This window comes from Equus caballus, chromosome 28 (assembly GCF_041296265.1).
Source record: "Equus caballus isolate H_3958 breed thoroughbred chromosome 28, TB-T2T, whole genome shotgun sequence".
Taxonomy (NCBI): domain Eukaryota; kingdom Metazoa; phylum Chordata; class Mammalia; order Perissodactyla; family Equidae; genus Equus; species Equus caballus.
The window spans coordinates 32,593,652-32,882,009 of record NC_091711.1 but is presented as its reverse complement, the minus strand read 5'-3'; the positions used below and the strand labels follow the sequence as shown (position 1 = coordinate 32,882,009).

Here is a 288,358-nt window from a genome sequence, read left to right as displayed (position 1 = left end):
TCACTGTTTCTTGCGTGGCTCTGCTATCTTGATGTTGTCTCAACCCCTTGGCTCTTCTATCTGGAGGGAAGGTGGTGTAGCAACTCCAGGTTCAAGTCCAGCAGAAATGGCTCAAAGTCCTAGCACCGAGTCTTTCTGTCTCTGATTAGCCTTACCTGGACCATATGCTTGTATCTGACTCAATCACTGATGCCAAGAGAATATGATGCTCTTCTTGGCGAATCCTGGGTCATATGCCACCTCTGGAGCTGGAGGTGGAGTCAGACCCACTGGAGTAACATGAGTTGAGAGTTGGGAGGGTGGGATCCCAAATGATAATCTGAGGCTGTTACTGGAACTAGGGTAGGGTGAGTGGATGTTGGGCAGCCAAAAATTATCCTGAATATATACTACAGGCTTGGAGTTTTAGTATATCGAAGGATTCTCCAATCCCATATCTTTTCAGCTCCTAGCTGTGTGACCTTGAGCAAATGACTTACTATTGGTAACCCTTAGTATCTTCTTCTATATACGGTCATGCACCACAGAATGACGTTTCAGTCAACCATGGACTGCATATGCAACAGTGTTCCCGTAAGATCAGTACCATATAGTGCAGGTGTGTAGGAGGCTATACCATCCAGGTTTGTGTAAGTGCACTCTATGATGTTCGCACAACATCAGAACGTATCCTCGTTGGTCAGCGACGCATGACTGTAATGGGTTAACATTAACGACCTTGAGAGTAATGATGTGTGTAAAGCACCTAACAAGAGTGCCTGTCATGTATTAGGCAGAGAGTAAATAGTTAATGAGAATAAATAATAGCAAAAGAGTCCTGGAAGAATATATACATTTGGCTAAAGCATGAGATATGGCTGATAGTGATGTTCTTCGACTAATCTCAGTCTGAACTGATTGATGTTTAATCAGTTGATTAAACGTTTGCTACTTTGTTCAAGAATCAAGACTCTGTGTATCTGGTTTAGGGACAGGTTATTTCTCCATAGTATTTTCCTTAGTCTTCGGTTTTGATTATTAATGAAAGATTAGTTTGTTTTAGATTTTATTTTTGAATTTATAATATGTGGACTAAATATCTGAATTAGAAGGTGCAGAATGGATGGATTATAAAAAAGGCTTTAGAAAGTAGTGCTAGATTATTTTTCTTTTGGATCTTTGACACCCGTTAATCACGCAGGTGGTTCTAAAATCTCACAGCTGGGGTAGCAGTAGGCCATTTGGGCAGCTGGTAGTTATTGTAAGGCAAGGTGGAACTATCAGTTCATACTCTTGACCCTTAGAAGCACTTCCGAGGTCATTGGGGATACCTGAGATTAGTGGGTGAGGTTCAAGCTTAGCTCAAGAGACCCATTGGACTGTGGGGTCATCCCAAATCCTGTCTAAGATTTTAAAATTTGAAGCTGACCATGGCCAGACAGTATGTCCTCCAGGTCTGTTCCGGCCCTAGCCTGAACCACAGGGCCGCCCAGTTAACTGTGGAGGTACAAGGTGAGTAGCTTGGGAACCTACCACGCTAACCCACCTGGTGTTCCTTTCCCTACATAACAGCTCCTCCCCACCCACACCCCCATTAAAAACCAACCAACCAACCAACCAACCCTGGGGAACATAGGTGTCTCCAGAAAAAGGAGGGTATTTTGGTAGTCTGGAACACCCTGACTTGAGTTAGGAAATAAGTCTACAATCACGGTAAGTTGAAAATGGGAGGAATCTCAGAGACGGTCCAATTGTCTGGCCCTGCCCTTTATTTTACCAGAGAGATTGAGGGACTTGCCCAATGGCAGGGTGGCAACTGTACCCATATTTTTCATTGTTTCAGAGCATCTTATCCTAAAAATAAACCCCACATCCCCAGCCCCTACCGTGCATTGACACACGCACATACCCCACAAGATTGAATTAGGTAACTTCATTTTAGCTAACACTCTGAAAAGATGAGGGAATATATGTAGCAAATCCATTTTTTTTTTTTTGCCCCTGTCATTTTGAGGTCATGAAATAACTTAGAATCCTAAGTAAGATTTCATGTACAAATAGCATTAGGAAGACGAAATTGCTTGCTGTCATTAGAATAAAGAATGGGCTGTGAAATATGGGGCCAACACAGAAGGGAGATGATACAGATATGGAAGGGGAGATAGGGCATTCGTAATAACTGTGTGTAACTGAAAATGTGAAACTACAAATCTAAGATATTAAAACTTATCTTTTTGACTGTAAAGACCACAAGCACAACTTTGAACATTTCTGTCATGAAGCGTTCCCTGAGAAAGTGCGAGCAAGCATTTGTTATTACCAAGTAATCAAACAGGACCTTTGACTCTTGTAAAGATTTGCCTTAAAGGGTGTGGAATGTGATTTTAACAGTGTCACAGCAGGTTCCAGTTTAGACTGTTCTCAGGTAAGATGTCAAGAAATCCCAAGCCTTTTCACTGGGCTCAAGCAAAACAGTGTGACTTTAGTCAATGTGATCCCCCAGATTTGGAGTATCTTCCCTTACTTCGTCTGTGCCCAGCCCTTCCTGCAAGAGAGCCCCTGAAAGCCAGCCGTGGGTTAGAATTTCCATATCAGATGTCATTCTGCATCTGCAAAGTTTTCCTGGCTATTCCACTCACCTTCTTCCAGTCTCCTCAAGAAGATTATACACCCTGGGGGGCAGAGAGCTTGCCTCCCTTTTTCTCCCTTAGATCAAAGTTGGTCTAGTAATTCTTGACAATGATGGAATGACTTTAAGGAGAAGAAATTAGATTAGAAAATATGAATAATGCATCTGTACAGTATTGTATATTTTACAAAGAGCTTCCGCGTACATCAGCTCATTATTAATTATATTAAGATATTGAGCAACACATTAAATACCTACTATGTACCATATTATTATTTGATTTATTACTATTGTTTTATTATTATTGTTATTATTATTGTTTGTGTGGAAGGAATCAAGTTTTCCTGCCCAAAGTATGCACTCCTTCATTGTTTTATCCGGTGTCCTCTACATGAGAACTCCTATATCGTTTCCCATCCTGAGTAGTGACATACTCCGTTTGCCACTCGCAGGCGTGAAGAGGCTGGGGCATGAAGTACGAACTGGGGTTGTCCTGGGGTCCCTCCCAGTCTCATCCCTAGAAATGGGGAGGTTCATAGAATAGCTTTATTTCTTCCATCCTCATCCTCCAGTTCTCACTACAGGTCTCTGTTCTGTGAGTGCTCTGTGGTTTGACATGAACCCACAGCGGCTGGGATGGCTCCAGGCTCTCCTTCACTATCTCTTCTCCTGTCTCAGCATCCACCATTTTAGCCCAGTGAGGCACAGAGCTACCAACATTCTTGCAGTTCTGGGAACCCATGCCAAGAGGAAGACAATTTATTTGGTTAATACAAAACGGCCATCAGTCAAGGTTTCTAAGAGGACAAGAGTTTGAAAGCTGTAGGTCACACGTTAAAAATCTTAGGTTTGAATCGGCAAATCTATAGAGACAGAAAGTAGGTTAGTGGCTGCCAGGGGATGAGGGTAGAGGGGAAACCGAGAATGACTCCTAATGGGTGTGGAGTTTCTTTTTGGGATGCTGAGAATGTTCTCGAATTAGATGATGGCGATATTTGTACAACCTTGGTACTTTTGAGCAGAGCAATGACCTATATGACACATTTGACAAGCTCACTCTGGCCGCTTGGCTGAAGATAGACTGAAGGAGGGCAAAGGTGGAAATAGGACACAAAATCAAATTCTACCATTCAAATTTGATGGTGAAGTATTTAAATCAATAAGGCACTGATTCCTAATTCATATTAATGGAGATGGAATTCTAATGAAATAACTAATATTGAATGATCCTCTTTTAGGTTTCTTATTTCAATGGGTTTTCAGACCTCTTTCTTTGCTGAACCTGAATGTTGGGTTTGTTTATTTCATTTCGCTCACTCATTCGACTGTTTATGGTCAAGTACTGTGCCAGACACTAACTATCCGATAGTGAATGAGGTAAGCCTGGTAACTGACCACACAGAACTTACATCAATGAAAATCCACTAGACACGTATTTATTAAAACACAAGTATGTAAGGAACGGGCTGGAGTCTAAGTACAGTGATACCTGGGAATCTTCTGCATATCCAGAAAAAACTAAACAACTGGACAAGTTATATTGTGCTCATACCAGTTCAAAGAGATCGTACTTCTACAGTACTATAAGCCAAAACGCCGCAGTAGAGGAGCGGATTACTCAGTGAGTCTCTGAGAACTATGGTAATTGTGTAGGATTTCTGATGTCATGGTCATCAGAATTGATGGGAATCCTTCACATATGAATGCTTCAATGTTTTATTCTCTCTTAACATGATGTTATATGGAGGACCAGTCTGGTGGTGGTGGCAGTGACCCCCTAAAGGGATGGCCAGGGCCGAGATGAAGGCAGTGGACCCTCGTGGCGGAATCTCCCTGAGCCTTTGGGCAGGTTGGCCCAGGTTCAAATTGGACAACCCTAGGATCTGCGTAGCTGGAAGGGTCTTCTAAGGTTGCTGTCTCTCTACTCTCCCAATTTTACAGAGGACAAAGCTAAGGCCCAGACAGCAAATGACTTATTTGGAGCCAATTGAGGTCAAAGTTGAGAGACTAGAATTTCCTATCTCTTAAGACAAACATATGCAGGAAAATTTTCCCTTCCTTCCTCCTTTCTTTTCTTCCTTCCTTCCTCCCTCCCTCCCTTCCTCCCTTTCTTCCTTCCTTGCTCCTTTCACCAAATGTTAATCGAGTACCTTTATGTGCCAGGCACTATTCTAGGCAGCAGCCATACAACAGAGAACAAAATGGACAAAAGAGCTTACCCTCATGGAGTTTTCAGGCTATTGGAGAGAGGGAAGGACAAAGAGTTAACTAACTAAACAAAAGATGGAGAACGATTGATGATGGTAAGTTCTATGGAAAATAGAGCAGAGAAAAAGGGGAGAAGGAGGAAGAAGGTGCTCACTGGAGTGAGGAAAGCGAGTGCCTGGTGGGCCACTTTTGGTAAACAGCTGGGCACAGTAAGATACAGCAGGTTTCCCTGTTTCGCAAATGTGATGTTTGTGGGCACAGAGGGGTCCTGAGACACTTGTAGAAAGAAGCAGTGTGTGTGTGGGGGAACTGTTAGGATTTTAACAGTGTAGCCTGGGAAAGCCTCACTAAAAAAAGACATTTGAATAAATACCTGAAGGAAGGAGCCAGGCGGGTATCTCAGGGAGAGCATTCCAGACAAGGGGATCAAGGGCACGGTCTCCAAGGTAGGATGTGCCCCTCAACTATCGCCCCTCCTATGTAATTCTGTCACTGTTTTTGAGTGTGGTCATTTACTCACTCATCCAGCCATTCGTTGGTTACAGAATATTTTTGGTTGCCTGTTGTGTGCCAGGCACTGTTCTGGGTTCTGGGGATAGAGATAAATAAGGTCATGGCTCCTAGACAAGTGATGCACTGGTTGAGGAAGATGGATAACACATAAAAAGAAACATATCAAGTCATGATAAACGCCATGCAGAGTGATGTGATGAGGTGACAGGTGGTTATCTAGGTTGCATGGTCAGGAGCTAGGTTAGGTACTATGTTAGACTAACTAACTCTAGTGGCTATAACAAATAAATCCCCTATCAGTGGCTTCTCGAATGGAGGTTTATTTCTCACTCATGGAACAGTCCAGTATGGGGTTTCTAGTTGGGTAACACTTGGCTTTCCTCCATGTAGTGATTTGGGGACACAGGCTCTTTCCATCTTCAGACTCCGTCATCCTCTGAGGCCTCAGAGTCCTCTGCTTTTGGCTAGAGCAAGAGGAAAAAGAGTGGAAAAGTCACACCTGTTCCTTTAAAGTCTCGGCCTGGCTGTGAAACACATCACTTCCACTCCTGTTCTTTTAGCAAGAATTTGGCCATCCTGGGCCCACACGGCCACACTGGGAGTCAGGCAGGGATAGAAAGCCAACCCCACCATCTGGAAGGGGAGCGTGGACTTCTGCAGAGAAGGTAGCCATCCCTGCTACACTCTCCAGGGAGATCTCATGGACGAGCAGGAGCCAGCCATGGGGAGATCAGAAGAAAGAACATTCCAGGTAGTGGGAACAGCTAAGGCAATACAGGTTCTAAAGTGGAAACAAAATGGAGTGTGTTAGGAAGGGAAAGAAGGCCAGGGTGGTCGGACTCTGGTGGGCTGCAGGGGGAGTTGTACCGGATGAAATGGGGGTGAAGGCCGGGCCACTTCATATCTGGGCTCTGTAGGCAGAATATTAGGTTGGACCCTACCAAGTGCAATGGGAGGCCAGTGGAGGGTTTTAAGCAGGGGGAGTGACATGAATTGATTGACATTTTTAAAAGATCGCAATCAGTCTGACGAGTGGAAAATGGACGTAGGGGAGCAGGCATGGAGGCAGGAGCCCTTGTTCGGGGCTACTGAAATGGTCCAAGCAAAAGATGGTGGTGGCTTAGAGGAGGGCAAGAGCAGTGGAGGCAAGGGCTTCGGATGGATTGAGAATTTGCTGAGGAATTGAATGTGGGGTTGAGGGAAAGGGAGGAACTGAGGACCACTCCTAGTTTTGGGCTTTGGGAAACCAGATGGATGGTGAGGGCTATTCACTGAGAGGGGACAGCATGGGGGGGGCAGCAGGATTGGAGGGGAGTCAAGCGTTCTCCTTTGGACGTGTGACATTTCAGATACAAGATGTGGACAGGGAGTGATAACAATGGTGTAGGCTCTGCATCGGGCCTGCCTGCGTTCTAGAAGCAGCTGGGGAGCCCGACCACCTGCGGTCAAGCCCCACACCACTGCTTATTAGCTGTGCGACCTCGGGTGAGTTATTTTAACTCTCTGTGGCTCAGTTTTCCCATTTGCAAAATGTGGATAATAATAATAAAAAATTGTCCTTATAGGTAGTTGAGAGCATTAACAAGATAAAGTATGAAAAACTAAGACATTTAGCACAGTGCTTGGCGCCTAGTAAGCACTGATAAATATTAGCTATTATTATTATTGTTATTAGCTGCCTGCTTGTGTTGACATGTTTGTGGGCGTCTGACTCTGTCTGCTCTGGGGAACTCCTCCCTCAATTGAATTTGGGGAATGTGTTCGTCTCCCGCAGGGCATGTACCCGTGTGCCTCCGGGTACCGAGGGAGTGTGTGGGGCCCAGGGTGAGTTTTGATGGATGTGTGTTATCTCCGTATGAGGGGACAGATATTTGAGCTCCTTTCTGTGTGTGTGGTGGGTGTCCGTGAGTAAACACGGTGAACATGTGGGCACGAGTGCTCTGTGGTCGCGTTTCTCAGCGTGTGTAAAGTGGGCAAAATCAGAATCAGTAGCAGCAGGTGTGACTGTCTCTATAAGAAGGCGACAGTGCTACTCAGGGACATCCCAAAGGTGTCAGCTGGCCAGGCTGATGCTATAACTCAGTCATACATGCCCAATTGTGATTTTATTCCCAAAGTGAATTGTTATTTTAAAAAGTGTGTTTTTAGATGCTGGAAGCTCCTAATAGAAACAGCTGCCATCTTTCAAATAAGCAGATCTTTAGGCTGACAACAACAGTGAATAAGCTCGGGAACAGCCTGGGCATCCTTGACAGCCAGGCGGTCCCTGCCATCCCTGAAAGCACAGCCCTCCTCGTTGACGGAGGAGGCCGAGGGAAAGGGCTGGGGTTCTGACTTGGCCGCCTGCATTTTCACTTCCGGCTCCGCTACTTACTAGCCGTGTGCTCTTGGGCAGTTTACTAAAGCAATCTGTGCCTCAATTTCTCATCTGTAAAATGGGGATGGGATTAATAGTACCTATCTCACAAGGCTGTGTGAGCATTAAGAGATAATACATGTAAAGAACTTAAAGTGTACCTGGCACACAGTTGTCATTAGTATTATTATTGCTGTTATTTGTTATTTATTATTCCTCACGGAGCTAGAGAAAGAGGCAGGGAGTGGGGGACTGCTGAGGGAGACAAGAGACTCCTATTCTTTAGCTCGACTAAGGAGAGGAGGATGGCGAAGCGAGAGAGTTTGCAGCTGTGGCCGCTGCAGCCGGGAGGAAGCGGGGGCGAGACAGCCGGCTGGCCCCACGGTCATTTAGCACTAAGCTGGGTTGCATCTGGTTGAGGTGGATGTGGGCAGAGGAGAAGGCGTTGCTGCTGAGAACACAGCCGGGCCCCAGAGGTCAAGCGCTTGGAGCAGACTCAGCTTCTTTGCAGAGCGCATTTTCCTGTCGCCCACCTCAGCTGTCTGCAGCTGCAGCTCCTGAGCAGCTGTGAGCCAGGGGCCCTCCCTAGCAGGGACACCAAAACGCCTCTGCTGCCTGTGCCAGCTCTCCTGGCCCCCGTGTCCCTCACCTGCCTTGCAGGCAGCTGATGTCCCTTCTGTGACCTGCTTTGTAGAAGGTCAGAGAAGAGTCGCTGACTTTCTTACTGACGTGCTTCCTCACCCTGTTACTCCTGTACGCTGGTGGCAGCTCTGAATAACAGTGAGTTCCATTTATTGAGCTGGCTTTCTGAGTGCCAGGCACGGTGCTAAGGGCTTTATCAGCACCTCATTTAACGCTCTCAACATCCAGCATCATCGTCCCAGATAAGGAGACTGAGGCTCAGAATGGCTGGTCACGCAGCTTCCTGTGGGTAGAGCACGGAGTTCAAACGCCGGTCTTCGTTGAGTTCAAAGGCCCTGGTCCCCGTGACTGCACCGTCTTGCCTCCTTGAGCCAACAGAGGGACATCGCTCTTTGGGGTGATTTGCATCTGGTGCTCTCCCAGCATCGGTTATCAGGAGAGTCTGCACTGAAGTCAGTGGTGTGGAATGGGCGGAAAGACTAGTAGGGATCCTCCACAGGGTTTCCCAGGCCTGCACCCCGGGCCCTGCTGACTCCTCCAACCTCATCTCTCACCCTTTGTTCCATGAGGTTGATCTCCTTGGAGCAGCCAGTCACTTCTGTCCCTCCGTGTCCGTCCACTCAGTTCCCTTTTCCTGGAATGCCCCTCCCTTTTCTGAGATCAGTGACATCCTCCTCCCTCTTAAGGCCTATTTAAATGTCACCTTCTGTAGAGGAGGGGCTAATGGGTATTTCTCTCCCTCACCCTCAACTTTGACCAGGTGGCAAGGATAGCCCTAGTCACGTCATATTCTAGTTTACATGGCTGACTCCCTGCCAATACTGTGAGTTTGCCTGCCTGGTCCAGGTGACATACACACGGCCCTGCCACTTTCCATTACATAGTCTCCCTCTGCAGTCCTGCGAGTGCAGGGAACCATGTGTAATTCACTGGCCGTTGTCATACCCAGTGCCTGGCACAGAGCCTGACACATAGAAGGTTCTCAATAAATTCAAGTTGAATGATGAGAGACAATACGGCCAAACAAGTGAAAAAGTTAATCACTAAGTCATTTTGTTACAAAGTATCATAGAATTATATCAATTAATTTTTTTCTCTGCCCATAAGTTTTCCTATCTGAATAGGGTGTTTAAACACTTGAGATGTGATCATTTAAATTGGGCAAATGGGCCACCGTCCTTTAGGAGTGACGGTTTGGTCTTGCCAGAGTAAAGAGGACTGTTTAGGATCATTTTCCAAGACTAGCAATGCTCACTTTATCTTCAACATCATGTTGAGGAAAAATAATTCTAATCACCCAAAATGTGATTTTAAAAACCCTGAACATCTGCTTTCCTTTGTATACAAAGAGATAAATCCATAAGCATCATCTTTGAGTATTTTTTTGCCTAGGATTGTTTTTTAATGATTATTATTAGTGATATTGTGCTTTATGATTGTCAGGCTGTGTGTATTTTTGGAGGTTCATTCGCCTCCATTTTGTCATTTAACCTCGATACCGGCTTTGTGAAAGAGGTGAACAACCCATGCCTCCCATATGTGACTCCTAATGAACCATATATGCCAAGAAATAGTGACCCACACAGCTTGAAAACTCAAAAATAATATTCTTTAGGAGCCGGCCCTGTGGCCGAGTGGTTAAGTTCATGTGCTCTGGTTCAGCGGCCCAGGGTTTTGCCGGTTCGGATCCTGGGCACAGACCTAGCACTGCACATCAGGCCATGCTGAGGCAGTGTCCCACAGAGCAGGACTAGAAGGACCTACAAGTAGAATGTACAACTACGTACTGGAGGGCTTTGGGGAGAAGAAGAAGAAAAACAAAAAGGTTGGCAACAGATGTTAGCTTAGGGCCAATCTTAAAAGAAAAAGTAGTATTCTTGAAATGACTAGTTGTTGTTTGAAGAAAAACTGTTAGAAAAATAAGTATATTTTAAAAGCTCCTGATGATCTCTGTGCTCAGGTCCCGTCATCTCTCTAGTCCTCAGATTCCTCATGTGCCAGTAAGGGGTTTGGACTAGACTTGATCTCTAAGAACACTTGATGCTCTGAAATTCTGTCATTTAAGGTCTGAAATCTCAAAATTACCCATATTTTAAAGATTTTTTTTTAAATAACCTTCCACAGATAGAGCATTAAGATTAATTTCTCTCTTCCCATTCTTTTTTTTAAGGATTGGCACCTGGGCTAACAACTGTTGCCAATCTTTTTTTTTTTTTTTTCTGCTTTATCTCCCCAAGCCCCCCTGTACACAGTTGTATATCTTAGTTGCAGGTCCTTCTAGTTGTGGGATGTGGGACGCTGCCTCAACGTGGCCTGATGAGCGGTACCATGTCCGCGCCCAGGATCCGAACCCTGGGCCGCCGCAGCAGAGCGCGCGAACTTAACCAGTCGGCCACGGAGCTGGCCTCCTCTCTTCCCATTCTTGAAAAATACTTTTCACTGTGTGAAACAAGCTCAAATGTTATCTTTTTTGCTACCATCTCCTCCTTTATGTCCCATATTCATATATAACTTTTAAGTCCTTGATTTTATGGTCATTTTCTGATATAACAATATCTTTAAAAATCAATACACTTAGTTATAAAATAAATAAGTCCTGGGGATGTAATGTACAGCATGGTGACTACAGTTAAGAATACTGGCTCCTATATTTGAAAGTTGCTAAGAGAGTAGATCTGAAAAGTTCTTATCACAAGAAAAAGAAATTTTGTGCTATGTATGATAATGGATGGTAGCTAGACTTATTGTGATCATTTTGCAGTGTACACAAATATCCAATCATTATGTTGTACACTTGAAAGTAATATAATGTGAGATGTCAATTATACCTCAATAAAAAAATCGATACAACCCCCTACTGTCATATAAAAGATGTAGAGAAAGTAATTTATTATAAAATAATAAGTATTTCCACATGGATCTGCTCAGACATGATTCCCATGGAAGACACCATGGAGTGGGAGGTGCCTACCTCTATATGGAAAACGACCACGAAAGGAATAGCTATACAGGTAGACCGAAACGGGTGTGTTGTATTCAAGGCTCAAACATCATGAGCAGTATTGCTATCAGGGTCGTGATTTTCTGAAATTTCTGAACAAATCTTGTTATCATTTCAGACAAAGCAACATCTAATCTTCTATCAGTTTATATGGCAGTTGCATCCTAGAAAATTCAATGTGTCTCAAACCCGCGCAAAAAACACTTTGTGTTTACATGTAGAATGCAGTTGGTTTCTAGGCTGGGTAATTATAAAGTTTCCCCCCTTATGTGACCATCTGACAGAAGATGTGGAAGTCAGGCAGACCCCGGGCCAGGGCTTCATTGTGTGTGACTGTCCTGGGTTGTGGGATGTCCAGAATCCCTGGAACACCTGCTGAGCTCCACCGCTCTAAGCAACTGCCTGTTTCTCGAATGTTCATGTGCTTTCCCACTTCTGGGCCCTTCCCTGTGCCTCCTCTGGCTTGATATGCCCTTGCCTTCAACTCCACCTGTGCCTTCGCCACGGCTCATCTCAAATGTCTTCTGCACGGAGCTTTTCTTCCTTGTGATGGTTCCGCATCAAACTCCCGTAGCCTTCAGACTCTTTTTTGCCGTGAAATGTGGTTATTTGTGTACAGAACCCATTTCCACTCCCCTTAATCCTTGACTTTATAATATGGATCATTTTATCTCCTCTATCTCCCGGGCATCTAACACAGAACCTTGCACGTAATAGGCAACCGATAAATATTTGTTAAACATAATTATTCTCAGTGACTCTAACAGAATCGTAATGCATCTGAGAGACTTAATCCAATACAGCTTCTTTGCATAAGTTGATATTCAAGATTCTAATATGCCTTAATTTCTCTGGAATATATTGCTTGTGAAAAACAAAAGCAAGACAGAAGTTGTGTGTGGTAAAATGCTCTTAGAATATTAGGCAGTTGATTACAATTTTGGGTTGCCACTACTAAGTCTTTTAATCACAATTTCAAAGTTAGTCCTTCCAAATTACTTCCTTTACCCTTTTCTGGTTCATAACTTAATTCTCCCTGGTAATTTCTAGAATCCAAGGTCTGGGGTCCAATACTGTGGGTAGAGTAATTTAAGATTGGTTATGTTAGGTTTAATATTGGCTAGGACCAAAGAGACTAGGCAGTGGGTGGGAGATGCTGTGTCTGTGTGCACTGCTGGACCACTCAGGGTGGTGGCCGTGACCCCTAAACAGGCACCTGATGTTAAGGGGCCGCTGAAATTCACAGAGCATGTAGCCTAACTTCTCTTTCTTCCCATCCAACTCTTTGTAACATGATCTATTTTTGCATTTTGGAAAATGAGAGTAATGCTTTGAATCTTACAAAATATTTTTTAAATAAAATCCTGAAAATGTATAGGAGACATCTGGTCGTAAATTTCATTATCCCTTTTGGGTTGAACATTTTGAGGCTGCTAATCACACATATACATATATATATCAGCTGTACAGCTGTGAGTAGCACTCACTGTTCCCAACCCTTTCTGCCTCCTCATCCCATTAGCATATTATAGCAATGATGGAAACATTGTCACCTAATTTGAGCAAATTTCTATGCTGTCGGTATTCAGCTTGAAACTGATATTCTTATGAAGACTCAAATGTCCTGGTCTTTTCACTTCTTGTAGAAGTGTTGATTGCTTCTATCAGTTTAAAGCCATATATCCTTGTACTAGATGGAATCGAAGACGTGATTGGCATTCATGAGATTTCAGAATAGAAGTGAATCTCTTTTAAAATAATATCTATTTTATAAAAAGAAAACTGCATAATTTAGAATTACGTAACACCTTTCCATTGCATCGCATATCTATAGTTATCGCCAGCATTGCTTATAATTGCTGCGATATATTTTATTGAACGAATGCTTATGTAGCACTTACAATGGCCAGGCACCATTCTAGGAATTCTAGAAATATTAAGGCATTTAATTCTCACAATAACCTTATGGAAGAGAGACTGTGATCATCATTCCTGTTTACACAGAAGGGACTGAGCGTGGAGGTGTTAGATGGCTTGTCGAAGGTCCTAAGGTAGTGGTGGACTCGGAATTCAGACATGGGCAGTCTTGTTCTAGACACTGTGGCCTTTACCCATGCGTGGTCCTGCTCTGTGTTGTATGCTTTGATCCGCCTCATCCACACTGATTTTGCACAAATCAAATCCCGTTGTCTGGTTGCTATCTTTAGTTTTTCTCCTGTTCGAAGTGATATTGGATCAATGGAATCTCTAATATTTCTTAGTATCAGTCATTATTTTGTGAAGCATTTGCTCTAAAACTTAAAAATATATCTAATCAGCAATTGATGTAAGTAATCTATGTTTCTCATAGAAAATATGATGAAGAAGAGAAGATAGAAAAGTAACTATGCCACAGTCTCACCCGTGTTAAACATTTCGGTGAGTGGCCTTCTTTTCCCTGTGGATGTCTATATACACAGAGATGTTGGTGCAGATGAAGTTACACATCATATTGTTTTGTAAGCTGCTTTTTAATTTAATCCATGGCAACCACCATGCATTCAACAAATAATTGTTGAGCACTTACTATGGGAAAAGCACTGTGAGCAGAGACAGATTTGGTCCCTGCAAAGAAATAAAGCTTTCATTCTAGTAGGGAATGGCAGATATTAATGATATCACCACACAAATAAGCATAAAATTGGAACTGTGACAAGTGCTGTCAAGGATCAGTATGTTGTATCATGAGAGCCTCTAACGGAGGGACTTGACCTTTGGAGAAGGCCTCCTGGAAGACGGGTTGCAGCAGAGCTCTGCAGGAGCAGGGATGTCCAGGCAGTTACCGAGGCTGTCTGGTGCAGTGGTTAGGAGCCTGCCTCTGGAGCTGGCCTCTGGGTGTGAATGCCAGCTCTGCTGCTGACCATCAGAATGAATTAGAAAAGACCTTTAGCCCCGCTGTGCTTCAATTTCCTCCTCTGCCTTTCTAGAGTGTTCTTGGGAGGACAGAATGAGTTAGTGGGTTAAAATTATACCCGGGATTTAATTTATAGAGAGATGACTAAGTGATGGCATGGGGAAGCCAAGGCCATTGAAAGAAGGATTCATTACTTATATTTCCTGAGAGGAGACACAGCACGCCACACAGGGCCCCAGGGGAAGTATCAGGATGGTCAGGAGGCAGAAGACAGGAGCCAGGGGAAAGTGGAGGCCAGATCCTTCCCTGGGGTTTCCAGGGAGAAGGCAGGGCAGGGCTGAGGAAGCAGCTTAGGATCGGCTAGGTTGAATAATTCTGGCAGGCTCTGGGGATATAGGGGGATAGACAACTATCCCCAGTGGTCTGGTCCCTGGCCCTGGGATGATTTGGGGCAGGGGAAATACTGGCTTGGTGAGAGTTAGGTGAGGAAGTGGGTGGGGGCATGGTCTGGGATTGGCAGGTCTGTGTGTAAAAGGCACATTCCAGGTAAGCTGTCCACCACCCCAGGAATTAGCTGGCCTAGGGAGGTGCAGTCTCTCCACAGATCTGTAAGGCCCCTGAGAGATGTCAAAACATCGGAAGATGGGGTGGGCCCAGTAGTGTAGTGGTTGGGTTCGCCCGCTCCACTTCGGTGGCCTGGGGTTTGCGAGTTCGGATGCCAGGTGTGGACCTACACACAGCTCATCAAGCCATGCTGTGTCAGTGTCCTACATACAAAATAGAGGAAGATGGCCACAGATGTTAGCTCAGAGACAATCTTTCTCAAGCAAAAAAACAAAACACAAACCCCCCCAAAATTGTAAGATACAGATAATAAAAAACTATAACTAATACAGTGAGTACCTGAAGACATACTCAACACAGTGTCTGGCTCAGAGTAAGCAGTCAGTATGTGATAGTTGCTATTATTAGGCAAAGAGGGGTGGGAAAGTCTGTTAAAGGAATCTAGAAAGATCTTCTTAGATGTTTCTTTTATTCAAAAATAAAAGTGTTTCTCTTGTGACAGTATTGTTGCACAAAGCCACAGTTCATCATAAATCACTGTTTCCCTTTGCAGTCGAATGGTTCACTTTGCACTCTCTCAGGTTTCCTTCAGCCATCGCTGTAGGTCGTTCTTTAGAAGTCTGCGATTTTGTTAAATTACTTGCTTGTAGGAACCTCTTTTCAGAGTCCACATTTGTACTATCAAGTTCATAGCAGATCAGTGAGTCAGCCAAATACAGTTCTATGAAGTGTGAATTGGTATTTTCTTATCACCATATTGCTTACCGTCCACGTTTCTATTAATAACCATAACCCCAACCCTTACCCTATACTTACTCCCTACTCCCCCTACTCTAAGTTTAAAAACCATCAGCAAAGTGGTTTTAAAGTCTTTAAAGTTTTCAAATGTCTTTGACTCTCTCCCTCAGGCAGAAGATTTTTCTTGGCTGCCATGCTCGCTGTCTCCTAATTGCAAATTTGTCACGAGCCCCGTCTCCTCCAGCCTGTCCTACATGTTGCTGTGGGCCCACCAGGTGTGAGGACAGTGGAACTCATTGGCACAGGAGATGAAGAAGCAAAACTAAACATCTTTAGACATCATCTCTCCATTCCCAACAAAGACCCCTTCCCACAGAGCAAACGCTGAGGCAAAAAATGAACCTGAATCCTTTATAGCTCACAATGCCAGCAAATGAAGTGAAAGAACGCAGACGCTACCGAAATGAGCTTCATGTCTGAAGGAGGACTTGGACGTGATCTCGTTTGAGGAGCTCTGAGAATTAATTCTGAAACGCTGGATTGAAGACTACAGTTGGACTTTTAAACAAAAAAGGCAAATTCAGACACTGCAACTTCAGAAGAAGGTAGGCCTTGGCTGGTATTGACAACTTGGTGGGAATCCAGGGGAGAAAGATGTATGGTGGACCCCCACCCAGGCGAGGAGGGTCCAGGGATAGGATTGTCAGGGAACATATAGGATACCCAGTTAAATTTGAATTTCAGATAAACAACAAAGGGTCTTTCAGTATAAGTATATCCCAAATATTGCATGGGACATACTTATACTAATGTGTTGTTTATCTGAAATTCAGATTTAACTAGATTCTCTGTATTTTTATTTGCTAAATCTGTTAACTCTATCTAGGGATCTGTCTGTGGCTGACTGCAAGGAGACCTGTATTAGGCATAAATTTCAGTCACATTTTTCAGGGGCCTAAGAAATGGACCTTTATTATTCTATAATTCAATTTCATCTCTCTTTTGAGCCTACAGTCGAACTGACGGCAGAAACCAGGTTAATTCAGGTTAGCTCCATCAGTTCAGTTTATTTTCAGTCAATTCAGGATTTTTTTCAGTCGAGTGAGGATTTGTGTCCTGCCTGTGTCGCCATTGGGTTGAGCTTAGATCTGAGGGCCTTGATGCTGGGTGTCCTTGGTTGTCGTCTGTCCCTTCTGTCTTCCACTGAGGTGGTCACAGCTCCAGATGGTCCACAGACACTGACGTCCTCCATTGTTGGCATCCTCTGGGATGCCTGTGTTCCCCTCTGTTTTTGGACCCTTCAGTCTGTGCTGCCATCTGCTGCCACATTCCCTCATCCCAAGGTGAGGAGGCCCCCTTGCTCAGCAAACTTCTGCATCTTCGGGAGCCTGCAGGCGTGTAGGTATTTCACACTCCTGACAGAAAATGTCAGCTGTTCCCTGCGGCACTTGGAGGCCTGGGCCCTATAGGTTTCCCCTGTGGTCCCTCCCCACGGCGATTTCTCCTCTCTGGTTCTTCCTGGAGACATTGGGAGACCTGCAGAGCTGCTGCCGTCCTGGCCTCCGATGGGAAGCCGAGCTCAGGTCCTCCCTACTGTTGGGCCCCAGGTGCATCTGCTGAGTCGATGTCTCCCTGCCCACAGCTGGCTTGGGTCCGGGGTGGGTGAGGCACGGGCCCCTCACAGAACCCACTGGAGCAACTCACGGCAGGGCTCTCTTCCCTCACCCTCCCCTACGCCTTTCTCAGGTCAGCAGAATCTCTCTCCTTCCTGGGCAGGATAAAACGACCTCTTCAGCTCATCCTGTAATTGTCTGGGTCTGTTGTTTGTGGTAAAAAATTTATTCCACGAGTTGGTCAGGAACTTGTCTTTCGAGATTCAACAATCAGGCTTTTGAGTCAAAGCTTGTTCTCGCCAGCTACTGTCTCTGCTGTGAGCTTCAAAAGCCTCTTTTGAAAAAGGTGAGTTTTCCTCTCTTCATTTCTGCTACATAACAACCTTCTCTTAAGGGCACGAATTTAGAATGGAGCAGGGAGGGGGAGGTGGGGGTGGGGAGAGAGAAGCAGAAAATACTTGGAATGAAAGACACATTGCTGTGTCTTCCCCCACTTTTGCTCTAGAGTTTGCATTTCTGCAAAGAAAATTGATTTCAAATTTAGTATGCCCTCCCCACCCACAAGCGGGTGGAAACAAGGTCTGTGTGTACCCCAAGGAGAGTCACTCAGGCGAGGTGGCCCACGGCGGTGCCATGGCTGTCCCTATATCTCTGGGATGTGCAGGAAAGCCCAGGCCCCCTCATTTTCCCAGGTGACCTTCCTCCTCCCAGCACTGCCCACTGACCCCACTCAGGCCCCGGGGCTCAGCCACAAGTACAGGAAGAGCTTGGTCAAACTGGGGTCATCCTCAGAGGAAGCTGGGGCTGAATTGCTGCCTCTGCTTAAAGATTCCAGGTATTTTGGGCTCGTTCCCCAATCCTAGCAGAGGAAATACATTTAGAATGATAGACCTTTGTAGTCATTTCTCTCAGTTGTCTTAAGGATCTTAGTGTTGGTTGATCGTAAAGCCAGTGGGTCTGGTGGAAACATCGAAGAGTCAGGTGAGGAAGGAATAGCCGGCCCCAGTGGTGTCTGGGAATGTGTGTCAGGACAGCATTCAGACAGAAAACCCACTCACACCCATAGATGCAAATCTGATGATGGGAAATCTTAACAAAGACGGCTCAGCAGAAATGCTAAGCGTAATGATCGGAAAGCTTGCCAGTTTGTCACCATAGCTAACATGGATGTATTAGTTGGGACAATACAGATGCTAACTTAATGGCTAAGAGGATGGGCTCTGAAGCCAGGCTGTCTGCGTTCAAATCCCAGTCCTTCACTTATTTCTGTGTGACCCGGGGTAAGTTACTTAACTTCTCTGTGCTTCATTTTTCTCATTTGTAAGACAGAGGCAGTTACAGTGTCCACCGTAGGATGATTGAAAGAAACAAGCTTATTAGTCATATAAAGCATTTAGAATGATGCCTGGCGCATGTAAGCCTTCTTTTTGTCATCATCGTCATTATGTTGTCTGCATAGGGCTGGGAGGCCGACATTCTGTGCTTATTGAGCATCTCTCATTGTGGGTTGGCCAATGGGATACCCCAGACTTTGCACATGCCGGGCTATAGGAATCATTGCAAAGTGATCACGTTGCACTGGGCTGCCTTCTGCAATGCCACCAAAGCGTGGGTGTAGGAGAAGGCCAGTGGCCTCCTGCACTTCCAGCACCAGCCCCTGAGAAATGCTGTGGAGCACAAGCTTCTTGGTCAGGCTTGAATCTGTGCAAATGCCTGCTGGCTAAGGGAAGGGAAGGTTGCACACAAGCGAAAGCTTGTAGCTGGCATTTCTCAAGTAGAAATGAATCTATAAACATGCATAAAAATGGTTATATAAATTAATGCTTGTACTTGGCTGTGAGTAACAGAGACCTGACTTCAATGGCTTAACACTCAGGGTTTATTCTCTTGTATGAAAGACTTCTGGAGGTAGTTGGTCCAGGGCTGCTCTCTTGGCTCCACAAAGTCATCTGGGACCCAGCTTCTTCTATGTCCCTGATCCACTACACTGGCTTGCATTTGTAAGATAACCTCAAGCTTATGACTCCTGCAACAGTATGGCTGCTGGAGCTCCAGCCATCATATTTCAGGCAACAGGAAGGAAGAAGAAAGGAAGAAGGGCTTGCATTTCCTTTGAAGGAGCTTTCCCCGAAGTTTTCCACCAACATTTCCACCTATGTCTCTTTGACCTAGAACTTCATCATTTGGCCAAGGGAAGTTGGGGAGTAGTTTCAACTGGTTGTGTTCCTACTTTAAACCAAGGTGGGGTCTGTCATTAAGAAAGGTGAGGGAAATGGATATTGGATAGGAATTAGCAGTCTCTGCCCTAATTCTGAAATGAAATTCGCATCCCATTCTGAAAAAAAACTGCAGGTCTGAATCCAAGAAACTGTGGCAATCACAGACCCCTGATACCTAGCAGAGGACCTTAGCCATGTCATTGACCACTCTGCACCCAGATCTCTCATTCGTAAAACAGTAAGTTACTTGTTGTTACTTGTGAACATTCAATGAGTTCATTCATGTAATTACAAGACTTAGACTGGGTCTGGCCCATAGTATATTCTCAAGAAACATTAGCCATTATGAACCCCCTTTGCTTTCCTCACCCGTCTCCTGTGTGGACTCCTGCCCACCACCTTTCCCTTAATGATCCATGCTAATCAACTGGTGACCTTGAATTCCATTGGCCTAAGGATCATTCTGTTTCATCAGACACCCCCGAGCAGGTCTGAATTCCCTGGAACCCACTCGAGTTACACTCAGTAGATGCTTGCTGAACGAATGCATGGCTATTCCTGGCTGCTGGTTTGGCAGGCCTGCCATTTCCAGAAGCCTCCATATCCGTTGTTTTGAGAACCAGAATGGAACCTCAGCCTCTGGTGTCTGCCCATAGTGGAGGCAGGATCTGGAGGGCTGACCACAGGTCAGGAGGTGGGAGGCTCCCCACATGACACCGTGGTCCTGGGAGAGGAGCAGCCTCATTTCGCCCTGTCTTCCCTCACTCCCAGGCTGCATGCTGTTTGGCAGAGTCCACATTGTCTCCTATCGGCATTCACCTTCTACTATAAGGACCTAGTGCAAGGTCCTTAACTTTCTAAGACTCAGTTTCTCACCTGCAAAATGGGGATAATAACAGTAATTACCTTGAGTATTAAAAATGCTAAGTATGCCTAATGTGAGCTGCTTAATACAGCCTCTGGCACAATAACCACTGTGGTGACCATACAGCCAGTTGCCAATATTTCCAGCCCCTCCCCCTACCAAGGGAAGTACTTCCTGGTCTTCTTGTTGGGTGGCCCCTTGTGACTAGTTCTGTTCAATGAGTTGTGTGAGGCGACTGGCACTGTTCAAGATGGCGGCTCGTCCGTCAGTTCTGGAGTGAGCAGACCTGGATTTGGAGGTCCAGCCAACCTGTGATGGGCGTGATAGACCTTTGTGGTTTGAAGCCATTGAGATTTGGGGGTCGTTTGTCCACACAGCATAAACTAGCCCATTGCGAGAGACAACACTCTGTATGTGGTCAGCCAGTGAGTCCATCCATGAGAACTGTGCTGAACTCTGTATGCACAGGTGATGCTGTGGTGGAGCGTTCCTCACCTCCCATATGTAATCGGAGGAGCCCTGGAAATGAGCCAGAAGGTCTGAATCCTGCTTCTCCAGTCGTGTGCTGACCAGAGGCCAGCTAGTCTCTCTGTTTTTAAGTGGCTTTATTTTTCATATGGGGATTGTCTTAGTCAGGGTTCTCCAGAGAAACAGAGCTAATAGGAGATATAGATGTAGATACAGATATAGATAGCAGCCGTTGTATCTAGTGGTTAAGATGGGCGCGCTCTCACTGCTGCAGCCTGAGTTCATTTCCCGTTCAGGGAACAACACCACCCGTCTGTCGGTTGTCATACTGCAGTGGCTGGATGTTGCTGTGATGCTGAAAGCTATGCCACTGGTATTTCACATACCAGCAGGGTCAACCATGGTGGACAGGTTTCAGCGGAGCTTCCAGACTGAGACAGACTAGGAAGAAGGACCTGGCCACCAACGTCCAAAAGAATTGGCCATGAAAACCCTGTGAATAGTAGTGGTGCATTGTCTGATATAGTGCCAGAAGGTAAGAGGATGGCGCAAAAAGACCAAGCAGGGTTCTGCTCTGCTGTACACAGGGTCACTAGGAGTTGAAATTGACTGGACGGCACTAACAACAATAGATATAGATACAGATATATAGAAAAAGATTTATGGGGCTGGCCTGCTGGTGTAGTGGTTAAGTTCGAGTGCTCCACTTCAGCAGCCCCAGGTTTGCAGGTTCGGATCCCGTGTGTAGACCTAGCACCACTCATCAAGCCACGCTGTGGCAGCATCCCACATAAAACAGAGGAAGATTGGCACAGATGTTAACTCAGGGACAACTTTCCTCAAGCAAAAAGGGGAAGATTGGCAACAGATGTTAGCGCAGCGGCCAATCTTCCTCACAAAAAAAAAGAAAGAAAGAAAAAGATGTATTATGAGGGATTGGCTCACATGATTATGGAGACAGAAGTCCCAGGATCTTGCAGTCTGCAAGCTGGAAGCCCAGGAAAGCTGGTGGTGTAGTTCCAGTCGGAGTTCGAAGGCCTGAGAACCAGAAGTGCCGAGAAGATAAATGCTCCAGCTGAAGCAGAGAGCAAATTTGTCCTTCCTCTGCATTTTTTTTCTATGTGGGTCTTCAGTGGATTGGACGATGCCCATTTGCATTGGTGAGGGTGGTCTTTACTCAGTCTACTGATTCAAATGCTAGTGTTTCCCGGCAACACCCTCACAGTCACATCCAGAAATAATATCTTGCCAGCTATCTGGGCATCCCTTAGCCCAGTCAAGTTGACATGTAAAACTAACCATCACAGGGATTTTCATATCCTCTCCATGAGGTTATTTTGTAAAAAGATAAAATGTTTTGTATGCTTTGAGCATTGTGTTTAATGCTCCAAATCTTGGACTCAGCGTACTGTTTGTCCCAGCTCTCTTTCTCTCTCATTCCCCACCTCACTTTCCCAACTTATGACATAAAAATGCCTTTGCCACACACAGGTGGGAGGGAGTTTTCTTTTTCTTCCATGGGTCTCTTAAGCACTGCACACGCCACCTGGGCATATCTGCCCATTTTAGACCAGCCAGCACAGCGTCTCTCCAAATGGGTGGGTCACCTGGAGTCAGTGCAGCGGAAATGCAGGATGGCTATGTGAACCATGGGCTCCCCTTTGGTTAGAGTTCCTTTGAAGAGCTGGGCTTGGCATGCCATCCAGCCGTGGGTCCCGTTCATCTCTCAAGAAAAGTGTCAACCAGAAAATTAGAAATACTTCTATTTCAGTTTTCAAGAATGAGTATCACCAAGATTTAATGAAACAAAACCCTTCTGTTTTTGAGAAGCTTGTTTCTGGGTAGTGTGATCGGTTGGAACCATTTTTCTTTGGAAATGAAAATACAGTAGTCTTGGCTCCAACATCCAGTTGGCCACGAGTTTGCTCAGCTACCCCTTGGCCTATATGAGATCCAGGCAACAGATTAACTTCTCCACAATGCGTGCCCTCAAATATTTGAAAGTGCTTATTTAAGCGGTAACCATGCTGTATAGTTAAAATAGAAAAGTAGGTTACAAATATTTCCTGGGGGAGGAGGAAGACTCAACATGAAAAAGCAACATGCTCACAAGCTTCTGGAAATCTAGGTCAGTGTTCATAACTCTAACTCACTCTTTGGTAAATTCTGACTGACCTATAAGAAGATACATTTTTAATATTTCAATTTTTTTCAAGCTACTTTGATTTTTATTGTCTCCATAGATGGCCATAGAGCTCTTATCAGTTTGCTGTAGTGTTTTCATATACTAAAAAGTCAGATGGTTCAACTGTAATTGACTTTTAAATAGGTGTAATCACTCCTCTCAGAGAAAGCTGTCCATCCACCTTTCAGATCCCCATGAATCACAAGAAAACACATTTTCACCAAATCTGGGTCAGATAATTCCAATGGCACACGGCTCTCTGGAGAGTGGGGGGAATTGCCATGGCGTATGCAAATGAGCAGCCAATGGGGATTTGTGCTGCTTTCTCTAGAGTCCTAGGTAAGTCTCATTGTTTTTACATTGTTTGGGCAGATTTAGCTTTTCCTTTTGCTAAGCACTGTTTAGATACCCATGGTTCCCTTGAGTAAGACGCATTCATTCATTATTCATTCAACCACTTGTTCGTTCGTTCGGATGGGACAATCATCTGGCGTCAACTTCTATGTCTGACGGGTCCCCAGTGTTGCTCCATTTGGTCGTCTAGCTCTGCAGAGTGTTGTTGTCCCTTCCTGACTCCCGTGGTTTCCTCTCAAAGTTGAGACATCTGCAGAGCCGAGGACTCGGAGTCGGGCAGGGATAAAAGATGGGCCTCGTTCTCCTGCTAGCCCCTCCTACCTTCTTCCCTCCCCCTCCCCTTCCTTCTCATCCTCTTAGGCATTCCTTCGGCAAACTTCCCTCCTTGCCCACGCTGTCTCCCACTCTGTTCTAGGCCCTGGGGATGCAGGAGTGAATGGGAGACAGCCCCAGCCCTTGGGCGCTTTCCAGCTAGTGGGGCAGATGCGGAGCCAGAGAATTGCTATCCGTGGTGGTAAATGCTTCTCTAGAGCAACGACTCAGAGCTGTGCAAGCTCGGAAGAGGGTGAGGCTCGCCCTGCCCGGCAGACTCAAGGAGCCTGCCCAGAGGAGGGGGCCTGCTGGACACATGAGTGGCATTGGCTTTGACTGCTGAAGAGTGAGAGGTTCATATTTATCTGGTGACCCACCAAAGTCATGTCAGTTAAGAAATTTGTGAATAGGCTAATCAAATGTGGTAAATAGAAGAATAGCTTCCTTGGAGGCATGAGATACTAAAATGACTTACATTAGTACATTGTGTTACAGTTATCACAGACCTTCTATCAAAGATCCAAAGCTTCTGGACAAGGCCGACCTCACCCACCACTGGAATGTATTACGGGAAGCCAGATAGGATGCAGCTGGGGCCTATTTACTCACAGTGGCCAAGGTTAAAAAACGAGTGCCGCCCAGTGAGGAAGGAACACACTCTCAGGCACAGTGAGCAGCGATGTTTCAGTTGTCCGTTTCGCCGGGATGTAGAGTGGCCAAGAGTTACTCACTTAATTCTGATCAATCCAACAGACGTCTCCTCCCCACAACGCAAGCCAACACTTTCTGAAGACAGGAAATTGGGAAAAGGGTTAATTTGGAAGTGGCTTCTCTTTACCCTCTTGCTGTGGCTGTTTTCCAAGGGTCTGTCCTTAGCATTTTCTCTCTCTGTACTTTCTCATGGCTTCAACCACACCCCTAACATATTCCTTCTTTATCTGAATTTCCAGCCTCGACCCCCTCTCGGAGTATCAGGGTACGTGCCCCATTTTCTGAGAAATAGTAATAGGATTGCTCCATGAATAGCTTTCCTGAGTGACCAGTTGATAGTTCAAATTAAATAGATTATTGAATTAAATAGATGCAAAACCTAAATTATTTCAGATTCCCCTTAACCTTGTTCTTCTTTCTATGTCCCCTCTATCTACTGATGGTGCCACTAACTCCCTCCGTCACTCAGTGCTGGAAATGTGTAATTACTGCTGAGAGTGGCCTCAATCCAAATTGGGATAGCTTTTTGACTTTCGGCCTATTGGCTTGGGTTTGGATGGCACTTTGGTTAATATTTCTTCTCTTTGTTCTCCACAGCTGCCACTTGCCTGTCTCCCTCTTGCTTTCCTCCTATATTTCCTGAATTATGAAACAGTAATAACCTTCATGTATTCTTTCAAGAACTAGTGACTGTGCACCTGCCTTGGGCCATGGACTCCCTGGGCGCTGCTGACATAGCAGTGAACTTGGCAAATGGAATCCCTGCCGTCATGGGGTTTACCATATAATGATCATAACAACAGATTTTGAGCATTTGTCGTGTGCCAGGCTCTAAGTTAAGTATTTACATGCATTATTTTGTTTAATTCTCATAAAAACTATAATACTATTAATATCTTGGTTGACATTAAGGAAACTGAGTCTCAGAGAGGGGAGGTAAGTTGCCCAAGGTCTCCCAGGGAGCTTGGCGTGGATTTGGGCCACCCCTCCATCCCTCTTGGTCCTTAAACATTTAGCCTCTGTTTGTTCGGATTGCCACGTATGATCTGTGTCATTTTGGAATCTGTCTGATCCACTAATCCTCCATGTGCAAGGACCCAGGCGATACTAAGGATACCAGTGTGTTGAATAAAGCCAAGATCCGTCTGGAAACGGGGCAGTGCTTAGAGACGCAGGGCGGGGGAAGGAGATAGGGCGGTGAGAAATGGGGTGGGCGGAGGTCTGTATGTCATAGGAACCTGGGAGCTGACCAGAGGAAGTCCTTCCTGATAATGCCATGACTGCTTGTCACAAGGTGTTTGTTATGGTGATGGAAGGGGCTGGGGCTGGGGGCTGAAAGTGGAGGAAATCCTAATATTTGAATGTGTGAAGATTTTCTGGATGTAAATGAACCTAGCTGAGAATGTGTCCCTTTGAATTAGGCTAGAGACATCCACTGGGCTCTTCTGGTGATTCTGTGGGCATGATGCTGCTTGTACCATCAACTCAGATGCTGCTGGTCAGTCTCCGTGTCACTCGGGACCTCCAGAGGCTCCTCAGCAGGGAGTCCTGGCCTCCATCATCGCCTCTGACACCTTCCAAGTCCTGTAGATTTTACTTCCATAAAGCCTCTCACATCCATTCTCTTGTCTCTACCAGGCCCCCATTTCCTCTCTCTGATCAGTCTTCATAGAGCAGAGCTGTGGTCCAATCCCTCTGCATATCGTCATGGTCCACCTTCGTGTCTTACCTCCCATCCTGGCTGGCAGAGTCAGCCCAAGGCCATTTAGGGGGCCTCCTGGAAGTCCCCCCAGGACTGTGTAGGTTCCCTTTCCTCCCTTTTGGGTTGCTGAAAGTAGAAGTCACAAGGCCAATTACTTGTCCCCAGAGCAATAGAGAATGTGTTAGATTCATCAGAACGAGGTTTAATTACAGCAAGAATCCCATATAATAGTTACAGGAGGCCTTACAGTGGTCTGGTGGGCTGTCTGGGCCCACCCAAACATTTGTTTTCTACCATGGTTATGTAGCCACACAGCCCTGAGTCAGTCTGCCCTCCTGGGGTGCTGCTGGAGGCAAGGCCCTTACCAGCAATACCCTTTCAAAGGGGTTTCGAGAAATCCCGTTTTATAGTCTGCAATCTCAGGAGTTGCCTGCCCGTTCGCCCCTGCGCTCCTTGGTAATAAAGAGTGTGGGCAAGTGCTGTCATTCCTCTGGATTAATTCACTGTCTTCACCGAGTGCCTGTGTAGTGCCGAGCATGGTGCTAGATGCCAGGGACGCAGCAATAGAGAAGACAGACATGGTTCCTGCCTTAATGGAGCTTATGGACGAGGGTCAAAGATGGACACTATGGATTCGGCCTGAGGAGCGTGGTACACAGACGTGGCGAAGAGCCTAGAGCAGGGAGAGGTGGTCTCGTCTCAGGAACAGTGGACGTCACCCCAGAAAAGTGACATTTCACTGGAGGATGAGTGAGAGCTAATTGGAGAAAGGGCAGAGGGAACAGTGGTTGACCTTCCAGAGTCGAGAGGGAGAGGGGTGAATCTGAAGGACTGAACAAGCCCAGGGCGGGCACTGAGGGGAGTCCGCAGCTGCAGGGGCAGGCGGGAGCCCAAGTACAGAAGGTCATGCGAAGGATTCGGCCCTTATCCCACGAGTGGTGGGAAGCCGTTGGGGATTTAAGCAAGATGGTGACAGGTTTTGAAAGGTCACTCTGCATGTCGTATGAAGAATGAAATGGAAAGGGACAAGCACGGCTTCTGGGAGATCTACTAGCGGTAACAACCCAGGTGAGAGGCAGTGGGGCTTAGACAAGGGGTGGGGGTGGCAGTGGGGACGCAGAGGAGGGTTCGGACGTAGAATCCGCAGGACTTGATCATCAGGTGGGTCCAGGAGCTGGAGGAGTCAAGGATGACTGCACTGGCTCTGACTTGAATGACAGGGTGGGTGACATTGCCAGGGACCAAAGGAGGAAACTCTCCCAAGGAAGCAGGTTTAGGGGACGGAATCCATGTTGAGTTTGGAGTGATTGTAGAATGCTGGGAGGAGATATTCTCTGGGTTCAGAGAAAGAGATCTGAGCCAGGAATACATGCACGTTGTGGGGACTGAAGCCAGGAGAGGCAATGACAGCATCCAGGGACAGGAAGAAGAGAGGGGGGCCTAGGACAAAGCTCCGAGGGGTGAGCAGAGGAGGAGGAGTTAGAGGGTAGCCAGAAACCCAGGAGACCAAGGAGTTAGAAATCCCAAAAGTGAGGGTGGATCTCAATTAAATGCATTTAATTAAATGTTTAATATTTCACTTTAAATTATTTTCTTCTCTGTGTCGTGTTGAAACCCTCCTCTGATACCCCTACATTTTGAGTAAAAGTCTGTTCCAAATTGTTTAGGGACATGAAGGAGAATCCATAGTGTTCCACATTTAAGGCAGTGTGGATCGGAGAGGGGGCAGCAAGCAGCCTCAGGAAGCTGCCACTGGAAGCACAAACCCAGGTGGGATGAAGGGTCCAGGTGGGAACAGGAGTATAAGGCCTAGAGCACAGGTAGAACCAGGCAACCCTTGAGAAGTGGGACTGGCCTGGCCCTGAAGTGGATGTAGGACAGAAATTCCTTTCCCCAAATCCACCAGCAGGAAGAAGAGGCTCGAGGAGGGGACAGCCAGATCCCACTGCTGCGTGGAAAGGAGCCTCCCAGGAAGGCCCACTTCCAAGTAGAAAGCAAGCCCCGATTCTTGGGGACAGTGGGGAGCATCTTCCCAACCACAGCGCCTGGCCTCCCTCCCATGAAGGAGATGATTCAGAATTCCCTTTTTGAGGCTCATTCTTCATTATCCCCATTCTGTTCTGAAAGATAACTAGGCTACTTACCCTTTTGACTCCTGCCTGCTTCTGGAAAGTTCCTTAAAAAGTGCGAGTTTTCCAAGGGTGCCCAGTCTCTCTAGTCTGATGGGCGCGTGGAAGTGTCTGACGTCTCTCCTGGCTCCATGAGGCTGTTGGATGGAGGGCACGCCCAGCTGTTTCCCTGTCTCCCGCCGGCCTGTGTGGTTTGGCTCCCCCTGGTGGCAGTGACGAGAACAAGCAGCCTAGTTTCTTAGGTTGACGGAATGACGCTCAGTTTGTAACAGTCTGGAAGTCGCTTCTCCCCAGGTGCTTCCTGTCGGTCTCCCCTGCGCCGGAGTTTTCCCCTCCTGGCGGGACGTATGTGGGGAAGCTGCCTCTCTGACTAATAGCCAGTAGAAAGGTTTTTGAACTTGTATGGTCAGGTCAGTTTTTATAGCTTCTCTGTGACATGACACTCTTGGTTTTGGCTGGAGCCCTGGGTCACATCAAAGTGAAGAAAACCCGTTTCTGTCTGCAGTGGCATTTTCAGACAATGTCAAAGATGAGAAGAGACAGACTAGAGCAGATGTGGCAGAAGGATGGGTCCCAGCGTGGCTCCATCTTAATAGATGGCTGGCTGCCCTCCAGGTGGCGGATGTGCTGAGGTGGGGAGAATCATCTTGTTTTTGAGGGGCAGGATTTCTTATTAGGGCAAAGGGTAAATGCCTTACATTATAGCATCTTGTCAGAAGTTTGCAGTAAATGGCACAATACTAGCTTTTCATGACTAATGTGTGAAGCATTGTTCTCGATACCTTCAGAAACCTCTAAATATTTTGGATAAATGGAACAAAATGGTTTATTAAACATTTTTAAAGATAGCTCTACAGAAAAGTAAAAAGGTGATGAACACTTCAATAAAAATAAGCAAGACCATGAGCAGGCCATCCAGAGAACATTTTCAGTCCTTGTCTGATTTTGCTTCTTAGCATCTGTGTTTTTTTTTTTTTTTTTTTGAGGAAGATTAGCTCTGAGCTAACATCTGCCACTAATCCGCCTCTTTTTTTTTTTCTTTTTGCTGAGGAAGGCTGCCCCTGAGCTAACATCTGTGCCCATCTTCCTCCACTTTATATGTGGGATGCCTACCACCTCATGGCTTGCCAAGCAGTGCCATGCACCTGGGATCTGAACTGGCGAACGCCGAGCCGCTGAAGTGGAACGTGTGCACTTAACTGCTGTGCCAGCGGCCCGGCCCCGATGAGTATTTTTGACCATGCCCTGCTCTTCCAGACATGCTGGTCTCTTGGCTTTGCTGATGACCATTCACCTGCTTCATCTTCCGTCTCTCTGCTCCTTTTCTGTCTCTTTTGTTAGTTCTTGCTCTTCTACCAGGCTGCTAAGGGTTAGAGTTCCTCAAGGGCCTTCTCCTTTCATGCTTAATTCCACTCTAAGCATATTGTCTATGTCCATGACTTCAGTCCATGTGCACGTGATTCACATGTTTATTTCCCCATCCACACTTAACCCCTGAGCCTCAGATCCTTGTATCCAGCTACCTACTTAACTCTCCACTTGGATGGTGTCTCCACAGCTCCCCCAACCCAGCACATCTGAAACTGAAGGCACCAACATCCCTCCAAAACCAGGCTCTCTTCCAGGGACCATCTCTCCATCTACCACCTCGGAGTAATCCCTGACGCTTTCTCTCCTTCGCTGCCTCCCCAAATGCATTTCATCATTGAGCCCTGACATTTTTCACTTCCTAAATGTTTCTCAAACTTGTCCACTTGTCTACCTCCACCACCACTGCCCTTCCCTAAGCTGTCAGGGCTGCTTACTAATATGCATTTAAGATTCCTCCAGGTCTTTTCGTGGCTTGATACCTCATTTCTTTTTATTGCTGAAGAATATTCCATTGTGTGAGTGTACCACCGTTTATCTATTCATCTGTTGAAGGACATTTTTGTTATGTCCAGCTTTTGGTGATTATGAATAAAGCTGCTATAAATATTTGCCTGCAAATTTTTATATGTACATAAGTTTTTTAATCAGTTGGGTAAATAGCCAGGAGCATGATTGCTGGATTGTATGGTAGGACTGTGTTTAGCTTTGTAAGAAACTGCCAAACTGTCTTTTAAAGTGGCTGTACCATTTTGCATTCCCACCAGCAATGAATGAGAGTTCCTGTTGTTCTGCATCCTCACTAGCATTTGGTATACTCAGTTTTTTTTTATTTTAGTCATCCTAATAGGTGTGTAGCAGTATCTTACAGTTGTTTTGTTTATTTATTTATTATTTTTATTTTTTTGTGAGGAAGATTGGCCTTAGCTAACATCTGTGTTGCTGATCTCCCTGTTCTTGCTTGATGAGGAACAGTGTGGCTTGATGAGCGGTTCTAGGTGTGCGCCCGGGATCTGACCCTGTGAACCCTGGGCAGCTGAAGCCCAGCATGCACTTAACTACTATGCCACCGGGCCGGCCCCTTACAGTTGTTTTCATTTGCAATTCCATAATGACAAATAATATTGAGCATCTTTATCTATCTTATTGTTGAGTTTTAAGAGTTCTTTGTATGTTTTGGTTAGAAGTCTTTTATCAAATATATATTTTACAAATAGTTTCTCCCAATCCATGGCTTTTCTTTTCATTCTGTTAATAATGCCTTTCACAGAGCAGAAGGTTTTAATTTTAATAAAGTCTAACAATATTTTCTTTCATAAATTGTTCTTTTGGTGTTGCTAATAACTCATTGCCAAATCCAAGGTCATGTAGCTTTTCTTCTGTTTCCTTCTTAAACTTTTATAGTATTTCATTTTATATTTAGGTCTATGATCCATTTTGAGTAAATTTTTTGGGAAAAGTGTAATGTCTGTATCTAGATTAATTTTTTTTTGCATATGCATGACAAAGTGTTCCAGCCCTATTTGTTAATTAGACTATGTCCATTACATTGTCTTTGCTGCTTCATCAAAGATCAGTTGGACATCTATAGAAGATTTTTATTGGGATTGCACTGAATTTATAGGTCAAGCATCTTAACAGTGTTAAGCCTTCCAATCCATCAACATGGAATATCTTTTTACTTAGATCTTCTTTGATATCTTTCATCAGCGTTTTGTAGTTTTCTGCATATGGATCATGTACATACTTTGTTAGATTTATACCTAAGTATTTCATTTTTGGGATGCTATTATAAAGGATATTGTGTTTTAAATTTCTAATTCCAGTTGTTCATTGCTGGAGAACAATTGGCTTTTGTGTATTAACCCTGTATCCTTGCTATGATTGCTTATTAGTTCCAGGAGTGCTCTGTTGATTTTTTTGGATTTCTACATAGGCAATCATATCATTTGTGAACAAAGACCACTTTATTTCTTCTTCCCCAGTGTGTGTATCTTTTATTTCCTTTTCCTGTCTTATTGCACTGGCTAGGACTCCCAGTATGATGTTGAATAGGAGTGGTGAGAGGGGACACACAACCTCAGCTTTTCAGTGGCATCACTCTAGTGACCCCAAGCCACCATCACGTCTCCTCTGGCCGATTGTAGCGATCTTCTGACTGGCCTTCCTACTTTCATTTTTGCTCCTTTAAAGTCCATTGTCTGTATAGTAGCCAGGATGAGCTTTTAAGAATATAGACCAGGTCATGCCACTTCCCAGATTAAGGAAACTCCCGTGGTCTGCTGTTGCCCTTGTACTAAGATCTAAACTCCTCACCTTGATTTACAATGCTCTGTGTAATCTGCCCCTGCGTGCTTAGGTAGCATCATCTTATAAGATTCTTTTTCTTGACCTCTAGATGCCAGCCACCCTGGCCTTCTCTCTGTCCTTCAAGTCCCTTCTGCCCTTGGGACCAGCTGTTCCCTCTACTGGGGATGTTCTTCCCAGTCCCATTTGTAGCACCAGTTCTTTCTGGTTATTTAGATCTCAGCCGAAGTCTCACTTTCTCAGAGTGGACTCCCCAGTCTAATGTTATACCTAGTCGTCCTCTCTCATGTCAGCGTGTTTTAATTCTTTGCATAGCTTTTACCGCTACCTGACTCCATCTTGTTTGTTTGTTTCTTTCTTTCTTTTTTAAATTGTCTGTCTCTGCCCTCGACCCTCCCAGCTGCTGGAATGAAGTCTCCTCAAGAGCAGGCCTCTGCCTCTCGTGCTCACCCCTGTACCCACAGTGCCTGGAGCAGCGCCGGTCATGGTGTGGGTGCTGAATGGCCCTTCCCATGTCTCCAGTCTGACCTTGAACCAAACGCCTTGCTCTTTCTGCTCTACGGTCTCCATCTTTCAGTTCCCGCAGCATCAGGCTTTTTCTGGCCATAGAGCTTTTGCACATGTTCTTCCTTCTGCCCAGAGTTTCACACCCTTCCTCCCTCCTTTTGCCTCAAAACCTTCTATTCTTTTTTTTTTTTTTTTTGACTCTCAGCTCAATTGTCACGTCCACGCAGAAACCTTCCCCAATTCATCTCATGATCTCTTTCATGGCTCTTTTCGTAGTTCGAATTTGTATTCGTTTGTATGACTCTGTGCTGGTCTGTCTCCCCCAGCATCTGATAGCCCACCTGGTGAGGCCCAGGGCTGTCTGGGCTCATCCTTTGTCTATTGCTCCTGGACGGTCCCTGGCTCACAGCAGGTGCTCAAGGTTCTCGGTAAATGGTTGTTGGCAGAATGAATTCACTAAAGAATAAACACCAGATTTCATTGGTTTTAAGAAGCAAGCTTTCTCAAAACTTAACCTTTCTGACATAAGAATTCATTTTGCAATTGATGACTTCTTAGACTTGATGAAGAACACAGAAATTGTTAACAAATACATTACAATAGTCTGTTTCACTAATAATCAGAGAAATGCAAATTAAAACAGTAGTTAGATGCTATTTTTCAGGTACCAAATCAACAATGATTTTTTTGGTAATGATTTTTAAAAACAATAATAATATTGGTAAAAGTGTAAGGAGGTGGGTACCTTGACATGCTGCAGGAAGAGTTTACACTGGGACAATCTTTTAGGGAGCAATGTGGCAATATATATCCAAAGTCTTAAAAATATTAATAGCCTGTAGCTTATTCAACTTCTAACAGTTGCTCTAAGGAAATAATCAGGGATGTTTAAAAGCATTTCTGCCAATAATTCTCACTAGGTAGCAATAGTGAAAAATTGACTAATGGTAATCTGTAAAGTGGAATATAATCCAGCCATAAATATGTGTATTTTCAAATAATATTTAAGGATACACAAAAATATTCACAATACAATATGTTTTCCAATAGACTATAAGTTCCCTGAGGGCAGGAACCATGAATATTGTGTTCAACACATATTCAACATCTAGCACAGTACTAACACATAAATATTTGTTGAACCAGGAAATGAAAAAGCAGGTATTAAACATTATATGTAGGATGATCCCAATTTTAACTTAAAAAAATAAGTATGGGTACACTCAAATGTTCAAAAGTACATACAACAATATGTGAGAGATTATCTTTGAATGATGCAATTGAGTGATTTTTGGGTTTTTTTGTCCTTTTGTATATTTTCCATTTTGTCTATAATGTGCACATATGAGTTCTTTGTTTTTGTTTTTTTTTCAGGATGCAAACTGCAGTTTATTCAGGCTTTAGAGTGACAATTGGTGCTTTGTTCTGGGCAGAGGCGGGGGTGTCCGTGGAACGCAAGGGAGCTGGGCCCAGACAGGTTGGAGAGACTTCCCGCACCCCCTTACCCTCAATAATTAAAGTTTCAGCTGCAGCTCACGGTGCTGGCACAAGGTTAGTTTTGTAATGAGAACAATTCCTTTCTTGTCTGTTCCAGCTATATGTTGGAGCTGAGTGAGGAAATACGGTGACATGGTGAGTGGGAGGCAGCGTCATGACTGAGAGGTCCTTGGGGCACACGAGATTGTTGAATCGAATATTAAACACAGTGATGGACCTTGGCCATGCCAACCTGAGCCCTTACAGGAATCTGGACCCAATAATCCTCCTGGAATGTGCAAAAGCCCCGCCCTGGGCAGGAGCCCGTCCCTTGGCTCTTTGTCCAGACCATCCTCATCTGCCTGCTCTGAGCCTGCTCTGCTTATGGCTCTTAGGTTCCCCTGTCACTTGGTTTGATCCCTCAGTTCTCATCCGCACTGCAGGCCCCTTTGCTCTGATGGCCACTGTGGACAAATGTCTTGGACTCTGGCTCCCAGTGCTCTCTCTCTCGGCTCTGTTTCAGTTTTTGCTCCCCAACTTGAGGCACCATAGCTCTGGTTGAAGCCTCCCAGCCTCCCTGAGTGCTGAGGGCGCCACCTTGTGTGCTGTGCCTGGTGTTCAGAGCCTGGAATGCTGCCTAACACAGAGGACAAGCTGGGGAACCATGTGCTCCATGCGGGAATGGCGAGCCACAGACAAGTGGGCAGAAAGAAAGCAGGAGGTTGCTCAAGGTCAAGGTGGCCCACAGCATGAGCACAGGAACGGACGAGGAACAAGCAATAATATACACCTGTGTCAAACACATTAGACGCAGCAATTTAAAATGGAACAAATGAATGAATGTAGAAATTTAGATACCGTGATGTTAGAAAGAGAAATTCTGAAAAAGAAGACCTTACAGTCCCGTGTATTTAATTGAGTCTTCAAGTTCAAAATTTCTATATTTTCCTTTTTTTTTTTATTTGAGGAAGATTAGCCCTGAACTTACATCTGCCGCCAATCCTCCTCTTTCTGCTGAGGAAGACTGGCCCTGAGCTAACATCAGTGCCCATCTTCCTCTACTTTATATGTGGGACGCCTACCACAACATGGTGTGCCAAGTGGTGCCGTGTCCACACCCGGGATCCGAACCAGCGAACCCCAGGCCGCTGAAGCAGAATGTGCGCACTTAACCGCTGCGCCACCGGGCCAGCCCCAGTACATTTTCCTTTATGTATAGTAAGGTATAACTACACATACACAGACACTCACACAAAAGGTATGCTCCTATTTTATTCATTTAACATTTTGTTCTTTTTGTTAAAGCCAGTAATTCAAGATAGTTGCAACAGAGGGCAGAATTGTGTAGGAAATTTAAACACCTTTTCCTCCTTGCCTGAAAATCGCCCCCGAATACAAATGAGAGCAACAGACACATTGAGCTATAGAAATACTCTTTTTTGATTCTCTGGTTTTCCGAATTTACATACCAAGATTACTTAAAAGCACTAGAGTTATTTTTCATGTCATAGTTTAAAATACTTGGGAATATATGCAAACCTTAATAAAAGCAAAATGCTGATCTCTTGGGAGACACAACACCAAAATAAAGCTGATGTATTTTACTCCTGTATCGAGATTAAGTGATGGGCATTCGTCGTTCCCTTTTAAATATGCCTCGGCATTATTTGCTTTTCTTCCATTCCAGTGCTGGAATGCAGGCTTTCTGAGGTTGCTGCCACTGACAAATGCTGATGAATGTTCTTTACTGTGAGATTTCTGAAGCTTATGGGGAAGATCAAGAAGCGGGAGAGTTATTCTTGAGTGTTGAGAACATGTTAGTGCAGCTAAAGTGGGAAATAATTTTAAATCCTTCAAACGTTATTCCTTTTGTATAGAGATTTTCAGATATCATTTACCTTTGTCCCTTTACAATTTGGTCCACAAACAGAGGAATCAATGCATTGTGTTCATCAATGAGGAAGCCATGATTTTAATCCATGCCCCAAACTGTATGAAAATGACAAGACACAGTAAATAGATGGGAGTCACTACAGAATGAATGAATACCAGTAGGTGTCATTTTGGGGGGAAAAAGGATATTCATAAAGCAAAGAGGAAAATACAGTGGTGGACTGAGATGAACTAACAGAAGGCGGGCTAAAGACTCGGTGACGATCTTCATAAAGATGTTGGGGAGATTGATTATCTTGTCTCTACATTGATTTACTTCTCCTGAAATACGAACTTTGGGCTTTGTTGAATACACTGAACGTTTTGCTTGTAACATATAACTAGGCTCAGCGTGACATTTAACTGCCCTTTAAGAAAAGTTAGAAATTTTCACTGATTTCAGTAGAGTTTGTGGACCAAGGGTAATAGAATCCAAGACAAAGCTGTTCTTATTTTAAAACAAAGATTTCAGATTTTCATAAAATGCCACCTCCACCCCCATCGACACACATGTTTGTAGAAAGAATTCTATCTGCAGAGATTTATAAGACTCGACCTTGCAAGTCCCTTTATGCTTATTGACCAATTTTTGTGTCTTCCATGACATATTACAACCCAAGGGTGCTTAATAAATGTGACGAGTGAATCCATTTCAATTTGCAAAGACTGCGTGTCCTTGAAAGGTAGCATGGAGTAGTGAATAGAGCATGGGCTGTTTTCAGAGTGACCCACATTCAGAGTGCTTTGGCTCTTGCTGCTGTGTGACCTTGGCAAGAATTTTAACCTCTGACTCAGCGAGTTCTCCGAGTTGGGGATTCTAATATCTGTCTCATGGCCTGTTAACAGGTCCAGTGAGAAAGTGTACAAAGCACTTCACACAATGTGTGACACGTAGTGAGATCTTAGGAACTGGTAAGTATTTTGTAACTACCGTCTGTGGGTTATAAAGTACCTGAGGTCTAGGTTCGGAATAATAAGAGAGTTTGATTTAAGCTAGTTTGACCACTCTTTCGTCTTTCAGGCGGTAGAGTCCAATAATTCTGGCATCTTATTAAGCTTGTGGAATTTCCGCTTGCACCAATTTTTTTTCCACGAGGTCCACATTTTCATCACTGACATGTGTCTGTCTGGAAAGCACCAATTATTTTGTTAGGTAATCATTGAGTGCCCCGTGGCAGTCGTTCGCTCATTCGTTCACCCAGCGAACATTCACTGAGGGCCTTGCTTAGCCCGCGCGCCGTGCTGGGAGTTGGGGTGATGGCAGCGAACAAGGCAAGCACAGCCCAGCTCCCTGTCTAGCTGGAAGTCACTGCCTCACCAAATCAGCGATGCAGTGTAGCCCCTGAAATGCGTGGTCCTAAAGGGAGCAGGATGGCTTCCTAGGAGCTGTGCCAAAGCTTAGCCATCCAAACAGGAGTTCCCGCTTCAGAGCACTCGTCTCAGAGGCATCAATCTTAGGAGTTTATTCTTAAAATATTTTTGCAACAGTTCTTTGGGACTAGCCACCACGGAGACTATTAAAAGAATTTTCTTTAGTCTCTGAAGGCTCTTCCAAAAGAGGAGTTCTAAAACCCTTTTGGGCAATAAGTTCTTTGCAACACATACCTAGCATTCTTGAGGGGAAAGAGCTGTTATTTGTCATGTCTATGCTCTGTACTACACCACTTTTATGATTTCTTCAGCTTAGGTCCCTTAAAGATTTTAATGCAGTGGTTTTCAACGGGGAGGCACTTTTGCCCCGCCAGGGGATATTCGGCAAGGCTGGAGACATTTTTGGTTGTCACAACTTGAGCGGAGGGTGCTACTGGTGTCTCGGGGCTAGAGGCCAGGATGCTGCTAACATCCTACAGCGCACGGGACAGCCCCCACAGCACAGAGTTATCCTGCCTCAAATGTTGACGGTGCTCAGGTTGAGAAGCTCTGGTTTCAATGGGATGTTTGTTAAAAAAGTCGGTCTCAGGACTCTGCCCCCTACAATTTCCCAGAAGGTGCCCCGGGAAGCGGGAACACTGAAGGGTCCATTTGTGAAAGGGCCTCTGTTGGTGCCTCAGAGGCTCACTTGTTAAGAAGATGTTCAGAGCAGGGCCTTGGCGATCCGCAGGTCTGGGTGGACATCTTGCTCTTGTACTTGCTAGCCAGGTGAGTGTGGGTGATTTATTTAACCTCACCGAGCCTCAGTTTCCCCATCTGTAGTAGAGGAGTAATAATGCCTATTTCCTAGGGTTTCTGTAGATATCCCCTGAGGTCATGCACGGCATGAGCTTAGTTCAGTCAGTGCTCCACAGGGAGGGGCTAGTACGGACTGTGACCTGAGAATGAGTGTTTGTGCCTCATGATGACCCTGAATATCAGCAAATATTTACTGAAGACCCGCGAAGCACCAAGCCCATTGTTCAACTGTGGGGTCTCTGCACACAAGAAGTAGATAGTCTGGAGTAAGAGGAAGATAAAAGACACATCTTCATGAAGAGGAAACCAGCACCATATGACTGCATTTGACAGGCTGGTTAGTATTTCCGGCCATGTGGGTGGTGAGATGGGGGTGGAAGGACCACTGTGGCCTGGTCATGACAGGGGCTTCTGGCCCACTCAGACCGATTAGAAAAGTGGCTGTGACATGGGGTGGGATCAAGGAAACCCTGAGGATTTGACTCTGGTTGGCAGAAGTGGGGAATCCAAAAAGGAAGCTGGGTGTGGAGAGGAAGATGCTGAATTTTAAACATTTAAACTGCCGAGTTTGCGGTTCTGGAAAAATATCCAAGTGGAGTATCCAGCCAGCTGGGGGAAATGTAGGGCTGGAAATCTGGAGAGAGATTGGGGCGACATCTACATACATGTGAATGATTACAGGAGAAGGGCTCAGGATTTTTATGGGACAAAGGGAGGAAGATGGGGTAGGTCGTATTAAAGAAGCATTTGTGGGGCTGGCCCCGTGGAGGAGTGGTTAAGTTCGCGCGCTCTGCTGCAGGCGGCCCAGTGTTTCGTTGGTTCGAATCCTGGGCGCGGACATGGCACTGCTCATCAAACCATGCTGAGGCAGCGTCCCACATGCCACAACTAGAAGGACCCACAACGAAGAATATACAACTATGTACCGGGGGGCTTTGGGGAGAAAAAGGAAAAAAAAATAAAATCTTTAAAGAAGCGTTCGTTGGTGGTAGATGAGGTAAGGCTAGGTTTATACTTCATAGATTGGCTTGAGATTTGGTCATCAGGCAAAAGGCTAGACTTGTACTTCATTGATTGCTTAGGGATCTGGTTATCAGGAAAGTCCAGTTTCTTCAGTCCTTATAAACAGGATATTCTTGTCTTTACTGACTTCTTGGAATGTTAGTGGTTTGGAAGATAAAGAAAACAAGACGTGCAAGGCAATTCCTCTGAAATGGCTGCTCCAGCTCTATCTTAATATGGTTCCCTTCATGTCCTCTTTCGCAATTCTTGTTTGAGAAGTTTGTCGGTGAAAGGAGAAAGATGAAATGTCAGGTTCAGGTCAGGTTTGATCCAGGATATGTGTGTTTGTGTGGAGCAGGAAATGAGCCCAGGAGAGGGGCAGATTGGAGATGCTGGTGGGTACTCTGTGAGGAGGACAGGCCTCCAAGAGCTTGGGAAGGAGAAGGTCCTTGAGAAGGATGTTGGGCGTCCCTTCCTTTGGGATAGTCGAGAGGGAAGAAAATGGTGACAACACTGCTAATTTGAAATTTAAAAGAAAAAGGTATATGCAGTATACCAGAGACTGTAATTTCCCAATATCTATTCTCTCTTTCATTCGTAGTAAGCAGTGTGCCCCCTCCTGAATTTTTAGCCCAGAAAATGACTGTTGGGAAAGAAGTCTACTTTTTCCAGCTTTCCTTGAAGCTGAAAGAGAGCACATGCCTAAGTTTTGGCTAATGGGATGTAAATGGAAGTGCTGGGGATAACTTCTGAGAAGTTTCCATAAGGGGAAGGGGGTACCCTTCTTCTCCTTTTTCCTTTTTCCTGCAGGTTAGACTGTGGATATGATGGCTGGAGGTGGACAAGCCACTTTAGACCAACAGGTATCCTTGGGAATGGAGATCAGGCAAGGTGAAGCAGCGAAATAAAAGGAACCTGAGGGGCCGGCCCCGTGGCTGAGTGGTTAAGTCCATGCACTCTGCTTCAGCGCCCCAGGGTTCACTGGTTTGGATCCTGGGTGTGGACCTACATACCACCCATCAAGCCATGCTGTGGCAGCATCCCACATAGAAGAACTGGCATGACTTGCAACCAGGATATACAACTATGCACTGGGGCTTTGGAGAGTAAAAGAAAAAGAAGAAGAAGATTGGCAACAGGTGTTAGCTCAGGGCTAATCTTCCTCACTAAAAAAAAACCTTATCCTTAAAAAAAAAAAAGGAAACTGAGTCTCTGATATTGTGGTGTGTCAACTAGACTCAAATCCTCAGGGGGGTCCTTGATGCCTCCCCATGTTATGGCCACAGTTCCATTTCCTGGCCACTCGCTTCCTGACTTTTGCATGAGACAGAAATCAAATCACTGCTAATTTGGGTTTTCTGTTACCAGTAGCTAGTTGTAGTCCTAACCGATATCTGAGGGCATTCTTTCAGGGTAGGCTTGACCTCAGTAAAGTCAACATGGAGAGCCAGCCCTGATGGCCTAGTGGTTAAAGTTCAACGTGGGTTTGCTCTCTGGGTGTGGAACCACACCACCCACCATCTGTCAGTAGCCATGCTGTGGTGGCAGCTCACATGGAAGAACTAGAAAGACTTACAACTATGTACTGAGGCTTTGGGGAGGGGGAAAAAAAAGAGAGAGGAAGATTGGCAACAGATGTTAGCTCAGGGCAAATCTTTCCCAGCAAAAAAAAGTCAACATGGAGACCATCTTTGAAGTGGAGGATGTGAAGTACGAGCAACAGGGATGGGATCTGGGACGGCTGCTGACAGTGAGACACTTCTAAAGATACACCTGGAGGACGTGTGAGAGAACTGCCTGCCTATGGGGCCAGGGACTCCAAACCACACCCGGCTGCCTCCAGGACAGAGGAGATCAAGATCTCAGTTTTCAGGACACCTACTGGAAAGCTCTGGGTCGAGCTGCAGAAGGTCAGTTTGATATGGAAGAGCACTTTCAGTAGATCCAGGAGACCAGAAAGACTCGAAGTCTTTAACTTCACACCAGGGAGCCAGGCTCAGTCAATCCTTTTCTGGGCTAACATTGCGCTATGACATAAAGTATTACAGAGCTGGTGATGATGATAATGCTGTCCGTTGGTATAGGGCCTTATTAGTTATCAAATATATTCACATATATTCTTGTTACCGTTGAGTTTTCTGAAATGAGATATTAATAGAAAGATAAGTCATCACTAACTCTCTTTTCTTGCACTGGACATTTAAAAGATTATAACCAACTGGAGTATTCTTCTCTGTTGATAACGTTTTGAAAGAGGAGTGATTTAAGATAGTGAAGTTTAAGTACCTCTGAAATAAATATGCTAAACCAGTAAAGAGAACTTAAATTCAAATCTCTAAGCAAAAATGTGTTGAATGTAAAGTGAGCAGATCTCTGGTCACACCTGAATTTGAGGGCCGTGTAGGCAGTGTTTTTAGATGTTCATTTTAATTCTATATAATACCTCCTCCAGGACCGCTAACGTATGCAAGACATTGTCATGTTATTCTTATCTTCAAAAATTCTCATTGCCGTTAACAAACAACCTGTGAAAAACATTTTCCAAAGTTTATTTTTAGTTTTTAGTGTCTCCCAATAAATGTTTCACTATCACCATCGTTTTATAAATATTTAGGATTCCCTGGGAAGTGATAGGAAGTGTGCCGTCTTTTGCAAGTTTGCTGTGATATGAGCCTTTCTTGGGAGGGTGTCTGGAGGCTGGGCCTGATCTGATGCTCAGTTCCCTCAGGAGTGGGTTCAGAGTCCGTCCATGACAGAAGTGCTTCTCAAGGGACAGAGTGCTCTTGGAGAACTCTATCTTGAAATAGGGATGCGTCAGGAAGGGTTCCAGTATTTCCAGAAAGCATGGTCGAACCTGATGGAGTTTTCACCCAGCCAGGACTCAGTGAAGCAAAAAGGTGTGGCGGACACGCGCAGACAGCGTAACCTCTTACGTCTCAGAGTCAGACTCCTGAGCTATTCTAGTCCAGGAAGAAAAGGAAAGGGATATGTGTGCTTGGTTGGTTTGTTTGTTTTGGCGGGCTGGTGGGCGTGTGAGGGTTGACCATATGCTCTCCTCGCCTCACAGATGACCCTTTCAGTCAAAGGCCGTCATGACGTGCCTCAGAAAAGGAGGCTGCCAGCATAAGAGGGGCCGTTCAGAGCTTAACTCTGATGCTAGGCTTTCTGGGTTCAAATCCACCTCTCCGCTTACTAGTTCTGTGCCTTTAGACGCATGACAACCTCTCTGGGTCACAGTTTTCATATTTGTAATGGAGGGATAAAAATGATATCTACAGTGCGCATTGTTGTGAGACTAACGTGCCCCTACGAGGCTGCAGAGCACCCAGGACAGTGGCTGGCGCGTAGTGAAGTACTCGTTAGTGGCGGCTGCTATTTCATCCTCCAGTATGTGATGCTTCAAGCTGCTGTGGCGCCACCGATAGAGCAGAGACAAAGAATGTTCAGTGAATTAAGATATTAAGCATTTTTGACCCACTGGTTTACAGTCAGAGTAAACTAAAAGACCCTAGACTTATGTCATATTTAAATGGCTTTTGTTGCATACAAACCACCCCATACTCAGCAGCTTAAAACGACAGCCATTTTTATCACCCACGGGTCCCTGGGTCGGCTGAGGGAGTCCACTGGTCCAGGGTAGGCTCAGTCGGTTTGGGCTGGGCTCCCACAAGAGCCTGAGATCAGCTGGCAGGGCTGATGGGGCTGCCTGTTCTAAGATAGCCTCACTTAGATGTCTGGTGGTTGTCTGGCTGGGGTGTCAGGGGTGGCTTGGCCACGTGTTCCTCATCCTCTAGGAGGATAGCCCGGGCTTGTTCAGAGGATTCCCAGGGGAAGAACAGGAGGCTAGGCCCGGGTTCAGAAATGGCACCACCCCCACTTCCGCTGCATTCAATTGGTCAAAGCAGGTCACAGGAGGCTTCATTCAAGAGTGGACAGAGAGACTTCACTTCTCAGTGGGAGGAGGGGATGAGTGGCATTGCAAAGGGAGTTGGGTGCAGGTTGGCGTGGAGAATTGCAGCTGCTTCTACAATCTACCGCCACGGCCATAAATCAGAGGTCACCTTGAGTGAGTACTTACCCTCTTGAGATTCTCATGGTAATCCACTCTTATGGTCATGGTCCTCGTTTGGCCAACGCTCACTGCGTGTAAGGCACTGTATGCTCACCATCTCTTTTTAAAAGCTTTTTTTTTAATTTTAAAAATTATTTTATTGAGGTCATATTGATTTATGACATTGTGTAATTTCAGGTGTACATTATTATATATCAGTTTCTGTATAGACTGCATCTTGTTCACCCCCAATACTCTAGTTTTTATCCTTCACCATACATCATAGTATCCTTTTATAATCCTTTGTGTTTCTGTGGTATCTGTTGTAATTTCTCCTTTTTCATTTCTAATTTTATTTATTTGAGACTTGTCTCTGTTTTTCTTAGTGAGTCTGGCTAAGGCTTTGTCAATTTTGTTTATCTTCTCAAAGAACCAGCTCTTAGTTTCATTGATCCTTTCTATTGTTTAGTCTCTATTTCATTTATCAATAAATTAATTTATATTATTTCCCTCCTGTTGACTTTGGCCTTTCTTTGTTCTTCTTTTTCTAGTTCTGATAGGTGTACTTTAGGATTACTTATTTGAGAATTTTCTTGTTTGTTGAGGTAGGCTTGTATTGCTATAAATTTCCCTCTTAGTACTGCTTTTGATACATCACATAAGAGTCAGTATGTTGTGTTTTCATTTTCATTTATCTCCAGGTACTTTTTGATTTCTCCTTTGATTTCTCCATTGATCCAATGGTTGTTCACTAGCATGTTGTTTAGTCTCCACATATTTGTGACTTTCCCAGTATTTTTCTTACAGTTGATTTGATGTCTAGTTTCATAGTATTGTGGTCAGAAAAGATGCTTGATATGATTTCAGTCTTCTTAAATTTATTGAGGCCTGCCTTGTTTCCCAACATATGGTCTATGTTTGAGAATGTTCTATGTGCACTTGAGAAGTATGTGTATTCTGCTGTTTGGGGATGGACTGTTCTATATATATCTATTAAGTCCACCTGGTCTACGGTTTCATTTAAGGCCACTGTTTCCATGTTGACTTTCTGTCTGGATGATCTAGCCATTGAGGTAAGTGGACTGTTGATGTCTCCTACTATTATTCTGTTGCTGTCAATTTCTCCCTTTAGGGATGTTAATAGTTGCTTTATATACTTTGGTGCTCCTGTGTCAGGTGCATATATATTAATAAGTGTTATGTTGTCTTGGTGGAATGTTCCTTTTATCATTATTACTGCCCCTCTTTGTCTCTTATTATCTTTTTTATCTTGAAGTCTGCTTTGTCTGGTATAAGTATGGCTACACTCACTTTCTTTTGCTTTCCATTTGCTCAGTGTATCATCCATTCCTTTACTCTGAGCCTGTGTTTGTCTTTAGAGCTGAAATGTGTTTCCTGGAGGCAGCATATTGGTGGTTCTTGTTTTTTATTCCATCCAGCCACTCTTTGTCTATTGATTGGAGAATTCAATTCGTTTATATTTAGATTATTGATATATGAGGATTTAATCCTGCCATTTTATCTCTTGTTTTCCAGTTGTTCTATATTTCCATTGTTTCTTTTCCCTTGTATCTCTGACTGCCATTTCAGTTTGGTGGTTTTCTCTTTATTTGTGATTAGTGTCTCTGCTCTAATTTTTTGTTTAGTGGTTACTATGAGGTTTGTTTAAAAGCTCTCATGGATAAGATAGTTCATTTTCTGATAGCCTATTTTCTCCATTGACCTAGGCAGGTTCTATCCCTTTCTTCTTCCTCTTTTGAGTTATCATTTTCACAAATTATTCCTTTTTGTGTTGTGAGCTTGTGACTAAATTGAAGTGTTTATTTTTGATGCTTTCATTTCCTTTATCTTTTATGTTATAATTAAGTGTTTGCTAACATATTCTTATAGAAAGCTGCCATGTTCTGACTTTGTCTGTCTATTTATCTCCTTGCTCAAAGCTTTCTAAACATTTGCCTTTTTGTTTCAGATAGGAGGGCTCCCTTCATCATTTCTTAGAAAACACTATCTACTTTTTAAGAGCCTATATTGTTAGAATATTTAATTCTCAATAAAGGAGCAAAATATTGCAGGGGGTACATTCCCAAGGTGATGTGTGTCTAGGTACAGCCTATTATTTATTAATTGGTTTTTGGGGCTTATTCATGTGCTTCTTATTGTAAGCCTGTACCATTTTATTGTTTCTTATTGTAAGACTGTACTGGTTGCCTTCTGTAGGACTCAGTTACCACGGTGACAACTGGTTCCACTACATTCACATTCTCACTCTATGTCTGACCCATTCATTTGCAAAACAGACTCAGAATTCTGTTTTGATCTATTGTGTTAGCTCTTTGGCCCTATAACTGCTGTGCACACACAAATTTGTTGTGTGAAAACCAAGCCCTTTGCAATGTAGGTTAGTAATTGATTTATTAAGAAAAAACCTGGCTATTGGCAGTGATGAATAAATGATATTAAATGCTCTGCCTATTGATATATTAAGTCTTTTGTGGAAAAAAAATCCTGAAGCATCATCTTCTTTGCCAATGTTTGTTCCCTGTAGGCAGAGTGCTGAACAACCTAGCAGAGTCAGCATCTGAGGAGTACTTAAAAGAAAATCACACTTTGGAGTGTGCTTCTGGAATTTCTGGCTTATTGGACATCAACCCCTGTGATCAGGCTACCATGAAATACAACAAAGTTGTTCTGATGTGAAATATATTTTTTCTTGAAAAAATTTTTTTTCTGTACTAGCTATTACTGTTATGCTTAATATACTTAACCCACACTCATTAATCCACCTCCCACCTGATTGGGTTAAGAAAGGCTGAACTTTAGCATTTTCATCCTCTGGTTCAGTGTTTCTCAACCAGGGGTGATTTTTCCCCCCAGAGGACATTTGGCAATGTCTGGAGACATCTTTAGTTGTCACGACTGGAGGCATTGCTACTGGTAGAGGCCAGGGATGCTGCTAAACATTCTACAATGCACAGGACAGGTCCCTGCAACCAAGAATTATCCAGCCCAAAGGTCAGTGGTGCTGAGCTTGAGATCTGTGCTCTAGTGTCTTTATAGAGATGTCCACACATTTTCTTATAAATCACTTTGAAGGTTATAACTCTCTCATGTTATAAACAGCTCTTCTGTTTGGTATCTTCCAGGATAGATTTTTATATAAAATAAAGGATGTTTATGAGAACTGTTTTTGATAGCACAATGAAGGTAGCCAATATTTACCATGCCCAGTAAATAACACACTTGTGTTTTATTTTCAGATTAGCTGCTGGAAATACTTGTCTTGCCAAAATAAAATTTCAAGAACAGGGCTGGCCCAGTGGCATAGTAGTCAAGTTTGCACACACCACTTTGGCAGTCTGGGGTTCACTGGTTCGAATCCTGGGTGCAGACCTAGCACCGCTTATCAAGCCATGCTGTGGCAGACATCCTACATATAAAGTAGAGGAAGATGGGCACAGATGTTAGCTCAGGGCCAGTCTTCCAAAAAAAATTTTCAAGAATGTTTAAGTATCAGGAGAAGTTTTGATGAGAAGAAGATCCAGTTTGGAGAAATTATGGAATTTTTAGCAGATTTACTGTTTTTTACACTAAAAGATAGTGAAAAGTTTTTATGAACTATTTCAAGTAGTGTGGCTCCTTTGCCAAAAAACACCAGTGGCAGGGAGGTCTGGGGCCACCCATCACTGTGTCTTACTTCTTTGGCTCCAGCCTTGTTCAGCACCCTGAGTGTCTCACCGTGCCTGAGAATTCTGTTCCAATCTGTTTGTCAGGACCTTGACTGTAATATATTCAAAGGGAGCTCTTAGCCCACAAACTGTGTCGAGGTTTTGGCAGGTAGGAAAATGCAAAGGAGGATGATGTCATTGTGAGTGTTTCCCAGCATCACTCACAGGCCTTGTGAGGAAGGGGTATTTACTTCAGGGCCCCTGTACTGTGTGTGTCTCCGGTTCCACACCCCACTGGTCTGTCTTCTGTAAGACCTCAGCCAGAGCCTGCAATGTCTCGGGCCATGCCTTCCTGCTACCTCTCCTCTCTCAGCAAGTCCTCTTGTTCTCTTGTGATGTGTGGGGCTTTCCTCAGCTCCTCACATAAGGCATTGTTAAAGCTGTTAAGAAAAATTATTCGTGACCCTTGCTAAAGAAAGGCAAGTGGACTTTATTCAGGCCTTTGTGGTAGTGTAGGGACCACTGCCCTGGATTTTTGCAGCTGGGGAGAGAGAGATTGGGCTCAATTCTGAATATAACAAGGAAAAGGGGGAAGTTAGTGGATGGAAAATGACTAAGAGGAAACATGAGGGGTAAGGTGTGGTGGGGAGTGGGGGGGCGGGATATTGGCTAAATGGACCCAACAGGATTCTTGCTGAAGGCAGACCAGGGTGATCAGACACTGCCTGGGGGATGGTGGTGCATGAGGAACTTGATCAGATATTGAGGTGATCAGATATCAAGGGTGGGGGATTCCAGTTAACACTGACTTGGCGAGATTCTTGCTAAAGTTGGACAATGCAGAGATGAACAGAGAAGTCCAAATTTGAGGCCTAGTTGAAACATTGCTCAGAAGAGGCTGACCAAAGTTTGGTCAAGGAGAGACTCTCTCAGCATCTGTGTTTCAAAGAGGGTTGTAGGGATTACCCTCCGAAGCTGATCAGTGTTAGCATCTGCCAGGTCCGACCACATCTCTCGACAGGTTGGTGTGAGTGAAGGTTCTTTGTGAGTCCACAGAGAGACATATACACCTGCCCCTCCTTTGGCCTGGCTTACACTCTTTCGCAGCGCATTTGGCTGACTGAACGGCCAAGGACGCTCTAGGTTAAATTGTGAAGTTGTGCTTTTGTGGCTCCCCTCCCTGTTCCCTGTCTTGCCTTTCACTTTGAGTTTTCCTCTCTCCTTGGGATAATTTTCCTTTCCCCTCTCACCGAGAAGATGACGTCTTAACTGAGAAGATGACCTCTTCCAGCTTTTGCTCCAGGAAGGATGTGATGTTGGTGATCTCTAACACTTAAGTGCAAGTCAGTATTAACCTTTCTAAGAGTATTTGCCTTTAAAAGAGTAGCCCAAATAAAAGATTATCCAAGGGTAAAATTCCCAGTGCTATATGGTTGTGGTGAGATGGTGGGCTCTGGGGTCTGATTGCCTGGGTTCTAGCTTTGTTTCTGCCACTTAGTGAGAGCTTGGGCCCATGGTTAACATGTTGGTATCTCATTCATTTCCTCCTTGGTAAAAGAGATCCTATTTGTAAAGTGTTTAGCAGAATTTCTGGCACACACTAAAAGAGTTCAATAAATTGAGTTCTTAGTATTATTATTTTTCTCCCAGCAGGTAATTTTTGAGACACTTGATGCCACATAAGCCTCCTTTTGTTCCTCTTAAGACCGGCATTGTGAGCAAGAGCCTAGGACTTTCTTTAGAGAAGCCAAAAGCTTGACAGGGAACCATTGCCTTGCAAAAGAAGAATCTAAACACAGAGCATACTGACTGAGTCATCTCTACCGCCTGGCTGCCCCACCCCAGATCTAGAGCAGGAGGGTGTGAATTACAGGCACCTGACCATACATGGATGCCTTCTTCCCAGGCCTCCTTGTCAATGGTCAACCTTCTGAAACAATGGAGAAGACTTTTTCCTTGTGAAGGTTGCCCTTAGGTGACCACATCTTTCCTAACATTGCTTAAGCCCAGGAGATATTTTGCTGTGCGCCTTGACTCACCTCTCAACCATGTGTAGATCCTTTGTCTTGGTAGCCAGAGTCAGCTCTCATGCCCTACAGGAATGATCCGTGGGATCCTGAGGGCCTTGTAGAATGGGGTGGGTAGGGCTGGATAAATGAAGTTAAAGTGAAAAGTTAAAAAAAACAGGACAGAGAAGAATGAGTAAACTGTCTTAAGAGGGACAGTGGTAACTTCACAGTAAAATAAATGTCATCTGCTCTTTCTCAACTTTGTATCCATTCATCAGCAGCTGCCCTTTCATCAGTGTCCTCTTCACGGTCAAGTTTCTTTACTTCCTCACTTCCCATTTACTGTCATTTGACTTCTACCTGCACCCAACTGCATTTTGTCCACTCCTATGAAAGTCATCAGGAGCATCCTAAATGTGCCCCTTTGCACGTTTTAGTCTCGTTGGCCCTCTCCTGCTCAAGTATTTGACAGTATTGATGGCTCCCTTCCTGAAACAGTACTCTCCTGGTTTCTGAGATGCCCTCCGCTGTGGATATCTTCTCTGGTTATGCTTTCTTTCATGGGTTTCCTCTTTCTCTCCCTGACTCTTGTGGAAATAGTGGTATTCTCTTGGCTTCAGTGCTTGGACTCCATGCTTGTCTCGGTCTTAACCCCTCACCCTCAACTGTGCCGAGGTCTCCAGCCATCGTTCCATAAGGTGATGGCTTCTCTTTTCTCCATCTCCTTCTCAGACCTCTAGCATCAGCTGCAGGTATGTGTATCCATCTGCCCATTGGATGTCTCCATCCGAGTCTTCCAAAGTATTTGGGCATTTCGGAGTCAACATTCTCAAGACTGAACACATCCACACCCTCTCCCTCACAAAATGCTTCTTCTCCCATCTCACCCAAGGCAGACCCCGTGGCATCATCTTAATGACATTTATGATCAGTCACTGTGCCAAGCACATTACACGGATTTTCTCATTTAATCCTCACAACAAGTCTGTTATGCTCATATTGAACACAAGAGAACTGAGGTTTACGAGATTAAGATGCTTGCCTAGTTTTTAAGTGATAGAGCCAGAATTGGTACCCAGGGTGTCTGAGTGCAGAGCCTCTGTGCCTAACCCCTGTGACCACTACTGGGCCTGCCTGACTTTAGAGCTCAGGCTCCTGACCACGTCCTTCTACTGTAAGTGAAGCTGTCCCCAACGTTCCCAGCACCAGCACCGTCACATTCACTGTGACGCCAAGACTCTGCCGTCTCCTTTCCCATCCATGGCCACTGCATTAGCTCAGACCCTCCTCGTTCTTCCTCTGGACTAACTTCTCTCCCCACCTATAGCCTCACCTGCCTCAGATCATCCTTCACGCTTCTGCCCGGGTGACTTTTCTAAAATGCAAATCGGATCACATCGTTCTCTTAATGAAAACTCTTCAATGTTGAAGCCCCAAACCCTTACGTTTGTACTCAACACCCTTCATGAATGGTCAGTCCTCTGTTTCACTCTCCAGTCTCTCCTCCTCCCTCGGGAAAGTCTCTGAAGGCCAGGATTAGTCTTACTCATCTTTGCATCAGCCCTGGCGCCAGCATTCGGTGAACGTTTGTTGAATGAATGAATGCAATGCTTCTTCGATGCAAAACTTTAAATCTCTCTTTTCTAGATTCCAAAGGAAGCAAGGAATTGAATATTATAATCAGGTGGTAAAAATAAAGGATAATCAGGCACTCTGGCCCACTGTTTGCTTGTCAGGAAGCAGCTGAGCATCAGCCTGGGCGCTACCTTGTGTAAGTTAGGTAATTGCTCTGATCTGTTTCTATTAGAGGCAGGTGACTTTCTCCCTTTGTTTTGCCTGCATCCTTTGCTTATTTAAAAAATGTCTTTATTTTTTTGAAGCAAGCAACTCCTGGTCCACATACTTTCAACTTTTTCTGCTGCTTATTTACCTTCTCGCATTAGGAGCACGTCTAAGTCTGTCCAGGCTGCCATAACAGAGTACCATAGACTGGGTGGTCTAAACAGCAGAAATTGATTTCTCACGGTTCTGGAGGCTGGGGAGTCTATGATCAAGGGGCCAGCAGATTTGGTGTCTGGTTAGGTCCGCTTCCTGGCGAGGACTCGTTTCCTGGTTCACAGATGGTCATCTTCTCGCTGGGTCCTTACATGGCAGAAGGGGCCAGGGAGTTCCCTGAGGTCTCTTTCATAAGGGCTCGATGAGGGTTCCACCCTCATGACCTGATCACCTCCCAAAGGCCCCACCTCCTAAGACCATCACATCGGGGGTTAGGATTTCAACACCTGAAGTTTGGAGGGGCCACAACCGTTCAGCCCATAAGAGGAAGATTCGTTTTAGAAGTCTTTTCCACCCTGTTGCTCATTTTTCTGTGGGCTGAGCACCATGCCCAACCACGTCGTTCTCTTGTCCGTGGAGGTTCCCTCCTTTCTTCAAATTCTGTTTTAAGACACTGTTTCTGTGGGAGTAGACTTTTCATACTTTCACCTGCAACACCAAAGGAACACGTGACCAGAAATAAGACGGCCTTTCATGTGGGCCCTCCCTTGATTTTAGTCACAGAACTCAGCGCTCAGTTCCTCGGACCTGGCCCAGTGATGTGAAGGCACTTTCTGATTAAAGATACAAATTAAACACTTAAAATGAAATAAAAGTTAAAAATTTGGCCTTCTATCTTAATTGGAGGGGTTGAGTTGGGTCCATTCCATCCTCTTGCTTCTTGTTGCTTCTCTTATTACTGTCTTGCTCCCCTTCATGGGAGGAGTTCCGAGTCTTTCACTGAAGTTTTCCCACCAAATGTTGATGTTTTTTCCTGTGGTTTGCAGTGAACGTTGTGTTTCTTCTTCACTGGTACCAGCTCCGTTAGGCGGAGTTTATTTACATTTTAAGGGCCATCTCCCAGGGTCACTGTTGAAGAACTCCTCAAAGGCCCCAAGAGAGAAGGGTCCTGCTCTCCAGGCTCTGCTATTGCTGGGGATCAGCGTGGCTGGACCGTATCCTTTACTGTCTCAGCGCTTATTTGGCCCAGTAGCCCCTTAGCTTGCTCTGCAAATAGTAGCCACTCATAGATTCTGTCATTTGCCTGGAGTGTTGCTGCCACACTCGGGAATCGAGGAGAAGGGAGAGTTGAATTGGAGGCTGCAAATCATGCTTGGATGGTAAGCTGGAGATGGGTCACAGCTAGAGGGTGGGGATGGGGATGGGGTGGGGATAGGCAGGGGCGTGAGTCCCACAGGGCAGAGCTTCTCAGCCTTTGTGCCTCCAAGGAGTGGGTTACTGGTGTGCCAGATAGAGACCTCTCAGCCCTTGTGCATCTTGGCAGAGGTGGAGCCCCCAGCCTGGCCATCTCCACCCTTGGGCATGTTGTTTATTTCTTCCAGGTGTTTATACAAAACATCTAATTTTCTATAAGTGCCACAACTAGAATTTTTTCTTTTTTTTGCTGAGGAAGATTTGCCCTGAGCTAACATCCATGCCAATCTTCCTCTATTTTTTAGCATGTGGGCTATTAGCACAGCATGGCCACTAACAGAGTGGTTTAGGTCTGAACCTGGGCCACCAAGCAAAGTGCATCAAACTTAACCACTAGGCCACCAGGGCTGGCCTTAGAAAAACTTTGCAGCACTGTCAGGGCCCCTGAGATCTCACTGCTACAAGTACACAATCTGTACTTCAACCTAAACGAGGTATTTTCACTGGGGTGATTTTGGCCCCCAGGACAAAAGTCTGGAGAAATTTTTTGTTGTCATGACTGGGGGTGGCGAGAGCTACTGTCATTTCTGGGTAGAGGCCTGGGAGGCTGCTAAACACAATGCCCAGGGTGGCCCCTCACAACCCAAAATTAGCCAGCCCCAAATGTCAACAGTGCCGAGGCTGAGAAATGCTGACCTACACCAACCACTGTCCCAGAGTGTGTGTTTGTTATCCATTTTACAGAAAATCATGATTGCTTTTAGCTTAGTCATTTGCTGAGGAGGAAAAAGGCTTAAAATATTTCATATCTGCAGGGAAAGAATATTTTCAGTCTATAGGTTTAGGAGCATGTGTGTGTGTACTTTTTTTCCGTAAAGTTTTCCAGGCTGAGCGCTTAAAGGATTTTGTTTACAAACAGAAAACGCAGATGCAAATCTAGAGAAAACTTGTGGAAAAGGAACTGGTGTATCTAATCTAGTTGCTTCTTATAAAATTCTGTTACCCATTTTGGTGTCTGGTCTGTGATGGAAGTATGATATATTCATTTGCTTCCATATAAGAAGGCATCTATAATAACAATTGTGGTGTTTTTGTGACTGCTTAAATAAGTCTTTACAATACATTTCAATTTTGCAGTCAATTTTCAATGTGGTTATGATCAAGTATTTTTCTGTAAGGAACCACTTCTTGCCACTAATTTTATTGTTTTTATCTCCTGCTGTTGTTTTTTTTTTTAAGATTTTATTTTTCCTTTTTCTCCCCAAAGCCTCCGGTACATAGTTGTGTATTTTTAGTTGTGGATCCTTCTAGTTGTGGCATGTGGGATGCTGCCTCAGCGTGGCTTGACGAGTGGTGCCATGTCCGCACCCAGGATCTGAACCCGCAAAACCCTGGGCTGCTGAAGTGGAGCGCGTGAACTTAACCGCTCGGCCATGGGGCCAGCCCCCCTTTTTTTTTTCCTGCTGTTGATTGAAGTTGATTCATTTAACACAAGGCCGACTTCTGGTCCACAGGAAGATTGTAGATGGTTCAATTGTTGCTGTGGGATTCTCGTATTTTGTTTTAATCCGTGGTGGTGAGAGTTGATCAGTATCGTCAGCACAGGAGGATGAGAGCGTTGGGAGGGAGGTGGATGCTTTATGAGACCTTTGAATCAGTTCTTCAATAGGCAAGGAATGTTTTTAGTTTTCCTCTATAGAGGAAAGAAAACTTTTCCTCAACCCTCTTAGAGTCCCTAGGTGGGCCTGGAAATTAAACTGAAAGACAAAGAGATTTTATCACCCCCATTCCAGTGGACCCTGTAGACAGAAACCTGGGAGGCTGACTTTGGCAAGACGTTTTACCTTCTTGGCTTTTGCAGAGGCCCAGGATCTCTTAACTGCAGCTTCTGGACCAAGCAAGGTGTCCCCAGTCAGCGGAACCCCCTCTTTGTCACCAAAACTGTTGGGGAGAAAAAAAATTTTTTTCCCTATACCTTTCTAGGTTCTCCCACTGGGGCCCTGTAAAATTAGACTGACAAAAGACAGATTAACAAGACAAGAACAAATGGGAGTTTATTAGCATGTGCATCACGCTTACACATGGGTGCATTCAGCGATGAGTAACTCCAACTGGAGGTGAGAGCTTGGAGTCTGTATGCCTAACTTAGCAGGGGAATGTTGGAGGAAGGGCACTGATGGAAAAGCAAGTGCCTGCTGGGAAAAAAAATGAATAGCTGATGTGTAGTTTGTGACAGCGTCTGTCTGGGTGTGGTGCTGGCTTCTTGTCTCCCGGAAGAAAAGATCTGAGTGGCTCCCGGGGAGGGCATCTATGACGCTTGGGTCCTTTGGGAGGCTCTGCTTTTAGGTACATAAGAGATTTCAGGAACTCGAAATAATTTCAGCTCAAAATAATTCTTACGTCGATGTGGCATATTTCGGGGTGGCGTATCCTGAGTCCCTTTGCCTACTTTTCATGGAAAATTTCTATGTAAATGTAAATGTGCCTGAGTGGACTCCAGAAAATAAGAAGTAATTCAGAGCCACATACACTTGAGACTCCTTACCTTTAGTCGTTTTGAAAGAAGTCTCAGGCCCTCTCTAGTAAAAGTGTGACTGAACAGGAGGCGTCAAAGCAGTCCTCTTTAAAGACCATACTGCCTCTGTCTTTCGCTTCAGAAAGGCAATTGATTGTTAAGGGTGTTTTAGTGTTAATTACTTGTGTTATCGTAATTCATTCATCAAATGTTTACTGCACCTTAAAGCAGCAAAAACAGGGGTTTTTTTTCTTTTTGAGGAAGATTAGCCCTGAGCTAACATCTGCTGCCAATCCTCCTCCTTTCACTGAGGAAGACTGGCCCTGAGCTAACATCTGTGTCCATCTTCCTCTACTTTCTATGTGGGACGCCTACCACATCATGGCTTGCCAAGTGGTGCCATGTCCGCATCTGGGATTGGAACCAGTGAACCCCGGGCCCCCAAAGAGGAATGCGCAAACTTAACCACTGCGCCACCAGGCCGGCCCCAGAAAATATTTTATTTAAGACTATAACTAGAGGAAAAGAGACCTCACAGAACAAGGCTCAATTCTGAATACAGCATAGGCAAGTGGGAATTTATAGCCAAGGAGAAGGGCAGGGGTCAGTGGATGGAAAATTACCAAGAGGCAACATCAGAGGTAAGGGGGGATTCTGGCTACACTGGCCTAGCAGGAGTCTTGCTGAAGGCAGACCAGGGTGATCAGACATTGCCTGGGGGATTGGCTAGATACCGAGAGTGATCAGATACTGAGGATGGCTGAACTGACTTAGCAGGATTCTTGCTAAAGTGGGACTATGAAGAGACAAACATGGAAGCCCGAAAGTGGCGCCTAGTTGAAAAAGAGCTCAGAGAGCCTGAGTAGAGTTTGGTCAATGAGAGAATCTTGGTCAGGTGACAATCTCTGTTTGAGTTCCTGGGGATCCAGCAGTGAACAGGAGGATAGAGACCAATGCTGCCTTCATGAGCTCACGTTGAGGCAGATGGCTGTCAGACAACTAAATACAAAGCTGTTTAACTGCGATTGTGAAAAGTTCTACTATGGAGATTGTCGTTAGAGAACTAAATACATAATGGCTTAACTACAACTGTGGAAAGTTCTATCACGGCAAAATACAAGGACTAACGGGGACATTGATGTGTTGGGTGGAGGGAGATATGTTGGGGATGCTTCTTAGAAAGTGATACTGAAACTGCATCTGATGGATGAGAGGTTGCTTGCTAAGCAAAGTGGTGGGCGAGGGAGGAAGAGTCATCTGGGCAGCAGGAACAGAAGTTGCAAAGTGGGAAGGAGCTAAAAAGGCCAGTGTGGCTGGAATGCAGAGATCAACTTGGGGGAGAAGCTGCACAAAGAGGATGTCAGAGAGGTGTTAGGGCTGGTCACATGCCCCTAGGCCTGGTCAAGGATTTGGGATGTGTGAAAGATCAGAATTGGCCACCCCAAAATGTGTCTCTTTGGCTTGATTATTTTAAGGACGAAAGACTCAGAAAGAAACTCTGAACTTTCCCCTAACAGCCTAAAAGAATTTAAGACAGAAGGCCTGTCCCAGTAAGGAGCTATCACCATGCTAACTATAGTATAATATGAACTAGGTGTGGTAGACAGGAAGGCACCTGGTGACACCCATTTTTATCAAGTTTAGATGGCCCAACAAACATTTGTTTACTAAATGTTTCCTTTTCCATCTCCGTGTGAATTGCCTTCCTCCCCTTTGAAGTCCCAAATCACTACCCTCAACATCCTCCTTTGTCCTTAACTGAAGATGGCATGTAAAGTGGTAGCTTCTGTCCTTTTGGCAAGTTACTCAGTTTTCCTGGGTTTCTCCCGTATATACATGTTATAAAGCTTTGTTTGATTTTCTCCTGTTATTCTGTCTTATGTGAGTTTAATTTGTAGACCAGCCAGAGGAACCTAGAGGATAGAGGAATAGTTCTTCCTCCCCTGCGGATGTTACCATAAGAACAATTGAAAGCCAGTGCAAGGTTTTTGCAAAGCACGGGGAGTGTTGGGAACCTAGACTCATTTTTCCTCTAGCATAGTCATCACAAGAGATTTCTGACACAATATGCCAAAATAATATTCCAGAGTCATGAAGAGGCTCAAAGGATCCTTGTGTGTGTGTGTGTGATTAAGATTGGCCCTGAGCTAACATCTGTTGCCAATTACTCCTCTTTTTGCTTGAGAAAGATTGTTGCTGAGCTAACATCTGTGCCAATCTTCCTCTATTTGATGTGGGATGCCACCACAGTGTGGCTTGACGAGAAGTGCTAGGTCCCTGCCCGGGATCCGAACCTGCAAACCCTGGGCTGTCGAAGAGGAGTGTGGGAACTTCACCACTATGCCACCGGGCTGACCCCTCAAGGGATCCTTTTTTGACGCTTGTTTTCTATTTTTTTCCAATGTGAGTATTTTGACCTCTCAAACAGGCTGTGAACTCCGGGGGGGGGGGGGGGGGGGGGGGCGGGCAGGGGCCTTGTCATTTATTCTTTGTATCTCAAAGCATCAGAAATGGTGCTGGCTGGACTTAAATGCTCCATCAAGGCAGGAAGGGTGAGGAGTAGATACACAGTTTCTTTCTGGGTATTTACACAATGGGCCGGGGTATCCAACAGAAGTGATGGCTCTGCTCCAGGATAACAACATTGAAAGAAACTACAGGAGTTGTAGTTCAACCTATTGAAAACAGTAACCTTTAGTTGACTTTTCAGATTCGGGTTCAGATTACAGATTAACAATGCTAATTACTAGTGTGAAAGTCTTGGCACCTTCCTTCCTTTTTTATTATTACATTTGATCAACATGGAGAATATAGTGTATCCTTTCAAGGGTATGAAAACAGTGGGCTTCCAGCAATGATAGTTCAGATTTTAATTATAGTGGTGACATTTTTATTCATGAGATTACAGTAAGTGTGTGTTAAAATGATAGATTTGTGAGAGGGTGATAAATCCTAAATTTTGTTTCTTCTCCTGATCACAGTTCCATGAGGTGCTTATTCAAAGATGAAATCTCTTTCTGTTTAATGTACCTTTTACAGCTCGTCCCCTTTCAACTTTGATCCAGTTTCAAGAACAAATCTTCACCTAATAAAACTATTAATTCCGGAGATTTAAGTACTAATCCTGACTACGAAAAGAGGGTTTTTCTGGTTTATGTTCCCAGCTACCTCTGACACAGAGTGATCTTATTGTTCTCTGTCAAGTGTTTTAAACCTGCTATTGAGAAACCATTTCAGTGGGAGAAAAAACCAGAAATGTTTCTTTTCATTTTCCATTCTATCAAGCTGAGTGTTCTGTGCTGAATTGTTTGGTTTGGATGAAGTATGTTACTTCCCTCTCCCTGGGATTCTTTTAAAAAAGAAATGCCAACCATCTCAGTCAAATTTAGAAGGAAGAAATTAAACAAAGGCTCCAGTGACTTGCAGTGGGGTGAGTCAGTCCCTTGCTCCTCATATGTTTTTATTTATTTATTTTCTTTTTTGAGGAAGATTAGCCCTGAGCTAATTACTGTCAATCCTCCTCTTTTTTTTTTTTTTCTTAGGAAGACTGGCCCTGAGCTAATATCCATGCCCATCTTCCTCTACTTTATTGTGGGATGCCTACCACAGCATGGCTTTTGCCAAGCGACGTGGTGTCCGCACCCGGGATCCGAATCAGCGATCCCTGGGCCACCAAGAAGCGGAAAGTGCGAACTTAACTGCTGCTCCACTGGGCTGGCCCCAACCTCATATGTTTTTAAAATGCTCAGCTCAGCCAGAGCCTCTTCTCCCCAGCAGTGGATCCCTCAATCCAAAAAGTCAGGTATAGACAACCTTTGCATTTTAATTTTAACTTAAACATACAAGCGTAATTTTTTTCCCCAAACTATTAAATTTAGAATCAAGGTCTTTTTTTTTAATGGATCTGCTGATTGGAATTAGATGTCATCTTGCTCAAAAGGCATTGCCCGCAATTTCTAGTTCCGTAGGGTGAGAACTTAGACAGTAGTGATGTAGTCTGCGCAGGATCCTTCTAGCTTGCTCCCTTTTTCCTCCCTCAGTTGTTACCAAAACCAAAGTGGGCTCCCTCCTGGCGAGTTAGATCAGCGTCTCCACCAGAAGGAGTTGTCTCACAAAGTAAGGTATGTTTGCTGCAAATAGGAGACCATGAGGAATTATTTCCAGAGTCAGGGCTCCCTGAACAAAGGGAAGCAGGGACATTTATTTCAGACGGGGAATGAATATTCAAATGGGAGAGGTGGGCATTCGCTTGCGCAGGCTTAGTTGGAAAACACACTTCCACAAACACTGCAGGTTGCGGCAACAAGACCTAAGTTCCTCCTGGGGACATCTCTGCATTAACAATAAGGCAGAGGTCACAGGCATGGCTCGCTCTCATGGCAAGGGTTGGTCTGGTTCAGGGTGGTTGGTGATTACATCTCCTTAACATAACAAAAGGGAAAAAACAATTTGGAAAAACAGTTAAATGCCTCCAAACCCACCCTTGAGTTCCTCGGGGCAACCAGGCAGTGACACAATCTTTTATGGTTGTCTTGCCCACTCATCACTTGAAAGAATTCCAAAGCATTCAGCCTGTTTTTTTCATAGAAAACAGCTGTCTTTCATTTCAAACTCATGTCTGATTAGTTTGTACTATACTTAGTTCAATTACCAAAATTAGACTGACAAACCCAGTTGACTGTTGGTCTTGGTAGAACCCAACAGTTAGCAACAGAAGTGTGCCAACACGGTCGAGATGGACCTCCTGGCTACCGGCATTTAGTGTGCTCTGAGCATCAGGTAGTATGTTTTGCAGCAGAAGCAGAGGACCCTGGCTAATCCAGCGATCCAGTTTATGACTGTTAACAGAGCTTCCTTTTCACTTGCTGTGTAGGTTTAGCCATTTTTAACAGGTTATCAATTTGTACACGCTCTTGATTGCAGGAAAACATCAAACAGCCCTCATCAGCTTAGAAAACTTTTAAACCTGGAAGGGACTCTAGAGATGATTGAACTAATTTTAAACTTGAGGAAATAGCAGATATGTCATACGATGTGCCCCAGGACAACTGATCAGAGAATCCTGTGAATTAGATATTAGAATCATTGAGGCTCAGAAAGACCAAGTGACCTTCTGAAACCTTGCAGCTAATAAGTGTGGACTGAGGACTTGGAACCCAATCCTCTCACCTGAAATCCTGTGCTCGTTCCACTGTACGTGGGCTCTAGGAGTTTGTGGCCTTCTTGGAAAGATAAGCACATAAAAGATAACTGAAATCCAATGTGATATGTGCTGTGACAGACATCGGGAGAGAGCATGGGGAAGCACATGAGAGAGGCAACAACAAGTAGGACTTTCCAGAGAAAGCGACTTGGCTGTGAGTCCCAACAGGTGTTCACCAGGTGAGGAAGGTGAGGAAGAGCATTTCAAGCAAGAAGGAGCAACGTGAACAAAGGCAAGGGAGTGAATCAGGGTGGTGCGAACCTCTAGAAGTGGGAGAGTTGGGAGATGATGTTGGAGAAATCTGTAAGGTTTAGGGTGTGGAAAATCTTGTCTCCACGTTAAAGGGCTCGGCAGGGGAGCTGCTGTAGGATTTCCAGCACTACGGGTAGATTTGCATTTTAGATACAACACTCTCATGGCTGAATAGAGGATGGAATTGGTTGAGGGGAGACTGGAGAGTCTCCTGTGTTAGCTAAGAGAGGGATAGTAGAAATGGAGAGAAAGGGTTGCATTTGAGATTTCAGAGGTAAATCTGAAACCGGCAAACAGCCATTGATGATTAAGCATCTAGGTACTGTTTTTTTTCCTTTCTGCAATTACTGATTATAGCTTTTAGCTGTTTACCCCACCCATCGTTAACTGTGCTGCTTAGGCACTATGCTATCTGACTCCCACTAGGCTCCTATAGATAACATCTCCCTGGAGCCTGGGGCCCCATGGTAATGGGTGTGTGAGCTGTTTTTCAGGAATTAGAACTCCTTGTCCACTTCAGGACAGTTGAGACCACCAACCCAACTGGGCCCGTGGAGATGTCTGATAGGCGACCTTTTGAGGTCAAGAGGCTAAAAACTCCACCCTCAGATCACGCCCATGCTGCCATTTTTGTGAACATGGGTTCAATGAAGAGGCATGGAGTCTGACTACACTTGCACAGATCATCAATTACCTCACCCCTCCTCACCTCCAATCACCTCTCTCCACATTTCAGACCACCTTGTCCCACTATCCCATAAATATCCCTGAGTCCCTATTTTCGGGGAAGCAAATTTGAGGCTCATGCCCTTGCTTCCTCACATGGCTGCCTTGTGATTAAACTCTCTCTCTGCTGCAATCTCGTCGTCTGGGTGTTTGGCTTTCTGGGTGGCGGGCAAAAATGAACCTGGTTTGGTAACAATCCCCAGGGGGCTCAGTGCTTGATTGGGTATGGGAGATGAGGACAGGGGACAGTCAAAGGCATTCACCAGTTTATGGCTATACCATAGGCCAGTGCAACTGGGTGGATGATGCTGTTGCCATTCCAACATAGGAAGCACAGGTTGAGAGGTGAAATGGGAGCCATGATGAGCTAATTTTGGGCATGTTGAGTTGGAGTCTCTTATCTGAGTGAAGACATTCAGCAGACAGTGGAATGTATGAGTCTGGTGCTTAGTAGCTAGAAGACTGAGCTGGAGAAACACATTTGGGAGTCCTCAGCATACACTTGGTGGTTCAGCTCTGTAGAATGGTTAAAAGAGCCAAGAAGAATATAAGACAAGAAGATGGCAGGAGATAGAACTTGGGAGAATGCCTGTATTTAAGGGGTGGGCAGAGGAAAGAGTTGTAGCAAAAGATGAAGAATGGCTCCCGAGGTAGGCTGAGAATCCATAAGATCATGGAAGCCAAGAAAGGAGAAGGCTATCAGATTGAGAACAGACCATTGCGTTTAGCAATGCAGAGGTTACAAAGAACCTTCAGTTTTGGTGGAGTCGTAGGCACTAAAGCCTGTGTAAGAGAGAACGATGAATTTGTTTCCTCTACCCAAGGGTGGGGTCTGCACAGGCCCAGCTCCTTGAATTGGCACAGAGTGAGCTTATGCAGTACTGGAGGCAGATGACAGAGCACGCTGCTTGCCGTCTGCAGACAGGTCCCTCAGAGCAGAGTAGCCCATGGTCTCAGTGGAGAAGGGTGGAGGGAAGGCTCGCCCCACAACCACCACGGCCCCAAACACACGCACATAACCTCTTTTATTGTTTTCTTTAAGGCAGAAATTGAAGGCTCATGGAGACAACCAATTGCAACCTTTTACTTTGTTTGGGACAGTGTAGACAGCTTTCTTCATCCCTAATCTGTTTATAGATATACATTTATTGAAAGAATGAGCAAACAAGCTTAATTTCTCAAACTGAAGGACTTCTGACAGAGAAACTTTAGACATAGTATACTTAAACAAAAGACACTTGCAACAAAGACCCTTTAGATACTGTATACTCCTTCCTCCTCATGACACAGTGCAGCCTGTCTTCTGGATGGAGAATATAGGCTCTGATTGTCTCTTCTTAACCCGAGTACAGTGGGGAAGCTCATTGTTGGGCAGTGTCCACAGAGTCTGGACTGATTCAGGGGAACTTCCTGAGTGTCTCCACCAATACCTGAGATTTTCCTCGTTACCTGGTGACAACCACCTGAGTTGCAGCTGTGAGCCATGGAGGAAATAAACACAGAGCTGGCACTGGAAAAATCTACCTATTGGTGACAGCAAATATTATGTGAAACAAGAGGAACAGATTTAAATTTAATACAATAAAGATTTGAAAAGGGGCCGGACCGGTGGCACAGTGGTTAAGTGTGCATGTTCCACTTCGGTGGCCCAGGGTTCGCCAGTTGGGATCCCGGGTGCAGACATGGCACTGCTTGGCAAGCCATGCTTTGGTAGGTGTCCCACATATAAAGTAGAGGAAGATGGGCACGCATGTTAGCTCAGGGCCAGGCTTCCTTAGCAAAAAGAGGGGGATTGGCAGCAGATGTTAGCTCAGGGCTAATCTTCCTAAAAAAAAAAAATTAGAAAAAATTGTACATCAGAAGGCTATAGCCACGAGCCACATAATGACATTTCAGTCAACGACGGACCACATATATGACGGTGGTCCTATAAGATTTGTACCACATAGCCTAGTTGTATAGCAGGCCACACCAGCTAGGTTTGAGTATGTAAGTACACTCTATGATGTTTACACAATGACAAAATCACCTGACAACACATTTCCCAGAATGTCTCCCCATTGTTAAGTGATGCATGACCGGACTTAAAAGGACTGTCTTTGGATAAAATGTCTTGCTTTCTCTTTCCAGAGGAAATAATGAATATACCACTTTATTTTTAACTTTAAGTACTGAAAAAAAGGAGGAAAACTTACCATTTAAAATCTGAGAAGAGATTTTCAAGGGAATAGTGGGACCTTTTCCCTATTCCCGCCCCTAGTTCATACTCCGTTGGAAATAAGGTGGGTGTGACTCAGTCCAGAATTACAAAATGCAAGAGGTCACTGAAGGTTCCTTCCTAGCAGTATTTTAATGGAAAATTTCCCAAGGCACCAATGCAACAGGGAGAATAGTATTCTTTTTTTCCCTTTCTAGAAGTTATGGTCCTTGGATTCTGGGGATCTGGATTTGAATCCCAGTTCTGCTATTTTCTGGGCTTACAGACATAACCTTTCTTTTTTTTGAGGAAGATCAGCCCTGAGCTAACATCTGCTGCCAATCCTCCTCTTTTTGCTGAGGAAGACTGGCCCTGAGCTAACATCCATGCCCATCTTCCTCTACTTTATATGTGGGACGCCTACCACAGCATAGCTTGCCAAGTGGTGCCTTGTCGGCACCCAGGATCCGAACCTGCAAACCCTGGGCCGCCGAAGCAGAACGTGCAACCTTAACCGCTGTGCCACCGGGCCGGCCCCCTGACATAACCTTTCTGAGTCTCAATTTTCTTGCCAGCCAAAAGGGGCTATAGGGTTATTCTGAAGATATAATGGGATGATGTAAGCCGAACAACCAGCAGAGTGAGTGCACAGTTAAATGTTAGGTCCCTTCCCCATCCAGAAGGAAGACGTGAAGTGGAAGGAGGCTCAGTGACTTCTCTCTGATTTGGATGAACCCATCCTGGTCTTTGCTCTTTCTTGGGGTGGGAGGACCGGCCAGGCTGGAGAGTGCTGCCCAGCGGGTACCCACCTTGAGGGAGGATGGGTGGACTGGGCTTGGGCCCAGGGCAAGGATATCCTTTCCTGGCAGCTCCTCTGCTTGGTACAGAAAGAATCAGATTGTGTCCAAGAAAGTCCTGAGGTCAAGGCTATAGGTACAGGCCCAGAATGGGTCATGAGGGCAAAGGGGCCTGAGGAACCAAGGTGTGTGGCCAAGAGAGAGTCTAGGGAGCGGGAGCCTGAAATAGTGTGTGTTGAGGACACCAGCAGCCAGTCTGTGTGACAATCTCAATCCTGAGGCAAGTCAGAGGCTCTTAAAGGGCCTCGGGCAGAACAGACAGTCTGTGGGATCTGGTTATTGGGGTCCAGAGGATCTCTGAGAATGAGTTCCTGCTCAGTTAGCACCTGAAACATTCTGGTTCTATTTTTCTTCGCTTTACCTTATAAAGCCAGTTAAGACCAGTGCTACATGGCCATCCTGAGTGGGGGTGGGGGTAATTCACGAGTGCATTCTGCTGAGCTAGATTGGGGCAACTGGGAACACCATAAGGAGTCATGAGTGCAATTCAGAAAGAAGAAAAATTGCCACAGATTGCTAAGCAGAGACAAAAGCTGAAAGTCCTTATCAGATTTCCAGACATAGCTGCGGGCAATGTGAGACCCAGCTATGACTCTGACGCAGAGCTACACTGCAAGAGAAGCCCCAGCTGATACTCAGAAGGACAATCTGGTGTGAGGGAAGAGGCAGCCTAAGGCAGCAGCCAAGGGCGCCGGCTTGGGGACGAGGCCCCCTGGGGATTGTTACTGGAGCAAGTTACGTATCGTCATTTAGTTTTCTCATCTTTAAAAGTCATCGAACATGCACTAAAAATTTTCTAGAAGGATGCACGTTTTAGAAGACTGCACAGATGGGGACTGAGATGGGAGACACTTCACTTTGTATCTTTATATATTTTCATTTTCGAACCATGTGGATGTGTGTACTATTAAACAGAATAAATGACCAAAAAAAAAAAAAAAAGACAAGTGATGATAGCTTATTTGTTACAGGGTTACACAGGCCTGATACGTGGTAATTACTCGCATAAATTGCAGTTACTATTATAGTTAATACAGGGATGCTGGCTGCGTCATCTGTCAGTGTTATTTGCCCTTAAATACCCGGCAGTCTCTTTATCTCATATCCAGTTGGATGCCCTACATGTACTGGCCTTACATTGTGTTTATAATCAATGGGATAAATTCAGCCCCTTAAAAACAGTCTTGTAAATGGGTAAAATGAATAAATGAGTACCACTTGCAAATTAGATTGTAAAATGTATTTTTTTTTTTTACTTTTAACACATTTTAGAGAATTATATTAAATTATTGACAATGGCATCTGGCATTGTATAATGAACACCTATATACCCTTCACTTGTATTCGCCAATTGTTAATGTTTTTGCCATATTTGCATTCTTTCTCTCACACACACACGCACAGACGCATACATACGTACGTATCTTTTTTTCTGAACTATTTGGAAGTTAATTGCACATCTGACACTTTTATCTCTAAATCTGTCAGCATGTGTCTTCTGAGTACAGGACATTCTCCTGCATAACCACAGTACAATGACCAAACCCAGGAAATTCAACCATCACCTAAGATTATCTAATGTACAATCCATATTCAAATGTCCCCAAAGGTCCTAGTAAATGTTCTGTATAGCTGTTTACTTTTTGATCTAGAATCCTACGTAAGATCTTCCATTGCATTTGGTTGCTCCTTTCTAGAACATTTCTGTAGGCTTGTTTTGTTTTTCATGACACTGACATTTTTGAAGAGCATAGATCAGGTTCTGTCCTACCCTCCATGCCCAGTGTCCTTCAATTTGTGTCTGTCTGACTCTTTCCTTATAATTAGATTCAGATTAATTAGATCCTGGTTTTGGCAGGAAAACTGCAATAGATAATGTTCCAATGCCGCCTTTTGTAAATGTTTTTTATCCTTCTCTTTTAAATATGTGAAGCCAGGAGTAATTTTTAAAAATTCTAATATTCTTACTCTCAAATATCCAGCAGGTCAATTATTGGTAAGTGACTCTTGTCATCATGTCATGATTGAGGCAGCGGGCTATTTGTACAGATCACTTGATTTAAGGGTGACCTACCTGGTATCTTCTCATTCGTTGGTCCATGGAATCCTACAGTGAGTTTCTGTTCTATGTCTTGAAAAGAAGCATGCTTCTGGTTATTCATGGTATATATATGACCTCTTGATAACTTTTGATCTTTGCAGCCTTCTGAGAGAAACAGCACATCCAGGGCAGGAGATGTTGGCCTCAAGGCATGAGCCAGCAATATTCCGAGGGTTCTAGGAATGGCGCCTCGCAGTGTGAGCACTAGGTGAAATCGACCTACCACAGCTCTCAGAGTTCTCGTGCAGTTCTGATACAGCTCTGCAATGTGCACGAACGAGGATAAGCTTCAGAGGGCTAAAATCATGGTCTTGGCACCTCAAACAGTCTCAGATAAATCAAAATGGGATTCCGGAAAAGGGAAAAAGGTCTTGAGACCCATGATTTCCATTTCTGCTAAGGAAAAGACTCGATGGAAGACACAAAATAATGATGAAATAGGAAATAGCCCAGAAAAAGAAGCATCAAAGAAAGATTATTCCTCTAAGATTTTATCCTTGGGTAAAATGGATGGTGTAGTAAAGCTTTCATAGCAAAGGATTTTGTCAGCTAAAAGCACGAGGGAAAAGGCCAAACCACTGTGATTTACCAGCATCCCCTGCAAGGGCCTCTTTGCACAAATGATCCCTGGGAATCTGTATCTGAACTCATCTCAGAAAGATGGCTTTTTCATAGCCTCGATTACAGTTCAGTTCCTCAGAAGTGTTTCTTTGCAGAGAAGATCTCAGTTTGAAGCAAAATTGTTGAAGACCTCAAACCATACTAATAAAGAATAAAAATGATCATGGCTCTTTTGTGTCTAATTTTTTTCTGCTTGTCTTTATTTAGAACTCTTTGATGGGATATTTTCTTTTAAGACTCTTAGGAGTGATGGTAATCAATCTCTGAGGATTTGATTATTTTTAGCCCCTTAAAATATTTTAATAGATTTTAGCCAAAAAGAGCAATTTTTAAGTGATTCACATTTTTATCGTAAGTAGAAGAGCGTTGATCTCACAGGGTTCCAAAGCTGAAAATATACTGAAACAATGTTATTAAAGTTCTAATTGTGTTACTGTTATGTTGCTATAGTTTCTCTCTTTTGAATTCATGAATTAATTTTCTATGTAAGCAAAATTTACAGTTGCTCTTGCCAAACCTTTTTTATGAAACATAAACGAGAAAAGATATGAATTGGAATAAACTAAAACCATAAAGTAAGTTTAAAGTACCAGAGTCCATGGATTTGATATCGTATCTGTTGCAAACATTTTAATTGTCTCTCATGTTATCAGTGATTTGTAAGCTACTGCCCCATTAACTGTTGAGGGTTACTTATTGGCTACCTTCTTTCTTGCCACCCCACTAAATCCTACCTACTGTGTTAGAAAGCCAAATGGAAACGGGCTCAGCTGTGTGACCTTGCAAAAGTTATCTTACTTCTCTTAGCCTCAGTTTTGTTGTTTATAAAATGGGAGAAATTATGGTGCCTACTTTTCAGGATTACTGAGAGCACTGCAAGAGTGAACGCACACAGCAAACCTTCAATAAATAGTAGTTATTATTATCTGTCACGGTCTAACCACCTTTACCCATGAAGCATCTCCTCACCCCTCCAGCCCACAATTTAAGCATACACTAGTGCTTTGGGTTGTTTTAAATCGTGCCCCACCTAGTTCACATATGGCACAATGGTCTCCCAGGCAGAGTGCCAACCTTGAGAGTTAGTCCCGGTCCTCCACCCAGCGCCCTGCTCAACGGTGACCAACAGGTTGGGGAGTCCCCGCAGTTTAGTGATTCTCAGGCGGGTTCTGGGTGGGTCGCATCAGTCTGTCCTGCAGGATCCGAGTCTGACTCACTCCACACAGAAATGTCTCATGGTGGTGGGGATTCCTGTTTTGTATTCGGCTTTGGTGGAACCACAAGGCACAGAACAGGCGCAGCCTGACAGGTCTGAGAGAAGGCAGATGCACCGCGCCCGTGAGCGTGGGCAGGAGCAAGAGCTGGGTGGCGGTGTCTCGAGGCCTCCCCTGCGAGGCAGAAATCTCTGGGGGGGCACTGGCCTTCTAGGCTGAGCAGTGGTGTACCATTCGAACACATCAGCCCACGTATGGGGCCTCGGCTCCGCTGCCTCCTCACGGGCATCCCCAGAAGGATCCAAACTGGGGATCCGGGGACGTCCCAGACCCGCCCCAGAGATCCAGGGGAGATCCAGAGGTCACCTTCTGAAGCCGGGGCCAGAGGGACCCTGTCAGTGCGGCCAGAGTCCTGGGGGACGGCCCCAGACCACGGGAGGAAGGTGCTGCGGACCTCGGCGGCCGGCGCCGGGACCACGTCTAGTGGCCTAGGGCCGACAATGAGTCATCCCATTCCACGTGGCTTCGGCCTAACCCGGCTTCTGCCCCACCGCACAGCCACCTCCGCGCGCTGCAGGGCGGGGAAGCGACCGCAGCAGGCCCCGCCCAGGCCCCGCCCCCAGCCGGGCCGGACTAGGCCCCGCCCCGCTCAGGCCACAGCCCCACTCAGGCCCCGCCCCACTCAGGCCCCGCCCCACTCAGGCCCCGCCCCGCGGCGGCCGAAGGGGCGGGCCGCGCCGCCACGTGTTCCGACGCAGCGGGCCGCCAGCCGGCGGGGCTGAGCGCGGGCAGAGCTCTTGCCGGGTGGCCGCGCTCGCAGTGGGGCGGCGGCGAGCATGGCTACGGCGGCGGTGGCTGTGGCCCGTGGGGCCGGGGCGAGGGGGGCGGCGGCAACCCTGCGGGGCGGCTGCGGGACTGCGGCTCGGGGTCGGCCGCGCGCGGGCCCCTCCCGGCCCCTCTGCACTGCACCTGGGACCGCCCCGGACAGGAAGCGCTACCTGTGGGAGCGCTACCAGGAGGCGAAGAGGAGCACGGACGGTGAGTGCGGCGGCGCCCCGAGCCCCGGTACCTGGGGGGGGGTCCTCCCCGCCGGGCTGCGGCGCCGGGTCCCCTCCCACGCGGTAACCCTCCAGCCCGTGCCGGTCCCCCCCAATGGTGACCCTCGGTCGCCCTCACCCCCAACCGCGGGCGACATCGCCTCTGCAGTGCGATTGCGGGAAACGCGGAAAAATGCGCCTCCAGAAACTTTGCAATGCTTGCCTTTCTCTTGGGAAAACTGCTTTATAAATTTTTGGGATTTTGTAGCCAGTAATCTGTATTGGAAGGGCCTTGGGCTCTCCCGGGGGGTCCACAGACATCTCTTGGGAGGCGGTCACCCTCACGCACCGTTGGGTATTGTTATTAACAAACAGTGATAATGCTAACAGCCGGAGTCCGGCAGGCGGCGGGTTACCCGGGAGCCGGGCTACCGGGCAGGTGGCAGTGTCCAGAGGCTGATCTATTTTCTTTCTTTCTTTTTTTTTTTTTAGGGGATAGGGTAAGATTTGCTGTGTTTGAAATAGGAGGGGGTCTAGGATGGGAGTTGTGGGCTGTCTACTAACCTCAGTGAGGAGGGGGTCCAGGAGTGACTCCTTTATGGCCCGCTGAACATAAAATCTGCTTGGGTCGGTTGTTACTGAGGGAAACGGAGAGACCAAAAGAGAACCGAGTAAATACTACTGCCAGGCACCTAGATTGTCTTCCTGCGTTCTTCCCATACCTACCATGGGGGTGCCACATCCACATCCTATAGATGGGAAAGGTGAGACTCAAGTGTTAAGGAAGTTGGCCAAGGTCACACCTTGACCTCGGGTCTGTCTCGGCCCCTAACCCACTGTCCTGTTTGCTGCGCTCGTCTGCCTTCCCGTAACAGCTGACCATTTGGGAACTCGTGTAAAGGGCCAGTGATAATCCATGGGCCCACATCTTTTAGGGAAGATTTAGAACCCCAATTTGTATACTGATTTTTTGGTCGGGGGAGAGGTTGAGGTGGCACATAGAGATGGGGAGAGCATATTTGGTGAGAGAGAACATTTTGTAGGATCACATTTTCCATCTTTTGGCCAGAAGTCACTTTAATGAAAGAAAACAAGAAGCTTATTTTCACCAATTGGAATAATTTTCTGAGGGAACTCCAAGTGGCTTGCAGTGCAGGCTTCTGTGAAATAGGACTTTTTTTCTTGGTTTTCCTTTGCTCCGAGTTCATTTTGCATCAGTTTTTGAAGTGGTTGTGTGGTGTGTTGGAAAGAAGACTGCCTTTGGAGACATCCGAAATGGCAGGATCTTAAATGAAAGAAATATAGATTGTCTAACCCAGCTTTTGGGCAGGCAAGACTTTTTTAATTGAAATTTGAAATTGAGAGACTTGTATACTTACATGCAGTTGTTAAGAATGAATACAGGGAGATCCTTTATCTAGTTTCTCCCAGTGGTAACATTTTGCAAAACAATAGCACAGTATCACAGCCAGGGTGTTGACATTGCTGCAACCCACAGAGCGCATTCACGGCTCTCTAGTTGTACTTGTATGTGTGTGTGTGTTTTGTTCTGTACAGTTTTATCACATGTACGTTCATGTATCCAGCACCACAGTCAAGATACAGGACAGTTCAGCCCAAGGATCCCTCATTTTGTCTTCGAAACCACATCCACCTCCCTCCTGATGCCCCGTGAAACCCTGGGGCATTATCTGTTCTCCATTTCTACAATTTTGTCATTTCAAAAATGTTACATGGTTGGAATCATACAGTATGTAATCTTTTGGAATTGGCTTTTTTCTCACTGAGCGTAATTCCCTGGAGAGTCATCTACGTTGTCACGTGCATTGTGTCAGTAGCGCACTCCTTTTTATTGCTGAGTAGCATTTCCTGGTATGGATGTGCCATTGTTTAACCACAGCGAGCTGTTTAACCACAGTTCACTCGTTAAGGGACACCTGGGTTGCTTCCGGTTTTTGGCTGTTACAAGTAAGGCTGTGTACAGGTTTTTGGGTGAGCATATGTTGTCATTTCTCTCAATGCCATGCCATTGCTTGGTTGAAGGATAATGTCATATTTTATGAGAAACTGCTGGCAAAAATATTTGTCATTCTTATTTTATGGACAAGATTTGCCGCTTGCAGGCTGTGAGACCCTGGGGAGGTCGCGAAGCTTCAGTTTCCCCATCTGTAGAATGGGGATCCTGGTAGTACCAACATCTTAGGATCGTGACCAGGAATGAGTGAGTCCATCCGTGGCAGGTGTTCAGAACAGTGCCTGGCGAATGAGACAGCTGAGGCGTTGGGTGCTGAAGATCAGCCTCAGCCAGAGTTTGGACTTTGGTGGGTGGTGATCCCAGCGGGATTTGGGAATATGACAGCTTGAGGGGGATTTTGAGGTTTATTAGCTCTGTGACCTTGGTGGCAAGTTACTGTCTTCCCTGACCTCAGTTTTCTCAGTTGTAGTACGGGGATAACATGTGAGGATTTTTAGGGTGGGTTTGGCGCCCAGCAGATGCTCAGTAGAGAGTAGCTATTGTTAGTGGTTATTAAATAACTCAGTCTTAGACACTTGCTTAGTAAGGGGTGGAGGTGGGTTAGTTAGCTCTAGGGTCTAGGTCTCCTTCAGTTTAGGGCGGCACCGTAACTAGCTGGGTGGCCTTGAACAAGCCATCTGATCTCTTTGACTTCGGTTTCACTGTGGAATGAGGCCACTGGACTAAGTAACGTCTAAGATCTTTAGTGGTACAGGTCTGTGAATCAGGTTTCAGCATGCCCCATCCCATCTTCATGCCCCCAGCACATGCACATGTGGTTCCTGTCTCACCCCTGAGAACACAGGGGCTTTGATTTGACTTTTCCTTCTTTGCTCTGTCTGGGGCTGAGCCTCCCTCACCCCCGTTAGCTGAATTCTGTACGAGTCTATGCACCCGGCTTGCGTTAATTCCCCAATCATTTATTGAGTATGTAGCAGTGGGCTTAAAGGCTGTTAAGTCACAGACGGACACATCTGAGAGGGTGGGGCCCACAGTGGCTGAGCACCTGGCTGTGCCAAGCTTGAGACCTGTGTTGCATGGATGGGGAGACTGGTAAACAAATAAGTGACAGTCCAGCTTTGGGGAGATAAACAGCAGGCTCCATGGGCTTGGACCCCGGAGCAGATAACTGCTCAGGGATGCAGGGGATGCGGGAAATGCTTCTGAGGCTGACGCTTGGGCTGTGTCTGTAGGAGAGACGTCAGAAGAAATGCTGATATTCATACAAAAACATATAGTTTCTTTTTTTTTTTCGGTTTACAAGAGGACAACAGAATTTTGTTTTCGTACTTCCTGATTGTTGCTTGCTGGCCATTTGAGCTCTTGTCGTAATCCTAACAATCCTGTCAGGTGTCTTCCCTTTGGAGGGTCTCCCAGAACGAGGCCTGCTCAGGAAAGAGAGGATTTTTACTCTCTGTTTTACCCTTTCTTTTCCACCCTTCTTTTTTTTCCATTTTAATTTTTAAAAAGTTTTTTTTAATAAGGTTCTTTATATTGGTTTTAGATTTACAGAAAAATTGTGTGGTTTCTCTGAACCCTACAAGCAGTTTCCCCTATTATTTGTCTCATGAGACTGTGGTACATTTGTCACAATTCATGAACCAATATTGATACATTGTCAGTGTGTATCAATATTAACCAAAGTCCGTACTTAATTCAGATTTCCTTAGTTTTTAACCTAGTGTCCTTTTCTGCTTCAGGATCCCATCCAGAATAGCACACTTCATTAATATTTATGCATCCTGTATCAAACTGAGCTCTAAGAAAAGGTTCTCTGTATTTTTAGGAAAAGAAATATTAGTTTATAACCTCTAGCAAAAATTTCCCATAGAACTGTGGTTCTCACCCAGATTTTTTTGGTCACAGTTTAGGGAGAGGGGCTGCTGCTGGCATCTAGTGGTGGAGGCCAGAGATGCTGCTAAACATCCTACAATGTGCAGAACAGTCCCCCCACCCTCCGAAGAATAGTCCGGCCCCAAATGGCATTAGTGCCAAGGTTGAGAAACCTTGTCCTAAAAGGGTGAATTCTAAGAAATCATCGTGCGATTATAATGTAAAGGGATGGATATATTTGTGTGTGGTCTGTTATTGCCTGTTATCCTGCATGTTGTGTGCATCTTCTTTGAACTTGATCCCTGACTTTCCCTGAACTCTCATCAGATCATTAGCCTGCTCTGTTAGGTACAGAATGGAAGTACCGGAGTCCTCTAAGGAGACTTGCTCCAGCCATGCCTTTGACGAGCCTAGTGGATTTCCCCCTACTTTAGAAGTCAGCTCAGAGCCTGGTCTAGTTAGAATGTTTGGCTGGGGCTATGAAGTGTATTAAGTTGTAGAAAGAGCTATGGGGATTGGTGTGAAGTGTTAGAAGCTTTTACAGGGTGTTGAAGGATTTATTCAAAGTTCTCAGTTGAGAGCATTTAATATTCAATCAGAAATTCTGTATTTAGTAAGGATTGTGCATAGTGCAATGAGGTAAGCTTAGTGTGTGTGGAATCAGCATAAAATGCACACCCCTCCCTCAGGGAACTGCGCTGTGTTAAGAAGATGCCTGTGAGATAATTTTTTATATTAGGCCGGTGTTTCTCAGACTGTGTTGCACCATCTTCTGAGAGATGTTAAAGAAATGTGGAAAGCATGTGTTACAGAAGCTTCTTTACATGTGGGCTTATCAGAGCCTTTAAAATGCGTGACTCTCCAAGAAGGAGGATGTGGATATAGCACTTCCCAAGTCAGTTTGACCATGGAGCCCCTTTTTTGAGATAATAGCTCAAAATAGAGGCTCTAAAGAATATACTTTGGGAAGTTGTAGTAATTTGGGTAGCAAGAATGTATATTAATAAGACCCAAAGATGCTTGATTGTACAACCATATACTTTTTCTCTGCTACAGGGATATAGGATAATGGAGCCAGGGACCCTTCGTAAATCTGGAGAAAGCTGTGTATTCTGTCTTTACAAAGATAGACAGATGTGCACAGTTACAAATGACACAAGCACACGCGCAAACTATTATGTACGTCACTTCAGGGGTTTCCAGAGCATCTTGGTCTCATCTGGTGAAGCTAGTGCTCCTAAAGCCCTCTCTCACCCTTCAAGAGAGTGGGAAGGACTGACGTATGATGGGGTGCTTATGGAGGCAGACTCAGCATGGGGACTGTTTTCTGGATTAAAATTTGCATATGAGATCAAGAAGTCTGCCCAGAATGACGGCATGTTTTTGGCCTGACTTTTACTTCTGAGTGTTGAGTGTTTCTGTAACTCTTGGCGCTGGCGAGGTGATCACCAGCGAAGAGGGAGGGGCTGAAATCTAGAATTCATCGTCCTCTTTCACTGGGGCATCTGGGTAGCATAATTAGGAAGCAGAAAGAGATAAAATGTAAAAAGGAGATTAAGTGATAATTTTGTTGCCAGCCTTTGAAGGTAAGTAGAATTACAATTTTTTTTTAGTCGTTTCAAACTTGGTGGCACATCTGAATCACCTGGGGAGCTCGTTCGCAGATGGAGAGTCCCAGGCCCTCCCCCGGAGATTCTGCTTCATCAGGCGTGGAGCTAGGGCCCAGGGTTCTGTATTTTCACGAGCTGGGTTTGGAAACCAGTCTTCTCCTGAGCTCTTGAAGATGTGGAAACAGATATCCTCTCTGTTTCAGAGTTCTTCTTTTGGATTTTGGCTTCTGGCAAGCTGGTAGACTAGATGGGTAGTCCACAGACTGTTTTGTATGGGATAACTCACATGCTGAGAAATATACAAAGACCTTTCTTTTGACTGCATAGCTGAGCTCTGAGAAACTGAAGTGAAAGCACAGGGACTAAAAATGAAGAGTGGCGAGCCGCTCTGAAGGTGTCACCGTCCCGGGAGCGTGGTTGGGCTTCATTGGCTGTGCCTGCTGGGAGCGAACACACTCACTGCCTTGGGGGCACACGTGCACACTGTCTGACACTCTCCCCTGAATCTGGGCCCCACACACGGCTGCCTTCCATGCAGGGAGACAAGAAGGGAAGTTGGCTCTCTTGGCCTGTACTCCAGATGTTGTTCTATGTGGGTGGGGAGGTTGTGGGAGTCTCCCTCTGACGCTGTAATCACAGGCTAGTGCTCACATGGGAGTGGGTTTGAATTTACTCTGCTTGTAATCTCAAGCTGAGAAATTAACGAAGAGTGATTAATTAACTAAATGATCCCAGCGTGATAGTGTTCTGGGATTCCTGATAGAAGCAACTGCAAACTCGTCATGGGTGAATAGCCCTTCAAATCAGGCCCAAATGGAGAATGGAGAGATTGGTAGACAGGTGAGTTAATCTAAACAAATATTGGCAGTACAGAAATCAGTGCAAAAGAGAGTGGGAGAAACAGAGAAAAGCAGGAACTATCATAAAATGTGATGGTGGAAATAATTCCAACTATCTCAGTAGTCATGATAAACTCAGGTTAGAAAGACAGATTGTCAGATGAGATATCAGAAACAAAACCTACCTGGCTGCTGTTTATAAGAGACACACCACAAAACAAAGATGTAGAAAGGTTGAAATTAAGAGTGGGCAAAGATGATCTTGGGCAAATGCTAACCAAGGAAAATCAACAAGTGTTAATATCAGATGAACACTGAAATGGCGTTGAAAGGAGATAATGTTTACTGAATGAAGAGTGGCAGAGTACTGGCCACGGGCCAGATCTAGCCTGCTGTCTCTTTCCACATATATATATATATATATATATATATATATATATTTTATGTATTTTGCCTCCATTTGTGCTGCGATGTCAGAGTTGAGTAGATGCAACAGAGACTGGAAGGCCTGCACAGCCCAAAATACTCACTAACTGGCCCTTTGTAGAAAATGTATGTTGGCTCCTAAACTAGAGCTATGCGTATATGTCAACGTGGATGCCTCTCACAAAAATAATAGTGAGTAAAAAAGGCAATTTGCAGATGTATACCAATTATAAAAAGATTTGAAAACATAAAAGGACAGGTTGCTTGTAGGGATCCACATGTATGGTAAAAGTCTGGAGAAATACAGGAGGATGATAAAGACCAAAATGAAGGCAGCGGTTCCCTCTGCAGGAGGAGGTCGAAGTGGGGGGGCTTCAGCGGTTTCTTTCCTAAGCTGACTGGTGGGGATGTGAGTTCCTTCGTACGGTGTTTATACCTTGCTTTGTGTTTTAAAAATAGCATGATGTATTTAAAAGTCTTCTTTTGTTTAGGCGTATGATATTGATGATCCTGTGGCCACAGGAAAAAGTAGCAGAAGGGCTTATGGGAGAAACATACCACATAATAATTTTCACATTTTCAGGTAGGAAAGAAATTCCTAAGATGGGAGAGAGCTAGAGGGGCCTGGAGAGGCCCTCGAGTCCAGTCCTCCGCTGGAAGAAGGAATCCCTTTTTCCACAGCCCTTGTTAGTGGCCGTCTGGCACCTGCTTTACTTTGCCATAGGATCACAAGGCTGCAGTTTTATTTTGGATGGCCTGTCTCAGAAAATAGTTCTAATTCCCCTCCCATATGGTGGCTGCTTAAATATGAAGATGGCGATCATACATCATCACTGTCCCTCCCCTCGGACTTCACTATTTTGAAATCTTGCTTTTGCGTTCACTCTGGTTTGTCGTTATCCCTTTTCTCCATATTTGGTCCTGACCACGGGAAGTCACATGTTGTCTGATTGGTTCAAAGTGCAGGGAAGCAATCAGCTCTTCTGTGGTACGCATCGTACTTCTGTTAGAACAATGTCCAATGTGGGTTAATTCGCGTGAAGTTTCCCATCAGCCAGATCCAGACTGTGTCAGTCCTATATTGACAAGATCTATTTTAGAGGAAGGAAAAAAGGAAAAAAAAGCTTTTAAAAAATTTCTTTATAATTTCCCACTTGTTAAAAGAATGCACTTAGCCAGTTGGAGAAGAGCCCTGTCTCCCTCTACTGCTTGTTTATATGCCTGTCACACATTAGGAAGTGCTTCAGAGAAAAAGATCATTTTTATTTTTACTTTTTAAAAAAGTTCAATCCTGCACATTATGTAGTTGAGATGTTGCAGAGAGAAAGAGAGGTGAGCTGGTTGATCAGGCTGGTTTTTTTTTTTTTTCCTTTGGTGAGGAAGATTGGCCCTGAGCTAACATCTGTTGCCAATCTTCCTCTTTTTGTTTGAGGAAGATTGTTGCTGAGTTAACACCTGTGCCAGTCTTCCTCTGTTCTGTATGTGGGACGCTGCCACAGCGTGACTTGATGAGTGGTGTGTAGGTCCATGCCTGGGATCTGAACCCCAGAACCCTGGACCACTGAAGTAGAATATGTGAACTTAGCCACTATGCCACTGGGCTGGCTCCCAGGCTGGGCTTTATAGGAAATTTTTGTGCTTTAATGGGTTGGTCCTTACCTTTGAAAAACTCATCTTTTTCAGTTTACTAGGGTTTTGAGGAGCTGTTTTGTATTAAATGAATTTATAAGATATTAGTATATAAACTTGAATAAAATTTTAGTTTGTGTTTAGAAATATAACTCTCCAAGTAGATTGGAATATTTCTTTTGCTCTCTTGAGCAGGAAAATCTACTTCAGAAACACAATTAATATCAATATCAGAACGTTGTTTGCGTTTCCATTTAATTTACCAGATATTTTTTGTGTATCATCCATGTGCTGGTTACATTAGTTATAATAGCGAGCAGGGCAGGCATGGCTAGGGTAGTTTTCAAACGTTTTGCTCTCAGGACTCCTTGACACACTTAAAATTATTGAAGATCCCCAAGTTTTTGTTTGTATAGCTTATACTGATAGTGACTGTATTAGAAACCAAAACTGAGAGATTTTTAAAATATGCATTTATTAATTTAAAGTAACAAGAAATCTGTTACCTGGTAACATTAATGACATACTTTTTTTTTTTTTAAAGATTTTATTTTTTTCCTTTTTCTCCCCAAAGCCCCCCGGTACATAGTTGTATATTCTTCGTTGTGGGTCCTTCTAGTTGTGGCATGTAGGATGCTGCCTCAGGGTGGTTTGATGAGCAGTGCCGTGTCCGCGCCCAGGATTCGAACCAACGAAACACTGGGCCGCCTGCAGCGGAGTGCGCCAACTTAGCCACTCGGCCACGTGGCCAGCCCCAATGACATACTTTTTATGAAAAGTGACTATTTTGTAAAATGAAAGAACTTTAGAAGAATGACATGGTTTCACCTTTTTGCAAATTTCTGTAATGTGGGGATTAATAGAAGACAGCTGGACCCTCAGATCGGCCTCTGCCTTCAGTCTGTCGCAGCGTCAGACAGCACGCTGGGAAGCTCCGCTGTACGTTGCTGAGCGAACGAGTGAAAAAGGCAGACCATCTCTGTACTGAATTCTTACGGCTCCTGTAACAAATGGCCACAAATTTAGTGACTTAAAACAACATAAATTTACCGTCTTGTACTTCTGGAGGTCAGCAGTGTGAACTGGGATTCACTGGGCTAAAATCAAGGTGTTGGCAAGACCGCGTTCCTTTGGGGGGCTCTGGGAGAGAGGGTTTCCTTGCCCTTTCCAGTTCCTCGAGGCTGCCTGCATTCTGTGGTCTAGGGCCCCTTCCATTCTCAAAGCCAGCAGTGGCTGGTCGGCCTTTCTCACGTGGCATCCCTCTGACGCTGAGTCTTCTGCCTGCCTTTTCCACACTTAAGGACCCTTCTGGTCACGTTGGGCCCACCTGGATAATCCAGGACACTTTACTTTAAAGACAACTGATAAGTAGCCCCAATTCTATCTGCAACCTTAATTCCCCCTTGTCCTGTAGGGCAACATAGTCACAGCCAGGGACTAGGGACTAGGATGTGGACGTTATCCTGCCGACGAAATTTTAGTATTATTATAAAAATAGTTTTGACCTCAAAGATCCCCTGAAGGGGGGAGTGCGGTGTGGAGGGAGGGTTTCCCAGCTCATGCCGATCTAGGAAAAATATTAGTTGAGTGGATAAGTAGAGAGACGAAGAAGGGACTGGCGTTTATGAAGCACCTACTATGTGCCAAGTACTCTGCCAGGCAGTCGACCTACATTGTGTTGTTTGACAGCTGTGCAACTGTGGACCACTTCCTTCTCAGTCTCATTTTCTCATCTGCACATTAGGAATAGCAGTATTGACCTCTCAGAGTTCTTGTGATGTTAACTGAGGTAGCCAAAGAAAAGCGTCCAGTGCACTGCGCATGGAAGGCGCTGAGTTTTGTTCCCTTTCTGCTTGCTCTGTACTTCGGTGAAGTCTTGAGAGTTTGCCGAGTATTTGGTCTTTTGACAGGATTAGATTTTCTTTTTCTAAGATGTTTTTCCCTTGAAACAAATGTGCTTTTCTTTTGAGCACGTACGTTTGTTTTTTATTAAATGACTTATCTTAAGATTAGTTTGTCATTAAACTCTCGCTATACATGCAGGTGGCCCTCGGTATCCATGAGTTCTGCTTCCGTGGGTTCAACCAACTGCGGATTGAAAGGCCTGCGGTGGATGGTTGTGTCTATACTGAACACGTACAGACCTTTTTCTTGTCATTATTCCCTAAACAGTACAGTACGTTTAACAGCTATTTACGTAGCATTTACATTGTGTAAGGCCTTATAAGTAATCTAGAGATGATTTAAAGTATATGAGAGGATGTGTGGAGGTTGTATGCAAATACTGTGCATGTTATGTAAGGGAATTGAGCATCTGTGGATTTTGGTGTCCTCAGGGGTCCTGGAACCAAGGTCCCTCGGATACTGAGGGATGACTGTAATTTTATGTCAAATTACGTGTAGTTCAGATTTCAGTTGCATGTAGTTTTGTGTTTGGAACTTCAGGAAGCATGCTGAATTTCTGTGGATCAGTCAGAATTACAGATATTCCTTACAAAGTAATGAGAGGTGTAATTTTAAGTTTTGGTGGGAGTAGTGTAAATGTCATATGCGTTATTAATTATTCAGATGAGTAATTCCATTTGTCATGGATTGATTTTCCCTGGAGGTGATGCAAAATATCTAAACTAATGGACAAATGAAACCTTCTTTTTCGATTAATAGATGCAATAAAAATGACTTTGGAGTTGCCGCCTCCTCGGGGGGCACTGCCAGCCTGTGTTAAGTTCCTCTCATCTCCGCCTGTCAGCGCGCCGTCTCTCGGCCTCCCTCACTGCCTGTGCTGTTGCTCACGACAGAGTTGGTGCTTTGCTATTTTATTTATGTGTAATCCCTCTGCACAGTGCCCGGTATGGTGTCTAGCACATAGTAGGTGTGTGGTAAGTGCTTATTGAAAAAATTCCTGCCAGTTTAGTAAGTGGAAAACCAGTTCACCAAAATACTACGTGCTGGATGATCCCATTTATATAAAATTCTAGAAAATGCAAATGAATCTGACAAAAAGAAGAATAGTAGTTGCCTGGGGATGGGCAGGAGTGGAGGGAGGGGAAGGGAAAAGATTCAGAGGGGTGCAGGAAATGTTTGGGGCTGTTCCATGTGCTCATTGTCTCTATTAGGATGATAGCTTCACAGGTGTATCCATGTTTCAAACCTCATTGAACTGTATCCTTTGTGTGTAACTTATTCATCATTTGTACCTCAATAAAGCTATGAAATGGAAACAAAGAACTAAGGGATGGAGTCTGGTTTGGCCTGGCTTGAGTCGGGTACCTACCCCGGAGGTGGGACTCCAGGAGTGGTCCAGCTCGAGGCAGGTGTCCCACGCTGGACCAACATCGACGGCTGGAGGGGCGGGGCAGGGTCCCGGAGAACCCAGGACTTGTGTGTTTAGAGGTGGGGGAGGGTCACGTCTTATCTATCGGTTGGGGTGTGCTGGGCAAGGAACCCCACGGATGTTCCCCTTTATTGTGAATAGGATTCCTTGGATGCTTGTTTTGTCTGTTGTGAATGGAGACGGTGGTGGGGGATGTAAATATTGCTTCACCTTAGAAAGAAAAAGTCCCTATGCTTTTTTTCATGTATTTTTGATCTATATGTACACTTTAAAAAGAAATTTTGAAACCTAGTTGTTTTCAATCTACATGTGAACTTTTCAAAGAGCATTTGAAGCCATGATAAATATGAGATAGTTCATAAAATATTTTGAATATTTATGAATATTCATGAAGTATATGACTATTATGAAATACAGCAGAAGTTGAGAGTTGGTCAAATTAGGGAAAAACAAATGTTTTAAATCTGCTCTAACTTTTGTTGATGTAGGAACATTGAAATATATTACAAAAAAATAAATGGGACCTTGAGCTGGTATCTTGCCTCATCTTCATTTTCCTCTTCTGTAAAGTGGGCATAGTAACATGTTAAGTGAGGTCTGTGTACGTTGCTTCGCACGGTGCCTGGCACACAGCAAGTGCACGTGGTTGTTGGCCACTAGGATAACTTGTTGGTCCATTGAGCCCTGGGAGATGCACAGAAAGCTTGGTGGTGGTATATGGGGGAAAATGCAGGCTTTCCCTCTCTTTTCTTGTAAGCTCTAAAATTGTCTAGAAAAAAAAGTTGTTTCTTTCTCCCTTTTTTCCTCCCCTTCCTTTTTCTTCTTCAGGGATTTCAGCTCTGTATATTCTTTTTTTCTAGAAGAACAGCTTGAAGTCTAGGACATATACTGAAAAGGAAAATCCTAATTAATTAAAGAAAAATGTCATCTTAATGTCTCTGGGTTTGTGGTTTGCATTACCAGAAAATTAAACTTCAACGGTTTTCGAGTGCATTTCAGCTTTTTCAACTGATCATATTCTTCTTACACTTTTTGGTTCCTAAGTTCAAATATCTGGCATGTATGTCTGGGCCTCCAAGTGGAGCACGTTTTCTCCAGCTTTTGCTTTATTAGTGTCTCTGTAAGGATCTCTCTCTATATAAATCTTTATCCACATCTCTGAATGTTCCTTAACATAGATTCCTAGAGGGAGAATTACTGGGTCAAAGGGGATGAATATTTTTAAAACGATCTTGGTACTTATTGCCAACCTGCTTTCCAGAAAGCTCCAACTGATTTATAGTCTTAAGCAGCAAGGGGTGAGGCTGCCCCATTCCCACTGCCAGCCCTGTGTTCTGTCACTAAAAACAGAACAAGAGTAGACCCCCGGAAACAACACATACAAATAACCACAATAGCGACAAAAATGCTACTGCACGCTGATAGGAGGAAAATGGCGCCTGCCTTTTATTCCTTCGGCAAGGAACACGTGCTTATTAGGGGAAAAAAAGTAAATGAAATACAGTAAAACCATTGGTAGTTCCACGTTTCAGAGAGAGCTGCTGTCTAATTGTTTTAATTTGCTTTTTTAATAATTAGAATAGTGGAACATTTCCATTTATTAGCCATTTAATTTCCTCTCTTGTGAGATATATCTTTTTATTTATTGGATTTTTTATATTAAGGATATTAGCCCTTTCTTGTTTATCTTTTAATTTTCTGTCTAATATAACCTTCCCCCCAGATTATTGTTTTTGATATTTTTAGATACACAGATGTTTAAAAACTACATTGTAGATCTGTTGATATTTTCCTTTTGTGATTTATTGTATTGCTTTTACATTGAGAAAGTTACATTCTATGCAGAGGTGAAATAATTAGTAATCTATATATTTTTCCTACTTTAAAAAATTTTTTTAAGTAAATTTAACTCTTTGATACACATAGTGTTGGTTTTGCAGCACAGCGTGAAGGAAAATCTTACTTGACATTCTTTTTGTAAAGCTAACCAGTGTTTATTTAGTCAGACAGAGAGACCGAATATTCCAGGCGAATTTGACTGAAGTCACTACTCTCCTACAGTATATTCTGGAGAACACAGAGTGGTAGATTACCCGTCTTGCTGAAACTAGGGCACATGAAGGAGAATTCAAGATTGGAAAGGAGGATTAAAGTCTAAATGGGGACTGCCTTTGATGCCAGGTTAAACAGTTAAAATTTGTAGGCAGTAAGAATTTAAGAAGTTTGAGTGGCTGAATATCCTTGAAATGAACTTTTCGTTAGGACTCCTTTAGCTGCAAGCAGTGAAAAACCCAACTTGAACTGATTTAATTTAAGCAAAAAAATGTTTAAAGAAGACATTTTATGGGCTTGTGTAATGGAAAAATCCAGAGGTAGTACTGGCTTCAAGTGTGGCTTGATCCAAGTTTAGATGATGTCACTGGGTGGCTTTTCCTCTCTCTCTTGACCTTGCCTTTTTCCTTATTGGCCTCTTTTTCAGGTTCCTAGCCATGGCCTCTGGCGTTTCCAGATTCATGTCCTCTTAGGTCCAAATTATGAAGAAAAGAATGCCTCTTTCTTGAAATTTGCTTACAAATCCAGAAATTTCCTTGGTTGGACTTGTTGGTTCACTTTGGCTGCAGGGGGAGTGTGATGATGATTAGCTAGAGGGGGTCCTGTGTCTGCCCCAAATTAATCAGTGTTGGTGAGGGAATCCAGGTGCTCTGTTTGGCCTGGGTCATGTGCTCTCTTTCTGGAGTGAGGAGTGGAACATACAGTCTGAATGTTGGGGAGGGGTGGTTTCCCAAAGAAATCCAGTGTACTGGAGAGATAGGAGATGTATCAGTCAGGTTAGGCCAGGTTATGCTGCAGTGACAAGCAACACCAAAATCTCAGCAGCTTACTACAGACAGCTATCACCAAAGTTTATTGTTTGCTCATGCGAAGTCTACTGGGGCTGCAGGCGGCTCTCCAGGGCAGTTGCCTCCACTTGGTGGCTTAGCTTCTAGGCTCCTCCATCTTGTGGTCTCTCCATAGCACATGCTTCCATGGTAGATGCAGTGGGGGAAGGGAGTACGCCCTGTTCTGGAAGTGAGGCGTGTCACTTCTGCCCACAGTCTGTTGGCCAGAGCTGGCCAGAGCCAGGGGTGTGAGGTGTAATCCTCCCCATGTGCCTGGAAGGAGAGACAAACTGAATGTGAGTGAGCGGGAGATGGCACAGCCACCCTGGGCGAGCACCAACAACCAGTGCCCACAGCCATTGCTTACTGCAGGCTGCCTTTAGGACCTCAGCTTGCCAGACCTATCCCCCATGCCCCTTCTCTCTTCATCTGACTAGTTCCTGGGTTAATGCTGAGAGCGAGTACTGTACTTGGCACACTTTAGAGCTTTCTTTCCAGTGCTGTGTGTCCAAGGGCTGAGTGGTAGTCACGTTGCCTTTCTGAAGATATTAGGAATATTCCTTGACATGACCCAGGCCATGGATTTCTACTTGGTGCTGTCCCCACACGCTGCTCTGTTAGGCTCGAGGCCTTTATTAAGAGAGAGTCATTTAGCGTTTCTGAATGTTGATGGGGATGAGGTACTTGGCAAAAATTGTTTTTCTAAGACTCAGATCTTTACAGAGTTTTAAAATCTTTCCTTGAATAGGTAGAAAATGTCTGACTTCTATTCCCAAGTTCTGACTTCATTTGTATTCTCTGTCAATAGTAGGGGTAAAGTTTAGGCAAGGAAGGAATTCTTCTGTGGTGGTCTTAAAAAAAAAAGCAAAACAGAAAATACAGTGGCTGTGGAAAACTGTATGGGAGTTCCTCAAAAAATTAAGTCAAATTACTGTATGATCCAGCAATTCTGTTTCTGGGTGTATGTCCTAAAGAAGTGAAAGCAGGGGCTCACAGGGACATTTGTGCACCCATGTGCATAGCAGCATTATTCACAACAGCTAAAAGGTGGAAGCAACCCAGGTGTCCATCGATGGGTGAGTGGATAAACAAAATGTGGTATATACATCCAATGGAATATTATTCAGCCTTCAAAAAGAAGGAAATTTCTGCACGTGCTGCAACATGGATTAACCTTGAGGACATTATGCTGCGTAAAATAAGCTAGTCACAAAAAGAAAAACACCATCTGATTTTTCTCACGTGAGGTACCTAGAATAGTCAGATTCATGGAGACAGAGAGTAGAATGGTGGTGCCAGGGGCTGGGAGGAGGGATGGGGAGTGACGGTTTCATGGGTCCAGAGCTGCAGTTTTGAAAGATGAGATGAGTTCTGGAGGTGGATGGTGGCGGTGGTCGCAGGACACTATGAATGTACTTAACGCCCCTGAACTATACGCTTAAAAAATGGTTAAGATGGTAATGAGTATTTTACCACAGTAAGAAGAAAAATCCAAACCAAAAAAACCCCAGGAAGCTTACAAATTTTCCCTGTGGGTTGTTCCCCACATTTCCCAGTGCCCTGTGGGCTTAGCAGATGAGAAACTGGAAGCTGCCGAGCGTGCCAGCGGGTTCCCAGCCTGCTGTGCTGCCCGGTGGAAGGGGCTCGTCTCCCACCTCGGGCGGCCACGCTGGCGCTGCGCTCCGGTCAGCGCTGTCTCTCCATCTCTTTGTACCAGTTGTATAGTCTTGCTGTCATCATCCATCAGGTACAGAAGCACTTCACTTTCTGAGTTCGTACCCCCTCTTGTTTCTGCTTTGGGGAAGTACATAACCGACTGGTCAGGGGCCCTCGGTTTATACTTCACAGTCTACGGTTTAGACAGGTGGTTTCTCTCTCTGAGTGGTTGGCATTTTCTTTTGCCTTGTAATTTTCCTTTTGTTCTTAGCACCTTTCTGAAGCGGTTGCATGGGGTGTTGAGATCCCTTTTAGGCTTCTGGTGTTCCTCCCGTTTGTTTGGAGTGATGACAGGTGAAGCAGCCGGGCTTTCCGGTGCTGGGGTTCGTGTGATTCCCGCAGCGCAGCCCCTCCCTCCAGCGGGGCTTCCTGGCAGCCTTCGCAGATGTGCTGTTCCTGATTTTCCATCGTCGTGGCATTTCCTTGAGGGCTTCACATATCTTGTCAGGTAGTAAAAGGGGAGATAAACTTGATTGTCAACGCCATTTCTAAATATAAATTTCTAATTTAAACGCGCTGTTAGAACTTCCCTTGGAAAGGTCATTTGGGAAAGCAGAGCTTTCGGTCACTCTGTAAGTGATCCCGCTTCACTTACTTCACAAGGACAATGCAGCGTGAAGGTCATATTCAGAAAATAGCATCATCTGCAGTGGCCCATTGATTATGTAAGACCAGGGGATCTTTGGGTGTTAGATGCCCAAGACTGGCAGCTTCTCCTTCCTCGGGACTCCTTCTTTTGAACCGTCTGCCTTCAAATTCTTAAAATGTCTGTTTACCACCCGCAGATTGGTCTTATTTGCAAAAGAAAAAAAAAAGCCAAGGTTATTGTCTCATTGATTTTGACAAAAGAAACTAGTGTGGAAGTGAAATTGTTGGTGAATCTTGACTGGATTTTCAGTAGACTCAGTCACGTCTAGGTTGTCAGTGGGAGACAGACGCTCCTTCCTGCCTGCCTTTGCCTGGACATTCTGGGTCGGGGTGTAAAGGTTTCTGTAATATGACACCTTCCCTATTGACTGTGAGTAGGCTTCAGGGGTCAACCTCCCCGAAATTTTCTGCGAAATCTGTATGTACATTTTTCTGGGGAAAGGATTCTATAACTTCTGTTAGGTTCTCGAAGAGACTCAAGCCCCAAAGCTCTAAGGATCCTTCTGAAACATGCTCAGAATACCTCTTTGCGGCTGGTACTGCCCCGAGTGGAGCTGTCACCCTGTGAAAGTAGTACCTTTTGAGTATTTCAGTTGGCCCCTTAGAAGAAAAGTGGACAACGTGGGCCATTCCCAGTCAGAAAGAAGTGAGCAGAGGGGAGGGGAACACTGTAGACTCTGTGGTAAGCACCAAAATGATGAAGGATTGACTCCATTTTATTTTGGAAAAAGATGCACCCTTCTCAAATGTTTGTTGATTCCTATAATCCTGGGGAAGAGAGTTACGAGCATACATGCTGGAGCCCGACTTCCTGGGTTTGGATCCCAGCTCTGCCATTTAGTGGTTGTGTGTCCTTCCGCAGATTATGTAATTTCTGTGTGCCTCAAGCATCCTCATATAGAAAATGGGAATAATATAGTCTTTGCTTCATAAGGTTGTTACAAGGATTAAAGGAGTAATATAAAGTGCTTGTGATAACATGTAGTACATGATAAGTGCTTAATAAATATTAGCTCTTAAAACGGAGCCAGGAGGTTGTCCTGAGTAATGTAAAGAGTAATAAAATATGGACAATTGGATTTTAGCAGTAAGACATCGTTCGATATTTTGGGTGCGTGTGTTGGTTATTTTGTACCCATCTCCGAAAAGTCACCTGTTTTCAGCATTTGTCTACTTATGAGCTGTTTCAAGTAAATTTTGGTGCACAAACATCACAAAAGGTGAAAGAATACTCTTACATACCCCTTTAGTAAAATAGGACGACAATCTGTGTTCTTGTCACAAAGTGTTGCATGGTGAGATTCTCCTTGTTAAATGGCTCCCCGTGGAATGACTAACTGGATGAGAATGTCATGTTTCCTTTGTGTCTTCAGAAATATATTGTGCATTCTTTGATCCTAGATTTCATCCAGGATGTGGTCATTGGAGACTCACAGTCTGAGGTGTTACTTTTGTGATCAATTTACCCATCATCATTAGACCCCAGCGAGCTGCTCTCCATCTCTTTGCATTCATCTTCTGACTCATCTAATAAGTGTGAAATGTCTTCCTCTGTCAGTTTTATTCTTTTTGCCCTTATGAGTAGAAAATGAAAAATTAGGAATTCTCGACTGTATTCCATGAAAGGTAAAAAAAAAAATGACTGCAAAGATGGCATCTTCAGACTTCTACCTTCTTGAAAATGATGTACTGCTTGGGCAGTTCAGTGAGTAACCTGAAGGATGATGTCGTAGTGATGATTTATTTCACAATTGCATCATCTTACACCATCTCCTGTCTTTCTCCTGCTTTCTTAATTTAGTCTTTTAAAAAAATCATGGGTGGGAATAATTGATGAGTAGTGATGAAATAATTCCTACAATGATAAAGTAGCAAAATGTTTCAAGATGTTGGAAAAATAAGATCACTAATGTCTCATATTGCATCTTAGATTTTTAAAAGGGTCCAGTGGACTCATGGAAATTGTAAGGTGGAATGAGTTTTTGGAAGAGCTCCAAGAAAGAATAAAAGTCATGAAATAGCAATCCTCACAAATAGTTAGGACTGCTCAAAAAAGAAACTCAAAACTGACTTTGGATCCAGGGGACCCTGATGGTATGCTGGGGGTTAATCACACTTCTGATAAACAATCTGAAATAATTTGAAAGGCAAAGATTAACATATGAAGATGCTCATTGTGGTGTTATTTTTTTAAAATAGGAAAAACCTGAATGTATAACATAGAGTAATAGGTTGATTATGGTACCTTAATGTACCAAAATCTTTTTTTTTTTGGAGGAAGATTACCCCGAGCTAACATCTGCTGCCAATCCTCCTCTTTTTGCTGAGGAAGACGGGCCCTGAGCTAACATCTGTGCCCATCTTGCTCTACTTTATATGTGGGATGCCTGCCACAGCATGGCTTGCCACGTGGTGCCATGTCCACCCCTGGGATCTGAACCGGTGAACCCCAGGCCGCTGAAGTGGAACGGGTGCATTTAACCACTGTGCCACTGGGCAGGCCCCTTATGTACCAAAATCTTATGTAATGGTTTAAAGTTATATCCTCAGAAAGTCTGTAATGATAGGAGAATACAATCATGATAGAATATCAAATTTGTGGAGCATAATACAAAGCTGTATATACCGTGTGAGCTGAACTATGTAAAATATATACCGTCTGTGTGCCAGCTTCATAACGGCGTTTCTGTCAATGACGGACTGCAAATATGATGGTGGTCCCGTAAGATTAGTACCATGTAGCCTAGGTGTGTAGTAGGTTATACTGTCTAGGTTTGTGGAAGTACACTCTGATGTTCACACAATGACAAAATTGCCTAACGATGCATTTCTCAGATCCCCATCGCTAAGTGATGCATGACTGTGTAGAACAATATTGGCAGCAAATATATAAAATGTTAATAGTTTTTTTTTGGGTTATGAGGTGATGTGTAACATTTAAATAATCTATACGTTTCTCTATCTTCTAAAATCTATAACTAGCATATATTATTTTTTAAATAAGACTCTTTGTGATATTAAAGCAAATATTATTTTTTAATAAGTTTTAAGATACTATTTACATACTGTACAATTCACTCGAAGTCTCTCCTTCAGTATATTCACAACAGCTGTTCAAACATCACCATAATCAATTTTAGAACATTTCATCTCCCCAAGAAGAAATTCTATACCCATCAGCAGTCATTCCATTTCTCCCCGCCCCTCCAGCCCTAGGAAACCACCGATCTACTTTCTGTCTCTAGGATTTGCCTGTTCTAGACATTTCATATAAATGTCGTCATACGTGTAGTCCTTTGTGACTGGCTTCTTTCACTCAGCATCCTGTTTTCATGGTAAAGCAAATCACTCTTACACTTTAGTTGACTCATCTTATTTAGAAATCATACTAACCCTTGTTTGTCATAGGATATAATTTAGTTTTTTCCTTTACTTCTAGAGTTGGTTCCTTCAATTATGAACAACTTGTTGAATCCAGATGCCATTTTCGCCAACAACGAGATGAGCTTGTCTGACATTGAAATCTACGGCTTTGATTATGACTATACCTTGGTGTTTTATTCGAAGCACCTGCACACACTGATCTTTAATGCCGCTCGGGACCTTCTCATCAATGAACACCGGGTAAGAGCTCGGGAACGTTGCCGTCCTCCTCTCCCTTCCCGTAGACATTTGAACAACAGCCGTGGGCTGGGCTGGTCTCGTGCCCGGCACATGGACGTCATTTAGTAAGTTGTTGCTGAACGAATGAGTAGATTTTGTTCCATGCCAAGGGACTCTCTCTGGAAGATAGTTTTGATTTTTTCTAGAACCATTTTATTGAGGTATGATTGCCATGTAAAAAGCTCTACTTATTTAATGTGTACAACTCGATGAGCTTGGGGATAAGTATACACCCATAAAACCATCACCGCCATCAAGGTCATAAACTATTCATCGCCTCCCAAAGTTTCCTCCTGCCCCCTTTATTATTGTTGTTGTTATTTTGTGTGTGTGTGTGGTAAGAACACTTAAGGTCTACTCTCTTGGCAAATTTTAAGTATGTGATACAATATTGTTAGCTGTAGGTACTGTGCTTTGTAATAGATCTCCAGAACTTATCTGTCTTGCATAACTGAAGCTTTGTATCCAGAAGATAGTTGTTTTTTTTAAACAAAATCTTTAGATTCCTCTTTGACAGAAGACTGGTCCAGGCTGTGCATTAGTGGAGATTCAGCTGCACAGGTTTGGGCTCTTGTTTCTTGCAGAGCAGTGCTGTGGTTTCTGCCAGGCCTGATGAAGTGGCAGCCTGAGTTCCTTTTAAAAGGAATTCTTCAAATTTTAGGCACTGTTTTACCACCATCACTGATTTGAATTGTCCTTTTATAAAGGATATTTGAATGTTTTCTGATGCATAGTATTGTCGAGAGCTTATAATAAGGAAGGAAAAAAGAAACACTCCAAATGGAACATTCTTTTCTCTATTTAGTCTGAGTACACGTTGCAGGCCCCAGGAGGAGAAGCATCCTCAGAGGTCGTCTGGACTAGTGCCCTTTAAGAACGACCACCCAGCATCCTGAGAATTGCAGCTCGAATCTCCATCTCAGCCTGGAGTGCATTTCTCCGGGAGGCAGTTCTGATTTTTGGGAAATTCTTTGATGGGTTGAGCAATTCTGTCTTCATACAGCTTTTGCCATCGGTCTCTTTTCTTTATTCATTTGTTCATTCATTCGTTCCCATGTTCCTTAAGCCTTTACTGAGTACCCCTTCTGTGCCAAGCCCTGTGACAGAAGCTGGTAAGATGAAGATGAGTGGGACACAGGTCCTGCCCTTGGAGAAGCAGCTGTCTAGTGGGGAAGCCAGTCGTGTGAGCAGATGAGTTATGAGGGCACCTGGTAGAGGCCTCCGCAGGCATCTCAGCAGAGAGCTAGGGCTGTGTGGAGGATGCTTGGAACAGTTGTCTCTGCTGGAGGGAACTGGAGAAAATGGTGAAGCAGGTCCTGCTTCAGAGTCTGGAAGGTGGTTGTCAGCACAGGTCGGCTTGGGGTGGGTGGAGTGGGTGGGTGTGAGCAACCTAGAAACCACGTTATGGAAACTAATGTTTTATTCTTGACTATTTGAATAATGGGCTGAGTGTTAAATAGACCAGCCATTATGCCCACCAAGACTTCTTTTTTCCCGGGCCAATTGTTCTCATTCTTTGGACCATTCTCATTTGTCCTCTTTTCTAGTTTTTTCATCATCTTGGTTACCCTCCTTTGTGTGTGCTCTGATTTATCCCTCTGAAATGTGAGGCCCTGAACTGAAGATGTGACTGCAGGTGGGGTCTGACTAGTGCAGAACAGAGGGAGACCATCACCTCCCTGGTTCTGGATACCATACTTTTTTAATTTTTAATTTTTTTTTTTTGAGGAAGATTAGCCCTGAGCTAACTACTGCCAGTCCTCCTCTTTTTTGCTGAGGAAGACTGGCCCTGAGCTAACACTTGTGCCCATCTTCCTCTGCTTTATACGTGGGACGCCTACCACAGCATGGCGTGCCAAGCGGTGCTATGTCTGCACCCGGGATCTGAACCGGCGAACCCCTGGCTGCCGAGCAGCAGAACATGTGAACTTAACTGCTGCGCCACCGGGCCGGCCCCCCATCCGCCCCCCATACTTTTATTAATGCAGCCAAAGTTTTCCGTTAGTGTTGGATCCTCACCATTTGAGCCAGTGTATTTCCTGATCCCCTCCGCTTTTGATTATCAGTGGATTTAATAGGCAGCTCATTTTGTCCTCATTCAAAATGCAGAGATGGCATTTGCCAAAAAATGACCTTCCCTTCTGCCGCTAAGCCAACAGCCAGCTTTCTTTAGTAATGGCCACTTTGCCGGATGTAACCCTATCTAGCCACCTGCCTTCCGGCTGCATCTCTCCATCTGTTCAAGAGAGTCTCTCCTCTTCCGTTTAACCCGCGATCTCTTCCCTTGACTGTGAGGATGGAAGCAGAGTAAGAACTAGGTGGTCCTGCCTTTGCTCTCCTGTCTGCCAGCTCGCCCTGTCTCTCACCACTGAGGGTGTTGCCTTGGTGTGGGCATCCTAGTCCCAGGCCGTCTGCAGCATTTTCTGTGACTCTGATATCACTTATAAAATGAAGCTTACACTGATAGCACCGTCTCTTGATTGTCTGCTAGGTGCTCAAAGCACAGCTTCTAGAGCCTGACCACTGGCGTTCAAATCCTGGCTTTCACAATCTTGAGCAACTCACCTAATTTCCCTGGGCCTCAGTTTCCTCCTCTGTGAAATGGGCACAGTAGCAGTTCTTTCCTCACAATAGTGTTGTGATGATGAGATGAGTTAATCTATGTGACATGCCTGGCACACAGAAAATGCTCAGTTGATGTTAGCTGTTATTACTATTATTTCTAGTCTGCATGACAACCCTGCAAATAGCTATTGTCTCATTTGAGACTTTTAGAGTGAAGCTAGCAGTGCAAGGCCACAAGACGGCGGGGGGGGCACAACCAGGCTTTGAACTTAGATCTGTCTGTTTCCAGATGCAAATGCTCTCTCCTTTATTCCACATTGCCCCTTTCGAGATTAATGACGCCTTTCGTTTCTACCCTATGGGTTTATTGTTCAAATGAAAATAAAATATTCATGAAAAGAAAAAATGTATGAAGATAAAAAACTTCTGAAATTTGGGGAGAGAGATGAAATCGTTCTGGGAAGAAAGGTGCAATAATTATGATTAGAAAATCTAGATTTAAGATCGTTGAAATTTCATTCCCATTATGTCTGTTTGTGGCTTTGATAAAAGAAATATGTCGTAACACTAATTATATCAGGCATATTAATAGAGTCAATTATGCAGATTTTTCTCTTGCTTTGGATTTGAAAATAATTCTTCCAAGATGCTGTTGGAAGCATTGTTTGGTGCCATTTTTCCTGCCAAGACTAAATGTACTTGTAGAGATGGAAAGGCATCTGCTCTTGAGATGCGCAGTAATAGAACAGTGAGTTTGCAATTTAGCATCTTTCCAAAAAGCAAATCTAAAAGTTCCAGCCCCTTCTTAATTACTTTTTTTTTTATAAGAGCAAGTTTCTATGAAAATGGAAATAAGAAATATCAGGTAGTAACTGTATCTGTATCTTCATTTCTTGTGTCCACCAAGGGATAGAAAGGGAGGATTAGAAGACTTCTTGATTTCATCTCCCAGATTTGCACCCCCGTCAGTGATCCTGATTGTTAATTGTTACTGATGTTCACTCAGTTTATCAAATCCAAAGCCTAACATTAGCTGTGACCCCTCACATTCTCCTGTATTCCACGTCTGATCTCTCAGCAAATGCTGCAGGTCCTCTCTCTTTTTTAAAATAAGCTTTAAAAAAATTTTTTTTTTTTGGTGGGGAAGATTGGCCTTGAATGAACATCTGTTGCCAATCTTCCTCTTTTTTTTTTCTCCCCAAAACCCCAGAACATAGTTGTATATCCTAGTTGTAGGTCATTCCAGTTTTTCTATGTGGGATGCCACCACAGCATGGCTTGGTGAGCAGTGTGTAGGTCTGTGCCCAGGATCTGAACTGGCAAACCCCAGGCCACTGAAGCAGAGAGTGTGAACTTAACTACTCGGCCATCGGGCCGGCTCCTAAATAAGCTTTTAACTTTAGAAGAGTTTTAGGTTTACAGAAAAGTTGCAGAGGTTACACAGAGAGCTCCTGTATACATACCCCACACCTGTCTCCTGTAATGCTAACATTTTACATTATTGTGGTACATTTATCACAACTAAAGATTCAATATTAATAAAGTATTATTCATTGAAGTCTGCACTTGATTCCGATCTCTTTAGTTTTTATCCAACGTCCTTTTCCTGGTCCGGGATCCTGTCCAGGACACCACCTCACATTTAGTTGTCCCGTCTCCTTAGGCTCCTCTTGGCTTTGACAGTTGCTCAGACTTCCCTTGTGTTTTGACGACTTTGACAGTTTTGAAGATCACTTGGGTACTTTTTAGGATGCCCATTTCCCGGGACCTGTCTGATGTTTTTCTCGTGCTGAGCCTGGGGTTACGGGATTTGGAGAGGAGACCACAGAGTGGTAAAGTGCCATTCTCCCCAGTCGTGTCAAGGGTGCATACCCCCGACGTGACTGTTCACCGATGGGGTTCGCCTTGACCGTCTGGCTGAGGTAGCGTTTGTCAGCTCTCTCCCCTCTGGTTTACTCTTTTCTCTCTTTCCGTGCTGTTTTCTTTGGGAGAACGTCACTGTGCAGCCGTGAGCTCTCTTTTCACTCATTCAGAAGGTGTCCTGACTCCATCCCCTGCTCGCCTCCCCCACTGCCATCATCTGGTCCAAGCCACCGTCGCCCCCACCCGCTGGTGCAGTGCCTCCGCCGGCTCTCCCTGCTTGCCCCTTACTCTCTTCTCCATGAGGCAGCAAGAGGGCACCTTTAGCATTAATCGCATCATTCCTGGGCTCAAACCGCTCAAGCCTTCCCGTCACACTTGGAATGACAGATCAGGCCTCCCAGTGCTCCCAGGTTCCCCGCTGCCTCACACTCTCTCCTCCCACCTGCCCTCGCTCTGCTCCAGCCACACCGGCCTCCTTGTTGCTCCTGGAACCGCCAAACGCGTGCCTACCTCTGGACCTTTGCACTTGCCATTTCCTCTCCTTGGAACATCCTTCTGCCCCCAGGCAGCCTGAGGCGTTGCTCATCTTTTTTTCCCCCCCCCAATTTCTGAACCCTGTACTGCCTTTTCTTCATAGTACTTATTGCTACAAAACACTATACTGTGTGTTCATTTGTTTATTTATATATGGTCTGCCCCCCGTGGCAGGATGGAAGCGTCTTAGGGGCAGAGACTGTGTCACTTTTGTTTGCTGCCATATTTCTGGGCCCTGGCAGAAAGTATACGCTCAGTAAATCCCTGGCGTCTTTCTTGAATTCCGCAGTTAAGTTAAGTTAAGTTAAGAGAATATCGTGCTTCTTGTGGCATCTCTACTGTGGGGCAGGTCCTTTTGCCCGAGCTTCCGGTTTCATATGGCTTTCTCAGAGCTTGTTTTCATGCCCTTCTGCCCTGCCTCGAATTAGGCTTATAATTTAGGCTACTTTAAATATCAAACAGAGACTCTGAAAAATGGATCTGTTTATAGGCATGTGGACCTCACGAACTCAGGGGCAGTGTTGTAATGGAGAGGTCACTAGCTGTGTCAGAGCTCTGTAACTAGCCAGGAGGGGGTCATGTGGCCAAGCTGCAGAACGGTAGGAATTAGACACACATGGGGATTCGTGGAGGCTCTGCAGTATTTTAGGATTAACTTTGCTTGAAGCTGTCAGGGACATTTCTGTAGCATTTTCGGGGGGAAACCTTGCTCTTTCTTTGTCCCCACCCTCTAGCCTGCCCAGATTGCGGTTGGAATTAGAACAAATCCAGGAACTGAAGGAAACCAGATTGAGCCTAAAGAAGAAGATTTTTTAATAAAAATCCCAAGGAAGGGGGTTTTAGCTTCGGTATTCCTTAGTGCTTTTAGGGACCCCGGTCATCTTCATGACACATCGGGCGAGTCATGTTTTTCAGACTGGTGGAAAGTTTCTCAACTCTGGAGAGTTCAGAAAATGTAGCCGTGGGCCCTGGGAGGGACAGGTAACCTCCGGGCTGATGCGAGCTGCTTCGGCTTCCTCCACGGCGTGTTACAGTTCATGGTTATTCCCAGAGGTGCTGCACGTGTGTGTGTGTGCATGTGTGTGCATGTGTATTGGAAGGTTGGAATGTCCCATCACGAGGACATTTTGGCTTGGCTGGCTGTATGGGGAATCACAATTTAGGGGCAAGAGTGGAGCACAGAAATCATCCTAGTCCAAGCGTTTCGTTTTCCAGATGAGGGACGAGGCCTGGGGAGGTTAAGTGACTCGCCTGAAGTCCTCCAGGAGAGCAGCGGAGGGTGGCCGAGTGGCTCTGACAGCCCGGGCCCCCCCTTCCCGGGCCAGCCGAGCAGCACAGTTCTGCTGGGCACTTGCTGTGTGCTGGAGACCGCCCTCACTCCCCACCGGCATCTTTTCACTTAATCTTCTCCACTTCCACGTAGGGTAGGACTTTTGCTATTCTTACTTTGGAGATGAGAAAACCAAGGCTCAGAGAGACAGACCACCCTGCCCAAGGTCAGCCAGCTTTCACAGGGTAGGACCAGGATGTGACACCTGGTCCCTCAGCCCCGGAGCCAGTGTTGTTCATCGTGACGTTGTCCTGTTGAGGCTCTCTCAGCTGCTCTCTCAGTTTTCCAGGTCGTCTGCTACAGCCTCTGGACCACTTGAAAAACATGGTGTGTCCATCACGCTTTGTGTATCATTGTGTATTTTTTCTGAGGTTTACCGTCAGTCTTTAGTGCGTGGCGCTGCACATTGACAGGTCACACACTTTGGCCCCGGGTTGGCCATGGCAACTTGCAGTGAATCTAAAGGTCTGAGCACCAGCCTGGCCTGCATGGCACAGTGGTTTGTTCCAGCCCCCGCCACTCCCCAGGCTCCTTCCGAACTCCTCTGCGGCCCTGCACGGACACCAGCAGCTGCGGGACTGCTTGCTTTTGAGTGCACACCAGCTTTACACAGAATTCTAAGAACGTGTTCTTGCTGTGGCTCCCTGAGAACACACAGCAGGAGCGACAGGCAGGGGAACGTGCGTGGGTGCAGGGCCCCGTCTCACTGTGATGTCTGAGTCCTGCTGGGGAACCTGGAGAAGGCTTGTTCAAAGAAAGAGCCACTAGACTTCTCAGCCATCCATGTACAGAGACTCTAGCGCCGTCTCTCAACTACGGTAGCCGGCACTCCCCTCGTGCCCTGAATCCTCTCAGCAAACTTACAGAGCTGCCATCACGGGAGGCGACGAGAATCTCGTATGGTGGCTCAGGGGTGGTTTGGAATTGGTTACGGGGTGGTTAGCTGTGGACCTGAGTGTGACACGGACCTGGGTTCGAGTGCTGACCCAGCCACTGTTACCTCTGTGAGCTTGGGCAGCTTCCTTCACTCTGCTCCTCAGATCATTCAACAGGAGCACAGGCCTGAGGCGCCTCCCTCCTTCATGCTGGGGGAGTGAGGAGTAGAGAAAGTCGCAGGAAGGGTCTGGAGCAGTGTGTGGCACCTGGGCACGGCTCAGTAAATTACGTCTCTCAGGAACGTTGGAAATCTCTCCCTCCTGTCCTGCGCCTTATTCCTCACTCCCGAGTTTAGAAGGAGATTCCAGAGATGTGAAGTTCCTTGGTCTCGCCTCAGTAAGCAGAACCGTGGTACCATGTGTTGGGTTCTGTGTGTGTGTGTGTGTGTGTGTGGTGAAGTATGTCAGTAAAATGCAGAGCTGTACACAGTGTGCAGAATCCTTGGAAACGCCCATGAGTGGAAATGTCATTTAGTGATTTCTTGATACACGTGGCAGGTGTTAGATAAATGAGCCCAAATGTGACATTTGAGTTAGTGCTTCGTGCAGCTTGAATTGAAAACTCGCCACATGCGGTTCAGCCTGGTGGTTCCGGGAAGTGCTCTCACAGAAGAGGCTTTCCACAGGCTGTGGAAAGTTAGTGAGGCCGTGTGGAGAGGTTTCCTGTGCGTCTTGATAGTTGTCTAGGTTTTCAGTTAAGCAGTTTCCACCATGATTGGACGATCCTGGTGACATGGCCTCTGTAGACTCAGGAATATATATTCTGTCCTGCAGATCTGTGCTCTTGTGGGTGGGTAGGAGTGGGGAGAGCAAGGGCAAAGGGCCGACCTGACTCCCTGCCCCACCACGCCCCAGCTGTGTGGCCCAGGCCAGGAGGTTTCATCTGGTGCCTCTGATTCCTGTCTGTAGAATGGGCGTTGTAGGGCCTGCTGCGCAGCGGCAGCAGATGCTGTCAGCAGGATAGCTGGGGTTCTCATTCTGAGGTTTGGGGAGGGAGGGAAGGACCTGGATGCCTGGTGCTGTAGATAGGAAAGGGGCTGGCATTTTGCATGGTTTGAGGAACGGTTTTCTAACTAGGAAACACCAGGGGAGCTGAGCTGCCTCCAAAAGTCATGCATGTTCTGAGACGGCATTGGAGCATAACTGGAGCCACATGCTGAGAAGGGGTCTCTCTGGGCCCCGGAGGGAGGGAGGTTGTACCGAGAGCCGTGGCGTGCCGCCAGCCCCTGGAGGGTGAGCAGCGGCCAGCTGTCCAGATGAGAAAAGCAGTGAAAGCTCCGTGGAGGCGGCCCCCTTTGAGAAGTTCTCACCGTGAATCTCTTCATGAAACCTGGTAGGGGGCCGTCCAGGGGTCTGCTACATCGAGGGGCTCAAATGTGAGCTGAATGGGTGGTTGACAACGTGTTCAGAAAAGTCTTCTAACTGATGGGACATTCCAGCTCCTCCTCCTCAGGACCCTTAAACGCAGTAGGAGGAAGGGGTATTGGAGGTCGAAGCGGATGCGTTTCGGGGATCTCAGGAATCTGGGAGCCAGGGGCAGAGGGGAGGGAGGGGGTGGGATTTAAGATGAGGGAGATTGGAAGGGATGAGGCCCCACCTGCGCTTGGGCGGCTACAGGGCGTGGAGCAGGAGGGCTGGCTCTGGCCAGGAGGCACTTGGACCGGGAGCAGAGGGACAAGCTGTGGTCCGTCCCTTCTGACCCAGGTTGCTCAGCCACCTCCACCCCGTGCAGGATCAAACCTGGACTCTGTCTTGAATTTCCTACTACGTTGTTAGCTAAAACCGGTTCCTTTCTTCCTCCTTAGTATCCCGTGGAAATCAGGAAGTATGAGTATGACCCAAGTTTTGCAATTCGTGGACTTCATTATGACGTGCAGCGGGTAGGTTTAATTCTCATGTTCTTCTCCAGTTTACTGGTGTTTGAGAATAAAGTGTGCCCTCGGTACTCTTCTGTGCTGAACACATAAATTGATTTTAAATTATGTTCTTTGGGGCTGCAGAACTGAATTATTCAAAACATCTTTGGATAAAGTCTTTTTCGAGAAACTGTGCATTAGAAAAGCATGAATGCGTTTAGCTGTTTGGGAGATAGCATTTATTTCCAGTCGTCATTTTCGGTGTTCTGAGGAGGAGCCAGTTGTCACGTCCTTTTTTGCAGACAGACCATTTCCTTAGTGAGTGCACAGTGCTCTCATCAACAAGCAAACCTTTCGGAAACGTACGGTCTGCTGCTTTGTTGTAACAGCTTAACGTGGATAGGATTTCTCCTGACACCCGGAATTCGCATTAGATATGCACAGTGTTGTGCCTTATTTACCTGTGCATGTGTTTCTGTTTTTGAAGGCAGTATTGATGAAGATCGACGCTTTTCATTACATCCAGCTGGGAACTGTCTACAGGTAAGAGTAAGAAGAGGTACATTTAATTCACCCGAAGTAACCAGGTGGCTTTGGGTTTCAAGACCCACGGACTGTTTAGTGATGAGAAAGGCTGCAATGTGTGTATTTGTAATTCATTCATTCATTCACTCACTCCCTCGTTCAGGAACATTTGTTGGGCCTACTACTGTGCCAGATGCTAACGGTTTGGCTTCAGGATGCCCTCCGGGAGCTCGGGGTGTGGGTGGGAAGCCACACAGTAAACCAGTGACTGCAGTCTAGTGCAAGGCAGTGATGGACGTGTGCTCGGACCATTGGGGAGCACCCTGGAGGACTGGGGAGGGCAGGGCTCAGAGGCGTGGCCAGCCCCTGAGTGGCGGTCCTGGAGAGGACATTTGGGTGGGGAGGGGTACTGGGCGAGGGGGGCGGGTGCTTGTTCCCAGGTGGTAGTTGAGTAGTTTGGATGTTAAGACTTTTTTTCCTATTTATGAGAATTAGGAGACGCCCTTAGCTCGGTTAGAAATCTTTAGGACTGAAAATGAAGGGTTTCGCCTTTTCTAATTCTCAAATTGGGGTGAGGTTTAGGAATGTGGTTTGTGTTTAGATTCGTATATTGTACCTTAAAAGAAGATGTTTGCATTTCTTAGATTATTCTCTCCCAAACTATTTGTTAAAATTAATATACATGTAAATATTTTTTATCAAAGTAAAACACACGCACAGTTACAGTCAAATAGCACTAAAAACATCATAGCACTAAAAATGACAACAGGCCTCTGTCCTCCCCTCCCCACCCAACTCCTGTGGACGCTTAGATTTTTTTCTTTTGGCCTTTTTCTTCCTATTTCTAATAAATGTGCTCATACTTCTCTTTCCTAATATATTAATTCTAGCCATCGTCCCTGCTATGAGAGATGAGGATTTAGCTCTGTCGCACTCACACCTCCTCCTCCAGCCTCATCCTTCTGACCTCGCTAAGATCTCAGCATCTGGTTGTTTCCCCATCCTGGTTTGCATTGTGACTCTGCCTGGCTCGTTCATTCTTAAGCCAAGCTGTGCACATGTTTCTTGTATGATGTTTGGTTTTTCTTAGATTTAATGATAACTTCATTTTTTGTTTGCTTAGTTTTCTGTGTAGGTGTCCCTAGTTTTTTTTTAAATGCTCCCTCACAGATATGAAGCATGAATTTGTTTCCCAACACTTCACATGTCTTAAATAATCTATCAGTTACATTTTTTTTTAAATTGACTACCCCCTCCTGCTCTGATCTGCTCTGATTGGGTTCACCTCTTTCCCTGTTCCCTGGTTCCCATCTCCTCCTCTTTCTGCCTTTACGCCCTCATTTTGCTGGAGCACATCCTGCAGTAGCTTCCTGGTGCCCCCTAGGGCTGAGCCTTTCTGGAGGGTCTGTGGCAGTTAATCAGTTCTTCTCGTTGGTGTCCCCTTGCAGGTCCCTGTTCTTAGTGTGGCCAAGTCAGGAACCTCCTTTTCATCTACTGTTTCTCTTCTAAAAACGTCTTGAAATGTCTTGTCTCCTGATGGGTTTGCTCTCATTTCCTTTACCTTCTGAGCAATTCATACTTTACTGTTTTACTGTCATTTTAACGGTGTTTCAGGAGGAGAAGAGGTAGTGGTGATGATGAGAATAATAATATTAGTAATAATAAATAGCAACTAACAAATATTGAGTCTTGCTATGGGACATGGCCATGGAGGTTTATTTGAGTTAACTCATTTGATCCTTAAAATAAGCTGATGAGGTAGATATTGTTATTAGTTCCAGAGATGTTAAGGACCTTGCACAGGGTCACACACAAGTAAGTACCTGGGCTAGAATTTAGACCCATGCTCCAGAGTCTCTTCTGGGCCAGCATGCCGTGTGGCCTTTCTGAAGGTATAAGGGTTGACTGGAAGTCTGTCACCAGACCTTTTGAATCTGTCCTTCTGTCTCTGTTTCTACCATCAGCTCCCTGGCCCAGACACTTACCCCCTCTCCCCTGGGCTCCTGCGGTTTTCTGCAGAGCATCCTAAACTGGACTGTGTCGCTAGACTGACTTCCCTAAAGCATTGCCCTCAACAACGCCCTCCTATCTTCTGAGGTCCTAGATGGTGCCACTGTCTAGAGAATGGAGCTCAACCTCTAAGGAGGTTTTCCTGCTCCAAACCCTTAGCTTCCTCTTCTTCCATACACAGCTCCTTCACTTACTGGACTGGTTAAGACCCTTAGTTGCAAGTGACTGAAACCCAACTCAAAGTGGCTTAATCAGAAGCACAGTATTGGCTCACTAGTTTGTACAGTCCAGGGACAGTGCCACTTGCAGGTGTGGCTGGCTCCAGGGGCCCAGTTGATGTTGTCAGAACTCTCTGCATCCCTTGGCTCTCCTCCTCTCTGGGTTAGCTCACTCTCAGGCAGGCCTCTCCGTGTGGTGACCCTGGCAGTACTGGGCTTCCAGCCTCTGACTTCAGGTTGAGAGAAGAGGGGAGCTTCTCTTCCCAGCAGTTTCAGACGGTCTTGGACGGGGTGGGTGCTGGGCAGGTGAAAACACATATTCTTTCTTCTGAGTTCTCCTTTCTCACCGCTTGGCATCTGGCCATGCTGGCGTCCTGCCAGGATGCAGTGTTCCTTCTTCTGCCTCTCGAAGTCCCACCCCTCCTTCGGGGCCGGCTCCTCGCTGCTCAGCCTCACGCCGTCCTTCTCGCTCCTCTTCTGTGGTCACATGATCCTGTGACTCCTAATTGTCTAGTTTCTTCTGCAGATAAATTGTCCATCGTTCTAAGGAGTGTGGACGGGGCTGGAGGAGGAGCCAACGGAGGCATTTAGAGGAGAAGGAGTCTTCAGATTAAGGTCCTGGGAGGGTCGCCGTTGCCTCAGGGCTGAGAGGGGGTTTGGGGGCTGAGGCAGCAGGGCGCATGTGTGGGCTCTGGAGTCACACTTCCTGGGGGTAACCCTGGCCCCACCGTTCACAGGCACGTGGCCTCGAGCAAGCTCTAGATCGTCTTAAAGCCTTGATCTGCTGCTCTGTAAAATGGGCCAGATTCCAGTGCCCGCCTCAGGGGAGGCTTGTTGGCAGACTGAAGCACGCCTGGAACAGTGCCCGGAGCACTGTGACGCACCTCATCCATCCAACCTGTAGATCAAAAGTAGGGTGAGTTTTTTATGAGCCAGAGTGGGGATTATAACCCGGGAAGGCCTTAGAAGGTGTTCCGGAGAAGCATGCGTTTCAGTACAGTCTTATATCTTTTTGGAACAAAGAGGGTACATTGAACACACCCAGGATACATTTTCAAAGAGGTATTCAGTTGCAAATTAGCAGATCAACGTGACCATGCTGCCAGGAAAGGGACTAATCGGGGTGTCCCCACTAGGGTGTCCCCAGTAGGGCATAGGAGGGGAAGTGTGCGTTCTTTGTTTTAAGAGAGTGCATTCCTTACTTTAATGGATGAGCAGATGTGCAGTGTATGTTTGATAGGCCGTAAGTCAGGCTTTCTAGTTTAAGCCGAATCAGTTTTGAACTCGAATAGTTATCCCATATACCTCAGTAGGTGAAAATGTCTTGTCAGGAGGCTCACGTGGCTGCCACTTCTCTCCCTTTCCCCTCAGAGGGGGTTACGGATGAGCGGATGGCTGGGAAGAATGCTCCAGCCTCAGTGTCCCCATTTCTGAGACGTGCCGTGGGTCTCCTGCTCCTCCGTCAGGTTGAGTTTGAGGCCCTGGGCTGTGGGAGTGAGTGCCCTGGGCGGAGGGCGGCCTGGCCCTCCCTGCAGTCCCACTTTGTACCCGCCTTTGAAGTTCTTAACAGGAACCTGGTGAAAAGCCAGGGTTGTGCCTGTCCCCATCACACCAGGAGACTTGGATGGCGCTCCCCATACGCCGGTTACTGTTCTGTGAGTAGGAGCTCGTTGACTCTTCTCAGTGACACCGGGAGCTAGGTGCTGTTAGTGAGCCCCGTTTCAAAATGACACGGAGACCCAAAGAGCTTAAATCGTTCAGGTAGTGCCCCTGGTAATTAAGGGAGCTGGGATTTGAACCCCGGGGAGACTCGTTCACATCTGTGCCCCTAACCTTTCTCTCTCTCATAAGCATATGGGGCCGTGTATGGAGTTTGCATTTCGGCGTTGGTGCTGGTGTGGGGTGTAGGCTGCGTTCCAGTGCGCTTCTGGGTGGTGCTTCCTCTGCGGGAGCCGCCTCCTGCGGGGTTCTGCAGACCGCGGCTGGCTGATTGCTCCCCTGCTTTGAGCTGACATTTGGTTACTTGGGCCTTAAAGATGCAGCTTGTGTGGCCACGCGCCTGTCAGTGTGTCTTAGAGGTGGCAGTGGCTTCCGAAGGGTTGGCCAGAACCTACTGTGGGGGCAGACAAATAACTCACCCGCCAACAGGATTCTCCTACTTCTTATATTTTCTTTCTCAGTGTTGGAGCCACTGGGGTTTGCACAGCTGACTGCTGCTGCTTCAGCAAGGGCTGTTTTCCAAGGTCACTGTCTAGAGTGATCTGGTCTGGGACCAGTGTCTTATCTGGTTTCCCGAGCCAAGATAAAGGGAAGTACAGTGCCTCTTTTGTTTAAAAAGGCCAGTAGTTGTAACAAGTTAATCAAGATCAGAGGCAAAATATTAATGAGTCCCCTTGGATATTTTTAAAAGTAATATGAGGGCAGAGAATGAAAGAAAGAGGCTGAAATTATATGTTAAAGTTACATAGCAAACATAAATCATATTTTATATGTATTTTAATATTGGCTAAGTGATTTTGTATGATAAGCAACTCGTTTGTATTGGTAACTAGAATTCTTACTGGGTTGTTTGTACCCCTACTATGGCACAGCGTGGTGTCCCATTGTTCATTCTCTGGCATCCTGCTCATTGGTGCCTGTTTCTTAGGTGCCTCCTCTAGAGAAGGGGGTCGAGGAGCAGACATCTCCCTTCATGTCACTCTAGAGTGGGCGATCGGGGGGAGGGACTGAGAGACCACTGAATCCCCGTGAGAGCACCTGGCAGAGGCAGGGGTGCAACCCAGGCCACTCTGACTCCAAAATTCCTTTTCCCCCTGTGTGGAGGAGCTGGTGCCTTTGCAGGAGGCAGACAGATGGCGGATGTTACCTTTGCTTTTTATAGATGGGAAACTGGCCTTCACTGCCACATAGCGTTTGGGGTCATCCCTCTCAGAGGTGGTGCCCAGGCTTGCTGCCTTGGGTCATGGGGTCTCGCCCACCCGAGCCTCGTGCATGACTTTTTCCCCTTCAGCACTGACCTTCTGAGGGCAGAGTGTCCGAGGGCAGGAGGATCTTGGAGACAGAACCAGCCTTTCTTTCCCTAATGTATTAAAAACATTTAAAAAAAACCCAGCCTACCCAAAGCAAGTCATTAGGAGGCCTCGGAGCTTGTTGAGGGAGGCAGCGTGACCTAGTGGTTGAAGAACCTGGGCCCTAGGCCCAGAAAGCCTGGCATCCAATCCTGACCCACCACTTTCTGCTTTGGTGACCTTGGGCAAGGTCCATGACCTTTCTGTGCCTCAGTCGCCTCCGCTGGAAGATAGAAAGAAGAATAATGCTGCCCTCCTAGGATTGCTGAGAATTAAGTGAATGACTATGTGGGATTCATAGCTGCCATAGAGTAGCTCCCATGTAGTGTTAGCTGTTGTTTTACTGCTCTTATTACCAGTAGGATGGTAGCAGTAGGAACAGTAGTAGCATCTCACCTGTGATTTGTAGCAATTCCTGGTGGCACATCTCGCCTCCTTATGGTAACAGCATCTCGCACCTTGGATGAAAAATCCTAGCAGTTGCCAGAGGTCTGACAGTCATTGCATCTCTAGTTGAGCTCTTTAACTGCACCACTTGTGATTTTTCCAGAGGCCTCAGCGTTGTCCCCGATGAAGAAGTCATTGAAATGTACGAGGGGTCCCACGTGCCTTTGGAGCAGATGAGCGACTTTTATGGAAAGGTAATGAGAAAACTTGATTTATTGAAAGCTGCCCATCTGTTTCTTTTTCGGAACACGGTCTGCTGGATTTAGGATCTTGAGCTACGAGACTGACTGCTCAGATGGAATCGACAAGGGAATTGGGATTGTGTGTCGAGAGCGATTCATGTGTGAGCGTCTCCTCTAGTTCTTTCCTGATTCTGCCTTCTCGGCACTTTCTTCCCTTCCTGACGAAGGCTCTTGATCCCTTCCTTGTGCCTCCTCCTGGTTGCCCCCACCTCCCTGGGCGTGTCCCCACCTTCTGGATTGTCACCAGCTGTCAGTGCACCAGCTGTCCCCTCCCCTCTGACCGAGGGCAGCACATGACTGTCCTGCAGGGAAACCTACTTTCCTAACTCTTTGTGGTTGCGCTCAGGACTTTTGGCTGCTTATCGTCTTGGATGCGCTCTCTCATTTGCGTTGTCCGAATGCAGTGGCCGGTGCCTTGCAGCCGGGAAACTTTGCGTTAGAAATCGCAGGCACTTACAGAAGGGTCTTTTTCAAGCTTACATTTGGGCTGTGAGGATGCTCAAGTTCAGAGAACTACGTGGCTTTTTGTGCCATTCCGTGGGCAGTAATCTGTTGGCCGGCTCTCCTCCGTGTTTGATGAGCATGTGAACTGGAGTCAGAGCACAAAGGAGGGTAGGAGGGGAAGGGTGGTCAGACTTGGGGGAATCAGGGCATGTCCTTAGATTTCCGACTGTGCTGAGAGTGTGACCTCCGCTCTGCCGTGAACGAAAAGAAACAAGGTGAACATTTTTATTTTTATCGTTCAATTTTTTTTCTTGTGGAGAGGGATCCCGCTGTTGGCGACCAGAATCCCCCTCGCTAGATGCGGAGGCCAGCTCTGCTGTGGTGTCAGCCTCCGTTTCTGAAGCCTTCTCCCTGCCTGCAGAGTTCTCACGGAAACACCATGAAGCAGTTTATGGACATCTTCTCCCTGCCGGAGATGACCCTCCTGTCCTGTGTGAACGAGTACTTCCTGAAGAACAACATTGACTACGAGCCTGTCCACCTCTACAAAGACGTCAAGGTGGGGTCGACGGGGGAGGTTACGATGCCGCCTCCCTTTCAGCTTCTTAGCAGGGTCATTAGCCTCCTTTGTGGGTCTGGTGTTTGAGATAGTCCTTCCCCTGGGATCTCTTTTCTTTGCGATTTAACCCTGAAAATTGTAAGAAAGATCTTACGTTAGGAGAATTGGAAATCTGTCAAATTTGTTGTTCAAAGAAGAAGGTGCCCATGTTGTTTATCTGGATTTCTAATTCTTTCTGACCAAAGACCAGGGCCAGTGTACCTGGCCAGAGGGGCGAGTGGTGGCTGAGGTTCAGCCTGTACCCAGCTCCCTGCTGTGCCTGCCCTCGGGGCAGGGTGACTCCTCCCAGCGGTGGCATTCACAATGCAGGCTGCAGGCCCCCAGGACTGCAGTTGCCCAGAGGGGGCACCTTTTTATTTTATTTTTTTTGAGGAAGATTAGCCCTGAGCTAACATCTGCTGCCAATCCTCCCCTCCCTCCCTCCCTCCCTCTCTCCCTCTCTCCCTCTTCTCTCTCTTCTCTCCCCCCCCACCTTTTGTTTGCTGAGGAAGACTGGCCCTGAGCTAACATCCATGCCCATCTTCCTCTACTTTATATGTGGGACACCTGCCACAGTATGGCTTGACAAGTGGTGTGTAGGGTCGCATCTGGGATCCAACCTGGCAAACTCCAGGCTGCCAAAGCAGAACATGCGAACTTAACCACTGTGCCACCGGGCCAGCCCCAGGACCACCTTTTCTTGCACACAAAGGTTACAGATAGGCTTTCCTAGGCCCTGCAAAAGCTATGCAAAGATCCAGTCAGAGTGGGATATAGCCAAATATAAACATTTATATGCATATATACATGCATCATTTATATAACCTTGTATTCATATATTTTAATTTATATTCACATTCACATGTGTTTATGTATATTCTTTAAGCTGTCTGCACTTTTTTCAGTATTTAAAAATGTTTATATATTACTTATTTTATATATATATATATATTTTTTTTCTTTGCTGAGGAAGATTTGCCCTGAGCTGCCATCTGTGCTAGTCTTCTTCTATTTTGTATGTGGGTTGCTGCCACAGCATGACTCACGAATGGTGGAGGTCTGCACCCAGGATCCGAACCCTTGAACCTGGGCCGCGGAAGCAGAGTGTGCCAAACTTAACCACTATGCCATGGGGCTGGCCCCAATATATATTTATTTCTAATATAAATTTATAAGCATGTATTTATAAATAATTGATTTAAGTGTATATTTTTAAGGATCCATATTTATATACTACAATGTTTTCATTTATATGTTTATGGCTAATTTTAAATTTTGACTGCCCTGAATCATGGGTTTTAGGAAGATAAAGGATGAATGATAATTTCTCAATATCGATCTTGTGTTATTTGAACTAAATTTAAATGTTTAGTTTCTGTTCTCCTTTTTGTGCACAGAAATGCTTCATCTTTAAGAATCTTAGTCACTTGTAGTTACGTGACCCTTTGCATTCAGGAGGAGAGATATTTATTTGAAAGTTCAGTTTTTACTATATATATTACTACCACCAATAGTAAATGCTTATGTAGAGTTTAGCATGTCCCAGGCACTGTTTTTCTGAGTGCTTTATGCATATTAGCTAATTAAATCCTCACAGTAGTGCCTTGAGGTAGGTGCTATTATTACCACCCTCATTTTACAGACAAAGAAATTGAGGCACAGAGAGGTTGAGTAACTTGCCCAAGGTTGGACAGCTAGTAGGTAGCAGAGTCTAGATTTCAAGCAGGGAACTTTGGCTCTGGCTTGCTCTTAACCACTGCCTTCTGCCGACGTGAAGTTAAAAGAAGCCCAGGCTGGAAGGTAATCGAAGTTGAGTTCACAGTCCAGAGGTGCTCGCTCTCAGCAGGAATTTCCTACCAATTTTCTAAGGCTTATGGCCCAGTCTTGTATGCAGCCCAGTCCCCTGCTGCAGGCTCTGGAAAGTTTCCGTGTGCCTCCAGGAGTGCCACCTACATAGTAGGTATGTGTGGTGCCACTGAGAGTGGGGTCGTGCTCTGACACCTGCCAGGCATCAGGCTGCCACAGCCCTGGGTGTCAAAGGGGTTAGCTGCCTCCTTTTTCTCGCGTCTTCCGGCTGGACCACATCTCGGCCTGAGTTACCATCTCTGACAGTTCCCCGCCTCATTGGTGGCACTGAGGAGAGGAGGGTCCTGTCTTTGTTCTCTGCTTCTTTTTCTAGGTTACAGAACCTACTGTTGGGGTTTAGGGAAGGGTGCCAAGGTGAAAAGAGCAATAATTCCCTTTGTCTAGATGACCTGGAATCATTTGTTCATGATCCTGCATATAAATTACTGTTTATCTTGTGGGGCTTTATTCAGAATTTTCACAAAAATTATCTCCTCCAAGTGACCCTTTTGAAAATTGCGGTGGAAACTGCCACTATCACCATGGAAACTTAAGTTTTCCCCGAGGGACCGCCTATACTAAATGGATCAGAATTTAGATTTCCTTTAGTGCCTGCATTGCCAGGCTTCTTGAGACAGACATTATCACGAATGCCATTCCAAGCTACCTCAGTTACGCTGTCCTTGGTTAAAAACGTATCTCTTGACAGGACTCAATTCGAGACGTGCACATCAAGGGAATCATGTACAGAGCGATCGAAGCAGATATCGGTACGTGCTCGACATTATGGGGAAGATCATGTCAGCCTTTCCGTTCGCTGTGCGACCATGCAGCCGTTTCACCTTAGTTCCAGGGGCTGAGCCGGGGCCGTGGTGCCTCTTCTGAGGGCACAACAAGGACCTTGCGTCCTTGCATCTCCAGTGTCTCCTCCCCTGTGTCTCAGAACTTGCCATAATCCTGACTCAGAAGGGGAGTAGCTGGCGGCTGCAGCCCCTGAGTTTTTTCCACCTAGACGGAGGAGGCAGGGTCTTGGTTAGTGATGCACTGGGCACCAGTGGACCCCCCTTAACCAAGCTTCCTTAAGGCTTTTCTTCCCCTCAGTGCCCTGGACAGTGCTGGCCCCCTATACCGCACTTCATAAGCGCTTGCAGATCAGCTGACTTCCTGCTGAGTCTGTGTGTGAATTTTTCTCTTGCTCTTAGAAAAATACATCTGCTACGCTGAGCAGACCCGCGCGGTGTTGGCCAAACTGGCGGATCACGGCAAGAAAATGTTCCTCATCACCAACAGCCCCAGCAGCTTTGTGTAAGTGGTTCTGTGTTCCCTGCTGGCTTCCGGCTGACTTCTCGGACTCCCTTTAATGGTTGGAAATTTGAAAGCAAAAGTTGCAAAGATAGTTAACGCCTTTCGTGTTAGACTCACCCAGCTGATGTGTCGTTGCAGGGACAAAGGGATGAGGTACATCGTCGGGAAAGACTGGAGGGACCTGTTCGATGTGGTCATCGTTCAGGCCGAGAAGCCAAACTTCTTTAACGATAAGCGGAGGTGAGTGCATGTCGTTCTGGCGACTGGATTTTATTCATTTGCTGCTATGATAGTGAGGTAGTCTGTCTTGGTGAAATCCAGTTGGGAAATCACAAACATCTGACGTTACAGCTTTTGATTTTTAACCCTTCCAGCTAGTAATTGCAAGGAGAGTAAGGTCAGTACGTAGCAGACAGCTTCCACCGACTGAAGTGGTTCTCACTTCATCTTGGGCTACTCCTGTCCTGAGTCAGACTAGAAGAGAGCAGTTGACAGCAAGGAAGAATCCAAATTTATCATCACGTAGCAAATTAGATCTCCTGAGGCAGGTGCATCGTGAAGCATGACAGAACTGCAGACCACCTGGTGGGTGTCGCTTTAATTACAGCTCTAAATGATGCATTTAAAATTGCAGTTGGATTTTGTAAAACTTCTCTGCAATGCAGGTTTTGCATCAAGTGGAATAAATCTCTGCCGAGACTCACAGGATGTCTTTCTGTCACTGGAGCCTTGGGACATAGAGAAGCAGGGAAGTTTTGGGTTATGTCGGTGACTGGGATGGGCTCTTGTATTTAGTGGGTGGCACTCAGGGATCCTAAAATGTGTTTTAACCTGTGGGACAGACCTGTTCACCAAGAGTCGTCCCCCGCCAGTGTCGGTAGTGTTGTGAGTTACTGCACTGGGGTTGTAAAAATAACTCCTATTTGTGTCATAATAGCCTTTTTTTGAAATGCTTTTACTCACATTGATCTTTTCTACAGTTGGTATCCAGGCAGCCTTTTCCTCTCCTGAGTGATTCAAAATATCATAATGCGGCTCCCTGTAGTTAGTGTTGAATAGACTGACTTCCTCTCGTGATGCTGAATCCCCATTTCCCAGGTGTCACAGGGACTCCTGGAAGAACAGACAAACCCAAGAACCACGTGCAGAAACTGAGGATTCGAGAGGATGAGGGAAAAACTAGAGTGTTGATCAAAACCAGCTGTAACTCTGGCTTGCTGCTTTGTCACTGACAGACGCTCTCCCGCATTCTCTTATTAGATTCCAGGGTGTGGTTGGGAGAAGGGCCTTGTCTGTCCTTTGTCCTGTGGATACACAGTGCAGAGCAGTGGCTTGGGGAGGGGTGGTGGAGAGAGTTGGGGGGTGGTGTCCAGCACAACTCTCTTCCTTGCTGCACCCGTTTGTGTTGCCTTTGTTCTGCATGCCTGGAATAGCAGCTGAATAATCCTCCACCCATGTTCATCCCTGTGTTATTTATAATGATCAGGTCAGAACAACCTAATGGAACAACCGTATGAGGGGATATTATGCAGCCATTAAAAATGATATATTTGAGGGCCAGCCCTTGTGGTTAAGGTTAGTGGTTATTGTGGTTAACCAGTTAGTGGTTAAGTTGAGTGTGCTCTGCTTCAGCAGCCTGGGTTCAGTTCCCAGGCATGGACCTACACCACTGGTCAGTGGCCATGTGTGGCAGTATCCCACATAGAAAATATAGGAAGATTTGCCACAGATGTTTGCTCAGGGCAAATCTTCCTCAAGCAAAAAGAGGAGCATTGGTGATGGATGTTAGCTCAGGTCACATCTTCCTCAGCAAAAAAAAAAAGATACATTTGAGAGGCAGGCCCCATGGCCTAGTGGTTGAGTTTGGTGCTCTCTGCTTTGGTGGCCCAGGTTTGGTTCCAGGTGGGGCCAACACCGCTTGTCTGCAGCCGTGCTGTGGCAGCATCCCACATACAAAGTAGAGGAAGACTGGCCCAGGTGTTAGCTCAGGGTCAATCTTCCTCAAGCAAAAAGAGGAAGATGGGCAGTAGATGTTAGGTCAAGGCCAATCTCCCTCTGCAAAAAAACAAAAACAAAAACAACAGAAAAAGATATATTTGAAAAAAAAGCAGTGAGCATATTTTATGACTGAAAAACGATGTATGAGGAATGTGTAGTCCCATGGGAAATTGCTCACAACATTAGAGAAAAAGTGATATAAATCAGTATACACAGATGACTCTCATTTTATGTTCATAAAAAAGAGAAAGATAACATGTATAAAGACCGAAAGACCATCTGCTGGAATGTTATGTTTATACCTGGGTACTGGAATTATGGGTGACTCGCCTTTTCTTCATTGTATTTTTCTGCATTTTCTGGTTTTTTTGCAGTGAGATAATATTTTTCTAGTCGGAAAAACAATCCAAATAAGTGTTACTTTAAGAAAAAAAAAGACAGACAAGCTCTGTGTCCTTCAGACGAGCACCGCAGGACAAGGAATGAGGCCTTGTTCTTGTTTCCCATGTTCCATCACAAAATAGTAGTCCTGGTGCTCTGATTTGTTTTATGTCTAGAGTGGCTGAATTTTGAGTACAAAGCAGAGTAAGTGGACTGAGGCAGTATTTCCATAAGCTTTTCTTGTGAAACAGATTTTCTGCACGGTCAGATAAATTTAGGAAATCTGGGTTCAAGGGAGTTTCTGTACAGAAGGGCTTTTCAGAGCCCTCAGTGACTTTTAAGAGGGGCATATATAGTGCATAGTGTCTTCCAAGTTATGCTTCACCCTCGAGTTCTTTTTTCACGAGTTGCCTTAGGACACCGGGGTCCGTGGTTTGGGATGTGTGGCGCCAGGCGAGGGGATGTGGGGGTGGAGTTTTGGTTTCGGGGCCTTTGCAGGTTCATGGAGCTCCCCTCTGTTCCCAGTGGGTAACCGTGTAGTATTTCATCCAGCAGACAGCCTGCACCACTGCCACACGTGCTAACGTTCCCCGTCTCTGTTTCAGACCTTTCCGGAAGGTGAATGAGAAAGGTGTCTTGCTCTGGGATAAAATCCACAAGTTGCAGAAAGGCCAGATTTACAAGCAGGTATCTCAAGACCAACTTAGCCTTTTCATTGCTTTGCTTTGTGGTCAGTTTCAGCGAGAACAGCTAACATTTGTTGAGGCTCAGTGTGGGCCAGGCACCGGTGAGTGCTCTGCTCAAACTGACTGTTTATGACTTGGTGGCAGAATTTAAGCTTAAGGCAATGTAGTTTCAATGTGCTATCTCTAAATTAACTCAGAGTTGAGGAATTTTTTAAAACAAAATTTAAAGCATTATGTTCATAGTATGTAAAATTTAAGATGCCAGTAGTAAACCTTGGAAATTTCTCTGTAAGAAGCATTTAATCACATGGCATATTATCCAAATTAGTAATTATTTCCTGATGAGCTTTTTTTAATGTATACTTTTAATATATTTTTTATCATATAAAACTCAGATATTTGAATAAATGATTGAATTCCTGACCGTTATTGTTACTAAAGTTAGTCTTTTTAATCTCATCCTTTAAAATTTTTTACATTTGTGTAATATTTGTAACACATAAAATTATAAAATAGTAGTATACAGTTTTTAAAAAAATACTGATACATTCATAGTGGAATATAATAAACTGCTGGATTTGGGACTGAGTATATTTTCTAGGCCTTGAAAGATTAGCTTTGATACAGCCATTCCACTTCTTGGAGGTTAGCCTAAGAAAATTATTAAGATGTAGCTGAAAGTTTGCTACAAGAATGTTTATGGGCTGGCCCGGTGGTGCAGTGGTTAAGTTTGCACATTCTGCTTCAGCAGCCTGGGGTTTGCCGGTTCGGATCCTGGGTGCAGACCTATGCACCACTTGTCAAGCCATGCTGTGACAGGCATCCCACATAAAAAGTAGAGGAAGATGGGCATGGATGTTAGCTCAGGGCCAGTCTTCCTCAAAAAAAAAAATAATAAGGGCTGGCCCCATGGCTGAGTGGTTAAGTTCGTGCGCTCTGCTTCGGTGGCCCAGGGTTTCGCCAGTTCAAATCCTGGGCGCGGACATGGCACCACTCATCAAGCCATGCTGAGGCGGCATCCCACATGCAATAACTAGAAGGACCCACAACTAAAAATATACAACTGTGTACCAGGGGGCTTTGGGGAGAAAAAGGAAAACTAAAATCTTTTAAAAAAATAAAAAGAAATTAAAAAAAGAATGTTTATCATGAAGTTAGTTACAGAATAGATAACAAGGTAAATGTCCAACCACTATCATGGAATTGGTAAAATGAATCGTGGTACTTCTCAATTACTGAAATTACACGACAGATTAATATTTATTGACATGGTCACAGAATGTTAAGTGTAAAAACATCATTACAAAGAGGTATGTACCATATGAAACCTTTTTGGAAAGTACATTTGACTTTTGAAGAAAGGTCTGAAAGATTTCACGGCAAGGTATTTTTATCTTTATAGTTTGATATTTAAAATAAATTTATAAAAGCAAAAAATTTTTAAGCTTTACAAAGTGTATGTTTTGGGCATGGGTTATACAGGGCTCTATCTGTCATGATATAATGGCCCTGTTTTTCTGTTATTGCAGGGCAATTTGTATGAGTTTTTGAAGCTTACTGGATGGAGGGGATCCAAAGTGTTGTATTTTGGTGACCACATCTACAGTGACCTGGCGGTGAGGACCTTTTGTCCTGTTTCTTTTTTGGGGGACAGATGTGTTAATCCCATTTATTAGGGGATTTCTCTTTTGTTTAAGATCATTTTTATGCTTTCATAAAACCCAGGAGTAGGCCACATTTTTTTTATGTCTCATTTTTTATAAAACAGGATGGATCGGAGACACGAGAAGGATGATTTTCTTTGGAAATGATGGAAATTAGCAATTTATTCAGAATTTATCAGAAAAATCTTTCCATTTAAGTAATGGTAAGAAATCAATGCCAGTGTTCTTTCCTTTTCCTCTTATTATTAAGCATCAGAAACCTACAAATGGAACATAAAATCTCATAAACATCAGTCAGGGCTGCTTTTGCCAGCCAGTCACTTGGAAAGGATACAAAACTGGCATTTCCAGGAAACGGCTGTTATGTGAAAATGAGGCTTTTCATGCCCCTTGCAATGGCCAGAGGAGTGTCACAGGACCTGACTTCTGATTTAATCTATAACTGGGGCAAGATTGAGTCAGTCATCTTTATTACCATTCTTAGTTCCTTGTAGAATGAATTGATCTTTGAGTGCCCCTGGGTTAAGGTAGGCTGCACAGTGTCCATCTGTAAAGTCAGAATGAAGCTCAGTGTCAGGGGGTAACCAGGGCAGGTCATGGCTGGCTGTCAAACTCCATTATTGATATTTCTGAATATTTTGGCCCACACTGGATTGGCTTCATGTCTCTGTCCCTCTTGTGTCTGCCTGCTGTTGAAGCAGTGGGCTTTAGTGGGCTGTGCGGTAGGACCGTTTGGGGAGTGTTTTCAGAGTGCAGTGCCTGAGCCCCGCCGAGGTCTGTGCACTCAGACTGGTGGGGGGCTGGGGGCCGAGGGGTTGAGTCCAGCACTTGCGTGGGGTGACGCTCTCCCAGGTGATTCCAGCACACACCGTGCAATATCACATCTGTCCAGTGGGCTGAGGTCTAATGGAAGGAATCATGGACTCAGAATTAGAAGGCTGAGGTTTTCATCCCAACTCTCCTCTTTATTAGCTGGGTGACCCTGGGCACATCCATCAAGCCCGGGTGTCCTCAGAAGAGTGAAATAAGATAATGTGCATAAAGTGCTTAGTAAAGTAGAAATATAAAGTGCTACCGTCAGGCTGTTGGCATTCCCACAAAGTCTGGCCAAGCGATGTGGCATCATGGGCATTTGCCTCTTGCCAGGTGGGGTCTTTGGGGCTGATGAGATAATTAACTAGATGCTACACTTGAGGCACGTGGCTGCATGGCCCTGTGAGGTGACGCACACATATGGGTCTTAGCATTATGAGAGGTGCTCACAAAGCAGTAGTTCAAGTGTGGTCCCCACAACGTCAGCATCACCTGGGAACTTGTTGGAGATGCAAATTCTGAGGTCTCACTCCAGACCTACTGAGTCAGAAACTCGGTTTTAAGCAGCTTTCCACACTAAAATTTGATACCAGGGTAAAGCTGGCCTCATCGGATGAATTAGGAAGTGTTCCTGCCTCTTCAGTTTTTGGGAAGAGTTAGAGAAGGATTGGTGTTAATTCTTGATGTGTTTGGTAGAATTCACCACTGAAGCCGTCTGGCCTGGGCTTGTCATTGTTGGAAGCTTTTTGGTTACTAATTCAGTCTCCTTACTAGAGGTCTATTCAGATTTTCTATTTCTTCATGATTCAGTCTTGGTATGCTGCTTGTTCCTGGGAATTTGTCCAGTTCATCCAAGGTTATCCAAGTTGTTGGCGTACAATAGTTTATAGTACTCTTTTATGATCTTTTTGATTTCTGTAGAATTGGTAGTCACGTCACCACTTACATTTCTGATTTTAGTAATTTGAGTCTTCTCTCTTTTTTTCTCTTAGTCAAGCTAAAGGTTTGTCAATTTTGTTGATCTTTTCCAAGAACCAACTCTTGGTTTTGTTGATTTTTCTCTATTATTTTTCTACTTTCTATTTATCTCTGTTCTAATCTTTATTATTTCCTTTGACCTGCTAGCTTTCAGTTTAGTTTGTTTTTTTTCTAGTTCCTTAAGGTGTAGAGTTGCATTGTTGATTTGAGACCTTTCTTCTTTTTTAATGTCAATGTATGTAGATATACATTTCCCTCTTAGTATGCTTTTGTCAGCCAGCCCTGGTGTCTAGTAGTTAAGATTCAGCGCTCTCACACTCACAGCCCAGGTTCGTTTCCCAGTCAGGGAACCACGCTACCCGTCTGTTGGTTGTCGTCCTGTGGCGGCTGCGTATTGCTCAAAGTTATGCCACTAGTATTTCAAATACCAGCAGATTCACCCACAGTGGACAGGTTTCAGAGGAGCTTCTTCTGAAGAAGGACCTGGCCACTCACTTCTCAGAAAAAGTTGGCCGTGAAAACCCTATGAATAGCAGCAGAGCATTGTCTGACATAGCACCGGAAAGTGAGAGGATGGAGCAAAAAGACCTGGCAGGGTTCCGCTCTGCTGTATCTGGGGGCGCTGGGAGTCAGAATCAGCTTGATGGTACTAACAAACTGCTTTTCTTGCATCCCATAGGTTTTGGTATGTTGTGTTTGCATTTTAATTTGTCTCAGGATATTTTCTAATTTCCCTTGTGATTTCTGCTTTGACCCATTAGTTGTTTAAGGGTATGTTGTTTAATTTCTAAATATTTGTGAATTTTTCAGTTTTTCCTTCCGCTGTTGATTTTTAGTTTCATTCCCTGGGATCAGAAAAGAAATTTTTTGTGCTTTCAGTTTTTAAAAGTTTATTCAGACTTGTTTTGTGGCTTATATACATATGGCCTATCCTGGAGGATGTTCCATGTGCACTTGAGAATGTCTATTCTGCTTTTGATGGGTGGAAAGTTCTGTATATGTCTGCTAGGTCCACTTGGTCTTAATATTGTTCAAGTCCTATATTTCTTGATTGATCCTCTGTCTGGTTGGTGGTTTTATCCAATGTAGAAAGTGGCTGTTGAAGTCTCCTACTATTATTATAGAACCATCTATTGCTCCCTTCAGTTCTATTACTGATTGCTTCATATGTTTTGGAGCTCTGATGTTTGGTGCGTACATGCTTATATTTGTTATATATTCTTGATGAATTGACCCTTTTATCATTATATAATGTCATTCTTTGTGTCTTGTAACAGTTTTTGACTTCAAGTCTACTTTGTTTAATGTAGCACAGCAACCCCTGTTCTCTGTTGGTTACTATTTGCATGGAATATCTTTTTGCATCCTTTCACTTTGAACCTGGGTGTGTCCTGACATCTAAAATGAGTCTCTTGTAGACAGCATGTAGTTGGATCCCCTTCTGAAGTTTGAAAACTGCTGTCATAAAGTGATAAGACCATTCATTAACTAGCATGTCAGAAATTACCTGGGCAGTGACCATTGTCCTTCACAGGAGGCACCTTGGGAATGTCGGTACTTCCAGTGTTGCTGCTCTTTCTCAAAGTACATTTGGATGCCCCCTTTGTGTTGGATTCGAGAGCCAGTTTGAGGCATAGGAGAAAATTAGTTTTATTATTATTAGTTTATCATCATCATGTATGTTAGTCTTAGGAATTTTCCAAGTGACTTTTTATCTATTTTCAGAAATAGAATCCACCTTCAAAAGTTTGTCACCATTGGGAATATTTAAAAGAACGTGCTGTAGGTTTTCATGTATTGTAGGAGAAAGAAATATTGAAAAGTTTGAAGAAATTCAACCAGTGCGGAAGTTAGGCATCCTTAGGGCTTACAGAGCAGGGATTCTAGCTTTAGGTGAGTAGCCAGAGTGAACTTTTAAAATTGTAAACCATATACCACTTCTCTCCTTAAAATCCCAAAGCTTTCCTTTCTTCCTCAGAGTAAAAGCCTGATTTCCTACAGTTGCTCAGAAAGCCCTGCTTCACCTCTCCTTCCCCAGCCTACCTCTCTGACAGCACCTCCTGCCTCTGCCCTCTCTCCTACTCTGCTCCAGGCTCCCTGCTGCTCCTTAACATCCCCTGCCCCTAGCATGTTCCTGCCCCAGGGCCTTTGCACTTGCTGTTTTTTAGCCAGAATTTTTCTCCTCTCACATATTTGCATACTTTCACTCTCCTTCCCTTCAGATCTCTGCTCAAATGTCTCTTTATCAGCTAGTCTTCCTAACTACTCTGTATAAAATGGTAACTCCTGTCTCTCTTATTCTGCTTGATTTTTGTCCGTTGCATTTATCACCACCTGCCTTTGTGATTTACTTGCTTATTTTTTGTCTGTATTTCCCACGAGGGCAGAGATTTGTCAGTTTTTGTTCATTCCAGAACAGAGCCTGGCAAATAGTACTATTTGATAAATATTTGCCAAATGAGAAAATGAATGACCGTTTAGTATGGTGATTGTCTATCTTAGACTTTCCAGGACATAACTGATATCAGATATTCTGGCCTATTGTCAAATCATGGGGTTACAATATTTGGAATGAAAAATGTGATCGTGTCTGTTTATATTGTGTGGTCATTCCAAGTCTGAGACTCCAGGGTCCCCGTAACCCACAAGGCCAGTCACAGCGGCTGCTCCCTGGCCGTCTGGGGGGAATTGAATGAAGCCCCTCACTAGCTTTTGGTTGAGCCTCTTCCTGTCCCCGACCTAACTGTTTTGCAGACCATGGTTGGTGACTCCAGACCTGTGTTTCTGCAGAGGCCGTCATTCACAGCGATTGTTTCCATGATGGAAACTTCTTGGGGGTGAAACTGTCAACGCCTGGGACTAAACTGGTTTTCCTTAAGTGTAATTCGTTGAATTTGGCTTGGTTAATAACTAACCATTACAATTAAAAAGCAGTTCAGCGAATGCCTGTTGCGTCTGGGAGAGGTGGTGAAATGGTTTAAATTCTGTTGAAATTAACGTGGACTTTTTGTGATCTTTCCTCTCAGGATTTGACCCTGAAGCATGGCTGGCGAACTGGGGCAATTATCCCAGAATTAAGATCTGAGCTCAGAATCATGAACACGGAGCAGTACGTCCAGACCATGACCTGGCTGCAGACCCTGACCGGCTTGTTAGAGCAGATGCAGGTACGTCCAGACCATGACCTGGCTGCAGACCCTGACCGGCCTGTTAGAGCAGATGCAGGTACGTCCAGACCATGACCTGGCTGCAGACCCTGACTGGCTTGTTAGAGCAGATGCAGGTACGTCCAGACCATGACCTGGCTGCAGACCCTGACCGGCCTGTTAGAGCAGATGCAGGTACGTCCAGACCATGACCTGGCTGCAGACCCTGACCGGCCTGTTAGAGCAGATGCAGGTACGTCCAGACCATGACCTGGCTGCAGACCCTGACCGGCCTGTTAGAGCAGATGCAGGTACGTCCAGACCATGACCTGGCTGCAGACCCTGACCGGCCTGTTAGAGCAGATGCAGGTACGTCCAGACCATGACCTGGCTGCAGACCCTGACCGGCCTGTTAGAGCAGATGCAGGTACGTCCAGACCATGACCTGGCTGCAGACCCTGACCGGCCTGTTAGAGCAGATGCAGGTACGTCCAGACCATGACCTGGCTGCAGACCCTGACCGGCCTGTTAGAGCAGATGCAGGTACGTCCAGACCATGACCTGGCTGCAGACCCTGACCGGCTTGTTAGAGCAGATGCAGGTTTGGGACTTTTCCTCTCCTACTTTTTCTTTAGGCCTGAAGTTAGTCCACCATTCATAGTAATTTCAAATATTCTCCCTTTAATTGTGGTTATAAGGAATGGGGCTTAAGTCATCCTCAGTAAACGGCAGAGTTAACTACTGGGGTTATTTTGCCCCTAAGAGACTTTTGCCAATTTTCCTGACGAGACCTTTAAAAAGGCCTCCAAAAGCCATTGGAGGAAGAGTTTTGTAGGGCCTGTGGAGACGCAGGTGTTGACGTTCCTCCGTCAGTGGAAATCCTGTGTCCGTCCTTCCGCCTTAGAGTCCGGCAGGGAGATATCCTGTGGGGGAGTGGGATTCGAGAGTGTCTCCCAATGTTTGGGTCTGGTCCTGCTTCTGCCTTCAGCCTGCTGTGGACCGCTCCATTCTGGGCCTCAGTTTCCCCATCTGTAAGATGAAGGGTCCTATGGAATGGACACTTCAGTGTAGGCACCACGGCTTATTGGAGGGAGTCTCAGAGGAAGGGTCAAGATCCCTGCCTGCAGCCTCCCTTTGATTTTGGGGGTAATGCCCGCAGTTGGCCGGCTCCCTGGAGTGCAGTGGCAGTGTTTTCTTTCTGTAAGTTACGTGGCCGGTTTTGGACAGCCAGTGAGGAGTGTTGTTTTTGGCTGTGATTTCCCGGCCCGTGGAAGCCGCCCTGCTGTGCGGCGGTGTCCCCCTGCCCCGTCTCCTGGGACAGCTTGCTTTCTCGCTTCGTTCAGCTGGCCCGGCCTGCAGCCATCTCATGTGAGTGCCCACTTGGGATAAGGGTCCTGGATGCCCGCTCTCTTGGCTGACAAACCTGCTGCCCACGGCCTGCTGCCGCTTTGGGAGCGGCTGGGGAACGGCCTTGCCTGGCCCAGCTGGCGCTCGTGTGGAGGCAGCTGGCAGTGAGCTCAGGCTGAGCTGCGAGGAGTGGCAGGCCGGGGCCTCACCCCGGGGTGCACATTCCTGAGCGTGGGGCCCTGCACGTCCCCCGGGCCTTGCTCCCAGTGTGCTCTGGCTGTGTTGGCTCTTGGCTCGTCTCTGACGAGGCCTTGTTCTGTTTCTCTTACTATACTTGTCCGTGAGATAACATTCTAAAAATAAAAGGCGTCCATTCTGGGTTTGAGTAGCTTCGAGTCTGTGCCTAGGTCATACCGTAATCACAGTTACTCTTTATATGCCAGCATTGTGCTGAGTCCCTGCTCTACACACAGCATTCATTTAACAGTCACAGCTGTCCTGTGCAGGTAGGTACAATGTTTCCACTCTAGAATAAAGAAACTGGTGTTTGAGAAGTTGGGTAACATGTCCAAGGTCATAAAATGACAAAGCAAGAACTGGAACCTAGGCTTGTGTGGTCACCGAGTGTCTTGAGCGTGCTACATGCAGTGCTGCCCTGCTGCCTGGTTTCGAGGTCTCGGGGGCAGCCAGAGCCTTCTTTCCTTGGGCACAGTCTCTCTGTGCTGCTGGCAGCGGGGCCAAGACACAGCCCGACCCCCATGTGGATGGTGTCACTACCTGTTAGCTTTGAGGTCGAAGTTTTTGGTTTTCGTCTCTCTGACCTACATAGAAAGTTCAGCGATTAAGGAGTGTGTGTTTTAGAGAATGGAAGTACAGAAAATATCTCTGATTTATAGAATTAATTATACAAGGAGTAAGGAAGAAAAGGGAATTAACATTTACATTGCCACCCCATTTCACAGGAGGAGAAACTGAGGCTGAGAGATCAGGAACTTTTCCAGAATCCCGGAGTTAGTGAACAGCAGCATCAGGCAATTCAGAAATGAGAACTTGCCGTGTTGCAGACGCTAAGGGCTTTCCTTCATTTCGTCCTCGTGGCAGCTCTTCGAAGGAGGCACTGACATCATCCCCATTTCACAGATGCAGAACCTGAGGGCAGACGAGACAGTGAGCTTCTCAAGTCGGGGCGATGCTGGGACTCGGGCCCAGGCCCCCGGCTCTCGAGTCTTCACGTCCGTGCTGTCGCCTCGGGTGCTAACACTTTTTACAGCGTTCTGTCCAGTTGGATTCACTAGGATATAGAGGAGTGTGACCGATAACTTAAAGTATCCAGATGACTGTCATTTCTCACATCCTCCCTGTCCGCCTCCTCCACACCCCTGTCACTCCGGTTCACCTGGAAAGCTAGAAATTATTCCAGGGATCCTGTTTTGAATGTGTCTAGAACTCCCCTTTGGGGCTTATTTTGAGAGCATATAGCTCATCATGTGGACTGTTTTCTGAGGAGAAGAATTTGTCCTCAGAGGTTGGGTTGGATTTTCTTTGGAGCCAGCAGAGTGTCATTGGAGCCAAGGCTGATGAATTAAATAGAGGTATATAATTTTCGGGTTTAGGAAAGTAGCTATAAAGAATAGTCTAGTTTACTAGCCATGAAGTGTGCTCCAAACTGGGTGTGGTTGACAGTGGCAGTGCTGGTTAACAGCAAACTTCTGCACAGGCCCAGAGTCAGCACGGTAGGCTGGGCGGGCCGTATGGTCTCTGTGGCGACCGCTCAGCTCTGTGGTTGTAGCTCGTAAGCAGCCACAGACAGTATGGAAGCTGCTGGTTGTGGCTGGGTCCCAGTAACTTCATTCGTGGAAATGATTCATATCATTTTCACATGTCATGAAATTATTCTTTTGATTTTGTTTTCAACTGCTTAAAAAGGAAAATCCGTTCCTAAGCTCAGAGGCTGATAGAAAAATGGGCGGTGGCTGGATGTGGCCTCCCTGGTATGGGCTGCTGTGCCGGCGAGGCTGTAATCCCCAGCCCGCATGGGGCTGGCAGGGCCAGTGTGTGCAGCCAGTCTGCGTGTTTGTAGACTGTCGCCGTGAGGAGCCATGTGTGCTGATCAACGACTGGGGCTAAAGGTGGCTGAAGTGTCTGTAGGATTAGCCTCTGCTGTGGGCTTCCGGTTAGTCTTTGTGAGGCCGAGTACCCTTCCTGGAGTGCTTGATTTCAGTTAAAGATTAATCCAAACTAAGTAACACACCGTCTTGGAAGTATTTTAAAGTAGACGCCTGAGACTGTTGTTTTCTGAAGTTTGGCCTCGTAGGAGGAGCAGAGCTGGAGAACGGGGTGGTTCAGGGAAAAATACATGTTTTTTAATGGCAGAGACTTGAGCATGTTTAAATGTTGATGGGAAGGTTCCAGATGAGGAGGTTGATCGTATGGGAGAGATGAATGATGGAGAGAGGTTCTGGGAAGGGAGCCAAGGCCAGTGCTGAGTGGGCCTCGGATGGGAGGGCCCGAGGGGGCGCTGGGTTAAGGTGCGCACCCACAGAGCTCAGCTCTCTGTTCTGGCCCTGCTCCCTGGTCTCAGGGCTCTGGGGCCTCCCCCTTTGCATGTCTCTTTAGCAACCTTGGACTCCGTCATCCTTGGCTGCCCTCTGAGTTCGGGACCAGTAGAGAAACAGGCAGGTGTCGGAGTGGGGCTGACATGATATCTGCTCCATCACTGGAAAAGCCTTGAACTCGGAGAGCCCAGAGTTGGCTCTTTGTGTCTGCAGAGCCTGCCCTGGGGCCCACTTGAGGGGCAGGAATGGAGTGAGAATTCCCTTGGCCTGTGGCAGCTAGTTTCAAACAAGAGAGAGCAAGTAGATTACCTTTGGTAATCTTTATCCTGGTCACCAGTCCCAATTCTCCCCTCCTGCAAATGTGGGGCGGAGTAAGGGACCACAAGCTTCTCCTTCATACGGGACACATGTGCCTTGTTCCTGGGCCAAGAAGGGTAGAAGGGCAGAGGTGGGAGCGGAGCTCCTCTCACAGACTGAAGTCAGCCTCATTCTCTGAGTTACGTTGTTTTGTCATGGTCTGCTTACCTGTTTACAGGGCCAACCATCATGTCCTCTGTTGTATCTTTAGCATCTAGCACAATGTGCGGCACATAGTAGGTGCTAAATGTATAAGTGTGTGTGTGTATATTGTGTATATGCATATGTATATATGTGTGCATGCATATGTATATACATGTGTATGTGCACATATGTGTGTATATGTGTATGTATGTGTATATGTGTGTGTATATACATAAATAAATTCCTGTGGCATCCTACAGATTTTTGATCCGGTCACATACTTTGTAGTGCCTAAATTCTGTAGCGAGTGATTTGTTGATTTAAAATGTGACAGCTAACTAGAACTAGGCTCACAGACCCTGCATCAGCACCCCGAGGAGAGCTGGGCCGGTCTTCTGGTGCTCCAGTAACGCACAGGCAGTGCTCCTTCGGTGGTGGCTGCCTCCTGGTGGTGTAGGCAGTGGTGTTGGGCGAGAAACCCCAGTTATAAGCTCAGTGATGCGGGGTTTTGTCTGAGTGACAGAGGCCCTTAGCAGGTGACGGTGAGTGGGCTGTTGAGCTGGGCAGGTGTGGTGAACAGCTGGGCCTGGGCTCCCACATCGAAAGCAGATGGTTTGCTTGCGTGGAGTTCTCCTCCGGCTGTCCGGCTGCCCGGGAGTTGCAGGGAGCCGCACCTGTGCCCTGTGCTCATGTCGCCTCTCGCTCTGGCCGGCGTGATTCTCTTCAGCTTCGAGGGCCTCGGAGAGAGACTTGGGAGATGCCATGTGTCAGGCTGTGGGCTGCTGTCATTTTCTTTTTGCCTTTTGCTCACATTCAGCCCAACCGGAAAATTCTTTGCTTTTCCATCTAGTTGAGGTGCTCTCCCTTTTTGCCTTTTATAAAAAACAATTATTTTTTTCTCTTAAATGCTTTAAAGGTAACATATTCAGGGAAAAAAGTTAAGATCAGTTGTAATCCTACTACCCTTGCACAAATTAAAGAAAAATTCCCATGTTAATTTCCAAACATATGCACATATTTTGATATGCTTGCAATCAGTTTGCAATTAGGATGTGCTGTTATACCTGCTATTTTTGCTTAACTGCTGTTTTTATGTTTATACCTGTACAGATATGCGTACTAGGTAGTGTGTTTTAAGACTGTTTATATATGTAATACTTATGTATAATGGATACATTACACATATACATTATGCACATATATTTCCTGTGGATACATATGTATTATGTTTATACAATAGCATTTAATAATGCTTAATATCTCTAGTTTAATATGGGCCTTGTTTAATAGCTTCATAACATTCCATCTTAATTTGTTAAACCACGTTTCTGATGTTGGACATTTAAACTGTTTTGGTGAAGAAGGGAGGATTGCACTGGGAAGTCTGAAAATATATTGTGTCATCCAAGTGCCTACCTCTTAGACCTGAATAAAATTCCTCCAAAAAAAGGTGCCCATTGGGGCCGGCCCCGTGGCCGAGTGGTTAAGTTCGTGCGCTCTGCTTCTGCGGCCCAGAGTTTTGCTGGTTCCGATCCTGGGCGTGGACATGGCACCACTCGTCAGGCCACGCTGAGGCGGGGTCCTGCGTAGCACAACCAGAGGCACTCACAACCAGGATATACAACTCTATACTGGGGGGCTTTGGGGAGAAGAAAAAAAAAGAAGATTGGCAATAGATGTTAGCTCAGGTGCCAATCTTTAAAAAAAAAAAGAAGAAGAAAAGTTGCCCGTTAAAAATCCTCGTTACCTAATGGATCTATTCACAGCCAGAACAGTCTCCATGATAGCTTCTGTCCTGCAGGTTCACAGAGATGCCGAGTCACAGCTGGTTTTGCAGGAGTGGAAAAAGGAAAGAAAGGAGATGAGGTAAGAGCCGCCTGTTTCGAATGCAGTGAATCCGCCACCTGTCTGCCTGTGCTGGGTCCACCCACCTTCCCAGGGCTGGCCCGAGGCATGCTTCGAAACATCCTTTTCTAGCTTGCAGGCTTCTTATTACCAAGAACCTGCCATCTGCTGTGAGTGGTGTGTGACATTTCCTTGAGGCAGCGGTGAGCTCCGTGGCCCCTCCTGCCCTTGCCTTTGAAGACCACCGTTGAAGGAGCTTTCCCCTCCCATCCCTCCTCCCTGCCTGCTTGACTTTCCCATTTGGGCAGCTGGTGGCCGGTTGTTGGTAATGCTGGCCGCACCGTGTGGCTGCTGGGACAGCATGCGAGGTGGGCTCTGACCCACAATGAATTCTTGGGGCTGCTACAATCTGCGTGCTTATTTGTACCCATGGCTATTTCAGGAGTATGTGCACACTCAGTCTCAGAGTGTTTATTGGTGAAGAAAGCCCACCTGCTGTCAGAGAAGTTTGGTGGGTTTGCCTCTAAAGGAAATGGTTGTTCAAAAGAGGCCTCGTGGACAGTCGTGCTTCCCTAAGAGGATGCTCTGTATGTGGACCGTTTCCCTGACCATTTCTACTCTTGTGCCTGGCCCCGTCTCCCCTGGGCACAGCTGTCTCGGTTTGGAAGGTTTGGAAGAAGCTGTCACTGCCTGGGTCTGGCCTCTGAGCAGTGGGCAGTCTGGTTTGGGGGTGGGTGTGGAGAGGGGGCAGACTCCACCCCTCGGGGCTGCAGAAGCCCCAGCCATGTTGAATCATCCTTCCTCCTCCGTCTCAGGGGTTGCTGTTGGGGGCCTTTTCTAACTTGATTATTATTCTAACATTGGTGTAAAAATGTCAGGTGAGAGGCTGATGGGAAGAAGCTGTATAATGTGATTTGACTCCGTGCCTCACGCCCCAGCTGGCTGGACCTGTGTCCTGCACTCCGGGGACCTCAGATTATTAGATGAAGGAGCCATTTCACCCGCCAGAGGTTTTGTTTTGGATGCTAGTCTTGAGCAACCACCTAGCTCAATGAGATTTTTCACTCAAAGTTTAAAAACCATTTATGCTGCTCCACCCACCAAGCTAATTGAGTTCTTTTAATTTCCTATGTTTTTATTATCACAGCATCTCCTGTCACCTTATAACGACAGACTACTACCAACTAGTGGCTTTTCTCAGTCGTGTAAATGATTACATTTTCTGCTGTGTTTGTAACTCATTTATTAACAGTCAAGTGGTGTTTATCCATTTCGTTGGAATATTCTGTGTGTAGGGGTCCCAGCCATCGGATGGTGTGCATTGATTTATACACAGATGTGCACACGCACGCCTGCAGGGGCTTAGGGCCTGGGGTGGGGTGAACAGCCTTGCAAAGCGCTTGTAACCTAGGCTGCGAGGAGGAAGCGAGGTGTTTGAAGCTGTCTAATGGATGGTGGTGAATTATTTACATCACTATAAAATCGTCCTTAATTTCTCAGACACAAAACTACTTTATAGATTACAATAGGCTTTTATTTCTCTTACCTTAGTTCTCACTCTGACCTTATAAAAAGGGGGTCTTGATCCCGTTCTGTCAATGAGGGAGACTGAGAGCATTCTGCATCTCTCTGTACCTTCAGAAGCAGCTCCTGCCTCCTGTGTTTTGTTTGGAAAATGTGGTGTGCGTATTTAGAGGGCATACACATTGAAACTGGAGCCTTAAACAGTGTTCTCTCCGTCTGGCCTTAGTGGGAAAAGTGATCAGAGCTGTTTTGATGGACGGATGGACAGACTGTTTTCCTGATTAGAAGCCGGGGCTGCTCTAGGCTAATTTTCCTCTTAAATGAGTCCTATAAAAATGAAGAAGTCATTTTGATTTCGGTAACTTAAAAACAAATCTTTTTTGAATCATTCTCTGTTGCTTTCCTCTTTTCTTGCTTCTTCAGAGAAATGACCAAAAGTTTCTTCAATGCCCAGTTTGGAAGCTTGTTCCGCACAGACCAGAACCCGACCTACTTCCTGAGGCGCCTGTCGCGATTTGCCGACATCTACATGGCGTCTCTGAGCTGCCTCTTGAACTACGATGTCAACCACACATTCTACCCCAGGAGGACTCCCCTGCAGCACGAACTTCCCGCGTGGTCTGAGAGGCCCCCCACCTTCAGACTCCCCCTCCTGCAGGAGGCCCAGGCCAAGTAACCAGGTGCCCACCTGTGGAAAAAGCCAGAAACAGCGACGGCTCCAGACTGGGCGGACGTGACAGGGTTGACTTTGTGTGGCTATGGGTGTTGCTTCGGAAAAGACACAGATATGCCTTTTGATATTTATTTTGTATGTATGGAGACTACTCCCCAGGCGGTTAAGACAGAAGCCAGCAGCCCAGGTCCCGCCTTCCTGTACCTGTGGGGCTGAAGGGCAAGCTTCACCTTGAAACTCTCTGACCGGCCTTCTTGTTTACTATGGTACTGTGACTGGCGTCAGTTTTTCTGGAATGGGTGAGACTTCTCGATGCCGTGTCTGTATTCCAGCAGGTGACGTTTTGCTTGACTCTTCAGTGGAAAATGTACTGAACGTTCACAGGCCGTGCACTGGCAACTGCAGGGCCACAAGGACGTGCAGTGATAAACTGCGCGCAGAAAGCTTATGATTTAGTGAGCTCCACAATAGCAGAACGCGACATTCGGTAGCAGAGATGATCCCCAAACAGCAGTGTCCCCCAGATCGCTCTGCCCGAGGGCTTTGGCATCATTCTGGTGCCTCCCTTGAGAGGAGACAGCCTCCCTGGAAAGTCTCACGTGAGAAAGAACGAGAGATGCTGCAGGTCCTTGTCCCTGGATCGTCCTCAGTATCCACTTCCTGTGTCCTACCCCACCCCGGGGAAGGACAAATGGTGCCCATAGTGATGGGCGGGTTCGCTCTCTTCCCCAGAGAAGGAGGGTGAGGAGAGATGAGTTCTGGTTAAATTTCCAGCTAGCAGAACAGACACTGTAGAACAGGGCTGCGAGAAACGAGTGGATCAGAAGAGCAACGCGTTTGTGGTGGGTCTCCCAGGAGCTTCTTACAGCTGAAAAGGCCACGCGTGTTGGTTTAATGTGCTCATTAGAGGAGAGAAAATGAAACAGAAAAAAATTGTCCTTGTAATGAAATGCCTCAGCCATGACCCCCACTGGGTTCTGCTGGAATCTTGTTAGAACACATGCACGGCACACCAGAAACCCTCCTGGTCTGGAGGGCAGCCACAGCTGCCTGCCTCTCTCGTGGATATCAGCCGAGGAGAGGGGCTTGAATTCAGCGGGGGGCGGGGCCCCACTGCTTAGCCATCTCCCTCCCTCTCCTCCCCTTCAATTTCTTCAATTTCTTCGCTGTCGTGTTTGTGCTATTTTGGGAGTTTGGATGCTTTTCTTCAGGTGTCTGTGTTTAAGGTGGGAGAGGATAAAGGGCCTTGAAAATAAGAGAAAAAGAGTTGGAAATGACCCAGCTGTTTCTCATTTCTTTCTAAGGACAATGCAAGTGACACATATCTTCAAACCTAAAAGATGGCAGATACAGGAACGGGGCTGTGTGGAGTGCCTGCTTATTCAGCATTGTTAATGTATAGATGTATCAGAGGCAGCTGTTGATGAAACGCTAGCCCGGCATTCCATAGGCCTCCTTCCAGAATGTACCAATTCAGCGAGTAAGTTAAATAGCATGCTCTGTGATGCCGCTTGTTATAATGGCATTTTACTTGTGATGTTTTCTTGTATTTAACTCTTAATAGTGAAGGTGACCTTTTAGACCCCATAGACCCAACCAGGCCCCCTTTTGTTCTTCTCAATTTTATTATGAACACAGTGGTTCGTTCCTTGTTCGGAATGGGGTGAGCATTTTGTTGGCTGTGTTAGCTCCTAGGTGTTTGAAGCATCAAAGGGTATTGGAGACTGGCATTTACGGGGTGCAGGTGGATGCCCAGCACTGCTCTATGCTGGGGTCCTCCAAGGACACGCCACTGCTTTTGTCCTATAGTTTCTGCTTTGGAGAAGCCGACTGAGGAAGTGGGTATTTTTAAAAAAATTTCTTAGTTTTTATCCACTCAGATATTCATTGGATATCTCCTAGGTGCCAGTTACAAAGTGTTTTGTTTACTCAAGAATGAAGTGAACTCTTTTTAAAACCTGCTTTCTTTATGGGTAGGTTAGGTGATCTAAGCCTTTGGGGAGAAATACATTTTCTGGGTATGAATAATGAATTTTATGATTTATTACCAATTAAAGTTTCAGTCTCTGGGCCCCTGAACATGGTGGTGGTATTGAGAGCTGCCATGGGGCAGAAGCCTGGCATTGGTCTCAGCAGGGCCCACCGGGCGTGCGCCTGGCGGACTGCAACCCCATGCCGGGGCCTGGAGTGCGGGGCCGGATGGCCGTCTCCACCTGAAGGGCAGCGGCGTTCTCCTTGTCTGCACTTGAGAAGGACTTACTGTGTCGCTGTCACGGCTCTTCTGGGATTGGCCCACTGCACTGGGCGTTTTGTTCTTTCCCGTTTGTTCTCTGGTGTGCACGTTGATGAAAGCATTTTGGTACAAGGGAAGTGAGTTGGTTTTCTACCATTTAAACAATCAATTTGGAAAGTGCACATTGAAACATTTTCTGTTTTTAGCTTTGGTTAGACTGATTTTCTTTCTTTCTTTTTTTTTTAAAGATTGGCACCTGAGCTAATATCTGTTGCCAATCTTCTTTTTTTCTTCTTTTTCTTCTCCCCCGCAAAGCCCCTGCAGTATATAGTTGGACATCCTAGTTGTAGGTCCTCTGGTTGTGGCATGTGGGATGCCGCCTCAGTGTGGCCTGATGAGCGGTGCCGCGTCCGCGCCCAGGATCCAAATCAGCAAAACCCCGGGCCACCGAAGCGGAGCGCGCGAACTTAACCGCTTGGTCACGGGGCCAGCCCCTAGACCGATTTTCTAAGAATTATGTGAACGAAAATTCATAGTCCAGGAGCAGTCCGTGCCAGCTGTGGCGGTTCAGCAAGGCTCATGGTAGCCAGAGTAGGTTGCCTTGGAGGGGGCCTGTACAGCTGATGTCCCAGAGTTTCTTTTACTGATGAAACCTGGCTTTTCAGCTATTTTAGGAGCTTGGCTTAGAGCTCCCACTTTCCTCCTAACATAGCCTCTTTTTTTCCTTTTTTAAATTCTCTTCAGCTCATTTTCTGCTATCACCATGTGACATAAACCAACTGTTACTGATTTGGCATGTCTCAGACTAAATTACCAGTTGCTTTGAATGCGTCGGCCCACTTAATTATTGCAAAGGAGAAATGAGAAGTAATCTTTCCTCCGAGCTAATTTAGCTTTGAGTGAACTAAATGGCGTTTCCTCGCTTCCTCCCCAAAGGCCTTTTACGCAGTAGAGAGTGTGCTAAATAGGGGAATTGAATTCCTCTATGCCGAATGCTCGTTTGCTGCCAAAGATCCACTTGGGGGCCCTTGTCTAGAAAGCTCTAAGACTAAATTTGGCCAGAGCCAGGCTGCTGATTGCTCTCTTCAGCTGCTAGGGAGCTTATGTTTTGCCCTCTTAATGTTCCTTTCCTTTGGTACCAATTTCCTTTTTTTGTTTTCATTAGTATTTGGGAGTTTGGCTCCAAGTTCAGCTAACCTTTAACACCACTAGTGGGTTGAGGTGAGGAAAGGGGGTGAAGTTTCTCTAATGCAGCGTTCAGCAAACTTCCCCTGGAAAGGGCCAGATCGTAAATATTTTTGGCTTTATGGGCCACCTCTGTCGCTGCTACTCTAGGAATGGGCACAGCTGTGTTCCATTACACCTTGAGCGTCAGAAGCAGGCTGTAGGGTGGATATGGCCCTTGGGCCGTAGTTTGCCCACCCCTGCCATAGTGGGTTGAGTTGGTGACAATGACAGGATCACCCTGCTGAAAGCTGGCAGATGAAGGACCTCCCGGTTGGGTGTGGATGGTAGAAAGGAGTTCTGTAGGTGAGTGCCCCACATCCCCCAGGGCTGCTCTCTGCGCGTATGTTCATATGTGGCCAGTGGTAAAGTACCGTGTTCCAGCACGTGGCGTAACTGTCGTCATGTGTAATTGAGCTCCCAGGCCCTGGCACGAGTTGATATACCTCTCATTGCACTAGTTTGTGATTGTGCTAGTCGTGGGCGATGGGCTTGGCTGCCCAGATAACCCTTCAGGACCGAAGAAGGACTGACTCCCCCAGCTCCCAGCGGTGTGCTGGCCGTCCCAGCTGCTGGCCCTCTTTGGGAGTTTCCCCTGCTGAGAAGCCCTGCCTCCGACAAGGTCATGCCCCTTCCTGGAGCAGCCGGTAGCCTGTGACTGCCCAACTCTGAGGGCCCTTCCCAGCTCCAGAGTCCCCCTGGGGTCAGCCGAGGCCTCTCTGTGTCTGCATGGCAGCCCAGCTCCTCCTCCTGCCAGCCCTGCTTCGCTCTCCCTCACCCCGTCCCTTCCCTTCTGTTGATACCGACAACACCGCCCTGTAGATTTCCAGCGCGCGCATCTCCATCCGCATCGTCCTAGGGAGCCCAGCCCACAGCAGTGCTTCTGTGCTCTTCTCGTTCTGCAGGCCTGAACTCTGACTTCGGAAACTGTTTTGTAATCATTTAGTAGAGTGACAAATGGTGCCTGTATGATCACATCAGGCACAAGAAATGCAAACTAGGTAGACTTACTATTTATTCTGAATGTGAATTTGCTATTTATTCTACATGTTGATTTTATGTTATATGATATGGAACTTATTGCCAAATAAAAGTTTGAATTGTATCGTCCAGTTTATTGTAAAGCATGTGTTTTGTGTGCTTAAGTTAGGGGCAAGGCCATACCAAATTCTAATATACCCAAAAAAGAGTATCCCCTGGAGAAGGGGTGAAAGATTCAGGGTTCATTTCTCATGCTCCGGACCCACCACCCCCAGGAAAGCACACTGCTTGTTTGCAGAGCTTGAAGACTGTAGTTAAGCTACAGATGGAAAATTGGGGGAGCTTAGCCACTGGTGGGCAGCAGGTGACCCATGTGGAATTTCTCTTCTCCCAAACAGTTCCCTCTTCGAGAACAAGAAGACGGTGATCCACAGGTTTGTCTGCACTCGAATTACCAGGAAAGCTGGGAATTGGAAGCAGTGTTTTAAGGGAAGAAAATACTGAATAATACTAAACTAGGAGTGTGTGCTATGAAGTCAGCTCACTACTGGGTTTTGGATAAATTTATAAGTAGCTTGAAGAGTTTATTTTTTAACTGTGTAAATGTGTGTTGAAATTCCTTAATATCCTTGACCTCTCATTGTGCCTGTCGCTTACTCTCATTCACTCCTTCCATGGAGAGCCTGCTGTTTTCCCTCTTACTCATGTGCCTTTTTGTACCTGTGAAGGTGGTAGTGGTGGACTCCCTAGGGAATCTGTCCTACATTCTTTTTGGGGAGCAATCTCCTGAAAACGCGGCATTGCTCCCGTCATGGCTTGTTGTCCTAGAGGGGATGGTAGCTGTTCCTCTGCCTGAAATGGGGACTTCTTCCCCTTCTTGGAGCTGTGAAAAAGCTTACTCTGGGGCTTCCAGAATTTTGGACTTGGCTCAGGAAAAGCCCCGATGATATGGAACAGTAATATTTGGGCCATGAGGGCAACAGAGAGGAGAGTCTGAGATCAGCTCAACCCAGCCTTTCCCTTCTCTGTCCCCAGCAGTGACTCCCGAGCCTGGCCAGCACTATCCCCTCAGGGGCAATTTGGAAATGTGTGGTGGGTGGGTTGGAGGATGCTCAGATGTCGCACTCCTGGCATTTTGCAGGCAGGGACATGGTGTGGTAGACATCCTGCGTTGCACAGTGAAGAACTGCCTGGAGCCTACACATCACTGTAAATTCCAGAACATTTTCATCACCCCAAAAAGACACCCTGTACTTCTTAACAGTTAATCCCATTCCCCACTTACCCATTCTTTGGTAACTGCTAATCTACCTTCTGTCTCTGAATTTGCCTATTGTGGAAATTTCATCGAAATGGAATCATAGAGTATGTGGTCTGTTGTGTCTGGCTCCTTTCACTTAGCTAACATTTTCAAGGTTCATCCATGTTGTTGCACATCTCAGTACTTTGTTCCCCTTTAGGGTGGAATGATATTTCATCGTGTGGATATATAATTTATACAAATACACAATATGCAATTTGGTTATCCATTCATAAGTTGATAGACATTTGGGGGTATTTCTGCTTTTTGGCTATTAGGAATCATGCTTCTGTGAACATGCACAGTATATAAGTTTTTGTGTGGAACTGTTTTCATTTCTCTTGCGTATACAACTAGGAGTGGAGTTTCTGGATCATATGGTAACTCTTTGTTTAACTTTTTGAGGAACCGCCAGACTGTTTTCCAAGGTGTCTGTGCCATTTTATAAGGCCCCCCAGCAACATATGAGGGTTCCACTTTCTCCACATCCTTGTCAACACTTGTGATTGTCTGTCTTTTTGATTATAGCCATCCTAGTGGGTGTGAAGTGACGACTCATTGTGGTTATCACATCTTCTTAAAATTAATGCACAAACAAGCAAACAAAACAATTAAGAAAGAATTTGTAAGGCAGATTTTGGCTAATTGAAAAGGCCATAATTAGCCCTAATAAGTGGATTTTACCTTCAAAGTTTGACTCCTCCTGTGGCAAACTGTTGTTTCTCAAAACACTAGATATATTCTGTTGACTTTATTTCTGTCTCATAAACATTTATCGAGCACATTTCCTGGGCCAGACACTGGGCTGGGTACTGGATACACATGCATGAGGCAAGTCCCTGCCCGCGGAGCTTACAGTATAACAGGGAAACAAGACAAGGCCACGTTACTATAGTGTTGGGTAGAATGTACTAAGTGCCACCTAAAGGTACACAGGAGGGACAGCTGAGGGTCAGGAGGGAGACCCTGGGCTCGTGGGTGGATTTGACATGGCCCCTCACCCACAGAAACTAAATAATCCCCCAGATGAACCAAAGAACATGAGGTATGGCTTCTGAGTGCTTCCTACTGTGAAATGTTGAAGGACCTGACATTCCCAAAAGGCACCTGGTGCTGAGGATTCACAGTTGACAGCCTGGTGAGGCCGTGGGTGATGGCTGACTGTAGCCTGCTGAGGCCGTGGGTGACGGCTGACTGCAGCCTGGTGAGGCCGTGGGTGACGGCTGACTGTAGCAGGTCCGGGCCCTCACAGGGCCCCCAGGGGGTCACTGCTCTCCAGCTGCTGGTCTTCAGAGTCCTGGAAAAGAGAGGTCTGTGAAACACGCAGAGGAGGCACAGGACCAGCTTGTCGAGCATTTCTTTTGGCCACTGGTCTGAGGCCTTGATGGGGTTCAGGACACGCTACCCCAAAATATGGCACCTTGGCGTACTAAGTATCTTAAGCTGAAGGAGTTTTTAAAAACAGCAGAAGCAGGAAGGTCTCTGTGACCTGTTCCCCTGCCCTTCTTCCCGGAAACAGGTCATAAAACTCCCATGTGAAAGGTGCTCTCCTGGGACCAGGAGGAGAGGAGGCACTCATCGTCAGGGGTGGGGAATTTGCGGCCAAGAAACCTGTACAGACAAACCTTGTTAACCCCCTCCCCTCCTGGTTACTGCTTCACCACTGACCACCCCCAGCCCACGCCTCTTTGTCTTGTCAATTCTTCACAGATGTATTGTTTCTTTGTCTAAAATGTATACAAGCTTCCTGCTTGGGTCACTTCTTCTGGTCTTGGTTCTCTTGTGAAGGCTCCCATGTGCATGTCAACATTCAATAAAATTTATATGCTTGTCTCTTGTGAATCCGTCTTTGTCAGCTTACTTTTCAGACCCAGCCAGGGACCCTAAGAGGGTTGAGGAAAACTTTTTCCTCCCCTACAGCCTAAATGATTCTTCCCCAAGTGCCCTGTGAACACACGTGCGGTGGGAGGGTCCCTTCACGCTGCTTTCTGACGGCTCGTGCTGGGAGGCAGGATGATACAGTGGTCACGGCCTCCCGTTCTGGGAGAGGCTCAGTTGTTTGAAGGTGTGTAGCCCTGGATGAATCATTTCAACTCTGCTGTAGTTTTCTCATCTACAAAGGGTCCTGACAGCATTTACCTCACAGGGAGCTGTGAGGATTCAATTAGATACTACATTAAGGAAGGTACAGGTACCCCACAAAAGGTGGCTGTTAATAGGATTACAAAAAACTCCTTTCGAGTTGAAAATTCATTCTGAACCACGGTGGCTCTTGAGCATTTGAGAGAGTCTAATCAGAGGCCGTACTCCAGAGGCAGCCACCCCAAGCCTTCCAGTCTGTAGCTCTGATCAGCACAGAAGCTTTGTTAATTAGCATACTGGATGTGTTCAAGATGTCTGGATTGGCTGTAGATACTGTATAGTCACCCCCACCCTTCAGTGTAAAAGCATGAGAACCTAGCACATCACTTTTTGGAATGGTACCCTCAGCTTAGGATTCCTGTTACTGGAACAGTTTTGCCCCCCGCTCTGATTAGAAGGTTTAGCTGACCCCTCCATCTAGGATGCTCTCTTGCCAGCCTCAGCAGAATCTTTCATGCATGGGGCTGAGAAGGTCTGGAGAGCATTGAACAGGCTGGATAACTTTTTTCTCCTCCTGTTTATTTTTATTTAGTTTTCTGGGTGAGGAAGACTGGTTGTGAGCTAACATCTGTGCCAGTCTTCCTCTATTTTGTATGTGGGATGCTGCCACAGTGTGGCTTGATGAGCGGTGTTTAGGTCCACGCCCAGAATCTGAACCTGTGAACCTTGGGCCACTGAAGTGAACACACGAACTTAACCACTACGCCACTGAGCCAGCCCTCCCCTTCTTTTTAATTGAGGTTGGGTTCAACATAACAATGCTTACAGAAATAAACTATTAGTTAATAAATGCATGCTAGCTGAACTTACGTGCAATTTGAACTGGAAACTTTCACATGGGTTTGATTGAAAAACAAAATAGGATTTATGATCTGGTTATTTTTCAATCTATTGCAAGTATATGAAATCTGCTACCACAGGTACTAAGAACCACAAGATATTTACGTTTGGTACCCTGCAGAAAAATAACATCTGTTACACTATACAGGCTTAAAAATGGTGCAATAGAATATTTCTAATGTTTCAGTGCCAACCTAACAAAAATTCTGTCACCATAATATAGTCTTGCGGGGGGAGGGGCAGTGTAAGTCCAGGCACAAAACAATTACAGCAGCTCTCCGGCTTTGGTTGCTACTGCACGAGGGTTCTAGACCCACACATGCCAAGGTTCAAGTAATTCCTGGACCTGAGTAATGCTGTCAGCTGTCTGCTGAGGTACAAAAGGACACTCAGCGTACTGGCTATTAACTTTTCCTATTTTTATATTAAAGGAAGAATTAAGTTTTATCCCTAGCTTCTCAGAACTGGTAATAAACTACTGGCAGGGTGTACCTTGCACATTCAGCATGAATAGGGTACCCTGTCTTGGGGTCCCCCTGAGTTGAAGTCCATGCAGGCCCCATCTAAGCTCAAGGATCACTAACTCTAGAACAATGGTCCTTTTCTGGAACACCATCGTGGAATATGCACCTCTAGATAGAAAAGACCTCATCAAAGGAACTTAGCTCCCAAGGCAAAAAGCAGCCCTGACAGCAGGCAGAAAAATCTCGATCTACAGTGTAAATATAAATTTAAAGCATTGCTAAAGGGAAAATACCTTTTTAAGGCCTCATGTCTTATTTTGCACTGTCTGCCTCATAAATGTTTGCGGCAGAATTCAGCCCAAGATTTCTTCTGCTTGTGACATGTCCACCCGGTCATGAGGTTAGGGGTGGGCGACCTCTAGTTCTCTCCTATCCCTAATTGTTGGAGCCTTCTGCCGTCTGCCCAAAAGAACCTAGGAATACAGAACAACCACATGGCTTCCTTCAGCTTGCAACACTGGCTTTTACCCTTGTTGCCCCCAGACACGTTCTAGAAGTGAGCTTTTCTTGGTGCGAAGCTTTCCACCGAGATTTGCTGAAAGACCTCATTCCCCTGCATCCGGGCTGGTAAAAATGCACACTCACTGAGAAGGGGTCGTAGGAAGGTTCTGGAGGTGCCGAGGTCATGCTGTCATACAAGGGGTTCGAGATATTCTCGGGCTGCTGCTTGCCAAGAGCTGTGACACTGATATCCTCTTCTGACTGCGGGGAAGGACAAGCACAGGGCTCAGCACCAGGATGTCCGCAAACAGGAGCTCTCATCCAAGATGGCAGGTAAAACAAGCCACGCTCCCACCTCCACCTGCAGGAGCCTTTTCTTTTAGCAAACAGTCCCTTACTGAGATCTGACACACATATAACAACAGGCACCAATCTTAAGTGACTTCTTAATATGTGACCACCATCCAAACCAGCATAGAGGGCATTTCTGTCCCCTCAGGAGGTGCTCTCGTGCTCGCCAATACCCAATCCCACACAGGGTGACCACTATTCTGACTTCTGTCACCCTGGAGTGGTTTTGCCTGTCCTTTAATCCAGCAAGTACGCTTGTGCTGAAAAGGATGTTTTTGAGATTGGCCCCTAGAGCCTATAAATATGCAGGTCATGTGCTCCAAGGGTGAATTGCTGCTCGGGGGCTCCGCCCAGTCTTTACCAGCGTGTCTGGAGGAGGCAGCAGGAGGAGAGGGCGGGCTGGGAGGGGTAGAAAGCACACAAGGGAGGGCACTCAGCCACTGTGCTGCTGCCGACCCTGGTCCCCAGGGTCACCCCACTGTCAGCCGCGCCCCCCTGACCTGGACGTGGGCTCAACAGTTCACGTGGGGGAAATGTGTTTTGCTGGCTGAAGCATGAGGCCTCTGGCTGTGCAGGTCCCTGACCCTGTCCCCACCCTCGCAGTCAGCCTGGAAGCTCATTCCACTCATGGTGGGTGCCTGTTTCGTGAATCCTCCGAGGTGCGCGTGCTTCCTGGACCCCTGGTGCATTCACCTCCAAGCCAAACCCTTGGCACGGAGGCTGGAGGGTCTGTGCTACTGGCAGCCCGTCGCCCTTCTCCCCAAACCCTGTCTCAGCCAGGAGGAGGGGCTGGGAGCTGCCACTGCTGCTCCTCTGAGGGGCAGAGACCCCATGCAGGAGACAGGAAGTGTGTGCCAAGTACTCAATTCCTGAAGCCTCCAGTCAGTGGAAGTAGCCCTGAGTCAGGGGCTGGATTTCAGAGCGGACCCCAGGACCACGTTCCCGTTTTTCTCTCTCTCACCTCAAAGCGCTGGAAGCCAATGCTCCTTCGGTTTAGTCGAAAGTAAGAATATGCAGCCAAAGCGATGGCTCCAATGGCCAGGACAACAGCAAAGAATATTCCTGCTCCCAAGCCAGTGTGGACTGCAGCCTGAACACGGAGAGGGGAGGGGTCGAGACTTAAAACTGGTGACTTCCCAAAAGAGGTGTGCTTTCCAGAGCCCACCCCATGCTTGCTGGCCTGGGGCACCTTGAGGCCAGTTGGGCTAAAACAATGATGAAATAGTTAACATGGATCTAGCCCTTACTACTGCCAAGGACTGTTCTAAGCCCCTTAGATGAAATAATTCATTGAAATGTATCATAGACCAGAGATAGGGACAATTATTATTATTTCCATTTTTTATGGAGGGACTGAGGCACAGAGAGATTAAGCACTTGCCCAATATCATACAGCCAGTGAGTGGTAGAGATGGGCTTTAAAGCCAGCCTGGCTTTGGAGCTTATGCACTTAACCACGATGCTGTGGAACTTCCCACAAGCCAGCTGTGGTCACTCCTCCCTCACACTTTAGAACAAAGTTAGAATACTAAGGACACCACCACTGCCAACAGCCAACCAACTACCTCTTCTATAGCATGTACTCTGTGCCAAGAACTGTCCTAATTATTTTATATTTATTGACTCATAGTCCTCCCAAGAACCCAGTGAGGGAGGTATTATGACCCCCATTTTGAAGATGTGAAAAGTAGGGCTCAGAGATGTTCTGGGACTTGTCCAAGAACACAGCTGAGGAGACGGAGGGGCCAAACCAGAGCTCAGGATTTTTCACTCCCCTCCAATGGTTTCTCCGTTGGCATCCTGCCCGTTTCATTCAACAAATGTTAATGGTGACAGGTGTTGTGTTACTAATGCACAGGAGTGGGGGTGGGATGAGCCAGGGCGGGTCATCCCCGAGGCCAGCTGCCATGCATCTGGGGAGGCCTCTCCAGTCTCCAGAAGAGGGAGGTGGACAGGACTTCCAGCAGCCGTTGTTGACCTCTTGGCGAGTGGCCCCCACCAGGAACCCTGGATACTCACCACTGGGGCGGGGGGTGCTTTTAAAGGTCTGGAGATGACATGAATGATCCCATTGGAGGCAAAGATGTCCCACTGCAGAATGGCTCTTCCATCGACAAACCTGGTCTCATTCTAGGGAAATGAGAAGAGGATTGACGGAAATCTGTGATCATCTGGCTCTCTCTCCAAGGGTGGGCAGCCCTTCCGAGGAGGGAAGTTGCTCAGTTTCCCCAAGGTCCCGGAGCCTGGGTTTCAGACCTATTTTCACTGATAGGCAGCATAGGACTTCTGCTCACTGCCAGGACACTCCAGAGCACATTAGTTGCCTTTGTGCCAATAACTTGATCTAAGAGCTGCAGAGAACCTAAGGGGTCATTCTGTCCAGCCTACTTGTCTAACAGACGAGGGTTCAGAAGGAAACGGTCTGTCTGAGATCACCCAGGTAGTACATGGCATACCCCATCCCTCCGGACTCCAGATCCGCTGCTCCGAACATTCCACCAGACTGTTAGAAAAGGGATTTCTAAGTGATCTAATCTCTTCCTAATCAAAGTGTGATCCACTGGCTTGTGATATGGGCGATCATCTGGGAGTTCATCGGAAATGCACAACCCGAGGCCCCACACCCCACCTGCCAAATTACAATCTGCATTTTAACAAACCTGTAGGTGATCTAAATGCCTGGTAAAGTTTGAGATGCACTGGTATAAACTACTAATATTCAATAAAAGAAATCATTTATCAGGTAAAAATAAAAAAGTAATACTCATTTGGCACTTGCTACACATCAGGCTCTATTCTTGCATATCACAAGCCTTGAATCACTGAATCTTCACAAGAGTTTATGATTTTGACATTATGGTTGTCACAGCGATCATGACCACCACCATCATCACCACCATCACTACCATCATCGTCATCAACATCATCATAACCATCACTATCACCACCACCATCACTATCATCATCAATACCATCACCACCGCCATCACCACCATCATCACCGCCAGCACCACCATCATCGTCATCATCAACAACATCATAACCATCACTATCACCGCCACCATCACTATCATCATCAATACCATCACCGCCGCCATCATCATCAACATGATCAACATGTTACCATCATCCCCATTTTTCGGATGAGGGACAAAGAGAAGTTGGATAACTTGCCGAAGTTCCTACAGCTAGCAAGTGACAGAACTGCTTTTCACACTAGAGTCATTTGACTTCAAGGCTCACATGTCAATGCCTGGGATAGATGGACAGTCTGACAGAAACAAAGGCGGAGAATCAGACAGCTTTAAAATGGTTTCATTTACAGTCCCTCATTACCAGCTTCTAGGGCTGGTGGTCACTGGTGGCTTATTTCCCAAGGGGTGAGGCTGCCTAACAGTCAGTGTGGTGTGTTATGGTGTGTAGCTAATGCTACCCCCTATCTGCAGGTTTAGGGTGTATTTTCACCTAATAATCATTTCCATCTATTAAGCACCTACTGTATGCTAGAGATTTGCATGTATTATCTTCAATTCTCCCAATAAGCCCAGAAGACTTTTCATACCAGTTGGTGCTGGTCCTGGCTGGAGGTGATGAGCAGCTGGCTTCCCAGCCTTGTTCTCAGGATGGTACCATTGACAAGGTCATTGTAAAAAAAGATGCTGACATTGGTGAGATGGTGCTCGATGTCCCGCCCAGACAGTGTCTGAGAGGAAAGGAGAAACATAAGAATGGTCTTTAAAGGCCAAACAATATTTTTCGTTTTAATGATAAAGAGGACACAGGAAAAAAATCACTTCTCATGCCCTTGGCTTTTCTGCCTCCATGTGGAGATCAGGAAATGTAAGTTATTCTTAGGCTTTTGGTGGTCTGGGCTCTGCCAGAGGCTACCTCTGGCTAGGATGTGGCATTGAAAGTCATCTTTATGGCCTAAGCAGAGCTTCCCAATGGTGTCCTGGAATGAGTGGGTCCCGAGGGGGTAACAAGTGGGCAGAGGTACTGCCCCTCTCAGCCCTCAGGTGGGGTAGGGCGTGGGGCTGTCAGAGCCTGCAGGTCAGCCATCTGTGGTGCGCTGAATAAACATGGCCAGTTCACTTCCTCTGTGCACCATGACACGAGCAAGGTTGATGTGATAGATTGAATGCATCTGTGGCCCCGGGTTCCTCACTGCTCCCTGTCTCCTTACCCTTTGCCGTGTAACTCTGAGGACCTTCCAGTCTGATTTTGGGCTCAGCCACGTGGGACAGTGGCATATCAAATGTGACTAGACAGGCTTGAAAAGCACTGGCAGGTCTGGCCTCGTTCTCACCACTTCCTGCCCTCGCCAAAAGAACATGCCCGGGCTAGCCTGCTGGAGGCTGAGAGCCCTGTGAGCAGAGCCCCAGATAGGCCAGCCTAGATGTGCCGATGGCCAGCCCATCTCAGGCATGTGAGTATGTCTGACCAAGACCAGAAAAGCACTGCCACCTGCCCTGCAGAGTGTGAGCTAAATAAATGTGTAACCACTGAACTTTGGGGTCATTTGTAACAGCCTTGTTGTGGTGGTAGATAAGCCATAGCTAGTCTGCAGCACAGACACCAGCAACCCGACTCACCTCATTTTCCGCCAGCCCGCTGTTCTGTGGCACGAAGAGGGTGCTGCGGATCGACAGGTTAGTCAGGCGCTTCAGGAATGCCTGGCCTCGGGCTGAGCTGTTGGAATAGGCCAGCACTTCCTGGGGAGAGGGAGGAAGTGATCAGATGGGCCAGCCCTGGTGTGTGAGGACCCGGGTGGCTGGAGAGGGTCACAGGGCATCACCCGTCTGGGCATATTCCCGACATTAGCCCCAACTCAGGCTGCCACCCCTCTGCTGTTTCTTCTGACTCCCCCTCAGAGAGTTTTAGGAGCACTTTTCCTTTTCCACGAATCCTATGGCTAAGTCACAGCCACATCACAGACCATTCTCAACATGGCGGCCTCTGCAGTCAAGTGAAATGTTAGTCAAATCTTGAGTCACCTCTTGTTAAACCCTGCAATGGCCCCCACGTCACTCAGAGGAAAAGTCAAAGTCCTTACAACAGCCCATGAGCCCAAACCATCTGGATGCTGTTGCTCCTCTGACCCCACGCCCAGTCGTCCTCTCTCTCGTTCACTCTGCTCCAGCCACACTGGCTTCCTTGCTGTTCCTCAAAACTGCCCGAAACACTCCTGCCTTTCATCCTTTGCCCGGCTCTTCCCTCTGCCTGGAATGCCCTTCCTCCGAATCGGCATGGCTGACTCCCTCTCCTCTGTTCACACTTTACTCAAATTTGCCATCTTCTCACTAAGGCCTTCCATCATCACTCTGTGCCTGATGGGGACTGTATGGTGCCCCCACCCCCTCCCCTCGCCCCCCCTCTGCTTTTTCCTCCATAGTGTATATCACCTTCTAGCATTCAATACTACTTACTTGTTTATTGTGTTTATTGTTTATTTTGTTTATTTTTTCACTGATATATCTCAGCACATAGTGAGTACGCAATACATACTCACTGAAAACGTTTTAAGAAATCACACTATCCAGTTCAACTTTGTCATTGTCCTGATAGGACTACTGATGCCCAGAGCAGTTAATTAATTTGCTGAAGGGCGCACAGTCAGTGGGGTTTGTTCTGACACTGTCTTTTCTCTGAAATGCTGTTACAAGCCATGCTCTCACGCAGCAGAAACGTTGGTTTGGGTGTTTATCTTTAGAGTATTTACAGTAACTCTGATTTTTAGACCATTTAGATGGATACCTTTGGTCTGTGGGCAAAAACTTATCATTTTGTGGTCCTTTGTCTAACTTCTGCTCTGATCCTGCAAGCCCTGTCCTTATGCTCAGTGCCCCCTCCTTAGTGTGTCCTTGACCTTACTAAGCCTCAGTTTCTTTAAAATGGGAATAATAGCAGAAGTGACCTCATAAGACTGCATGAGGATTTATTCCTTCTGACAAGTATTTATTGAGCTCCTACTGTATACCAGCCACAATCAGAGACAATCCTTTCCCTTATGGAGCTTACATTCTGTGGACTGGTGCAAAGTGCTCTGACGGGCTCAGGACAGTGTCCAGTGCAAAGTCAGTGCTCAGGAAATGTTAGCTCTGGTTGGTATTATTCTTAGCTCTGTTCTTTGGTCAGTCAACACCAAGTCCTTCCCCAACTGGGGCTTTCTCTTCATTGGACATAACATGGAGAATACTGAAGTGACTGGAAGGGCAGTGCAAAATGCACGTTGACTCTGTGTTGATAATTTGGCTCCTTGAGTGATCACCAGGCAGGCTAGCTAACTGCGCCACCCTGTCCATGCAGACAAAAGAGCATCTCATTCCAGCAGATCAGACTCTTGTCCAATAATACTCGCTAACACCAATATAGCATGTTCCATGTGCTGGCCACAGGTCTAAGTGCTTTGCAAATATAAACTCATTTCATGATTGCAGTGACCCTATGAGGTTGGTGCTATCATCATCTCCACTTTACAGATGAGGAAACTGAGGCCCAGAGAAGAAAGGAACTCATTTAAGGTGATGCAACAGGTAAGTGGCAAGCCCAAGCTTCAGATTTAGGCGCTGTGGTCCAGTGTCCATGCTCTTAACCATGACGGTGAGCCATGGCCTTCTCTCAGAGACTCCCCTCTCTAATACCTGCTTTGAGGCAACCTCTCCTTCCCGGAGGTGAAAGCAAGCAGACACAGCACATACCGTCAGAAAGTTCGTGAGTGAGGGCAAGGACATCAGGACCTGCAGCAGGTTCCCACTGCACGAGAAACCATCGCCCACGTAGCCCACCTTGCAGGTGCAGTTCACATCTGGAAGGCAGGGGCACACAGGGTCCCACGCCAGTGAGGCAGGCCTGGGCTGCCCCAGCTGGCCCTTGGAGATTGGCTGGCCAGGCTGAGGGTCGCTCAGCAGCTGCCTAGCCTGGATCTGGAGTGTAGCTGGGGCAGTTACCTTTCATCCGGTAGCAGAAGACGTCCCACGTTTCACTCTTGTTTCTTGGTCCATAGTCCACTATCCCAACGACTCCGGAGCCACAGTTCTGGGAGGAGAAGGCTGTGGGGTAGGCAACCCGCCCACTCTCGAGCCAGCCTGCCGAACAGAGGTGGTACTTGGCCTACAGGGACACAGATTTGACCATGGGTCAGCTCCAATTTCATATTTGTTGTGGGTCCTTTGGTTAATGTCCAATTCCCCCATCAGACTGTAAACTTCATGGAGTCAGGGATTATGGCTCATTCTGCCTGTTGTACTCCTGTGCCTGGAACATAATAGGTGCTAAATTTTTGTTGATTGAGCCATTGGATGGGTAAAAGTAGTACCCTCTCTTTCTTGTAGGTGCCCGAGTCCTTCCCACTCATTTCTCTTTTCTCTGCTCTTGAGAAAGGATTTGCTATCAGCCATTTACCCTTGGGTACAAATTCTCCTGCTTATGGGTTGATAGAACTCTAATTGATTATCACCACCATCATTATCATCATCATCACCATCATTGTCACCATCATCATCACCATCATTATCACCATCACCACCATCATCATCATCACCATAACTATCATCATCACCATTATCATCATCATAACACTTATCGAGAGCTTATTCTGGGCCAGTTTCTGTTGCAATTGCTTTTCATGTGTCAACATCTTTAACCTTCATGTCAACCTTTTGAGATAGGAACTTAAAAAAAACCTCTATCATATAATTGAGAAAATTGAGAGTTAAGTAACTTGCTCAAAGTCATACAGCCAGTAGCAGAGCTGAGATTCAAACCCATACAATCCACTCCAGAGTTCTTAATCTTAACAATTGAGTTCCTACTGTGCACCAGTCACTGTGCCATGTTACTTTCAGTCCTTATACAAACATGCCAGGTAGGACAGAGGTTTCAATGGCTTGATCAAGGCCACACAACCAGCAAGTAGGAGAGCAGAACTTCAGATGCTCTACGATGCTGGATCCTGGCATCAAAAGCTTTGTTCCTTGGTAAGAAATGTCAGGTCTAAAGAAAGGTAGAGAGAGTTGGTAGTGATGGAGGTTGGAGGAAGGACCCTAAAATCATACCATGTATGCAGTCACTTTTTTTTTTTTTTTTTTTTTTTTTGCTGAGGAAGACTCGCCCTGAGCTAACATGTGTTGCCAATTTCCTCTATTTTATATGTGAGCTGCCACCAAGCATGACCATTTACAGATGTGTGGTATAGGTCCTCTCCTGGAAACCAAACCTTGGCTGCTGAAGTGGAATGCACCAAACTTAACCACTAGGCCACCGGGGCTGGCCTGGCAGTCACCTCTTCTGCTCCCAGTGAGTGATCACTAGCAGGTAACTCCAAGATGCTGGCCTTTCTACATGGGCATGGCTCCTTTAGAGGCCATGAGAGTAGCCCTGGCTGAGCTCCCTTTCTTACGTGGCTGTGGCTGAGACCCGGGGCAATCCCCATTTACTCCCTTCACAGCCCCTGCAGACACAGGGGGCTCCAGCTGTTCCAGAGAAACTCAACTGCTTTGTGGGTTCAGGGGGATCCTAGGCTTGTGGTTATTGATCTCTTCCTGCTTCCGGCTGTGAGGTATGCACTCCCAGTCCGTGCCTCTGCCTTGGTGGTTGAATGTCATGATCGAGAACAGACTTTTGGAATTGGGGCTATTTGAATACTAGATCTGCCACCTCTTGGCTGGGTGACATTGGGCACATTACTTCATCTTTCAGAGCCTCGGTTTCCCTATCTGTAAAATGGCAATAGGGACACCTACCTCCAGGGCTGTTATAAGGATGGACAATGATGCCAATGAAGCACCCGCACCATGCCTGACACGTAGTAGCTGCCCAATGGACGTGACGAATCGGTATTGATCCAGGAGCTCCCTGGGCTCCCCTCCAAGAAGGTAACAGTTAAGAAGAAGCTGCACGCCCTCCCCTGAGGACCCTGCCTGCACGGTGCCCACCAACTGGGGACCCACCTTCTGGGCGTAGGAGAGCTGGTTGTAGGTTGCCATGGTAGCAGCTTCGTTGGCACAGGCCTCTCTGGCCTTGTTGAAGGTCAGCTTGTACTGGCCCAGCGGGGAGCGTAGATGGAACACGCCAACGGTGGTGTCTGGAAGGGAAGGAGAGGAATCGTCCTTGTCAGCCTGCCAGCTGGGCAGCGCTTCCCTCAAAGGACGTTCAAAGTGGAAGGCCAGCTGTCTCCAAGGGCGTCTTGGGAAGCACTCCCCTCTGAGATGTGTTGAAGTGCATCGTTTAAAATATTGATTTCTTTTCTAACTATAAAAGTGGCACGTGCTCATTGTACAAATCTGGGCCACACAGAAAATAAGAAAAGTAACAAACAAAAATCACCTATAATCCTACTCGCTGGAAACAATCATTACTTCATGGCTAGCATTTTGGCGCACTTCCTTCCAGAATTTTTACTTTGTTTTTTGTAACTTTTCATTTTGGCATAATTTCAAACTTTTCCAGTCTTTTTTCCCTATTCATTTACATATCACATATATTACAAATGTGGCAGCATACTGCAAGTAGAGTTTTTAGAAATATTTTTTTATAACAACATTAAATCATAATTATTTCCCAATATTATAAATTTTTGCTGGCAACATGATTCCTCCCTGTTACCTTGGGGTCATGGCCTTGATAGGATGCTCTGTCTCCTCCTCATTGCCCCCTCCTTCTCAGCTGACCCTTGAGAATTCTCTGCTGTCCATGCTGTCCCCCCAGAAGAAACACCTTGCCAGCTCCTCTGCATTTGGCTCAGTTCAAATATCTTTCAAATCTCCACGTAGTTCCAGGCCTCTGTTAGGCTTCTCTGAGGGAGGACTCCCTCTCTCATCCTACCTAGAGATCTTTCCCTTCTCTGACTACGCTTTAAAAAAATCTTTTTTTATTGTGGTAAAATATATATAACATGCAATTTACCCTTCTGACCATTTCAAATGTACAATTCAGTGATATTCAGTACATTTACAGTGTTGTACAACCAGCATCACTATCCATTTCTAGAACTTTCCATCATTCCAAACAGAAACTTGGTACCCATTAAATAATAACTCTCCATGTCCCCCTCCGCCCAGCCCCTGGTAACCTCTATTCTACCTTCTGTCTCTATGAATTTACCTATTATAGGTACCTTATATGTGTGGAATCATACGATATTTGTCCTTTTGTGTCTGGCTTATTTCACGTAGTATAATGTTTCCAAGGTTCATTCGTGTTGTAGCTTGTACCAGAGTTCCATTCCTTTTCAAAGCTGAATAAAATCCATTGTGTGAATATACTACATTATGTTTCTATATGCATTTGTTGATGGACATTTGGGTTATTTCCACTTCTGGCTGTTGTGAATAATGCTGCTGTGAACACGGGTGTACAAATATCTGAGTCCCTGCTTTCAATTTTTCTCTATTCTTTCTCTCTCACTTCACTTGCACCATCAGCATAAGATAAACTGTTGTCTTCTATCTTATGACTTTCTTTTCCTGGCCTTATTAATTAAAAAAATTTCCTCAACTATATTTGAGGGGAATCTCCTTTCAAGGGGACAATATCATATATCCTACATATTTCCCCCGCATATATACATACTCTATCTCACCCCCAAAAGGGATTTGTGGTGTCTTAGGACTTTATGTATGTTATGGACTGAGTGTCTGCGTCCCCCCAAATTCATATGTTGAAATCCTAACCCCCAATGTGATGGTGGTAGGAGGTGGGGCCTTTAGGAGGTGATTAGGTCATGAGGGTAGAGCCCTCATACATGGGCAGATGCCAGAGAGCTCTCTTGTCCCTTCTGCCACTTGAGGATACAATGAGAATATGTCAGTCTGCAACCCGGAAGAAGGCCCTCATAGATGCTACCATGCCGGCACCCTGGACTCTGACCTCCAGCCTCCAGGATGCACAGAAGTAAATTTCTGTTGTTTATAAGCCGCCCAGCCTATGGTACTTTGCTGTAGCAGCCCGAATGGACCAAGACAGTACCCAACAGATGTTAAGTCAATACTTATTGAGATGTATAAAAACTGCCTCGCTAAAATGACCAGGTCTGTAACACAAACCAAACCAGTCAGAGGCATCTGATAAACCTGATCGGTCAGAATACGCAGTGCCCTGAATCACTTTCTGAACCACCGAAGTCCCTTCTTGCCCTGGCTCAGAATTATGTTTGTCGTCCTTTTTTGGCTTTCCCCCATTAGCTTTTCAATGTCCTATCTCCCACACTCTGCACTTCTACTTGGCTTTTTACTTTATTGTGTGTTATGATTCTTAGTTTTATTATACCTGTGGGTTTATTATAAGCCATTCAAATCATCCTTGGACGTGAATGGGATGTATGCCAACCAATGTGCTTATGTGCAATGGGATATGTGCCAATCAAAACAGCTGCTAAGAAATTGCTTCTGCATGTGGCAGGCACTTCCTCTTTGTTATTGAAAGCTTAAACTAGGCTCCTTAGAGTCAGTTCCAGTCAACAGGTGCAAGGGTTACTAAGCAACTTGGGGAGGGCACGTATCAGGAAGATTCACGGTAGCTGACCTTTGAGCTCCCTTCTGGTTCTAATGGCTCAGGGTCCAACACTGGGTTTATTCCTCCCCTCCACGACAGAAGCCTGCTGCCTCCTGGGCGCTGGGGCCTGGGCAGTGATCAGGCTGTTTGGACCCGGTTTTTAATTTTTTTGTCCTTTTGCTCTTGCACAGGTCCCTTCCCCAAGCCTGAAGCCCAGGGGCTTTGAGCCGGCAGTCCCCAGCCCCACTGACCCTGGAAGTGGAGGTCGGCACAGCTGGCGTCGGCGTGGCACTGCCCGTTGTCCTGCAAACAGCGATCAATGGGCAGCTGCTCCGGCTCACAGTCCACCCCGGTTCCCACGTAATGACTTTTACATTCACACTTGTGCTTGCCCTGTGGGGAGAGTGGGAGAAGATTAAAAAGCCCCCTCTCTAGGACCCCAGGGCCCCCGAGAGCTCTGCGGGCCGCCCTCCTGCATAGGGGATGCTCAGAAGGACCAGGAAAAATGCCTCTGCTGTCCAGGGGAATTCAGTTGCTGCTTCGTCTTGCTTTTGTACAGGTTCACGGTGAAACACCATCCTTTACTTCTCAGCTCCAATGTGGCTGCCTCCGAGAGACCCCACCTTGCCCTCCCTAAATAAAAGAGCTCTCTTGGTCCCTTGTATCACATTGGCCAGATTAACGTTCTTCATGACTCTCGGTTCCCTCTGAAAGTGTCCTGTGCATTTCTCTCTGCACTGAGCACTGTCCCCTCCCTCTGCTCGTATATAAGCTCTTTATCGCGACATCCCTGGTACCTGCAACAGCACATAGTGGGTGTTTGATCACCGTTCGTTGAATCAATGAAGGATCTCATTTATCCTCACAACAGTCCTATGAGGTCTGCATTATTATTCGGTCCACTTTGCCAACGAGGAAACTGAGACTCAGAGAGATTAAGTAGCCAGCCCCAGGCCACACAGCGTCTAAGTCCAGGAGCGAAGTCTCAGAGTCTGTCTGACTCTGAGTTCACGTTTATAACCTTTATCACCCACCATCTTCTCTTCCCAACAGATAAACAGGGCAACTGGGCACCGATTCTATACTAAGAAGACTTGTGAGTGTCCAAATTGCACTTTTCCTGACAGTACCTACCAACTTTTTTGGTTTTAATGAACTTTTTATTTTGAATAATTTTAGATTTATAGCAAAGTTGCAAAGATAGCACAGAGAGTTCCCATAGACACCTCACCCAGTTTCCCCTAATGTTAACATCTTCCATCACCATAGTGCCTTAGTCACAACTCAGAAATCAGTGTCGCTACATTACTACGACCCACAAAAAAGACTTTCTGTGGATTTCATCAGTTTTTCCTCTGATCCTTTATCTGTCTAGGATACCACCTTGCATTTAGCTCACAGACCTAACAGGAAATAGACAGAGGTGGGAAGAACGTTTAGAAGAGGTCAAAGGTAAGCAGAGCCCACGGCAGGTGGAGAAGCAAGGCTGAGCGAGGCCCGAGAAGCTGCTCCCAAATTTCCCCAGGGAAGGGAGACTCACCGGGCCCGTCATCCTGCAGGTGGCGTGCTCATGACACCCGCCATTGAGGCCGTCCGCACAGGGGTCTATCTCTGTGCAGCTGCGCCCGTCTCCCCGGTAGCCCTTTGGGCAGCTGCACGAGACCTTCGTGCCCTTCTGGGAGCACTTGGCCACCGTCGCACAGCCCCCGTTGTTCTGTTTGCAGAAATCCACAACTGCAAGAGCAGGGGAGGGAGGGCTCAGTGAACCACCGTCTGTGTCACTGGGGCTTCAGATCGGGGGCACGGGTCACCCTAGGACCGGTGGCGTTGGGGAGTAAATGGGCCCCGACATGTCGGCGCCTCTCCCGCTCTGTGCTAGCCTTTGCAAACACTGACATCCTGTGGCTAATACCCTCACAGACCAGGCCTGATGGCCTCTGTCCCCCTCTGCTCCCATGTCACATACGTTTAGGCTCCACTTTGGTAGTTTTCTGAATAAGTTCGGGTGTTTAATGTTAGGACAGTGTGTGTGTGTGTGTGTGTGTGTGTACCGTTAGCACACTATTGAGCACCTTGTGGGATGGACACTGTTACCCCCATTCTACAGATGAGCAAACTGAAACTCAGGGAGCTTAACTGACCTGACAAAGGCAAAACAGCTCTAAGGTGGCGGCCTGGGACTTACACCCAGTGGGTTTGGCTCCACAGCCTGTGCTTTCCCTACAGTGCTATGCTGCCTCTGATCACCTTTGTTTTCACAATCCCCCAAATTTCAACCCAATAATAGATTAGCTCTAGCCTCAGGAGTAGCTTGAGAGCTGTTTGATTTCTCTTGCCTGCCTTTTTGCTGGAGTTGTGACAGCCACTTGAGACCCTGAGAGAATGGACATGAGGACAAAAGACCCCTCCTCAAGAATGGCACGGCAGAAAGACAGAAACTGGGTCTTTACTGCCACTGTTGAGCGCTCACCCACTTCTGGACTGCCCTGTAGCAGATTACAAAGCGGCAGGTATAGCAAGATCTCATTTTTGTAATGAAAGTCTGTATCTCCACATGAATATTTATTCATGAAAACAGTTAGAAAGTACTTGTGGCCAAGACTGGCAGCTTTCCCTTGATACCTACTGTCTTCTTTTTCTAAAGTAATAGATTTTTAGCTGGCCTCATGGTTGCCCAACCAAAGACCAGATTTCCCAGGCTCCCTTGCAGCTAGGTGTGACAAATGATGATGGTCCAGCCAATGGGATGGGAGCAGACAGGATTTCAGCAGCTTCTAGCTGTATCCTTAAAGGGAAGGAGGTTTGCCTCGTTCTTCTCTCTCTCTATCCTGCTGCCTAGGATGTGCTTATGGAAGTGGCCATCTAGGGCCAGGCAAGTGAGAGATGGCAGAGCAACAAGATAGAAGGAGGCTGGGCCCCCAGATGACCTTTCAAAGTGAAACCCTAGGTTGCCTCTATCAAAACTGTTATTTAGAATAAAAATAAGCATCTCAACCCCTGTCTTGTTTATGCCACTGTTCATCTGGGTCGCCATGAGGCTGTGTGGCTGAACCTATATCCTAACTGCTAAAGACAGACACTTTAATGTTCAGAATGGTTCTCACTGAGTGGTGACAGTATGTGTAGGTTTAAAATTGCTGTTGTTTTTTAAATACCGTAGTACATTTTCTGAATTTCTTTAAGTACAACTGGATGACTTGTAGCATTACAAAAACACTACAAAATAAAGTGCCTCACAGTTTGCAAAGCAGTTTCAAAGCCATGACCTGGGAGGTAGGCAGGTCAGATGTGAACAAACCCATCAAGTTGCAGAGACGGGAGGTATTGCCAAGTGGCCCAGGCAGGAAGTAGAAGGGCCAGGCACTCTGACCTGATCCGGCTCTGCTCCTGCACCACGCAGCTATTTCACACATGCTCAAAGGGGACCCACCTGTGCATGTTATTCCGTCACCTTCATAATTCAGCTTACACTCACACGTGTTGTTCTCCTTACAGGTGGCATGAGCAGAACAAGGAGGAGTGCACACTGGGGCCAAAGCTGCAAAGCAAAAGGTCACCATTCATCCTGCACTGTGGTATGAAGAGCTGGGACCCACCTAAGGCATCTTCCCCAGAGTCTCTGAGCTCCACTGTGTTTCAGAAGTGGTCCCTTGCAGCGGGAGGATGCACGTGACTTGCTAAGGTCCCCCAGCCTGGAGATTCTGAGAGTCCAGAATTACTCCTGTATATTAAGACATTATCTCTACAACATTATCCAGATTAAGATGCAAATGTGTTACCTTTAGGGGCAACCAATTAAAACTTTATACTTCAAAATTTGCTAGCAGAGATGAATTTGACTGCTTACCTCTCCGGCCCTAAGAGCAAGGGGTTCAGATGGAGATGGTTATATTGGGGGAGAAGTTCCATGGCTTTCTGAGGGCACCAGTGAGCCTGGGAGAAGTCTGGAGCTTTGGTGATTGGATGGGGCTGCAGGGTCAGCAGGCGGCATGAAGCCGTGGCTGGCGGAGGAGGGGAAGGAGGACGAACTGAAGTTAAGGGTACTACTAGGATTCTGGAACTTCAAGTTGCTAAGACCCATAGGAAGAGCTTCGTCATGCCCTTCCGACCCCAGGGAGGGTGAAATGACAGTGATTCGCACTGGATAATTCAAGCTTCACATCTCAGACCTTCCACCAGCACACAGGGCTTTGGGTATGACAGAGGCCTCACAAAACTGCTCAGTAAGGATCAAGATTCTGACGATGGTGATAATGGTGACACCGATAATGGCAGCTACTGTTTTTGAGCGCCCACATACACTGGGCACTTCAAAACACCATCTCTGACCCTCACAACACTTCTCTCCCTGCAGAGTACCATACACTTCTAGTTATGGATGAGCACGTCAAGTCTCAGAGAGGGCGGTGTATCTAAGGCCGTTCGTCTGGTAAGTAACAGGATCAAGGGTCAGATCCCGGTTTTCTATGTGTGTTTCCTATGAAACCACTTGACCTATGTCTGTACACCTCTGGGCCCAGGACCACTATCCCAAGGGACCATTCCTGCCCAACTCTGTATTCTTTGCCTGAGGTGGTCCTTCCACGATTGCACAGGACTGCATGCTGGTTTCATGGGTTTGCATGAAATCTTTTCATCTAATTTTCATTCAAGTCACCAAACCTCCCGAGGCCTGGGGCCACACATCCAAATCAGCTTTTCCTTGTGGAAAAGGGAACACCTGCTTTGCTGGTTTTTTCAGGTGTTGCTCAGACCCCCAACCCTCAGTGGGATGCTCTTGGCAGGGCCTGCAGCAGGGTGGTGCTGCCAGCAGCTGACCACTCCCACGACAGACCTGTCTGAGTGTCACAGAAGCGGCCGGTCCACCCCGTTTCACAGACACACTGCCCGGAGCCTGTGACCCCATCGTCGCACTCTCCGTGGTCCGAGCAGCCACAGGCTGTAAAGCAAATTGAGTGTGATCAGTCATCAGTGATTGAAATCCAGTCAACCTGCTCACTGGCCACCTGTTGGCTATGTTGTCAGTGTGGGAGGCACCATGCTTATGCCATAGTCATTCATTCATTCATTCAAACATTCAAAAAATAACTTATTCAGTGGCCATCATGGGGCAGACACCACCAGGCAATGAAGTTACAGTGGAAAACATACGACATAAGGCCGCTGTTCTCATGGAACTTGCAGTTTAGGAGTGACCGGCTATTGAACATGTAATTATAATATGGTGAGAGTTATAAAGACAGAAGTTGAGGGTGTCATGGGTATGGAACAGAATAGAAGGGGGAGGAAACCTTATCTGGGAACAGAGAAATCTAGTTAACAGTAGAATCTTCAAGAGATGCGCCAATTCTTCCACTTCTTGCCCCTACAACACTACCAGCCCAAGGCACCAGCGCTCACCGAGCTGGGTGCGGTAGCTTCCCCAGAGTCGGCCCTGCTTCTGCTCTTGTTGTCCTACAGGGCAGCTGGAGCAATCCTTTCTAATGTGCTCAAGACACTGCTCCATTCACAGTCCTCCACGGCTGCCCATCACACTGAGAATAGATGCTGAAGACCCGTCTCTGGCCAAGAGGTTCCTATGTTATCTGGCCTCTGGTGACCTTCAGATTTCATTTCCTTCCTCTCTTCCTCTTCTTTGCCCCTCTGCTCAGCCACCCTGGCTTCCTGGCTGTTCCTTGCATGCCCAGCTTGCTCCTGCCTCGGGGCCTTTGCACTTGCTCATCTCTCTTCTAGGAAAGCCATTCCTCAAGTCTGTGCTGTCCGGTACAGTGGTCATTCATTACACATGGCTATTTAAATTTAAATTAAGTAATATAAAAAAGTTGGTTCCTCAGTCACACATTTTGAGAGCTCAGTAGCCACATGTGGCTAATGGCTACCATTCCTGATGGCAGAGTTGTAGATTTCCAGCATCACTGAAAATTTGACTGGACAGAGCTGCTGTTGAAATCCACATGCCTGGCCCCGACACCTTTCTTAGGTCTCTACTCAGATATTCCCAGTGGGAGATGTCTTTGAAAACAGTACCTCTCTTCTTTCTGCCTCTTCTTCACCTGCTTCTGTTTCTTTATAGCCTTTGTAACTATTTTTGTTTCTGTAGTTTTTATCTGTTTTCTCCCTTTGAATGTACATTCCTTGAGAGCTGGGATTCTGTCTCCTCCCCACACCACTGTAACCCTACAACTTAGGACCATTCCTGGCTTTTGAGAAAGTCACTTAAAGGCACTCTTTGTGCCTCAGTTTCCTCCTCTGCTAAGTGGGGATAATAATAGTGCCGACCTCCAAGGGTTGTTGTGAGGATTACATGGTAAAACATATCTGCCTGGTGCAGAGTAGGCACTCCACAAACGTTAGCTATGAATATTTGTAAGGATTCAGTAAATACATGTTGGTTGAATGACTGACTGAAGGAATGTGGTTCAGCCACAGCTTGCCGTGGGGGCTGCAGGGGATGTGAGTTTCACTTCCAGAGATGATGCTCTTTCAGAGGATGGAAGCTGGGAACACATCCAAGGAGGGGAAAAGAGTGGAAGAACAGGCAGATGGGAGGTGGGTGGCCAGGAGAGAGGGGAAAAGGATGCTTCCAGGTTGAGTGGATGGTGTGGATGGGGACAGGGAACACACAGCTGAACATCAGGCTAAAGCACAGGGGATGCGGGGCACATACGCTGACAGTCTGGTCCGAATCTCCCCGGCCAGCACAGCTCACATGCCGTCCCATTGAAGCCAGTGTTGCATTTACACGTTCCCGTGGCCGAGTACTGATCAAGACAGACACCCCGATTATTACACGGGGTATCCGGTCCTCCAGGGCAGGCTGGAAGAGAGGAAACGGCTGTGACTCAACAGTCTCCCCAGACCCAGAGCAGCTCAGCGCCCTTGTAAATGTGCTGCTAACCCATCCTCAGCTGTGGGTTCTGAACTCCATTAGCCCAGAGGGACCGTGGCCCTGGGGACACACCCACATAGTGTCGCTCGATGTTTAGGGCAAGCTGCTGGCCTACGGGATGTGAACTTCAGTGTATCTGATTGGATTCTACCTTGGAGGGTGATATACTGAACCACACACTGTATCTGGGGGTCAGGAGACCTGGATTTGAGTGGATCTGGGCTAAACAATGAAATTGCTCTGAGCCTCAGTTGTCTTAGCTGGAGGTGATGATGATGATGACACAGCACCCACTTGACCTACAGCACACTGTGACTTTGGGATCAAATGAGGTACTGAGAGCATTTTGAAAATACAAAGCACGGATCCAATATAAGGATGGCCTTGATTTTTATGAATGGTCCCTTTTTTAGTGATGGAAAGTGGAAGCTGAGCTGGGTGATTGCGTGGACTCTCAGCCCAGAATTTTCTCAGTTGGACCATGAAGAATGGAGCTTCCATGGTAGTTAAAACCATGGCTTCTGGAGACACACTGTAGGACCATGGGCTTGCCTCTTATCCTCTCTGCGTCTCCATTTTCTCATCTGTAAAATGGGGATGACAATGGAATCTACTTCTTAGGGGTTGTTGCAAGGTTTAAATGTATGATATGCATGGGAAGTAGCACTCAATAGAACACATGGCAGATGGGAAGGGCCACGGCATTGGTTAGGCATCTGTTGTTGATCTATTACTGGCTAGAAGGCGTATCTAGACGCAGGAGTTTCAGGAGGGGCCTAAATGCCCTTTGGCAAGGAGGCAAGAGGGGGGTGATGTTACACAGCCTCTAACAGGACGGTTTTCAGGAAAGAACGGCCCCCACACATCATGTGAGTTGAGCATCCTGCCAGTTCTTTTAGATGTATTTAAACTCACGGGCTCCTCAGTATCATGGACTAGCATCAAAAATGAAATACGGTGTTTCTAGCACCATGGGAAATGTCTTATGCTATAATGTTAAGCAAAACAGTACGGCCCACAATTACCATCTATGCACAGAATTTCAACTCTTTAAAAAACAAAATACGATGAAAGAAAAAAGTAGAAGGCAGGCTACACGACTCTTCAGAATGATTGCTTTTGGATCTTATTTGAGGAGAGTGATTAGGCGCGATGCACCCCCACCTCCCGAGCCCCCTTTACAACTTCAGTACTTTCAGAAGCTGCAGAGCAATGGCACAATCCTTTCAGAATCGCGAGGCGGTAAGAGGCGCCCTCACCCTGACAGTCTCGCCCGTAGTAGCCCTTGCAGCACCTGGGGAGCTGCATCACCAGGATGCATTGCTGCTGGCAGCCTTCCAGGTTCCTCTTGAAGGACAGGTTGTACAGACATCTCTGCTTCATGCCCTGAAGGAAGAGAGCCAACCATCCCTCCGCCCCCACTGCAGGACCTGGGCTCTTGGGCTCCAGTCCGCCCCCAGTGGAGGATCCGGGGTACTGCCGAAGTCGAAAACGGGACTCAAGGCTGTGAGCCCCTTATGGGAAAATTCCTTTCTTGGGGACATAAATAGGCAAATGAGTGGGAGAGGGGGCAGAGCTAGACTCCCCATGGAAAGATCTCTCCTCTGTCTTAAGAGGAAGGACTTGCTGACCACTAGAGCTGTTTGCAAAAGGTGTGGTTGCCTGGGGAGGGAGTCCGGGAGAGGCAGCTTTCTATCATGGGCGGGGTCTATGGCAAGGCCCCCAATTACCAGTAGGGAGGGTATGCGTCATTTTGTTTTGTAGGGGTGTTTCTGTTAGAGTTTTTCCTAGTGGAGTAGAGAGAACTTGGCTTTGTAATAAGTAATACAATCAATATTCAGTGAGCGCTTACTATGTGCCAAGCTCCATACCCACATTTTAAATCTTACTTTTTCTAATAACCACACACAGAATTGTTACTACCTCCATTTTACAGAGGCAAAAACGTATAGATTAGGTGACTTGCCAAAGCTTACCCCGTGGAATTTGACCCCATATCTGTGGACTCCAAATTTCATTGGCTTAAGCATTACTCTTACATTGCTTTCCGGGCTCTCATCCTAGCTTTGCTCCTTACTCTGTGTGGCCTTGGGCTGATTGCTTACCCTCTCTGAGGGGAAGTGGAGGTGATAATAGCTTCCCATGAGTGTTCTAATGAGGAATAAGGATAATGTATAAATAAAAGGCCCAGCACAGAGCCAGGGACACGGACAGCAGCCAACAGAACGCAGCTATTATTTCTATAATGAAAATTATCTTTGAAGTCCCTTCCAGGTCTACAATTCCATGATGTTTCTAGACAGTTCCTAGAAGATGGGTAGTGGGTTGACAGGTTGCCTGGGCTAAGAATGTTCATCTCTCATCCTAGGGGCCTGGTTGTTCAAAGAATCACATAAATTGGGCTTATATGACACACTCAGAGACACACACGCACACATACACCTACCAGAAGACTGGGGCCAGATAATGAAAGAAACGTACTGCCCTCCAAATGTTAGCACCGCATTCATAATTACCTTTGGTTTAGTCCCTCTCGGGCAGCTGGGAGGACTGACACAGCTCCCACAATCTCCCTAGTATGCAAGAAAAGAAACACTCAAAAATCAAGAATATTGGAAAACACCAGGAAGTGTCCGTGGTCAATGCCCTGATGAGTTGACTAAGACCTTAATTAATCTTGACTAAGATTCTGGCTGAGATCAAGAATTTAAAAGCAAACACACTGCAACTTTGCCATGGAGAATTCTGAAGGTCTGTCTTGGACCTCGGCTCCTTGGTTTAGTTCTTTGAGGTGGGGCGTTCCCTGTTACACAGAGCTGGACCAGGGCGGTGTCACGTGGCATAGTTGCGGTGGGAAATGTGGACGCATTTGGCCAATCACACACTTCCTCCTTAGTTCTCTGATCTATACAATAGGGAGAGTAATCGCTGCTGCTGTCTGATCTTCAGGGGTTTGTGGAGGGAAAATGATGAACTGAGTAGGTGTGTGTGAAGATGCTTTGGAAGTCAAGAAGGCCACAACCTCTACAGTAGAAAGGACAACTGGTTTTTCATCTCCTACTTTGGCTGACTGCTATCTGAATAATTTGGGATATTTATCGAATGCCTACAAAGTGCCAGGTCCTGAAATCAACTGGTGACAGTCTTTGCTATGTAAGTCACTTCACCTCTTTGAGACTCAATTTCCAAATCTCCCTAATAGAGCTGACGGTAACTACTTCCCTTATTGGATTCTTGTGGGTGAAAGATGGGCACTGAGTCAGATGGCTGGCTCAGATGCTGTACTCAGTAAATGGTACTGGATGGATGAGTGAGTGAAAGGTGAAAATGCCTCATACAGTACAGGGCCCAGGACAGAAGTTCAATCAATGTTGTTAAATGAATGGATGAGTAAATGAATGGAGGGGTGGATGGCATATAATTTTAGACTGAACTGTATGAAATAGCCACACTCTGTCAAATATGGCAATTTCGCATAGTTTAAGCTGGCAGAAGCTCAAAAAGTGTTTGTTGAATGAATGAGTGAATGACTGGGTGCATGGGTGGGTTTGAAAATGACTGGCGCAAGAGCTGGCACATGGTTGGTAACCAATGCTGTTTCCTTAATGGTGAGGGAATGAATGGATGCAGGGGTGGGCGGATAAATGAGAAGTGCAAGGCCTGTATAGGGCTAAGTAGACACTTGTGGATTCTGAGTCTGGAGAACACTGTCATTTGGCCCTCAGCTCTCTTGGGTCCTGGGCTCACTGAGGACCAGCCCTCAGTGGTTTCACAGCAGGGTCCATGCTGGGCCATGTGTGCTGTTCTTTGCCCCAAGGTTCTCTGACTACGGTATTGATTTTAGGACTGACCGAGATGTCAAATGTGGCAAAAGTGTCACAGCGACCTCCCAGCGTGGGATCAATCAGTAGACAGTCAATGCCGTAGGCCACGCCCAGGTCAAATAAGAGCTCCCGTTGCACAATTCTGCACCTTTGGTCATTCAGGAAGAGCTGGCCCTGAGAGAGAGAGAGAGAGAGAGGGGGAGAGAGAGAGAGAGAGAGAGAGAGAGAGAGAGAGAGGGGAAACAGTCAACAATCCTCAGACTTCTCTCTTTCCTTGGCTGTATAAAATGGCCAGTACCTGCAAGACTCAGCAAGAACTAAGAATACAAATATATAGACGAGCAAACACCCAGCATGTGGGATGTGCCAGGTCCTGCTCTACATGCTTTACCTGTGCAAATTCTTTTAACCCTCACAACAACCCTACGATGTAGCTCCTGTTACTAGTGTCCCCATTTACAGAGGAGGACCCCGAGGCAGTGAGAGGTTAAATGACTTGCCCAAGGTCATGCAGCCAGTAACTGGGTGTGCAGGCATTCATACCCGGGCAGTCAGCCTCCGAGCCCACACTCTTGGCCACTCTGCAACACTGCCTCTACCCATGTAGAGACAGTGGCAGTGGGGGTGAGGCGGTGGCACAGGGATGACCTGGCTGTAGTTCAGGATAAATTCTGTTGACGTGGCCACTTCATGTGCATACCCCAGTTTTCTTATTTCATGCCAGAACTTGGCCTTGGTACCACCTTCTTTCCAGGATATAAAGTGATGGGCTTTAACTTTCTCATGATGATCATTTCTTTTCTCACATACTAGGCATTGTCCAAACTGTGTTTTAGATAAATTGTTTCATTTAATCTTGCAACAATTGTAAGGCTTTCTTCCCTAAGGTCCACCCAGCTAGTAAGTTGATGGACACATTTCCCCCAGAAGCAAAATGCTTTTAGAAAGTTCTGTAAAAAGAAAAAAGATAAGTCTCAGCATCTGTCGATGGGATGGGCACAGTGTGATTCAATGGGAAGAACACTGGAAACTGGTTAAAGTCTTCTACTTCCACTTACATGCTGTGTGACTATGAGCAAGTCAGCGAACTTCTCTGAATTCTAATTTTTCATCAAGGAAATAGGATTACTGATTCCATTGTGTAGGGTTGTTATAAAGATGGAACTGAATAACACATCGCACAGTGCACTGAAAGCTGAATTAGCATACAGAAGGAGCAGTGGACATTTTTATTATACTTCTCTGATAGGTGTCTGCTTGGTCTATGGAGATGGTGCAGCTGACTCAAGAGTGTGAGTACATTGGGATAACTTTCCAGAAGTTGGAACGTAAAGATGCTAACACTCCTCATTTTTAGTAGTAAATTCAAAACAATTCCAATCCAAATACCAAAGGGATTCTGGCTGGTTATAAGATACAAACAGAATGTTGTACGGGACTCTTCAGAAGCCTCCTTGAAGGGAATCAGTTCAGCTGGGAGCTGCATCCCTTTTGCCCTTCCTCCTTCCTACTGCCTGGAAAGTGGACATGGTGGCTGGTGCTCCAGCAGCCATGTTGGACCTTGAGGTGACTTTGGGGCTGGAAACATGTGCGGCAGAGGAGAAGGACAGGAGGAGCTCTCCCATTGAGCCATCATACTAACTCTGAATTGGCTACCTCCAGATTTCTTTTACAAGTGAGATAAACCCTTATATATTTAAGCCACTGTCATTTTGGATTTTCCCTTATACACAAGATATAGGAGGTAGCTACTATTATCCCGTCAGACCTATCAATCACATGGAATTACAGGAAGGTAAGATTGTTCAGGAACTAGCCAGGGAAGGTAAAAATGGCAAACTGCGTTTGTTGGCTGATCTAGGTAGGCAGAGCCCAGAGCTGGCTCTGACTGCCAAGAGAGGGCTGGAAGTGAGGCCGCAGCAGGGCTGGGAAGGGAGAAAGGAACGACAGTGTGTTTCCCACTGTCCCACTCCCTCCCAGGGAGGCGTCTCATACTGAAAAAAATGCTCTACAAAAATAAATCAATAAACAAAATAAAAAGAGAAAAAGAAAGAAAGGAAACAAGAAAAAGGAAAAAAAAAAACCACCACAAGCTGCTCTGCACAAGGGTAGGGGGGCTCCCTGCCACCTGCTCCCAGGGCTTGGGCTGGCCAGGATTGCTCCACTTTCTTACCCACTTACTCACTCTCAGGAGAAGCGCCCCTGAAGGCCCTGAGAGAAAAGAGCTTGCAGTCAATGGAAAACAATGCCCATCTCCTGGAAGGGGCAGCGGTTGGGGCATGCCGGTAATGTGTTCCCAGTCCCCACCTGGGTGACAACACTCACAATATCACTGCCAGCTCCACACTTCACGCTCAGCTCCGAACCTTGCAGGGTCTTCCAGGTGGCAGATCGGAGGAGATCCACTGCTGAAACCTGTGGGAGCGAGGGTGCCACACTTCATACCCCAAATCTGGGCTGAAGACGGGCCCGGAGGAGCCTTGCCAACAAACCATTTCAGATACAAGTTATCCAAGAGTTCTAACAATTCCAGCTCTAAAATGACAGTAGATGGAATCAAAAGGAAGAATAATCTTGGGCTCTCTAGCACAGTGGAGATTCCTCCTGTAGGGAAAGTCTCTGCTGGCCGGGCTGGTTTCAGTCACCCTTCCATCTCCCCTCTGTGCTTGGAGGCCGTGGAAGATGCTGCCTTGGTGTATGAAGATACGGCAGGATCACTGGGTTAGGGAAATGGTACAGGGTACCGCTATGGGTAGAACTGTGTCTCCCCAAAAGCTTTATTGAAGTCCTGACCCCCATTACCTCAGAATGTGACCTTACTTGGAAATAAGATCAGTGCAGAGATAGCTAGTTAAGAGGAGGTTATACTGGAGTAGGGTGGGCCCTGAACCCAATACGACTGGTGTCCTTAGGAGAAGAGAGAAGAAGAGAATGCCATGTGAAGACACAGAAACAAACAAGGAGAAGACGGCCATGTGACAACAGAGGCAGAGACTGGAGAAATGCATCAACGAGCCAAGGAACGCTAAAGATTTCCAGCGACCCCCAGGAGCGAGGAGAGAAGCGTGGAACAGATTCTCCCTCAGGAGGAACAGCCTTGTCGGCACCTTGGTCTTGGACTTCTAGCCTCCAGAACTCTGGGGAAATCAATTTCTGTTGTTTTAAGCTGCCCAGTTCGTGGTAACTTGTTACGGAAGCTCTAGGAAACTCACACAGGTCCTATGGGTTCACCAAAGTTAGGGCATCTGGCTTTCCTGTATTGGATAGACTCCCTCCTGGGGAGAGACGTGGATCCTGGTGGAGGACTGACAGTGACAGGGTTTTAGCAAGAGCTGCCACGTTCCTATGAGATCCTGCTTCCTGCATCACAGAAGATCAGTTCAGGGCAAACTGACTGCAGCTGTGTCACCCAGCCCTTTGCCTAGAAGTTCTGGAACTGGGAGAGGATGAGTCCATCCGGAGGAACACTGGAACTGTCAGCAGCAGCCGTTTCGCCGTGTGAAGCAGGGAAGAGAAAAAGCAGATCTGCAGTACAGGAGAGGAATGATGCTCTTGGGTATCGGTTAGAGTTGGAAAAAGACAGTGGTAGGTTGGAGAAACAGAACCTGCAGGGGCCCACCAAGCACAGCCAGTCAGAGGGCGGGGATGCTCGGGCCTCCGTGGAGGTGGAGACGCACTGACGGTTCCTGGAGTTGATCACCCCGGGGCACCCCTGTCCTCGCTTCCGTGTGAAAACAAAATACCTTGGAATCTCGGATCACGTGGAACTTCAGATACTCCTCCAGCTTGTCCTTGTTGCCTTGGTTGAACAGGAAATCCTGTTGTTCCGGGGGGAGGGCTTGGAGGGCTTGGTCCGTGGGCCAGAAGAGAGTGATCGGAGTGTGGACGGGGTCAGTGATGAGGCTCAGCAAGCCCGCCTCCTGAAACACAGGGAACCGGTCACCTACGCGGCAAAGCCCAGCACGAGGCAGACAGTCCGTCTGAGGAACAGAGGCAGCCGGGGTCCCCTCCGTGCCCGCCTGGGGGCTTATTGGGTCTCCGGAGTGGTTCAAGGGTGACACACTCCAGCCATTTGGACCCTCATTTTCTTAGAAAAGCAAAAGAGAAAGTCAAATTCTGGGCTTTTGTTAATAGGAAAATAACCTTTAGCGAATATATATATTTTTGCTACCACTCCTGCCCAAATATTTTAATTTCTGGAAGACCCACTGAGCATTTTTCTCATATTTCATTTGAAAAAATGAAACCTATCAAATATAGGATACTTCTGTATATTTATAAGATTTCTAGATCACATAGACACAAAGCAGAAGTTGCCAGATTAATGGGGAGGAATAATTTTGAGAACCTTCTATAAGTGGGTGCATCATATACATTTTTTCTTGGAACTTTTCCAACAACCCTATGAAGTAGGCTTTATTAATCCCTCTTATCGAGCCCCAGAGAGGTTTGCTAACTTGCTATAAAAGCCAGTGTTCAACCAGACCTGATGCCAGGTGTGGGGGTGACTAGAAGGTTTTGGGGGTTGGTAGGTGGACAAAGATTACTTTGTCTGTAACATCCCTGGAGGTTCTCAGTTTGAACACCTTGAAACACCGTTTCTAAAAAGCTCCCCTGAGAGTCTGAGCCCCAGACCGTTTTGGAAATGGCTGGTCCCCGCAGAGGTTCGTAGACCGTACTGTGGGGGCCACGGGTTCTTAGAGCCGTCCCCGGACTTCTCGGGGTAAGTGGAGGAGAGGGGCCCTCAGAGGACCTGCTCCTTGCTGACTCTCCTCTGCATCTCTGTTTGAACAAGAGATTTCTCTATTCAATTCGTGGGAACCGTCTCTTAAGTCAGAAAATTATGGTTTGAAACGCAATTTCTCCCTATTTCACAGGCTCCCCAACTCTCCATCTCTGCTTCCCCATCTCCATGATGGAGGTGATAATTCCAGGTCGGAAGCGCCTAGTTCAGGGAATGGCACACCCTAATTCCTTTCCCTTGTTCCAGCCTCAAAGACTTCACTTTCTAACTCAGCCAGTGTGCACTACAGAGCGGAACCAACCACGCACCATTTTGGGAATGGAGTGGCAGAGGATGACTTTGTTCTCGAGATCCTCACTCAGATCCTTGGAACAGCTGGCTAGTGCCCCAAAGAAGACAAAACAGAAAACAAACAAAAAACCCTCCCCAAACAAACCTCTCTAGGCAGGCTGTCGCCTGAGGCAACTCTTCTCCTAGGTTTTTACCTGTAATAAGTTGCTAAATTTGGTGTAGCCGTGGTTTCTTGCCACCGTTGTAAGATTTTGCTGCAAAGATAATAAGAGGGAGAATGAGACCTTTCCTTACACAGTCCACAGAGCACTTTAACCAAAACTCAACAGAATAACAGGTGCTGGAGTCTGGCTCGTCGGTACCCACTCCAGCTCCCTGGTACCCATCCGTGCCTTTCTGCATTACAATGGCTGGGAGGCTGAACACTGTGTTTTCCCAGACTGCCTTGCAGCTAGAGCCCCATACGTGCTGTAGGATCCACCAAGCAGAAGCAGTTGTGCAAGACTGACTGGGGGAAAGAAACCATACGAGGTGGTGGTGGCTGCTGGCGGGCATCCGGTGTCCTGACTCTCATGTCCTAGGTGGTGAGGCTGGAGAGAGGTGGCACTGGCAGAGCTGTTACAATCGGGACAGCCCTGTGGGGAAGTCGGGTGTCTTTCCTTTGCAGGTGTCCCTGGGCTGCTGTGTTCCCAGCTGGGGCACCTGATTCAAGCTCTCTGGCCTTCCAAGAGATTTGGTGATGCACTTAATATCTCAAGAAATCCTTTCAAGTTAGGTATAGTGGATTCTGTTGTCTGCAATGAGGAACCCTGGCCAATACTAGCACATAACAATAAAAGTTATGATAGTCTTTTCTGTCAATTTGTTATAGGCTTTTAATTATTACCAGCCCTGATATCAGTTCCCCTACAGTGACCCCAGTATCTATGGGTTAAAACTAAAAGCATTCATCCCCATTCTCTGCTGCTTTAGTTACACTCAAATGTAAATGTTAGTTTCTTTAGCCTCTGACTCCCTGAGCTTTACAACCAAATAGAAGTTACAAATTGGTAAAGCCCACATGGCCTCAAGCTGGGCTCCCTCTAAAGTTGAGGCTAATCACAGCTCCTTGAAGTTCTTTTACAGAGAAGTTAATGTCCAGAGAATATTAAGAAATGGAAGCTTCCCAGAGCTTCCTGGCACCAGAATCCACCATCCGCCATGGAGACAGACAGCCAAGGACAGCCATCTGTGGATTCTCTTATCTCGCCCTGCACACAGCCTCACAAGGCCAAATGCGGGCTGGTGGGAAAATGCTGGCCAACAAGGCCACCCCCCTCCACCCCCCCCAAGAAAACCTAATAAAAACCTCTACCCCTTTCTCAACGGGGAGCTAGCAATTCCTGAGGCAGTAGTTGTTGTTTTGCTCCCACTGCCAGGCAAAGTAAAGCTGTCTTTCCTTTTTACTCAAGATTCTGTTCTCGTTATTTGGATTGGCATCAGGTCCAGAGACTGAAGTTTTGGTAACAAATTGAGAAACAGTTTCATTCCGGGTTTAGTTTTAGTGATACTTATGTATCATCTATCTATCTATCTATCTATCTTATCTATCTATCTATCTATCTATCATCTATCTATCACCTATCCATCTGTCTGTCTACATCACCTGTCTGTGTACCTATTTATCTATCTATCATCCATCTATGTAATTTCTCCATCTTCCAAATCTATGCAAGACCACCCACCTTTGTGGACGCTAAAGAAAAATTTATAAAATCCATTTATCTATTTAAAATAGTCTTACGTATTTACTTCTTCGGAAGAATAATATTTACTAGGCTTTTACTAGTAGCTTGAGATTGAAGCAGCAAAGTTCAAATGTTTCAAAACGATGCCTCAAAATCAGAATTGAGATAATAACTGATGAGTATTATGAGCCACTCTGTGCTGAGAGATGACAGTGAGTTCACCCACCAGAATCCTTCCAGAGGCATCTTTAGGGGTGACTATCAAGTTTTGGGGAGACAGCAGTTTGTCTACGATGTGGATGATTCCATTGGTAGCGATGACATCACTGGATATGATCTTAGCTTTATTATTTATGTACACTCCATCCTGAAATCAACCAAAAAAGAAAAAAAGAAATGAGCACAAAGAAAAATAGACACAGAATCGCTTTTTTCAGACTGTTAAATCATCATGAAAGTGAATGTTTAAGTAGAGCCATGGGCAAAATCTGCAGATCCAAGTAACTCGAGTACATTTTTTATTATGATTATAAAAAGAAAACCGAGACAAGAATGTAATTTTCACCTGGAGAAGTTAATAGCAAATAATCAACCAAAATAGACATTTCACTGTGATTCTCAAATATGAAATAGCAAACATAAAAACTGGCTTCTCTTTCACCTGTGTTCTCTACGCCATCAATCCCCATTTCTGCCCCCCCAACTCCTTTTTTCCCTTTGCAATGAATTCCACAGCCACCATCTGTTGAGGGGAGGGGAATCCGCATGGTCAAGTGGCTTTGCTCAAACAGCTTCGATCAAGTGGCTTTCACCCCTCTCCAGCTTCTGACCAGTGCTGCCAAAGGCAGTTCCACTGACCCCCTGAAGCTGCCTTGCCTCTGAGCTTGAATTCCAGCTTTAACATTTACTCGCTGTGTGACTTTGGATAAGTTGCTTAACCTCTCTAAGCTCAGTTTCCTAACCTGTAAATTGAGGAAAATAATAGTATCTAGATTATGGGGTTATTTTGTGGATTAAATGAGTTAGTGCATATCAAATATTTAGAATCGTACTTGGCAGAAAGAAGTCACTCAACCCGTGTTAGTGGTTGTTATTATTTTTACTGGTGTTACTCTAGGGAAGAGAAAGGCCAGAGGGAAATGGGCACCTTCCTGAAGCGGCCTCTCTTACCTGAGAGACGGAAATGACAAGTGGCTCTCCTTGCAGAGAAGTAGCATTTGGGGTCAGTTTCAGGTTTTCCAGAAGCAGTCGGTGGCAGGCGATCACGTGATACCGGAGAACCTGGGGCATCACGCCCTGTTTGTCCCAGTCCTTAATCTGTGACGGAAGATCAGAGGGTCCCAGCCAGAGCCAGGAGGCGTTTGCTCCGACTTCTCTTTTGTCGTCCTCTCCTCCATACGGCCCCTCCCCACTCTCCCCACCGGGACCCTGGGAAGTAGGCAGTCAGGGTGGCTTGTGGTCAGGGTGACGGGGTACAGGCTGTGCAGGCAAGAGGGACAAAGCGGCCCTAGTTCCTTTCCTGCTTCCCTTGAAGAAGCTCAGAGCACGAGAGACCTTGGAGTTCCCCCGGCCCAGCATCTCACAACACATGTGCCAAGGACCCCAAGTCTTATGGAAAGCGCTGGGAAACACTGCCTAGGACATCCCTTCTTGGAGAGGTCCCCAGTTTGGAAAGATCATGCTGCTTCTCCATTTATAAATCAAAAGACAAACCATATTAACCAGAAATTCAGTGTAATAAAAATCCCACCAGGTTCTCATTATTTCATGATTACTCCTTTGATGCTTTTTTTTTTTTTTTAAACTATCAATGTCAAATTCTTTCAAACATTGTTTTTGTGCCCCTGCTTTGCTGGTGTCCAAAATGCGTGCATAGAGAGGCAGCATGTGTGGCAGTTAAGATGCAGGCTCCTGAGTCATCTTCAAGTCCTTGCTCTACCATTTGCTAGTCATGGGACCTTGGGAAAGTTACTTGTCTCAAAGTCCTTGACAGTAAAATGGAGATAATAATAGCATTCAGCTCACAGGGTTGTCATGAAGGTTAAATGCATTTATCTAGGCCAGGTACTAAATCAGTGTCCTGCCCACTCCATAAATGTTTGCTACATTATTAGATATTAATGGGTAATCCAGTGTGAAGAGTCCCAGTGAATGTTAGAACAGTAAAGGCTCTGATAAGTCCTGCAAGAAAAGAATCTATTTAAATCCCTTTAATCCATCACTTTTTCTTTTGGTCTATGGGAGGTTTGGATCATTTAAGGATTGTTGATCTTCTCCAACCTCCTACCCTATTCAGGACTGTCCTTTAGAGGGTCTCTGGCCAGGGGTGACTCCAAATCCATTTGAATGCTTCCCCTGATAGGGGTCCCTATGCTGAGAGGCAGCCCTTTCCGTTGCCGGTCAGCTCCAGCGGATCCTAAATCTCCTGCTTAGAAGCATCTCCATGTTGGTTCCAGAGTGACACCCACAGACTATGTTCCAGGCCCGAACGTCCTCCGCAGCCCATGGCTTCATGCTTACCTTGGGTTCATCATCAAAGGCTGCAGATAAAGGTGCAAAAACGGTGAAGGAGCCCGGACCAGCCAGGTCTCGCACAGAATGTTCCTGCGGGAAGGAAGGCGGGGCCACACGCCGTGAACTTAACACAGACGCAGGCAGGGGATCAGAGAGAACAGACGGTGGCCGAGGGGAGCGGGAACCGGAAGGCGAGATCGGTGTTTTATTTCGTCTTAGATTCAAATTTGTGCAGATTCTTTGTCATTGAAATAACGCTTATTTTTATCTGTTTATAAAATTAATATGCGCTTATTATAGTAAAGATTTGAAAACACAGCATAAAGAAGAAAATACCTCCCCATAGTCCCGCCACCTAGAAGAAACCTCTGTTACTTTCAGGCATTCTTTTCCAGCATCTCCTCCACATATAACCATTTTATGTAATTGGGATAATAACACAAATATAAGTAATAAGATGATTTACTTAACCGTTCTAATTATCATCTTGCCAATGCTAAGATCCTTTGGTTCCTTATATTTTCTTCTAGATTTTAGGATTTTATTCTTCTAGATTTTTATCTTTTATTCTTTAATAACTCTGGAACTTATTCAGATGTATGATATGAAGAAAGCTCTAACTTAATATTCTCACCCAAAGAGTTAACTAATTGCCCCAGTAATGCATTTCTCCACCAGTACCACGGCAGTTTTTTCTTACGCTACATTCTGATGTGTACAACGGGCCAGTGTGCCATTCATTCCATCCGTCATGCTGCCCACCCGGGGCCTGAGGAGTTCACAGATGACCCACACAGAGCCCAGTCCAGAAATGCGGGCCCCAGACTTTCTTCCACCCTCCCTAACTCTGGAGGCTATGGGTTTGTCCTGTATCTGGCTTGAGACCCAAATCTTAAAGCTAGAGAGACGCACATATTCTTACCAGCAACTGGAAGAAATACTGGGAAGTGCTAGGGTTCCTGGGAAGCTCCTGGAAACAAAGACAGGGCAGCTTCACTTAATGTCTGTTCGTGACAGTCAAGAACGACGCGGGTGGTCGCAGGACAATTTCTCTAAGATTGGGAGCATCTACCATCTTTTTAACTGGAAAGCTGCCACAACGGGCCTTTTCCAAGCCTCATCTGAGGCTTACGACTGATATTTAGAAGGACTATGTGGACATATTGTGAGTTCCAAAACCTTTCTGGAGTCACCGCCTGATTTATCAAAGAAACATTCAGCTATTTCTAGAAACCTCTGAGCTTTAAGAGCATTTTTAATAGTTTAAATATTTTTAAAAAATCGGTTATAAGTTTATGGCAGATTTAGTTACTCTGTTAAGAATATTTGATCAGCCAGAATGCTCTGGTCCCTCTTTAAAACAAATAACAGAATGTGCGCTTTATAATGGGTGGAAATCTACGCGTATCACGCGGCCTCACCCTCCACGCCCGGTGCAGATGCTCGTGCGCATGCGCGTGCGCACACCCGCTGACAGCAATCCACATCGTGGCCGTGCCTTTGAGTTACTTGGAGTTACTTCCTGGAAACACGCCTTGCCTTACCTGATAGATGTTGCCACGGCAGGTAAACCCGTCCCCGACATAGTTTGGCTTGCAAGTGCACGTCCTTTCTTCTGATCCAGTGTGACTGCAGATGGCAAATTCACTACAGCCGCCATTTTTCTGGTAAAAATTCCAAGGGGTGGGGGATGGGACTCAGACCAGCTAGTTTGCCAGCTCTGCCAATATTCACAAGACAATTCTGCATTGGAATTTATCTTTTGTGTCGCTGTCCGACTGACTGCTTTGCATTATTTGCCCTTTTTCTGAACTTGCCTTTCAGTTCCCTGCACTTGGAGGGACCTCTTATTCACCCAGCCTTATACCCCAGGAAGGCAGGTCCTTCCAGCAGATCCCTAACCCCGTAAAGATAAGCCCAGAGTTGCCAAATGAGACATTTCTCGGCGCCTGAGGGTTAATTAGAAAGGCACCAATCTGGTCTGACACTTCCCAGCTTTAGGCTAAATTCTCATCCCATCACAGCAAAGGTAACAGCCATCAGCTACAGGGCAGTCAGGAAAAAATAGATAGCACACATCGTCCTTGTCTGCAGAGAGCTTATACGCTGTGGAAGATCTAAAACAGAAAGCAAAGTACAGTTCAAAGCTGACATCCATGGGGACGTCAAGAAGGGCTCTGCAGCCGAAGCAAAGATTCCAGATGGGGAAGAATGTAAAGCACAGAAAAATAAATCCGATGGGGATAAGTAGAGAAGAAGGTCGATCCATGGTCTTAAAGGCTGGCTATAAAATCTTTCTTCCTTCCCAAACCTCATTTCAAAAATATTCGTGGAGCATGATATTTTGGCCTAGGAGAGACTTGCCCCAGATTCCTGCCTCAAGCTGACACAGCTCAGTGAGCTGTTCCAGAAGGCTGACTCCTGCAAGGCCGTTAACCTTCTCCTAGGGGCCCAGATCTTCTAGCTAAGTACCCTGGAGTTTACTTGTCCAGTACCCAGCATGCTCAGGACCACCAAGGTGAATCCCCTCTTGTCCCACATCCCAGTTTATCCCAGTCAACAGCAGAGCTCTAGGCACCCAACCTTCGTTCCGACCACGTGGACACTCCCCTTTGTGTTGCTCTGTACACCTGTGATGTGACCCCATGTCCCACCCCTTCCGGCCCTCACAAACCCTTCCCCTGCCTTCTGAAGCTCACCACCACTAGCAAACTCCCGACAGTCTCCTGCTGTTCCCAGAAAGCTCTCTTGGCCTCTTATTGAAGAGCTGTCTGTCTCCTGCAAACCCTGCTTTCCCTGCGCCCCCAGGCCAAGCTGTTTCCCCTTCTCCCACACTTCCTGGTCTGGGGCTGGAACGGCATCTTTCTTACTGCACATCGCCACTAACAAACCACTCCTGCTCCCGCATCCTTTACAAATGGCAGCTCTCTCAGGGCACATGGACTCTCCAGTCTCCCATTCTTCTTCTTGGGTCCCAGCAGTGGCGCCTGGATCACTGGCTTTCCTTCCACGCCTGCTGTCATCCTTCGCAGGGTCAACATCCGTGTCAATGGCCTCTATGGCACCTGCCCCCACTCCCTGCTGTCCTGCCCCCACCCTTTGACTTTGTGTCCACATTAAAGTGGACCACTCCTGAAAGCTCTCTTTCAAGCATCCTGCTCTCTCGGACCATCAACTTTTATCATTTAAACTTCCTGTTCTAACACTGCGGCTCCAACCTCCGTTGACCCCAGGGGCCTTTGAGCCTACTTCTTTCTCACCCACATTCCTGCCCACTTGCCCCCTGCTCCTCGCTTTGTCTTGGCACAGCCCAGATGGCAGGGCAGAGCCCTGTGAACCCCACCTCGCTCCTCACTCCACCCAACACAACGGCTTGGCAAAACCCTAGCCCGCCTGGGCCAACTCTCTGCCGCCTCTGGGCCCTCCCTGACCCTGACGGGTGGAGGGTTGCTGGAGAGAGTCACAAGTAGGTGCTGTCTGCGCTCCCTTCAAAGTTATGCCTACAAACATCAACCCTTCTCTACTCTCCCAGTACGTGAAACTTCTCTCTCCCTGAAGAAAACATTTCACACCATCACCGCTCCCCTCAGCTCTCAGTCACTCCTCCACACTCTCGGTTGATGAGCTCCACTCATGCCACATGGAGGAAAAGACAGACAGACAAGAGCCTCCGCATCTTGCAGTCCTGAGGTGCACCGCCCGCCTGGGCCTGCGCTCACCCATGCTGCTTTCACTGTTGAACAAATGGACTAACTAACAACCGACTGACTGACTGACTAATCCTTCAGACACTGAGTGTAAACTCTTTAAGGAAAGAGCCACTGCTGGGTCCCTGAGGAACTCCCGGTGCCTAGAACGGTGCCTGGTCTCCACTGACCGGGATGTGTGTCACACCGTGCAAGGTTTCCCGCTGGATATTCAGAAGTGCACACAGTCCCTGTCTCCACAGAACTAACGATTTATGTAGAATGGCCAGATGTGGACATTTTCAAGTTAATTTACAGTAAAGAGCAGCACGAAGTAGGTGCCGGTGTGTGACTTTGACTAACTGACTGGATAACTAAATAATTGACTATCTATTTAACTGACTGCCTGACTGACCAACTAACGGACTGACTACCTACCTCCCTCCCATGCCCCTGCTCCTCTCTGAGGCTCCCCTCTCTGCCTGGGGGCTCTGGGTCCCATTCTTCCACTCCTCTCACCCACTCATGTACTTTTCTTTTTTTGTTTTTTGAATAGGACTGTTTTTCTTTTGGGCATAGTGAATGTACAACATTATATTAGTTTCAAGTATACAACATAACATCTCAATATCTTATATCTTCCAAAATAATCACCGTAATAAATCTAGTTAACATCCATCACCACACATAGTAACAAATATTTTTTCTTGTGATATGAATGTTTACGATCTACTCTCTCACCAGCTTTCAAATATACGAGACAATATTATTAACAATAGTCACCATGCTCCAGAGATACCCAAATCCTTACTGTCGTTATGATTCCAGCTATCCAAACTGTATTGCTCTCCCTTGGGGTTAATAAGGTCCCCACTCTCTGGCTGTGTAGGCGCAAGCTGAAGGATGATTTGGTGTCAGTGATTTAGGGATTGGTTGGACCTGGGACTAGGGTGGGGGGCGGGAGGGTGAACTGAAAGCTTTATCACACTCAGTGTGTTCACAGGGGTCCTCTCCAGAGTGAGGTCTCTGCTGCTGGGAAGGAGATGGGAGACTGTTAAGGGATTGGCCACATACATTGATTCATTCACTTCTCTACTTATGAATCCTAGACTGGTTATTCGGTGACAGTCTGCATTGAAAATCTTCTCTGGGTGATTCCCCTACACGTTGTAGTAAGTTACTCTCTTGCTTGCATAGATATTCTGTTTTATAGCATCTCAATTATAAAGCTATCTGATTTATTTCCAAAACTGTATTATGTTTCAAAAATTAGATGCAAGAGCCATGTTTATGCAATTGTTCTTTTATAAAAACTCAGGTTATAGTTTTGAGCTCGTCTTAATTTCTTCTCTAAATTCAAATTATCCAAAACTTGCTGTGGGAACAGAAGTTACTCTTAAATCTGATTACAGACATGCTATTGTGCTGCATTTGGAACTCACCCATTCCCAGGTCTCTAATGTGGAAGCCTGTGTTCACCCCCATGAAACTAACCATTGACATGCAATTAGATGGGTCCTTTCTGCACCTAACTTGTATGTATATGATTTCTTGTTTTTTTAAAAATTATATTATTGAGGTCACATTGGTTTATAAATTGTGTAAATTTCAGGTGTACATCATTATAGTTTGACTTCTGTATAGATTGCATTGTGTTCACCACCAAAAGTCTAGTTTCCATCCATTACCATACCCATGTGCCCGTTCACTCCTTTTGCCTTCCTCCTACCTGCTTCCCCTCTGGTAACCACCAATCTTTTCTCTGTATCTATGTGGTTGTTTGTTTATCTTCCACACATGGGTGAAATCGCATGGTATTTGTCTTTCTTTGTCTGACTTATTTCACTTAGCATAATACCCTCAAGGTCCATCCATGTTGTCACAAATGGCGTGATTTTGTCTTTTTTATGACTAAGTAGTATTCCATTGTGTATGTATATATATATATATATATATATATATATATATATATATATATATACCACATCTTCTTTATCTATTCACCATTGATGGGCGCTTGGGTTGCTTCCACGTCTTGGCTATTGTGACTAATGCTGAAATGAACACAGGGCTGCATGTATCTTTTTGAATTAGTGTTTTCACATTCTTTAGATAAATACCCAGTAGTGGAATAGCTGGATCATATGCTATTTCTATTTTTAATTTTTTGAGAAATCTCCATACTGTTTTCCGTAGTGGCTGCACCAATTTGCATTCCCACCAGCAGTGTATGAGGGTTCCTTTTTCTCCACATCCTCTTCAACACTTGTTATTTCTTGTCTTTTTAATAATAGCCATTCTGATGGATGTAAAGTGATATCTCATTATAGTTTCGATTTGCATTTCCCTAATAATTAGTGATGTTGAACATCTTTTCGTGTGCTTTTTGGCCAGCTGTATATCTTCTTTGGAAAAATGTCTGTTCATATCCTCTGCCCATTTTTTTTACTGGGTTGTTTTTTTGTTGTTGTTGAGTTGTATGAGTTCTTTATATATTTTGGAAGTTAACCCCTTATCAGATATATGATTTGCAAATATTTTCTCCCAGTTAGTGGGTTGTCTTTTCATTTTGTTGATGGTTTCCTTTGCTGTGCAGAAGCTTTTTAGTTTGATGTGTATTTTTTCTCTTGTTTCCCTTGCATGAGGAGACATGGTATTCAATAAGATACTGCTAAGACCAATGTCAAAGAGTGCACTGCCTGTGTCTTCTTCTAGAAGTTTCATGGTTTCAGGTCTTACATTCAAGTCTTTAATCCGTTTTGAGTTAATTTTTGTGTATGGTGTAAGATAATGGTCTACTTCCATTCTTTTTATATGGCTGTCCAGTTTACCCAACACCATTTATTGAAGAGACTTTCCTTTCTCCATTGTATGTTCTTGGTTCCTCTGACGAAGATTAACTGCCCGTTTATGTACTTTTCTCCTGTAACAATCCACCTTCTCTCCTTCAGTGTCAGTTCCCTTCTCTTTATTGGATTGTAGTCATCAACATAAAAACATGCTTTAATATTACTCATCTTGCAAGAAAGCTAACTTCCTTTCTTCTTGAAAAGAATCCATGGATGGAGGCAGTCACGGGTGCAGAAGAAAGAAGAGTGGCCGTGAGTTACTGACTCTTGTACCTGAGTGTGGGGCACATGTGGGTTCATCGCATTAGTTGCCAAGACAGGGCGGCCATTTTAAAAACATGGAAATGGCGCTGAAGAGCTGCTGTTAAAATAAAGCTGGCCACAGGCCTCGTTGTAACAGCCCCGCGTCCCAGCCCCCTGCTTTCTGCAGCTTCTTCCTTGCTGTCCCTACACACTCATTTCATGTGGGGACGTGTTCTCTTGAACTTGCCAGACCAACACAAGGGGAGAGTAGGGACCTCACTTGCAAAGGACGGGCTTGAATTATGACCTGTCTGTGCTGTTCTCGTGCCCACAGCTGCAGGCTCTCTGATGGGCAGTGATATGAAGAAGGGAAATAAGATGAGTGGACTGGGCCTCCTCTGGGGATCAGCACCTCGTGGGAGGAACAAGCACCATAAGAAGTGGTCAAGGGTGCGCCCTTTGAGTCAGACAGACATGGGTTCAAGTTCTGGCTGTGCCATGTGCTCGCTCTGTGATCTTGGGCGAGGACCTCCCCTCCTCCCGACCTGCAGTGGGTTGAATTGTGTCCCCCCAAAGGTATGCCCACATCCTAAGCCCTGGTATCTGTGAATGTGACCTTGTTTAGAAAAAGAGTCTTTGTAGATATAATCAAGGACCTCAAGATGAGATCGTCCTAGATTAACTGGGGGGCCTTACGTCCACAAGCGTTCTTTCTAGAAGAGGAGACGCAGACACAGAGGTGAAGGCCGTGTAAAGACAGAGACAGAGAGTGGAGTTTCTCCAACATTCCAACTGGAACATGAGGGGGGAAACGAGCTCACGGCCCAGAAGCAGCTCCGAGGGAGATCACCTCCAGCCCCGTCCCCTGGAAGGAGTTGGGGGGACCCCGGGCCTGACCTCTGACCTCTGACCCTCGGCCTCGGGCTGCACTCACCGTTAGGCAGGTGTTGGTGAGTGTGCAGATCTTCCCGTCGCCAGTGTATTTCGGCAAACAGTTACAGACGGCCTGTCGGGGGGAAACGGGTCATGGCACAGGCAGACTCTGCTGGCCCTCACCCTCGAATTCTCTGATGGCAATGGTCATGTTAGAAGATTCTACATTTGATATGGGTAATATCTGTCCTCTAATGATAACTGTCATCTTAGACTTCGCTCCAGCACTGGGATCTCCTACACATCCTATCGCTGCTGCCAAGAGCCTTTTTTTTTTTTAACTTTCTTACCTTATTTGGTCCCTTGCCACCCTGGCACTCACCTCTCTTCTCTCTTTGGTTGGTAAAGGCTCAGTTGCAAGGAAGCTAAGCTATCGCCCACTCCCGTTCATGCTCAGTTTTTCCTTGTCGGCACCCACGCTCAGCCCAAAGGCTCCGGTGCTAGGAGACGCCAGGAGACAGCTTTGGAGTCAAGTCAGTTGCGCGTGTGAAAACCATCGGTTAAGCCCCCTGTTTGAGCAGGGACGTCAGAGAGGGCTTCCAGTCGAGGGAGGGGACGCTGTCTGCAGGACGTTGGGGATGGTCTAGTTCACCCCGTGTCACATGTGCTCTGCTCAGGAGCACCTGGCACCCGGGTGAGTGGGGCTGAAACCCAGCTATGCGCTATTCACTAGGCCATGTGCCCAGAGGAAGGGGCACGTGCTCCTGATGTGTCCACCTGAGGGCCGGCTTTTCTAATCCACATGACAGCCTCCCGCACAGGGGGTGGCTCTGGTCTGACGTCCACTTGTTAGACCTTGAACTCATGGCGGGTCCAGCCAGGGCCAGGTGGCAGGTTCCCACTTCTCCTCAAGGCTCCTCTTCCTTCATCACGGGCCCTGATCTCGGCTCAAACCTTTACCAAGACACCCACCAGCCGCCCCTCCTGGGCTAAGGTCCTGTCTCAGGGATCAACTGCCTTCTGGGTTGAGAGGAGGACTTTTAGAGGCCCTGAGCGCTAAAAAGCTTATAGGTTTCCCCCACTCCATATGTAGTGTGATATAAGGACTCTTCTGAACCCCTGAATATGTATAAAGTAGACCGACGTTGACTGTTCTGGTTTTCCCTGTGACTATATATAGAAACGTACATGTACACACACAGTTCTTTCAAAATAAATATATTTTTTTCTTATTTTGGGCGCTTTAGGCACTTGTTTGATCTGCGATTGGGAGACTGGGCATGAGGTCACTGAGTGGCTCAACAAGGTTAATGGAACATTCACTGGGGACTGTCTTTCATCATCCAGTTTCTGATGTGTGTCATTTCCTGCCTGACCATCATGCTTCTTCACAATGTGACAGAGACCGAGGGAGGCAGAATTTGGGTCCCTGAGACTCCAGCTTCCCCACCTGTGTCTTTACACCCTCGACCTCTCTCCTCCTTTGTGTGTGTTGGAGCCCTCACATTTCTGCCACCTCCCCAAACCTGCTCTCTAGGGAGATGCTGCAAGGTTGCCTGTGGTTGGGAATATGTGACTGACAGAGGGCCTAGAAACGTTATCTTCTCCTGTGGCACATGCACTTCAGAGCCTCAAGCCAAAGAAAAATTGTGGGATTCTGGCCATCAGAAAGCTAAAAGAAAGGTCCGCTTCCCCTTAGGGCTGGGTCTGAGGACCCAGGAATTTGCTCCTAGGAAGACGTAGGCCCCCTGGGGAGGTGGAGCTCACCTGATTGGGTCCCGTCTGCGTGCACTCTGCATTCTTGTGACAGCCACCATGGTTCTCCAAACACGGGTTAATTTCTTTAAAACAAAAAGCCAACACTTGGCCTAAGCATCAAGTCTCATATTCAAGTCAAGACATCTTGAGGGATCAGCAAGGATGGCTAACTGACCAAGGGTATCAAAGTGTGATTCAGTTTTCTGACAACTCTGAAGCCAAAGTAACCCAACATGGAGGTACCAGATGTAGTTTCTCAAAATCAACTCCTCTGGGACGGGACTGTGCCAGCAGAGGGATAGTCAGTGGGCTGGCATCTGTCCCTCTATTAAATGAATATGAACGTTTGCAGTCAAGGACTTGAAATAATAGAGTCTTGGAGTCCAGTCCAACATGTTATCAATGAAGAGATTTAGGAATTAAAAAGAAATCATTTGCAACTATCACAATATAGTTGGTTCAGGGAAGAATCGTCAATAGATGATACATTTCAGAGGATGTTTTGATGAGGAGCAGGATATTTGCTTGATGCTGAAGTTCTCTCCACTGATTGCTTATTGGTAGCAAAGGGGAAAAAAGCAAGTGTACATGGTAGGAATCAGACAGCACCTTGACCGAGTGGTCAAAATTAACATCCCAAACGAGAAGCAGCTGGGAATTGCCAGCCTCCAGCGTGACATCCTGAGAAGGATGCAACACCACTTGTGTGACATCGGGTCTGGAATGCATAATCTGAACAGAATCATGGAAAACATCAGCTAAACCCAAAATGAAGGGCATATTATCCATATCGAAAAAAAAGTTTGGGTGTTGGACTGTATTCTTCCAAAATGTCAATGTCATAAAATACAAAGCAAGGCTGAGGAACCATCTGGATTACAGACTGAAGAGACGGGACAACTAAATGCAACACCCAACCCTAAACTGGATCCTGCACTAGAGGAAAAAATGTCACAAAAGGACATTATTGGGTCAGTTGACAAAGTTAGAATCCAAATGCTAATTAGACAAAAGTATTATATCAATAATAAATTTACTGAAGCTATCTGTGCTGTGGTTATGTCAGAGTCTATCCTTATTCTCAAAACTTCAATTTAAGGATAAAGGGAATATTATATATATATATATATATATATACACATACATATATGTATGTATCTTATTCTCAAATGGTTTAGAAAAAAATGTATATACACAAAGAGAGCAATTAATAAAGGAAATGGGGCAATATTAACAATAAGTGAATCTAGGTAAAGAGCAAGTGGGTCCTTTTTTGTACTATTCTTGCAAATCTTCTATGTGAATTTTTTTTTACAGCTAAAAAGTTAAAATTCAGACAACTTACTATGGCATACCTTTATAGTAGAACATATGTAGCTGTTAAATACTGATTTGGAGGGATACTTAATTTCAAGGCGAGAAGTTTAGTCATATTGCTAAGCATGGTAAATACTACATATCATGAGATTCGATTTTTGTTTAAAAAAGTATGTGCATACATAGCAAAATGGGGTAATACAACAGTCGTAAGAGTGGTTATCTCCAGAATTTTTCCCCCAGTATATGTATTCTCTAATTTTTCTGCAACGAGAATGTGCTACTTGTATAAAAAATAACTAATTTTTAAAAATTCAGTCACCACTATAATGTTTAATTCAAGAAAGTTTTCTCCTTCCAAAGGGAGTTTTGGGCATCCCACACCTTCATACCCCCGTGGTCCCTTTTTCACACCCTCATACTTTCCTGCCCAGACAAACTGAAAGATGATCCCAGCAGTGGCGTGTCCTAATAAGAGCCCACACATCAGGATCATTTAACAGGCTCTGACTCTCAAACCATTGCCACCGGACGGATGAGGGATGGCACCTACCTAGGCACACGATGCCATCGCCAGCGTAGCCTTCCTTGCACACACACACCCGGCTTCCTGGGGTGGTTCTTTTACAGTCAGCCTTGGTGGAGCAACCTCCATTGCTGATCTCACAGGCATTGATTGCTATAGAAGAGAGAGATGACCCAGAGCAGAGGGGGAAAAGGGAGGGAAAACCACTGATGAACTTTTACTTGAGTCATTGAGAAATGGAAGACACTTCAAAATGCAGGCATTGGGTTAAATATGGATAATTCAAAAGCATGCAAAGCACCAGATGTCTTCACTGGTGAATTTTACCAAATATTTAGAGAAGAATAAACACCAGATTTTCACAAACTCTTCCAAAAACTGAAAGAGGAGGGAAGACTTTGCAATTCATTTTCTGAGGCCAGTATTACCCTGATATCCAAACCAGACAAAGCCATCACATGAAACTACAGACAAATATCCCTTATGAATATAGACACAAAAATTGTCAAGAAAATACTTGTGAGTCAAATTTTGCAATATACAAAAAGGATTATACACCATAATGAAGTGGGACTTACACAGGGACGCAAGGTCATTTAACATCCCCAAATCAATTAATGTAACACAGCAGATGAATAGAATCAAAGACAAAAACCACATGATCATCTCAATAGAAGGAACAAAAGCATTTGATGAAATACAATACCTTTAATAAAAGCACTCAACAGACTAAAAATAGAAGGAAACTTCCTTAACCTGATAGAGGCTAGTTATGAAAAATCCACAGCTAACATCGTACTTAATGGTGAAAGATTGCCTGCTCGCCCCGACGATCAGGAATAAGACAAGGATGTCTGCTTTGTCATTTCTATTCAACGTTGTACTGGAGGTTCTGGCCAAGGTAATAAAATAAAATAAAAGGCATCCAGATTCGAAAAGAAGAAGTGAAACCATCTGTATTTGCAGATGACATGATCTTGTATATGGAAAATCTTAAGGAATCCACTAGAAACTATTGGCACTAATAAATGACTTCAACGAGATTGCAGGATACAAGATCAATAGACAGAAATCAATTGTATTTCTACACTTCAAACTACAAACATTGTTGAAAGAAAGTAAGAAGACCTAAATAATGGGAAGATGTTCCATGTTCATTGATTGAAAGAATTCATATTGTTAGGGTGGCACTACTCCCCAGACTGATCTTCAGATTCAGTGCAATCTCCCTCAAAATCCCCGCTGACTTCTTTGCAGAAATCGACAGGATGATTCTAAAATTCATGTAAATTCAAAGGGCCCAGAATAGTCAAAACAATCTGGAAAAAGAAGAACCAAGTTGGAAGACTCACACTCTCTAATTTCAAAACTTCCTACAAAGCTTCAGTAGTAAAGACAGCGTGGTACTGGCATAGAATATATGTGTATGTATATATATATTTGTATAATATGGAATAGAATTTAGAGTCCAGAAATAAACCCATACATCTATGGTCAATTGATTTTCCACAAAGGTGCCAATATTTTTCAATGGGGGAAAGAATAATCTTTTCAACAAATGATATTGAGATAACTGGCTATCCACATGCAAAAGAATGAATTTGAATCTCAACCTCACAATATACACAAAAATTAATTCAAAGTGGATCAAAGATCTAGATCCACTTGGAGTCCCAAGGTGTGTGTTTGAGTGTTGGCTTGACCTTCAGTTACCGTGTGACTTTGGACAAGACACTTAATTCATATAAACTTCCAGATCCACCTATATAGATTTATTTACAGGTTTGGGGACTCATATCTGATAATATATATGAAAATGTTATAGAAATATGGGTTGTTCTTATATTAACTTTTATCTTCTGCTTTCACTATTTTTCCCAAAAACAGAGGGCAAGAAAAGCATTCCAGTTATTAGTCCTTTCCAGCTGTTTTCACTAGCATACTGTACACATCCTACCGCAGGAAACATCTGGGACCAGGGTCAGGGTACCTGCATCCTGGGAGAATGCCCAGGTTAAGATGGTCTAGAAAGCAGATTGGTGTAATCATTGTCCAGCTCTGCCACAGTCTGGCCCGAAGCCTGCCTGGACACAGTGCTCAAGACAAAAATGATGCTAAGCATTTCCATTGTTCTGGCACCAATTATGTGTTGGGCACTGTAAGAGTATTAGCTTGCATTTACCTAGTGCTCTGTGCCAGGGCTGTTCTAAGCACTTCACAGGTATTAATCCAGGTTATCATTCTATAATCCAGGGAGGGAGATTCTCCTATTATCTGCAATTTATGGATGACAAGATGATGCACAGAGCAGTCAAGCAACTTTCCCAAGGTAACACAAGTTATAAGCACTTGGATTCAAACCCGGAGAGTCCCATGCCGGGGCTGTTTTTAACAGCTGCATCATTCTGCTGTTGTGCACAGAGAGGTCGTTTCATCTCAAAACCACTCTGCAAAGGAGGTGATTTTATGTTTACTTTGCAAATGAGCTAAGAGGGGCTCAGCACAGTTAAGACACCCACCCAAGGCCATGTGGGTAGTCGGAGGAAGAACCAGGGCTCAAGCCCCTTTCTGTCCCACTCTGGAGTCCTCAAGCCCAGGCCACATCCCAGGTCAATCAAACCAGTGTTTGTTAAAGCTCTCCAGGTGATTCCAGTTGCCATCAAGGCTGTGAACCAATATTCAGAGAGGAAAACAGAACAATTGCCTGCCCCTCCCCAAACCAGCTGGCCCCGTCCATGAACAGCTGGTTTCTTGCCCTCAGGCACAGCTAGCTGCCCTGTTACATCCAGTTCACTGTCAACGGTTCAGGGCAGCAGCCCATTCAGTCTGCAGGGACACAGGTCTCTCCACAGCTCACGCTAGCCTTGTCACCCCCAGCAAATTCCTTCTTCACTTGCCTCTGCAGACAGTCCCGTTCCCTTGGAATCCTGCCGCACATTTGCACGAGGCTGTGCCATCCGGATTCAGAAGGCAGCTGCCACGAGAAAGGGCAAAGGCTGTTTGTAGAAAAACACATAACAGCTTCCCAGCTCCTGCCCCCATGAGGCACTCGCAGGTCCCGTCTAAGGCTCGGGAGGAGAGTCCCTTCCTAGCATGGCCCTGCTTCGGGTGGCTAAAACTGCAGCCATTTATCAGGCAAACTACAGAGAGCGTTTATGTCGGCGTCGGCCCAGGAGTGAGGAGGGTGGCCATCGCTCTTTAGAGAGCGCCCTGTGTGCTGGGGCCTGTGCTTCACACTTTACGTTATGTAACCTACACCATACCCAATAGCCCCGACAAGTAGATATTGTCATTATTCTCATTTACAGATGGAGAAACTGAGCCTTAGAGGTATGAAATAATTGACTCAAGGTCATGCAGTCAACGAAAATCATAGAAACTGATTTCAATTCAGATCTAACTCCAGCTCCTGGGCTCTTAACGAATTAACCCATTAAGCCCCTCTGGGCATTAAGAGTATGAAGTCAAGTAAGGCTTGGCTGTGAGCTGTGAGTGGGGAGTAAGGTTTGGTGAATGCAAGGCCCACGGGGCTCCTTCTGCCTCTCTGAAAGTGTCCTCGTGGCTTGAGCCAGGGGTTACAACTGGCATTTTTGACAACATGCCAGGTAACTCAGGTGCCGGCTTGTCCAAAAGGCTGGATCTGGCAAGTTGATGGTGGCCTTTGCAGATCTATTTTTAGTTTCATACTTAAATTTATCCTAAATCCTCAGAAATGGTCTCAGGAAACTACTTCCCAGAGGGTAGGGCCCAGAGAGGACACTATTAGTAAAGAATCCCATTGGCATTGTCCCCAAAGGAGGCTCAGAGGTACATACTTGGCGCTGGTGTGACAGGTCCCATTGCAGTTGTCTTTTGTGATCTCTGAAAAAGAGAATCAATTGCTGTGTCAGCCCTCTTTTCCTAAACCTCACTGACAACTTTCTGTTATTACTTGGTGCTGGAAAAGATTTACCTCCTTGGAAGTAACTGGTACGTATCATGTGAACTATGGAAAACTATGTGACCACATAAATCCTTTTTTACATTGGCTGCCAGCAAGCTCAGAGCCCAATCTGAAGGTCCAATATGCTGGAGTGTCTCTTGTGTACCAGGCCCTGTGCTGGGTGATGAGGATGCCAGGATGAGTAAACACAGTGTCCCCCCTTGCGTGCTGATGCACGTCCTTCCCTGGGGCTTGATTTTTCACTTTTATTTATCTTTCCTATGTTACCTTATTCTTTCTAGCTTTTCATCATTTTATCATAGAGTGATATAAACAAGCAAACACCTAATTGTAACTAATATTAAAAGGTTTTTTTGCATATGCAGAAATAGCCCAGGGCCTGGCACACAGCAAGTACTCACTATCTATTTGATAAATTAATTCCTAAATTTCCTGGATGTAATGCGGGTTCTCACTCTTGGATGCCCAGCTAACAGATATTCCTGGCAGGAGAGGATCCAGAAAGAAATCATTAGAGATGAGGAAGGAGTCCCCTTTGGGGAGGATGCTCATGCTAAGAGCTTTGGGGATAGAGTTTGATTAGGCCTGGCCAACTTGCACAGAAGGTCCGAAAACAGACATCTGGCCACAAAAGTGGTTTGTTTTGTGTCAGAGAGAACGTTTACAGGCTGCAAGGGGCCGGAGCGGAGGCCATGCAATTTTGCGTCTTTATGTATGCCATTCCTTGAGCCTGGAAATCCCTTTCTGTCCATTCTCTCTCTATTGAAATACCAATCATCTTTTAGATCCTCCTCTCTGAAACCTGCTCTAAAGCTTTGAGCCAACTTCAATTAATTGGTAGTGACTACATGGTGTGCTCTTTTGAGAAGCATGTGGTGCCCCTATCTGGCCTCTGAGGGAAAGAGTGCAATGATTGATTAGTGATGTCTGCCATGGGCTTGGGAGTGGAGAGTTTGCACACGAACGAAGGACTTGTCTTTCCTGCTCTAGTTTGGAAGACCTTCACTCTGCACTGCCATATCACTATTTTTTGAACACTAATGGACATTTATTTCCAATACTAGACTGGAAGCTCCTTGTGCAGGTGTGCCCTGGAGACCAGGCTGGAAAACTGGGCAAGTACCAGTTGGTGAATGGCTTTGTATTCCGCCCTGCTGAGGTATTTCTCCTGAGGCAGCGAATGTTCTCCTGTAGGCAATGAAGAACCATAGCACGTGGTCAAGTCCTGGGGAGTGGGTGGGAAACATGACCTTATCTATTGTGATAGACTGAATGTGTTCTCCCGAAACCCACATGCTGAAGCCTAATTTTCAATGTAATGGTGTTAGGAGGTGGGGCCTTTGGGAGGTGATTAGGTCATGAGGGTGGAGCCCTCACAAATGGGATTAGAGCCCTTATAAAGAGACCTGAGAAAGCTCCCTTGCCCCTTTTGCTATGTGAGGACACGAAAAGTTGGCAGTCTGCAACACAGAAGAGGGTTCTTAACAGAATGTGACCAGGCTGGCACCCTCATCTCAGATTTCTAGCCTCCAGAACTGTGCGAAACAAATTTCTATTCTTTAGAAGCCCCCTGGTCTATGGTCTTTGCTATAGCAGCCCAAACTGATTAAGACATCTGTGTTTTGGAAATTTCTCTCTGGCAGCAATGTGAAATGGAGGAGGATGGGACCAGAGGCAAAGAGATGGATCACACGGCTGCTGGTGAGAGGAGGAGCAGGTGGAAGGGATGTGGAGGGCTGGAATGATTTAGATACGACAGTGAGGGAGAGGGCGGCGCGGAGGCTGAGTGGGTGGTTCTGGATTGGGCGAGCAGGTGGGGAGGACGGGATGTTCCTTCACAGTAGAGAAAGCAGGAAGAGGAGGGAGTCCGGTGGTCTGTCCTTGGCACTGCTTTCTTCTTCCCCTTCATGGTGTGAAGCATACACACTTCTCTCTGCTCACTGATGATTCCTACACTTGTATCTCCAGCCTTGACCTCACTCCTAAGCCTTGCACCCACAGACCCAACTGCCTGCTCTACAGTGGCTGTCTGGGACCTGTGAACATCTCCTCCAGGTACACACTGCTGAGGGCGGGGACCATAAGGAACTCACTGCAGTGTCCTTAGCATACAGCCAGCACCTGGCAGGAGCTCCGCAAGTGTCTGATGAATGAATGAATGAATGAATGAGCGAATGACTCCTGTGCATCTCCACTCCCATGCTCTCTGGCACCTCAAACTCAGCCTCCCCTGAACTGTCCTCTCCTGAATTGGCCCACCATCCGTGCGGTTGACCCTCCCTGTTCCTTTCTTTCTGCGTCCAGTTGCCATGTGCTCTCCATTCTACCTCATTTGACAATCAGTCAAATACCTCCATTTTTCCTGCCACAATCAGGCCACTGCCTTAGTTCAGACTTTCATTAATTGCCTCCTGAAAACTTGCCACAGCCTCCAGACTGTTCCCTGTCGGTTTAAATGCGGTTGGTCCTCCGTCCCACCATGCTCTTGTAAGCACCTAAGTGACAGCCGGGGATGAGATTATCTATTCTAGGTATTCCCCCAGACTGTCTTCCTGTTTGTGTGACCCCATTGCTTCCTGCTCCCCTCACCCAGGCCCTCTGGCCCCTGGCTCTGCACCCCAGCATTTGATATCTGCTCTAGGAGTCTCCTTGGCTTGGGACCATTCAGACTACTGACTTCAGCTTTTCAACCAGCTCTTCACTCTGCATTCGTTTGATTTTAGCATCAGCTGGAGCTTTGGGCAAAGACACTTCCTCTGACAACCCCACAGCCCTGGAGCCCTCATTGGGCTGGCGGGCACCTGTGACTCCTCGCCAGCCCCTGCTCTAGAAGAGGGGGCGTCTCTGCTACCTGCTTCCAGGGGCATTCTCTCCAATGTAGTGTCAGAATGATCTTTCTAAAATGCAGATGAGATCATCTTGCTGCCCTGTTTAAAACCTCTTGCTGGCTTCCTATTGGCTTCAGCAGAAGGTCCACGTCCTTAGCCTGTCATGATCCGACTCCTGCCTACACCTCCAGCCGGTTCTCATTCAGCTTCCCTCTTTGCCCCTGTACTCCTCTCCTTCTGCCATCTTCTGGCTCCCTAAATGTGCGGAGTCGTCCCACATCTGTGCTATCCTATGTGCTTCTTCTGCCTGAACTGCTGTTCCCGCTCATCACTGTCACCTGGAGCACGTTAGGAACCATCAGGGCAATGCTGTGGGGTTGGGGAATAGGCCTGCTCAGACCCAATGCCGGGAAAAGAAATGGATAGGTTCTCTGGAAAACAACTTGGCAACAAGTAACAAATCCTCCCCTCAAAGTGCCGACTTGAGACTCGGCTAGAAATAGGACCAAATGAATTAATTAGACAAATGCAAAAAGATGTATATAGGAAGTATTCATTGCAGCATTATTATGATAAGAGAAATTTGGCTTAAAAAGCGTGGTACAGTCATATAGTGGAATATTGTGTGGAAATTTAAAAAATGATATCTATATTTATTCACATGGAAAGATCTCCATTATATATTGTGAAATGAAAAAGTAGGTTACAAAATGGTATGTAGAGTACGATCCCAGGAACCTATGTTTATATACCTAGAAAAAGTTGGAAGGCTAACACAAAATATTAGTGATAGTTCTTTTCTGCTTTGGGAGTATGAGTAATTTCTATTTTCTTCTTTCTGCTTTTCTTTATTTTACAAACTGTTTGCTGCAAATAGGAATGACTTTGATTGCCAAAGGAAGTACTAAAGGGGTCATTTCTGTTTTGCAAAGGAAAAAAACGTAGCTGCTAAGTGAGGCTAAGAACAGATCATTAGGACTGAGGAGCTGGCCCTTACCACTGTCACATTTCACTCCTCGCCAGCCAACGTCGCAGTCACAGGAGCCATCACCCGAGGGTCCTTGGTTGCATCTCCCGTGGACACAAGAACATGCTAAGTGGAAAAATGCCCACAAATTGTCAGCCTTTTGGCTTGTGCTCAATAATGCATTTGTCAGTTACCATACAGTTTCCTCTCAGTGCACTTAATTCCTCAATGTGGTTCCAGGGAATCATTGTCTTTAATGGAGGGCTGGGTTCACAGGAAGGGTGGGGTGTGGGAGATAGAATCGAGCAGGCTGACGGGAATCAGTGATGCTTCAACCAAGAGCACATCTTTGGGACTGTGTAGCACTGCGGGCTGGTGACCCAAGCTGGGTGAAAGTGTCCTCAGCTGAGGTTATCTGAGGATCCAGGGTTAGGTGGGACCCCTTGGGATGGAACCATGTTTGTTCTCTGAGAGTGGACTTCTGTCTGAAGTGGACTTCTTTGTAGGTATTGTAAACCTGGTGTGGCCCTGCCTTCTTCAACAACATAGAAGTGCTGATTCCTTTGCTACGCAGCAGCGGCATCATGAGCCTCTTTGAGAACTGGATGAAAGCTCTGGATGCCTTCCCCAGAAAAAAGCATTCAGCTTTTGGGGTTTGCTGGACCCCGTGAAGGTCATCCATAGAACCTTAGGTTAGGAATGCCTGCATAAATGCAAGCTGAAAATGCTTCCAAAAAACAGAAAAAATTGGTACTATAATTCCAATTACATCTTATATAGACCAATTATAATGATTCAGTTATATGCTGATTTTGTCTGGCTTAGACTAGCTGATGAGAAAACAGTGATAGGGTTAGCCCTATGGCCGAGTGGTTAAAGTTCCACTTTGGTGCCCTGGGTTCATGGGTTCGGATCCCTGGTGCCGACCTACTCCCCTCATCAGCCACACTGTGGAGGCATCCCACATACAAAGCAGAGGAAGACTGGCACGGATTTTAGCTCAGGGCAAATCTTTCTCACCAAAAAAAAAAAAAAAGAAAAAAAAGAAAAAAAAAGAAAACAGTGACAGCCAGATCAAATTTATGATTTTTAGTACAGGGTAGAAAAAATGCTTTGTGTTCTCCTCATGGACAAGGAAATCCCTTCTCCCAAGTCAACTCTCTTATCAGTGTGTGTCCCTGGGCACAAGGAAGTCAGGGTGAGAGGATGCAGAGGACTTGGCTCCAACAGATGATGATTTTTGTGAAAACAGCTTAGGGTGTTCTTGAGGGTGAATTGATAGAGTGATCTTCACATCGAGGCCAGCATGATTCAGGAACAAGGCTCTGGAGTCAAGCAAGGTGTGCCTTCAAATCTCAGTTCTGCTTCTCACCAGGTGTGACCTTGGGAGAAGACATTCAACTTCTTGGCCTTAATAGCCTCATCTGTAAAATGGGTATAACAATACCCAAGTATATAAGGTTCCTGTGTGGATTAAAGGAGATAATGTGCACAAATGTGCATTTCAAAGTATCAAGCAATGTCCAAAACTGAGAGTATAACCATGAGGACCAGTGTGCATGGGCAAATACAGACTCATGTGCTTGGGTTGGGGGATGCCAATGAACAGACTGGGGGTAGATTAGTGATTAAGAATGTCTGGAAACACTGCCTTATGCCAATTACACCATACGGATGTTCTTATAATCCACGTAATAGAGATGGGATTCCAGCCTGGCTGGGGAGACTGGTTGGTCAGGGAGCACGTGGGGAATCACTCTTTTCTTGCACATTCCCGCTTGGTTTCAGGCGCCCAGGAGGCCGCCTGGGTGGGGAGTAGGGCGCTCACCTTGGTCGCAGTGGACGCCATACTTGCCCTCAGTGCAGGTCTCGCAGGCCGTCCCCGTGAAGCCCTCTCCACACTCACACACGCCCGTGCCGTTCATTCCGTCCAAGCAGATCCCGTTTCCAAAGCAGACGTTCCTGGCTTTCCCTGGGCACGGCTGGCACTGGGGACCGAAGAAGCCAGCACAGCATTCTCTCGTCTGAAATGGAAGGACAAGGCTGGACTCATACTTTCACCTTCTGGTTTTGTCCAGCCACAGAGTAGAAATCCCGCTGGTGGGACTGGGTGTATACCCCAGCTTCGACTCCACCTGGAGGGGTGGTGAGACCCCTGAAAATCAGGTGACGCTAAGCAATTGCCAGGGGCGCTAGGAACAGGATGGAGGGCTCCGCTGAGGAGGTAGGAAAGAAGGAAAGGAAAAAGGCAAGTTAGAGAAGAGGATGAAGAAAAGGGAGAACGAAGGACGGGCCGTGGGGGACGCCCTGCAGGATGTCTGCTTGGCTTGGGTCTGCCTTTATTCTTGAGTGCCTTTAAAACACAAAATCTCCTGCACCCCCCAGGCTGTGCAGCGTCAGGGCCAAACCATCTTGCCCCTGTAGGATAGGCAGAGGCTACGTCTAGTCTTCTGGGAAAGAGGCAGGACAGGAAGAACTTTCCTGAGGACTCTGAAGCAACAGCCCAAAGGTACTTGGCTCTGGGGTCCTGTTTTCTAAATGACCAGGTACACTTTCTTTCCTTAGGAAATCGGCCATTTCCTCTGTCTGTTTTGCTCACCAGCCTGCTCACAGGGCATTTCACCCTGTTGTCAGAATAGGGAGGTCCTCTGAGCTTCTCAGTCCCTCAATTTCTTTATCACGCAATTAAATATTGCAGCTTTTACCTATTTGCCTACTCGCAAGGCTGCCCTGAGGTTTATTGCCACCACTGCTACTCTGAATGATGACGATAACGAGCATAGTGAGGAGGAAGCGGAGGTGGCAGAAAGAATCCATGCAAAGGCATTTTGAAAAGTATAACATATGATTAGATGTCCCGATGTCGCTGCAATAATTAGAAAGATGGTTAAATCAGCGTACTCACAATGACAGTTTTCACACATTTTGGCTGGCACCCAATGAACACGGATCGCTTGCCCATGAAATAAACGGTGTAGATACATTTCTTCGTCTCTTCACCCTATGAAATGTAATAATTATATCAGCTCTTTAGCTGGGAAAAGTTTTCCAATCTCTAGAAGCAAGTAGGTGAGTGATGCATGGCTGTCTCTCTGACTAAAATGTTCTAGAAAGGGACGGAGATGGTTTTTTGGAGATGCTTCATAAGAAAGAAAATACAGAAACGCAATATTGGCTGCCAGAACACCAGGTGGACAAACCCAAATAATTACTCTATAAGGTAGTAGTCTATAGAAAGAACTTTTCTCTAGAAGACTAATTTAAGTTAGGAAGAATATCATAGAGTAAATCAGATAAAAATGTCCTTCCAGCACTGTATATTGGTTGATCTGAGACTTGATTTCTATTTATTTATTGACTTATCTTCTGCCTTGGTCTGAGAAAGAATTAAGGCTGTTTTCAAAGACTTGTGAAATATAATACAAGATTAAATTAAAATTCAAATGAGAGAATCAGCATTGTCACCATGATGAATTATTATTATCATGCTACAGAAGGTGCATGAGTATTTATTCTTTGTGATGGTTGGAACTTTATGAGAAGTAGCATTTACAATAAGTAGTTACAAGAAACATAGATTATAATTCATTCAAAGACATGTCTACCTCCCCCTAGTCTGCCATGTGTTTCTTAGAGAAAGATAGTTGTAACTTCAGCTAGAGAAGGAAATCAGGCAGGTGGAACTCATCCAGGCTGGGTATGGTTTTGGATATGGAGTCTGCCTTCTCTGATAAAATTTCTTGCTCCTGTCCTCAGCAGGCCACTGGGCTATGAAAGATGTAGAAAGCGAAAAATCTCTTCCTGCACTGTGCACTGGTTGAGATGGACTTTTATTTCTCTTTATTTATTAATCAAAATTTTGCTTTGGTCTCAAAAAACCCAAATGGATTCAAGACTTTAGAAAGATGCATACCATATAAGAAGATGAAATTAAATTAAAACTAAGTGAAGAGATGAAGGCAGTGAAAAACAGATATGCTTGAGATGCACTTAGTAATTTGGACGTCCCTGGGATCTGAACACTGTTTTATCAAAACAGACCAAATACTTACTAATGGTTTCGTTCCAAGTGGGCAGATCGGCTGCTGGGGACACTTCCCACACTTTCCCTTGGTAAAGCACAGAGACAAAGAGAATATTTCATGGTTATTACTTTGAGGGCAAAATGAGGCTGCAAATATTTTCCAGACCATGGAGGTGAAGATTTTAGAATATGGAACTGAAAATCAGAAAGACACTAGAGAAGCTCATCTGATCAACCTCCTTAATGTTCTTTGTGACAAGCAATTCAACGACTTTGGGTCTATGTTGGAGCATCCAAGCTTTCCTCCATAATAGTCTTCTGATGCTAATAATCCTTTAATGCGTGGAAGTCTTATCTCATTTAAATCCTTATTCCATCAACAACAACCCTCATTTATCAAAAATCCATTCTTTAGTGAATTGGGCCAGATTCAGAGACTAAGCTGATGTGTCACAGACAGTGCCCAGCCTCGGGAGCACATGGTTCAGTGAGGGGTCAGGGTGGATGTCATATATGCTACTCCAAAACAAAGAGCACAACTTAAGAATGACAGACACTCTTAAGTGTGACCTGTTCCTCAAACAGGAGGAGGCCAGTGCATCTAGTTCTTAGCACCTACTGGAGAGTAGATGTAGTTGTTCAGACTTCTGGTTCTTGGGTCAGACTGCTTGGATTTGAACTCCTTCTCTGCCCCTTTCTAGCTCTATGAACCTGGGTGTGTTACTTAACCTCTCTGTGGCTCATTTTCCCTATCAGTAAAACGGGTAGGGTCATAGTACCTACTTTGTAGGGTGTTGTGAGGATTATATGGGTTAAAACATGTAAAATATTTAGAGCAGTGCCTGGCACATAATCAGAGCCCAATAAATGTCAGCAGTTATTACTTTTGCTGAAAGATCCTACACCGTCCCATGGACTGGAGTGAAAAGACTCCATTACCACATCATATATTACATTGAAATAACCCGTTTCCGTATTTTCTCTCCTAGTGGACCAAGCTTCCAAGCTTGGCTAACACCTACCATAGGTGCCCCATAGCCCCCTTCCCCTGCCTGTGCTGGGCGTGGCATGGTTTCCTTTTGAGGAAGACCATGGCTTCAGAATCCTGCTCAACACAACCTTCCAGGCAGCATTTCCAAGGCACTCAAGGTGCAAGTTATTGCACTAGATTGTGAGCCCTTCGAGGGCAGAGGTCATGTCTTATTTATCTTTGTAGAGCCATAGCTGGGTGTGCTGCTTTGCATGCTAGAGATGCTCACTCAGTGTTTTTTGAACTGAATTGAGATACCCTATTAGATGAGTCTTATGCTTAAGATAATGCCTAAATAATATGCTTAAAAAAATAAGCCAACACTCTTTAGTTGCATCATTGGCCTGGGATATAACTTACTGGTACGATAGTAGTGTCATTGTTATCACATCTATTCTTCTGAATTTCCAGAACTTTCCCCAAGCCATGGATCACTCCCTTGTCAGTGGCTACATTGGTGTAGTTTATCGGAGCTTCATTTACGTACAGCTGTGAACCAGAGGGTTAAATGTAAATTTTTATTATAGCGATTTAAATAGAAATAGGGAAGATGGGGATTGGAGGATATTAGCATGACAACAGCCTAGGAGATATTCCAATATTCACCCAGAATGTAGCACATCGTAGTTGAAAGACCTCTGGCCTAGGAGATGGGAGTCTGAGTAACAGGTCTGCATCTGGCACCATCCACCTGTGCGACCTTGGGCCAGTTGCTTTTCTTTTCTGAGTCTCAATGTCCTCTTTTGTAAAAGAAAGAGATTGTTCTGGATAATCTCTAAGGTTTCTCTCCATCCCTCAAATTAGTTGGTTTATGATTGTTTGAAAAATCTAAATCATGATCATTATGTTAGTGCCTATTGGCAAAATGGCTCCATGGGCGAGCTCAGCGGTGCTGTAGATTAGTGGGTTCTGAAGGGGTTAATACTTTCCAAAACCAAGACATGGAGAATGAAACCCACTGTCCTTTTAGCATCTCTACTTCATGGTTAATTTGCAAGCAACCCTCAGAAAGGCTAAGTGACAGTTACGTAAGAATAAAAATAACTAGCATTTTTGGAGTGTTTGAGAGTTTCTAGAAAGTGTTCCACCAGATGACACCATTTCCCAGTGTGTGGAGACTGCTCAGAGGTCTGCATTACCCTACATTTCCCTTGAGGCTTCTTTGGAGTTCATGATATGTTTGTCACCATCTTGGCCTAGTGTGTCCATAAGCACCCAAGACATGGGGCTAAGTCAGTATTTAAATGCTGCCAATTCAAATTCAGTTTCTAGTTGCAGCATGTTTTGTTTTAATTTTTTTTAGGGAAGGATATTTTAGTGATTTATTAATGCAAAATAAGTGAAGCCATTAATTCATTCATTAATATAAGCAATATAACTGGAAACAAATGGCTCCCTGAAAAATTGGAGTGGTGTGTGTGTGTAGCAGGGCTCAGGTTGGAAGAAGGGGGAAATTCTTTATGATATTAAGCAGATGTCAAATTCATATCCAATCAGGGTTTAAAATTATTAAATTAAAATTTAATAACATCCCCCACACTCCCCACTGCAGCAATGTTAAAATGACTCTACTACGTGCCTAAATGTGAACTTCCTCTGAATGTTGAAGTCCCTTCTGATTTACTTGGAGTCAAGCGAATTTCCCTTAGAGGTTGGGAAAAGTCACGGCTCTGCTCCACAGAGGTATTCCAGGGTCCGTGTAGCTTTGGAAAACTAGCAGGGTACCTTCCTCGTGGTGTCAAATGGCAATTGCAACAGGAATTTCCAGAATTCCAAGAGGCTGAGCTGTTTTAAAACATCAACATGGCAGAACTTCTGACGCTGCAGTACTGTTGCTTTGGTATTGAAAAAGTGAATCATTTTCATTGTGAGATGTAGCCAGAGAATTATGGGCTGCAGTCAAGGTTTGGTTTGAACACAAGTCTACTCATGTGGAGAGCATCTTTCTACAACTCCATTGTCCTAAGAGAAAGTAAATGAGTTATCGACAGAAGCGAAACCTTGACTGTGAGATGGAGCTATTTGTTTATTGTGAGATGAAGCCTCTATTGTAAGATTGCTCTCGACTGAAGAATTTCCAAACAAATGGAAAATAAAAATGACAGAATTGAAACTGATTCAATTAAGGGCATTGGAACATTCATCTCTGCATGATGAAATAAAACAGGGCATAGATAAAAACAGAAACAAAAATGTAAGCTCTTTATCAATACAAAATTGCTTTACCTGGAAAAATAAGAAAATGTATCAAAAAGGATCCCCTCAAGGTTCTCACACAATAGGTGAGACCATTTGGAGGCATCAGAGGAAAATATTTGGAATTAGATTATTCTCTAAGTAATGAAGAGTCAGAAAGATTTTTACCCAAGCAGGTTAAAGAAAATGTATACAAAAATTCACTTGTGTTTCGGGGCTGGCCCCGTGGCCGAGTGGTTAAGTTCGCGCGCTCCGCTGCAGGCGGCCCAGTGTTTCGTTGGTTCGAATCCTGGGCGCGGACATGGCACTGCTCATCAGACCGCGCTGAGGCAGTGTCCCACATGCCACAACTAGAAGGACCCACAACGAAGAATATACAACTATGTACGGGGGGCTTTGGGGAGAAAAAGGAAAAAATAAAATCTTTAAAAAAAAAAAAATTCACTTGTGTTTCAATGTTGATAACACTGAGAAAATTGTTTTTAAGATTGCACTTCTAAAAAGGACCAAGTACTATTATTGATTAAAACTTTGTGATTAAATTTTCTTCATTTTAACATAGTGGTTAGCTTATCTTATTTATTATTATTATTTTATTTATATTATTATTTGTTTTTATTTTTTTCTTAAGAGAATCTATACTGGAGTTATGTTGTGAGTTTCTTGTTGAATTTTCACAGATTGATCTTCTCACTTGATGTTTGAAATAGATGAATACAATTTTATATTTTAAATATTTAGTTTCACTAATTCTTTTTTATGAATTCTAAACACTTTTAAATATTAGGGGTTGGCTGAGGTAAACGCTGGGATACTGCTGTGGAGGTCAGTTGGTCCTAGGACTGTCGTGTCTATGATCAAGCAATGATAATAATGTTAATTCATTTGGCTGCCGGATCCTGCGTCCATCGTTAGGCTCCTCATGGCCTGGGGCCAGGGCCACTTCCTGGGAGTTAGGTTTTGCTCTCAGGTTCCCTTTGATCTTGGGAACTGCTGGGGGACCCTCTGTTGGGTTTGTTAGGAATCAGTATTAAAGTGCACCCGTGACTGCTGGGATCCAAAGACCATGATTAGCCAAGCCAGACTGGTCATCTGATGGCTGGTGACAGGAGGGTCAGTGGGGAGTGGGAGCTTGACAGTTTGGCTTAGTCATTACTTTATGGTGCAACAAAGACAACTGTCTTTTGTTGACAAGGCTTAGGAAGCACTGGTGAGAGTATCCAACATGGAAGTGATGACGGATGATAGAAGCTAAGACACTCATTCCCGGGTTTACGTCTAAGGCTCGCACCTGGTCATCGTGGAGGAAGAAGGCGAGGAGGTAGGAGAAGCCCAGCATGGTCTCCCGGTGCATGCCATTGTGCAGGTCATTCTTCAGCAGTTTCTCCTCCAAGACCACGTGATACTTGACTATATCCTCCTCCTGGACAACACACAGAACTGAAAGTCAGCCCGTAGGTCAGCCAGTCCCCAGTCACTTACTGGGCTGCTCCAATGTGCCAGGCACTGTGGGGATGACAAGAGCAACCGCTTGTTGACCTGGAAGTTTTGACTAAGGCATCAGGGCACGAGAGATATTGAATACTACATTCGAGACACATCACCTCAGAGAACTTGCAGATTTTCCATGTACGATGGTCAAGAACTCATTACGAGACCCTAAAACCCAGACTGAGGGCATGAAAGGTTGGGGGAGGGTTTTGAAGATGGTTTCTTTGGTGAGAGCTGCTGTGAAGAGAGAGGCCACACCCCAGCCTGCCTTTCACCTCAGGGTCACAAGAGGAGGTTCGATGGGATGTTTTGACGAGCTTGATCTGTGTCCCCTGCAGATCGGGTGGGCTGTGGGACTGGGGTCTCACTCAGACCTGAGAAATCTCATGCTAGGGACAGCTGGCAGGCTGATCCACAGTGCAGTAGGGAGGTTGTCCTGCTCTGGGACAAGCCTGCACTCCCAGTGTGGGCTTGGGACAAGAGCATACATGTGTCTTATGGACCGGATGTGAGGCGGTGTCTGAGAGAGCTGGCGCCTTAGGTCTTGTCCTGAATGGCTGCCTACAAGGGCAGATAGGCCTCCTCGGGGGGAAAGCTGGAGGTGGGCTCTGGATGCTTCTAGTCCGAGGAGGAAATAAATGACTGCAGGAAGAGAGTGCACACACAGGGGTGGAGGGAACTGCAGGCAGAGACCACCAGTGATGGGTGGGGTCTCTGAAGAACCCATCAAAGTGTCAGAGAGAGAGAGTGTGAGCTTTGAAACACTTCCCAGGACCAGAGAGTGCAATGCCATCTCAAGACAGTACCATTTAGATGAGAACCTTCCTACCCTCATAACATCTCTTCCCAACCACCAACACTTCCACCCTGCAACTTCCAACCTGGTGAGCCCAAAACTGAATTTAGTGGGATCAGGAAAGAGAATAGAAACATCACATGAGGAAGGAGGAAGAGGGGTAATTGAGTCATCGTCTCTCAGCTCCAAACCCACCCTCTACACTCCACTTTCTGGTACTGGGGCTGGGACTACAGGCTACAGTTCTCTGCCAGGGCTCCTGTTAGGCTCTGCCAGTGGAAAGTGCTACAGGCAGACTGTGAGGCCGATTAGAGCAGAAGAGGGAGACAGGATCTCCCCTTCTGGTTTGCGTCCTGTTCCTATGGTATCACTCCAGCCACACGTCTTCACCCGGCAGTGGCACCTGAATCCAGATGGCAGTTTCTTCTCACTTGCAGACCAGCTTTGTCGTGCCCTCCCTATCTCAAGACATCAGCACCAGCCAGGCGATGCCCTTCCCTGGAGGTCTGGGTCTTGGACCCCCAGGGACCCTCCTCCAAGGTCAGAGACACCAGCTGAACAGCACCCCCCGCCCCCCCCACAGGTCTGCGTTCCAGCTCCGGGGGGCTCCTCCTCTTCATTTCTAAGTTTTAGTCTTTCTAGTCTCTTCCCTCTGTTCTCCCGGCCTTTGGGGTCGTAGATGCTTCCTGCAGTTGCTACCTCTGTGATCTCTTTTTTATCTTTCAACTATATTTATACAGCCATATACCTCATAAACAATTCATAATACTAAATTCTCACTGGTAACCGTTTCTGTGTCGTGATGGACCCTGGTTGATTCAAGGACCAAGCACCCTCCTCCATTGCCTGCCTGGACAAAGCCCCAGCATGGAACAGTGAGGGGAGAAAATTTAATTTAAATCCAGTTCAAAAAGTTGATTAGTACAAGGGGCCGGATTTTTTTTTTTAACTTAATTGAGAACTGTGTTTGCGACTTAAAGTGCCTATAGGACTTTTGGGGGATGCAGAAAGGCTATGGGATTGCCTGAAGTTTACTGCTCGTTCAACTTGCCAGTTACAAAAATCTGAGACCCCTGGCTCTGCCTTCATGGAGTTTATAGTCTAGCTGGAGAGCTAAGACCCATGCCCTTGAAAAGACAATTTATCGTATCAGGGGTATATATGTGCTGAAGGGGTGTAAAAATGGTCTGAATTCAGGGACTATCTGCAGCTCAGGGGACCCAGACTCAGCTTCCCTGAGGAGGTGAGACTGGACTTGAAGAATGGGTATGGAGGATTCAGGAGGTAGTGAGGGATGGAGGGCAGCCTTCCTGATCTAGGGGGCAGGGGTGTGTGTGTGTGTGTGTGTGTGTGTATAGATACTAAGCAAGGGCACCAGACCCATCTTTGGCTTCTTTAGGGTCCCTGAAACCATCAGTCTGGTTAGACCACAGGGCTTCTGCAGAGAACTGGTGGGAGAGAGCAGTGGGCCCAAGGGTGGCTTAGAGGGACTTAAGTGTCAGCCCCCATCTCAGTAGCATCTTCATCTCAGTCACTCTATCTAAAGATATAAGTGAAAACAGTGTGCTTGTTGTGTAAACACAGTTTCAAACGTGTCCTCTCATTGTGGGGCTGGGGGCAGGGCAACCCTGGCCTCCGTCTAAATGAAAATTCTGGAGCCACCACTGAATCTAAGATAAATTTCAGCCAGTTTATGGAAGACTTAAATACCTGGGGAGGTGGTTTGGACTCAGTCCTATAAGACATGGGGACCCACCCAAGGGTTTGAGCCAGAGACTGGCTTGATTGGAGCTTTTTATTGTTTCACAAAATCCTTCGACAAATTTTGATATTTAGCTCCAGATGTTAGGAATCAGGGAGGATAGAGAGTGGAGAACAGGAGGAAGACAGAGGTGATGAACTCCATCTAGGTCTCTGCTGCTTTCTCCTGGCATGGGACCAGGGAGACGCCAGGCCAGGGAGAGGAGGGTGCGGCAACCGTGAGGATCCTCCCAGTTCCTGGGACGCCTGCATCCTTGTGTTTATGGGCCCAAGTGTTTGTTTCCAGGGATACAAACTAAATACATGAGCAGCTCTGGCCCGGGGGAGGTTTGTGTGTGAGAGCGTCTCTGCATGATATTGACAAGGAAGTTGTAATGAAAGAGTGAAATGGTACATGATTGATGGGTTGACAAATGTTGAGTGTGTGAATTTCCAGAAAATAACTTCTGTGCTTATTTTTGCCGATACCTACTAGAGATGTGACCTTTTTCTCCCGGACGTAATTCTCAATGGCATCGTTGTTGGGAGCGAACACTGTGTAAGCATCAGCAGCCTCGATCGCATTAGCCAGATTATATTGCTGTGAATGGAAAGAGACAAGAGTGAGGGATTTCCGTCCCCAGGTAACCTGAGCAAACGGGTCAAGCAGAGAATGTGGTACTTGCAATGATGTAGCCCCGGAAGATGGAATAGTCGGGCATCTGTTCCAGCCGGGTGAGCAGGTTTGGTAAGGAGCCAGTTAGACCTCTTTGGGGAAGCAGAACCTGGGAAAGGAAGCCCCCAAATTCTGTTAGCATGTGTTGGAAGGACAGTATGCAATTATAAGGACCACTGCTAGCACAGAGAGTGCCTCTGCAAATTTAAAAAAGCAGCATCCTTTCCTTTGAGAGTTTGCGATACCAACAGGGGTGCGGACTTGGGGAAGAAAGTGGGTTGAATTTCAGACCCACTCCACCCTTAGGCCAGGCACCTTTATGCAACCTGCACAACTGTTCATGGTGGCCCTGACAAAGGTGACCAGCATGTCCAACTGACTGGCAGAGAAGGAGCTCCTTTGGCAGCCAGGGCAACCCAGAGGCTCAGCAGGGGACTTGAATTGGTGACCATGTGTCACAACTCTTTGTGCTCACATGACTTCTTCCTCAGTCTGGTTCCTAAGCCATGAGGAGCCTCAGTTGTCTCACGTAGGAAGTGAGGACAATAGCACCTACTTTCTTAGGGTTGTTGTGAAAATCAAATGAGATAATGTGACACATGACACTTGGCACAATGCCTGGCACCTAGCGGGCTGTCAGTTATTCCAGTTATTACTGTGTGCAAGGCAAGGTGCTAGTGCTGGTGAGGGACACAGAAAAGATGCAGCTCCACCCCTCCAGGACATGCCATCATACAGGGGTTCAGGACCTATTCCGTAAGGAAGAGCTGTCTATACCAGAGGGCACGATCATGCCAAATAAGTTCTATACCAAGAAATTCCATGGGATTTCAGACTAAGGAGAAGGAATAAAACCAACATTTACTGAGGTCCCACTAGGCAGCAGACATGGAGAAACGGGGTGTTGTTTAAGCCTCACAGGGGAAGAAAAATGAGGCTCAGAGAGGTTGTGTAACTTGCCCAAGCTCACGCAGCTAGCTCAGTGCCTGAACTCAGATTCTGTATGACTGTAGATCTTACCCTCTTGAAACTATGTCAATCTTAGTATTATGGGCTGTAGGGCTCAGGGAAGGCCTCACAGAGGAAGAGGGACTTGAACTGGCTCCATGATAATAACACTCAGTACAGGAGATGAGTGGACGTGCCGTTCCACTAATGGAGCTGTGTTCATCAAAAATATAAATAATAACGAGGTGTAATTTTATGTTTTTTAAAAAAGGTTTTTTAGTACTTTGGAGAGTCAGGACTGGAGAAGAAAAATACTCTTGATAAGTAATGTTACTTTGCATCATATGGAGCCATAAACCGTTTCAGCAGAGTCCCCTGGGAGTGATGAATCACTTTCTCCAAAAATCTTGTCTTAATACCTCTTGATAATACAAGAGAATTGCAAGGTCTTTGCAATTATTTAAAATAACGCACCCAGGAGTCTTATAATAGCCTCTCTTTTCTAAATGGAAATAGCCAACCTTTTCTGTAACTTAAAATCAAAAAGTGAATCTGTAAGTGCCAAGGGAGAATAATTTTAGTTAAAATGCAATCAGTTAATTGCCTTTTCTCATCTTCCACTTTTCAAAACTTCCCAATATATCCTAAATTCTAACTTTAATTTTAAATGAAGATCCTAATCTAGTAAATTTATAAGATGGCTTAAAGCCCATTTCCCATTATACTTTTTCTTTTTCATACCTTTGAGAACTGTTGAATTGCGTCTTAGAAGCAAATGAAAATTTCACAATACTTTTTCTACTCTTTTGCATTTTTTTCTAGGGCCTTCTCTAGCTCATCTTTTTAGGGTGCAATAATGCAGAGAGGGGCATGAAACAGTGACACATAAGCACTTGTCTCTCCTCCAGTTCTTGACTATATCCCATTGGGACGTATGGACTTCCCAATACTAAGGTTCTCGTGTACCTGGTAAAACATTCCCATAAATAAGAAATACATGGGGCTACATTTGATATAGCGCCTGCTGCAGAATATAGGCTGAGTAAATGGTAACTGGGGCTGAATGAATAGAGCCTCCAGATGGTTTTAAAATAAGAATAATGAAGCACAATACAAGTTCCTTTTACATTAAGGCCAAGCCTTTTTTTTTTTTTCCTAAAAATGATAGTGTCCATGAAGATAAATAACAAAGGGAGAAGAGATGCTACCTGTGTCAGAGGATGGAATTTTGTACCTTATTGATGATGTGTATCACTCCATTGGTGGCTGCGTTGTCGCCATCCACGATGGATGCCCCTTCAATTGTGATATTCTGTGAATGCAAACCACACGGGAAAGGGAATCACCATATGGTACACCTAGGGATTGAGATTATTTCTGGATTTTCCACTTTTTGAGCAACAGTGACCTTCCCACTTTTGGACCATGACCTACAGTTAGAAGTATCTTTAAGTTGTGACCCATTAGACATCACACACACACACACACACACACACACACACACACACTGAAAATGCAATAGTACTTTCATCTACTATGTGGGAGGCAGCTCATCATGAATTCTATTCCACTCTTTTCTATTTCATTAAAAAAGTACTGGTTGAAGCTCAGTAAGGAGTTCCTGCTGTTTGAAAAGTACTGTAGACAGTGTTGTGGGTTGGATTGTGTTCCCTCCCTCCTCAAAATTCATGTATTGCAGTCCTAACTTCCAGTACGTCAGAATGTGACCTTGTTTGGAGATAGGGTCTTTACAGAGGTAATCAAGTTAAGATGAGGTCGTTAGGGTGAACCCTAATCCAATATGACTCGTGTCCTTATAAGAAGAGGAAGTCTGGACACAGACGGCTCTACAGGGGGAAAGTTTTGTGAACATGAGGACGGCCATCTGCAAGAGGGCCTGGGACAGCTCCTTCCACAGCCCTCCGAAGGAGCCAACCCTGCCCACCCCTTGATCTGGGACTTCTAGTGTCCAGAACTGTGGGACAAAAATTTCTGTTGTCTGAGCCAGCCAGTTTGTGGCACATCGTTATCGCAGCCCTAGCACGCAGTTACAGAGAGCAATTGACTTTCCTGCTCAGAATCCAACGACTTTTCAAGAATATTAACTACATGGGGAAGGGAGCTAAGTCAAACCCAACCTACCCACCTACCTAGCCACCCACCAACCGTGACACCACTGGGCTCCTCCCTCTCTGCTTCCTCTCCTCGTCTCCCCACCATTACCCTTTATTTGAAATTCCTCCTGGGGACCTTGGGTGCCGAGGGGACTTCTCTCACCCCGAGCACCTCCAAAGTGAGTCAGCAGAGGCCCTGAAGGAAACATTCCTGGCCACCTTGCACATCTTTTCTGGTTAAAGGGAGACATTTACATAGGAATGAACTCATTACAAATGTGTCTTTGATGGTGAGCTCCTCCGGGTCAGAGGTCTTGATGGATTTATCTTTGAATCCATAGAGCCTGGGATGAGCCTGCCCAGGTGGGCGTTCAGTTAATGCTTGCTGAGAGAATCACTGATTTAAAACACTGATGGGAAATAACCCCATTGTCTGACATATGCACGTAATATGCAAAGAATCCGTGGGACTGCATGTAACTCTTTAACGTTTTCTAAAAGGAATTATGTGACGAAGCACACACATTTAGGTAACACTCGGCATAGACCCTTTTCATAGCGCTCACACTGAGGAGTAGGAAGGAATGTTTAGAGCGGTAATTCTCAGACATTTTTGACCGTGGCCCATGGTCCACTGAGGCAGCAGTTCCCGCTTTGCAGCAGAATCTTCATTCTCGTCTTGTGCCATTCATAGGAAGAGTTTTAAAACACTGCCCAGCGCCGCAGGGCAGCCGGACTTGCTCATGGAAGACTGACCGCAGTCCTGACCCACTGTCGTGATTGCGGAAGGTGACTTCCGCAGGGCTCGGCTCCTCCCCGGGCACTGCCCTAACTCCAGCGCATGGCAGGCGCTCAACAAATCTTTGTTGACTGACTGGCTCTAACTTAATGTAAAATTTTAGTAAAATATAATGACTCGATTAGTAGCTTACCAGTAGCCAGCTCTTAGTTAACCAGATATAAAAATCAAAGTTGTGAAATTACACAGCCTTCACCCAGAAGGATGGAAAGGTTTGCCTTTCTAGATCAGTCTGTGGTCTGTCAGGGAGAGCCTTGTGGCCAACCAGTGGGCAAAGGGCCACATTTTACAGGGTCATTGCTACAGAGGAACTGTGTGTGTGTGTGTGTGTGTGTGTGTGTGCATGTGTGTGTGTGCTCATGTATCAATATATGTTGATAATTATTGAAGCTGGTGCTGCCTACACGGAGGTTGGAGGTTCTACTCTGGTCTCTCTTTTGCTCATGTTTGGAAATTTCCATGACAAAAACTTTCAAAGTACAATATGAACACAGGTGACATGTTTCCACTAAACAAATTACCACGCTCTCTTACCCCATCTGCCTTCGCCAGGTGAAGGAAGCTGCCCTGCAAGGACGTTGCCAGCATGTCAGAAGATGACAGAGCCTGCAGATCTGCCACTCCGTACGTGCCTGGTAGTGTATGGTATCTAAAACAAGAGGCCATGAGGGCTGTGATGAAGTACCAGTGCGTGAGGCAGGATCATTGAGTAGTTCAGAGAGGAGATTCTAGAGCCAGACCACCACATTCTAAATCTTCCCCTGCAATGGTCAGCCAGGGCACCTTGGGTTAGTTACTTAATCACCCTGTGCCTCAGTTTCCACATCTATAAAGTGGGAAGAATTATAATGCCTATCTCATAGGGTGGTTGGGAGGAGGAACTGAGCTATGTGTAACGCAGTTAGCAGAGAGTTGGCTGTCAATAATGTTCACTGTTACCGTCCCGAGGGAAGGAGGTGAGGGGAGTCCCAGAACCTGTTTGGGTCCATGGATCTAAAGGACCATGTGGCTTCCCTCCATTGAACTGCATTCACACTGACGTCAGTACGATATCGTGAGGAATAAAATACATAATACCTACCTTATTAGGGCTGGAATATTGCTCCTGGACAACCAGAAGGCTTTCTCCTCTTGGTCCATGTCCTCGATAGCTTGTTGGGAGGGCACGAGGACAGTGAGGTTGGAGGTGGCTGACAGCAGGGGTTGTAGAGAAGCATTCTGAATCACAGAAGGAAGAGAAGTGGCTTGACTCATGTTAGGGGACAAACAAGGTGGACTTAATGGTTGGCAGAGATGACAATCTCCCATGTGATGTAATTTCAGGGATACTGGGAAGGTCCTAGTGACCTTCCCACCACTGGCTGATGCCTCAACTTCCCTTCTGAGACTCATTCCTTTTATTTAAATGTGTGAGCCTTGTCAAAAGGCAAATTTTCCTCATCAGGTCACATTTTGAGTCATTATCAGTCATTTACACTTTAGTCTAAATGAAGAGTCAGGGAATAGTCTTGATAGGATTATGAGTGTACGCACGTGTATGCGCGTGTACGTGCAGAGAACCTTGAGAATCCTTGGATGCCTTTGGAATACGGATGGTAGGAAGATTATGGGAACAGTTTTAGCATGGGAGAGAGACTGGAGGCCCGGAGTCAAACTTTACCTACTTTTCATTCTTACGTAGAGCTAGTTCTGGGTAGAAGCAGTGGTGTGCTTATGTTTAACAACCAGCTCTCCAGGAAAAACAAACAAACAACAAAAGCCCTGGTTTGCAGTGCTCCCTGATTTCTGTGGTGTAAGTACTCCTACTATGGCTGATTTCAAGCTATGAACATGACGGCATTGAAAGTGGAGTTGGGAAAGATGAGCTGTTGCGAGCTTGGGTGACCTGGTACAGTACACCACTGGGCGAGCTTACGCATATGGGGTTGGTCTATACGGAAATCTGCATGTGCAGTAGGACTCGCAGTTTCTGCTCTTCCTTCTAGTGGGGTCAGAGCAGCTGTCCTGGAGTGGGTGCTGACCAGGCACTACAGATCTTGGCACATGTCTTTTTAAAGGGGATAAACCACCTGTCGTGATGGCCGGCTGGGCCAGCCACCTTGGTCCACTCAGGCAAAGAGGGCAGAGAGTCAGACAACTGCAGAGAGTGAAGATTGGCTTCTTTGTTCTAGAACTTTCCAAGGGAGAGGCAAAAGCGCCTCTGGGCATGCTGGGCTGAGAGCTAAGCACATATGAAGTATCCCAGATTGCACCTATAAATCCCAAGTCTGACCTGGTGAATTATAATGATAAATTATGTGGGCTTTTCCAGAAAGACCTCTGTGACGAATGAAGCTATACATCTATATTTGAATTGGCTGAAAAGCTGACCACCCCAGCTCATCCTTGACAAGAAGTTCTTAGCCCTGGTGGCATGTTAGAATCACCGGGGGAGCTTTGAAAATACGCTGATGCCCCGGGCAAGCCTCTGACCAGTCAAATCGGTGTCTGGGGGTGGGAGCCCAGGCCCGGCTATTTAAAAAATGTGTTCCATGTGCTTCTAAAAGTGCAGGCAGGGTGGAGAGTCACTGCTCTAGACAATGGCCCTCCCTTCTGACCAGCTGCATTTTCAGTTTTCTATGAAACACATTCCAGATTTCTAAAATTACGTACATTCCCAATCCTGGATTCTAACAAAGGTACTCACATTCAGCCACTGGTTAAATACAGCTGCCGCGGAGAGAAATGACAATTCCTTATTCATATCGTGCAGGGGCGGGAGGGAGAGAGGAGAGAGCACGTGAGCGAAGGCACAATGAGCAGCACGATCACAGCGCATTTCTGGGTGGCCTGCTCTGAGCTTCCCGGGGCTGGGCTCGCTTTCCTTGCCAGCCTCGCTGAGCCGACGTGAAGGGGTGTTCCAGCCACTGAATTCCCACGTTGCCCGAGCTGCGTGTTTCTTTCATGCTTAGTGGTTCAATTATCCTCTATATTCACAGCAAAAAAGTAACCTCCAAACTTCAAATGAAACAACAACTGAAGGTCTCCCAAATCAGAATTTAGGTTGTAAGAACACGGCCATCCACCCCTACAGAGGGTCACGGAGCTCAGTAAACAGGCGCCTTTCAGAGCCAGTGGTGAGTAGCGGCTTGGAACCCGGGGCCAAACCACCCGGTTTTCATTCTGGTTTGGCCTTTTCCTAGTTCCTTAGGCAAGTTACTTATTCTCTCTGGGCCTCAATTTTCTCATCTGTAAAGTGGGGATAAGGAAAGGTCCAACTCACAGGGTCGATGTGAGAAGTGAAGGAATTAATGTGTTTAAAGTGCTTACGAGAGAGGCCGGCATGCAGGGCATGCTCAGTGAGCTTCAGCCACTCTGATTTTTAATTTATCCACCGTGGAATTTATTAATGAACATATGTATCGAACCGCCATGACTGGCACTGGGTCGGAGCGAAGGGAAGATATAAGATATAAACGGGGAAAGATCGCCCTGCTCTTACACAACTTACAGTTGTTTTGGGGAAGTTAAGACTTGAAAAGATAACCAACTGTGCCAGTAGATCAGTGATGTTTGGAGGTGCGATAGAGTAAAGAAAGCTTTGGACTTTTGAGTTAAAAAAGACTGGGTTCAGTTCTTAGGTCCGCCATTTACCAGCTGTGTGATCTTGGGCAAGTCACTTAACCTCTCTGTGAACTCAAGTGCCTTATCTTAAAAATGAATAGGATGATGCCTTGCTCCTGGGATTATGAACAGTACATGCGTTAGTGTATGTGAAAACATTTTTAAACTCTTGAACACCATGAAAATGGCAATAACATTTATATGAAAATTTACATAAAGACAATACTTCCCCAAGCTGTTTCAATTCCTTTTTGAAAGTAGCTGAGGTTATTAAATGTTAGTAAACACCTGGTAAAAAGTATATGAGTAAACGGATAAGGACAAGAGCTGAGATGATTGTGTAATCCCTTAAGGGGCTGCTTTACGGGAGGGGAGGGCACGAGTTTGACCCGGACTGACGGCAGAGAGCCCAGAGACTGGGTCCAGGGGAGATGGGATCAGACCCGGCATGGAGCTGGGAAAGCCACAGCTAAGCTAAGGCTAAGCTAAGCTATTTGGAAGAAAAGTGAGTTGAGGTCGTGTGAAGATGCCGGGAGCACCAGGCTGAGGACACGGACTTCGGCTTATTTTCCGTGGGAGGAGAGGGTCATCGTGAAAGCAGGGTTTAGAGTTTCAAGGTTGTAGGAAATGTGGCCCACAGACAGTGCAGGGAAAGTGTAGGGTCTACTCTCCACGGTCTGGGTGTCAGGAGACAGCTCCTGGGCCTGATGCCGTGAGTAGAAGGAACAGTGTCAAGTTAAGGGTGGGAAGGACCCTGAACAGGCAGGGAGACTAAGGGTCAGATGCTGCAGCCAGCCCTCGGGAACAAGGACTCAGGTGACCCTCTTAGTTGGGGGCAGGTTGCCATCCTGGGGATTGTGAGCCCAGTGGTTGCTGATGAGAGGAGGGGCAGGGACCAAGCTGCAGGGAGCTGAACAAAAAGTAAGGGATGAGAAAGTTCATCAATTAACTTTATTTCTCATTTCAACAAACCTTTATGAACAGTGGGAGGGAAGCAGGGAACAAGACAAAGCCCTGCCCTCGAGAGTTTACAGTCTGCTGGTGGGGGGATAGACAAATGGACACTCAACGGCCATCCGGTGTGCCATGCACTACACGGATGGAATATTCTACACAGGTGGTCACCCGCTTGGGCTCTGCGCTTAGACAGCTGAGGGGCCTTAGGCATCTTTGCTTAGGCTCTCAGTTTCCTCATCTATAAAATGGGCATAGTAATAGCATCAGCCTCCGAGGGCTGTTGTGAGGTTTCAGGTTTAGTAAGAGGCCTGGTACACAGAGGGGTTCTTACACACACACATGTACACACACACGCCCCAGATAGGGGTAAGCACAGGATGTCCCGGGGACCCATAGGAGGTACACAACCCAGGCAGGAACCCTCAGGGGGCTCAGCAGGGGCCAATTATTTGCTTATTTGGGAAGTTTGGGAATGGAAAGAGGTAGAATGGCAAGAAAGGGAAGACAAGACTGCTTGGTACACAGAAGGTGCCAACTAAAAGTTAGCTCCCTTCAGCCTGTAGAAAATTTGTGGCCCACAGATTTGCCATCTGCAAGAAGGAAGTTGCTTCCTATAAAATCTCCCAGAGCGAATGATTGGTAGAGCAGTTTAAAGGCATCCTGGTTAAGAGGGATTTTTTTTGTTTTTTTTTTAAAGAGTCTTGTCTTTATCTTTGGTACTGGAGTTCATCTCGGATGACTTACCACTGCTACATTTCCATAGCACAGAAGGCCATCTCCTTCATAGCCCTCTCGACAAACACAGCTCCAGATGCCAGAAGTAAACTGACAAGTTGCCTGATAAAACGAAGAGGGAGGAAATGGTTTGCTTTCCTGACTGAACAGTTAGATTGGAGTTACGTTGGCCTGCGAGACCTCAGGCTGCATCTAAGGTGAGAACTGCATCTGGGGCTGAAGGATGGAGCAGGAGACCCGCGGACCCTTCAGTGTTGCAATGAAAGGCTCCCGTCTGCGTATTTCACGCAGCTTCTATTTAACCACAATTAAATTCTTTCTTTTCATCCCTGCCAGATTGAGCAAGTAAAAATACAGGACACTCAGTTAATTTGAATTTCAGATAAATGAATACGTTTTAGTATAAGTATGTCCCATGTAATATTTGGGAGCATATTTGTGCGGAAAAAGGACTCATCGTGTATCTGAAATTCAGATTTAACTTGTGTCACGTATTTTACCTATCAACTCTATGTTGGTTCTTCCAAGCTCTGGAATGAAATGAAAGTCGCCATAACTTCTCACGTTTGCGCTGTCAGGGCTTGCCTGGGCTTAAATTAAGCAAGAGTGTTGGAGCTCGTTCACTTTATGAAGTGCTCTCATAATTCTTGGGTAACAGATACTTTGGGGGCATCTCCCTCCATCTTTTCTTCTTTGAAAATAGCCCTCCACCCCCCACGTACATACTATGGGTGGGTCCTGGCAGCCATGTTCATAATACGTCACCCCACTCCCTGGCCATAACTGACCGGCTCATATGTGGATATCGAGACCCAGCTGGGCCGGTCAGTTCCTTTCTCTTATGATTTGGAATTGGGACATGGGGAGCTGGAAGGTTGGGGGCATCACTGGTGGGGGGGAGTGATGTTGCTCTAAAAACAGGGAGCTGTGTGCCCCCAGATGCACAGAGAGGCATTTACAGTTGGGAGAGAGACACAGAGACAGACAGACAGAGAGAAAGCAAGTACACAGGGAGAAGCAAAATGAGAGAGAGCATCGTCTCGGGGAATTGGGGGAAGAATCTGCATTAAACCTGGTGTCTTCAGGTCCTCGTTCTGGGTACCTGGGAGGTCTAGTTGTACTTCCTGCCCAAGGAGCTACTCTGGGGTACTCCCAACAAATCCCTTTTTTGCTTCAGTATTTGCATGGATTCTGTTACTTGCATCGAAAGCACTGAGACTAAGGTGTCGTCTTTGTTGGTTCCGATGTTGGGTGCTTAGTGGATGTTCTTTTGAAAAGATGAAAATGACCAACTCTAATATCTTTGCCTACTGTTTCATAATTTAATTCACAACGCACACCTTACCCTTGAATGGGCATTTTCACCAATATTTTGGGTAAAATTTTAATATGACATGCAAAATGGGAGTCTGGTTATCCTTTAAACTATCCTGTTGGTTTAGAGTTGCCAGATTTAGCAAATAAAATATAGGACACCAACTTATATATGAATTTTAAATAAATGATAAATAATTTTTAGTATAAATTTGCCCTATGTAATATTTTGGACATACTTGTGCTGAAGGATTGTTATTTATTTGAAATTCACATCTAACCAGGAATCTTATATTTTATTTGGCAATCGTATGTTGGTTTTTCCAAGCTTCGGAATGGAGTGAAAGTTGCAATAACTACTCACATTCTGCATAGGAACTCCCTTTGGGAGTAAGAAAGATTTTGTTCGTTGCTTGGCCCAAATAAGAAATAACCTAACCTTCTTTCTTTCTCGAGTAATTTTTTTTTTAAGTAAGGATAAAAGAAATCAAGTAACTCACCAGTGGATGACATTTCCCAGTTTGTTCCAAGCATGAAGTTATTGGCTCACAGTCAATCCCATTGCCTCGAAATCCTTTCTTGCACTCGCACTCATTCTGTAATTCCAAGAACAGAGACAAAGGGGATTATTGAAAACAACTGCCTTCCATGCCTTGCCCTCACCTGGAACTGAAAAATGAGCTATGGAAGCCATAGTTGTTTGGCCCACCTAGAGAATAGTGTTCATGTCTTTTGTTTGTTACACTTCAGATTCCAGAGCTATTGGTCTCCACGTTCTATGTTACAGTTCCCAATCTGGTACTTTCTTTTTGAATTCATTACCCCAGAAGGGCTATAGGGAGAGTCTCAGAGAACTTAGACCCTAAGGAGCATCATATTGGAAAAATTGGCCCCTCCGTCCAAGAGGGAAAGGTAAAGTAAGCCATGGGGCATACACTTGGTGGAGATCCATGCACAGGGCGACAGCTAGTCTATGAGGCACTTTGTGTAATTTAGGACAGGCATCCCCTCTGAGGAGGTGAATTTGAGTAAGGCACCACCTCTACATGGATAACCTATGGGAAGCGGCTTAGAGGTGGACAGCATCTTCATGCAATAAAAACGTCCCCTCCTTCTGAGAAGGTTTAGGCCTACAGCAGGTACCTACCTTGGTGAGCAGGATGCAGGCTGGATTTCAGCCCCACTTGCCCCTGAGGCTGGGTATTTTGTGCAGGACACAAAATATACCACAGAAGCAGTGGCCCTGATCATGCAGCTACTAAATGTGATGATGGGTTGTGTGACAAAATGGGGAAAATGTTTGTGTTAAGTGCAGAGTAGGAACCAAACAAAACTGTAACTGATTGCACAAGTGTAAAGGAAAATAAAAACCCACACATTAAAAAGATCAGAAGGAAAAAATATATCAGCATACAAATGGTGATTGTGAGGGCTTTGTGAATGATTTTAACTTTTTTCTCTACTTTTTCATTTTCCAAAGTGTCTTCCATTAGCAAGCATTCTTTTGAATTTAAAGCAATGATAAGAGGAGTAATCTCTTCAAGAGATAAAGAGCACAGGTATTGAATGACTATTATAGAACCAGCAACGGACCTTTATGCTGCTTTCAGTTTCGAGAGGAAGACAAAGCGTAAGTACATACACCGTAAATAAGAAGAGTCCAATCTTACTACAGGCTGGACAACATGAGATATTATAAGTGTTCCGGATAAACTGGCACACAAGATGCTTCCATGAGGAGGACCGCTGCTGTTCAGAGGAGGAGGGCTGGGCTGGGCATGTTCTGGGAAGTGGGACGTGGCTGGACCTTGAGAGAGGGTGGGAGGAGCAGGGAGGCCATTCAAGCTGAGAGCAAATGTCAGAGAAACGCACGGGGGTGGGAAAGCAGGCGCGTCCGATTGCAGAAGGGTTATTGAGGGGCTGGTCTAGAGAATGGCTATGTGCACCCCAAGAGGTGAGGCAAGAAAACCTCATTAGCCTGTGGGAAGAAAGGAATAGAACTTCTATTTACAAATTTTCCTCTTTAAGCGTATAAGTACTATCTACTATGAATGCTTCGTAAGGGAAGTGTGTATATCTTATGAAGTGTGTATATCTTATATGCAAGTGTACATATATACACACGCACTTATATACGACTTCACGTGGTAGGGGAAGACCTTAAAAATAAAGGTGTTTCATCTTCTCCACCTGGTTTTGAGGTAGCAACTGTCTGCACCCCCAACCCTGACAACCCCCTGACATATTGACCCCAACACAGTTTGTCTTTTAAAATAAACATTCATGGTAGTTAGGATTTGTGCCCATTTGCACTATGTAAAAGTTTTCAAGCCAGCTAGTAACGACTGAAGGGAATCCTACAGATGGTCTATTTTATTTCATATATAACACCATAGAAAGACCTTTCTCTTCCTCCGTCTCCCCCATCAGGATGATTTTCAGATTTGTCTGCAGAAAAGAAGATAAAACAGAGAGGGGATATATCCTATTACGGGTTGCATTGCGTCCCCCGCCCAATTCCTATGCTGAAGTCCTGACCCCCAGTACCTCAGAAGGTGACCTTATTTGGAGACAGGATGTTATCATGTAATTAGTTCAGTTAAGATGAGGTCATACTGGGGGAGGGTGGGTCCCTAACACAATACGACTGGTGGCTTCATGAAGGGGGGTGATTTGGACACAGATGCACACACAGTGAGAACGCTGCGTGAACATGGAGGCAGAGATCAGGGAGTTGCATGTACGAGCCACGGAACGCCAAAGATTGCCAGCAAACCACCCAGGGCTAGGAGAGAGGCCTGGAACAGATTCTTCTTCACAGCCCTTACAAAGAACCAAGCCGGCCGACACCTTGATCTGGGCCCTCTAGCCTCCAGAACTGTGAGACATTACATCCTTGTTTGTTCTATGCCATCCCATTAGTGACATTTTGTTATAGCAGCCTTAGCAAACTAATACAGATACCAAGGAAGTTTTTTTTTTCTTTCTCAAATGCAATCTGGCAACTCAGGTGAGTCAAAAACTGATGCAATTGTTTGCCAAATGCTTGGCGAGGCATAAGACTGCAGCGAGCTCTTTCACCATCAGGACTCTTCCGTGGCCTCAGTCCCAGTACAGTTGACATCACCTCCCTCAGAGCCGATTAATTCCTAAGCAGTAGCTTTCTCTGCCTCAGTCTCCCTTAAATGAAGCTAGGTAAAAGTGATCAACAAACTGTAGAGTGCTACAGACAGATAAAGTGTGGTCAAGGGTAGTGACTAAGAGGGCAGCTCCGGAGTCAGACTATGTGGGTGTGAATCTCGCACCATGGTTTATTTTCTGTGTGACATGAGCAAAGTATTTAGCCTCTCTGTGCCTCAATTTACTTTTTATAAATGGAATAATAATAGTATACCCACATGGCAACTTTTTTATAAGATGGAATAATAATACCATATCCACATGGCAACAGAAGCAAAAATAAACAAATGAGACGACATCAAACTAGAAAGCTCCTGCACAGCAAAGGAAACCATCAATGAAATGAAAAGGCACCCTACTGAATGAGAGAAAATGTTTGCAAATCCTATAAGGGGTTAATATCTGAGATATATAAAGAACTCACTTATTTGAGTTAAATAACAAAAAAATCCAATTAAAAAGTGGGCAAAAGATTTGAATAGACATTTTTCCAAAGAAGACATAGAGCTGGCCAATACGTACATGAAAAGATCTCAACATCACTAATTATCAGGGAAATGCAAATCAAAACCATAAGAGATGGTGCCGGCCCGGTGGTGCAGTGGTTAAGTTCACATGCTCCAATTTGGAGGCTTGGGGTTCTCTGGTTTGGATCCCAGGGGTGGACCTACACACTGCTTGTCAAGCCATGCTGTGGTAGGCACCCCGCATAAAACAGAGTAAGATGGGCACGGATGTTAGCTCAGGGCCAGTCTTCCTCAGCAAAAAGAGGCGGATTGGCAGCAGATGTTAGCTCAGGGCTAATCTTCCTCAAAAAAACAAAACAAAACATAAGAGATGTCACCTCACACTTGTGGAATGGCTCTCATCAAAAAGACAAGAAATAACAAATACTGGCGAGGATATGGAGAAAAGCGAACCCTTGTACACTGTTGGTGGGAATGTAAATTGGTGCAGGCACTGTAGAAAACAGTATGGAGTTTCCTTAAAAAAATTAAAAATAGAAATAGCATATGATCTAGCAATTCCACTTCTGGGTATTTATCCCAAGGAAACCAAAACACTAACTGGAAAAGCTATCTGGACCCCCATCCGTGTTTATTGCAGCGTTATTTACAATAGCCAAGATGTGGAAACAACCTAAGTGTCCACTGATGGATGGATGAGTAAAGAAGATGTAGTATATACACACAATGGAATATAATTCAGCCATAAAAACGAATGAAATCTTGCCACTTTGCAACAACACTGATGGACCTTGAGAAGATTACGCTAAGTGAAATAAGTCAGAGAGAGAAAGACAAGTGCCGTAGGATCTCACTTATATGTGAAATCTCAAAAAAGCCCCCAAAAGCGAGCTCACAGATACAGAGAACAGATTGGTGGTTGCCAGCGTGGAGGCTGGGAGTGGGCAAAATGGGTGAAGGGGATCAAAAGGTGAAAAAAAATAGTACCTATATCATAAGTTTGTTGTGACAACCCATTCTTACGGCTACAGATGATCAAAAAGTTGCAGAAAGTTCTAGCCAAAGCATTTCTGTGTCCAGGGGGGAAAAAGAGCCCCGTAGGAATGCTGCGTCCTCGTTACTCCCTACCATGTCACACCTACCTGCCCTGGGCCTATGTACAAACATGTCGCGTTGTCGTGGCAGCCGCCAGCGCTGGGCAGCAGGCAGTTATTGATTTCTGAACAGTCTCTTCCGTCCCCGGTCCACCCCTGCTGGCACACGCAGGTGTGGGTCCCCACGCCAGTTTTGATGCATTCTGCCTGCAGGAGAAAAAGAAGCAGCGAAACCTTTCAAACCTTAGTCCAGACACACGGTTCTAAAAGCAAAAAAAGATTTCCAGAGGTACATGCTAGAAACACATTTTTGCATGGAGTGCAATAGAAATGATTAAGATGAACATTGGCATTGAGATCAATGGAAAAGATGAAATGGTTAAAAAAGCAAAATTGCTTGGTGTTGGCCAGCTGATGGTCACCATTACTAACATTGTTGTTATTTATTGAGCCAGGGACTATTCCTAATGTTTTGCAGGTGTAAGCCATCATCTTGAGGAAGGTACTGTTATACCTCTATTTTACAGATGACAGAGCTGCTCAGAGGAGTTAAGAAACTTGCCCAAGGTCACACAGCTACAAAGAAGCATGAACCCAGCTCTATGTGATGCTCGAGCCCAGGCTCCTAACCAGTGTACCAACTCCCAGGCCTCCCAGGATGACCACACCAGGAGGCTGAAGGCCAGCGGGGAGAGGGGGAGAGGCGCAAGTTAAGCTGTTGAGATGAGGCTGTCTGAGTGGGCAGGGCTGGTAAAAGAGGAGTCTGGTGGCTGAGACAAGGCGTTTGCCTCTGAGTTCATCCTCAGAGCCAGGGGCAGTCCCTGAAGGGGTTTCAGGGTGGGACAACGTGATCTGATCCACTTCAAGCTGCTCCGGCTGTGGGTGCACAATGTGGGTGGGCCAGAGAGGCTCAGGGAGATACATTAGTAAACTGTGGGGCAGGAAGGACGGTGACTAGGGCCAGGTGGGGCTGGCGACATTGAAAAGGTATTAGTGAAAGCAGTGGGGTTCAGGCTACTCTCCTGATAATTAGAGAACTCAGGGCAAGTCACTTAACACCCCTGAGCCTCAGTTTCCTAATCAGTCAAGTGGGGATAACAATATTTGCTTCATCGCGTTGGTGGGAGGAGCAAACGAGATCTGGTGCATTAGAGTCGCTTGTCAGCTGTAGCGTTTGACTCAGAGTTTATTACTACTGATCTCAGTGTCTGATTCTCAGGCTGGGTTGTTAAGAATCCAGAACTCCCCCATACATGTGGACCTGGGGCACGTCCACCATACTGGATTTAAGAAGTGCAGGCTCACAGGAGGCTCCGGGGACCATCTTTAAAATGCAAGGTTCACACAATTGTGCTTCGAGCCACAAAAAACCATCAGACATTGCCTTTTGGAAGGCCTTCCCTCAGGATTTCCTAAAAAGCCAGGACGGTTGGAAATGAAGATCAGCACTCACATTGCGGCTGCAGCCTCCCGGGGTTGATCCCGCACAGGGGTCCGTCTCTGAACAGAGGCTGCCGTCCCCTTCATAGCCTGCTTTGCAAACACAGCTGCAGAGAAGAGCGAGTACATGAAATCAGGCCCAGAAACATAAGCACCAGCCCCCCAGAGGAGGCCAGCCAGCAGGGGCTCCCATTCATGGCTGGACAGCCTGCCCTTGTTGGGGGAGCAGTGTCACGGGTACTTCTGGGGTCTGCAGTCAGACTCTCCTGGCTGGGGATCCAGGCCCCACCTCTAAGCAGTTGTGTGACCCTGGGCGAGTCCCTTAACCTCTGGGAGACTGTTTCCTCTTCTGGACAATGGGTCTAATCATAGTGTCACCCTCACAGAGCTGTGAGGAAGAATCAACGAGCTCATGCACGTGGAGCAGTTGGCAGCCCCTTGCACACACTTGTACCTTATAAGCTCTGGCAGCTTTTCTGCTCTTCTTGGACTGGAACCCACCTCTTTATAACTCTAGCTCTCTTACCCGGTTCGGCAGAGAACAACTCTACTCTCAATTCTATGCCAACGTTCTTAAAATATTTGAAAATGACGGTCAGGTGAGACCTCCTCTCTTTCTCTTTTCTGGTCGCTCAGGTTCCCCTCCCCAGCCCTAAACACAGCATTCTCAGGCGCCCTATTCCGTGAGCTGACACAATTTCCTGACCCCTTACCCTCTCAGACGCTCCTCTCGAAATGTTCCACCATGATACTTCTGCTATTGAATGTGGGCCATTCGTTCATGCAGTATTTATGGAGCGCCCTATGAGGGAGAGGTGCCACGACAGGTCCTGGGCCACCCTGCGGCTCCATCATGCCCCACGTCACTACCACAACTGTGCTTCACAAAAATTAAAAAGAAATATTGTTCATGCATCAAGGCTCCTAGAGGAACTAAATATTTTGATGCCCAAAGAAAGAAATAGTTTGATCTGTTCAAATGCTTGTTGACTGACCTGAGGTTATGTGATAGAGACAGACCCACGTTGATAGTTGTTTGTGGATGATGTGAGGTTTTATGGGCACTTTTGAAGACTTATGATTTTTGCCTTTTGCTCTGGTGTAGATCCTAGCTCCTTAGGAAGATGCATTTCTGTCTTACGAGCGTGGAAGAGAAAAGGTCCCCAGCTTCATGCAGCCTGCGGTCTAGCGGGGCCGACAGACCGTAATAGACAAAGAAAGAACTGTGTAAGCACAAATTGAGAAAAGTGCTGTAAAATAGGACCAACAATTCCAGGCCTTCTCTGCATTGCCCAGGAAATTTTTTGGGTGGTTACTGCTTTTGAGCTAGATATTCCAGAAAGGAAAATTTCCTCTGACATTTTCCCCCACCCCTAGTCCACTGCATATGTTAGAATTAAGGACACAAATGGTGATCCAATGACCAAGGACCCAATTTCCTATAAGATGCTTTTAACAGTGAAGTTATTATTAACAGCCTTAGGAGGTAAAGGTGTTTTTAAAGCTTGGAAAGTTGGTGGACAAATCTCCTTTACCTTTCATCAAAGCCAATGACAGAGTGATGATGATAATTAGAGTTTCCATGACTGAACACCCATGATGTACGAGCCCCGGAGTTTTACATTCATTTTTTTCTAATCTCCAAAATTGCCCTGCTAGATAGGCAGCATCACCCTTATTATTCTGATGAGAAAAGAGAGGCTCAGAGAGGTGAAGTAACTTGCCCAAGGTCACACAGCTGGTAAGTTTCAAAGCAGGGAGGGTTACAATTGGAAACCCAGCTCAGTCTGAGGTTTGCTCCACAAAAGCCACAGTGGCAGCTGGAGAGAACAGTTCTTAATTTACCTAGAGTTTAGGTATGTGTTGGATCTATCCGTAGGTGACATAGTGGCTGTGGGCCGTTCAGGGTGGTGCCCTCCACAGGCCTACCTTGCTGTCCCATTGCTATATTCACAGGTGGCGTGGATGTGACAGAACTGCACGTAGGGCCCGCAGGCTGAGGTCTGCTTGTGGCAGAACCTCCCAGTGGAGCCGGCTCTGCATGTGCCGGGGAGGCAGGCCCCATCACTGTCAATCCTGTTATCACACACTCCGTCGATGCACAGACATTCTGAAAGAGAAGGGAAAGGGACCCTCAGGGCTTGGAGGACAAGCTTAGCATGGAGCACACGGATCATGGAGGACAAGGACCACCTCCCCTCTCTCCCCACTCACTCCTGTCAGAGCAGAACCTGGGGCTGAGCAGGGAAGGCTCTGGATGCTATTTCCTAGCATCTCGAGTGTTTCCCAGCGTGCCTGAGACAGCTCTTGGCGAGCCTGGCTGTCCCATCAAGGACGAGAAGAGCTTGATGTCAAGGCTCGTTCTCTGTATGTGTGGGGTTGTGGGAGGGAGGGTGGGTTGTGATGGTAGGAAAGGGGCCGAGGGACTCAATTTTCATCTCCTGCATGGCTGGAGAGTTTAGTCTGGAAATTTCTTACCTTTTCATGAAGACATTCTGGAATAAATAGAAGTGATTTCTCATGCTGGCATGGCCTTTGATGTAGCTTACACATTTATTCTTCATTCTCTATCACAGCAAAGCAATGATAACTAATGGCCAGTATTCGTACACTGACTGTTCTGGGCGTCGGGCCAGCCTCTAACCTGTACCCTCTCATAAATCATCACCAGCCTCAGGAGGTGGGTAGTTTTATCAGCCCACTTTCCAAATGAGGAAACTGAGGCCCAGAGAGTTGAAGCAAATTGTCTACTTGCTGCTAAGTTCCCAAACAGGGACTTGAACTCAGGCCTTCAGATTTCCTTTCCATTAGTGCCCATGTATAAACACAGTAGATCAGTATATTAACTGGCATTTCCACATGTCTGTTATTATTTTAAACTGTAGCTGCTTACTTTGCTTTTGAGTATAGGTGTTTAAAAATTACAACATGAGGGGCTGGTGCCATGGCCCAGTGGTTAAGTTCGTGCGCTGTGCTGCAGTGGCCTAGGGTTTCTTGAGTTTGAATCCTGGGCACGGCCATGGCACTGCTCATCAGGCCATGCTGAGGCGGCGTCCCACATCCTACAATTAGAAGGACCCACAACTAAAAATACACAACCATGTACCCGGGGGCTTTGGGAGAAAAAGGAAAAATAAAATGTTAAAAAAAAAAATTGCAACATGAGCCAGCTCATCAGACTCGGGCTCCTATGCAAGGGAGAATGAAAAGAAGGACACGCAGGTTCTCAAAGGCAGGTGGCAAGGATTTGGGGGCTCAAATACCATCAGAAATGGAGGAATCGGTGGTTTTGCCCCAGGAGGGACTGAGCCGAGAGGAACTCGTGTGGGTGCTTGGAGCCAACATCCAAGAGAGAGAAGGGAAATGCAGCGAGCGGGGCTGGAAAAGCACAGCTAGATTCAAAACAAAAAAGACTTTTCATAAACTTTTACGTAAGTCAGGGCTTAATTTCTGAGGAATAAGACCAGGAACGAAGAGGAGGCTTCCCTGCCTGAGATGGCGGGCAGCCACAGAGCCGGGAGGAGAGGCGTTGGAGCAGGACGCCCACCACCGCTGCCCGGAGCCTCAGCAGCCTGCCCTGCTGGCTTTGTAAAAATGCCAAAGGCGGCAGGCTTTAGAACAGACCCTTATTTTTTTTTCTTAGAAACTTTATTTGGCAAAACGATCATTACACCAGGATCAACAGCCCTGACTCTGCTGTGCTGGCGTCCCGTCCATCTTGAGGGGTCTTAGAGAAGATCAGACAAGGTAAGAGAGGGGAAGGGTTGTGCATGTGTAACAGATGAGCGGAGTTAGTGATAGTAATAGGAACGGCTTCATTCATTGATTACTTGCTAGGTGCAAGGTCTGTGCTAAAGCCCTAAGTTATGATCTAATAATCAATAATTTCTGATGTAGGTAGCAGCATTACTTTCATTTTACAGGTGGGGAAACTGAGGCTTAATGAGAGACTTTTTTCGAGGGTCATACAGCCAGTAAGTAGCAGAGTGGGGATTTAACCCCAGGCTGATTTGACTCCACAGCAAACCCTGATCTACTCCTTTTATTCTATCCTTAAATTCTAATCCTAGCTTGGAAATATACATCTAACTATACATACATATATATATAAGCATAAATATACACATGGTGTCATTTTAAAGAGCACAATGCATTTTCTAAGATTACTTAACAGTATTTTTTCAATGCCTATTGTTGAACTTTCTACATGTCTTACGAGCTTTATGACACTCATGTCACTGAACTCAGAATAGCAGCCACAATAATAGATGTTAATAACAGCTAGTGTATTGTTAGTGCATGTGAGGTGCAAGGCATTGTTCTAAGGCAAGTGCTTTCCACTTATAACTTGTACTAACCTTACCAGGTAGTTACTATTATTATCTCCATTTTATAGATGAGGGAAGTGGAGGCCTAGAGAGATGTAGTAACTTGCCCAAGGTCACACATTTTGCAAAGGGAGGAGCGGATGGAAGAGAACTTTTTGAAGGTAGGGAGTTTTCTGTTTCTTGATATGGAACTGATTTCAGGTATGTAGGAAACCTTAAGAGATTGGTTTTCAAAGTGTGGGCCTTGAATCAGCAGTGTTGGCAACCTAGGGACTTGTTAGGAATGTAAATTGTCAGAGACCACCCCAGGCCTACTGTCACAGAAACTCTGCAGGTGGGGCCACAATCTGGCATGTGCCTAAGAGATGCCCTGTGATGAGGGCATATGCCAAGCAAAGGGGCACATGCCACCAGGCCTGCACCATCAGCTTGCTGCAGTGCAGCAGGGATGCTGGCAGAGGAGCAGAGGAAACTTTCAAAGGGCCACTTACTTTTGTCGCACTGAGGTCCATATTTATTGGGATCTGAGCAGAACTGACACTGGGATCCTTGGAAGCCATCCTGGCAAATGCATGTCCCATTGCCACCAATGCCGTCCACACACTGCAGGCAAAGGCAGGCCCAACGGGCTGTTAGGACAGCACACACCCGTAAAGGAGTCCCTGATGGGTTCGTTTCATGGCCTGACTTCTTTGAACTCAGATCCTGTCCTGCCTGAAACGACCCTTTGGGACTCCTCACAGAAAGTGGAGTTATGTTGGTATCAGATAGGGAGCTAAAATGTGACAAATTTGGGAGTCTTGAGCCAGGATTTAGAACTTTAAGGGAGGTCATTCAAGCGTGGGGGGTCACAATGGTGAACTGGGACCTCCAAACAATGGTTAAGGGATGGCATGATAAGCCACCCACCTTCAGATTGAAGGCTGGCCTTCCTCTCCAGATTTTCGTCCGCTTGGACACCACTGTGTTTCCCACTTTGGGGGTGAGCATTTTACCTGCCGTCTCCCCAGCGGTCTCCAGGTTGGATTTGTATTGACCGCCCGGCTATAGTAGTTGATGGGTACCAGCCTGGTCCTATTCTCCTCATCTGCCTGGTGCTGTCCCCAGTGTGGCTGCACAGTTTTCCTTCCCCTTGAAAGAGGTATATTTCTAGATGTGGTTTCTTAAATGCACAAATCTATAATTTTCCCATATGAACCACACATACTTTTACCTTCATTTGTTTAGCTCCAGCCTTCAAGCTGGATGAGTTTGGGCCTTTATAGTTCACTAGGTTTTGCAGATGGGTTAAATAAAGCAATCCCTGGAAAGCGCTATTTTTTTTTTTTTCCAAGTATCATAAAATCTTAACCGTGGGAGAAATCTTGGGGATCAATGCAGGCCAGCTCTGCTCTCTCCCACAGGAGAGTGGGTCCAGAGAGCCTTGCTGACTTGCCCAAGGTCACGCTGTCAGCAGCAGGAAAGCAGAGACTAGAAGCGACATCATGGACCTCCTCCCTCCCCACCCCTGTCCCGGCCAAGATTCCTCCTACTGCTGACACCTGTTATTTCAGTAACTGATCTGTTTCTTTTACTTCCTGGGAATAGTTGGCTGGCATTGTATCGCTTCTTGGCTTAGTGGTTTTAAAAATCATCTTTCGACTTGACTTAAGACAGGTCAACCTCAGTATCCATGAAAAAGTGTGCATCAAAGATTGTCCTCGTCACCTGTCCGTTCCCCGAGCATGGATTCGAGAAGCCTCCTGGACACTGGTTGCAGTCGGGCCCGTAGAAGCCTTTGCAGCATTTTGGTATCTGAGAAACAAAATATGTGTTGCCTTTGAAACCCCAAGCAGAGTGCCAATTCCTCAAAGGAGATCTATTTTAATTTCCACTATTATCATAAACACCATTAGTGCCCCCAATGAGCTTTTTCTTTTGAAGATGTGGCATGGCTGGTGCTCAGCCATCTGTTCACCACCAATCTACTGAGGGGTGACCTTGGGGGCCAGCCTGGCTCAGGCCCCATGGGAACAAGACAGATGAAAACTTGTGCCCATAGAACCTATGTTCTATCCAGTCAGGGAAGAGACAGTAAATTTAAAAAAAAAGAAGAAAGGAATTTCAGAGAGTAGTAAGTGCTGGGAAAACAAAGTTGCATCATGAAGTGGAGGCAAGTAGGGGCAGAGGTGGGAGGAGACTGGAGGTCATTGTGGCTTGGCTGGTGTTGGAGGAGGTGACAGTTGAATGGAGACGCGAAAGATAAGCCAGCCCCAAGAAAACCTGGAAGAGCATTACGAGGGAAGGAATGGCAAGTGTGCACACTCTGAGGTAGGAATGAGGGGAAGAGACAGGTCAGAGACATGGCAGAGGGTGGGCCAGGTGAGGGCACCGAGAATGGGCTCCATGTTAAGAGCAACAGGCAACCATGGAAGGGTTGGATGCAGGGAAGGGGGTGACTGGCCTCCGTGTAGAGACTCTGCCCTTCGATTCCCCTGCAGGAAGACATTGCTAAGGCCCCACAGGCAAGCTGTGACCACATAGACCCTGGGGCCTGAGAGTGTGGCCCTGGAGCTGACCGCCTTGTTGGCTTCTGTGTGGGTCTTGGTGCCTGGAAGATGGCCCTGGCTACACACATTCCTCACCTTCACAGTGGCATTACAGTATCTGGCACAGCCACTCTTCAGGCTCCTTGTTCTGCCAGTGTAGACACATTTGTGTGTGAAGAGTGCCTGGAGGAAAGCCAATGAGAAAAAGCATCGCAGTCCACACTGCAAAGTCCTCTGGGCATTGCTCAGTTTCTGCATACACTAGATGTTCTGGTTCCATTTTACGTAAGGAAAGAGCACTAGATCCCACCAGCACACGTGGGTCCCAGTCAGAGCTTAGTCACCCTCTTTAGGCCTGTTTCCTTGTTGGTAGAATACAGGCCAGGGTTTGCACAACCCAGAGCCCATGTATCTTTATTCCACCTCTCATGCCATGGGAGACATTGCTAATGGATCAGGGACCACTTTCCTGTTCATCCTGGATGTGGCTTAGCCTTCCCTTCCAACCTACAGCCAGCCCTAAGCTCCTCCTATATAGAAATTTTGGAGCCAGGAAAGAGTCCATCTCTAATTTGTAGAAGATCCAGCAAACACAATAGCAATAGTCTGAGTTTTTCTCTTAGGAACATGTGTGTGTGTGGGGAGCAGATTTAAGGCACCCTTCCATGCTCTAATCCCTGATGCCCACTCATGATTATCTAGAGCTACCATGTATTGAGAACTAACTAGGGCCAGACGCATTGCTTATATGAGGTCGTCAATCTTCAATCCCATGTGGACATTTTTCATCCCTTTTTTATAGATGAGGAAACTGAGGCCCAGACAGGTTAAAGCACTTTTTCTAAAGAATACTGCCAGTAAGGGGCAGGTCCAGAGAATGGGTCTCACCACCTACTGACTTTAGGATACCACAGGCAAGTCATGCAGTCTCCATGGGCCTCAGCTGCCTAATCTGTGAAATGGGACAACAATGCTGATCTGAAGTTTGTCCTAAACATTCAGCCCCTGGCTCAAATTTTAAGTTAGATGAATGTTGATATCGAGTTTACCCCTTCATCTTTGGCTCTTGCTCAAGAAGAGAGCCATGGGAACTTCACGGGCTATAAAATCCTAAAATATATAGGATCTATATAGAATATAAAGGAATTCTGGGGTCATTGAGGAAGGAACACTCAGTCCTCTTTTTGGATCTCAAAATAATTAACCAAGTGTAGATCAGGGGAGCCTGGGGGGCAGTTTTGGCTCCAACCCATGTGTCTTGTTTCTCTTTTTTTCCTCTTTTCTTCCTCTTTCCTCGGGCTGGGGCAACATAGGATCATGGTTCTGCCATGAACCAGCTGTGTGATCTTGTGCAAGGTGTTTTATGTTTCTTTGCCTTAGTTCCCAGATTACACAGTGGTTATGACGACAATATACCTATCTCATAGATGTGCTGCATAAAACATTTAGAACAATGTCTAGCACACACACAGTGATCACTGGGATGCTAGTCAACACGATTTCCTCTTTTCCCCTCCCTCTCCATACGCCTTGGTCGAGAGCATCCTGAAGGACTCAAGGCTGATGGCGTCATTCAGCAAAATAAATACCTGAACGCCTGTGTCTATTTAATTTTACTGTTTTCCTTTATTAAATGCTTCATAATAGGGTTGCATTAAAGAGCTCATCACCTTCCTCAGTGATCTATTCCAGTGGTTAATGACTCCCGGTTGGGACGTTCTTTCTTAGGACAAACTTATAGGCAGAAATTTCTATCATCAATTTTACCTTAGAACACTTTGCTTTGGCCATTAATAGAGTACCTGGCATATGATCGTGAATTGTTGTACAACTGTCCGTTTTCCTTTTAGAACAGAGATTCTCAAGACAAAAACAAAACAAGACAAAAAAACCCTGTAGCTTATTCATCTGTATGCCCCCAGAACCAGCATTATAATCCTCAATAGATGTGTGTGGAATTCAATCAAACTTGAAAAGGTTTTGATGGTCCTAGTGTCATTTTCTTGACATTTCTTGTATTTCTCTCCAGAGCAATGCTTGGGAAGAGCAAATATGAATGAAGAGTGGCAGAATATGCCATCCCCAAATATGCCACTTTGGCATCAAGATTATTTTGAGCTAAAGGCACTTGAAAAACAGTAGATACAAAAGGGACACTCTGATCTCCTCATTTCTTTCTGAAAACAGGCGATAAACTCCCATGCGAGCCCCTCCCTGTACCAGGAGAAAAGAAGCATCTTGTCACCAGAGACAGCGAGCTGAAGCTAGGAAAGATCTATACAAACAGACCTGATCTTCCCGTAGCTTCCCCATACATTTTAGCTACATTGCCACAGCTGCCTCTCTTTATTTAACCTACTATGTAAACATTTGGGTTTTGTCACTTCTTTGGGTTTTCCTTTTCTTAGGGGGGCTCCCATGTACATGTATATATCTGTGTACTTTTCTTCTGTTAATGTGTCTTATGTCACTTTAATTCTGAGGCTCAGCCGGAGACCCCCTAGAGGGTGGAGGTCAAGTTTGGCCTCCCCTACACAAACACTGGATTTTATTTAAGAGGGAAAAATAGAGAAGGAATGAACCTTGACTGAGTGGCTTCTTGATTTAGGTATCGTGCTTGGGTTTTTATCTATACTAACGCTGCTGCTGCTGTTAGTGTTACTTACAGATGAAGAAAATTAGAGTACGAAGGCTAAGCAACTCACCTAGGGGTAATGAGCAAGGATTCAAACACAGATCTGTGGGTTGTCTTCCTGCCATCCCCCTGATCACAGGCTAAGAGCCAATCTTATATTACCCCAGTAGAATTACTATTTTTTAAGAAGGACAGTAGAAAGGATGAGAAACCACACGAGCGGGGTGGCTTGAGTGACATGTGGCTTCATGAAACTGTGCACTCACTGTGGGCTCAGAGTTCGCAGGACATTTGCTCCAATACACCAGGGAACAGCTCACACAAGTGCCCTGGAAGGAAAGACAGGTGATCAGTACAGGTGGGCCTGTAAGAGAGAGTGGGGACCACCCTGTCTGGCCTGGTGCTTCCTCCCTGTGAAGGGGGTTCCACCAGCCTCACACTCCTGGCCTCTCTCTGACCCGCTCCTGGCTCCTCCCCAGAGAGAAGGAGTGAAGTCCATGCCTGTGGGGCTGGGGAGAAGGAACTGAGCCTGCTCAGAGAAGCTTCTTTCTCTCCCTCTTTCAGAGTCAGACTGGCTACAGGCCTCAGGCTTCTGACTGACTCTACTGTGTAGAGAGGCATCTGCCCCCGAGGGGACACTTCAGTTGTCCACTTGTGCCAGGGACTACTTACTAGCATTGGCCACACACTTAAAGCCTTGTTCTCCAATTAGCTTAGTTGAACATGGACTCCCTGCTTTCTAGTCTCCCATTCTTGCTCCATTGGTTCTGAATTCAGGAGGAAGGAAAGGGGTGTGCCTCTGAATCTCTCCAGATCCATTCTCTGACCTTCTCGACCGGGCTCTGTGCTCCAGCAGGTAGACCCTGAAGGATAGTCTCCCAGCCTCCCTTGCCAGCTTCTGATTGGTCTTTGCCAGCGTGAGGTGCCAGCGGGAGATTGGTGGGTGGGAAGAGAGCAAGGTCAAGGTATTTCTTCCCTGCTCCCTCTCTGCTTGGGCACCATCCCTATAGCTCCTGATGGACATCACTTCTTCCACTCTTCCAGCTCTCACTGGGTTCAGGTAACTCCAACCCCTCCCCCCTTCGACTCTCTGGTCCCGGTGGGAATGGTTGCATGCTATTGCTTCCCTTGGATGCCCCAGCGTAACTCGCTTGTTTCCTCAGCCCTGCCCACCCATCTGTAGCAGCTTCTTTGTTTGAACCATCGGAATAAATTCTGTTTCCTGCATGGACCTTAACTAGTACAGGGAGTTATTAATTAAACTGCTAAACTCCAAACCTACATGCCCAAAGGCAGCTATGGGTTCAGCCTGATGACAACTGAGACTTCTAGAAGGTACCAGCTGCTTCTACTCCTTGCTAGCCCCAAATACTTCGCGGAGAATCATTTGTTCTTCAATAGGTCTAACCAAAACCATCCTAAACCTTGCAGAGAGGATAGATTTGACTTTAACCTGGAGAAAATAGTAAAAGAAGACTCCATTAAGGCAGCTATTGGGAAACTCTTTTTCTTATTGAACCAAAATTCTTTGGGTTGCGGCTCAAACCCACAGCTTGATTCTTTGCTTTGGGGAGATGGAGAACAAGCGTTTGAACAACCTGGAACAGAGCAACCCTACAGCAAGGCAGGCAGGCAGGGCTGCCCTTGTCCCCCCACAGACTTCCTTCCCTGGACTTGAATGGCAGCTGCTCTGGGTGCGGGAGCTCTGAAGGAGTCTGATTATTGACTCCTATCGAGTCTTCTCTGCAGAAGCCCTGTTTTCCTAGTATTTTAACCATCAGGATCAGAGATGAGACTCTTCTCAGCTGGCCTGTTCTGATCTTCATCCCAGTCTAAGCCAGGTGATGCGTCTGCTAATACTTTTTTCAAAGAATGAGTCAAATGTAAATCACAGCCAGAGACTGGCTGGGAGAGTGACTGAATTTCCGCCTCTCTTAAAAGGGGCGCTCAGAACTGCATCAAATCCCCCAGATGGCATGTGACTGGCACGGAGGACCAGTGCCATCACAATAGCCTAAAACATCTCAGAGTCATTACATCCATTAAGAAATCTAGACTCAAAAGAATCAGCCACCATCCTGTGCCAGGTGCTCCACTAGCTACGTCCAGCCTTCACGACAAGAAGAGGGATCAATGAAAGCAAATCTATAAAATGAGGCCCTTTTTCCTTGTTCAGTACCCATCTTCCAAGGATATGGTGAAAACAGTCACTGAAGTAGTGTTGCAGTGTCCTGAAAAGAAAGACCCAGATCTATTATTGCTGCAACTTCAGGGTTACGGTTTCCATGGGAACGGAAAGATCATATGGGCAGTTTTGAAATTTGGGGTGCTCTGAATAAAACTGGCTGAGCCAAAAATGTTTCTATGGAAACAGGAAAGCCCATTTCCTGTACATAAGCTCACGGGCAAACAGACAGTTTGGTATTTGAAAAGAAGCACCAAAAAGTGGTTGAGTGGCCAGGCCAGAGCATCTACCCGAGAAGCAGTGCTATGCTAAGTCCATCTTAGAGAGAGGAAAGCTATGGGCCTGGAGCAGGTGGTCCCAGGTGACAGGGGCAGGGAAGGAAGAGGCAGGAGACTGACGCTACCTCTTCTGGTGTCGTGGGTTGAATAGTGGTCCCCCAAAGTCATGTTCCCCTGAACCTTAGGATGTGATCTTATTTGGAAATTGAGCCTTTGCAGATGTAATTAGTTAAGATGAGATCACACTGGATGAGGCTGCATTCTAAATCTAATGACTGGTGTCCTTACAAGAAGAGAAAGTGACACATAGTAACACATGGGGGAGAAGGCCATGGAAAGACACAGGTAGTGATCAGAGGGATGCGGCTATAAGCCAAGGGATGCAAAGGATCACTGGGAGGCATCAGAAGCTGGGAAGAGGCCAGGAAGGATTTGTCCCTAGAGCCTTCAGAAGGAGCACAGCCCTGCTAATACCTTGATTTCAGACTACTAGCCTCTAGAACTGTGAAAGAGGACATTTCTGCCACTTTAAGCACCTAGTTTGTGGTAATTTGTTGCTGCAGCTCTAGGAAATGAATATCCCTGGGCAGCTTGTATCACTGTGGAAATTCCCCCAGGAACCTTGGTTCACATTTCATGAGCTAGGACCTCAGGCCTACTTGCTTCTTCATGAAGACAGAAACCCCTCTGGAAGGAGGCTCCTGGGGTGCAACTCTCCTTGGCAGCTTCCTCGGAATTGTGATAAGAAGGAACCTTGTCTGCTCTGTGGGGCTCTTCAGGGGGCCCTTATTTGTTTTTCTAGTTTTCTTACCAGTTTCATCTCTCTCTTCGTTTCATCACATTGGTGGTGCAGAATCGGGACGATGGAGGGAGGAATGAGAACTCCAGTCAGTGTGTAAATTCGGCCATTTTTGGCAGCAACCTCAATTTCTTCCATTGCCACACCATTTGCCAGAATCCGTCCCTGGAAAGAAGGATGCCATCTTTCATTCTGTACTGCAGGAGCACCAGCCGTCCCCAGGCAGAGCTGCATGGTGGCGATCTCTCTAAAGAGCCATCAACTTCACCTCACTCTTCATTGAGTGGAAGATTCTATTAGAAGGGCTTGGCTGACAGGGAAAGATGAACCTGTTAAATGAATTCTTGATGGACACCAGGCACGGATGTCCTTGCAGAAATGGTCTTTGCAGGTGCTGGACTGGGCAGGGGGTAAAACGATTCCAGCTCGACAGAATATTTGCTATGAGACCTTGGGCAGGCTGTTTCACCTTTCTCTGGTGAAATGGGGATCTGTTCATTCAAATACATTTATTGACCTTGTATTAGGCTCTGCTTTAGGTGTGGGGGGTACATCAGTGAACAAACCCAGACAGGTCCTGCCCATGTGGTAGGGGAGAGAGTGGAAAATGAACAAGTTAGCAAAGAATTCCAATCTCCACTTTCCCCCCAACTCTGCTCCACTGGCACTATTAATGGCAACTCCATCCTTCTGGTAGCTCAAGTCACAAGCTCGGGAGTCATTCTTGGCTCCCTCGTTCTTCATCCCCTAACCAATCCGTCAGCAAATTCTGCTGGCTCTACCTTCAAAAACCGTCAGAATTCAACCACTTCTTACTGTGTCTCTGCTAACACCCCGGTCTGAGTCACCATCGTTCTTCTCTGGGTTATTGCAATCTTCTCCTCACCAGTCTCCCAAGATGTAGGTCTGACCATATCCTTCCACTGCTCAAAATCCTCCAATGGCTTCTCATCTCATTAAAAGCAAGAGCGTCCATCCTCACTCTGAGTCCTTGGCCACGTGTGACCTGACCCCATCTCTCTTACTCTCTCTTACTGCCTCGACCTCCTCTCCTGCCTCTCTCCCTTTTCTTCCTCTGTTCTAGCCACGGTGACCTTGCTGTTCCTCAACCAGGTCGGGCATGTTCCTTGCTTTGTGCCTTTGCACTTGCTGTGCCCTCTCTCTGGAGTGCTCTCTCACCAGATATTCACACTACTTGTTCTCCCATTCCCTTCAGGTCTTTGCTCACATGTTTTCTTCTCCCTGAGGATTTCTTGGGCACTTTATCTAAAATGTCAACCCATCCCTACTGTCTATTCCCTGTCCTTGCTTTGCTATTTTTTTGTCTTAGCACTTAATTACTCTCTAATATATGATATATTTTACTTATTTAATTTGCTTATTGTCTGTTCTCCTATGTATTAGAATGAAAGTTCTGTGCAACCAGGGACTTTTGTATGTTTTCTCATTGGTCTACCTTCGGGACCTAGAATGGTGTCTGGCATATAGTAGGCACTCTGTAGATATTTGCTGAAAGGATGAATGGTCATCACCATCACCATCAACAATGAGTCAACAGGAGACATAATCTCTATGTTGCCAGACTTGCTGATATTACAACCCCAGGGAATTAGCTGAATAACACTGCCTTCTTTGAGTTTCTTAAATAAGTCGTGCTCCTTCCTACCTCAGGGCCTTTGCACATGCTTTCTCTTCTGCCTGGAACTCTCTTCAACTCATCTCTGCTCAAGTTCACTCTACTCATCCTTTGAAGCTTGGCTAAAGCATCACCCCCTCCTTGAGGACCTCTAGACCCCCAGATTTGCTCAGTCTCCTCCTGTTGTGTGCTCTCACAGTCCTCTTAATTTCCTCTTGGTCGCACTTATTTCAATTGTAATTAAATAATTAATTGGTCATCTAATTAGTTATTTAAAGTCTGTTTTCCTTGCTGGGATGTAAGCCTGGCTTTTTCATAGCTTTTTCCTTGGGATATAGTTCAGATTCTCATACATACAGTTGATCAGCTGATATTTGCTTAAAAAAGCAACAAATGAATAAGTAATTGTGAAGATTTTAAGCCTGTGTGTCAACATAGAGGTAGGGCAAGCTGATGAATAATCGTAAGCAGGGCAAAAATGCACATGAGCAATGATACCCACAATAGAATTTTCACCTACGTTGTCGGTGGTGTTAAACTGTATGATCTGGTTGGCCATGCTCCTAATGTGAGGGGTCGAAATGAGAGTGGCCACTGCAAGCTGCAAAGAGAAGAGAACAACAGACGGAGATGTTTAGAGCAACACACGGAACCTTGCTTTCATAAGGTCCTCACTGGAAAGAATAGCCTGAAAGTTTATGAAATAAATAATGGGAGTTTTGATGTCATGACTTCTTGTGGCTTTGACAATTTCTTTGATAATGGGCGTCTTATTCATGGCTAAGGATATGCTTGGAGCCACAAAGAGCAATTGTCATATATTTTCTAGCACCAAATATCACAATATAAGACTAAGTCAGATATCTTGAAAGCAGGGAAAAATATAGGCCAGGAAAGTGGGGCCAACCTGGGTAAATGGGACAATGTGGTATCTGACGAGTTCCAGAAGCTTCCGAGATCCCTGTAAAGGAATCAAGATACTTCTTTAGTTAATCAAGAAAGTACAGCTGTCCCCCTTCTTGTGGGGACCTCCTCAAATGACTTTGGACACTTAGTCAAGAAAAATAAATGACCCATAACCTCTCTATTGGGACATCCAGGGTGAGAAAAATCCCATTACCCAAATAGTTAACATTCACCAAATTCCTACTCTGTGGCTGGGCCTGTTCTGAAAACATATGCACATCTCATTTAATCTTCCCAACAGCCCTGTGAGGTAGGGGTGACTATTGACTCATTTTATATGTGATAACACTGTGTAGTGAAGACATGTCCAAGGTCCCTAAGCTAACTTGGGATACAAGCCTAAGAATTAGCCCAAGCTCTCAGTCCCTCTGCTCCAGGACCTCTCTGAAAGTCTAAGGCTACGTTCTGGATTTTCTAAGATAGCCTCAGTTTACGATCCACTCTCTCCATAAACAAATGTCTGCTTGTCAGACCACACGCTGGTTATTCAGGAATACAGTGCTTGTTAGGAATATCTGCCCAGGACACCTTCTCCTTCTGTGCTCCCATGATAGGTAGTCATCTTCCCTTCAAAGTCCTTTCCAAGATTTCTCATGCTCCAGAACACTGAAGCAGCGGTGGAGGAAAAAAGAGAGTCTTGGGACTATAAACAGAAGGAGCAGTGCCCATAGGGTGTCCTGGAGAGAGTGTACAGAGTTGAGGAGCACGAGGACCTTTCTCTGAGGGAAGAAGGCGGTGGCAGCGGTGGTCTGCTGCGGATGTCTGCAATCTCCTAGCGGAGTCAGAGCCAGGAGGTACAAGCTTCATAGCCCTTGAATTCTGCTACTTAAGGGGCCCAGCTATGATCACTCTGGCTTGGAAAGGTGAAAGACCACAAATCAAGATCATAATAACCACCAAGATCATTCTAGGCACATATTCCAACAGCATGATGTTCCAGGTGGGAAGAAAGCCCTGCTGAATTTGAGTTCCATTGTCCCAGACTCCTCCCTGCCTGTGCCCTTGGTCCCTACACTAGGGCATTACCTATAAGTAGAGTGATCACATATCCTGGTTTGTCTGATATAACCCTGGTTTACACCTTTTGTCCTGGCAGCCCCATTCACTTTCAGAATTGTCCTGGTGTGGATGATAAATGGTATGGCCACCATATCTATAAGCCAACAGCATTGTGGAGGGCAGGGTTACTAATAAGAATGTTGAAGTTGACCACTTGTTAGCTGGTCCTGGAAGCGATGCTTTCTGCAGCCCTGGTTCTGTTCCTATGTGACCCTGAGCAAGTCACTTTGCCTCTGGGTCTTAACTCCCCTTTACAGCTACTTTATGACAGCCAGAAGTGAGGACTTGCAGGCAGAGCCAATGCTATTATAAGCTTGGATGCTCAGTGGCAGAAGGGGTGAGAAAACGCAGGGACTGCCGGTAAATGTCAGACCAAACTGGACTTCAAACTCCCAGAAGGTAGGGAGTGGGTCTGTCTGGCTTATAAATCGCTGTGTCTCCAGCCAGCATAGTATGGGGCACACAGCAGGCCCTGCATAAACATTGTGCCAATAAATTAAAAGGAGGAGGGCAGGCGGCCTGGGAAGAGCAGTGAGCTGGACCTCAGGAACCTGAGTTCTGATACTGGTTCTGCTCCTGTGTGACCTTGAGCAAGCCACTGAGCTCCTCTAGTCTGTTTCACCTGCAAAATAAAGGGATTGGTATGGACCCATTCCAGCCTCCGATTCTATGAGAAAGGCTTCATCCACTGGATAATCCACTTCTGAAGCCTCAAGAATTAATTGGCGTTGGATCCTTTTTATAAGGAACGGGAGACTGAAAGGGACAAAGCAGTTGATCAGCCTCACTCCCACCCCTGTGTGTGCCTGCTGCCCTGGCTGGCTAGGGGCCATCATTCAGTGAGAATTCAGTCCAGGACGGCTCTGGGCGACAGGACGTGCTTCCAGATGCCATTGTTGAAGAGCCTGTGGTGTAAGCATTCTTTTCTTTATGAGGACACTCACTTCCTCCCCGCCGTTTTAGGTAAAAACAACAACAGCAAACAAGCCTTTTGGTACCCGAGCCACAATGAGAGAGTTTTTCTGACAAATTGTAACTATGACCTTGAACTCTGTAAATTCACCTTCCTTTGTCTTATTTTACTTGCAAGGTATTTGTGAATGGGCAACGGCCAGTCTCTCGCTGGCTTTGCATTTATTTCTGTCTAGTTCAGTGATGAAGCCATAACCCGGGGCTTGTACTCAATGGCTGTGGTCTCTGAGGGGGTGGCACGGTTTCGGGACTGAAAGTTTGCTTCAGGGAGAAACAGAAAGCTACACTGGAAAAGAAACATGGCATTTCAAAGTCAGAATGAGAAACCATTCTTCTAGTGAAACCAGTTTATTTTTCAGTTCATTGGCATAGTCGATGGGGAGTCTGCTGTCTCTGGCTGAGGTTCTTCCCTGAAAATAGAGCTAAAGGACACTATTAAGATGGGTAGAGAGAGAAATAACTTCCCGTTAGTGGAGGAATTTTAACCTACACAGGCTTTGGACCTGAGAAAGAGGCAGAAATGATTGTTCCACTCCTCACCAAGAAATTGAAGTGCAAAAGCAGTTTTTGACTCAGAACAAGGAGATGAATCTTTCTATTCTTTGTGGGCAGAAGGATACTGCCTTTGAGAGAAAGGAGCTTGAGAGCCAGGAGCAGTGCTGTGCTGGTCCATTAGTTCTGCGGGGAGAAAAATAAGCCCTGATTTATAGTGTTGGCCAATTTCTACAGTGTAAATCATCACGGGCTGATTTCAAGCTACCGATGCGATCTCGCTGAATGCAGCTGGGAAGAGGTACACACAATCTATTCCCCAGCGCCTGCGTGAGCCAGCTCCGGCCGGCACCGGAAGGAGTTATGAGGGAGGAGAACTTTCTGAGCAAAGGTGCTTGACAGAAAAGCAGGGAAGTTGATCTTTCTATTCTAGATAAAAGGTTTTGCTTTAATTTTTAAGTGTACCTGATTAGGTGTCTGAGGACTCCTTTATGATTATTAAAAAAAAATCTGAATCAAATTAAAAGCTATGCACGCAGAAAGGCCATATAATCTCAGGATTTTAATACTTCCCAGGGGAGCATTATTACTTTTTGGCTTTAAAATTAAGTATGAGTGTGAGTTCTAAAGAGAGATATAACAGTTTTTCTGTAATAGCTAGGTTTCAGAAAACTTGAGTCTGAATCGTATTTCTAAAACAACATCCTATGTTGAAGACACTGGGCAATCCAGAATTTAAATAGAAACCTGTAGAAAATCCTTTAATATGTTGAATATCTGTTTGCAGGGTAAGAGATTTCCTTCTGATTTATCTCCTCGATACTCATCTTTTTAATACAAAGTTTTCTGAAAGCAAGATATCTTTGTAGACACCTGAAAGTATTCTAGAGAGGGATCTATCCATGTGAAGCTCTAAACGATACAGGCAACAAGTTTCAGGGCTCCAAAAACAGTATGGCCTGGGCCACCTGAGTTAGAAAGTTGGTGCTTACCCAAATGTCTATTTCTGGGTCACATTCTAGTGCCATTAAATCAAAATGCTTGGGGAAAGGTTCTGGAATCTGCCTACTTAATAAGCTCCACAGGTTATTGCTAAGCATACTAAAGTTTGGGAATCACTACCCTAAAAGATCTGGATCCTTCCATTCTGTATAATCCACACTGACCTATGAGGCCATAGGTAGTCTTGTACCATTGCCAAGATGGCGGCATGATTTCAGGGCTCTGGAAGAAAGCTTGTGGCCCTTCATGTAATTCCACCATTTGAAATTCTAATGAAGAAAATTCCATTATTAGCTATCCTTCTCTTCAGTTTAAGGCTGTTATTTCTGGGAGAGAAAACTCTTTAAATGATTTCAGTCATTTACATCCTAGTGTGAAGGAGCCAAAAATCTCCTTTCTAAAAGAGAAAGTGAGAGAATTGAAGGCTATGATATATAAGGCGAGGGTTATCATGGAGAGAGATGAAAGTGATAGAAAGGAAAGGCTGGAGCATCTTAAAATAGCATGTATTCCTTTTAAATTTAGCCTAGACCTGGCCCAGAATGGCCTCGTTTAGTCTTCATTTTCTAGTTCGTAGGGAACTTAAAATATTAATTTTGCCACTGAGAAATATTAGAAAAGTCAGGACAAATCAAAACAACTATTTATACCTGGCTTTGCAAATAAATTTTGTTTCCTGTGCCCTATCTGATTGGCTCGTCATAGCTACTTAGAACTCTATCGAGGAGACTGGAGCCACTTCTGGGCTTGTTCCAGAGAACTGCGATTGATTAATGATGTTTGCCTTGGTTGTGGGAAATAGGTGGTGATATGTGTGTTACTTATTTGCCATCCCTAGTTTAGAAAAAACCTGTATGGACCAAGGTAGTGATGGTGACATGACGCCATCGGAATAAAGAGGACATAATACCTCTGGAGAAAGAAGGAAATCGAGAGTGCCATCCTTCATATTATTCAATGCTTCATTACTTGGAACAAAAATGGTGTATGGTCCATCAACCCCATCTTCATCTAAGGCATGTCCCAAATTGGTTTCCTGCATTTGAGAAATGAAATTTTATATCTGCAGCCTACCCCAGACAAATATTTAAAGTAATTTATCAGCAAGTATTTATAATCAACACCTCTGCTAATTTTACAAAAAAATGAGCATAAAACACTTTTCAGAAATTCATGAAAAATACATACCTCTAACAAAGATCTGAACTTGCTGTACCTTGGCTGTAGCATTGTCATTATGGGTTTCTAAAAAGAGACATTTTGCTTAAAAATTAGTAAAAAAAAAAATAAGTGGTTTAGGAAATAGACATCCTAACATTAAAAGACTGATGACAGAGTTTGTCTGTAAGTGTGGATAGACGTAAAAGGACGAGGTCAACATTATACAAATGTTTCCTGTTGTTATTGAAACAGTAGTTCAGACTTGCATGTTCTGAAATAGTCTTTGGCCATCATCAAATAGGTCAGAGGGAATGAGTTTTATGGAAGCGAGGACCGCCCCTCCTTCCCCATGGTTTGGGTCCTAATACAAATGAAGGACAAGCACATAGTACTGGTGTGCACTTTCTTCTTGGATGTGACCCTCCAGGGAACACAGGAAGATGGATTTGGGTTGAAATCACTTTTACCTGAAATATCTCACCTCAGTGTTGCTCTTAAACGTGGGCGCCATCTTGTCCATGGCTCTGTCGAGGATGTGCAGGAGCCCGTTGGAAGCGACTATGTTCCCCTCTATAATTTTTACCTTCCTTTTGCCTCCATAGAGTTTAAGATTTAGTCGATTGTCCTAAAACACCAAGGGAAAAAAAATTAATGTGGTGTCCTTGAAGGAGTGAGCATTGGATTCGAAATCAGAAGTCCTGAGTCCTTGGGTTCTGCCGTTTATTGGCTGTGTGATCTTGGATAAGTCACTTATCCTAAAATGGGGATGATGTTATCTGCCTGGTTGACTTCACAGGGTTTTCATTAAGATCAAATGAGATAATGTGTGAAATCACTGATGACTATCAAATGCTGAATGTGAATAAAGCATTATAAAGTTCTTCTCCAATGGACTACAAGCTGCAAAAGGGAAAAACTATTCAATTTACTGCAAATCCGTCACCTACTTTAGTGTCTTGCACACAATAAAAAATATTTGTGAAACAAATAATTGAAACTAATTCCTTCTTCCTCCCATGTGGCTCCTACAAGTTACAGACTTGGTAAATATTTGTTGAGTGAATGAATGAATGAATGTCCTTGTGAGAAAGGAAGCCACATCTTCCTCTATCTACCTACCTACCTACTTACCTATCTATATACCTATCATCTACTATCTATCTAACCATCTGTCCGTCCATCCATCCATCCATCCATATATCCACCCACCCACCCACCCATCCATCCATCCATCCATTCTCACACTCACACTGCAACACAACAGTTAAGGATTCAGGCTTTGGAATCAGGCAGACCTTTGAGTTCTGGCTCTGGCACTTACTGCATGACCTCTCAGTTTTCCCATCAGAAAAACCTATTTCACAGCATTGTTGTGAGTCTTATAGAACCTAAATAAAGAATTATCCCAGTACGTTGCTTACAGTAAGTGCTCAATAATCTATCAACTACTGATATTTGGTGAAACACAACAGTACAGGCAATAACCTGCACACACACATTCTGTCCATTAATCACTTGCCCTTCAGCTCAGTAAAGTCACAAAATGAGGTATTTGTGAAAGGAGAGGAGGGAAGTTTTATTTAAAAAACAAAACAGAACTAATGGCATTTGGAGAGATGGAATGTTAAGTTTGAGAGGGTGGATAAACGCCAGCAACCTAAAATAAACAAAATCCGTTTCCTTTTGTAGGAGGAATGCTGATGTGGCTTTGTACTGATGCTTCCAGGAAACAGCTTAACTGCAAATTTGCTCCTTCCTGCTGGCAGTTGAATGATGGTTGCCTTGAAAACTAATTCAGACCAGAGAAAATCAAACACTTCATATCCCCCTTTCCCTTACAGCCCATGCTCCTCCTACCTAACCCTTTCTGACATTGCTCTCTATTTCTTCCTACACAGAAAAGTGCTTTGCCAAACAAGGAATAAGGAAAGAAGTTCTTTGTAACCTTTCACGACCCCCAAACACAAAGAGAGAGATGGCCGTGGGCGTTGCCTCAGTGGACAGTTTTGTTCTGGGAGTGAGAATGGGAGAAATCCTTACCTTATCACTGCGGAAGATTTCCCCTGACTTCCCGGTCAAGGTATAGAATGTGTCTGTGTTATTCATACACTCAGTGTTCATCTGCCCAGCAATTATGTGGAGTTTCACAAAGTACTGAGCAGCTTCATTATCCATCAAGAGTTGTTTCACCTGAGAAAAGAGAGCGGTTCCTTCAGTCTCCGCTGTTTGAAGGAGAAAATGAGGTTTGTGGTTCATGCTATGACTTGTTCAGCGTCAAAGGCATCAAAGCCAGCGCTCCCTCACTCCGCTTTGGGCTCGTTCAGATGCAGATGACTTTCCTGGAGCGCAGCAGCTCTGGGCCAGGCCTTACAGGGAGCAGAAATCTGCAGAGTGGGAGGTGATGCACAGTACATCCTGAGACCATGGGCCTGTGGTCGAGCTCGGAAATGGACATAGTGAGGAGAGCATAGAGCTGGGGCCAGGAGGAGCAAGGAGGGTAGCAGGCACACAGGAATCATCTTTTAAAAAACTTTTTACGTTTAAATTTTATTTTTTTTATATTGAGGTCACATTAGTTTATAATATTACAAAAATTTCAGGTGTACATCCTTATCTTTCGACTTCTGTATAGACTGCGTCGTGTTCACCACCCAAAGTCTCATTGCCAAGGAATCTTGAGCCCAGGAAGCAGAAGGGAATGAAATACAAAGTTACGTGAGAAGAGCGAGTAGAGTGGACTGATGGAGCTTTTGAATAGTAAAATTAAGATTTTTGAAATCCATTGGACCAAATCTAGATTTTGTCAGTATTATATGGTCAATGATCAGTCAACAGAGACATTTTACTAACTCTGTGTAAACTTAATCTGTATGTTAAACAAGAGAGCACGGGCGAGGTGCCTAGCTCAGAGGCATTCAATATTTGCTCGTTCTTTCCAGCAGGAGAGACGTGAGTGCATCTCTGAAGATTAACGACAGATTCATGACGGACAGATGAATGGTGGTGGCATATGAAGGTGAGAGAGTCTGGAACTCACTGGATTTTAATTTAATGCAGCAAAAATTATCATCACAAAACATCTTGGATTAAGATAAACCAATTTTATACAAATCAATATGTCCATTATCTACATTAAATCAAATCTATTTCATTAATGCCATCACCATGGTACACCTCCGTCGGGCACTATGAGTTTCATGACTGCTGGATGACATTGTCTCAGACAACAGCTGCTCACATTGAAAACCACAGTTTTCTTCTACTTTCCCCTATCACTGTTACCGTTTATGCTGATTTTAAAGAAACAAATACCTAGTCAATACATTAGTTTAATTCTTCCTGTAGGAAGTGAGCGGTTTTGCATTATGCAAATCTCATTTATCACATGACCACAGTTAATAACCCTGATCCTTGAAGGGGTAATGATTGGAAGCGGGCACCAGGTGGTGTTGTGGGGAGCTGGTAATGGTCTTGCTGGATACACAGGCACATCCACTTTGCGACAACTCATTGAGTTGTGCACTTACAATTTGTAGATTTTCTGTAAGGATGTTATATTTCACTAAAAGAAATTTACCAAAGAATCACCATCATCATCAGTAGATTTAATTTCAATGGAGGTTTTCCACTTTAAATAAAAGAAGGTACGGGGGCCGGTCCTGTGGCCAAGTGGTTAAAGTTATGAGTGCTCTGCTTCAGTGACCCAGGTTCATGGGTTTGGATCCCGGGAGCGGATCTACTCCACTCATCAGCCATGCTGTGGAGGCATCCCACATACAAAACAGAGGAAGACTGGCATGGATGTTAGCTCAGGGCTAGTCTTCCTCAAGCAAAAAAAGAAGAGGATGATTAGCAACTAATTCAGGGTGAAACTTCTTCATGATAAAAATAAAAAAAAGAAGGTACTGCCTACTAAGGTTTTTTGCATTAGCTCCTTTGTGTAGGGTTATTTTAAATACTTACATTGAATCCTTTCAATCCCTTGTCTGTTGGCAACAGCACAGTGAAAGTTCCCAGGTTGCTTAGTGGCCAGGCATAGGCTTTGTCTTAGGAGTCAAAATACACAAAGAAAGAAAACATCGAATGGGTCAGTGGCACACGAGGAGTAAATCAGGCACTGGCCTTGTTCCATTTAGGCCCTGTGACTCAAGAGCTTCTCTGTTCTAACTGGAACGTGCAGGTCCTTGGTGAACTGGGAAATTCTCTAGAATGTGAGGCACCATGATGCCATGGCCCCAAAAGGTTCTTCATAACTGTTGACTTTCCTTGCAGCCACAGTGTTGGCTTCAAGGAAACTCTGGGATGAGAAGCTCTGTGAGGGTTGTGTGACAAAATCCTCAGATAACCCCAGCAGGTCCCTGACACTGTGCCCCACTTTCTGAGCTGTCGCCATCTCTGTGAGCAAAGACACAACCCTAGTTCCATCCACGGCTGACTCAGAGGAGCCTCATGCTTGGTTTAATGCTCTGCTGTTGCCATCTTAAAATGCTTAATAATTTTTGAACAAAGGACCCCTGCCTTTCCATTTTGTGTTGGGACCTGCAAGTTATGTTGCTGGTCCTGTTTCCATGCCCCCGGGAAGTTGGCACACACAACGAGATGGGCTCTGTGTTCTCAGGTGAAAGGTTGACCAGACTTTGTCCAGGGAAATGATTGAGGATCCAGTCTGCAAAGCACAGCCTCTCACTCCTCATTTGATGTTCTCAGAGTTCTTAGAAGAAGGCTATGAGGAGCCTGGCAGATGGCCCCTGAGTCCCAAGGCATTCTAGTAATGCTTGACTCCCTGTAGGGTGTCTTGGAAAAAGCAAGACATTTACGCAGGATGTACATTAAGATTTATGCTGAGAACACAGCACTGACCCATGGTCGTGCTTCTCCAGCTGTGCTCTTTCTGGGAAATCATTTTTGGTGACTGGTAAATTCTAGATACTGATATTTTAATGCTTCTGTTGATTGGTCAAGTCTGTGTTTTATTTTCTGTTGACTGGCCAAATTTGTGTTTTATTGAGAGCTGGCCTGGTGGTGCAGTGGTTAAGCTCTCACGCTCTGCTTTGGCGGCCTGGGGTTCACCGGTTCAGATCCAGGTGTGGACCTACATACCGCTTGTCAAACCATGCTGTGGCAGGAGTTCCACATATAAAGTAGAGGAAGATGGGCACGGATATTAACTCAGTGCTAATCTTCCTCAAAAAAAAAAAAAAAAAAAGAAATCTTGTCTAATACTGCGATCAGCTATAATATTTCATTCTTAAGGGACTGTGGGGGTAATGACCTCTAGGGGGCATTTGGAAACACAGGAGGATGTTTTAGGCTGTCACTCTGCCTGGGTGCTTGGGGAGAATGTGTCACTACAAACAATTAGTGGTTGGAGGGCCAACAATGCTAAACATCCAGCAACATGTGAGATGGTTGCACACAGTCAAGACTATTCCCGAAATTCAAACAGCGCCTCCACTGAGGAACACAGATACTGCCTCCAGGTCTTAGTCACTCTATCTCCAGTATTACCTGCCGACCTCGTTTCATGCTTGGAGGACCCAAGGTCAAGGGAAAGAGGATGGTCTCCATCTTCACATCAATAGCTGCCCTGTGTCACTATTGTTGCAGAACTGTTAATCTATGGTGACCCCAGGACCTTGTCCTCAGTTCTCTGCCTACTAATTGTTGCATTGCTGGATCTCTTGGTATTGACTCCTGTCTCTCTCTCTGGAAGCAGCTGCCTGTCCTTTCCCTCCTACCTGCGTGGTGCCTCCCTAGAAGGACTGATCCCAATAGACAAGCCTTGCCTCGCCTGCCCACCCCTTTCTGAACGAGTGTGTCTTGCAGATGCCGTTATCCAAAAGAAGGCCATCCTTTATGTAGAAATCTGTACCATAGCTGCATACCCAGGAGCGAGATGAAAGAGGTCAGCCTTCCTTGCCATCTTCCTCTGGGTTCAGTGTTTAATTCTCTGAGTCGCTCCATGATGTTTCCATAACATGTTGAGCCATCACCCACGTAACCTTTCCGGCAAGTGCACCTACAGAGAGGGTGAAAACACATTCTTAGGGTCTTAGAGCCATTGAGTGGTGAGAGCATACCGTCCAACTCCCTCATCTGCATCCTTGTCTGCAAAGGTGGGAAAAACGATGACAGAGTAGGTCAGGGACAGAGCCAAGAGAGGAACACAAACACAAGGGAGCATTCCTAGTGCAGTGCCTGACACAGCAGGCCCACAAGAAATGGATATTTAATAAACTGTATGTATCCATATGCACTAGATATCTTGCATACTCTTCAAAGTGTGATCAAGAGACCACGTACATCAGAATCTGTTGGAGTGCTTACCATAAATGCAGAGTCTAGGGCCGCGCTGCAGAGCCACGGAATCGGACTAAGCTACTGGAGGCAGCCTCAAGTAAAGACTCAGAGCTATTGATCTGCTTAGATTACTCTCCCCCCTCTTCCTTCCTAGCTGAGATCTCTGCTCAATGGTCCCTTTCTTTGGGAAACCTTCCTCGATCGTCCATCCCCCCACCCCAATGTAGATCAGGTTCCCTGCGGTGTGTACTCTCATGGTGTCACGTAGCTCTTCTCTGCAGCACCAAGCCCAATTGTAATTCTATCCGAACCTGTGGGGTTATTTGATTAGTATCTGCTTCCCCGTCTACTTTGAGAAAAGAGCGAGGGCAAGGACTGCGCACGTATTTACTCACAGGGTCTCATATGGGGCTTGCTCTGTAGTAGGTACTTAAATAGTTGTACAATAAGTAGTAACTGAATTAAAATAAATATATAAGCAGTGTAAACCCCACAAATTTTACACAATAGTTTAGTTTCTTGAGAGACAAATAGAGTTAAAGACACAGTTAAAGATACATTAGCAGTGATGTGCTGGTAAGTGTTGAACAACCAGCTCTCTGGGGGGAAAATAGCCCTGATTTGCAGCATTTGCCAATTTTCAGGGTTCATACTCCCACCTTGGCCAATCTCGAACTACCAACGTGATGCCAACCAGCTTGCAGAATTCCTGAAAAGGTAAAAATCAGCCCCTGTGATCAGTGAGTCTTGGCTCCAGCACACCTCTGCGCCCTAGCAAAGACTAGTTGACAGCTGGCTGACATTGGCAAGGCGCTGAGGAAGGTGCCATTCACCAGGATCCTGGAGATAAGTGAGGAACCAAACAGGGTAGGGGAAGAACATTTCAGAGAAGAGAGATGCAGCGACGCTGTGGTGGCACCACACCACAGATATAACTCATGTTTTGGAGAATGTTCCAAAGAACAATCATACACTCATTAGTCCAGTTGTGGTTTTAAATATGGTCCCATGAAAAGTAGGTATATTTTCGATGTTTGCTTAACAAATGTTTCAGAGTTTACCACCCCTTGCCTGGATTGCTACAATGACTTCCTAACTGGTCTTTCTGCCCTTGGTTTTCCTTCTCTCAAATCAGTCCTTCACACAATCCCCTCCTGGTTTCTCTGAAAGGGAAATCTGGCACCTCTGTGCTGAAAGCTCTCACCGACTCCTTTCATCTACAGGATAAGGTGTAAGTGCTTAGCATGGCATGCAAGGCCCAAAAAGGAGGATCTTGCTCGTGTCTCCCGCTGCCTCCCACTGCAAATTCCAGCTACACCAAACTGCTTTTTTTAGACTATGATGCCCTCCTCAGGCCATGTGCCCTGCCAGGAATGCTCTCCCAGTCTCACGTTGTAGCTTATGTGTGACCTGCTCTAGGCAGCCTTATCTGACCTCCTGACTCTCCCCTGACAGGAGCATCCTCCTGGGATGGAGGAGATGAAGATAACTCCAACAGGAGATGAAGATAACTCCATCGCAACCCTTTCCACCAAAATTTCCTCTTGCACTGTTGTCCCCTCTGCTAGATGAGAAGCTCTCCTAGAACCTGGGTCCCACTTTATTCCTCATTATATCCCAGCACCTGGAACAGCGCCTCACTGATTGAACTGATTAGATTATTTTCTAAGTACCTACTTAATTCTAGGAACCTTGCTGGGTAAGAGGGCTATAAAGATAACAATCACAGATCCCTTGCCCTTTTAGCATCTCACATGCTGGAGATGGACCTGAAAACAAATAATTTATAGGAACGTGATAAGTCTGCTTAACCTCCTTGAGCCATGGTTTCCTCATCTTTGAAATGGCTTACTAATACCTTTAGGGTTGTTGATAGAAGAGATAATGCATGAAAAACAGCTGGTACAGTGGCAGACACATAGAAAAAGTGCAGTTCTTGGTGGATGATGATGATGATGACAATGACGACGACGATGATGATGATGACAATGACGACAATGATGATGATGGAGATGGTGGCCATGACAACAACAGTAATGTGGAGGGGCTGGGACGCAGCAGGACAAGTTCATAAACAGATAACTAAAGTTCCATAGTAAGTGCCATGACAGAAGGTTGAATAGGATGCCACGGGGGTTGGAGGAGGAAGTGACTAATTCTGCCTGGAGAGATATGGAACAGGTTCTAGGAGAAAGGAACATTTAAGTAATTCTAGAAGGACATGTGAATTTCCCAGCCAAATGACTGGGAGATCATTTACTGATTGAGCCTTCAGGGTTTTTATAGAGCAGTCGCTCTCAACCAGGGGCCATTTTGCCACCTCCCTCCCTCCACCCCCCCCCCCCGGAGATATTTGGCAATATCTGGAGACAGTTTTGGTTGTCACAACTAGGGCGATGCTGCTAAACATCCTACAACGCACAGGACAGCACCCACAGCAAAGATTTGGTTACCTGGCCCCAAATATCAATAGTGCTGAGGTTGAGAAACCTTGTCAGAAGGAATCACCAAGGTAGACCTAACCATGAAGGAGTAGTCTATTTAATACAAGCAAATAACAGTTTCTTAAGCGTCAACTTCCTCGGCAAGTATTGGGTGAATTTAAGGAGGCAAAGAGGGAGATTGGTAACTACTGGAAGTGATACAACAGTCATTGTTGAAAATTAATCCTGCTCTAAGTTACAGAGGTTTCATTTGAAGGCAACTCTTCATAACAAGGCAAGTAACTTTTACAAACCACTAAGTATGCTTGTCTCTAAGGTTCTCTAAGTTCTTATGAGGTCAATGATTTGTTTTCTGTCAAGTGAGTTGACTTGTCTTTCCTAAGGATGGTGGGGGAATTGTATATTAATGGCCTCAGTGCTGAGTAGAATGTATAAAACATAAATGTTTTTTATTTTTATTCAAAATCTCTGTCCAAAGTTTGAGACTTGATGAGACCCTTTTCTGACTGAAATATTCTCAGCTGGGCTGTGGCACATTCACAGCATCGCCTTTTTTGTAAATTGGTTCTTTCTTAGGTACAAAGTTCTCCCGCTGTCTTAAGGCTTTAAAAACACCCATAAGCCATTTGCACTTACAAGTTATGGATGGAATTAATTACATTTAATGCTGGATTAGATTTAGCTAAATTATAAGGTGTCCCAAAAGTGTAGTCTGGTTGCTTCCTTCATTTCCTCATTGTTCCTTTAATTCCTTCATTGATTCATTGGTTCCTCCAAACTCTCCTTTCACTGTTCTAATGGGTGACAGAGGTTGTAATAAGAAGAATAAGACATGGACCCCCAAGGACCTTACATTCAGTTGGAGATTGAGATCAATGACGATAATAGCAGCTAACATCTACTGATAGCTCCTATTCCAGTTACTCTTCTAGGAGTCTTATTATGGCATCTTATTTAATGCAACATTCCTATGAAGTGGGTTCTGTTGTTAGTGCCATTTTAGACAAGGAAACTGAGGCACAGAGAGGTTAAGTCAAGATCACACAGCCTGTAAGTGGCAGTGCCTGCACTCACCACCACTGTACTGTGTATTTGTCACAGTTCAGGGTGATAAGTGTTCGAACAGAAGCATTCCAGGGCACTCTGGAAGCTGAGGGGCGGGGACTTCCGAGTGGAGTGGGAGGACGTGGGAGGCATCCTAGTGGTGGAGATACTCGAGTTGAACAGTGAAGAATCAGTGTGTCAGCTTGACTCAGAGGAGGTGGGAGGGAGGGATGGTCTGAGGGGGGGAACAGCAAGTGCAAGGGTATGCAGTTGGGAGTATCATGGCATGTTTGAAGAGCAGTGAGTAGTTCATTAGAACTAGAGCCAAGGGTGTGGTCCCAAGAGTGTGGAGATAATGTTGGCTCATCCACACCTGCTGCAAACAGCCCCTCCTCGGCCATACCCCGGGGGACGGTCCCAGGAAGAGCCTGTGCACGTCCTGGAAGCTGGTTTGGAGCCCTTTGTGCAGAGAATTATGGGGTTCTGGGCACCTGCATGTGGTCTATAAAGGGGGCTCAGGCTCTGGAAGAGCATGTCCTCTTGGTCCTTTAGACTCCTTGTCCTGGCGTAGTCAGTGGAGGAGCAGAGTGAGGCCCTCGAGATGTGATACCTGAGGGCAGGGGCCCCTGCTGCCCAGCTCTAAAGGTCGTACTGCTGGAAACACATCTGGAAGTGGCCAAGCTGGGATTTAAATCTAGGTCCGTCTGGGCAAGCCCATGCACTTGCCTCTGCACCATGTTGCCTTGGATAGAATTCTTGGGGAGACTGCTCACGTCAAGGAATCCTAATTTGTACGTCTCTTATACAAACACTGAATATCATCAGTGTTACTAACGTTCCAAGAGTCTCTGGATTTCAGTGTTGTTTATTGTACATTTGTACACTTAGAATGTAAACCACACATTTTCCAATATGTCTTCTCAGTCATGTCCAGTCTTTTCAGCTGAATTGAACCAAATAACAGAGACTTTTAACAGCCATGAAGTTATTTGTTCTTCTTCGTAATAATTCAAATGGAGCTTAGAGTTTAAAATCATGCTTCTGTACATTAACTCGTTAGCTCTTTCCAGGGAGAAATTCCTGGTCTCTAGTCAGTCCACTTGTCAGGTGAGGAAATTGCGGTTCAGAAAAGTGATATGACTTGTCCCAGATCACCCCAGCCGGGCGTGCTGGAGTCCACATTTGAACTCGTTCTTCCTTATTAGGTGGTCTTCTGTGGCTAATGCAGTACGATTTTGAATATTCTGCATAAACTGACTGTCATATTGAGGAGGCATAAACAAAATATTTTCTATCCTAGGTGGACTAAGTTACTGATAGCCCCATATTTTATCAATGCAACTTAGCCAGCCTTTAACCAGGGCCTCTTTCCAGCTGATGACAGTCAATTTTAGGGGTGGGGGAGGATCGAGGAGGTTTGTGAGCGACACACATAGCCCTAAAATTGCTTGTGGATTCCACTGACATTCTAAACACACGTTTTAATGCAGCTTCCATTATTCTAATGTTCTAGTTTCCTTTTTTGGTTTTATCTTTTCAAACACAAAGGAAAGAAATGATTTAAAGTATTCTACTCAAATTTTCTCCGAGGATGGTAAAAAACACGTATGCTGGCTTGCTTGGTTGTCAGCAGTACCAGAATCTGTGTTTGAGGAGAGGTTGTGCCTGTATACATACGTGTGTTGGGTGCTTACGTGCCTATCCACGTGGCTGTGGTGAGTTTGTGAGCGCACTTACATGTAAGAGGTGATTTCTATGTGCCAGGTTCTGCTCATGGATTGATGGATTTAACCCTCATCACAGCTCTGGTTCTCCCCCTTTTATAACAGCGGAAGCATCAGTTCACAGAGGTTGAGGTAAGTGGCAGAGCTGGAGTTTGAACCCGGGTGTTCTGACATCCAAGCTCTTTCTACCCCACCCGCACTGAGTCTGGATCTACTTGTTTGATAGAATGTGATCATCAAAAAACTTATCTGGGAAAATCCACACATTTAAGACCCAACTGTAAAAGGAATGAACTTCAACGAATAGGGAAGAGGGCTCTGGAAACACAGAAACTGTTTAGTAATTATGACGGTTTTGAGCTCACAGTGGTAGAATGAGTCCGCAGAAGTTGATGACAATGAGAACTAAAAGTGGCACTGAGATAGAAGCCTCATTTGAGAGACAAAAGACTGGGGTTCTAGCCTCAGTTCACCCACCAATAACAACATAATACATCTGTACAGCAGTTTCCAGAAGATTCTCTCAGGTATTCTTCACAACAACCTTATGAAGTAGACATCACTGTGCTCATTTATACATGGAGAAACCAAGGCCAGAGAGAGGTATCACTTTGCCAAGGCCATACCTCTGGTAGTCACCAGCACTGAGACTCCAACCCAGGCCTTTAAGCTCCAGATGCCATCCCCTCCCTCCACTCAAGCTGTCTGTGCCTCAGGAATTTTCACACAAATATTTTTACTCACAATAAACCCCTTCTTTTGAAACCTGGAGTCCAGGAAACACCACAGTGTTTTTTCACTTTCTCCAGTCTTGTTTTGCAGCACTAACAAGCAATATTTCACAGACGAGGAAACAGGCATATACATTAGAGGTCAAACCCCTGTAATCGCAACAGACGTTTGTTTTCCCAGTGACAGTGGCTTCCGTCTCCCACGCTCTGACCACTCAGTACCATGTTATCAGACCAGGTCAATACTTAAGAGTGTTCTAATGGTCATTATAAAGGAAACAATTTTGGAATGATTCATTGATTAAACAAAGATTTATTGAGTACCTACTATGCTCCTTGCGTTGTTGTGGGCGCAAGGCTGAATAAGACACATTCCTTGCCTTTCAAGGAGCTGACATCATTGTCTGGTCACCACTTCTACCACTCGGAAGGATGGTGGTGGAATTGAAAAGACTTACCTGGTTTGGCCTGGTGCGATGGTGGTGCAGTTTGCATTTCTGTGACAGGGGTTATTAGACTCACAGATGTCGGTGACAGAGCACCCCACTCCAGGGACAAAGTTGCGGTAGTGTTCCTTACACTCACAGTGAGACTTTAGTGGACAGGGAGAGAATAACAAATGGGACTCTAGTTAGTCATTTTAGCTGACATTCTTCTTAAACTCATATGTTTAATCTGCCATAAAACTAACTTGGGATAGGTCCAAAGAGTGGGTTTCAACTAGAAACTTGTCAAAGTATCTAGAACTGGAAGTCATGCCTATGTATCTCAATGGTTTGGAAACTCATACCCCTTCTGTGTCATTTACACTGTCAGTTTTCTGGTTTGCTAACCCTGGGCTGCCCTGGCACTGTAATTCCTGGTTTTAGATTGTCTACAAGTGAATAGAGATTGATGTTCAGATGGGAGGTATTAGTGCTCTAGAATAGTGGTTTTCAGCTGAGAGTCTCAATCCAACGGACAATGGGCAATGTTTGGAGACATTTTGATTTTCACAATGGGAGAAAGGGGCGGTGCCACTAGAGGCCAGGGATGCTGCTAAATATCTTACAGTGCACAGACAGCTCCCCACAACAAAGACTTACCTAGTCCAAAATGTTAATACTGTTGAGGTTGAGGAACCCTGCTCTGGAATAATGGAAAAATGAAAGCATTGCTTCTGTGTGAACAATGGAGGGTTTCTAAGACTTGAAAATTGGCCTTGGGACCCACTTTTTAAGAGATAAAGTATATTTTTAATCTCACTCCCAAGATCCTGGGACCTTGGTTCAGGGTGTAACATGACTTTTCTCATAAGGGAAAATCTATCCTCTAAATGAGGATGGGAGTTCAGCCCTTTAAATTTCTTGTGACCCTGCCTCAGAAATCGACAGCAGAAATATATCTCATGATATATTCTTTTTCCTTAGAAATGAGGTTGGGTGGATTCTCTGCAGGAACTCCAGGAGCCTTCCCATGGGCTGCTGATTAGACTGCTGGGGACCCATGACTGAGTCTCGGGCAGGCACTGAAGCCTTTCCTCCTATCCAGGCAGCAATAGCCTTCTGTATGATGGATTTCCTCCACTGAACACTTGGCCTGCGGTTATGGGTGTAGTAGGAACCCACGAAACATTTGATGGTTGAATGAGATGTCAGGGAAAGGGTTCTTTCAACTGGACTCCTCAGCAAAGGTCTCCTGACCAAGAGGAATTTTACCAGTCAAGGTCATGATGTGATTTAGAGGAGCAGGGTCTCACCCCAGAATATCCTCACTGCCCTCTACAATCTGTCAGTGCTGCCTGACATTTTATCACGTTCATCCCTTTGGAACAGAGTATTTTTGGTTCTAAAAGTCCTCTCTTCCTTGAAAAGACGTTAGAGAAAATAGAGGACTGCAGGTGAAAGTCAATTACATATTCACCCAAGACTTGGTTAACAGTTAATTTGTTAATCTAATTGGAGTCGTGTGTATATTTTGTGGATCACCAAATAGGACTGTGATAAAAGAGACAGTTAAGATTTGACTGAGGAGCTGGGAAAGTGTGAGTTCAGAGGATGGACTGGGAAGGGAGCACACTGAGGTCAGCCCAGAGCACAAGCAGGTCTGTCTGGAGAGGAAGCCCAAACTGAGCACCGAAAAGGAGAATTGGGAGGGCTCAGAAGACAAATTATACCTATAGCACAGTCTCACCTTCACGGGTTGTCCTACTTCTATTTGCATCAGTTCCTGCATCATTGGCTCACCTGTCCAGGTCCATCATATTTGCACACTGTAGACCTTGCAGGGCAGTTTCCAAAGTTAATTTGGCAAGGGTCTACTGGCAAGCACACTTGGCCATCCCCGCGGTAGCCATCTTGGCATGTACAACTGTGCTGATTCGGTCCCAGGTATGTGCAACGAGCATGAGGGTGGCAGACATCTTGTAAACATGGATTGATGGCTTGAGAGGCAAAGACAAAGTAAGAGGTGGTTACCACACTCAGGGATGGAGAAGGAAAACTAAACTGTGAAGGGATTGAAAATCACAGCTCATCAAACCACAAAGGCAATCCAATCGTTCTAAGAGAGAGAATAAGAAACATTTCATTCTACCCTACCTGATCACCCCCACCTTCCAAACAGATTTATATACGGCCATCAGAGACCATAACTGAAAATATTGTGTTGATAGATTATTATGCCATGTTATGTGTGGCATTAATATAAAATAGCACGAAAGAAAGCACTAATGCTTATAGAATTTATAGCATGCATTGCACCCTGTTCTAAGCATTTGCCATACCTTAACCCAGTTAATCCTTACAACTCTGTAACATTGGTACTATTATGATCCCCATTTGATTGATAGGAAAATGGAGGCAGAGGCAGGTTAAAGAATTTGTCCAAGTTCGTGTAGTTAGCAATAGGCAGATCTGGGATTTGAACCCAGGTGGTCTGGCTCCAGTTTCGTGTTTATAACTAATACACAATACAACCTCTCACGAAGTGAATGAGCATGAAATGAAAAAGAAAAAAGAAAGAAAGGAAGAAAGAAAGAAGGAAGCAACACATTTTATCTTAACATTGATTTAAGTGACACAAAATAAAACCATGTATAAAAATCTCTTTTTATGCTTTGATAATAGGAGGAATTGCCATTTATTAAAGAGCTACCACCTGATGAGCATTTTGCTTAAAACTTTTTATATATTTCATTCAAGTACGTAGAGAGAAATAGAAGTGGTTGTTGTATTAATATTAGGGAGGTCATGTTTTTATTTTTGTTTCTGTTGAGTGACCTAACCATCTCAATTAACAAACTAGCAGGATCCAAATTCTACTCACGCTCGCAGTATTTGCCATCGCCTTTGTAATTGGGAAGGCATTTGCACTCTAGTTTCGTTCCATCTTCGCTGGAAGGTGAGCATCTGGAATTTTCTGGGCAGAGCAAGGCTGCACATTCAGGGATGGCTGCAAGGGAAGAGTGTTTAGTTAACTGCATTAGTAGATTAACTAGTCCTAAAAAACTCAACAAATGCAATATTCCTTATTATTAAAAAAGTAATGTAGATTCGCTGTAATGATTCAAAAAAAAATGGAATGCATGAAGTAAAAATTAACTGTCCTATTTTCATTCTCCCATACCACTCCCCAAATAACCAATGTCAACAACCAATATAATACATTCATTTATAAGTTTATTTATATGATTTTTTAAAACAAAATGGAGTCCTGTTAAAATATTTAGGAACTTGATTTTTAGTTTTATTTTTTCTGGTGAGGAATATTGGCCCTGAGCTAACATCTGTTGCCTATCTTCCTCTTTTTGCTTGAGGAAGATTGTTGCTGAGCTAACATCTGTGCCCAATCTTCCTCTATCTTATGTATGTGGGGTGCCGCCACAGCATGGCTTGATGACCAGTGTGTAGGTTCACACTCAGGATCTGAACCCATGAACCCTGGGCCGCTGAAGCAGAGTGTGCAAACTTAACCACTACACCACCGGGCTGGCCCCCAGGAACTTGATTTTTAATTTAACATTATATTATGGAGGTCTTTAAAGATCTTTTTTAATCTCTAACAACTTTAGTTTATAATATAGATGGGACACAGATGGCTGTTAAAAACTATAAAAAGTCTGACATAGAAGCCAACTTGCAAAGCTAACAAGTTGGGCTGATACAGTTTCATGGATGCTGGTAGAAGATATGAGACTCCCGGGTCAGAGATGAAGGATAGTTTATTACTCACATCAAGAGCAGTAGCCAGAACATCAGCATTTTTGCACTAAGTTTTCCAAGCCCTAATTCCCATGAGGCAATGCAAAGAGGGCCAGATTGAGACCTGAACATGCAGTGGATTTCATTATAGGAGAGAAGCTCTGATCCTAGGGAACCTAAGTTATTTTTAATAATAGGCAAGATAATATTTAGGGCTCAAGCAGAAGGCAGAAACCACACAACTATTTGAACAGGGAAAGTTTTAGTGTAAAGAATCATGAACAGAGAGGGAATAATGGGGAATAATGGGGCTCACGAGACTTAGAAAGAATTCTAAAGAATAAGGGAGTAGCAGAAAAATAAAGAGCAATCCCTACCCTCGGGCTGAGATGAGCACCCAGGGTAAGCCCTCTTCCTTCCAGAGCTGAGATCCAGATGTCACTGGAAAGGGCATGGTCTTGGTCACTGCACGGCGCAGAAGGTGCTGAGGTGCCCTGATGGTGAGACTTGCTGGAAATCCTTCCCCCAGGGCTCCAGGGAAGGTCATCCATAGGGTGGGGCCAAGGCTCAGGACTCACTTGGTGCCTGGGGAAGCTGCTTGCCGCTGGGTGCTACTGGAACCAGAAGCTAAGAAGCTACCCTCCCAGAAGTGTAGTTTACTTCCAGGTGTGGCTCAGGCTGGGGCGATTTTGGAGGCCAGGTGTGTGGGATGAAGGTGGGGTGGCCGGCTCCCCAGATGGCCAGTCCTGCAGGCACCTTAATGTGCATGGGGCTGAGGAGAGGGTGTGCGGCACAGCATGTCCCTGGCTGGGCACAGGCCTGCACTGTCCAGGGCTCCTGGCTATGCTGCCCCTGCCTGAGTCAAGCCGTAGACAAAGTATGCAGTGGCCAAACTCTGCAGGAACCTAGCCCTGGAGAAACTGGTGGGGCTGAACCGTGGAGAAAAACTGTGTTCTTTAGGAACCTGGCGAGTGAGCTAAATCAGAAACAGGAAGAGGAAATCCTTCCTCCTTCAGTGTCCCTCCAGCACAGCCTATTGATAAGACTTCACATCTTGCTGGCTGGCAAGTGAGAAATATTTACAAAGCTCACCTCCACTATCACAGAGCAGGCAAAAAGGGTGAATTTGGAGCTGAGAGGCAATCCATTGACAGCTGGCACAGGCCGTAAGCATGCCTGCCCTTTGCTCCCGAAGGAGACCCTATGTCTTCCAAGGCTGTTCACTATACGAACATCCTTGAAGAGATGTTGGAACAAAGGGCAGTCAGTGTGCTGCTCTCAAGATTGCACAAATATGAGAGACTCATGGAGAATTGTCTCCCAACAGTGGCTATGAATCAGAAATTCATAGAGAATATCCTCCACCCCTTCCATAAAGCAGAATTGCTGCAGGGACGTGGCTGCCCTTTCAGGATTACATTTTCATCCTTTCATCCTACATTACACCTTTTCATCCAGGTGGAGTCATGTGGCTAGCTGACATTGATGGAATATTGAGTGGAAGTTCTATGTATCGTTCTGGACTTTATAAGCAGGTGCTTCTTCACTCTCCCTTCTTCCTTCCATGGCCCAAAGCAGAGCATGCTGAGGTGCTGCAGAATGCCAGAGGCACAAAATGGAAAGATCTAGATTCTTAATCACAATGTGGTGGGAAGCTGGTGTCAGCCAGGAACACCCACATTGGATGTTACATGAGTAAGAAATACACCTCTGTTGTGTTAAGCCAGTTCCCCGAGTTCTCAGGTCACAGTGCCCTTAGTGTCTCAGTAATTTTTTCACGGCATCCCAGTCCAAAAGAAATATTTACCAGGCCCATTTATTAAGTTGGAAGAGCCAAAGAATTCAGTAACTATGTTGTGAGAACTTAGTAGCCATTTGAAAAAGTAATATGGTTAACAGAAAGATAAAATATTTTTATTTATTCTTAAATAACCATATTTACTTACTAATGGGACGTGTGAGCTTGTTGGACACTGCACAACTTCTTAAACTTTGGAATCAGATTGGAAACTACCACCCTCATTCCATTCAAATGACTTTTGCATGATACTTGCTTTTTATTACAGCAACCACTGAAAACGCAGTGTTGTAAAGATATGATGTTATTGAAAGGAATGTAGTGCTACCTAATGTTGAAATTGTGAACTAACTCAGATAGCAGTTCATATTCTATAGATATATTCTATAGATATATAGATCTATAGATCTATATTTTATAGATATATCACTGTTGCCCTCAAAAATGTAAGATATCCCGCAGCAGCCCCGTGAGTTTGATGTGGTACCTTGGGATGCTTTGGTGCAGTTTTGGAACCATAGTGTTAAGCCATTAAAGTTTTGTGTTTGTTCCTTACAGCATTATCCTAACTAGTATAGGATATACCACAATTTACTCAGCCACTTCCTGCTGATGGACACTCAAATGTTTCCAGCCTGTTTTGTTCTTACAAACAACACTGGCATGAATTTCTTCATACATATATTCTTATCTATTGGTGCTTACTCCTCCCCCCTCCAGGTAAATTCCTGGAATTGGGACTTTAGCAGCAAACAGTAAGCATACCCTAAAATTTAATAGATAAATTTCCTTCATAGGTTGTAGTGGTTCATAGTCACACTGACAATTGTGTAATTTTTCTCACACCCCCAAATAGATATTATCTGTCTTTTTAATCTGTGTAACATAGTGGGCAAAAAGCCCAAAACCAAACCAAGTCAAAACCTCCCAAACTCCAAAATATTACTTCATTATGGTTTTAATTTGCATTTCCATGATTCCTAGTGGGATGATCCACATTTTCCATGCTTGGTGGCTAGTTTTCCTTTCTTCTTCTGAGAATTAGCTGCTCCTTGGCCAGTTTTGAAACTGGGTTCCTGGGCTTTATATTATTATAAAACTTTTCTGACATGAGGATTGCAAATATTTTTGTTCCATTTTATTGCTTATCTTTTGAATCAACAGAATTATTTTGTCATTTGGAGGCTAATCTGTCCATGTTCTCTCTGTTATGCTGGCTTCTGGGCTGGATCTCCTGTCTTATTACAAAGGCCTTTGGTCATGAGTCCATGGGTGATGACAGGAGTGACTGGGGAAGGAGGCTGACTGAGGTCTGCAGAAGGGTCGTCCCATGAGCCTGAGTTTCTTTCTGCCGTTGATTCACATTGGTTGTTTGTGTGTCTGTCTCCTCCACAGGAAGAACGTTGAGGCTATATTTTATTCATCCTCCTTACTACCACTGCGCAGAGCTCCTCAATGACTTTCAATAAAGTGAGTTTGAATTTGTTGAATTTGAATCTTGTCCAATCCCTTCATTTTACAAACCAGAAGAGAAACATCCAGAGAATAAGTTAAGCGAGGCTAATGTCAAAGGCAGAATGTCCAGCTTCTTAATGCCCAAGTTCCAAAATCACCCTTCATCACCTGCTCTGTGATAATGGACTGGATTTCTCCTTTACAGTGATGTGCTAAGCATGACCAATAGAGGGCGCTGGAGGGCCATTGCAGCAGGAAGGGGTTTGTCTTCCTGGTGCCCTTGAGCAGTGTCGTGCTCCTGCTGTGTTGGCTTGCTGCTGCTCCATAGTCTGTCGGTGGTGTGAGTGTGTGAGGACATCCAGTGATGCTCTGCCCAAGCTGGGCACCTAGAGTTCACCTTTCCCTTGGTGACCTCACATCCTAGGTCTGGACCCAGTGACCACCTTCCCACAGCTCTCCCCACACACAAACATTGCACACTACAGGTTTAGCACCCATGGCACCCCAACTCCCTCTGCGTGCTTGCCCACCAGCCTCAGCTCACCAGTGCCCTGGAGGGTTGTTCCCTGCCTGCCGGGAGACTGTGGCCCCATGCTGGCCTGGGCAAACCAGCAGACTTCTCCTCTACCCGGGGGGGTGCCACCATATCTCCTCCAACAAGATTTGAACCCAGCCGTGGAGAGGGCCACTCTCTTCCAAGTTTGTCTTTCCTTTGTTATGCTCCATCAGCCCTAGGTTCACTTTGCATTTTTACAGCCACTCGCCTATCACAGTTTATATTATAGCTTTATATTAAACTTCCCTTGTTCCAATCACCTTGTGGTTTCTATCTCTTGATTGGACCCAGCATGACATTGTTTAAAGAACTTCCCATGGATTCAAATGATTTGAGTTCCAGCTCTCCTGTTTACTAGTTTTGTGACCTTTGGTGAGTTGCTCAGCCTTGGTGAGCCTCCGTTTCCTGTGAATGTGTTCTGCCTTTGAGACTTAGAATTGAGAACATGCCTTATCTCCCTTACCGGGTGGCTAACTTTTTGCAATAGCTTCAGCTGGTTTCCTAGCTCAAATGTCTTCTTCTCCATTCTGTCTTTCACACTGCCACCAGTTTGACCTTCCTAGAACATAGCTACAGCTGTGTTACTACACTGCTCCCAAACTTTCTGTGACTTCTGATTTTCTATACTGTCTCTCCTCTCCTCTCCTCTCCTCTTCCCTTCTCATCCTTTCCCCACCCCTCCCCACTTCCTCTAGTCACCTCCTCTCTTCTCCCTTCCCCTCCCCTCTCCTCCCCTCTCCTTCTCTCCTTTTCTTTCTTCTCTCTTTTAAATTTTTGGTTTTCTTCCAGCAAAACATTTGATGGTGCCTCACACAGGTAGAGCCCCAGCACACGAGTACAAGATTGAAATGCACACATCTGTGCCCATTGGATCTGGCACGGCATTAAGGAAACTAGCAGTACTCACGCTGGTCACAGCTGGGGCCAGTGTATGCAGAGTGGCACTCACAGGTCCCGTCGCCATCTATTCCACTGTTGCAGACTCCATGCACACAGTTGCACACTGCAGACATAAAAATGGAGAATTTTCACTACCTCATATAGACTTCTTCTAAAGATTCTGGAAGGGAAATATTTCCAGATAACTTTTACTGAGAATCTTCATGATGAGACGGGGAAAACTATGCATTTGAAGTCCAGAGACCCTGATTTGAATCTTGGTTTCATTTTCCTTTTATTAGTTTCAATTTATTTATGTATAACGTGGATAATGCCTACCTCATGGGATTTCTATAGTTAAACGAGATAATCTATATAAGGCAGCTCTGGCATATCATGTGCATTGCATGGAGTTCTTTCAAACTACTGACTTCATCGTTGGATACCTCAACAAGAGAATTAACTTAGCGTCTCATATACCTGTCATGTTTAAAAGAGAAATGCTAGCGCTGACTCAATCACTATTGGTAGCGGGAATCTATGTAAATAAATCCTACTTCCCAAATAACAGGGCAATGCAGGTATAAAAAGAAATTCAAAAGGGCAGAGAATGACTAAGCTGTGTTTTCTAGTTTGAAATAGATGACTTTGCAGCCCAGTGACAAATCATTTCAGGAAGAAGTGAAAGGCATTTGAAATAAATGGTCAACTCTTCAGCATCCAGTTTGTGACTCACTTGCAGCGAGATTTACTGTCTGGCTGGGTCACCAGCATCCTATCCCCAGCCTTCTGTGAAGCATATTGTATTAGTTTCTTTTTGCTGCTGTAGGAAATTATCATAAACTTAGTCGCCTAAAACAACACTAATTTATTATCCTATAGTTCTGGAAGTCAGAAGTCTGTAATGTGTCTCTCTGGGCTGAAATTAAGGTATCAATAGGGCTGTGTTTCTTCTGGAGACTAAAGGAGAATATTTTCCCTTGCTCTTCACAGCTTCTAGAGGCCACCTGCATTCCTTGGCTCATGGCCCCTTTCTCACCTTCAAAGCTAGCAATATCAGGTCAAGTCCTTCTCACGTTGCCATCTTTATTGGTCCTCTCTCTTCTGTCTTCCTCTTCCACTTATAAGGGCGCTTGTGATTACATTGGGCTCACCTGGGTAATCCAGGACACTCTCCCTATCTTAAATCAACTGATTAGCGACCTTAATTCCATCTGCAGCCTTAATTCCCCTTTCGATGTAACCTAACATATTCACAAGTTCTAGGATTAGGACACAGCCATCTTTGGGAGCGGGGCATTATTCTATCTATCGCACATGTGTTCAATGTGTGTAAGCCAATTTAATGTTAACTCAAGTGAAAAAATAATTAAGAAGATCCATTTGCTTAAAAACCTAACCAAATACCACAGAAGCAAGATTAATAAAGTTTAAAAGTATTCCAAACATCTAATAAGCCATCAAATCCTTTGCATTCTTTGTTACATGTCCCACCCCAATCCCCTGCTCTTCATATCCACTGGAACTTTGTTCGGTGCTTATCATGTTTTGCCTGGACTATTGCAGTAGCATTTTACCTGGCCTCACTGTCCAATTTCTCACGTCTCCATTTCATCCATTTCATTTGATCAGTAATGGCATCAGGGTGATCTTCTCTCAAATATTTCAATGACTCCCAATTGCTAACTAAACTAAATCTAAAGTCCTCTCTTTGTCAAACAAGACTTCCTCCAGTTGTCCAACAAGATTTGACTCCAATCTCTTTGACTTTTCATTTTGATCTTCCGCCACTTTATTTTATACATCCTGGGTTCTAAGCACGTGGGATGACTCGCTAGTTCACCCGCCTTCCTTCCAAACACGGTGGTGCATGGTGGTGAAGGGGTGCACCTACAACACGACTGGCAAACAACAATGTACAACTGAAATTTCACAAGGTTGTAAACTATCATAATCTTAATAAAAAGTTAAAAAAATATCTACCCAGCTTCCACCTAGTGGCAGGTACTGTATTAGGCACTGGGTATATAAAGATGCATAATTCATAATATCTAATTCAAGGAGCTCACAGTGTAGTGCGGAAGCCGGACTCTAAGTGATACAACGATACCATGTGTGTCCTAAATGTTGTCATGCAACCAATGGAAGAGGGCAGGAGGGCAGAAAGGGGGAGATAAATGTGGCTCAGCTCCTGATCCCAACTTAGATGCTAACTGCTAGAGCTGTCCTTGTCACTCAGCTTCTCCTCTGGGCAGCATGGTGTGGGTCAAAGGCCCTGGCGTGAGCATCTCCCAGTGTCCTGTCTTCTGGTACAGCCTCTGCACTGGATTAACTGACCTGGCGTGAACAGCTTTCAGGAGCCTATGACACGCATTGCCAGGCTGCCAGCTGTTGCCAAGAGAATGTCCTTGAGAAGGAGAAGTGAGTGGCAGAGGGATTCCCAGATGGTCATTTAGAGAACCCTTCATATTTGTTGAATTGGCCTCAGCAGATCTCTAGATACATGGGAAACTTTGGGTATGTGACTTTAAAGTGGTCAAAGCCATGCCATTCAGGTCAGAGGGACAGTGCACAAAGACCCCTGTGATGTGCTCCTTGGCAGGTGAGCTGCTCCCTCTCCCATGTTCTCGTAGCTTCCCATGTTTGCTGTGTACATTGGATCATAATTCTCACCTGCATCTCCAGTTCCTTGGGGGTCGGGTCCTAATCTTTCCCCTCTTTGGAGCTCCATCACCAGTCAGGGGTCTAATGCATGGTGGATGCCCCAGGGGCAGAGCCGTGCGGGACCTGGATGCCCAGGCTCTGGAGTCGGACACTTGGGGTCAAATCCTGCCTTGTGCCTTTAATGGCTGCGTAACCTTGAGAAACCTCTCTGCCTCCTCATCATAAAGTGAAGAGCCCAGCTTGAAGAGTTGCTGTGAGGACCCAAAGGCATTATGCACATCAGACCTCACTCACTGCCGGGCACACAGCCGATGCTCAGCAAATGCTGGCTACTGTTATTAACAAGACACGACTGTGGGATTGATGTGGGGGTCATGCTATAGAAAATGGGCTTTGCATCCTGCCCTAAGTGAGCAGGCTAGGCATTGGCAGCAGAGATGAAAACCCTTGGCTGAGGCAGCCCTAGATCTTCTCCAAACTCATCAACAGTCGAGTGGGAGAACACTCGGGCGGCAGGTGAAAGTCAGCGCTAAAAATAAACTGTGGCTGATAGAGCTGTCCTACTTACAGGCAAAAGTGCCACCTCTATGGGACCAATGCCTCACTGGATGAAACAACACTGGCACCCAGTGGACGCCCTGCTGAAAAGTTTTGCAAATTGCCATAGTCCTTGCCAATGGGAAATGACCAGCCACCACTGAGCCATTCACTCATTCACTCATTCATTCATTCATGGGTGGCTTGCTTACTGTTGGATTGTTTTTGTTCTCATTTAATACTTGCTTCCATTGATTGAGTGCTTGTGACATGCTGCTAAGAGCTGCTACGTTGTCAAGCCCAAGAGGCAGGTGTTGCTATTCCTGTTTTATAGATGAGGAAGCCTTCGAGAGATTAAAAAGCTTGCCGCAGGTCACTTGGCAACTGGGGTTGGTTTCAAACTCAGGCCAGTGTGACTTCAATGCCTGTTCTCTTACCCATTACGATCTAGAGCTGCGCTATCCGATATGGTAGCCGCTAGCCATGTTTGGCTATTTAAATTTTAATTAAGTAACGAACTAAAATTTACAATTCAGTTCCTCAGTTGCACTGGTCACATTTCAGGTGCTCAGTGGCCTCAAGTGGCTAGTGGTGACCGCGTCGGACAGCGAAGATATAAGACATTTCCATCATCTCACGAAATGCTGTTGGAATGGAGAGCTTAGTGCTTTTTCTCCTGGGTCTCAGTTTAGGTTTCCGACTTCCTCACTTAAAAATATGAGTTTCTAAACCATCTTTCCCCCTTTCACTTGCCCTTTCTCCATGGCACAAGCAAGTGTGAAGGGAGGCCACTTTCTTTGGTTAGAAATGTTTGGAATCTCCACGTACCTCTGTGCTCATCAGCAACCAACACCAGTGCCTTGGAGACAACATGGGTTCCTTTTCTTTCTAAGTTTTCATCCCAAACAATTACTCGGCTTTCTTTGGAAGTGAGCAAGGCTGGATTCTGTCTTCCTTCCTTCCCATTTCAGTATTTATGTAAAATATGTGATTTAAATTCTAGTCTTATGGTAGGGAAGGGCCAATTTAGAAGGCATGTTATTTCTAAACAGCTGATTGATTATATTTTAGTTTATTGTCCTTTAATATAATGTATAATCTTAACCAACATCTGTTTTAAATTTGCTTTTGCTAACACCCTTATGAAGCAATCTTTTATGGAGCGGAGGATGAAGGAAAACCTAAGATTGGGGGACACTAGAGAGTTATACATAATTGTAACAACAATAATTGAGCATTTATTGTGCATTTATTTAAATCTTCATAGTAACCCTAAAGGAGGCAGTATTATTTCTATTTTTACAGGTGAAGACACAGACAGACAGTGTCAGCCTAAGGTTCCCACCATTAACAGCCCTGTGGCTGAAACCCAGTCTGAGTCTAACCCTGGAGTTCTAATCGTCTCTATGTGATGTCTCTCCAAACCATGCTGCTGGGTCAGGACAATATGGCTGGAGAGAATTAGATCATTAATTTATTAAATCATTCACTCACACACTCACTCACTGATTCATCCAGCCAGCAAAAGTGCAGTGCATGTGTACCAGGCAGGCAGCACCATGGAAGGTACTAGAGATAAAGAGGTACAACAGTGCTTGCCTTCAAGGAACCCATGGATTAGAATGAGATAAGGCCTGTGCTATTGCAATGAAACTTATCACAGACTGTGCAAAGTTATGGGGGTGGGATGTCTCTGTGTGTGTAAGTTTTCTTGGAAAAAATATTTGAATCAATGCAGTGTCAACTGAATTTGATTTTTCCATAAAAGCCAGAATTGAAGTGTTGAAGAAAGGCCGCTGGGTATGTCCTTTTTGCCATGCCTGCATTCTCTAGACCTTCCCAATGCCATGCATTCCAGCTCACTTCCAGTAGCTTGTGAACACTTCCCAGGGAGGCTGCTGAGCTCTCACTGGGGGCTGCAAGTGCCAGGGAATTAACAACCATGCCCCCCGCCCCACGACTGCATGTATTAGTTTCCTATTCCTGCTGTAACAAATTGCAACAAGCCTAGTGTCTTAAAAGAACACAAATTTATTGGCTTACACTTCTGGAAGTCAGAAACCCAAAATTACTGTGCTAAAATCGAGGTTTTTGGTAGCTTGTGTTCCTTTCTGGAGGGGGGAAATCCTTTCCTTGTCTCTTCCAGTTTCTAAACCCGCCCACATTGTTTGGTTTGTGGCCCCCTTCCATCTTCAAAGCCAGCAGGGGCTGGTGGAGTCTTTCTCGCATCTCATCACTCTGACACTGCGTCTTCTGCCTCTGCCTCCCTCCTCCACATTTAAGGACCCCTATGATTACATTGGGCCTGCCTGGATAATCCAGGATAATCTCTTTACTGTAAGGTCAGGTGATTAGCAACCTTAGTTCCATCTGCCACTTTAATTCCCCCTTGCCATGCAAGGTAACATATTTCCAGGTCCAAGGGATAAGGATGTGGACAATACTGGGGGGTCATCACTCTGCCTACCACGCCATGGCTCCCTCTCTCCTTAGGTGAGATGACTCCAGAGTGAGTGCTCTGCACTGACTCCACAGTTCCCTGGGGGATTAAGCTCTGGTCATTCACACTGGTCTCTGGCTTGACAGCGTGTTCGTTATTTCTCCATGTCACTTTCTTTGTGTTTCCTGGGGTTGCCTTCCAAATATGCTTCTGGTACTGGGTTCAGGGTCTACTTCTGGGGGGAACCAAAATAAAAGAGTGGACAAACCAGTTTCAGGTTTGTTTAACCTGCAAAATGGAACCGACAATCTCTGATCACCTGAGATATTTATTTGTAAACTCCCAAAGGAAGGGACAGATTAGAACATGGTGGGACCTATGGAAGTTGAGGGCCCTGGGGAGAAGATCAGTGCTGAGACCAGGATTCGGAAAGACCTCGGGGAGAGGCTGAACAGGGTAGGAATAGGTACATGTCGGATCCTGGAGCCTGGAGGGAGGGAATCGTATGCCCCTGAGATCGACAGAAATGTTTACTGGTGAGTAGCTGGCCGCAAGTGCGGAAACCCCCAGAAAACGGTGTCTCTCTTTTCAAAGATTGCATTTTATCAGATTTTTGTTGTCAGCTCTTTGTTTGGCCTGTAGACTTGGTTATATATAACTGTTCAGAGCTTTTCCCCCCAGAACATTCTCTCTGGAATCTTCAGCTGTGTGAGCCATGTTTGACTTTCAGCCTTTGCAAACGCATTTGATTACACAAAAATCAGACATACCTGCTGAACAGCTGGGTCCAAATAAGTTGTCATCAGCACAGGTTTCACAGGCTGTTCCACCAAATCCTTCCTGCAGAACACCCCGGGTAGATGACATTAGACCCAAGTGACCTGTGTTACCCAGGCAGCCCTTCCATTTCTAACTGATGGTCTGCTCAACATTTGTTTCTCAAATATATCTGCCCTCTACGCTATCCTGAAGCTCCTTCTTTCTATTTTTTCTTTTATCCTTTGCTGTTTTTGTGTTATAATGCGTACATTAATCCTGGCGTCCTTTTTTATGAAGAATCTGGAGCTCTTCAGAAGAAAGCTGCTTTGTCAGCCCAAAGATGAAAATAGAGACCAAATCTAAGAGCCGCATCACAATTTCACCCAAGAGTGAAAGGAAAACTCTTTCACTTTTGCATTTCTGAAGACAGTGGGGCTCAGTCCTTTTCAAGAATTCTTTGTATTTAAATCATCTGAGGCTTGAAGCTTGGAAAAAGTCACTTTCATGGGATAACAAAGGAATTCTTCCATTGGCAGACCCAGTGCTTGACAATGGGTGCTGAGGCTAGCTCCTAAGGGTAGTCTACTAATAGTGGTGATAATTAACAGTAAGAACAACAATTTCTATAGCCCTATATAATTTCATAAATTATTATCACATATATGATCTCATTTCACTTTTTCAACAAACGTAATTACATACGTATTTTTATCAAACCCATTTTACAGATGGATACACTTAAGGCTGAGTAGTTAACTGACTCATTCGAAGGTCTCCAGTCTCTATGGTCATTTTGTTGCAGGTCACATACTCTTTTTACTAATATCGCTATTTCTTAGAGACTCCACCTAGGATGTGTGTGTTTAAGAACGGACAACAGGGAAGGAGAGGGAGCAGAGTCAGGGAGAAAGAGAACATCTTTCTGAACTTACTCGGCAAGAGCAGCTTCCGTTTCCTTCCATGCCGTCCGCACAGCTGCCCCTGCCACTGCAGGGGGACCTCGCTCCTCCTGGGCACTCTAGGGAATCAAAGAACTCAGAGTCATTCATTCATGACTACATGCAAGCATTCTGCAAGGATGCATTAAGCATCTACTGTGTGCCAGCTAGTGTGCTAGCTGCCAGGGCTAAGAAATAATTGAAGACTCTGCTGGCCTCATCTAGGCTTACACAGGGGAAGTAGTCAGTTGCTGTAACAGAAGGCAGCAGGCTGTCTATCATTTCTTGAGCATTTGCTGTACACTTTACAATGATCTAATTAAATTATTCCCATTGCAACTCTCAGAGGTTGCTATTGGTACAGGTTAGAAGATGAGGAGACCGACGTTCAGAGAGGTCACATAACTTGCCCAAGATCTCACACTTTATAAATTGCAAAGCTGGGAATTTAGCCTAGCCCTTAGCATGACTGTAAAGCCAGGCCTCTTAACCAAGGTGCTAGACAGGGTATTGAGGGACCCCAGAGAAGGGAGCTATTGATGCTGCCTTGGGGAGTCTAGGAGACATCCCTGAGGAGGAGCCACTTAAGCTAGGATTTTGAAGGCTCAGTAAGAGTTGGCCGTGCTTAAAAGAGAAGGGAATTTCTGGAAGAGGGAACAGCAAGTAAAAGTCTTAGAGTTGTAAAAAGGCGTGGTCTGTACTGGGAATGATATAAAGTTTGGTGGCACTGGAACTTGGGAATTGGGGTATGGGAGAAGTGGCGGTTGATGAAGAATAATAGGATGGTTGAGGCCAATTAATGAAAAGCTTTGCATGGCCAGCAAAGAATTTAGATTTCACTCAAAAGCCAATTCCAAGGAAAGATGGGTTTTACACTTTTGGGCTGTGCTAGACCCAAATTGGAGCTTTTATAGACATTAATAGAGGATTTCGCAGTCATTCACTAAACATTCAGGGATGTTTAAACCTACCATGTGCCAAGCATTATATTACATGTTGGGGCAGAGGGACATTTAGCTAGAAGGTCAGATATTACAATGCCCAAAATCAAATAGAGGGTTTAAAGTAATAGTAAGTGACAAAACTTTAAGGTACTGCTTTGATGAGGATAAAAAAAATTCTTTTTCTTTTTATACATGCCGTTGTTATACACTTTGAGTGCTGACTCAACACGGATGTAATGCCAGTTCAGGTTGAGTTCTGACTGTTAAAATAAGGGATCTGGACCAGCAAGCACCAAGCGGTAATCATGCAATGGCCATGAAATGTGTTTGTGCGAATGAGGCAGGATCAAATGTTATCCCACATTAAAGCTAGCAAGGCAAATGCCTTCCACAAAACAGCAAATGGCATGGAGTTCTAGATAATAATAAAGGATGCATGTATTTACTGTTCACAGCAATCCCCTGAAGTAAGACCCTATTTTTAACCTTATTTTCTAGATGAGGAAACTGAGGCACAGAGTATTAGAGTGACCTGCCCAAAGTCATCCAGCTGGCAAGAGGTAATGAGAGACTTACTTGCCCTTCCTCTACCAGAAGTGTCCGATTTGCTGCCCTCCCTCCCTTCCTACTTCCGTTGACAATGACCTTTGTCCAAGGCTCTCCTGTGCCACAAGTTTACTCTGCCATGTATCTTCCAAGAAATCAGCATCCACAGAAAATGAAAAGCAGTTCTTAGAAAAAGAGACTTCTAACCACAGAGAGAAGCAGTTCTCCCAAAGAGACCCTGACGGCTCACTTGAGTTAATAGGCTAGTTCTTGAAAGGAACATTTATAACTCACAGTTACCGGGAGGTGAGAGAGTCGAGTTGCACACCTGTAGACTGTGTTCCCTCGGCTCCTCTGTCTCTTTCCTGCTTGCAGAATGTTAGTGAACTACAGGGTCTAGATTAGACATGTTGAGTCTGTGGTCTTTTTCCCACAACAGTGGCAGAGCCAGGCTTCAAGCCCTGGCAGGTGCACCGGTGTCTACTACACTGTTCGTCACTGTGCTGTATACCCATCAAGCACGGCTGTACATCAGAGTTACAGCGCAGATAACAGAAATGTTTGTGAGGTGAGTGGAGGAGAAGACACACTGACATGTAGCTGATATTTATACATCACTTTGAAAACTGATACATCGCTTTGCACTGCTCTCACCAGCTAGGACAGTGGCTACATGAAACGCAATGGTGTCATGAAAGAGCCTGGACCTTGCAATCAGAATGTTCTGGGTTTGAACCCCAGGTCAACTCCTTGCTAGCTGTATCCCTTTGGGCAAGTCGATGCCTGGCTCTAAGATTCAGTTCAAGTGTCTTCTTGGCAGGTTGTGGTAGGGACTGGAAATATTAGGTGCTCAATAAATGGTGGTTATCATTATTTAGAGTGGATACTCTCCATCCTCCCTAGTTTCTCTTCCTTCTTATTGGCAGTTTAGCAGGCAACAACACTCAGGAAATAAATTATTGGGCTCCTGTTTGAATCAAGACCATGTAAGTCCTGGCTAGACTAGGTGAGCACAGACCTGGTCTCTATTTCCATAGTCCTACATGCCCAACTGGGAGAGAGTCATGGATTACAGATAATCGGATAAATACTGGTTTACGAACTAGGATAGTTGTCAGGGGGACAGGCCTAGAGCTCTCATCTCTCCACCTACTGGAGGTTACCAACATTTACCAAAAACAACCTAATCCTGAGAGGCCCAATTGACCTATATCTGGTCTCAACAGAGGGCAACAGGCAAATCATTGAGGAAGGGCCTTGATAAAAATTGTGGTCTTTGTCTTGAAAAGAGCAGTAGGAGGTGAGGATGAAGAGGAAGGGAGTGGCCTGATCAAGCAGGTATGGGCTATGCACTTTTTTTTTATTGAGTTAACGATAGGTTACAGTCTTGTGAAATTTCAGTTGTACATTAATGTTTGTCATTCGTGTTGTAGGTGCACCCCTTTACCCTTTGTGCCCACCCCGCACCCCACCTTTCCCTTGGTAGCCACTAATCTGTTCTCTTTGTCCACATTTTTAAATTCCTCATATGAGTGGAGTCCTACACAGATTATCCTTCTCTAACTGGCTTATTTCACTTAACATAATTCCCTCAAGGTCCATCCATGTTATTGCAAATGGAATGATTTTGTCCTGTTTTACAGCTGAGTAGTATTCCATTGTATATATACCACAACTTCTTTATCCAATCATCAGTTGATGGGCACTTAGGTTGCTTCCACATCTTGGCTATTGTAAATAATGCTGCAATGAACATTGGGGTGCACAGGACTTTTGGGATTGCTGACTTCAAGCTCTCTGGATAGATACCCAGTAGTGGGATGGCTGGATCGTATGGTAGTTCTATTTTTAATTTTTTGAGGAATCTCCATACTGTTTTCCATAGTGGCTGCACCAGTTTGCATTCCCACCAGCAATGTATGAGGGTTCCTTTTTCTCCACAACCTCTGTATGGGGCATGCACTTTGAGGCTCATCTGAAAACCAGCTGAACCGCTTGAGTGCACAATGCCGAGCACGAGGTGCTAAGGGAGTGCGTCCCTGGATCATTGGCGCTCACATCGTTCTTCTCCCATTTCCTTTTGCTATTAGGGCTTTTTTGGCCTGAGATGGTCTTTTGGGAACCAGGTCCAACTCTGGGCAGGAGCAGGAAGATAAGGTGACAGCTCTGCCAGGGTGTCCCTCCCTTGGCCCCTGTGCCTCTCCCTAGGGCTAGGCACGCAAGGTGCTCTCTGAGTGACCCCCAGCTTGCTGACTCAGAAGGACACATGGCCTCCTCCACCCTGAGACTCAGCAATCAGTGCCATCTTGCAGAAATGCCCTCTTAAGCATTTTTACTTCTGCGGGCAATGACTGCTGAATCCCAGTCTTCCACACTCGCATTCCATTGAATAGTTTGCTCCTGCATTGAGCCAGCTCCCCTCCCATCTGCATTCCTTCTGTCTGACCCCAGCAAACTACTGCCCACTGCCCCAGACATGCCTTTCCCTCTACAGTTTGCCTGTGCCCTTCTCACCCGCAAAAGATGCTCTCCCTGACCCCACCTCTGAGGCAGACTTGACTTTTCCATCCTCTGGGTGTCCCTTCCATTCAGCCCATGCATTGTTATAACATACAGAGCAGAGAGTGGGGCAGAGTCATCTATTGGGAATACAACTATACTCTAGGCTACAGGCTGATCACAGAGGAAATGGGGAACTTCCACCATCCCAGCTCCCAAGAGTGTGATGTTGTGTCCAGGAAGTCTGGGTCTCCTATTTCCTTAGGGAACAGTTAGCAAGCTGTTCTTTTGAAAAATTTAGGCAAATGTTCCTCTATAGGTGATTCGCTGGACTAGCTGTTTCTAATCACCTGGGACAGGGAATTGTTACAAAGGCAGATTGCCCAGGCCCTGCTCTCCAGGAATAGCAGCCAGGAAAAGGCACCTCTCGGATCTCTACTGTGGGAGCATAATTTCCCTGAAATCCACTGTCCTGTTCACGAGGCCACACTTTCCATGACTGCTTCCAGCTGGTGACTGAGCATGGCAGAGATACCAGGACAGGCCCGTTCCGACAAGACAGAGGACTCCTCTGTCGAGTGATGTTGGCTGGAACACTCCCCTTCAGCTTTAGCAAATTTCCTTAGAACTACATGTAGTCTAAGACTTTTCCATCTGACCTTCCTTGGTCCCCTTTCCTATCCACAAGGGTTAGGTCTGCATCCTTGTCTGATGGCTCCTCCTGCTTCTCCTTGTTTCCTTCTCATTTTCCCTTGCAGGAACTTCTTTTAATTGATCTCTTGCATCTCTAGCCCTGTCTTGGCATCTGCTTTTCAGAAGATCTAGGCTAATACATCACAGCATAGAGAGCCTTTGCGCAAATCAGAAAAAGCCTCCCCAACCCCCACTGCCCTTGTGGATATATCCCCATAGACATCAGGTGTAGCAAAGAGATGAAACCCAAACAAGTTGAAAGGTGGCCCATCCTCAGGGTGGACATACACCAGAGTGTGTGGCTTGGTGAGCCATGGATGGGCTGGATTTCAGTCCACACTCACCCGCTTGGCCAATAATAATAAGCTGTTACAATTTTATGCAAAGTCTGGCACTTCACACCTACCGAATGGGGATCTCTGGGTGTAAGACCCGGGAATATGCACTTTAACAGGCTTGACAATAATTCTCTACTGCACATGAATGTTTGAGAACTACTGAGTATGCTGGAGGAATTAATGTGGATTGTCCCAGAGAGGGAAAAGGTGAAGGTTTTTATGCTACCTAGGCTGCTAGGAGGTGATAAGTTGACCTGCCTGTGCATGGGGATGGTTGTGTGGGGCGTGAGCTGGTGGGCGGGGTCCTTGGTGCTTCAGTGGGGCTCTGCTGTGGATGAGCCCAGTAAGGAGGGAGGACTAAGACTTGCTTCAGAGGAAACTGCAGCGCGGAGCAGCTGGGGGAAGCCACTGTCCTGCCCTTATAAGAGCTTACATTCTAGCTTTTCATTAACACTGGGAACACAGGATCAACAAGGTACACTCCTTGGCTTCAGGAAGATTGGTCTAACTCCTTCATTTAGAAATTATTTTTCATTGGAAAACAGCAAGAATGAGAGAAGGGACAACACTATACATCTTACAGACGTTAAAAGAATAATAAGCAGATATTATGAACAACTTTATGCCAACAAACTTGACAATATAGGTGAGGTGGACAAATTTATTGAAAGTCATAGACTGCCAAAGATCACTCAAGAGGAAACAGATAACCTGGATATCTTTATATCTATTTAAAAAGTTGAATTTGATGTTAAAATCCTTCCCACAAAGAAAGCTCTATGCCGGATGGCTTCACTGGTGGATATAATCTAAGGAAGGAATTATTAAAACTCTTCTAGGAATTTGAAGAAGAGAGAACACTTCTTAGCTCATTCTACATGGAGAACATTATTATTCTGATCCCCAAACCTGACAAACACATTACAAGAAAAGAAAATTATAGACCAATATCCCTAATGTACACACAAATTATTTAAAAGTCTAAAACAAAAGTTAAAAAAATTCTTAAACAAAATTTTAGCCAACTGAATCCAATAATATATAAAACCGATAATCCATCAAGGTCAGTGATATATTAGGTAAAAAAAAGACATAAAATGCACGCAGATTGGAAAGGAAGAAATGAAATTGTCTCCATTCTCAGACAATATTATTGTCTACATGGAAAATTGGAAAGAATTTCCAAAAAATTATTAGAACTAAGACATGAATTTAGTAAGTTCTCAGGATATAAGGTCATTATACAAAAATTAATTGCATGTACGTGAATGGCTTTGTTCTTAATTGCACCAAACTGGAAACAAACCCAAATGTCTTTCATCTGGTGAATACATAAACAGACTGGGTATAGCCACATAGTGGTGGATTATGTATTATAAAGGAATGCATTATAAAGGAATGAACTACTGACACATATAACAACAAAGATGAATCTTGAATGCATTGTGCTAAGTGAAAGAAGCCAGACTCAGAAAGGTACATACTGTATGATTCTGATTATATGACAAAGACAAAATTAGAGGCACAGAAAACAGGTCAGTATTTTCCAGGAGCTGGGAGGTGACAACAAAGAGAATTTTGGGGGAATGACATAACTGTTTTCTTTCTTAGTTGTGGTGGTTGTTACACAACCGTTTCGGTTCGTCAAAGCTCACAAAATTATATATTAAAAAGGGTGAATTTTATGTAAACTATGAATTAAGAATAAATGAAAAAAAATTATTTGCAGGTCATGCACCTCAATGATGGCTTTGGAAAGGTGATCAATGTCCCTGTGGTCTCGCTGTAAACCACACTGCCTCTCAGTCAGCTGGACCCAGAGAGAGCTCAGGCGTCATGGAATCCACTCCAGGCAGGAACGGGCACCAGCTAAGGGTGGAAGCGAGTTTTCCAGGAGGAGGAGAGTGGAGGGCACTCTCCCAGCAGGTGACTTGGCAACACAACCGGGTAATTTGGGAAGCACGGGGCTCTGCAGCGAGATAGCTCTTGTTTCCTGGTCTGGCTCTGCACTTACTGGCTGGCTTTCTGGGCAAGCTGCAAACCTCCTCAAGGTCTCAGGGTCCTCACCTGGGCTCTCAGGGGTGATCGTTTCTCCTCTTTTGCTTTTGTGTGCCTCTCCCTCATTAATCTGTGAGCTCCTTGCAGGTAGGCACTGGGATTATGATGTATGTGATTATATGCAGCATATAGTAGGTGCTTAATAAATGCTTGATTTTTATGAGTTGGCCAACCCTGGGAGGAACTTTGGAAAAAAGGTAGCTGGTGTGTGTGGGAGAGTCCTCATTTTATGTCCTAAATCAAATGTGTTAACAATTTACGAAAACAGCTTGTTCAGTTTTTAAATAAAAACTTTAAGGCCAAAGTGTAAATTTCCTTTTTGCTTTTCAAATCATTTTCTATCACCTCAGGCCCCCGTTAAGAAAAAAGATGGTAAAATTGACATTCTCAGCAACCCTACTTGAAAGAGTTATTACAGAATTTGCTATAAGGGCACATTTCTGATGCATTGTGAGGCTGAAGGAGCTGATAAGGCTATTTTAGGTCATTATCGCATTTCCCTTTGGTGCCTGCTACTCTGGTGGTCTCTAGCATTGTGACTTTCCTCCTGCAGGAGCCTTACCCATTATAAGCTGTCAGCAAATCATTAGCTGTTCTGTTTCTTCGAAGGAAGATAAAAAACTTCCTGACCAGCAAGAGGCCAGGGACCTCCCTGTGACTTTATCTCCCAAGGAACTCTAGAGGTGCCTACCCCACGTCACGCGTTTGTTTAAAAGCCTGGTTCCCAGTACTGGGCAGAGAATATGTGCTGGTGTTCCATTTATAGCTCTGGGTGGAATTGTCTGCTGGGAAACTGATGTGGAACGGGTTCCTCACATGAACTCAGCATTATTTGTCACTCAAAACCAAAAAGGACATGCCTAAAAGGTGGTTTCAAATCCACATAGCCCATTATTTGCAACCTGTACAGTGAATGGCAACAAAAACACAACAGGAAAGAAAAAGAGGTCTGAAAACGCAATAACATGATACAAAAAATAAATGTGCATAATTTGATGACATTGACCTCAAAAAGAAGAATCAAGATCATTTCCGTTTGAAATAATCAGATTGTTTTGGCCACAATTGAATTTACGTGTAACCTCTTGGTCCATACTCTTTTTTTTAATTACTTTGAGTTGTTGCATAAATTTGTTAATGTTCATAGTGGCATAAAAAGAACTGGCATGTTCAAATTAAAAAAACCTATTTTCATCTCAAACAGAACCTTGGTTGTTCAAATGTGATTAAGTTTCAAGGTTAAAAATATATTTTTGTGCTAATGAGAGAAGACTTCCTTCCATATGCAGATTTGATAAAGCAGTATAAATTTTAATGAGGGAGAAGCATATTAAATCTTGGGAGAAACACCTTTCTTATGTCAAGATGACATATTTTTTTCCCCATGTGAGAATTCCTGCCTTATTCTTAATTTTAGAAGCAGATGAGTAATTTTTTTATTGTGCTTTTCTGTGTTTTCCAAGTTTTCAGAATTGATCATAGAGTTATTTTCTAATTTGAATAAGGTACTTACTATTAAAATAGTTTTAAAAGTAACCCAGAGGTGTTGAGCGTGACTGTATTTGTTGATGCATAAAAAAGGAAGTGAATGCCACACTTGCCTTGGAACGAAGGCCATTCCAGAAGTTGTGCTTCCTCAAAAAGAAGGATGGACATGTCAGCAGCTCCGAAATGGCCTTATCCTTGCGGAAATGTAAAGTGATAGTCGAGACCTTGCTTGTCATCATCACAAATGTGAGAGGTGAAATACACAGCCAAGTAAAGCATTTATCTCTTTCCTGAACTGAAGGAAGGAAGCCTTTCGAGACATTTACTGTGTTTGGAAGATGAAGAGAAAGGGAATTACCCTTTTTGCCCCAACGAGAGGACAGCAGAAAGAATGTCCAGGCATTGGTTGTCACGTTTTGCTTCTCTGGCCTCAAGACCTATGAGGAGGAGATGCCTGAATGCTCAAGGAATATTCTCAGACTCCTTGGATGGTAGATGTGAGCCTTTGCGCATAGTACAGGGCGATGGCATGAATTAATGGCATGAAGATTTGGCATCCTGTTTGCCTGCTCATGTCTCATGAGTTACCTACTGATTAAAAAGGGCTCGGAGACATGGTGTCATTTTATCTGCCTTTTATCATCAGAGGTCTATTTTGACTGTGATTTGCTCATTCATTTATTCCTAAAACATTTAAAAGTGACTTCTTTGTGCCATACACTTTGCCAAGTACTTTCACCTTTATTAATGTTTTAAAATTTCTACGACGGTTTTGTAAAGTAGGAATTTTTACTCCCATTTGACAGCTAAAAGGACTGAGGGATAAGCAGGAAGTCACTTGTCCAAACCAGTAATGATGGAACTAGTTTCAAACCTAAACCTTGGTGGCAGGCCCAGTGTCCTGTGGCTTTCCTGGCTGTGGTCTGTCCTTCGGGATGTTGGACACGCTGACTTTCGTTACTGCATCTTGGACAAGGCCTTTTCTTGTCTACGGTGTGTCTGATTAATAACTCAGCATCAGATTGGTTTTCATGGGTTAGAAAGAGAAAAGTCAATCTAAAAGTTCTTTCTATCATTACATCAGGATGTCTTTAAGGACTGGATGTGATGGTGACTAGGTTTTGTGCTAAAAAAGTTCTTGAAATGTAATAGCTTGATTCTGATGCAATAAACTGTTAGAAACACACAGTGCCAACATGCTGGGGTGAAGCCGAGAACAGAGCACTTGACAGAGAGAAGGGCCAGGATACCCTAAACTGAAACAACCTTTCCAGGGCAAGGAGGATATTCCAGCATTGACTGGGAGGGCCACAGAGACCTACCAATCAAAAGACAAATTAGCGACACATTTGGAGGATTTCTCTCTCTGTTTTTTTTTTTTTATTGACAAGTTCTCCTCCAGGCAGTGAGAGTAGAAAACAAGCAGGGTTTGGTGCCAGGCAGCTGTGAACTTGAACTTGCTTTATCACTTACGAGCCGAAAGGAAACTGCAAGAGATAATCTTCAAATCTCTGATTCCTCATGGGTAAAATGGGGATAAAAATGTCTAACTCAAAGATGTGTTTTAGAGTTAGATCAGATAATACAGGCCAAGTACTTCTCTAGCACCTAATGTCAGTAGTGTTAAATAAATGGAAGCTATAATTCATTTAATCATTAATTAAAAAAAGAAACAGGAGACAACATTATGTATACAATATGGGCTCAACTATTTAGAAGCCACGTGGAATAAAAGACCAGGGAAATTAACCAAACTATTTAGGATTTCCCATGTGTGACAGAATACAAATTGCTATTTTTTTCTTTCTTTATACTTTTCCAAAATTTATAAGCTGTGTACGATTTACTTATATTATTTTAATCAGAAAAAGATAAAGCAAAAGAGAAGTAATCTTGCCCCTTAAGTGGGTCCTTAAGGAGATGTTTTCATTGCATATTAGAAGACGGAAAACATGGTAAATTCATGAACTAAAATGTCTGATTTTTCACTATCAAGAAAAGAGAGGAGCTACGTAATTTGCATGTCATAGCCAGGACTCAGTCACTACTCGAATGTTAACATCTTTAATCAGGATAGAAGTTCAATTTCAGCTAACATTGCTATGCCTGACCACAGGAGTCTGACTAGACCATTGACTCAGACTCGGCTCGTAGTTTTTCTTACAGTGGAATCTGCTCATTATGGAGTTTGATATTACGTTCTAAGACTTACAGTTTTAGAAGATTTGATGATTATTTTGGTTGCCAAACAATAACTACAGTCTTTGAGACGTTGTAATGAAATTTCTTCTTAAAGAAAATCGTATTTGGGGTCATAACAGCCCAGCATTCTTACTTCCTCTCTATGGTCAGTTATCTTTTTTATAAAAATGGATATCCTTTCAATTGTCGCTTTTTCTGACTTGTAAAGAATTATTTTAAAGAGACATCTCTACCTGGAAGAAAGCAGATTTCTTCATAAAGACGGACAGGGCAAGAAAGATTTTCTACATATGGACTGAGCTGGAACTTTTTAGAAAAAGATGCTGACATTCTCCTTTTATTGGGCTTCTTTCCTCTCAATTTTCTGTGAAATGGGACATCGAGAAGCAAATATAAAAGTCCAAGAAAAGTGTTGTGTCACTTACCCATGCAGTCTGGGCCCCAGTGGCCTGGACAGCACTGAGGCTGAAGGTAATCCTTCCTACAGATATGGCGGCATCCAGGGAGAGACAGTGAGTATGTTCTGACCTCAAAGGTGTACCTTGGAGGGTAAAGAGAGGACGTTAACCCATGACCAGAGCAATGCAGTCAACTGTAGGCAGTGGGATTGCCCTAGATTTTTATACTTGCCTATATTTAAAAATATATAGATTGAGCATATTTGCTTTCTAGGTAGAATAAAATTTAACCATGATTTATCTTTAATTGTTAAAAATGGATGAAAAAAATCAGGATACGATGAAAATGGGGGCGAAATATCTGAAATGATGTCAGAAGTGAAGTTAGTAGATGAAAGAAATGATATTAGGTTCTAAAGACATGCTAGAGGTGGGCTTCAAACTTGCCACTGAGTCTCCCAGCAGCCAAAGCAAGGAGGGAAAGATCATGAGTTATGTGAATCACAGGATCTGTGGATTTAATAAACTGACTGCTCAGGATTCACAGGTATTTTTTGCAGATCCCATAGATAGAGTTTCTGTGAGAGGCAGTGTGATGTTGTGAGCAACATTTTCCACCGTTTCCTTGAGGGAGATATGCTGAGTTCCTTAGAACAGTTTTTGTACCAGCTGAGGTACAGTTCTGGAACAGCAATTCTATGGAGACTGACCACCATTATCTTTTTCCAGGAATCACTGCATGGATGGCTTATTCCAGGACTTCAGTGTATCTAGAGATGATCCTCCATGTATACCATTTCTCTCAACTGGCCTGTTAAGAATAGTGTGGCGGTGGGTTCAAGGTTGTACAACTAAACCAGCCCCTGGAATGTAGCTGATTAACCACAGAACTACTGGCTTTCTGGGCAGTCAAGTTGGAGACAGAGTTGATGATTTCTTTGAAAAGTTGAGCGCACTGGCAGGAGCATCTCTCCACAAAGATGGGGAGAGTAGGCACCAAAGTGAGAACCAAACGTCCCCTCGAGAACCAGTCTTGGGTTGGTTCCAGCATGAAGGAATGACAGATCAAAGTCTTCAGTTCTATTACAGACAGCATGAGCGCAGTAATCTTATCCTCTGCGTGTGTGTGTGGGTGGGGAGGGTTGGGGTGGCGGGGCACATAACCAAGCGCCCACGTTGGCCATGAGAAAAAGTAACCAGTACGAAAACGTTCTCAATAAAGTCGCCATATAATTTTAACTTTGACCCCTTTCTGATGTACTTTCTCAGAAAATCTGGTCGCAAATGTGAGCCCACTTTGGTCACTGAGAGGTCAGCTGCTGCATATGCTTGCCAATTCCAGTCCAGTTAATGTTGGGAAACTTCTGTTAAAAATGATGATTTGGGGTTTTAGAATATAGTGCAGTTACATTAAGCAAATGTGAATTTAAAATAGTGTGATATAACAGTGTTAAGGTTTCACTAGTACTAGTAAGAAATAGTACTAATCCTTCATCCTTGAATGAAAAAACTCATTGAATACTGTCTAATTTTTTAATTAGCAGACTGAGTAAATTAAAAATTGTGTTTGCACTTGAGCTGCACGGCCGCATCCATTAGCTGGTGAGCAGAACTGCTTGCCATCATCTGCAAGGATTAGCCTTGAATTACAAGAGTTTTGAATCCTAAGAGGATTTCAGGAAAGCAATGCCCACATAAATGCAACAAAGCTGTAATTCATTCATCTCCCTCTTTGGGTTCCAATTAGTATCAGGGTCCACAGCTAGTTAGTGAATTGACTATCAGAGCCAAGGCTTTTAACATGTTCTGACTAGAATATTACTCAAATGCAACAAAATCCAGGTTTTCAAAATAAAGAAGGGCAGGATGAAGGGAGAATGTTTATATGTAATGTAATATAGTGAATTTGATTTAAATGTGAATCAATAATAATATATTTTTTTAGACTCAAGGTCATAGTTGTGAGTTACCTAAGTTTGGGCTCAATGCAATCTTAGAGGAAGAAACAATCATGGAAATGCTTTGTAGTTTTTGAGATAGGAAGTTTCAATTTGGATTCACGATCCCTTGGGTTCCAAGACTCCCCACACTTATTTTCTCACGAGTACCTGCAATCTCGAACCCCTACGGAGCCATTGGTAATCTTGGTGTAACCATCTGGGCAGTTAATTCCAAAGTTGAGTGAGCAGGATTGGCACTCGGTCCTAATTATAAGGCGAGATTTCTTATCGCATCTTTTTGCCTGGGAAAACATAAAAAAAAATCAAGTCCCATTAGCAGAGCTTGGTTGGCCAGTCTTCCATTGGCTTCATGTCAGTGGAATGACAGAGAGGCAATGAGGTTGATTGGTAATGACTGGTGGGCTGCTTTCAATCTTCTCTGGAAATAGTGCTGGGATCAACAAGCAATGGCTGTCATGGCTGTGGGCAAGGGAAAGAGCTGCTTGTGCTGCCCATCTGCCATCACTGATTTAGAGTTTGGAGTCCAGCAAGGTAAGGTAACGTAACTACATACTCATATCCAAATGGGAAACCTTAAGTATGTTGCAGAATACTCTTTTCAAATGGGAAATAATTAAAGCAGATTATTCAAGGTCAATTAGTCATAGATCAACAGGTCTCAAGGATATTCTTTCAGCATCGATTCCACAAGAATATCTAGTCTGAGCACTAAATGCCACGGGGCATACAGTTCCTACCCCAAACACATTTGCAATCTTTGGATTAAAATCCATCTAGAAGGTGGGCTCCAGAGATCTTTTCCTGTTTTGTCCTGTGCTATACCCTAAGCACCTAGAACAGTGTCTGGCACATAGTAATGCTCAGAAAATATTTGTTGATTGAATGAATGAATGGTAGGAAAACACACAGACATACAGTCAATTAACAACATCAGGAAGCAGAGAATTAATTGCTAAAAGGAATCATGCAGACCCACTTTGGCCGTGTCTTCAGGATCCCCCATTGTCCATGATGCTGGTACTGATCCTCCCAAGTAGATTTCCTCCCCTTTCTGAAGTCTCCTTCATCTCCCCATCTAGCTTACGATTAAGCAGCTTTGTACAATGAATTGAGACTGAACTTGGGGGTCAAAAGACCTAAGCTTGGAATCAAGCTCTGTATCTTGCAATGTGCACAGTCTTGAATGAATTCCTTGCTCTTTGCTGTCATCTGTAAGGGCAGATATTGATAACAACTCTCCAGGTTCTTGAGAGCTTTAAATGATGTAATGATGTGCAAATTGCCTGGCACAGGATCTGGAATATTGTAGGCAGTAAATGCAAGTTCCCATAATGCTTCTCTATCCTCAACTCTGTGTTTTGCTTGTTGCCGCTCCTGATAGGAATGTTCTTTTCCCTTCCCTTGACTACCCAAACCTCATATCCTTCAAGGCCCCGTTTCACACCACCGCTTCCATAAAACCATACTCATCTCTTCCTTTTCTCAGTTTCTACTCTTCCTATGGTTGGCTAGTGGAGCAAGTTTGCTATCTTTGCTCTCCATTTAAAAATCCCTTCTGGGAGAGGACCATGTCTCTTCTTTGTTATCCCATGGGCCTAGCACTAATTTAGGTGTGATGGGAATGTCAGAACTACTTTTAAGTTCACTGATATATGTAAAGGCTGCCTAAGAAGAAATCTTACATTTACAGAGCAATTTATGGTGGTGCATGCTTCCAGAGGAATCATCTTACTTGATCTCAACTACCCTAAGGATAAGCAGGGCCGGAATCATCATCCTCATTTTAGGGGGAGAAAACTGAGTGAGGGGAGCTCAGTGACTTGCCCAAGTTAAGTCAGTGGTCTTCTGATTCCTCGATTAGCTGTTTCTCTTCCCTGCACACTGTAAGTGGCGTATAGGAAAACAAAATCTGTTTTGACTGACAGTTTTCTTTGGTGATCATTATGAACCAAAATACACTGGAATGTTCCTTTTGGAATAATAATAAAAGCCACCCTTAGAGATAGTTTGAATTAACTCCCTTTAATGGTCATGACACCTCTATGTTTTTTTAAGCATCATTTTCTTTACATGGGGGTTTCCCATTTACGTAAGTATATGCGGTGACATTCCGTTGTCTTTTCTTTCTTTGTAGGCCAGAATTAGTACTCTCTTTTCAAAAATCCCTTGACTATCAATTGTCCTTTTCAAATGGAAGGGCTCATTCTACCTCTCAGATGGTCCTCTCTTGAAAAGTGAACTCAGCTTTAAACATCAGTCAAGGCCTGATTTCTGCACTAAAGCAAGCACTGGATGATGATGATGATGATGATGGTGATGATGAGGATAATTACTGCTGTTTGTGGAGTCCTGTCAGGGGAGCAACTGAAGCTTAGAGAGACTAACTAACTCACTCAGGGTCGAACAGCTAGTCAGCTGTGGAGCACAGTGACTGGTCCTCAGATATATTTGTTAAGCAAACAAACGAAGGCCACAGTTCAAACCCACCCGTATCTAACCTCAGAGCTGGAGCGCTAACCATTAGGCAATCTTCCAACGTTTTTGTGAAAAACATTATCAAAGTACAGCCAAGTGGAGTGAAATTGGTGTTGATAAAAATTTGCCTGGCACAGACGCAGAATCATGCTTAAGTTTTATCCTTAATAGAGCAGAAATCATACCTTGTGCAACGCGTTTAAATAAATCCCTTGGATTGCCTCTCACAGACACCTCCTTTAGTCTGGCCTTCCTGCGGATCTGATACTAAACTTGAGCTACGATGACAACTCATGAGAGGCTGATGTGCTGGTGTACATCACCAGGGCGACCCAAACGACTGCCCTGGGGACTTTGACTACTTTGTCTACCTCGTGGAAGGTAGGGGGATGAATTCCTGATGCATTTGGTAATACTGTGTTTCTCAACCAGCTATCACCCAACCTGGAATTCCCCAGAGCTTCTCTCTACCCATCTCTCTACAACCATTGTTATTTTCTACACTCAGAATGATGCAATGGGAGGTATTCACAGTGATGAGACTGCTAAAACAAACAAACAAAAGGGTACCAAAATCCGCAGTGGAAAGAGGAATGTTAACGCTAGAATCAGAGATCCCAACAACGGCGTTTTAGCACATGAATGGAGCCAACTGGGTTAGCGCGCCTTCAGAAAGATGGTGTATCTTTAGGATCCTATTCTCCACAGGATTCCTCTTTATTTTACCAAGTCCAGATAGTACTCTTTACTCATGACAACATGGGAAAGCCAAAAGCTTTCGAACACATCGTGAAAATCGACAAATAAAAAAATTTCAAGTCTCATCTTACCTGCTCTGTCGTTTCAGGCGGGGAGCAGAAGTTTTGTACAACCAATCCAAGAAAGAAAAGTATTAAATTTGGCAGCATGGTGAGGAAATATTCGATCCTTCTCTGCGCCAGGCACCTGTCAGAATTATTTAGCTATTTTAATTTAGTTTGATGAACTCCCAGTGAATTCTTTCTCATTTCAGTGTTTGCTTTTAAATCCTTTCCTCTCCTTTTCCTGGATTGAAACTGATGATACGTGAGACCTGCCTCTACACAGGAAAAATGACAAATCCAAGGGTCGTGGTGAAATTGGCCACTCTCAACTGTATATATGTCCTGGCTGAATGACAGGATATCCTGAAGGGGCTGGGGCAGAGACACGATCCGGAATTTTTATGCCTTGTGAAATTCCCAAGACAAGCTCCTGTCTCCCACTGCTCTGCCCATCCTGCCTCTGGTCCTGCCCCCTCCTGGACCTACAGCCATACCAACATTTGCACAACTACACCATGGAAAGCTGCAGGGCTCTCTCTCTGAATGCAAAGGTCCAAGCTGGCCGTTGGGCAGGATTTGTGGGATGCCCATAAATGGGTACCACTCCAAGTACAGAGGGAATGTTGCAGAAAGCCAGGTCCTTGACTTGGAGGAGGGTGGTGGCCTCACCCAGTGCGGTTGGCAAACTCTACTGCACAGGAGGGTCTCTTTGCAGATGCCGACAGTTGGGTTTTCCATTCTTCTTTCCCCTTTTCCATGTCACTTCAGTAGAAAATGACTGAGCCTGTAGGTCTCATCTTACCTATCAAGGCCCAGATAAATGCCACCTCTTCAGGGAAGGCTTCCTGTCTTGCCCCTCCAATACCATCTTGGACACCCTCCCCGCATTTTGCACACAATGTTACAAAAGCCCAATCACATCTCTCACAATTTGTCTGTCTGTATGTCTGTCTCTCATACCCAATTGCGAATTCCTTGAAGATAGGGGTAAGCCTTCATCTTCTCTGTATCCCCAGCAGCCTAGAGTAGAGACCTGCATTTGAAAATAATAAAAATAAATAACATCCAACATATTTTGAAAACTTGCTATGTGCTAGTCACTATTCTAGACTTTTCCATGGATTCACCTGTTTAATCCTCACAACATTTCGTGAAATAGTTAGGATTATTCTCCCCATTTTACAGATGAGGCAACTGAGGCAGAGAGGTTATGAAACTTTTCCAAGGTCACACAGCTATTAGGTGTGGATCCAGTTTTCAAACTGCGTGGCTCCAGAGCCAGGACTGTTAATGACTACCCTCTACTGCCTAAAACAATAAATACTTAATGCATAAATAAATAGCAGGGGGGTTCCAGTCCTGTTGACGTGATGAAAAAGTGTCAGGCCCAGAACCAGAAAGGATAAAGTCTGGCCTTATCAACAAGACAGGCTCATGAAGGTACATCTCATGACACTAAGTGAACTGGGAGACTCATGCAGTTATGGAGACTAGTTTTGGTTAAATAACCCTTCTTTTTCTGCAAAGTCTTTCTCTCTTTGAATTTTTGAAACAACATTCCATTATATGGATCAATAATCTAAGAAACTTCCAATACAGACAGGCCTTTCAGAGGCTAGCCCAGCATTCTGAATGGAAGGATACCAGATGAGGAAGTCCTTAGAATCACTTGGTTCCGTGGATTTCAACCCTGGCTTAGAGTCTTGGAGGAGCTTAAAAATTTTTTTCTGATGTCCTGCCCTGCTCCAGAACAATCAGTTCAGAACTTCTGGGGGTGAGGGACAGAAGGAGTATTTTTCAAAGCTTTGTAGGTGATGCCACTTGCATGGGGCTGTTGCTCGAGGAAAAATGAACTATTAATGTGTGAAGCCAATGAGATTTTGAGGTTTATCTGTTACAGAAGCTGTTACTAATACACCTGGTGTTAACTAATACACCAGGGAAAGAAGTTGGAAGCTTCTTTCTGATTCTTTTCTTCCTGAAGGACATGGATAAGTATCTGGGGCTTGGAATGGGTTAGATCCTTGGGGAAATAATAAAATGAACGTATACTTGCATTTTCTAAATAGTTCTGGGAGATGCTGTGCAGGGGGTGCTGGGGAAGAATTCTCCCATCAGATCATTTGGAAAACCCTGCTCCTGATGTCCATTTCTTATGGATTGATCACGCTCATCAGGCCATTAATGGTTCTAGGAAGTCCTATGGTAGAACATAATGTAAGAAAACCAAACAAAAACAATTCAACTTTGCTTAAAGCAATATTTTCCAAATTTTTTAGACCAAGAGATTCTTTGTCTCTTTGCAAACCAACCTCAGCACCTCCAGATCTAGTGTTCATTGATCTCTTTTAGGGAAATACTGTCCTAGACTTTAGAAGATGGAATCGTCTATTTTTAAATTACCAGCATGAAGAAGTTAGCCTGCCAGTGTCCTTGGGGACACCATAGTCTGGGACTTGTTCATACACTTTAGCAATTAGTTGCATTAAAACAATATATATATTACTCACATGGCTTTATTTAGAAGTTGTCTGAATAGTTCTGTTAATTAATTTTATTTCTGTTAGGCTCATTTGATTGCCATGAACGGAGGTTTTTCAAGTTATTTCAAATCCCTAACAGTGCCTCCCCCAAGTATACCTGCAATCAACAAGTGCTTAGAATGGCTCCTAGCACAAAGTGGGTACTCAATCACTCTTAACCATTGCTATTATATCATTAAAACACGCTAATGTCATAGAAAACAGCTACGCAAATCTCCACCCTTAGCCCAGTGAAGCTCCAAGGCAAGGCTGGATTTCCTCTGTCCTGGGCTGACCCAGTTCTGCTAATCTGTGTCCCTCACTGGGTGGGATGTCACTTCCTTTACTGTGGTCCATATTCTTTTTTGTGGATTGCTGTAATCTCTCTAACCATTCAAAGTCGTTTTGTGACAAGGGTTTTTAATCAACAACATTTCCCAGGCAGTTTGCTCTCTCCAATATCTCCTACTGTGCAGTTGGCAGTCACTTAAGACCTGGGCATGGCTTTCCTCTGCCCAGGGCTGCCCTCTGCTCTCTCACCGCTTCCTTCTTATGTCCTCCTTGATTAGCACTCACTTCCTTTGCCCTGCGATCTGTCCTCAGCGGTGGCAATGAGAGAGGTGGTATTTTCCTCTTGGGTGAGAGGATTAATTTCCTGATTGGAATGTGCAGAGACTTTTCCCATATTGTAAAAAGCAAAAGAGGGGCACCTTCTGGGTAACACTATTGAACATCCTCTGTGGCTACAGGATTCTGGGTGGTTAGTGTTTAACTGCTCCTTTCTCTACACCATACCAGTTACTGAGATTTCAGTCCTTGGTCCCTTTGAATAATAGAACATTTCATGTGTGCTTTGAGTAGCCTTCCAGGAAGGGAGACTCACTATCTTCACCATCACCGTCTTTACCACCACAACCATCACCATCATCATCACCATCATCACCATCAGCACAAACACACGCATAGTTTTTACATGTGCCAGATATGCTTAATCTTTAATTCACTTACCATATTTAATCTTCCCCACAAGCCTAAGACATAGGTATCATTATTGTCTTATTACCATTCTCATTTTGCACATAAGGAGACTGAGGCAGAGAGAGGTTGACTAACTTGTCCCAAGTCATAAGGCCAGTAAGGGGTGCAGTGGGCATTTGAACTCAGGCAGAGTGGAGCCAGAGGTTGACACTGAAGCATCCACATGACCTGCTTTGGATCTTGAATCTTGACCAAGGTCCTTCTGGACCTTGTGAGACGGCCAACGTGGTTGGAGTTTATGCTTCCAAAGTAGAACAAACCTAACCGTTTACGTGGGGATCGATTGCACCTTCTGCTTTGCAGGAAAAAATAAAAAGGCCAGAAATTGGGATCACAGGTTCATTTTCTGGTTCAAATTTATTTTTCATTCTCTCAGCAGTCCTGTTTTTGCTAGATTGAGGAAAGAGAAGAGCTCAGAACAGCAGCTGGGTGTTGATCTTTCTTGAGCAGCTATCTAGAAAATTGGAAAAATTGCTTTACGTCGCTTCAACAGGTCCAAGAACTCCTAGAATTTTTCCAAATGAAAATGGTGCTTTGGGGAGTAAAAATTTAGAAAAGGGAAAGCAATCGTAAATCCCTGAAAATTTTCCATAGGAGACATCAGTGGGAACTATTTGGGAATGCCTCCCACCCCTACGAGGACCCCTTCAAGCCTAATGTGGTCCTGGATAAAATTTAGATTCTGGCCAAGGTGGAGCAAACAGAACTAACGAAACAGGCTTTCAAAATCTCAGTTCAAAATTTCAAGTACTATTAAAGGTAGTCTCCCACTAGGAGAGATGGAGTTTTCTGCCTGGCTTGTGGATTTCACGCTGAGTAGGCATTTTTCACAGGGTCCAGTTTTATTATACAAACAGCTTGGTGTTAGATTCACCTGGACATTCTTTTTGTTTATTCATTGGGCAGAACTCTTGGCACCTGAAACGTCTTGGCCAGAGTACAAAATACTTTCTTCTCTCCTTCGCATCTAATCATAACATTGAAGCAATTCAACAGTTATTTATATTCCAGATATAGAAATGATTTAAAAGGAACCCACATGGTTCTTTGTTTCTTTTTTAAAAAATCTCTTTCTTGTACTGATCTGCTGAGCAATATGGAATTCTTTTTTTTTTTGGCCTTCGGCCTTCCCTGCTTTGGGTAAGAATATCTTGCATTTTTCTAGATAAAAGGACTTAAGCTAAACTGAGAGTAGTCTATCGTTTAATAGCATGTTTTGAAATAATCTCTGTTTAAAAAGTCTTCGAGTGAGAGTCTAAATACTACTTTATTTGGCCTGATTTATAGAGGTAGCTGTTCCAAGTATCCACCTTTACTTTGATTGTGTAGACAGAGGTCACGTCTAATAGGATGGCTTTTTTTCTTGGTTGCTATCACACTGTAAATTTTACTTATGCATTCATTCATTCAGTAAACATTTATGGAATGCCAGATACTATGCTGGGCTCTGAGGACATAGAGGTGGATAAACACACTGTATTGTGCATTATAGCTTCCACCATACTTTTGCACATATTATCTCATTTAAAATTTATAACAAACTTTGTGAAATAGACTGGGCAAAAAGTAGTATCTTGATTTGGTAGATGTTAAAATGAAGGCATAAAGGAACTGAATAATGTATTCAGGCTCAATAACTTAGGATGAACTAGTAATAGATGCCAGGTAATCTTACTCTAGTCGTATGCTTTGCCTGTTATGGTAGACCACGATCCTGATATCTGATGCCTAAGCTAATGAATGGATTATCTATGCTTCATCTAATTCAGTCATTAAAATGCTGAACTGAATTGGGAATTGTTTATTGTTGTCAGACTGAGACAAGGCCATGGCCACAAAAGTCCTGAAGAATGAATATAAAGAATATGGTTGAGATTCAGACAACAGCCATACTTGGGTCAGAACTGAAATGTTGGGTCACCAATTCCCAATGGTCATTGCATGGTCTATTGATCTTGTCGTCCATGGCATGGCATAACACGGGCAAAATGGATGGATCGTGGCTTAACAGTCCATATGAAATGACTTGCCATGCTCTAGGAACCGGTACAACACCAGCTCTACAGAGCACACACTGGAGCACAGACCTGCCGGGTACCACTCTACCTCAGTGACTTGTCTAGGCTTGGAAAGACCTTCCCCTAAAGAACCACTTGACTAACTCCTTCACTTCCTTCAAGCCCTGTTCACATCCATCCTCATCATGAGACCTATGCAGACTCCTCTTAAAAACTGCAACCTACATCCATCCCGCCCCACACTCTGGCTTCCTCTTATTCTGATTTTCTTTCTCTTTTCCCTTGACATCTATCACTTTCTAGTCACCCTACAATTCTCTTTTTTATTATGTTTATTGTTTATTATCTGTCTCCCCAGTTAGAATATATGCTCCTTAAGGACAGGAATTTTTGTCTGTTTAATTAACTGATATCTCAAAAACCTGGAAGAGAGCTTGATATATAGTAAGCAGTCAATACAAATGTTTGACAGAAGAACTCACCGCAGTGAAAATTTCTCAGCTATATAGAAAGTAGATTAGATAATTCAAGTAAAATACCATCATCCTCCAAAAAGCATTTATTAAAACACACTCTTCTTTTTTTTAAAATCCCTGAGCCACTTACAAAACCAGCTCTTTCTGCTCCTTATGCCACTCAGCTCTGCCAGAGTAACCCCTCTAAATGGATCATTCTGAAATCTTGTGTCTCGGTGAATTTTTCCGCATCCTGTTCTATTGGACCACTATTCTGATATCTGCAAAATCAAACTTTTCTAATTTATGTTAAATATTTTTCTATTTCTTAAAAATGAAGTGATTTTCATCCACAAAGTCCCAGACTCTTTCCATATATGATGAGTACTAGTTCAGAAAAGAGAATTGGTTCAATACATACAAAGATCTGGCTTCAGTTCTGCCCCAAACCGTTGACCTTGACCTTGAGCAAGTCCTTTAGCATTTAGGGTAAAAAAAGGGGGATGGATGACATGATATTCACTCTGCTTCTCCACATTTACAGGATTGTACAACATTTCTTTTCATGCTTCTCACCCTAAGGAGATTTCTCCCCGTCCAAATGTCTTTAAGACATCGAACATTTTGGTGGCTGGCATGAATGCTGGGTGCATCCTAGAGGAATATAGATATATTATTTTCTCCCCCAAGTCATCTGAAATTGCTTCAATCCCTCAAAATTACTTTCTCAAAGGAAGCATACAAATATTCTGGGATTTTGATGAAGAAAATGTCATGGGGATACATTTAAGCTAAGATTTATTGCCATGGGGCGTATTTTGCCCAAACTATTTCAACAGCCTGCAGAGGCAGATATCAGATTGAACCATATGAAACAGTCACTCTTTTAGGTCAAAAATGTACTAATACTAGCAACTTCATATGGTGTACGTACCCTAAGATGTAACTGTTTAGCACCATACATGATGAGAAAGTAGTCTAACTTCTAATCTTCCTAGAGAAGCACCCTTAGCTCATTGTCACTTCTCAGGACTGAATTTTCTAGGAAGGTTATTATTGAGAGTTTCAGATATCAGGTTCAAGAGACTACCAGTTTTGGTTGAAATGTTATGTCTCCAGGTAGCACGTACATTGGGGTCCAGGCATTGCCTCCCTGTAATGCTTCCCATCCTACAGAAAGGGCTGAACACACAGATGGATAAATGTCCATGCCTTCACCTGGCCGGGAACACCCCTCCTGGTTCCTGTATGTGGGGCTTTTGAGAAGGTAAATAAACGCACCCGTTGTTATTAGGAACTGGCAGGGCAAAAGGCTTTCCTGCACACTCGTCAGATCCTGGCCCTTTTGAGAGTC

At 45.3% G+C, this 288,358-nt stretch overlaps 2 protein-coding genes and 2 long non-coding RNA genes across 7 annotated transcripts; 2 read left to right on the top strand and 2 right to left on the bottom strand.

Annotated features, from left to right (window-relative positions):
• Window positions 1-19,605: 19,605 nt before the first annotated feature.
• LOC138921308 (uncharacterized) lies at window positions 19,606-28,308 on the bottom strand. Its single transcript, XR_011433796.1, has 3 exons — window positions 28,097-28,308; window positions 24,149-24,325; window positions 19,606-21,726 (listed from the first exon to the last, which is right to left on the bottom strand). It is a non-coding gene; the product is annotated as an uncharacterized lncRNA (long non-coding RNA).
• A 9,718-nt stretch (window positions 28,309-38,026) lies between these two features.
• NT5DC3 (5'-nucleotidase domain containing 3) lies at window positions 38,027-131,535 on the top strand. 2 transcript variants are annotated; one of them, XM_070254568.1, is made up of 14 exons: window positions 38,027-38,177; window positions 88,847-89,031; window positions 98,103-98,177; window positions 98,641-98,696; window positions 104,525-104,615; window positions 105,529-105,666; window positions 108,260-108,320; window positions 108,753-108,855; window positions 108,994-109,095; window positions 111,840-111,921; window positions 113,450-113,536; window positions 118,402-118,542; window positions 124,726-124,790; window positions 126,717-131,535. In XM_070254568.1, exons 2-14 carry the CDS (start codon window positions 88,864-88,866, stop codon window positions 126,967-126,969), a joined length of 1,422 nt encoding a protein of 473 aa, XP_070110669.1. In that variant the 5' UTR covers window positions 38,027-38,177; window positions 88,847-88,863; the 3' UTR covers window positions 126,970-131,535. The 2 variants fall into 2 exon arrangements, with proteins under 2 accessions (XP_070110669.1, XP_070110668.1); XM_070254567.1 differs by lacking the exon at window positions 38,027-38,177 and adding an exon at window positions 68,182-68,480.
• Window positions 131,536-133,440: 1,905 nt separating this feature from the next.
• On the bottom strand, window positions 133,441-281,345 carry STAB2 (stabilin 2). Of its 3 annotated transcripts, none has more exons than XR_011433794.1 (70): window positions 280,999-281,345; window positions 277,841-277,974; window positions 275,760-275,875; window positions 264,561-264,646; window positions 263,640-263,709; window positions 257,257-257,352; window positions 251,666-251,791; window positions 250,585-250,781; window positions 248,818-248,951; window positions 242,002-242,135; window positions 240,080-240,162; window positions 238,157-238,306; window positions 236,598-236,741; window positions 236,144-236,200; window positions 235,866-235,991; window positions 231,372-231,425; window positions 230,985-231,065; window positions 228,841-228,993; window positions 225,833-225,895; window positions 223,028-223,114; window positions 222,111-222,197; window positions 220,895-221,006; window positions 218,005-218,185; window positions 216,089-216,182; window positions 214,684-214,842; window positions 210,395-210,490; window positions 208,590-208,682; window positions 205,972-206,019; window positions 204,367-204,503; window positions 203,820-203,934; window positions 201,607-201,684; window positions 199,435-199,533; window positions 199,242-199,349; window positions 196,013-196,144; window positions 192,886-193,014; window positions 191,524-191,580; window positions 190,377-190,472; window positions 189,300-189,495; window positions 187,502-187,597; window positions 183,549-183,594; window positions 182,631-182,707; window positions 179,761-179,886; window positions 177,900-177,973; window positions 176,194-176,265; window positions 170,026-170,145; window positions 169,404-169,451; window positions 168,488-168,571; window positions 167,138-167,284; window positions 166,194-166,334; window positions 164,435-164,494; window positions 162,949-163,125; window positions 161,531-161,620; window positions 159,233-159,379; window positions 157,898-157,954; window positions 156,641-156,767; window positions 155,160-155,309; window positions 153,327-153,431; window positions 151,923-152,030; window positions 150,033-150,226; window positions 148,744-148,885; window positions 145,951-146,084; window positions 143,950-144,112; window positions 143,701-143,807; window positions 141,595-141,714; window positions 140,565-140,705; window positions 139,022-139,132; window positions 137,964-138,092; window positions 136,796-136,912; window positions 136,444-136,623; window positions 133,441-134,001 (listed from the first exon to the last, which is right to left on the bottom strand). XR_011433794.1 is itself a non-coding variant. In XM_070254566.1 (70 exons), exons 1-69 carry the CDS (start codon window positions 281,074-281,076, stop codon window positions 133,951-133,953), a joined length of 7,647 nt encoding a protein of 2,548 aa, XP_070110667.1. In that variant the 5' UTR covers window positions 281,077-281,345; the 3' UTR covers window positions 133,784-133,880; window positions 133,914-133,950. The 3 variants fall into 3 exon arrangements, 2 of the variants coding, with proteins under 2 accessions (XP_023487302.2, XP_070110667.1); XM_070254566.1 differs by lacking the exon at window positions 136,444-136,623 and having other exon boundaries at window positions 133,784-133,880; window positions 133,914-134,001; XM_023631534.2 differs by lacking the exon at window positions 136,444-136,623.
• Window positions 238,075-271,419, top strand: LOC138921309 (uncharacterized). Its single transcript, XR_011433797.1, has 3 exons — window positions 238,075-238,196; window positions 239,059-239,132; window positions 271,316-271,419. It is a non-coding gene; the product is annotated as an uncharacterized lncRNA (long non-coding RNA).
• Window positions 281,346-288,358: the final 7,013 nt, after the last annotated feature.

Excerpts from the sequence above, each read along its gene's own strand:
- NT5DC3 (XM_070254567.1), top strand. The coding sequence starts at position 68,279 with ATGGCTACGGCGGCGGTGGCTGTGGCCCGTGGGGCCGGGGCGAGGGGG. Across the intron at positions 105,667-108,259 it reads ACCTCTACAAAGACGTCAAG|GACTCAATTCGAGACGTGCA; the intron begins GTGGGGTCGACG and ends ATCTCTTGACAG. Across the intron at positions 108,856-108,993 it reads AACAGCCCCAGCAGCTTTGT|GGACAAAGGGATGAGGTACA; the intron begins GTAAGTGGTTCT and ends GTGTCGTTGCAG.
- STAB2 (XM_023631534.2), bottom strand. The coding sequence starts at position 281,076 with ATGCTGCCAAATTTAATACTTTTCTTTCTTGGATTGGTTGTACAAAAC. Across the intron at positions 208,683-210,394 it reads CTGGGAAATGTCATCCACTG|GCAACTTGTCAGTTTACTTC; the intron begins GTGAGTTACTTG and ends TCGTTTTATCAG. Across the intron at positions 183,595-187,501 it reads AGGAGTGAAATGTGACAGTG|AGATCACAAAAGACAACTGC; the intron begins GTAAGGGCCAGC and ends TCTCTTTTTCAG.